The 214,544-nt window shown below is 40.3% G+C and overlaps 1 protein-coding gene across 2 annotated transcripts; it reads left to right on the forward strand.

Moving 5' to 3' along the window:
• The first annotated feature begins 70,007 nt into the window (after positions 1-70,007).
• Positions 70,008-213,273, forward strand: unc5cb (unc-5 netrin receptor Cb). 2 transcript variants are annotated; one of them, XM_042509739.1, is made up of 16 exons: positions 70,008-70,577; positions 151,806-152,036; positions 161,734-161,877; positions 168,795-168,898; positions 184,841-185,021; positions 188,671-188,838; positions 189,108-189,272; positions 194,001-194,057; positions 197,822-198,013; positions 200,409-200,771; positions 204,665-204,752; positions 204,910-205,081; positions 209,655-209,888; positions 211,231-211,380; positions 211,472-211,636; positions 213,091-213,273. In XM_042509739.1, the coding sequence occupies exons 1-16, from the start codon at positions 70,466-70,468 to the stop codon at positions 213,271-213,273; spliced, it is 2,709 nt and encodes a 902-aa protein (XP_042365673.1). In that variant the 5' UTR covers positions 70,008-70,465. The 2 variants fall into 2 exon arrangements, with proteins under 2 accessions (XP_042365673.1, XP_042365675.1); XM_042509741.1 differs by lacking the exon at positions 194,001-194,057.
• The last annotated feature ends 1,271 nt before the right edge of the window (positions 213,274-214,544 follow it).

Genomic DNA, 214,544 nt, shown 5'->3' on the forward strand with positions numbered 1-214,544 from the left:
TTACACCAACGCAAATATACAGCAAAACTTCAGTAAAACAGAGGAAGAGGTCACATATTGTCAGCTGTGATTTGTGAAATTGTAACTCTTGGGTCTAATATGACTAATGTCAATGTTATCTACATTTCAGTTGAGACAGCCTCATCATCAGTATCTCCGGCGGCAGCCACCATGGATCCCAATTACAGCAGTAATCACTCCCTATCTGAGAGCACGGTTTCAGACAGGGTAAAGTATTATCCATCTTCATCATATTCATTATCAGGCAGCAGACGCAGGTGTCCTGGCCTCCCACTGCTCCACACCATTAGTGACTGATAGACAGTGAGACTATAGAGCCTTTACTCCATGGAACACGCCCACATACAGCAAGAATGTCATTTAAACAAGTTGTTGAAATATGCATTGCATTTTCTGATTGCCCACTATCTGTTCTTAATCCGTGCAGTAGTTGTTGTCACAGATATCAGGTAGACAGGCTGCTGTGTCTACAGTACGTGCATGGTCAAAGGTCACACAGCAGGGGGTTTGCACATCATTTTTTTCTCTCCTGATTATCCTCTGCTGTCTCTCTAACAAGGAGGGTCAGTGTGACAGACATATAGTATCTCTGTTTTAGACTACGGCGGGACAAAAAGGTGACAAGGAACGGTGGCGGATAGCGGTGGCATGTTTGTCACCCATCTATCCACCTCATACTGACAGACATGGGTGAAAAGGGCAGCTTGCTCCCTGCTGTAGGTGTATGTTTGGGCACCCTGAGCCATGAATGTGTAGCCTGTTGTGGGTGCTGTGCGGTACTCTCAGTGTAACGCAAATAAATCACCTCATTAGCCTGTTCTCTAATGGGTTATTGTAGCACCAGGCTGACACCCTGTTCCCGTAAAGGCTCATGAGATTTCAAAATTCAAAAATGCTTTTGGGTGGGATCGTTTTCCTATCCTCTGGCACCTGGTCGAGGTCATTCTATTAGGTGGATTGATTTACATATAAATTGAACATGCAGTATTAGGTACCTCCTTAAACTCATCTGTTTCACTACTGTATCCCATTATCTGCCTCGCATACTTCAACAAGCATTTAATTTCATCTTTCATATTGTCTTATGTTTCATTATGTCTCGGTGTTATTTATTAAAATTCATTTAGCTAATAACGCCCACATGCACTGCCCCTTTTCCTGCAATGCACCTATTCTAATGTGTTCTGAGCGACTGTGTGTCCCGGGGTAAAATGGGAAATGTTGAAAATTCACTGGAATATGAAAAGCAATCATATTTTCTGTATCAGTAAGCAGGTCTGTGGTAGCTGGGGGTCATTCTTGCTCTCTGCTGTTGCTTGGGGAGGCATTTTGTAAGAGCCCCCAGGGCTCACCTAGTTAATTAAGTTTTTCAGCTATTAGAACGATGTAACTTGTGATTTTACTGCTCCACAAAGCTAATTCTCTACTACCGCTGAGGGTTTGATAGACGTTACTTCTCTGTTTGATGCCCTGGTTATAGGGAATACATCACCAACAAAAATACATTATGGTGTGACATGATACATCAATTATATTATGACTCTTAATTGAGCTGAAATGATGAGATTATTTGTTGATACATGCCATGAGTAGCATCTGGTCCTTCCACCAGAAATTAGTGTGTGAGTGAAGCGGAGAAAAAGTATCTAAAGAAAGTGAGAGAAACTTTGCCGAGCACATGGAGTTGTCTTGGTGATATGGACTTTGAATACTCTGAAGAGGTGGAAGGGAAGATCCAGATATAGAAAAGTGTGGGCGTGTGCATGCGACTTTATCCACTGCAAAGAAATAAATTAAGTGCTAACATTTGCTAGGTGAGGCATTTATGAAGAGCGAAAAGACAAATTGATTCAAACCTATGCGGAAAAATGTTGTTGAACGCTTTTCTGCTGCAACAGTGCTAATCCTGCACTATTTTTGCACTCCTTGAGCAGAATCGTTTGGGAATTATTTTTCACATTCCTCAATACTTATTCACAAGGTGAGAAGCAAGGCCTCACAATTGAAGTCTTAAAGAGGTATTTAGAACTTGTGAATGCATTTGTGTTTTGCATTGATGAAACACATTCAATAAAATGCAGAGAACCAGAAGTATGTTCAGTATAATTCCCTAAAACAAGCCCTGTAAACTCACAGATTGGTTGTCTTGACTATTTGATGTTTGTCTAGATAAAAACACACTGATATCAACAGTATGCCTGCATGGTTAAAACATCGTGGGCAATGGTCCCAAAAAGAGGAAAATACATGGATACATTTGCATGCAGAATTATCACTCACCTCTGCAGCTCTACAAAGCTTTTGAGCCTCTTTTTTTCCATGTATGATTGAATGGTTTTACCACTCTCATCAACCCCTTTTCCAGCAGTAGCCACTTTCAGAAAATAAGCTCTGATAAATGTTTTGTATGCTGCCTGCATCACAGCTAACAGCAGACACCTAAATACCCAGATTTCAACTACACAAAAGTATTTAAAAGGTCATTATATGTCAGGACCGCACGGGATATATCAGAGATGACTATAAATCAATTAATTCAGCCTTATAGAGTAGATAGAGATGATAAAATGGAGATAAAGATAAGATAGAGATGGAAACATTGGCTGACATGGTGAGCATCAGGCTAGATTTTTGTTGAAATTAGATTCTGTCTAAGAAAATCATAAACAGAATAGCTGACAAGGCATGACCTTGGCAGAGTCCAACATCCACTAAAAATGATCTTCCCTCAGGTACAGACAGAGCTCTCGCTACACAGACCAAATCAATGCAACAATACTCCTGAAGCACTCTCTCCAAAGGACATATGGGGGTCGTCCTCATAAGCCTGCGGCATGCCCACAAAACATATGGACTACACTGGCAGACTGCCATGAACCCTAAAGTATCCTATCCTGAAGTAAAAATACTCATAACTCATATATTACTTTAACACAGACTTGAGTGAAGAAAACAACAGGCGTTTGGTGACTTTCAACCAATTGGTAACTTTCAGATATTTAGAGGAATTAATGGACCACCCTTGTCTGGGCCTAGACTGAAATCACCAGACCAGATTGCAAATGTTAGTTAAATCTAGAACCTCTTAGTTCATTTCCAAATTTTAAGAGGTGTTAGCAATGGCTGCAGACCAAAGTGCTTCTGGACACAATTGAATAAAACTAAAATCAACCAGGGCAATGAAACAACACTACGTGATGGACAAATGTAAACAGACTACAGTATGCAGAGATGAGCTGTGATGGTGTAGCATCGATATATCTGTGAACGAATGTTTTTACCATCAGAATTTGAAAACAGTAATACAAAAGGAAGTTTCATAACAGCTGCAGCCATCTTGATTGTGTGCTGTAGTATACCCTGCGCAAGGATGCATGAGTCAAAAATGACATCATCTTTTGTGTGACATTTCTGAAAGCTGTCAGTTATCATCTGAAATACACCCTATATTGGATAGATGGTTGTAATTGGTCTGACCCAGGCCAGGTCGGCTGGACATCTGGAAACTAGGAGGGGGACCAGACATATCCGTCATAGAGCGTGTATTACCAACAGGCCAGCGTTGGACAAATATTTAGAAATGACTGGGTTCTGCCTAATTGACATGGTGCTTCAAGTTATTTTTAGTGAAAATGTAGAGAAAAAAAATATGGGCCCACTGTCTGTGTTGCTGCGTATTGTTATTTACATGACAACAAGTAAATGCACTCACTCACTCAGCACCAAGAGCTAATGTATGGACAACAGTCAAGAGGGTTGCTTTTGGGTTGAGAGACGCAGTTCCTAAGTTTTGATGCCAAATGTAAAACTGTGCAAAACATAGTTGGATACCATAAAAATAATCTCTATCAGCCCAACAGTAACTCACATCGCAAATATTGGAGAAAGCTGCGACTGACTATTCACATTCCAAACTTCAAGCAACAATGCATTTTTCACCAATCAACCTTTTCTTTGTTTGCTGTGAATATGGCTTCAGGCTTTTGCTGAGTATAAAAGTGTGGCAGCAGCAATTTCAGATGTAAGTATGTAATCAGAACATTATGTGACTGGCATGCTGTAATTAAGCAGTAACACATGACACTATGTAAATGACTGTACATGGTCTGAATCTGAATGCAGATTGTGTGCTTGATGAATATTCTCTGCAATGCGGCCCAATTTATAGTACACCTATATTACATAAATGTTCTCATGACACTTAACTTATTTTCTTTTGTCTTAAAATGACATTGCAGTGATAGAGCTGGCTTATTCTAAATGCCATGCATAATATTACAAGTAGCTTATAAAGTGTGTGTTCGATGGGAGTTTGGACTGTATGACTTACCTGGTTCACACACGTTAGCTCCATCCTTTTTCAGGTCTGTCTTCTTTTCTTTGCTGAATATCACTGATGAAGCAGTTTCCATTTATACTGTAAAAGGGAGATGCTTGTCAAGGAGACTGAGATCGGTGTCTCTTGACCTCCAAAAATTTCAATCATGCCTTGCCAGTGTGCAGCTAGAGACTATATTTATAGAACAGACTTGAATATAAGACCATTTCTTTATATGACATGCTACCATTTAATGAAAATGTCACCTCAGACCTATGAGTAAACAATTATATTGGCAATTTAGCTTCTGCCATTAACACTCAAGAAAGTTTACTCTTTTTGCATTTCTGGTCCAGTTCCTCTTACATGATAAATATGTGCACGACAAGTGTATTTTTAAGCACATGTTTTTTTATGATGAGGTGACCTTGAGTGTCCAGAAAGGCGCCTATAAGAAAAATGCATTATTATAATTATTATAAATATTGGGCATTACCAGAGGTGTGGACCCGAGTCACAGATCTGATGACTTTGGAATCAAGCTTACAAAATAACAAAAAAAACACTGATACTCATGACTGCACTTGGACTTGAAACTTTTGATTTGAAAATACTTAACTTCCATCAAGCCCAAAGATTAAAAAGTATTTTATTTTCAAAGTGTACCACAAACAAAAAAAACAAAACAAAAAAAAACATTTCATTTTCTGAATCAATTAATGTTAACATCATTAATTTCCAGCATGTCAACACTTGATTCCCCAGATGCACTTTTTTTTTAACCAATCTGAATCGAAAATGATACCAAAGATAATTTTATTGATGTACAAGAACTACAAGGTGATGAACAACAACAACAACAACAACAGCACCAGCAACAGCAACAGCAACAACAACAACAAAATCATATAAAAATTACAAATGAAGACGCAACAACTTCCAACTTTGATCGATATTTGAAGTTGCACAAACAACGAAAAGTCGAGGCTAACATAACATAATTTGTGAGCTAATACTTAACTAACATTATCTAATTAGCCAGTCAACTTCTTTACAAACTTGTTTTAACAAATAAATACACATTTTAAAAAAGCATTCATTATTATTGTAAATTCAATATTGGAATTACATTTGCGAAAGAGTGCATTATGACTAGTTTAGGACTCGAACCTCAAAGTTTAGGACTTGGGATTTGACTTGGGACTTGAGTTCAAAGACTTGAGTCTTATTTCTGACTTTCAAAACAATGACCCACCTCTGGGCATTGCAGTATTTATTTAGTGAGGAGTCTGCTTCCCGCTTTGTAAATGAGGCTGGGGGTCTACCTGACAATACTGTAACTTATTCAAAATAACAATGGCCTAGAGAGGACCACTCATCACACAGGCAGTGCTTTTTATTTTCTTGGCTGGGAAAAAGCTTTGACAGTAAGACTGCACTTAGTGTGACTTGATGTTATTCATTGTAATTTTGTACTGTCCCAGTTTGTTTTGTCCCATTATGAATCACTGCGCCTCTAGTTCAAGCCATCTTGTCTTTTGCATTTGGCAGAGGAAATATGCAAGTTTTTCCTTCTTGCTGATTAGTGGTACAGTAAGCTGAGGGAAAAATATTCCCTCAATACATAAATTGAAGAAATGAGACGTGACACACACTGTATTTATTAGAAAATGAGCCTTGGAACAATCCTGATTATGTCATTCTATAAAGATTTAGAGCATATCTGCATTGGAAAGTCTGACAGAAGACAGATAACATTTTCTCATGTATGTTATTAATGAGTCACATGTGGATTCTGGCCCATAATAAATACTGTACAGATCCCAGAGATTAGCCCCACACCTCAAGTTTCAAAGGAAACTGCACATTATACACATACAATACAGTCTGTTACATAATGTTGTTTCTTTGATCAGGGTGGTGCACACCAGATCCTGTGAACTGTGAATGTTAATGTAGGCTGTTATAAGTCAAGGTGTTGACATACTCCTCTACAGCAGGACATCTCTCATCATCCCATCTATCTCTCCTCAACAGAGCGAAGATCCACAAAGCTTTGTCAGCGGAATAACGAGAAGCCACCACTACAAGGTATTGTTTCCTTCCCCTGCAGCAAATAAAAGCAGATTTAAACACCTCTGCAACCCGTCCTTAATGTTAGGCTCTAATAGAAGATGCAAGCTGACATCACATGATAAGTGTCTGAAAACAAATATGATAGACAGACAACCCACTCTCAGTTTTTTTGCTCTGCTAAAGCCAATAATGAGGAGTGTTATCAGGTCTCAGTTAGGCCTCACAAGGAGAAAACTCCTCTGTGCTTTATTAAACTCATATATCAAAGGCCATAGATTACAAAACTTTGCCTGGTTTAGCTCGTCTTTTGTTTACACAATGGCATTAATAAGAAAAACGAAAAGAAGGACAAGTCTTACAGGGATATTCTTGAGAATTACACAAAATAATGGATTTTTTGGGTGTTAGTCAGCTTTGTTAATCTATAACCCACTTAATGGGTGGACACATTTCCATGCAAAGATGTAGCTGCAAGCACACACACATTTATGGTGTTACAGAAGTGGCAGGTAGAGCTGTTGATCAGTACCTTGGATGGGAGTAATAGATCCGTTTAGCGTTAATCAATGTCGCTCACAGGCTCATTGAGCAGTGCACTCAGCATCCTGCTTTTGTGTCAGAGAGCCTTTTAATCTAATTGGACATTAAACTCCTGTCATTATTCCTCATGCTCTGAGACTTATTTATGGCTCTCCTGCTTGCTTGTCTTTTCCTTTTCATTACAGCATGCCAGTCTACATCAGCAAACTCATTAAAGGGAATGAATCAAAGGAGAAAGCTGATGTGTGGCTGAAAAGTGTAATTTAATAAATGTGTGTTGGGCTGCAGTGCTCAGCACATCATTCATGTTGTTTACGGGCTGTAATGTGTTAGCAGGTGAGGGCACTTTAATAATAAAGGGTTTTCACAAAGGCAAACATCAGCGCTGCATTTTAATACATGGACCTGTGGGAAGTGACAGGATTATCAATGCTCAATGCAGTCAGCAGGAATCTTGTGGTGATTGTGATTCAGAAATAAGAAGTTCTCCCAAACATTTTATGTTTCTCAGTCTTACGCAGTCTACATAAAAAGCCAATCAAGTTTCATCAAGTGTCTTTATTACAATAACACATGTAACTATAAATTTGGCTGTTGTTGGTATGAGTGGGTGATGTGGCCATAAAATAATATATTCCAGGGTATTTTTGCTATACTATATTTTTAACAATATGAAAAAAATACAGAGATTTTTTCATGATTAATTTTAAGAACATACAGCCCTGAAAAAATCCAGAGCTGTTCATAAAACATTCATAATGTGTAGGCCACTGATTCCACACTGCTCCTGGCTGATAGTAATTTCGCTTTTAGCCATTGCTGAAGTTGCCATGTGTAACGGTATGATGTGGTGTCATTGATGCCATTATGGCATCGAGTGGAAATATTGCCATTATTTATGACATTCCTGTCATATTGAAAATTATACTGGTATTTTTGTGGACGACATGATATGGCACATCCCTAATTGTTAGTATTTATGTATTTTTGTCTTAAAGTGACATTGTTTGACTTTTTAAAGACAAAATAGGATATTCTTTGTTTTATAGCTGATAAGTTGAATTCATTAGCAATAAAATGCAACCTTGCTGAAATCAGTACACTCAAAGTTTTTGCAGCTACAGCCCTAATTTTTCTGGTATGACAAGTAGCTTATGGCGGCTAATGTTTGGATAGATATTGCTGTGTAACTGACATTGCCGTGTCATTTCAATGACTTGATGACTCCTCTCTTTTGTACTATTGTTATTATCACCATTATCCCATAATTGCCACTTGTAGTCATGGTGGACACTGCTGAGCTAGCCAACTATGTCTGGCTTTAAAGCTGTAATGATGGAGTCTGAAATTAGCACCCGCAACACACCAAATGTGGGTAAATGGTTGGTAATGGTGTGTAAAATTGTCAGATACTTTTGAGTATGCACAGTAGATGATGCTCCCATGAACATCCCGAGCCCCTCTTCAGACATCATGTCATTTTTGTGTTTTTGTATCTAACTTTGTTCTGTCCAGCACTTAGTGTTTAATCACTTTTTGTAGTGCGCGCTGCTAGACTTTTTTTCTGTGTAAAATTGTCAGGCCAGCCACCACTTAGTTACTTTGTAACTTCTATAAAAGCAATGCGTTTGGTTAGAGAACCTCATTTATTTTGATTGACAGTCAAACTTTACCAAATTTTAACTTACCATCAATAAAAGATGTGCACACACATGCCATACATGCCTGTTTGTTACTGCATCAACCTCACTTCCTCACATGTCAGTCTCATCTGAATAAATGGCTCCAGGTGTAGTGTGCCAGTGGAGCAAAAGAGAGAGAGCGAGGGTGATGATGGCTGTGCTCAGAACATCGCTGTTGGCGATCAGGTCAGAGGAGAAATTAGTTGTCATGTGGCAGTAAATGTAAAACATGGGTTTCAGTTTGACCACAACTGCAGCTCCTAGCACCCAAGTAAAAAAACAGTGTCTTGCTTGCCAGTGTAGGTGCTCCCATGTATACGTGTACATGCACACAACCCCCCCAAAAAGTGCTCTTTGCTGGTGTGATTTGAACACTGCAATTTACCAGTTGGGAAAGACGTACTGAAGTCTTAACCTAAGTAAATGTAGTAATACTACAAAGCAAAATGACTCTGTTGTAACTTGCAAGTAGCTGTCCTGCATTTAAAATCTCACTCAAGTTAATCTACATAAGTATTAGCATCAAAATATCCTTAAAGTACCAAATGTAAAAGTGCTCATAATGCAGAATGGCTCATTTGAGAATAATATATAATATAATATTGGATTAACAATGGATCAAATGACCGTAATAAAGGGCTTATACTGACAAACTGACAAAAAATGATCACCAACTGCACAGTTGCTCTCAGCTTTTAGGTACATTTTAGTGTCTTTTGCTTGATTGTTTTGGCTGTCTTGCCTGTAACTTTGCTGTTTGTGTTCCCTGTTATTACTCTCATGAGTCTTGTTTTTACTGGAAAAGCTCTAAAAAAAACCCACTGTATGCTACCTGCAAAACAGACAAAGTTGGCCACTAACTAGCTAAAGAGCCATTTGGTGGAGACCAAAACAGATAGAAGGAGAGTGAATATTAAATTTACATTTACCAGGTGGCCAGAGGCATGACTTAAAATGAATGAATCTGTCTGCTGGATGGGCTAACATGTTGGCCATTAACTTAATGAGATAATAATAATATTTTTTGTTGACTATATAGCTACTTCCACTGCCCTCAAGTAGCAGAAGGCTGTTTTAAAGTGATTTATGTAGAATAGTATGTGATAATAGTATTTTCCAAATTATTCTGATTAGGTTTTTCTAATCCTGATGGAAATTGGTGTGTTCTCTGCTGTTTTCAGGCCATTCATCTCAGTATCCTCAGGTAGTGGGTCCATTGTTGTCCACCACAGTGCGGTTGTAAATTTTTAAGTTGTACACGTAGTAACTTTAAGGTGGCATTATGTCTGAGGGGCATCTGGCCCTTGGTTGTGGGTCTGTTACAGACACAATATATTGTTTTAAGGCTGAGGCAGATGAGGCAATGTGTTGAGGAAGAGAGTGACAATTGCACAGCTTGAGGGTTTAAGGAGACTCCCCAGTCATTACTGTGTGCATAGCAGCCAGAGAACACCTCTTCATGGGTGTTTAAGCAAGCACTTTAAATGGAAATGTACTTGACATGTTAAGAGATGTAATCATTGGGTATTTGAATTTGACTCAGTTCTCCCCTAAATGTCTCTCTGTAACTCCCTATCTCCCACCCTTGTCATTCTCTGATGCTTTCTCACCTTTTCTCTGTTTCTCTCATGTTCACGTTATTTCTTTCTCTCACACCACCCACTCGTTCCCCGTTCTGAATTATTTGTGTTGCTCAATGCATCCTTGCATTTTATGATCTGAAGGTATTGTTCTTGATCTGTGTTCATTTCTGAATTGTCAGAATGTGAAGGTGGCATCTTTTATAGTTTGGAAATTTATAGGAATTGTGGTTATTTATTGGAAATTACTAGACTGTAGCTTCTACTTACTAAATGAAGCTATTTTTCTATTTTATAAATAAGAGCACTGAGTATTTCATGCTCATACCAGGCTTATTTCTTGGTTTTATAGAAGACCTTGGGCATGTTCAGAAATTGTAGGTCAATAGAAAAAAAAATAAACGAGTGGGACATTAAAAAAAACCCAAAAAAAACCTGCATGTTTTTGTGAGGTAAAATTGACTTATAATGAACATGATACTGCCATCTCATTTAGGTAAAGGTTATGTTTAAAAAATATCGCCCATATGTTCTGAAAATATTACCATTTTTTGGATATGTTCATCTCAGATCATAATTGTCTTTTATGGTTTCCTCCAACTTTTTTCTTTACAGTATTTATTTGCTGCTGCATCTCTCTTGTCCTTCATCACAATCTGTTCACTCATTACAACAATTACAGCCTGTGAACATTTCATTAACCTAATATGTCTTGGCTGGGGCACACAGTATTATTGTGCTGAGCCTACTGTTTTCATCGCACTCTCATTGCACTAACCCCTCCCCTCCTGCTAACCTCACCCTGTGCTGTCAACTGAGAAGCAGCAAAATTAATAGTGTGTTTGTCCTATGCCTTCTTCACAAATTAACTTATGAGAGTTACCTTGTATGGCCACTAAAGACGGCATTTAGATTTGTTCTGCATTGTATCAGTATTCAGTTTTTGAACTATGCCCATTGTGTTTAAAGGGACAGTTCACCTCAAAATCAAAAATACATATATTTTTACTTTGACCTGTAGTAGCTATTTATCTGTCTAGATTGTTTTGGTGTGCTGGGTGTTGGAGATATCAGCCATAGGGATGTCTGTCTTCTCTCAGCTATAATGAAACTAAATGTTACTCAGCTTGTGGTGCACAAAGCACCAAAAATAAAATAAAATAAAATAAAAACTAACTACATTTAAAAAAACTCAACAGCAATGTGTCTTTCCAGAAATGATGACCCAGTCAAGATAATGATGTGAGCAGTTTCATGTAGGAACTATTTTCTTCTTATATCTAACTACACCTGTCAACCCTATAACCACACAAAATGAAGCATGCATCTACTCACTGACAAGAGTCTCATGCTCGTGACAACCTAAGGTGTAAACATTAATGGCGTTTCCTCGTCTGAGCTGTGCTTTTAGCTAGCTAAGGTGTGCTAGACGCACACTTCTTTTTGCACAGTGATACAGTCGGTCGATGCAGTTTGGTAGAAAGAATGCCGAGTGCTATCTGGTTCAATTGTATTCAAGAGGAGGCAGACATCGCAATGCCTGATATTGTCACCACGCAGCAACTCACACAAAAACAACCTATGTGGATAGATGGCACTACAGGTAAAAGGAGAAAAAGATATTTTTGATTATGAGGTCATCTGTCCCTTTAACAATTGCACACAAGCTTTCCTTGTGCTTTAACATTGTTTATATATTATTTTTCCTCATTTCTTGGCAATGATGTACTGAGGGGGCAGTTTCATTTGGAACAAAAGCAGCAATGGAACAGAGAAGACATGGTTATAGAACAAGCAATTTGTAATCAAAATGTGGGTGGGAAACAAAGCCAGGGGAAGAGTCATATAAACAAAAACAATAGGACACACTTCCTGTCTGGATCAGAAAAAAGCTTTTAAAGCTGGACATACACCTCTTTGCTCCATGTCTGTTACCTTTTATTCCCTGCCTTTATAAAACACTGTGGCCATGCAGCGATGAATGGAGTTCTTGTGAGACCTTCCTCTTTCTTTTCTCTGTTTTTTTCTGTGATGGCCTGTCATTTGGACTTGGCTTTGCCGGGAACAGTCTGTTCCACATTAACTGCATGAGAGGTCAAACCAGCTTGATCATTAGCCCTTCAAGGAGCTCAGTCTCCCGCCCACATCTTTTGCATTTATTTCAAAGAGCTTTTCATATTCTTGTGCCTTTTCCCCCCATTTCTTTTAATTTTTCTTTCTTCCAAAATTAAAAAAGGTCACTCGGCTGTCTTTGCAACATTTTTAGTTTATCTGTCTTATCTGTCTATCTATCTTAATATATATATATATATATATATATATATATATATATATATATATACAGTATGGCTAACTGCCTGCTATTTTCACCTCCTATATATAATCCTCATGGAAGTAGTTACACAATTAAATGTAACATATATTATACACAATGTAATTAAAACAATAGATCATCTTAAATAATGCTATTATCATTATTTCCGTCATAAATTCATAAATTTAACAGTATGGCTAACTGCCTGCTATTTTCACCTCCTCGCTGGAAATTGAGCCTGCTCCTTCTGCTCCTTGTGCATGGTCAATCATATACACTTTGCATGGGAAATTAATTCCATTATTAAACATGCTGCACTTCAGAAATTTCAATTACCGACGGCAGCATAAGGAGGAGAAAGAAAGTAATGCATGCCTACTCTAATGCATGAATATTGTATTAGGCCAAGAGAGTAATCATGGCCGATAGCTACAGAAGTCAAGTGTCTAGAGGTCCATTTATATACATGACTTCTGGCCAGATGGTCACCACAGACAACAGGTTCATTTATGAAGTCTACTTATGCAGCCATCAAGAATTGTAATGTATTAAAGTGGTCAAGAGTGTGACAACCAAGAGCTCCAAAACGAAATGGCCACTCTGCTTAATGGGGTTAAGAGGTATAATGGTAAATGCTACATGAGTGGGCAGAGCTCTGTTGCAGCTGAATTAAAACTGCTGACCAGTCTGCTTGTTATAGCACGAATTTGTGATACAGAGCAACGTTTTGTTTCCACAATCTCACCGTCTGTAATCATAAAGTAAATTCAATTCTTCGCCAGAACAAAAAATGTTGAAATAAATGCTCAAGGTTTTTCAGATGTCTTTTGGGAAATTGGCAAAGCATAAACACAAGGGAACAAAGTAGTGTGTTTTGACCCCGTAGAGGACAAACACTTACCACTGTTAATTTTCTCGCTTGCCATTTCCTCATGTTTTGCGGACTTGAGCACTCTTTCCAGTTGGGTAAAATGTCCCTTGTTGCCATCGAGCCATGAGTCTGAGAGGAAAAAAGGTCAAAGCAATTTATATGTGACACATAGAGTTTGATCGCTTTGTCATCGCCTCGGGGGCCAAACCTGCCACTCTCATAAGTACGCCCAGTACACACACACACACACACACTCAGGCACATACAGAGAGGCACGCACACACAGTAGCATGCACACATGCATGCATAACACACACACAGAACGACCACCATCTGCATGAGAATGTGAGGAAGCGATGGTGGTTCAGCCTGGTTGCATACCTTTGATGAGTCTTTGTGTTGTGTGTGAAACAAGGCAAAATCTTCATGGCGCAGAGGTTGAATAAAAGACTGATTCAAGATTTAAGATATTTTAGTTCATAGATTTTCTAGATTGATCGATTCATTTTGTCAAATTTCTTATGTTTTTAAAGGCAGCTTTTGACAGTGAGTGAAATTAAAAAGAAAAAATGTATTGACTTTTACTTGAAATGTAAATTTTAACCTCAGCACAGATCTAATGAGCCACTGGAGAAAACAGATGTCACTTTTGACAGATAGTGACACCTGGAAAATATTTCTTCAGCAAAGGTGTTTTCAAAGTTGAAGTTTTAAGCAGTTGCAACTATAACATGTAGAGAACTATATTAATCCTGGGAGCATCTGGTGTCAGTTGTTAAAGGAATAATTTGACATTTTGGGAAGGACGCTTATTCGCTTTCTAGTAGAATGAGTTAACTTTGAAGATTATTAGGTCTGTACCTGACTCAGAATTATGCCAATTGTTTTGTTTTCCATACAAGGCTTCTAGTCTGAATGAGGCTCTGCAAGACGTTCAAGTGGCATTCACGTCATATAGTAAACAAGCTAACGATGGATTGTAAATGTGGAACATTTTTTGATATCAACAAAAGCCAGTGACTGTATCATATTAAATTGCTGTGAGCGGTAAATTCATCAATTCTTCACCTTACAATGCAGTCTCTCTCTCCCTTCGTGAGTCCTGCATGTTGCAGCTGAACAGAGTAGTGTGAAAGAGCACTCACTTCGCAGCAAAATCTGGGGACCAAAATATCATCAGAAGTACACTGCACAGAAAAGGACTATTTGACTTGAAGCATTCTCAGCCGACTGAGGGTCTTTGACTGATGATTCGATTCTCCGACTTTCAGGGGCAGCCCTAAGGATTACACCAAATCACTTCATAGCTGCTTTACATTTTAAATTAAATCATATCAGCTCTAAATAATGAAGTCATTAATAGAAATTTAAGATGTTCTAATGTTCATCAACGTAAAAACGGTGTAAAGTTTGGTCTTGTCAATAGGATTAAAATATAGAGTGCTTCAGTAATGAGTCCTAAAACCTGGAAACAAGTTAGTATTTCAGCACTCCCGGTTCCATTGTCTCAAAGTCAATGGTTTTTTTTTTTAATTTTTTTTTTTTTTTTATTAGTTTTTGGTTAGATGCCTGGAATAAGGTCTTTGGTTAACACAAGCTTGAGAAACATTCGTGTTTTGTACTACAACATAAAATATGGCAGTAAAAACCCCACTTGTGAATTTTAAACTTTTAATGCATCTTTAAATAGCGTTTGCTAACAAAATACTAAATGAGACTACAGAATGTCATCATGCTGACATTCTGGGGATTGCATGTAGGCATCAAAAATCATAAAAGGGGAGTCCATTTGTGAAGATTATCTTGCTTAACAATACCTGTAAGTGACATAAACATTTGTTTTCCACAGAGTGTATTTTCTGCAATAGTCCAAAAGTCAATGGAAAAATCCTAAAGGCTTTTTGATGAGGGAACCAGGGTGATGGTAACTTCTGTGTCGGCTGACAGAAAAACATTATATTGTAAACAAGCCGTTTCTTGGTTGAGATACTGGTTCAAGCCTTATTTCATCCATCTCTGCATCAGCAGACTGTAGATGTTGACTCCTATAACTCAATTCACTGAAATGTCAAGATACTGGAGGGCAGAAAAAAAATGAAGACCTCCGGTAGGATGGTGGCCATGGTTTGTCTGCTGCAAGTGTACTGTAATAGATGAAATTGTCCAGATGTGTCATTATTTATCGTGCACATCTGCTTGGGTTTTGGGCAACAAGGAAAGGCTTGGTGATGGGGAAAGACCGGGGGGCAGTATAGCTGCCTCCATGAATACCCATCATTCCAATTCCACAGTGATTTATGGAGAGTCTTGCCAAAGCTGGGGACAAATGACCTTCACACATACTTATCAGAGGAAGATATCAGTGGACAGGGATTTCTGTATCACATCCCTCTTTGCCCCCAGGACCCCCGTCCAGGCTCTGTGTGTTTGTCTGTGTGCAGGTGTGTATGTGTGTGTCGTTGACTGAAACTGACATTGAGCTGGTCCTCGGGGCAGAGGAGCACTGCTGGTCACATTTCATGTGTGTGAGTCTGTCTTTGTGGAAATGCCAGTGTTTACGTTGTGACAACTACAGATAAGAGTCTCTGCATAGCTAGCATGATGTGGAAGTCTAACTGGCTTTGCAAAGTAGCAACCTAATCACCAGTAAAATGTTGGCATTGTATGTTTCTGCAAACCATCACATTTCCATAAACATTTCCCATTACATTATGATACATTACATTTGTATGTTACCATGCATCTGATATATTGAAACTTTACATTTCAGCAATACTGTGATTAAAAGGTGGTTATGTTTAGGCTTAAAAGGCTATGGTTAGGAAAAGATCATATTTTGGCTTGAAATACCTTCTTTTAATTTCACTATTCTGGCTCGAAACGCAGCAGTGTCAATGCAAAAAACAACCGCAGGCAGGAAACACAGCAGTGTCTTAAAAACAACCACTTTTCATGGTGCTATCCTCAGGGGAAGTGTTGTCTGCATATGAAAATAACCACTTTCTGTGGCACTATCCCAGCAGAAAATTCAGAAATGTCTCCGTAAAAAAACAACTTCTTTTTCTGGTTCTATCCCAGCAGAAAAAGCAGCAATGTCGCAGTAAAAATGATCACTGTTTTCACTATTATCCCAATGGGATATGCAACAGTGTTTCAAGAAAAAAACAACCAGTTTTCGTGGCATTATCCCCACTGGCAATATAGCACTGTCTTGGCTAAAAAAAAACGGTTATCATGGCATCATCCCAGCAGGAAACGGAGCGATGACTCCATAAAAAAAACAACCACTTTTCAAGGCACTATCCAAGTAGGAAACAGCAATGACTGTAGAAAACAATTGCTTTTTGTGGCAATATCCAGCAAGAAAGCATGGTGTCTCAATATAAAATTAACCAATTTTTGTAGAACCATATTTGGAGGAAACACAGTGGTGTCTCAGTAAAAAATAATTACTTTATGTGGCACTTTCCCATCAGGAAGGGCAGCAGTGACTCTGTAGAATCAACCACATTTCATGGAAGTATAATGGGAGAAAGTACAGTGATGTCTCAGTATAAAAACAACTGCTTTCATGTAGCTGTGTTTCCATAAAAAAACAACAGCTTTTTGTAGCACTATCTCAGGAACAAATGCAGTGAGGTCGCTGTAAATAAACCAACTACTTTTTGTGACACTATCCTGGCTAGAACAGCGGCAATGTCTTTGTAAAAAACATCTGCTACAACAACAGTGAAAGGTTGCTATTAAACACCCACGTTTGCAGGCTAAAAATCTGCTGGAAACAGCAGTGACTTGTTGGTCTTGAACAGTGGTCTGCAGCTTTGCAGGTGCCTCACTTTGTTGTCATGCCATTCACCATCCTCTCCACCCCCAGCTGACAAAGTCAGCTCATATATTATGTTAAACATTGGTAGGTGCTATTATGATTTAGTACAGAAATCCATTTGTTAAAGGTTCAGTTTACCCAAATCATGAAGTTATATCTGCTAAAATTTTGAGGTATCTGGAGATTTTTTGCCACAATTCCAACTCAATCAAAATTGAACTGAATGATATGTGGTGCTCAAGGCATTAAAAAACAGCCTACATACAAGCACTTTGAACAGTGCCCCCTCTATTCATAAAAAATCCAAAGACCTTGAATTGAAAAATCTTTTCAAATGGAGGTCTGTGGAACCACTGTAACCATTAATTGAAGTACCATATTTAATGTACCACTCTCTGTTTATCTTAAACCTCTAATTAAAGTTGAAAAGTTCTTTTTGTAACTTTTTTCTACATCTGACCTTTTTTTTGCACAGCCCCCTCTATGTGACTGGCAGCATGTGTGGGTTGTTGGTGTCTCTTGGACAGAAACTCTCGTTTTTGTGTCAGTCTGTTGCTTAGTGATCCTGCTGGTTCTTGGCATAGGAGTGCATGCTGTTTCCCTCATGACTCCAGATGTTTTGTGTCATCATGCCTCTGATTGTTGCTTCTGCTATAGCCAGTCCAGGCACTCTGACTCTTTTCAAAAATGTTTTCATTTTTACTTTCTTCTCTGAGAATATCAGAGCACTTTCATACAAGTCAACATAAAGGATTCACCATTTTTTCTTTCTTTTTAAAAGGCATGCTCCAATAAAGGCTAAGATGGTGATATTTTACAGACATTTTATAAATATATTCCATATCGTATCCAAAGGTAAGTCTATCATTAAAGTTTTTGGACGTTTCCATTCTCAATAAGAAATAATTCTGCCTCTCTTATTGGCGACTGGGTTTTGACTTGCTATTTTATTATGGCATAGAATATTTAATCAAAACACACATCATTTGACCCAAAATCAAGATAGCATCGTGTGCAGTTTTTCAGGGTGTCAAATTACATTTCTTTTATAATTCCTAACAGTACACATCACATTCTCTGAAGCCTACTTTTACTTACATTACCAACATTGTGTGAAATTGTATGCTGATGACAGAACTTTCTCTACTCTTTAGTCCTATGCAGACTAATCTCTTAGCCAATGTATTACTTGCAGCAGTCTCATAGCAAGTATGCAAGTAAACATGGCAAACATAACTTAACATCAGACACTTTTTTATGTCATCAACTATTCCTTTGATGAAACGACATACTGTAGGGAGGATGTGGATGTCTAGTGTTGAGTTCATAATGGATGTGGAAGTGCTGTGAAGCATGCTGATTTTCTTTGGAGTGCTGCCCGCTTTCTCTCTGTGCCCATGTTATCCAGTTGAGTTGTACTCACAGGATGCACCGTGGCCTCGAGCTTTGGAGCCAGCTCGCAATCTGTAGAAATAGTTTCAGCATTTGGTCTATTTTCTTACACGAGCCGCTAGCGAATGTGGCAATTGTCTTTTATGAACAAAGTAAATGATATATTATGATATGAATGATCTGATCATGATAAAATATTAATTCCATGCTTTCACGCAGTTGTCAGTTAAGTCTAAACAGATAGCGAAAGAGATGAGCAGATTTAAGAACATAGATCTCAGGCCTTTGTGTCATTAGAAAAGAGCAAAGGAACAGAATTGCTTGCTAACAGGTGTGGAGAAATGTGCTTCTGGTGTGAACCGCTATGTGGCTGCTGACAGGCCATTTCGTGCCTTAGGTGGCACTGTGGGCAGCTGAGCAACAGTTGACATATTTTGACACTGGAATTTGCTTCCAGTGAGAACATGGCATAAAGCTACCCTGCAGCATCTACATGGATGTTGAGTTTCTGTTTACATCCAGTGTAACTTACCAAAATGCACTATATATATTAGGAGGCTTAAAAATGTACTGAATTCATTTCTTCTCTCACAAAACATTTACCTCTTTACAGTTTTCCTTTTCCCTGCCTTTGGTGGCACATTGCTGCCTGTCTTGCTCCATTGCCACCCCTTTTGTTTTAGTGGAATATTGTGAAATCACATGGTGATGATATACCTTAAAATTGTCCTGTGTTCTTTGACCTATCCACTACCCCAACCTGTCTCTTTCTTTACTCCATCAGTGAATTGGTGTTGTGTAGGGCTGTACCTGACTCACAATCACACCAGTGGAATTGAATTTGACTGCTCAATACAAATATCTGACGATTAATTTTCTTTTCATTACAAAGTTTTAAAGTTTAACAGGGCTCCGTTCGGTTTAACAGTAGCAATAATGTAATATTGTTAACAAGCTAATGGTGCTTATGGCAGATTGCAAATGTGCAACATCACTTTTTGCTGACACTAGTTATCAACAAAAGCCATAGACTGTATCATATTAACCTGCTGCAAGCTGTAAATTCACTACTTCTTCCCCTTATAATGCTGTCTCTCTCGTCCTCTGTGCCACTGCAGCATGTCTGCAGCTGCAAAGAGTAGCATGGAAGTCAAGAGCACTTACTTCGCAGCAAAATCTGGAGACCAAAATGTCTCCAAAAGTACACTGCATAGTAAAAGAATGACTGCCTAGTCACGTGATTGCATTCTGTCTGATTACTTGGGTTATACATGAATTACTGACTCATGATTACATTGGTGATATAAGAATTATGGTGCATTACTTTTCATAGGTATACTTAGGAATAGTGCATGAGTACAGCCTGATCATTTTCACTTGCGTCCATGCTGCTTTCTACAGTTTACTAACCCAGTTTTCTAGCGCGTTTGTGATGTTGAACATGACACACCAACACAGAAAGGCATACTTGTCTAGTGGGAATGGGAAAGGAGTCTATCACCTATTTTTTTAGCAGATTTTCCCACCTTAAAAACTGCATGTAAGCACTATTTTTTAGTGTAAACCTCAGTAGTCCCCATAAGGACTGCTTAGTCTTCCCCATCCAGGTGATACAAAGCATGGCATTGACTCCACTTCTGTCTCCAGACATCTACAATATTTTTTCAGTCTTTATAACTGCATTAAACGGTGCTGGAAATCAGTGTGTCCCATTTGTCAGGGCTTTTTACTAGAGGCTCCTGACGCTTCAGTCCACAGATCATGAACTCAATTAAAGCAGGCAATTTGTGTTAAATTTATTATGCCAAGGCTGCGCAGCCATTGGCTCAGAGCTCGTCAGGCCTCACCTTTATCACCCTTAGTAGTGCAGCCTGGTCCCAGAGAGGTCTCCGGTCATTTTTGTTATTGTTCCTTTGATTTATTTCCCTCATAGAACAGAAACTGGCCAGAGACTGCCCCACTGCCCACTGAGAATAAAATAAATTACTGCTCTATTATGAGCTCTCTTATCCTCTGATGACAGTATTATGAAGGAGGAAGATATACTGACATATTCAACTGTAGAAACTTGCTCTATGCTCATCTGATAGCAAAATGTATGTATAGAAAAAGCCAGTGGAAGAGGACACATGCTATGCAAAACATTTTTACCTCAGTTTCTATAAAATATAATAGACTGTCATTAATATCTCAGTCATTAAATATTCGTCCCATTATACCTTTACCATGTATTTCCACAAAGTATGCATTAATCATTCTGTATGCACATTTATTTTACTTGTAATTTCACATGTAATGGGCCAACGTTTTGGTCTGAAATAAACACATTAACAGTAATTTTTCACATTCTCTTTGATTGCCACAGGATAGCTTTAGAGGCAGTGCTGGGAAGCAATCTCATGAATACAAGAGTTATTTAACAAATACTAAAACAGTCTGCAGCCCAGGAGGGGAGGAGACTACGGTATTGTTCCATTTCAAGCCTGTCAGTCTGACTGATGACTTCTGGGCCTCACATCATCCCTCTCTTTCTTTTCATTGTATTTATGATTTGAAGTAGAGGAATTACAACACAGAAGGTCTGCAGAGTCTCCTGCATTTATTTTAAATCCTCCTTTCACTGTCAACTGCAGGTAGCCACTTCTTTCGTCTGAAGGACATATGAGTTTAAACTAAAATATAAAAACACATGAAAGAGCTATACAAGCACTTGTGCGTTTTAATCAGTTTTTGTAGTTATGTATGCTCTACAACTTCATAAACATTTCAAAGCATGCCACAGTTAGATCTTTTCCCTACCCTTCAGGCAGTGATTCATGCTTTTTATGCAATTCAGTAAAGGTACTGCACAGAAATCAAAGGCTTGAAACTTGCTTAACATAGCTAAATCCATCACAATGAGCTTAATTTCTGGTTTTGTTTTGCTTAAAGCTTCACTTCCTCATTGTGACCATGCATTGACTTGAAAAGTTTGCAAGTGTAGTGAAATCACAGCCCTGCAAGTTCTGAAATCTCAGAGCTGTTTGCTGAACAGCATTTGATATCTTAACTATGGTGACCCAGAATGGCATAAAATAATCTGCCATATTGAAAGGTATAGAATGCAATATTTTCAGGTACTGTTTTTAGACAGCAAAAGGGGAAGTAAAAGCCAACCACAGATTCACTCCTGTTTGAAGTTTCGCCTCGCTTTTGCATTGCTATTTGCTTTTTTTCAGGTGCCTCTTGAATACCTACTGTTTATGGTCTGGCAGCTGATAAGTGCGTTTTCTTAAAAACCTCACCTCACATGAGTGTTCTGGGAGTACACGCCTGTAAACCTACCAAACAAAGAAAGTAACAAATACAGGCAGAGGGCAGAGTCTGTGCAGAAAAATACACCACCACACACTTATAATGGGTTTTAAGTTATGATTTAGAGAGATTACTTCTGTGTGAGTAATTTAAATAGTATAAGCATTTAATGCTGTGTAAACTGTGTAGCTTTGATGCATTGTGGTGACAGACCTCTCACAACCATCTTTCATCTGCATTCCTAACATTTCCAACAAAAACACAACTTTCTTATTCATTGTCCACTATAATCAATTACTGAACATAAATGAGTTTCATCAAGTGATTTTCTTGCTTTAAAGAAATTAATTGATGCCCTCGGCTGCCTGGAAGTTTGTAAAAATTCAATAATCCATCATAGACATTGTAGTTTGCTATAGGAAATTTCTTATTGCATGTGTGATTTATTAATTTTACAACCCAATTGGCTGATTTTTTTTTTTTTGCACATTGTATATTTTTGCACACTATGAATATGTGTGCAAAAATGTACATTATTTTGCAGCAGATAAGTTGAAACAAAAATGGCTTGGTTATGGTTTGGAAAAGATCGTGTTTGGTGGTACAAAAGCTATTGGAAAAGAAGGGACTGGTCAGTGAAAGACACCCAGGTTTGGTGCTACAAACGGTGTAAATGCCATGATGGTTTGCTAAAAAATAACTGGTGCTGTTGGTTTCAAACAGTGGTTGGTAGCTTGAATGGCATGTATAAAGAACATACCATACACAGCCCTGTCCTTTATTATTATTATTTAAAATTGTTAAAACGCTAACTTAGATTTTCCTTTAAAAAAATGTGCTGAAAATAATATAATGCATTTAATATTTTGCCTTTTATCAACACTCATCATCAGTCACACCTACAATCTTCCCAAAGTCAGTCTGTCCCATGACAGAAACATGACACATAATGATGTGCTCTTTAATTTTTCCCCAGACAACATTAATGGGATGTGATGGTCCATCGAGTTCTTGTCCTTCTAATTATCACCCCTTCAGTCCCTCCTTCTTCAAGCCAAACTGTAATTTGTTCTTCCGAGGGGGAAGCCTGGAAGAATAAATGTACAATATTCAGTATAAAGAAAAAAAACTATCAAACTGCAAAAATACTATTTTGTATATTTTTTTCTCTAAAGCTGTATAGATAGAAACCCAAGTTTGCAAAAACAGGAATGCAAATCAGAGCAATCCCCAAAGTCACAGGGAAAGCATGTACTCTATACAGAGCTGTCAAATGAATGATCACACATGAGCACACACATTTACTTTTTTATTGGCAAAATAAATAGAAGATGTTAAGTCATTTTAAAATACGCAGGCACACATGCATGTTTGCGTGCCAACATGTGTGTGCACCCACCCGTTCACACACACAAACACACATGCAGACTGAGGCATTGCATTAAGGGAGAGACCCATCTGGTAGCTTGTGCAAGTGTAGCACTCGGCGGACCCTGATTTCATTATCTCAGCGTGTTCTCCGTGACCCGGAGAAAAGTGACATCTGATTTACCTCAAGATCAATTTGTATGTAAATCAGTGAGAAACTGGAGGGCAACAGAGGGGTGGCGTAACAAAAGCTGTTTTTGAGTCTGCGAGCAGGTTTGTGAATTTGGTCGACGCAGCGGTCCCCACAGAGACACTAATAGAGCTCATTTAAGTAATAGGACCCTTTGGTCCACAGGGCAGAGTCTCTAAAGAGAGCCCTGCACAAACTATACTGTCACATTACATTCAAGACCAGCATGTTAGTGTAAAATTCATGTTATTTGCCATTTAATGCTCACATAATAGACCCATTGCAAGGACTCTGCATGTCAGTACATTAATAAAAACCTCCACGGTGCCTCTCAAAGTGCAGAATCTGTGACCGTCTTATAAAAATGGATGGCATCGGAGAGAGGTCACATGCTAATCACTCCACTGTCTTGCCAAGTGGTTGCGGCGGCCGTGCGAACCAGACATTGCCGACACTAAAGCCCCTCTGTGTGGCTGTAAAAGATTACAGCCACATTGAGAGGACACATTATGTCTTTGGTGATGAATGTCTCTGCCTCACAGATATTTTGGTCAATTTCCTCCTCTTTGATTTGAGACCTGATCAGGCTCTCCTGAACTTTAATGGTTCACATAAGAAGTGTCAGTCGTTGCCTGGAGGCTTGTGCTCTTCTCCGCCACCTGCAGACAGTATCTCATTAGCTAATATTTTCATGTTATTGTTTAAAATTCCAATAACATTCAATACAATAGTCATGGAAAAACAATTAAATTTATAAGACATAATGTGTTACCCATTTACAAAATGAATTCAATTCATTTTATTCATTTCAGTTGATTCAATTCCTGCTGCTGGGTTGCTGGCAGCTTGTTCTCTTCCTCACTACTAAATTCTAAATCAATCTCGGTAGAATAATGATTGAATTCATTTTGTAAATGGGAGAAAAATGTTTGAAGAAAATATTCACTATAGTAGACTAAACATTGTAATAGCTTGAACTTTATTGCAGCTACTATTATTAACATTATCTCAGTTAATTTGAAGAGATAAAAAAAATTATGATGACTGTTATGCATTTGGACATTATATAAACCTTAATACACAATACCAAAAAAATGTCATGATGGGATTACATAAATGTACAGTGTTGCTTCAAGGCAGCATTTTAACAATTTTGTTACTTAATTTTAAGCATAATAACTCAGGTTTGTTAAGTTATAAGTAGCCTATTATTATTATTATTTTTTTTTTTTCCTGATTGTAAAATGACAGAAAAAGACATTTTTAGACCATTTCTGTGGAGAGAGTGAATGGAGCTTAACCATGTAAGGAAGGCCCCCAAAAAGTGATGCAAAATGGCCTCCAGAGAATCATGTGGCAATATAAACAGTGCTATTGATTTCTTTAGGGCCCTGGTATGGAGCCAGATTTTTCATAGTACTGCATCATAATTAGAGTGTATTGTGTGAGTGTAAATTGCCAAAACTGTGTTTGTTACCTGGAGGCAACATGGTACCGTAGGAGGTTAAGTAGTGACCTCTGTTGACTGACACAGAGGAGACCAATAGGAAAGACTGACTGCAGCAACTCAACAAGGGGAATTAGATTGACTGTGTATAACAACGGGTATGAAAATATCATTACAATCTGACTTTAGAAAGGTCGTATGAGGTTTAACCTGCTCTGTCTGACACCATTTCTTACAGATCAAACAGACTTTCAAAAAACTATAACTGGCTTAAAATGTAATATCTGTATTTATAACTCTTTTACATGTGGACGCGTGCACGCACCCACACATCCGCCTTCAAATTGTCATATCAAATATGAGCTCAGGACTGCCCCGCAAAATTGCATCTATAAATTATGTTGAAGGTAGTTTCATTTTATCTGCAAAGCGAAATGGTCTTGCTGGCCAATCAAAATCTGCCAATCCCAGGGACACAGTCATATAAAAGCTCTTTCTATTATTAAATGGGTATATCATCTCTGGCCGACACTGACAGTTTAGATGACAATGGCTGCATCACTCACAAAACACCGTTAATTTCTGGGTAAGGGAGAGTTGCTTATAGAGCTTTGCAATGTTTTGCAAAATAGAAGTTGGTTGGCTTTAGTAACTGAGCTGTCCATGCTTTTTAGTAATAGCAATAAATTGGCATTATTCTTTGAGTTAGTCTGAGTATCAATTATTATTCATCATTAGTGATATGGATCCAGCTTACAGCAGTTGTGAACTAAGAGAATTTGGGAGTAGAAAGAGGCTGTTAAGGGAGTAAAGTTAATTAAGGATGGGAGATTTTTTCCAACATCTCATTTTGTTCATCTCAAAGCTTTTTGATGCACATTTGCTTCATTTAAATATCTGCTATACTGTATATATTGAAGTGCACCTTGGATGTGCGTAATTGTAGCCTACACACATTTTCAGGCCCTAAATGAAGCACACCCTTTCCTCTACCATTGTATTAGACTGTTCTGTAGAGCCTTACAGAATACAGGCACAGCGGACCATGTCCTCCTCAGGCCATTTAACTCCTCAGATACCACTCACTCTCCTCCACCCAGGGGATGTACCAGTGCTCCATGGCTGCCCTCAGCTGAAAGGAACATACTGTCGCAGTGACGCACACACACACACACACACACACACACACACACACACACACACACACACACACACACACACACACACACACACACACAGTGAAAGGGCTGAAAGCTGATGATGACCTATTTCACTTTATATCTTCCATAAATTACTCCATTAACATCTCTGTAACAGTGCTAGTAAAGGCAAAGGATTCAACAGCTACTTCTCAGGACTGACCGAGCACACAGGTTATGGCCCATCACACAAGAGCGACTAGGTCCAACCTCTGCATCGCCTCTCTCTTCATTTTAGTATCTGCTCCCTGATTGAGAGAATGGACTCTGTGCAGTAGCTGCATGTGTGTGTGTGTGTGATGAACTGAAGTTGCTTCAGAGAGAAAGGAAGTGATTCTCCGTGTGAAAATGGATGGACAGTATTAATCCAAACCAAATAGAACTGAGTTCAACAGAGAAGGATTTTGTCTGGTTTATGCAATAAAAGTCACACACTGTACTTATGTGGAAGTAATTTATTGAGACACCGGTTCATAGTGGGTGGGAATAGGTTTAGAAGTGAAGAAAGATGTGATGGTTAGTATCAGTATACAAGACATAGAGCTGAGAGAGGTTGCTGTGTAGAGTAAATATTTGAATATCTATGGGATTTGTTGCGCTCACAAAGATTAAGAAAACATAAAGATACTGGGGCAGTGTATTGGCAAGAAAATTGTGATTTAATTTTTGTCATGAAACAGGGGTTACAATTCAATATGTTGTGATACTTTAAGCAAGGTGATATATTGTGGCTTTTATATGTAATTTTGGGAGAAACAGAATAAAGAAAACACTATCATATCCATTAAATGTAAATTAAAATGGAGTTTACGTTTTCAATGCAGTCAGAATAGTTGGATCTGCTTTTGTACTTAATGCACCACAGTCTCTGTTACATACTAATGATATGTTGTTACACTGCAGTCGGGGGTTTAAAGAATAATGCACTGACGTCACCCATTGGTTTGTGAAATCCTGTTTTGAAGCCTTGAGTTCCAAATTTTGGCTGTTGCCATCTTTTTCTTGGGGCCACAAGTGACTATTTTTGGATGAGAGGTTTGAGTGGTGGAGGACCAAGTGGTGGATCTGATTCATAGACTCTGGCAACAGAGACTGTCTGTCGTCTGTCGACCTGTCGCTCCCTTATTTTTTCCAAATTTTGAAATTAACTATAAAGACCAAACCTTTTTGTACCAGATAAACATGTTTATCTATGCTGTAAAGTTGGCCATTTTAACATGAGTTTTTATGGATTGACTGGCTTTTGGAGTCAGCCTCAGGTAGCCGTTCATTATTCACTATTTTGTCACTGTCATAACTTTGCCATATTTAGTGTGCATCTGACATATCATTTTTAGAATTCATTTTGTAAGAATATGTAGTACTTAATTATAAAAATGCTAGATTGTACTGTGTGTTTGATTTTAGTGGAAAACTGTAGAACAAAGAACAAAGGAGAGAAACAAAAGAAGAGCCGACCTATACATTTTTCTCCTCGACACTCCAAAGAATTAATCTCTCAAACTGTTTTGACAAGTGACCCTGTGGGGGGCTGCTAATGTTATGGCAAGGGACCCTATTTAAGTAGCCCACATCTTCGCTTTTTTTTTCCCCTCTCCAAACTGAGTGATCTAATTATTGCATGTTAAATGGGCATCTGGTAAATGGTGCATATAATGATGCGCTTCCACAGAATTAAGTGCCTGCCTGTCCTGCTGCTGGGGCTAACACACAAATTGGCCTTCTTCTGTTCTCTCCTCCCTTTTTCTCCTCTCATCCCTCATTTGAGTTCTGGGGGTAACCTCTCGTAGAGACATGCCTCAGGTTCTCCCTGGATTAATGACAACAGACTGAGGTGAGTTTTGGTCTATAACCCCCGTCACTATGGCTTGGGCAGAGGGAAGAAGTGCAACCAAGTGCAAAAGATGAGTGAATTAAATCTAGTATAAAAGACATTTATATTTATTAGTTGTTTTGCAACACTAACAATTATTTAAGTCTGATACTTAATTTGCATGATAATGTAAAGGCACTTATGATTCAGATCATATTGATTGACATTTGAAATATTTCCATTTGTTTCTGGTATCCAACTTTCTGGACAAGAATTACTGTGAGATCCAGTTTTGTCAGCAGGCCATGCCTCCCCCCCCATCCTTCAGACTTGGCTCTGCTGTGTAAATATCAGCAGCGAGCATCATGTCTGCCCTGTTTCAGTAAAGCCTCAGCTACGTTGCTGACATTTATCTATATCTGCTGCCAGAGAATAACCTTTCTGAGTTATGAGAGGGTGTCCAGGCCTGCCTGTTTAAATGTCGTAACACATAAGTTCATTATAGGGCCTCTGGGGACGAGGCTTAAGGGCCCAGTCTGTGATCCAAATGTAAATAAAAGCGTAGCCCCCCCCCAGCACCACCGCCGACATTCAAAACACCAGACTGGAACCTGCTATCACTACCAAATAGATCGACAACAGCAATATTGATGTTGTTAAAGGATCAGTGTAGCAAAATCACAAAGAACATATTTTCACACTTACCCTTAGTGGTAATTTTGGCACCAGATAAATGGGCACACAGCTGTTTGAGCTCATCACTGAGTGGGTGTGCTGTGCTGTGGCTTTGTGTGGAGACATGCTTTGTCTTTTTGATTTAGATCCATAATTCATGTTTGTGCCTTCAGGGGGTGCTATTTTACCAATCACTATGGAGAATGGCTAAAAAAAAAAAAATCTGCCCTCTCCTCATGATAGAGACAAGAAGTGGCAACATTTTAACTATCTCAGTACAAATTTTTATAGAACTGTTTCTCACAATGAAAATATTAATTAAATTCCTAAAGAGAAAGCTCCACACTTTCCTCCTCACTGCATTATTGTACAATATAATGGCAGTGTTTCCTCTTGCCTGCATGCCCTGCCTGGGCCTCTTAGCTTTTCAGAATAAAACCAGATCACATGACCTTCATCTTTGTGATTGATGACAGGCAGTGAGGGATTTTGCGTATGCTTATTGTCTCATTATTGGACATGACCATTAATCACAAGTCAAATTATACATCATTAAATATGACAAGATGATAGGATAAAGAGTATCAGGGCATTTATTAACATGTATAAAACAGATGCAGTATGTGTTTTTGTCCGTGTGCATGTAGAAGAGAGATTAGATAATAAATGACAGCTACATGCAATTAAAAAAAAAAAACATTATTTAATCTTCATAACATTTAAATACAAAAGAAGAGCAAATAATTCAAGTAAATAGACTGGTAGCAATTAATTTATATTTCAATAAGAGGTTCATACGTATCAGTAAATTCAAGCACTTACAACTGTGCCCATGGCAGATGGGCAATAAAACCTCCCATAAAACACTAAGCGTACTATAAATGTTTCACAGTTGTGTTTCTTAACCCCCGGTATGTGTGGTTCATAACTCGGTGGTGTCATTTCCACAAGAAGTTCCAAACTGACCACTTTATGGAATAATTTGTGTTCTGACCCCACAGCATAAGCCATCTCCTCAATCATTCTATCACTCTATGAAACCTTAAAATATACAGCTGACTTATCAAATCATTTGGAATGAAAGTGATATCATCAGAAGTAAATACTTTTCTTTTTTTAACAAAAAGCTAGAGCACTTTTAATTTTTGAACAAAAAGCAACAGCCGGGTGACCAAGCCTGAGTCGTGTGGTGCTTGTCGTCTGTCTTGTGCCATGTCTGGCCTGGTTGGCGGGCCCGGGAGCGACTGGGAAGCGAGTGGGGCCGAGGATGGGCAGACTGGAGCTGTACACTCCACTGCCTCTGCATGCTGAGGACAGCTGACAAACGCTGGTATTAAGACAGACACATCAACGGTCCAAAGTTACGGAGAGGTGAAGCTGCTCCAAAAACCTGCCTGTCCCCCGCTACATGTCTCACCTGTCTCCTGTGTGTGCAGCCAAGTCTACTGGCAACATGCTGCATTTGGATGTGCACGAGTGCACAAAGACAAAAGGATATACAAAGCTAAAATGTACACACAAGGAGGTATAGCAGCCTAGTCGCAGTGTGCAGTTTCTGCAAACCAGGAATATGCTTCATTTGCATTTTTCATATGTATCATGTCAATGTTTCTAAAGTGATGTAGAATTTGAGCTGACTTTGTCATTTGGGTGTGCAGGAGATAGTGTATGATGTGACACTTAGGTAAGCAGTTGCCAAGCTGTAGACTGCTGTTCTTGACCAACTAACAACAAAAAAGGTTGTGAAAATGTTTGCTGTGTTTCTGGTGAATTTTTAGGCATTAAAGGCCGCTTATCCTGCCGGGATAGTGGCATAAAAAGCATATTTTTTTGCAGAGACATCACTGCTTTTCCTGTCATAATTAAACAAGAAAAGCAGTGTTTTTTAGACATCACTGCTTTTACTGCCAGAATAGTGGCATGTAAAGCAGTTGGGTTTTTTTTTAAACTTTTTTTTTGCTGCTGTTTCTGTTGGGATAGTGGCACAAAATAGTAGATAGTTTTTTTTTTTTGCAGAAACATTGCTGCTTTACTGTCAGAGTAGTGATACAAAAAGTGGTTGTTTTTCTACCAAGACACTGTTTTGCCTGCTGGGAGAGAGACATAAAAGTGGTTGTTTTTTGCAGAGACATCACTGCTTTTTCTGCTGGGATAGTGGCATGAAGGTGGTTATTTTATTGCTGCTTTTCCTGTCAAGATAATTGCATTAAAAGCAGATGTTTTTTGTTGTTCTTGTTTTTTAGCAATAACATGGCTGTTTTTCCTGTCTGGACAGTGGCACAAAAGCAGATGTTTTTACAGAGACTTTGCTGCTGTTCCTGCAGGGATAGTGCCCCCTAAGCCAGGTATTTTAAACCAAGACATGATCTTTTCTTAACCATAACCAAGTGTTTTTTGTGCCTACTCCTAACCATGCGTTAACCACAGTGTTCTAACAACATAAAGTTTTGACATATCCACTACATGATAAGGTGCAGATGTAATGTATGCATTGTGTGCAATGCCAGCGCCAACATTTTTTCTGGCGAGCTGGTTGGGTATAGCTACAGACGAGCAGGCAGGGAGGCGGCCAAACACACACACAATTAAAGAAAAGAGTGGTACACACCAAACAGCCTATCACAAAGTCTGTTAGTCATGGTCCAATAGGACTGTTGTCCTGACCACATGTTCTGACCACATGTATTGACCATATCTGTTGACCTGAAGTGCTGCTTGCATGGGGTTCACTGACTGTGCTGCCACACTGGAATGGATTAGGAGACAGCAGGCCTAACAGCTTGCTTTGGTGCTATCCTGCATGGCTGCCATCCTGCCTTGAGCACTGCAGATGCCACCTCACTAGTGGGTATTAGGAATGGGTTGTGAAAGGTGATGATACTTCACTGCTAGCAGACCCCAGCTTTAAAATAAAATGTAACTGGTAATAATAGCCTTTTATGATGATTATAAAGCTTTTATCATGTAAGGCTGAACTATACTATACAGTGAAGGTTAAATATGAATGTGATACAAGTTATATTATGTCACAGTTCAAATATGCCACATGCAAAAAGCCAGCAAAGTATGTTTTTACCGACCTAATAGATATTACACAAGCATTATATTCCACAAGGGAACGTCTTGTGGAAGAATTCGGAGCTCAAGGTCGTTCAGGTTTACAGCACACACAACAATAACCCACAACAAACAAACAAGTCCAACATAGTAACCGATGCTCCACTCCTGCCTTTGATACTTCCTCATGGGAGTCTGTATGTTTGCACGCACGACCGGTAAAGATGCCTTAGCTGTGAAGGTCACCTTCACTGGCTTCCCCAGGTTTTTACCTGCGCTCCACTAGCGAACATGAAATCCATCACCTGGCACCACCATGGTAATAGACTCATTTTTTTCTGGCGGCTGGTTGTCGGGGAGATTCACGAGGGACACAGGTGTAGTTCCCGCGCAGTGAATAATTGACCCGGTGCCAGGGGGGGAGATGGGGAGGTCATCACTGCCAATGACAAAGAGGACACCCCTGAGCCTGGACCTGTCTTTGTGAATGGGAGGGAGAGGCAAGAGGGCACGGGGCAAAAAGACTGAAGGAGATCATTAAAGTTGGCATGGAGGGGGGAAAGAGAGGAACTGGGATGACAGGAAAAGTGTTATTTAGAAGAAAACAGGAATGGGAATTGACAGATTACATAAAACTGGCTAAGTAGGAAAGAAAAGAGACACAAATGTTAATGGTTAACATGATTTTTCATTTGATTGTTATTATATAGTAAGCTTGCAAAGTCTTAAGTGTGTGAAATTTGTGGTTATTTAGGGTAATTAAATGTGTGATGCCAGCGTGTATAAAGACAGAAGGCAGAATCACTTGCCAAGCAGCATTACTTTATAACTGCCACTGCTGAAGAAAAAAAACAAAGCTGCATCCACCGTTTATTTGATTTAGCACATTACACAAAATTGCAATGGCTAGAATCTGCCTTATGAAAGTTTTATCAGTTCAATTACTCTTTTTATCTCACCAGTGACTAAACATCAAGATGATGAAATTGGCATTTTGTGTTGCACTGTTTATTAAACAGGCAGTTATCAGTATACAGCACTTAACCTTGTACAGTAAAGAAGGAAAAAAAAGCACAAACTTGCAGCCAATTCAAAAGTGGAGAGTCAACACAGTTATTTTCCCAGCAGACCAGAGAGCGGATATTACTCGATGTGTTGTGGATATTAAGGTGCAGTCTGGTCTTACAGTGTATTTACCCACAGGGCACGGGGTCCTTGCATCTACACATGTGATGTTTGAGCTCCAGGGCCAGGCAGAAATCTGTGCATGGCAGCAGAGCTGGCACACCATCTGAAAATGATGTCAGAGCCACGGTGCTGTCCTTCTGTTCACATCTCAGACAGCCTTCTCCTGTCTTTCTTTTCTTCCTTTGTTTTTTCTTTTCTTTTCTTTCATTGTTTTCTTTTTTCTTATTTTGCTCTTTCTTTGTTTCCTTGTTTCTTCCTTTCTGTCTTTCTAATAATGATTAACTCCTTCAACAAGGTTTTAAATAGATATGTCCCTGCGACCCTGCTCAAAGACATTAAGTTCATCTCTTATATAAATACAAATGTAGGTGTAGATTTTGGGTGGGACACAAGAGACACATCCCCCTCAATATTTAGGACATGTGCATTTGCACCACTGCCCGTCACCCCTGCCCCAAGAGGAATTTGATTTTGACAGATTTAAAGGTATTTACACCAGACTAATGCAGAAAAGGCACAAATTGGTGCTTAAAAGTTTGCCAGAATGCAAAAAATTAAAGGTTAGGTGGATAGGATTTAGGGGGATTTATTGGCAGAAATGGAAAATAATATAATGAGTATGTTTTCTTTTGTGTATAATCACCTGAAAATACAATGCTCATGTTTTTGTTACGTTAGAATGAGCCAATAATATCTACACAGGGAGCATGTCCTCATCTACAGAGATCACCATGTTGTACCATCATGTTTCTACAGTAGCCCAGAACGTACAAACCAAACACCGGCTCTAGACAGGGCCATTTGTGTTTTTGCATCACTGTAGTTTGCTGCCTCTCTGTGATGAGTAGCTTCAGAATATCACTGATTTTTGTTGTGTTCTGTTTTTACAGGTTTAAATCCCCTGGACCATTTGTATGGGGAGGAAGAGACATCTGTGGATAATTCAGCTCCTGGCAGAAACCTCCTAAAGATACGGATCAAGAAAAAGGTGAGCACACATTAGCACGCGCTGGGCTAGCGGCCCCTCTGAGACAGCGTCAATAATTGAAACTGCGTTATTAAGTGTTTTTACCAGTTTTAATCACGTGGTCTGTTTGTTTGGAGAGGAAGAGACCTCTGCAGATAATTTGGTTTCTGGTTAGAAAAAAACCTCCTGAACAGTGAAGACAGAAGGAAATCTAACCAGTAGATGTTTCAGCTGCTTGCAGTTTGCAACAATCCTCACAGCTACATGCCACGGGATCTCCCTAAATCTTCCACATTGGACCTGTAATTAAGTATTTCACCGATATAAAGAAGGCCCTCACATAAAACTAAGTCCCAAGTCTCTTGATCCAACTCTATACTCATTGAGTCCACAGTGGGAGGCAACAAGAAAATGCAGTACAGTACAGCCTGTTGTTCAAGCAACAACCTGGGAGCTGGGGGGGTATGAGGTACATCTAGGCACTGGTTAGATTGAGGAAAGTTTACCACTGAACCAATGAAGTGTCCTCTTAAATGTTTGATGCTCAACATTTTCTGTCGGAGAACCCCTAAACCCTCCATTTCATCTGCCCTCCCAAATGTTGTAATATAACCTACGGCTCTAAATTAAAAACCTGTGATGACCTTTGCCTAAACCAATGTCATGAAAGGGCAAAATGCAACAATAATGACACCGTTCTTATTATTCTGGAGGTGCAGGTTTATTGTCGTAGCGAATACTTGTTGAATCATCTCCTTATCTAAGTCAGAGCAGGCCCCTTCTGCCCTTTACCTGCATCTAAACACCTGAGATGCTCCAGTGTGCACTCCAGCTACTGTAAGTAGATAACCGCTCTCTATAAAAGGGCTTTTGGGGAAAAAATAGGAACTATTCAAAAATAATGATAGCAATATTCTAAAAATTACTTGAGCTCAGAATTGCCCCTCTTGATTTAGGAGCCACAATAAAACCTGTGATTAATGGTGCTCCTAAATCCGTCTAGATTTTAAATATTCTGCGACTATTAATCAGTCTGAGAGCCAAATAAAGAGCTTCTCTTCGGTGTTGATCTACACCTTCTGCTGCTGTTCCCAAAGGTGTTATAATATAATTTGTTGTCCTTTCCTCCGTGTATTTTCTAGTATGCTGTTGCTGGAGGGGTTTTTTGGATACCAAGAGTTCTCTCTTGATTAAAACACCGGGTACATCCCTGCACTAGCTTATTCTCACACTGTGTTACATAACATGCTGCCCTAGGTAACTGAAACCTTCCCAGGTACATAATTGCCTTTGATAAGGAATTTGTCTCATCTGTGAGTATTAAAAGAAGTCAGGTGTTGGACATGATAATGAAGTGTTAAAGAATCACAGCTGACTCTCAGAGGGAGCGCACGTTCGCTCATCTTGATATGGAGGAAAAGCCTTGCCTGGCTGCCCAGAAGTCCTTCAGGTATCTGAATAATGATGATTAAAGTGACACAGAGTTTGGGTATTTTCTTTTCAGAGCTGTGTTAATGGTGTTTTTACATAATTGAGACCAAGGTCCTCCACTGCAGAGGCTTCATAATAAAATGTTCAATGTGTGCGGCTTTTCAAGGCCTGCTTTTCGCTCACTAATTCATCTTATTGTTGCAGTATATGTTTTTGCTGCAATGACTCAAATCTTCAGGGAGTCAAGTCTCACAGCCACAACCAGCCCAGATCCAGGACTGTGTATAGGCAATTCTCATGCACTGTTTGTATGTATACCTACAGAAATTAATGCACGAGAATTAATATATAACTGACGCAATCGTGAATCAGTAAGTCATGTTTATCCCACATAATCGGGAAGGCTGCGAACATGTGAAGATTGCGCTGATGCAAGTAAAGTTGGAAAGGTGTACGGGTCAAACAAACACAGGACTCTCCCCCAGGAGACTTGGGTTTATATACATGTGAAACCAAGTGAACTCTGAGTTATTTTAAGGTATGTCATCTTTTACTTAACCTAACCTACGTAACTTAACGTTAAGTATGTTGCATGACAACACCGTTTGAGGGGTGCTAATTTCACTGGATATCACATTCAGAGTACAACGCTGAAAATACAAACTCATCAAATGGCAGGAAATCTTTTGAGCAACAAAGTGTTGTCTGTTAGAAGCAAACAAGTATGATTTATTGTGATAGAGACAGGTCTCTTTCATTAAGTCAATGCCAACCATGTGAAATCAAAGACTCATTCCTTGTTCACTGACTGTGTGCTGCTCTACACCCAGCTCTGTCTCCTAGAAATTATCTTTATATACACCTAATTTGAAATAGAAAATACGTTTTTGAGGAAAACATAATACTGAGCACGTTACATTTACTGTTAACATAATGAGGAAATATTGTTAACCCTGGTAGCCAAATGACCTGGCCCAGCATCGGCCCAAACTCTCATAAAAAATAAGTCGAGCCACACTTGCCTCATTTCACTGAAAATCGGTGTGAATGATGACCCAGAATTGGGCTGAATAAACTGGCCCAATACTGGCTGGTGACAATGCCATCACTGGGCCATTGTCAAAAATGACCTGGCCTAGCACTGGCCCAAAATCAGCATGCCAGAAGAGATAAGCTGGGCTGCATCTAGTTTGCATATCAGCTGAAACTTAAATGACACCCCAGAATCGGGACAAATAAACCGACTCGATTCCGGCTGCCGATGCTGTCATTACTGGGAGTTTACGTATCTGGCAAGTTGCAAAAATGTTGACACTCAGTGTATCAGAACAGAGGTAAGTGGGTCTGCATAGTGTCACTGTCTCAATCACTCTGCAGTTATCACCCAGTCATGTATGTGGGCACTCTATAAAGGGAGGTTGTTTGCTGTACTGTACTGTACTTCCACAATTGCAGTTTCATGTTACAGATCAGTGTTATTCTGACACTTTTCGGCTAATCATGAGGGGGCTGCTAACTATATTTGCCAACGTGAAAACACAAATGGTCCAATTTATAGCCAGTGTTTAGTTAGTCCACTGTGAACTATTGTAGAAACTAGTGGCGGTGCAACATGGGGCTCTGTGGCTCCCCTACATCCTTGTGTAGATATGAACAGCTCATTCTAAGGTAACAAAAATACAAGGATTCTTATTTGCAGTGGATTATACACTAAAGAAAATATACTAGGCCCCTAAATCCTACACACTGGACCTGTAAGTCCGACTTGATTTTAAATTTTAATTGTCATCTCGACAGACCTGTCAGGCACTCAAAACCATATTATATAGAAGTGGATTCTAATTTTTCCTCAAATTTATAGAGTTCTGGTGCTTTAAAATCTGTTATCAAAAGAAAATAATGGCTCAAAGGATGCTGGGTAGTTTTATAGTAATCTTTATCACACACAGCACTCTTTATCATGTCCTCAGCTGTCTGTCTGATCACCAGCCACTATCCGCACAGATGTGTTACGACACATACATTTGGCTCTTTTTCTGTGCAGAGCTGCTGGAGACCTCACACTGAGACAGCGTATGAAGAGCACCATCTTAGCTCCCCGCTTCCACTGAGCCACCAGCTGTAGAAATGAGTGAGGCAGGCTCTTCACAATAGGCTTATTCCACATGATTCTGCCAATCCAGGCCTGATAGTAATGCAATCTTTTTTTAAGAGGACGATACTGAGCTGCTGCTCTGTGGATATGCAGCTCACACGGGACAGACAGAACTGGCGCACTGTAAATTGGCCTGATCCTGGCTGCAGCTTTATCATGTTTGGCCACAAAAGCCGATTAGTGGATTTCACCCCAGTCTGGTAGAGCAGGGACAGTGTGGCTGTCTTAGCTCTGCTCCCCAAAGAAGTTTCTGGAAGAATCCAAAGAGCCAGCGCTCTGTGAAGGAACTGGAAGATGTGTGTAGTATCAGGGAAAAATGATGAATGAGGGAAATGAATCATTCCAACCAAACGGATGAAAGTGTTAGTCCTTCAAAGAGTTCACACTGATGTGCCACAACTGACTACTGAGAAATATTCTAATTCAATAACACTCAAATAATGTCAGTGTAGATATGTAGACATGCCTCTGATTATTTTATGGCCCTCTAGGCAGCCACATGTCTCTACACATTCAAAACAGTCTTGAGTGACTTACATGTGATAGATCATCACTATTTTCATGCTATTGCAATTAATCACAATATATATCTACACCCTTTAATCACTCGACATGTCATACGAAGTAAATGTGTCTAAGATATTAAGATATATGTTTTTAGAAGTAAATTTTAAACATCTAATGTAAAACAATGAAAATTAATGTGAACTTCCCTGGAAAAGTGGAAAATGCATTTTATAAACACTACATCATCTTTGGTAAATGATCAGCAACTAGAGAGGTGCAGATCTCTGCTAGGTGGCCACCTGGGCTGATCCCAACCACTCTGCCTTGTCTGTTTTTGATGGCTCTCTATGTAAAATATAAATACATGAGGATTCATGTATTTTTAATGACTACGACATAACCAAAAGTCTGAGATCCGTGTCATTCATAACTGGACTTTAAATTTCCAGTAGGCTACAGCCCAACAAAGTATGCAAAACAACAATTAACACAAATAGACAAAACACAAGGAAAAATGTTAATGCCCACTCACTTACTTGTAGAAACACAAATATTACATAAAATGACCAAATAAAAAAAAAAAAGACTACAAAATTGTGCAGGCAAAACTCAACAAAACCGGGTTGCAGCTGGTGGAATTGTTCTTCCAAGCCCCCTAAGTCAAAATGCCAGTGAAGATAACAACAAACGTACAAAAACAAACAACAAATAAACAACAAACAACCACCATAACAAACTAGGTATGGAATTAATCTGCAGATGCTTTGGTTCAAAATAAAAACAAACTTTTCGATGTTTGATTTGAGCGATGACAAAGGCCAAAATGTGGCTTGCTGTTTTTAGCAGAGCCGATTTCCGATTGGTCCAGTAGTTTGCGAGATTAGCTGCAGACAGACAGATGTGCACACTCACACACACATACACACTCACATGCACACGCACAATAGTAAATGTGTTACAGCATGCAAAAACACCAGTATAATCCTTTAAGTTCCCAAGCCATTTCCTCATCATTAGCATGTAGACCACATGCACACACACTTAGTCCCCACTGGCGCCTCAGCACTTGCTTAAAACCATACTTAATGGCATAGGAAAATATGTAATTCATTAGTAAACTTTGTGAAATAGAGTCATAAAAGTATTATTGATTTGCATCTTATTTGTTTGATAACAAAGCATTCCTATTTTTAACCTGTCTCCAGATATAGTCTCTTTGTGGCTACTCCAAACACATCTCAAACTGTTAAATAATACTGCATTTGCATGCAGTTTCTGCCCATGCATTGTAATTCCACATTATAATGAAATTGTGGGTTGTTTATTACTCATTATCTATGTGCCTAAATGGTCTTTCCTTGTTCTTAATTTTAATGAGGTGAAACAGAGTCTGAATCGCCCTTGAACTGGCCCTCTGTGATGGAGCAGCGTTATCTTTGGTGTGACTCAGACTAACATAGTGCGTCTCTGTGCATGAACATGAGCAACAGCTAAGACAGTTAAATTAACTGTGAAAATGCACACCCGAAAAGTCTCCAAAGAGTCTCATTATGTGAAACAGAGAAAATGAAGCTATTTACATGATTAGAGCTTGTTTTGGGTGGTCTTATGTGTCGTGTGCTTTGCAATACCTTTGTCTGCTCTGCAGATTATACCAATAATTAAAAAGATTATTTTCTGACTTTACACAGCTGTATTCCCATCTGCTTGTGCTCCCCAAAGAGCGGCTTTAATTGATAAATGCAATAAATACATTAGCTATTCAGACAGCAATGACCTAGCTCATCTGCATAAAAAGCAATGGTGGTATATTTAACCCTTTGAAACCTGGAGCAACGTTACCCATCTTGTGCTGCTTTCAGACACCTTTCACAAGTATTTAAACCTCTAAACTCTGAGCAAATTAGTGCAATTTCCTTTAAAAACAGGGGGGGGGGAAAGCAATGAGCAACTTGATAAGAAATATTCCTCAAATTTCAAGATATTAGTAGATTTAGAAAATTATTTAAAAGGGACAAATGTTATAATTATCATAGTTAAATATTTAAAATAATGTTACAGATTTATTTTAATCTCTAAGCACCCCTCAAGTCATTTCCTTGTTTTGTTTTTTTTAACAATGTTTTCTTGTTTTGTTTTTTGTTGTTGTTTTTTGTGACTCATTTTCAGGTCTTTTTCTTGTACCTTTTATAATTTCTTGTCAATTTGAGAAATTACTTCTTTCGCTGCCTATTGCATTCTTCCCATGTTTTAAAGAGTTAACCTCATCATTTGATTGTCTGGACTGATGTCACAGTCACATAAACATTATAATTTATTGTAACCAGTCAAATCAAAGAGGAAAGTCCACTTTTATGATCTTATTATGATATTACTTTTTCTACCCTGTCATTGTCTCCATTTCATTTAATTTACTTTCTTGACAGCCCTGTACAAAGCCTCATGGATTAAAACTGCTGTTTTCATTGCTGCAATTATACAATAATTGCAGTTTTTTAGTATCTTGTGTATTATTGCCAAAGCTTAAGATCACATCAGTGCAGTCAAAAGCAACACCCATCTTTTATATTTCAACCATGCAGACGGATCTGTCCAACCAAGGCACTTCCTGTCCACATCTCGTCTGCCAACAAATAGACCTTCTGTAGATCTTGTGAGCATTATACTGCATATCATACTGCTGCCAAATATATGAGACTGTCTGTCTTACTCCTACTCTGGGAAGAAGAGGCTACAGTGCTGGAGCACAACAGAAGGGAAAATGTCAACTAAGGGCGTAGGTTTCGTTTCAACATTTTGGGAGACAAATACAAAGTTGGGAGGTCTGGGGTTGCTTCCCCAAATGTAAGCGTAAGATATTTCCTGACTTCTTGTGAAATTTTATGCACCAGTTTGTTCCTTTTTGGCACTAATTCATGGTACTTACTGCTTCAACCTTACATAGTTACTTCATCTTTTTTCTGTTTTATAGCAGATTACAGCCCATGTTTTTGAGAAGTAGTAATACTGTTATTCTTCATCTTTGAAATAGTACTACTATAATTCTTCACCGTGGAAATACTACTACTATTATTCTTCATCTTGGAAATAGTACTACTATTATTTCTCATCTTGGAAGTAGTACTACTATTGATGTTCAACTTGGCAGTAGTAAAAATTCATTAGTTCTTCACTTTAAGATATAATGCTACAATTGTTATTCATACTGGAAATAGTACTGTTATGTGTGTTCATTTTGGAAATAGTACTTGTAATAGTTGATCAGCCAGTTGGTCCACCGTTTTGATTCTGACTCATATTCTTTTTTAAACTGACATTCATGGTTCCCCGAGAAGGAACAACTTGTATTGAATTACCATGAAATTTGGTATGGATACTGTATTTAATGTCCCTTGAGGATCAGTTCTAACGATGTTGTTGCCCTGATTCTTTCTCTATAGCGACATCACACAGTAGCAACTTATATTAAAAAACTTTTCTTGGTTTAACAGCACATTGACTTTTTCAGAATTAGTTGCTTTAATAAGACATGTCCATGTTGCATGCTATTGCAGTCGGAAATGTATCTAGTAAAAGCCTAAAGTGTGTGTAAAGCGCTGAATGTGTGTGTGTTTGGGTGCCAGAGGAACACATAATTTTTACAACTAAAGAAATACACACAGCTTTTTATTATCAATTTATCTTCCATAAAGTTACAAACAGGTCTGCAGCTTTTAATGCTTTTATGTGTTGATGAATTACACTTTTATTTTTATTCAGTAAATACAGAAAGCTTTGAACTGTGCATGTAATGTATGTGTGTGTGTGTGTGTGTGTGTGTGTGTGTGTGTGTGTGTGTGTGTGTGTGCGTGTGTGTGTGTGTGTGTGTGTGGTTTTGGAGGCACTCACTAATTTGTATTTGTTTTAGTATTGATTTTTTTCCCTACTTTTTCATCTATTAAAGAGATTTACTGAGCAGTAAATGCTTTTATAGAGCCTCGGTGGGCAGCACATTACAATGCATCATATGATGGCCACTCCGCATTTTGTCATCAACTGGAAGTAAACAGTTACACGTTTTCAGATTCATACACAGTTAGAGGAGTGAATAATTTCAAACACTAATGCAGAGAGAATTACAGAGGAGAATAAGTGTTTCAGCATTGACATGTCCTTGAAGTTGTGCAAGACGTCGCGTTTTGTCGCATAGTGTTAAATTATCATTTGCATCGATTTTTCGTTGCCAGCTACTGAGGTTTTCCAGATCAGCCAAGTCAAGGACTGATTATAATGCTCAGACTAATAGTTTCCTTTGTGAAACGCTCATACATTTCAAAATTATTGCTGCAGCACTTAAAAGAACAAAAACTCATTAAATGATTTGTTTAAACAAGTCAGACTCCTTTTTTATATGCAATGTCTTCTATTTAGACTTTGACTGATGTTTATCTTGTATGTTAACTCATTAACATCTATTTAACTTGATTGAGTAAGAAAAGCATCTTAATTAAACAAGATAAGATATGTTGTTTTAACATGAAAGGTTTCTTGACACAAAATAACTGTGTCTCCATATCTCTTGTGTTTCCCACCCAGCTGGCCACCAACATTATTAGATGTTGATATTTGACTGAATTTAGGTTGTGATGGCTTACTAAAATTCATTGTCAGTAAATGTCGGTTTAAACCACAGCTGAAAAGTCCTCATTGGGTGAATGCAAGGGGTGGTGGATGTATCAAAAAACTCCGGACCTTCACCTGTTAGAAAGACTGCATGCATCTAACAAGCACAAACTTTACATTTCCTTTGAAAACAAAGTGTATTTTAAAAAGACACAATGTCTTTCACAGGCTTAAATTGACATGGCATCCCAGAACGCCAGTGCACCCATGATACTTCCACTGAATAGTGCACTGAACTTAAGTCAATATGTGACGAGTTGGAAGTGACAATATATTGCCAACATCAATTTGATGCAGAATACTGATGATGAATGACGTTGATATTTTGTTTGGTTTAATTTGTGTTGTTAGTAACCAAAATCCAACGTCTTCCAAATGTCTCATGCTAGCGTTGTTCCTGCCCTGTTCTTTACCCAAGTTCTTTTCAACAACCTGGTTTGTTTCAGTCTAGTTTTTGTTCATGTTTTATTTGTACTTTGTATTTTTGTGCTTCTTGACGGGGGCGTTTTAACCTGACGCCGTCCTGCACAAACAACAGGTTCCGTCCAGCTGTGTTCTTAAGTCACGCTGCCCGTTCATGCATCAAGTGGATGCACCACGTGCTGGCATATAATAACGGCACAGCGTTCCATGTGAATGCAAAAGTTGCCTTTTGGCGTTGGGCACTTCCACCAAATGCGCTGACAGCGCGGCGGTATTTTATGTGTTCAGAATGACGATGATGTAAATTTTGGCCTTAATGTAAACGGGTGACTACATTTGTCATAAACAAAGAAATTATTGAGAACAAAACCATTTTTTGTAACAGGATGTAAACATTGTTATTTCTGCTTTTAGTAAGGTATTTTAATATGGGTGTCTATAGAGATTTACTGTATTTTTGAGCCAGCCCCAAGTGGCCATTTGAAAATCCTCAGAGGTTGACTTTGGCATTTAGAATGCTGTCAACTCAATTTTCATTCACTCCAAAATGTATTTTCTGTCATGAGTCCAAAGTCCAGATTGACACTCACAGCACACTGTTTGGCTTTAGGTTTAGTCAATCAGGCTCTCTTTTTCTTAATTTTCTGTCTTTTTTGTTTTTACATAAAAGCTGTCATACATTGAGACACATTTTTGATCTGTTAAACTTGTGCTTCTTTTCCTTGTAATGTATATGGAAATATATCATATATAGAAATAGCATGACAAAAGCAATCTCATAACATAAAAGCATCTTATTATAACAGAAACATTATCACTCTTTCCTCAGTGCCTTTCTGGTCCAATGTCACATTGCTGCCAGTTCCTGCCGTGTCACCTCCGCCAAATCATTTCATCACCACAGAATAAGCTTTCCATGCAGCCTGGCTACTTGTTGTACCCGGAGAACGTTAGCCGTGTGTGCACATGTTAAAGATCCTTGACACTGATTGGAATAGAGATAACAATCCATCTGATTGTCTGTATTTTTGCCTCACTGACAATATCCGGAGAGCGTTAAAATCCCTCCTCTCTAAATCTACTCCATCCCTGCTGCCATTCAAATGTATGGGCCTCTAATTGATTCCCTCTTGCTGGCTGGTCCCCATATCAGGCCGACTGTCAGCATAGGAGATGGGGAGCATTGAGAGGTACACTGCTGCTTCAGCAGATCTGATGGATAGCACAAAGTGTATCGTCTTCTCCCATACAGAAGACGTGCAGAAGAAAGAGTGTCATTGTCAAGGAACTTTTTCTTTCACTATGCAATATTGTGTTACTCACAGAATGGCTTATTGGATCTAGTATTTCAGTCTACGTCGTCTTGAGTTCATGTCGTCCCATCTGCACTGCAGCCTGCAGTAATTGAAGCCATCTTGCTATGTTGACAAAGCCACACAATGTTTACTGTGGAGAAGAAAGAGGAGCTTTGTCATATTAATCACATAGCTCTATAGATGTGCAGGCTATAGTATGCGACTTTTCTGAACATATTACTGTGCAGAAAAATGTTTACTCAAATGGCAACCTCCAGGCCTAAAACATGAAGCCAACACAGAAGTGCCAAAAACTGCATTTCCTTAAATGGCCACATTAGGCTGGCTCCAAAGGAGAATTAATCCCCAAATGCTCAACTTTTCAGCAGAAGTAAACATGATTATAGCCTGGTACAAAAAACGGTTTTGGTCTCTAATTTCAACATTCATGTCAACTGCGCAGGTGCTTAATTTTTATATTTTATATTTTATAAAGGCTTAAAGTTACACATAATTAAGTGTGGATATGCTTTGAGTGACAGGCTTTCTGTGAGTCATCACCACAGTCTGTGAATCAGATCCAACTCTGACTCCGCCATAGCTCCAACCTCCTGTCCAAATATGATCACCTTAAGGCTCCCAGGAAGTACACTGGCGCCCATTTTCGTCGTAGCCAAAAAGTTGAATTACAACTCCTTAGTTTCAGTGGGGCCCAAAAACCTCTTTCAAATAGACTTGAGTAACAGATGTCTGTAAATATGTGGATACATTTTGTTGAACATTGCAACCCCTATGAAATGACCTTTCACTATCAGGATTTAATCCATTCTTTCCAATAACATTTGGAAAGTCTAGAAGAGCCACAAGATTAAATCATTTTATCCACATTTAAGTTAGTGGAGTGCTAAACTGGAAGTAACAGGTTTGGCCGGTGGAAGTCGCTAGTGCAGCTGCTTCTAAGGGCCCAGTGATGGAGAATTAGCTCTGATCATCTGGGTAATTTTATTGGCGTTATTTTAATGTTTTTGGCTTGGGCCACTGAGCAGCTTCTTGAATAAACAGGGTACTTCCTCCGTTAATGTATCCAGGTCTCTTAATGCATCCATGATCACCTCTAAAAATCTGTGATGGCGACAGCCACAATGCCGAAAACAGAAGGTCACAATCCAGTGGTGACGTCACAGTGGCTCTGTCCATTATTTTTTCATCTTTGGCTTTAATTTTGATTTATTTTTTACTTTAATTTTAAATTCAGTTGAGTTCATTGTGGGGGTTATGCGAATAGCATCCATGCATTATGCAACATCTCATAAAATCAGTGAGGTATGTGTTTTTCTGAGTAATTTGTATACTAAAGTACCACTTATCATGCACTGGAAAAGGCAATTCTGCGTCATAATCACGTTCATGGAGCATTTAAATTATCTTTTGCATATATACTTTATTGTCATGTGTATTGCTTGGACTTTCTGAACTTTCATTTTTGAGGATTTTATTTGTGTGTTTAGGCAGCTGATTTAAATTATTTAATTAAGCTGAAACATGTCAACATGGAAAAACAACTGCCATAATTCTTAATTTGTGGACTTGTTCCCTCTCGATAATAACATCTGAATAACAAGCTTTTGGGGACCATATAATGAATGGCTGTGACAGCTAATTTTCCCTTTAAAAAGCACATTGCATTATCAAGCATAGTTTGCTAAATGGTACTTAAATAAATGGGAAAATAAGCAGTAATGAATACACAGAATTGGCACAGTGATTAATGTGTGTGGGAAAGTTTCTGTGGAACAATAACAGAAAAACAGTTTCTCCATCCTCAAGTGTCACCTCCTAAGTTTCATTTTATATCTTATATTTTTTGTGAACAGGTGATCCATAGCAGCTCAAGACAGTTACAATTCGTCAATGTCCCATTCTTCCAGACTCTTCACACTGCAGCTGATGCACTGCAGGCTTTATTAAAGTATGCAGAAACAATACCGTAAAGTCTCCACACAGTGAGCCAAATGTATTCTCATTCTGTGAGCTATAGAGCAATAAGCATCTTCAGAAAGCTTTACTGTACAGCCCTAGTGGCAGTACATAAATTAGCAAGAGAGCGCAGTGTTCACTTTAGGATATTATGCAGAGAAGGCGTCATGGGCTGTCTCTACTGCCACTGCAGCAACATTACTGTGATTAATGCCGCGTTTCACCCATCCCAAAGAAGAAAAGTCCTGAAACTGCCTCTCTTGTCCTTCTGCTAATGCACCAGCCAGTCTGACCTAATTGTGGCTCATCTCAAGCTAGAAAGCTGCTCACCGAGACAGTTATTAACTATCCCATTCCCCCCGTCATGAAATCGCAATTGCATCAGAGCATTTAATGTTTAATACTTCCATAAATTTGCCAGCATGTGTCCTATTCGGTTGGAGGCTGAACTGTCGATGCATCTCCACTGTCTCTAACTGTGACATACAGCCGGCCCTCTCCCATCAGCCCTCACTGTGTCTGGCACAGAAGAGGGTGAAGAACATCTATAGTGCATGATGCAGTGAGTGCTCTCTGGCTTCTTATGGCCAAACAATAATGAGCAAAGTCACTGAGTTATTAAAGCTGGGAAGATATGCTGACCACTTCCAAAGACACTGGCATTTAAAGTTTCCACTTTCAAAATCAAGCCAATTCTAATGTTAAGCACAAAACCTACTTTAATTGTTCTCAAATTTAATCTTGAGCAAACAAATATATAAAAATGCAGAAATCATAACCTCTGATTATGAGGATGTCTGTTTTACAACCAGAATTTTTTGTTATTTATTAGCTATGACAAAATACATTTAAATACATCTACAAACCTCAAGGTGGCAGTCCAGCCACTGCCTTACTTCCCACTGAGAAAATCCCATAAACAGTTAAACCTCTAAAAGACTTGTGTCTGCCAACACACGCTGAATCACCGCTCCCAACAAGGCAGTTTAGTGAAGCACATGTCTATGTCCTGACCAAGTCTGTTTTGCTCTCTGGTTTGGAATAACAGCGAGTCTTCAAGCATCAACTAATGTATAATATAGTCTCCAGTGCTCTACACTGCGAATCAGTGGATCAAGCAAAGTGGCAAAGTGTTTTCTTTTTGGATGCTTCCTTCTCTGCATCTGAGTTCCCTTCAACACCACACTCCCGGCCAAACACGTTCTAATCTGTGTCCGAATGCTGTCCAGCTGCCTGTTGTCTCCTGTCATAAGAGGTTGATGAAAGGATCCCAGGCCCATGATGAAAAAATATAACCCATGCTTATATCTACATTTAAGATAATTTAAGAAAAACCTTAATCAAGTCTTGAAGCTGTAAAGGCTGGCCATGTAATGAGGAAATGTCCTGGTGATACATCTGTTTTGTTTTCCAACAAAAGAAACTGGAACATGTCTTCTTAAGCACAGTATATAATAGTCATTTTTAATGTTTGGTTGCTTGTGTGCCCATGGAACAGAGAGTGTTTGACCTGGCTCTCTTTATACCTGTAGCTCAGCAAATCATATTTACATTGATAGAAAGCATGGACATACACAGGAGCTTTGTAGTTTGGGGAGAAGTGGGGCTGATTACCTGGGGCCCCAGTGGGAGGGGGGCTTCAAAAAGCTCGACATATTCTTATGATTTATGTCCATATATTATGCGCTAGGTATTTTCCTGCGTTTGTTGTTTAAAAATACATTTCCATTTTCACAGAAAATGTACTGTTTCTGCTCATTAGATGCATACAGTCTTTTTCAAAATAAAATTACAGTGCAGATTAAATGCCTCGTATTTACGTTTATTTCCTTGTGCCGTGAAAGCACATGGTAAGGATCCTGTCACAATCTCTTATCGTTTTGTGTTGTATTGTGGACTTTGTTTTGGGAATTTTCTGTTTGTGTTTTCCTTGTTTCTCGATACTCATGTTTCCTGTTTAATTTTGTGTTATCATTCCTCATGTGTCATGTTTGGTTTTATTTCCTGTCTTTTTTTCCCACCCTGGTGTTTCACTGATTAGTTTCACCTGTTGTTTCCCTTGGAGCTTGATTAAGGTCAAGAGAAGGTGGGGGGCCTACAGAGACTGCTTTTGCATAGGGGACTACGCCCCTGGGCGTACACATAACATGTATCTTTTAATGTGCTTATGTAGCCATCGAATTGCCTCTTTCAAGTGAGTGTCTGAATGTTTTCATAATACCAGTATTTCACATCGACAATACTAAACCACAGCTCCACAACAACAATACTATCATCAGTGGCTGCACATCCACTTCAATACAGAGGGTGACAGATAGGCAATACACTCTCTCCAAGAAATTTCACACTTTTTTTCCCCTAGAAAATCCAAGCTGGCCTCTCATCTCAATATTCAGTAGGGTCAGACTGCCAAAAAAGAACACACAATGAGCCATCTGGTAAATCGTACTCCTCTCATCAACTCCGTCCAATCTGGAGTCTCGAAAAATTGACATCAATAAGCTACTTTGACCACAGGGTAAAATCTTAAATTGATATTGAACAGATTGTAAAATAAATTTAAAAAAAGAACAGAACAATGGCGTTTTTTCCCCTTCAAAATTTATAAATTCCTTGTTAACTTTACAAGGAAAGTACTGTGTTCAATTGTCTCTTAGGAAACAAAAAATATTAAATATTTGAAAATAGCTGCTGAACGGGAAGCTAGTACTCATGCAGGAGAAATGGCGTTTGCTGATGTGTGAAAAGGGGCGATCACAGCCACGCTTGGCTTCACTCCAGTGCTCAGATATCCAAACATGGCGTGTCTCTGTCTATCCGTCTGCATTAGCTGGCCACCATCCTGGATTCCTCTGTTCTCGTTTTAGGGTTGGGAGATTTAAACATGACCCATAATTGGATGCAAAGGGCACAGGAACCCTGTTTTCCCCCGAGCTGGTCCCCGATGAATGAGCAGGCGGACTGGACAAACGAGGGGAGGGGGTCTTTTCACTTCACCAGCATCCACTGGGTGGAAAAAGCGTGACTATGGTGGATGCAGCTGATTTACATTTAGTGCTTTTAATTGCCCACTTTTGAGTCCTATTACTGGAATTTTGTACCTGTTTATGTTGCCAGCCCCGTATGTTCCACTAGGATTTGAAATTCATGTAGCGTCAAAATCGTCAATCAAACTGACAGCTCGAAAGAGGGCTCCAGCTGCCATGGAGGCCAAATGCTTTATGGTTACAACTCTAAATATTGCTTAAATTATAATTAATAGTGCGCTTATAAAGAGGAGTTTATGACCAAAGCGAATAAGAGAAAATAAACAGAGAAAGATTAAAATTCTGTATTTTGTGCTATAATGTCAGTTTTATTCACAAAATCAGGAGAAGATAGGATTTCTTAAACAAGATCACAGACACGCACACATACATAAAATATGCTCATCCGACCCCAAGCCTTTGTAGCTGTGCCGCCAAGTGTTGAGTTTACTGTCTTCTCTTTCTTTGGTCCCTTTGATGTCCCAAGACTCACCTCAAATCACCTTAAGTCTCAACATGCTGTGGCATGAAATATACAGTAGTTAGGGCTCATCATAAAAACCCAAATATTATCCACATGCTTCTCGAACACTCGCATTCTGACTTTGTGTCCTCTTTGTGGGCCCAGTCATCACGGAACAGAAAGCTGGATCAAAAGACTTTTCCTCTACTGTACTTCAGACGCTTGGACTTGTAATGATCATTAGGTCTGCAGAGGATTCACAAAAGCAAGGTGTCATTAAGGGATGTTTCATATCAGCTTTGTCTTAAGTCAGTCTGTGATAAAAGGAAAAAGACAATAACATCATTAGTCTAATGTCAAAGTCTGTTGGGGACTTAATAAAGCCCCTTTCCCACCAGTGAAAAAACCCCCACTAACACCCACTAACATCTGGCTTTTGTCTTTTTTTTTGGTGGGGGTGCAATTGGCATTCATTCCCAGAACAAATGACTGCACTTGTCAAGAGTAGAGTTTGGTTGGCGTTGAGTTTTGCTGGTCCAGTCCGGTGTAGAAGTTTAAACCAGTTTAATTTCTGCAAACCCGCTTGAACCGACATTTGTCATTACATCACCTTCTGGCAATTTTTAATGTAGCCTAAGTCAAGTGCACACATAATAACAGCATCAGTAAAGCAGTATGGCAATGTGATTAATACAATATCATTTTTGTAAACTTACTGAGTGAGCAACTAGTGTCCAACAGGTCATGTGTGTTTTACTGCCAAACACTGGCGTCAGCAACATGACAGAGATCAAATTGAAGTGGAGGTGGGAGGGGGGAGAGCAGCGCACGCTGTTTGTTTGCTTTTTGGGGAGATGAGGGGAAATATGGTGACATGGATTTATTTTCAGGAGACTAAAAATTAGCCAGTATGACAACAGTTTGGATTGGAAGCCGACAAAAGAGTTGTTCTTACTGGCAGCAAGTGTTGTTGTGAGCTAAACTTTTGCGTTTCTATTCATTCCTGTCGCTCGCTTTGAAAGCACTGCAATGGACGAGGACCAGCTGATTCATAAAGTTGAAAACAGGAATTATTTATACAAAACCTACTTTTTTCCTATCTGTAAAAGATGTCTGAATGCAGCACAAGTGATGTTGATCCAGGTTTAATCATGTATGAATGATGGAATGTGGACTGTGGACTGGAATGTTGTAATTTTTTTGTATTGTTTTGTTATTTTTTTGTGTGCATTTTTATTTTTTGTTTTTGTTGAAGGGAAGAACATACTCTGCCAGAAAGGTCATATGATCAATCTGCATTCTGTAATGTGAGTGGCAGTATCACCAGTGACATGCACAGGCATGCAGACCCACAATCCCTGTGTTTCTATTTCAGTAAACCTCCTTGTGCTTTCTCACCTAAAGAAAACAGCTTTTTAAACCAAGCTGAGGTCAAACTTACTGGCTACTCTTATAACATGACTGATGTCTCTAAATGCAGGCTGTGTACTGCATGAAGGGCTTGGTGACTTTGGGGCTAGTTGTACACGTTGAATGACATACAGCAGATGAAGAGAAAATGTGACTGAACAGTGTTTCCCCCAGGACTTAACATCAAAGCCTCACCAACAGGAAACATGCTTAATCTCCCTCGTCTTCCTCCCCAGTGAGATACTTGCAGCACAATGAGGGAAAATAGGCCAAGTGCACGAGGCCTATAGACGGATAAACATATATGTGCACAAACAAAAGTGAATCCAAACGCGTATACACAGGGAGACCAAAAATATAACAGTCTTCAATAAGTTGATTGTGTTTACAGTGATACAGACCAAGCCTTTCATGTCACTGTTGACTTTTTTGTTTGAAATTTCTACTTCAAAATGCTTCACTCATTCCTCCGAGATTGTAGATCTCTGACAAACCCTTGTGGAGTGTTTACTGGCCCAGTGAAGAAGAAGAATAAATTTCACCTTTCCATATATCAGTGCAGTATCCAGCCATGACACAGTGCTCTGCAGTGAGCAGAGAGAGAGAGTTAAGGACCCAACCCAGCTTAATGGCCTTCCTCCCCTGAAAGGAAGCTATAATTAAAGTTAAGTGAGCAGATGCTGAAAGAAAAGCTTTTTTTGTGATGATAAATGTGGTTTTGAATTTAACACCTCAGGGTAGAGGAACCCTATCTAAATGACCCTGAGGCCCCTGCCACTTCTACAGTATGCCATAATGCTGTAAAGTGCGGTGACAACACCCTCCTCCACTTCCACTCAGCGCTCCTCCCCTCCCAGCCTGCCGGCTAAGGTTGAAACCCTTCTGTTTCCGAGGGGATTAAGTTACTGCACTAAAGTGTAGCAACAATGTCAATGAAATTGAGACCAGTGGTGTTTGCATTGTACCTACAAGACAGATAACCCCAACAGAAGAAAGAGGTGTGGGAAGAAAAAAGAGGGTTAAAATTGCAACATGTTCACTGCCGCTTTATAATTATCATTTTTGTGTTGAAAAATCCATGTGCCACACTGTCAAAATGCAAATTATATGTTTGAAATGGTTGCAAGCAAGCATATATTTGTATTTTAATTTTTTGAGGGGAAAAAAGAAATGACAGACTTTTGGATTTTTGCTGTCAAATGGAAATAACAATTGTATGTTTGTTGTAAAAAGCGGTTGTAAGATTATTTCCACCAGTATTGTTGCAGTGTATTGACTGCGATTGAAGCACACTGGAATTTTGTGATGTGAAACGAGAAGATATGTTGCACAATGCACAACGCGACAATGTTTGTGTTTTATGGCAACACAAATAAGAATGTAGCTCTGTTTTTTTTCTATATTTTCTGTTTGACAGATGTAATTTAACCTTGTGAAATCTTGAGTATCATCACTTTTCTTGTTCTGCTTTCAGATGCCTTTCACAAGTATTTGAACTTTGGACATTGAAGAAATTGGCTTGATTTCTTTCAAAAACATGGGAAAAATGTCATGAGTAACTTGGTAAGAAATGTTCCATGAAATTAGTAGATTTATAAAGTTATTTTTAAAAAGCTAGTTGCCTTGTTTGCCTTTTAACTTCTCTTATCTTTTCTTTTTTTCTGTTTTGTCATCTCTCTCTCCTTCCCTTGCTCATTGCCTTTTCCCATGTTTTGTAAAGAAATCCAGCCAATTTCCTCAGGTTTCAGGGGGTAAATCCCCTCCAATAAATGAATAAATATGTATAATTTAGTTATTAGATTACCATAATTTTATTAAATTGATCTATTCTGAACACACAACATCTATTACACATTTGGCCACTTGTAAAAGTTCCTGCTTCTGAAGTTTCTGCCATTTTTTTCTTGTTAAAAGGGTTTTTTGGGGGAGTTTTTCGCTCATCCACTGTGATGGCCCAAGGACAGACTGATGTATGTTTTAAAGCCCTCTGAAGCAAATTGTGATTTGTGTTGCTGGGCCTTATAAATAAAATTGAAATTAAAATTCCACATTAGTACATAAGGCAGGATTCAGGTATTGTAGTGCACAGTTTGGATGAAATGCAGTTCATCTTTGCTGCCCTTGTCAGGGCCGGCTGCTGAGGTAAAGTGTTTGATTTCAACCTTTATTTAATTGAAGTTCATCCAGAGGCTAAGAGGACCCTTCAGGGACTGCGAGAGGAGGACCCCCTGCTATAAACAGTGTAACCTGGAGCAGAAACAGAGCAGGGGTCCTGAGATATCACCCGCCTCTTGCCCAGGAGGGACCCCACCAGATCCCGTCTCCTCTGTTTTGGAGCCTGAAGTGAAGTCTGTCTGAAAAGCCTGAGCTCTCCTGCCACAGCCCATCTCAGCAGGGGTCTGGTGGAAAGCTCTCCGGGCTCCAATCTGGTGCAGAGAAACAACAAAAAAAATGCAATTAAATCCATCTTTTGTTTTTTCATCAGCGCCCCCTCAATGTCTGCTTTCTTCTTCTATTATGTGATCAATAACATGATCTTTTCATTTTACTGGTTTCTGCTCAGTATCCAAAGCAAGGACTGCAGGTGTAGTTTTGTCTGCAGCAGTTTTAAATATGCTGCTCTAAAACATCCTGCCTAATTGTTTAGGCAAATGGGATTTAGGAACATTTGCTTTTTACTTTTTATGGCTCTTTTTTATTTGTTCATTACCCAAGCAAGCGTGAGCACAGTGTTTACTCATTGCTGTGCATTAGAACTCACTCCTAAAACTGATTTGTGGAACAATACACAATACGTACAAGGTACCAAATAAATCCCCACCTAATATACAAAATCTCCCATTAACAGTTGCTTACTTTTACATGAATGGAGCAGCACAAACAGCCAAAGAAATATGATGAAGTGAGTCTCGTCTCTCTTTTGGTAGCACATGTTTATTTACAAATTAAATCTTTACCTATCAGGACTGTAAGTGCTTTATGAGCTGAATAATTTACTGTGACTGTGAGTGTGTGATTATGTGTGTGTGTGACCATGGAGGACAGGAGGGGGGGGAGAAAATATTTTGATTTCCATTTTTCCTGCTTGGTTTGCATATTGTTCCCCTCTGGCAACAACCTATTAATGAGACAAGCAGGTCATTCCCAGGAAAGGATGCTTACCGTGCGACTACACACAAACACACATGCTTTTTGCCCTTTTTTATGAGTGCACACACACACACACACACACACACAACTATGCAAAGACACACATTTACCACACAAGAAAGGCAACTTCCTCCAGAGAGTAAATCAGCTGTTATTCGATTGATTTGACCTTGTGCTGACAGTTTGTGCCCATGCCTACGTTGCAGCAGTAATAGCTTGCACTTTACTTGCACCAAGGATGTCAAAGCTAGTTCTCTGTGTCGTCCTCTTAGGCTGTGAATTCCTCACTGTTTGTGTTTACATGTCCTCCCCCCTCTTGCTCTGCATCTGTGTGGATCATGTGGCTGATACATTAATGGGGTCTATGCTGAGTAATGGGCTAGGATTGGAGTTTGACACACTGACCCCACCCATCAGTGCCGCTTGCCACTAGGAGCCCCACAGGATGCTCTCTGAGAAATGTCCATAGTGCTTATTGGAATTTCTTTGATGCGTTTCGGGTTACAGAGCAACATGATCCTTGCAACAGATTTGAGGTGAATCTGTCGTGTTGGTTTGAGCATCGTAAGAGACTTAGACATAGACTTTATATAGTATTTTACAGTGGCAACATGTTTTTTATCATCCATATTTTCTTGGATTCCTCAAGGCAGTTCACATGTACAGTCAGGATTGAGCATCTCTGAGATGTTGAAGTGGCCCTTTGTTGTCCTGAAAAAGCAAGTTTCTCATGCAATATCATAAGAGTGGAATGTGAAAGGGTGTAATGGATTCCTGTGTGAGCTTTCATTAGATGTCACACACTGTGTTTACAGTAGCTCTCTTAGTCTGACTGCATTACCGCAACCCGGCGATGCTCCCCCCTCAAGCGTTCATAAATCATTGTTAACAGACAGACCTGACATCCTGCTCATACATCACCACGCGGGGCCTTTAGTCCTCCGTAATTCAAACGCTGGATGTACAAACATCCCTGGCTGTGTCATGTCAGTTCAGAACATAGCTGAAACTCACACCCTAACAGAGAACAACAGGCGCGACTCACAGGCGAGCCAGATGAAAGCATCTTAAAGAAAGTGGAGTTTTGCTGCCTTTTCTTCTGTCATCTAGCAGGAATTTGGATTTTTGCATGATCCTGCCAAACTGAGAGTGCCAAATGAGAGTGATTCAGATTACTGTGAGACTATTAATTAGATGGTTGCTGAATGGGAAAGGGCAGTGGAGAAATAATTAGAAAAAAAAACTACCCAAAAGTTTTCTCTGCAAAATGATGTTGAAAACCATTTATTATTTTTTGATTGTAGTGTTGAGTACTGTAGTTTTATACAGTGGAAACTGCTTATAAGGATTTAGATTACATATATCAACAGCCTTTAAGGATCAAAAAGCTTGGCACAGTTTCACCTATTTGCTAACAGCAATTCATGTAGTCCATTTACAGTGTTCATTGTGGGTCTTTTCATACATGACAAGGTATGGAAAAATATTTTAAAATATTGAATTAAATTAATTTTTTTTTCTCATTTTATTTCAATGACACTTTGTCTGGTGGTATGCTTCTGGCTGGTTATCTAAGGCTGTTCCTGCATGCACATTAATCATGCTGAAAAAAGAAAGTATATTTTCTGTCAATGGAAAACTCCAAGAAGCTTATGACAAACTGTCAAAAACGAGCGTACGAGATGAAGCAGCAAAACTTGTAATGTAATGCATTATTACTCTGTTGTTTAAATTGCGTTATAGTTGGTGAAGAGTACATTAAGACTTGTTCAGGGATCAAAACTCAAATTAAAGGACTTGGGAATTGACTTGAGACTTGCCTGTCTTGACTTGGTACTTCAGTGCAAAGGCTTGAAACTTACTCGTGACTTGCAAAACACTGACTTGTCCTACCTCTGGTGAGAGGTTTGCACTATATATCACATTAGACTGTGTACTCCTGTGGCTTACTTCCAGAATGGCTTCTGTTCTGCATAAACATCAGAGACATTTGAAAAACCCGAAACATAAAATGTTCAAAATGTTTGACAGCTTTATTGAGCTTTAGGTTATTAAAGACATGAAAGATAAATTTTAGTATCAAATCTGCTTTCCCCCTCCTTCCCAATTACATCCAAACATTGCTTGGCAGCCATCTGGCTGATTGTAATCAGAGTGTTGTTCCCGCTTTGCCAACTCCAGTTGTTGCCCAACTGTCACTTCACCTAAAGCAACTTCAATGCTGCTTACTTCCACAGTGATATTAAAGCAAATATTGGTGTGATGTGTGATCTAATGACACGTTGTACTCATGTACTTATAATCAGATCTAAATATAGCGCAAGTGAAGTGTGTTATTGAGGGTGAATCATTTGAATCATGAAATGTGTGCAGCAACACTTTAATGAGGACGTTTGGGAGTAGTTCTTTAGGAGTTTCCATCGGTACAGTTGTCCACCATACTGCCATCCTGAAAAAACAGGGTCTCCTCATTGATCACTTATTAGCTGCTTTTAAACCATCAATACCTTTTAAAGCACCACTTAAGATGAGGAACATCTGTCTCCCTGCTGTCTCGCTGAGTGCTGTGCTTGTAACGAGCTCGAGACCAACAGAAGCTCTAATGGCTTTAAAACGTGCAATAGACTTACTCACAAAGCTTAACAAATAATGTGCCATGTAAATAACATTTGAAGGATACTGTAGGTTCATGTTTTTTTCAAGTCTGCCTCACATGTATGGTGAAACTGTTTTTGATGGCTGTTACTATTCTTTCTGCTCATACTGGCCCAGAGGAGATTCCTGTCTGATTCTAACGTAAGAGATGTAAAGTGTAGGTGACAAGAGGATAAAGTAGGTATCCTCCAAAGTTGCACAAAATCACCTCTCTGTGAGGGAATTTCACACTACCAAGACTATAATTTTCTCAGATACCCTCTTCATTTTTGTCTATCCCAGACTGCTGAAACCACATTTTAGCTTCAGCAGTTTATTAGAATACATTTTTACTCAAAGTGAGGGCTTGAGATTTTGTCCACCATTAAAAGGGAATCTCTTTAGGGTCAGTAAGGACTGAAGGAATGATTCTAGTGACCAAAAACTTGGTTTAAACGCAAAAAATATGCTAACCAATTCTTTAAGAGGAATGTTCCAGTTAAATTGGATCTTCTTTGAAAGAGCACATCAATGGCATGGAGAGAAAGGAAAAAAAAATTAAAATAATCTACCAAGTGTGCCACTTGGTAGATTATGTACTGTCTATATCAGATTATAAGCCATCACTCACTTTAAAATAATACTAGAATAAAAGTCAGGAGTCAGTGTAGTAGATGTTGAGATATTTCAAAAGATTCAGTCTGGACCAAAGTGGTACACCAACTGACTGACAGACTGACGTTTTACTGTATTTACATTTTTTTTAGTCCTTGTAATACGCTATGTTATGTAATACATGATATGTTGTTACAGTGGAAAAGTCAAATGGCTGAAGACAGATAACAACACTGTTACTTAGCAGTCAAGCATTTAAACACAACACAAAATAATCACTGCTACATATCTTTGCACATAAACATCATGTATTAAGTTAATACAAATTCAATACAGTGTTTTTGAGAGTTGACACAGTATCACATAACATAATATTGCAATACTCAGATGTATCATTATTTTCTTATACCCAAAGTAGCTGAAAACTCAACTCCGTAAAGAGCAATCTGGAAAAATTGGGACAAAATAAGATTACAATTCTTTATGTTTATTAGGTTTGAGAGATGAGATCATTTTTTGAGCAAGGGAATGAAAATAGTTTGTTAAGAGCCACTCTGGTATGTGGGCAGACTCTGGCCTTAAGTTGAAGAGAATTAAAAGGCAAAAACATCCTTTCATGTAACTTTATCAGAGTTTATGAAGCAGTTCTTGTTTTTCATTATCAAAATTGTCCTCCTCAGAATAGTCTATAGACTTTGGCTACATTAACAATAAGAGGAAATTGAAAGAATTAAAAAATAAATAAATAAATACTGTTTTGCACCATCCTAAACATCACAGAAAATCAACCTCAGTCATCTCTAATGTGATGCTTTTTCTGCCGATTTGCTGTTGAATTTCTGTTGTTAAAAAGTAAATTCATTGCCAGTAAAAATGCCACTTTAGACCTTCATGAATAATTCTCACAAAGCTGTCATTGGACTGGATAATACTGGATTCATACAGTAAATCTTGGTTGGCAAACAGTGGGGATTTTAATTAAATAGCAGATGATCATAATGAATGACAATAGTCTGTGGTCGCGGAGCAGCATGTTTATGCCACAATGTGTCATAAAACATGTCATGAGCGTACTAGAACTAATTAGCTGAGATTGGTAATGTCAGCGATAGCTGGCTAGTGTCAGAATATACTTGACTTAATTAACCCTAACCCATATTTTGGGTCTTGATAGGGAGAACAATGTGTGTAAAGTGCAAAGCTGTCACTGTTTGTAGGAAAAATACACAAACTGAAACAGATTTTATGATTTAGTGTCTCCAAACTGGTGGGTTGTGGTCTAAAAATGAGTTGCATGTCCATCCTGAATGGACCACAAATCACTTGTGAACATGCCAAGATTGTAAAAAAAATTCTGGCACAGAGCTTTTATTTTGAAGTGCCGTGTATTTATTCTTGCAAGATTTTTTTTTCTTTGTGCTCTGTGCCAGCATATTGTTTTTACATTTTGTTAAAACATTTTGAATACGTTGTAATTTATTTACTGTGTGGACCTTTAACTTATGACTAAGGAGAAAACTAGACCCTGTGGCTGAACCAGTTGGAGACCACTGTTATAATTAATAACACAATGTTTTTGGGCTCATATAAGACTGTAAAACAAACAGCATTAGCATTCAAGAAGTTTTCTATCCATTTGAAAAATCCTATTTTATATTATTCATAAAGCACTATAAAAAGAGACACGGTTAATGTGGTCACTCGAGAAGAACAAGTAATTATGATTCCAACGGCAATCGTACTTGCCATTTATGATTCATAAACTGTGTTAGATTGTGTTTATCATCTGTCTCAGAGCTAATGATGAGCGCAGAACATCAAAAATTAAGAAATCATGAATATTTGTCCTCATTTCCTTGTCGGGGCTTTACATTATTTTTAGGTTATGCCCAAAAACCTTCTGCTAAAAGTAGATTTGTATCAGAGATCTGAAATGTCACAGATTACAAAATCATACTGCATCCACATGTTAATTTGGTAGGCAGGAGTGAAAGTACACAGCTGATGTTTTTCTGACATTTACCAGTGGAAAGTGTGTGATGTTTTTTTTTTTACTCTCTTTCTCATATTCATGACAGATCATTCATTAATTTATGCTTATCCACATGTGTGAACTCCTTGTCTTCTTGTTTAAAGGCGAAAAGGGAAAGAAGAAACAATGATTTTTAAAAAATTTTTTGTCAGCCCACCGCTTTAGTTTACAGCAGCGAATTTCACCCACCTCCTCCTCTCGCTGTCCTTGACACACTTACCCAAGGTGGACACGCTGACCCCATCAGCTGGTGCTGTACACGTCCCACAGGGGGCCATAACACCCCGCACCCCTACAGCATCTATCTCCGGCTCCCATGTGCCTCTGTGTGGCCCCCTTCACATGCCTTGGGCTGTCCCTCAGACAATTCCCTCTCAAGGAGTGATTAATGCCTGTTTACTTCAGAAAGGCCAAGCCATTTCCCCGGATGGGAGGTTGGGACTGAGGAAAAGGAAAAAGTAGAAAAGAGGAAATGATGGGGGATGAAACCCATGTATGGACCGCAGACTGCAGGATGCTGCAGCGCTGCACTGTGTCTGGCTTCTGAGCCGAGGTGGGCAAGAGATAATCAGAAGCTTTTATATAGTTAGCAAAAGCCATGCAGGAACCTCTGTGGATAATTTTCTTTAAGGATTTGCTCAGTGTTTATTAACCCTTTCAAACCGGAGCAAATTGGTTTGATTTCTTTTAAAAACTTGGGGAGGAGGCAACAAGCACATGGCTACAAGAAAATTACATAAAAATATGAATGAATGAATAAAATATGAAAAGTAAAAATCAAAAGAGAAAATGACCTTAAAAGGTGTTGAAAATCCAAAAAATATGTTTGTATTTTATTATATATTTTTTTCTGTAACATAATTTTAAATATAATATTATTTTATTTATATACATAGTTTTCTGGATATTTCTCCCAATATTTAAAAAATAATTTTCTAATAATCCTCCCCTCTTTTCACTAACTAAAAAAGAGGGGACGACTAACTAATTTTTAGGAAACTTTTTAAAAAACAAAATTTGCTCAGGTTTCATACAGTCAACTAGCTTGTGAAAGCCAACCTAACGCAGCACAAGAAAACTGATGTCTATCCAGGTTTAAAAGGGTTAAACAATGAATCACAGACCCTCTGGATCTGCCTTGTGGATATTGTTGTGCTGCTCTCACAGTGAAATGCCACCAGTCTGGGCTGCATGTGTTATCTTTTTTGAGTGAAGTGCTTTAATGAGCCTCAGTTTCACAGTAAAACTAACATAAGTAACTAAGCACAGAGGAACAAAAATGAATGCATCCTTCTGTATATAAACATGCAGTTCTATGGAAAAAGGAAAAACAACTAATTTATTTTTTTTTCTCCAGGAATGAACTTTGCACTAGTATTTTTTTGCATGATGCTATCTAGACTTAGTAAATTGGCGGTGCATATGTATGAGCGCTTGGCTTGTGTGTGACCTGCTTATGTTTGGCACTGCGTCTTACATCGTGTTTGATGTTTCTGTGATAAAGAAATGTGCCTGAGAGGGATTATTGAAGTGCTACTACTACTACAACTACTACTACTACTACTACTACTACTACTACTACAGCTAGAGCTAGGCTTACTGCTACCACATCAGTAGCTATAAATCTTTTGGTCACCTTCCTGCTCAGATTGTGATATCCGCTTGGCTCAGATCTGATCTAGGAAGTTTTGGACAGATACTAAACAGAGTGAAAGCTTGAAGCTTTGATCCAGTAGCCACAGCACAGCCGAATAGGGCAGTAGAGAAGATATAAGATGTGTTGAGGGGGGATATCTGGTGCGTAGCACAGCAGGGCGCTCACCTTCCTCCAGGCAGAGTGTTCAGATGAGAAGTCTGAACTATCAGTGGCTGATGCACAGGGTCGAGGTCTGGCTTGTGTCAGCAGTCTCACTTGAGCAACCCTGGTGGTCTAAGGAGCTGCAGTACTCCAACATAATCAACCCCAGCTCTGTTGTATATGTGGTGATAATAAACAACATTAAGGCGCCTTCTTCAGGCTTCTCTAATTGACGCTCAACCGATATTTAATTTTAAGTAACACTGTTCAAACTTCAGGTATATTATATAAATTTCCCTTTTTTTTTTGCCTTGAATCATTCTCTCAGTAAGATACTGTACGTCCCATGTTAAATATTTAAAACCCTATGCTTCACTCTGAACACAATCTGCAACAAAAAATAATGAATAAATAAAACATTTTCTCATGTTGACATGTTCACTGGTTGTGTAGGGCTCATTAATTTTATAAGGTCAGCAAATTATTTTAGGATTATTCCTTGAAACCAAGCATGCATGACACACAAAAATCAGTCAATCATTTATTTGTCACATGAGCAGGGGCGTGTCTAGGGAGTGGTGTGGGGTGGCACGGGCAACCCCTGAAATCTGATTGGCAACCTCAGGTGCCACCCCTGGCACCCCATTATGATTGGCTATCTGTTCAGTCAGTTTGAAGTGTTTGATGAGTAAACTGAATTTTTGTTCATAGGTGTAATTCAGTTTTAAACCTTAAAGGCAGTAATGTGCCAGAATAGTTTCTAGCCTTCCAAAAAGACACAAGTGGAAGATCTGTTTTGATTTGGAGTGGAGCAGAGCTTTATTTCATATTTGTGTGGTGTCACTCAGTTGTGTTGTGACTATTTATCTTTATCTTTCTATCTATTTATCTTAACTAAACTATAAACAGGAATGTAAGACACTGAAATGTTTGTCCAAAGCCAACTGCAGAAAAGTGCCATCAACACTTTCAAAATAGACATAATAGCTGAAATTTAGCACAAATTTAGTGGAGCTCACGGAGAGGCAAACAGAAGCATCTGCGCCTACGTCATAAAGAGCTGCAACAATTAGTTGATTAATTGATTATTTAATCAAAAGATGAATAACTGATAAATAATTTCAGTCATTTTTCCAGAAATAATGGACCATTTGCTATTTTTCTTTTTCGTTTATTAAATTAAATAAAGCGTTTGGGGGTTTTGGACTGTTAGTTGGACAAAGAATGCAGATTGACATATTGAGTTCTGGAAAAATTATACTAAGCATTTTTATAGACTAAGGAGTTAAATGATTAATTGCGAAAATAGTCTGCAGTTTAGTCGATAATGAAAAAAGTCCTCAATTGCAGCCCTATACACTGGATAATGGAAATGATAATTGTGTGATTATTTTTTACTTCAAAATTGCAAATGACGAGTTGTGATGATGAGTAATTTCTTATTAAATTAAGTCTCATTACATAACATAATTACAGTGATGGGAAAACACCCTCATCATGCAAAAAAAAAAAAAAAAGAAAGCTTGTGAGCTTGTGATTGTGTAACTGTCATGTAGAAACACACTCCTGGTGGCAGCAGCGTCTTTGGCTCTGTGTGTTTTACAGGATGACTCACAGCCATGATGGACAGGCAAATCGATATTTTGACTTTGGCCACTGGTTTTTCTCTTACGGGAGGAGCGACGGTAATGGAAGAGGACTGTAAATAAGTGGAAGGTTCTTGACAAATGAATCCATTAACATTTGCCTGTGTCGCCTGGCGAGCAGATTTGCTGTTTTATGGAGCAGGAAAAAAGAGCTAGTAAATCTGAGGGCGCTGTAAGGGTGCAGAGCTGAGAGCAGGCTGGGGAACACATCTCCCATGATGCAGCACTTTATCTCCTTCCCAAATGGCATCTTTATCTGCCTAAATTAAGTTTTGATTCCTTGCCACATACGGAGCTGCAAATCACTTTTAATACTGATATCAAGAGCAGCAGTAAAGTGTGCCCAAAGCGATGGAAAGCAGCTTTATTGTGTGGCACATACTGCCGTCGCCACCATTCACTGTGTCTCTGTGGCTCACAGTTGTAAAAAAAAAAAAAAAAAAAAAAAATCAGCCCCAAACCACTGCTTTGTGTGCAAAACATATTATGCCATTTGTCATCATTCAAATTCCTCTCTATCCTGCAGCTCTGCACACAGAGTAACTTCAGCTATCTACCTGTAACTCCGTGGATGAGGAAGAAGGATACCCCCAAAGGTGACTTAATTTATAGCTGTGATTAATTTCCAATTCCATTTTCACTCAGTGATGTTTATCTTTAAAATTAGAAAGAAGCTGAGGCCTATTTGTGTGTGTGTGGTGATGGGAAGGGGGATGGGTGGTGGTTGGGGACTGGGTCTCACAGAGGAACTGCATTACATAGCCTCTGCATTATCATCAGTCTGCCTGCATATCTCTGTTTGTTTGGCTGCCTATCAATCTGGGTTGCAATCTGTCTGACTGTCTGTCTAATTGATCAACAGCTTGCCGGGAGACACAGAGGTCCTGTGAGCGCTCAGCAGGAATATGGTATGTCTGACATTTGTTTCCGAGAAACACATCCCTTGACAAAGGATGACGAGTATATGTGGTAACAAGACTGAGAGTCTGCAGTGATGCTTGAAGCTCTGTGTGGTTGCACTTAGACACAGGGGTGCATTGAGATAAATGGAAACTCTAGCATGCTAACAATAATGTGCAGATTTTTTCGACAGATATAATGTTTAGCATCATTTTACTTTAACATGTCAGCATGCTAATATTTGCTTATTAGCACTAAACACAGTACAGCAGAGGCTGATGGGAATGTCATTGCGAATTTGGTGTTTAAATAAGAATTATAGTCAATTCAAGATTAAGACCAAATGAAAAGTAATAACCAAAGTTATTTCAGTTCATCCTGAGAGGGACATAAATGCCATAAATGACATACATTTAATAGCAATCCATCCAACAGTTGTTTAGAAATTTCACTAAAATACAGAAATATCAACATCAAGTATCTGGCCAGTGACTCACAAAAGAGGTGATTTGCAGGTGATATTTGTCCTAATTTTATTTCTGGGTTAAACAAGGAACATGTTTTGGAGGATATATATATTTTCAAAATGAAAATAGTGATTTAATTTAATGTTTTAATGATTTAATCCCCTGACTGCTGACTTTGTGTGTTAGCTCTGTGTTCTGTGCCAGCTGGAATATGAAAGATGCTTCAGTTAGGGGCGTTACTAACAGACACGTTAACCGTGGAGATGTGCTGCTTAATACTATGAGAAGCAGCAAAAAATATCAATTAAAATTTTACACTATTTCTGAGGAATTACCTTCATTTAAAAAGAAAAATATTATCTTAGTTTTCTATGTATAAAAATGATCACTTTAAACGTGATGTATAACTGAATTATTTAAACAGCACATGGGCTATTATAGGGTTTAATGTTCAAATCTTGTGTTGCCAGGTTGGGTCAGATTGGGAACTAATTAGTCATATGTGCAGGGGAAGGAGGGGTGTAAAATTGCAAGGTTCTGGTTCAGGAGTGGGTCTTGAAAATCAGACTCGTGCAGGACTCTGCCTACTGGTGGCATAACAGAGGATTGCAAAAGTTATTGGGATTCATCATCTGGAAACCAAGAATATAAGTGTAAAATTGGGTGATGGTCCATAAAACTGATGTAAGGGTTTTTCAGAATTAATGTCTAAACACAATTTCATGACAATCTAAGATATTTATGTTTAGGCTAAAGTGGTAGACCTACCATAAACACAGTTAGACTGACATACAGCTTAAAAAAATGTCTAAGAATAGAGCAGCTCTCACAAAAATTTCACCCATTTGACCTATTCTGATGAGACGCAGTTCCCATTCAAACTAACAGCTGCTGATAACAATTAATCCACATCTGTTCTTGAAAAAGACACCTAATGTTTCACGGATTATTGTGCTTTTTGTGAAATAATCTAAATGGGGTGACCTTTGGGTTTTCACATGTCCCCTTTTGGAGGCAATAAAGATGAAATACATACACTTAAAATCCATCTTCTGAGGTGCCTTCCAATTTGAGCCAGCAGCTAAGTGACTCGGACAGTAGGTTACACATAAATAAAGCATCGTTATAAAACATGTAGAGTTCAGGAGTTCAGTTGCTCTTAAACCGGCGCTAAAATGGGTAAGGCGTTTGATTCAAGGGACTTTTAGCTTTCTGTTGATGTTCGCTCCAGACACTCCACTTCCAGCATCTCAGACACGCTGCCCTCCTGGGGTTGTCGCGCACTACAGTGTCAAGTTTCCTGCCAGACTAAAACATCCATCTAGCAGCAGTCCTGTGGGCAAAATGCTTCTTTTTAGACAAAGGTGTGCATGTGAGAGGAGTTATTTGCTGAAAGGGTGCATGTTAACAATCTGGGGGGCATTTACGCCTCAGTATTTCTGTGATATGTATGCTTTTCACTCCTGGAACACACGCCATATCCCTCCTCAAAGGCTGACGCGGGTCAGGACTGAGTGTTTAAGGTTAATGTTTTCCTCTTTCTCTTATTCATTCTGTGCAGAAAGAAACATTTATCACTCAGTCAGACTAGATACCGTTATTGCCAAATAGCCTACTGCTCAGCTGCATTGGAGGCAGTGGATAAGAAATGTAAATGCAATTCTAAATCTTTGTGAAGCAGCTTTAGACCCAAACAAGAGCCAGCATAGAAATGTTATTGATTTAGAGCAATTTTCTAGACAGTAACAGAAAGTGTTTTGCTTAATATAGTATTTGGATGAGGTTCTATGCTCTTATGTTTTGCATTTTTATATCACAATTATGTGTCTAATGTCATTTAGAGGTTAAATGAATTGAAAGAGAACATTATTAGTTTAAATGAATACCCTTTAAATTAAGTTATTATTCCACTGTGTTACAGTTAATAACAAAATGTGAACATTAATTGCGTCCTCCTCGGCTGAGATGTAACTTTAGCTAGCTCAGTGGTGCTAGGTGAGCTAGCAGTAGATGCATTCTTCCTTTTGCACTGTGATACATTTGGTGGGTGTAGTTTGGTAGAAAGTAAATAGTTCCTACTTAAAACTACTCACAACAAGGTCCATAGATTACTTTGAGTAACTGGGTCGTGATTTCTGGAAAGACATTGCTGTTGAGTTCTTCAAATGTATTTTTTGCATGCTGCTACTGCTGGCTCAGGTAGCTAACACTACGGCTCAGCCAAGCATGAGCTTTTTATCCGTGAAGAAATATTCTGCGTGGTGGTATGGTTTACTTGATGAATTTTTAAATGTTTTTGTTGGTGCTTTGAGCACCACAAGCCAAGTGCCATTTATTTCCATTATATTAAAGAGAAGGCAGATGTCTCCAGCTGACATCGCCAACACTCAGCACAAATAGCACTACAGGTAAGAGGAGTTATATGGTATTGATTTTGGGGTAAACCATTCCTTTAAGCAGCCTGACACCTCTGGATGTCACTCGCTGCTTTCTAAATCAGCACCTCAATGGCTCATGAGAGAAGTCGGAGGAGACTGGCAAAACTTGTTCAAGTTAAGAGGCCACAAATAAATGACAGTTCAGTACAACAGCAGTGTGCAGAAGGACATTTCAGAAAGCACACATCATTTAACCTTGAATTGGATGGGCTGCAGCTGCAGGGCTATGCCACTTTCCACTCTAGTCAGCAAAGAACAGGAAAATGAGGCTATGTGAGGCATCACTAGAGCCGGATGACTGAGGAGTGGAAAAATAAAGCGCGAGCTGAGAATCCTGGTTTGTAATGTGACATACTGGTGACAGGTTCAGGATGTGGCCTTCATGGTCACAATGCATTTTTGTTGTTCAGATGAATACATGCCGCAGGATAAGATGTTATTTGCACACACTGCTTCAAGATTTTTTAGGAACATGGCAGTGACCTCAGTTTTCCTCCCAAAGCTTGTGCACTCGTCATATCTCGACCAGTCAGAGCACCTTTGGGACAATGTGGAACGTGTTGATAGCAGCCTGAATGCATCACTACGGAGTCAGCATGGACCGGCTCTCCCTGAGGAACGTTGCAGCACCTTGTTGAATCCATGCTTCCATGAAATGGCAAAAGAAGCTCCTACATTGAACACCCTGTGCATTATGTAGAATACACAATATTTCATATGAATTTGGAGACCCAAACCACAACTATCATTCCCATCCTAGAAGAGTTTGAGTCAAGAATAAAAGCAATTTCCTGCACATCCTGCCTGAAATTGAAATGCCAACAAGATGACAGCTGCCCATTGACATCACCATACATTAAAAAAAAATGGTGATGGAGGGAAGGAGAATATAGCGCTTCTTAAATTAGATTCATATTTTAAAAGTTTATCACGTTTCATTTTGGTGCAGAGATAGTGTCCAACTCATATTTCACATTAATCATGAAGTATCAGGGGCATTGCCTAGACATCTGTCATGCATATGTAATTACTCACGAGCCTTTTATCAGAATCACTGAAACAAATTTCCCCCAGCAAAGCAAAAGTCGTGTGTGTGTGGGTGTGTGTGTGTGTGTGTGTTTGTGTTTGAGTATGTCTGTTAGACTGAGGTCATTATTGATCAGGTTTTGTGACATGCTATTACTACTTCTAAATAACAATTAGAGTGACAGAAACGAAGAGTACAGGACCCACTCGGATAAATTATGCCTTCCTGTTGCAGCGCCTGTGCTACATTAATGACGATTTATGTTCTCAAAACTCACGGAGAGAGGAAGAAACGGAAGCACCTGTTTGCAATACACGGGGGTGGAAAGGGACTCCAGTACTGTACTTAAGTGCCACTCCGAGGTACTTTAAATTAATATATCCATTTTCTGACACTTTATACTTCAACTACACTGCATTTCACAGGGGAATACCACATTTACTTGGTTTGTCTTGCGACTCCTTAAAAAAAGCAGTGTCTAGTTGAGGCTCTTTGCCATGTTTAAGATGTCTATTGGCCCTGACACACCTTATCTCCGGGCTTTAGCTTTTGCAGTGTGTATAAGCGCATAATTCTGGCCGATACACAGGCAACGTGAGGCTTATGCCACCACTAGTTCTTTGATTTGGGTTTGGTGTGTCTGTCCCTTATGAGTTAACATTTCAACCAAAGAGGATAGATTTCCCCTCTATGCATGTTAAATGCTTTTATTTGAATTACAGTTTGAGACCCAAATAAGTCAAATTGTCCAACATGTCATAAAAATAAACAAAGGTTGAAGGGAAATCCAAAAATTAATACAGAACTTTATTTTTCTTCTTTCTTCTTACATTATTCATCTCAAGACCCCTCCTTTTTATTGCTACTCTTTAGAGGGTTTGGAACCACTTGGCTAAACCAACTGTATTTAATATAATAATTTATCAGTCACAGACCTTTTCATTTTACTCAGGAGTATATTTTTACATTGTGGTAGTACTTAAGTAAAGTACTTCTTCCGCCCAGGGTTGTCGTAGTAGGGGGGAAAGTGGGACTGATTACCCAGGGCCCTTGAAAAACCTGTAATGAAAAGTTTGGTTTTGTTTGCATTTTTCTTTCTAAATAATTAGTGCCATAACTAAATTAGAATTGAATGAATAAATCATTTGTAAGGCTGAACAGCTTATGCTGCTCATATCTTTTCCCAAGACAGGGAAATTACAGTTCCAAAAACCAAAAGAAAGACAGGAAAGGCAAAGAAAGAAAACTGACTTTGGAAAAAAAAAATGTTCAGAAGCTTTTCACAGGCATTTGAAACCTATGAAAACTGAACTAACTGGTTTGACTTCTTTCCAAAATAATGCAAAAAAACCCAAAACAAAACAAAACAAAAAAACAATTGGCAACTTGGCAAGAAATGTGCCACAAACTGCAAGAAATTAGTAAAAGGTGACAAAAAAAGAAAAAAAAACAACCCCCCCCCCCCCCCCCAAAAAAAAGAGAAGCAAAAAAATAAAAGATAATTATTAAAATCTAGATAAAATGTCCAAACGATATTTATAATTATTAGAGTTACATAATTAAAATTATGTCATGTCATCTATTTTTTTTATTATTAATTTTGGAACATTTTACAGGTCGTTTCCTTGTGTGTGTGTGTGTGTGTGTGTGTGGTTTTTTTTAAATACTGTTTTTGAATGCTAATTTTCAGGAACATTTCCTGTAACTTTTACTAATTTCTTGCTACTTTTTGGGGAGTCGTTTCTTATAAAGTTGCGAATTGCCTTCTTCTTATGTTCATGAAAGAAATCAGGCCAGTTTACTCAGGTTTCAAATAGTTTATGTAGAGAAACCAAATGAAACCAAAATGTAAAATGATTTTATAAATGTATTTACCTTTCTAGCCACAGCCACAGAGGATTAGCAGGCTACTTTAGGCATCACTAACTTCAACGATTGACATGAACATTGAACCCAAGGCTTCCATGAATCACTCAGGCCCTTGATATTAAATAAACGCCATCCATTCCTCGCCGCTGTCCGGGCCAGGTTTTGATACAGCGCCGCCACTTGCAGGAGCACTTGGATTGGCTGAAGGAGCAAGGTAGCCCGCAGAGACTGCTCCTTCCGCCGGTTCAGTCCCGTCAGTGGAGCGCGAGGCGCGGCGCACGCAAACACAAGCTCACACACACTACTCGCCTGCACTCGTGAAAGGTGCGACAGACAGAGAGTGGACTCACCGGAGGACTTTGATTTTGTGTGTGTTTGTGGGACTAACCGGAGCATGAATTTGCCATCAAGACATCGATCCACACCTCTACACAAACCAAGTGAACCTTTCAAGGGAAACGGGGACAGATTTTAATGCAACATCCTTCCTGACGGCGGGCGATGCACACGCCTCTTGTTCCTTAAACTGTCACAGTTTATATGACAGTAAAAACACACAGCGCTGGATACGTTTCCTGCGTTTTTGTTCTGCGCTCGGGTTTTTTTCTGTGAGGAGTGAGATTTCGGCTGCAGCGCAAAACAACGAGCGACAATAGTGCGTGTTTGAGCGCAGATTTCTCAGTGACTCGGACTTGCCTCAGAGCGGAGTTTGACTCCTCATCATGGGTAACGGTGCACAAACTGACAGAGAAGGAGGAAGAGTGCCGAGATCCTCCTGTGAGATGCTGACCTGGCTTTTGCTTTTACTCCTGGTGGATATCGGAGTGGCTCAAGGTAAAGTTAAAAGTGTATTTTTTGACCTGTGAACTTGCATTTGCTCTTGGCAAAGTTGTGTAAACTGCTAAAGGCTACAGCAGGAGGGCAGTGGACAGAAAGAACCACCTGAAGTTAGTTTACGTACACTCTTAGTAGCACAAAACCCACATTTTGGCACGTTGAATTGAAGAAACAAGGCATAGATTCAGCCTTAAAGCTAGTAGGTATGCAGTATAAACTCCAAATACTGTGGGCTGAATATGAATAAATGGCAAACCATAGTCAAATTAACCTTTCTCTGGGCAAAAAAAGGTGGAGAAAGGGTGAAAAAAATCACTCTTCCGTTCAAGAGATTGAATATTGGTTGTGTAAACCATAACTGGCACTTGTAAACAGCAACAGTCGCACTATCACATCTGTTTTTCAAGGAAATGAAATCAAGAAGTGCTGTTGTGCTCCAGCAGAGCTCCTGAGATACCATCAAAATGAAATCAGACCCGTATTTTGGTTGCTTGTTTTACATCCAACCCAAATTTATCCCAATAGATTGATGTGCATTAATAAATTTATTACCAAAAAAAAGGCCTATTGAGAATAAATATGTAGACCATTCTTTACTGTATTTATTATGAACCAAATAATTTCAAATTCTGATCTATGATCCAGCTTCTCTGGCTTTTAATTTAATTTCATGTGGACATGTCACACTGCAAAAAAAATCTAGGCGTGATGTTCATTTATTTGCCTTTTTGTCTGTGTTAAACAATAATTTACTGTTTATTAATTCTTGCACAATCATGTTTTAACACACACATAGGAGTTTTAATTCAAAATAAGATCCATTCTTTGGAAACAAGCTCATCCTTTAAAGCTGATTAAGTCCAGCGAAGCTATTAAAGCTGTTAAATAGTCTTGACCTTTGCTCAGAAGACTTTATTAGAACTGAATAATCTGTATGTTTGAGAGTGGTGAAGTTTCGGCAGCACTTTTGATTTTCACCTAAGATATTATCGGTTTTAATATCTCACAGTATATTTAACTTCAAACCACTGGCACATTTTTAACCTTTAACGTGTCTTCCCTAAGACCGCCGACGGTTGAAAGACTCTTTCTGTAAGCCGTAGTAGCTGTGATTTCTGGAGAGCACTGAGATAATGCCACAACACCTGAAGCCATTTACTTAATCTGTTCTCTCCTGAGTGCGATTGTCTGTCAAACAAAGGGAGCTAGGAGGAAGCCATCTGTGCGAGGGTGAACGTTCACTTTGTGTTTGTGCATGTGTGTCAGATGCCGTGGAATGAAAGCTAGGTGGTCTGCCGGCTCTTTCTGGAACCAACTATAGCTGAATAAGGTGATGAGATAGGAGGAAATGAGCGGATTTTCAGTTTGCTGGCAGGAAAGGCTTACAGTTGCAGATTTTTTCAAGGATCTAACATTTTTTTTTTTCAAAGTTAAAGGCTGCTCAGGCAACAGCAACACAAGCTTAAATTGGAGGTCTGAGCACATACAAGACAGGGATGAGGGTCTGTGAGCAACCTTATCTAGCTGCTCCAGACCTTCATCTCGCTCCTACATAGTTAATGAGCAAAAGAGGGAGAGAGAGAATGAAAAACAGCATAGGTCCGATTTCTGAAGGGCAGGGTGAGATGACATAATACCCATCCTGAAACCCCAGAGAGCCCCCTGTGTCATTGACTAGCTGGGAATATGAACAAGGTCCTTCTCTTGTCCATTAAGAAGTCGATACAGCAGGAGAACATTGTTTGAGACTAATTAATGGGCCCCGCTATTTTTGGGCACTGATGAGCTCTACACATTTCCAAACCGCTGGAGAGTCACTTCTTCAGTGTAAAACTACTGGTGATTAAAGCGGCTCACTTACTCACCCGGGCGCCCCTTGTGCAGCTGCATAGGGCTGGGCGATTAGTTGCATTTTATTTTGGATTTGGCTTCCCTTGATTTTCAAAACAAGACAGTCGAGATAATACAATTTTGTGCCGCATGAAGAGTCAACCGATGTTGCTCCCCTTTGGTCTTTTATTTTGTAAATCAAGCACACCCCTTCACCTGAACAGAAGTTTTAGCGCAAGTTGAAAACAGTATTGCCAACTTGGTGACTTTGTCACTATATGCAGTTACCATCAGGGTAAGCAAGAAATGCATTCGAGTATATCATAATGTATTTCATCCCCACAAATGCTGATCAGGACAGTACACGGCCCCTCTGCTGAATCTCTTCCCTCCACACCCTCTCCTTCAGCACCGGGCGAGCGGCGGGGTAGATGCCGTGGACAGTCCTTCTTGACTGAGTCTTCATTGAGCATTTTTTGTTATTAATACTCCCAGTTTAGACAAACAGACAAGAAAACCAATAACTCTGTTCCGAAAGTCATTCAATACCGTAAACCAGTGGTTCCCAATGGGTCCAGCCAAGAGGTCTGTATTTTTCCATCGTCACTATTTCAAGGTCCACACATTTGTTAAACTACCACAAATAAAGTTTTATTTCATAAAATGTAAACACACTTTGGCTGAGAATAAGGAGAAATAAAACATAGCAAGATTTAACAGAAGTGGCATTTCAGAATAAAAGCTCTGTGCCAGAAATTCCCTTTAATTCCAAATAAACTGTGTTTTTTTTACAATTCCCTAATCAGTTGCGGTCCGTTTAGAATGGACCCATGACCCACATTTAGACCACGACCCACCATTTGCCATTGCCATAAACTAACCAGCAGCGTAAGACCAGAGACTCATTTTGTTTTTTGGAGTAAGATAACTTTAGCTTTGGCTCTAAAATACATTTTGCTGCTTCCCCTGTTCGCAGTCGCCAGAAACACTAGTTACCTCACAGCTCCAGCATCGTTTCCTCTCTCCTTTCACATGTAGCATCCATATAGATTTATAAAATAATTGTTAAATAATCATGATTTTAATATCAGTCAAAGTAATTGTGACTGTTATAATTGAGCAGCCCTACTCCTGCGTATTTTGTTTTGGAGTCATTTGAACATGTTTTGTGTTCATCTGGCTATTGCACTGTATTTTTTACTTCCTGACTTTGCCTTTGAGAGGACTTGCTCTCACCCCCGTCTACAGACAGAAGTGAGTGCTGGGAAATGAGAGTGCTCATTAACCTGCTGAACTCTTGACAAAGGAGACAGGTTGAGACAGATATAAGCTGGGAGCTGCCAGAAAGGTAGCGGGGAGCTGTGTGACAGTAGCTTGATTGGAAAGCCTTGGTGCAAGAACAGATGTACTCCTGGTATTTCCAGCGCTGAGGCAGAGCTGTACAGTATGTGCAGTGTCCGTATCTGTGTGCATGTTGTTTTAAAAAGTTGATGGAGGATGTCAAGTTGTTAGGGGAATATGTGGAATACTTCCTTGTGATGATATGTCTGGTGGGGGGAAGACTGCATGAGATGTTTAAAACAGTTTTTCCTTTTCAGGGGGGAGGTGGATGTAAAAAGAGTTCTACTTGGTGAATCTGAAATTTGTTACCCATGAAACAGACTGACCAAGCTGAAGTTTATTTATTGATTTCACATATTAAGTCTGCTTCATGGTGGAAGTAGTTGAAAAGAAGAGGATACAGATTCACGGAGGGTTTCTAAACCGTCTGCAAATTGGGACAGTTTTGTATGTTAAATGCATGGTCTAAGAGAGAAAATCCCATTTGAAGCTTTCTCTATTGATTTCTTTTCCATTTTCAAGGCTGGCCAATAATATACCTCAACATGTTTATACTGTGTCTGTGTGTTAGGCAGTGAATAGAAGTGAAAAGTCCAGCCCAGGGCCGTGGCCTTCCTGGGATTAGTTCAGCTTTTCCACAATGTTGCTCTTATGTCTCTTTCTCCCTCTTTCACCATGCTCCTGTCTCTGCCGCCTCCCCACTTTCTAATGATGTGTCCTCCGAGGATTGTTTTTTGAGGGAAAAAGTTAAAAGTTCCTTATTATATATGGTTTCAAAAATATTGTGACTCAGTGCACAGTAAGACGCTGCCATTTTCATATGACACTCCCTTTAAGAGCGCAGGTAAACGCGAATGTTATTTCTATCATTATTATTCTAACCGGCTTCCCTGCGGCCTGACAACCGGCTCCTCGGGGGCCGCTAAGATTACAGCCGTTGCGGTCATTCTATAAACAGGGCCCTTATGCACAATGAGCGCATTGTGTGCAAGAAGCTGTACTTATAAATTACCCCCCTGTGATCGCCCTTTGCCAATGCCCATGAGCTGGCAATATGACACACGTACAGTGCAGCAATTTCATGTAAGTGAAGGAAATTAAAATTCAGTAACACGCTCCCCTAGGTGCAGGTGAGGGAAGAGGGTGAAGTAAACAGTGTGTACAGTATGGTTCGACAGTGCAGAGTGGGGTCAGAGGTGCATGCTGGTTGCTAGCTGAGCCACGGACGGGAGCGTGCTAGTGAGTGATAATTACTGTGAAAAGTGGCTGCTGAGTTTTCCTCCCTGCTCCACTTGATGTCATTGTTATGATGGCAAAAAATATACATGGAGCTATTTTGGAGCTGAGAACAGTTCTGCAGTCATGTGGTGGATGAGGATATCTTGTGATGTGCTGGTGGAGGCAAGCGCTGTGGCTGTCATTGTAACCGGGATTTTAGAAATACAGAGGTCATGAGTTTAAACTCACACTAACGCAAACCCACATGCCTCAGAAAGTTTTGACCAGCCAACAAGAAAGTCTTTGAAATATTTGGATTATTTTAGAGTTTTACCAACTGAATCATATAACTTTTGACTTACCCTATCTGTGGACATTACCTCTCTTCATGATGGTCTATATTCTGTTTCAAATCTTACACCTCTCTTATATATAGTTATGGTGGAGAAATTCTAAATTCTTGTCATCAATTTGAGTTTAAATTAAAGCTACAGTTGGCAGGTTTTATAAAAACAACTTTTTGTCATAATACCTGAAACTTTCACCTTATGCTAATAGTAGTACATGAGGCAATAATCTGTAATAAAATTCCTCTGCCTCCTCCTAATGCTTCTAAGGACATTTGCAATAATCCACTGTTAAACAAGGCAACACTAATCATATATGAATCAAGATTTTGTAACTGCATTTCTTATTTTTCACATCCAATCTTTCAGAAACATATTTAAGTGTACTGTTTGCTGTAGAATTAGAAAAAGTTTGCTGCAGCAGCTATTTTTTCCATGATTGCCAGTGCAAACTCTCTCATTTTACAGCTTAACAGTACACTAAAAATATGTTTCTGAGAAGATTTGAGGCAAGAAAAAGGCAATGCAGTAACAGTATCTTGGGTCATCAGCACTGCCTAGTTTGATAGTTTGACTGCAGTTTATGTGCAGTGATTGACATCATTGACGGGAGCGTTACAGTTGCTTTGATTGTTTTTTTTTTTGCACATGTGGTGAATTTTTGGAAAATGCCATTGGGATTACTAGGAGGAGCTTTTTACAGAGATTATCTGTCTCCTGTACTACTGTCAGAATATAGTAACACTTTCAACAAATTTGACAAAAACGTATTTATATAAAACTTACCAACCACAGCTTTCATATACAAGTCTAATTTGTGTATTAAACAAAATGCTAACTCCTCCTTGGGTTGTTAAAACCAACAAACTCCCAGGAACAATACAAAGAACATATGACCTCAGTGTCGAAAAAGCATCAGATGTTTAGGTGCCTTGCTGCCAATGCCCATGCACCAGATGTGAGCGGCTTCCCCAAGCAATTTTAGTGTTTACTCTGCATATTTATGCTCTCCGACCACCCGAAGGATGCTTCTTCCAGTAAAGTAAACCTAAAAGCTTTTTTTTCCCTTTTTCTTTTCTTAATGAGGTTTCTGTTTGAGGTTTCCCCGCCATTTTTATTTGTTACTCTCATATTGCAGGCTAGTGAAACCAGAGCTTTGCAAATAAAACTTGACTTTCCGGGATCGGAATAATGATTTCAGATTCCTGTGTCATCTCTGTTGTCTCCCCTCCTCCCAGAGAGGTGGACGAAAGGACGGGGAAAGAGTTGCAACTATGAGAGTGAGAAGAGGGTGATCGCAAGGACACAAAAGAGGCAAATGGGACAGAAAGATTAGTGGTGGAGTGGAGAGGAGAGGAAGCTGGAGGAGAGAGAGAGAGAGAGAGAGAAGGGTGAAAGCGAGATATTGGAGCGAGGACGGGGACGGACAGGGGAGGAGAGGAGAGTGTGTCATTAATCACCCTGTGTGACACTCTCAACTACAGGGGAGCTTCACAGTGCAACATTCACTTCTATTAGCAGTCCATTAGCAGAGCCCGGCACAAGTAGCAGCACTTGACGGGCAGGCCTGTGCCAGAATGGCTGACCTGTGTCTCGACACAATGAATACTGCACCACCTAGATCAGTGACTCTCAACTTACGGCGTGCAGGCCAAATCTGGTCAGGATGCCCGTTGCCCCCCCCCAACCATTTCCTGATTCACAATTGGGAATTTTTTTTGTACTTTTGAACTCTCCAGAGTGCATAAAATCCCAGAAATGTCCTAAAATCCTAGAAACATGTTTGGGGCTGCTGCGACTGCCCCCTTTGGCCACCTGTCATTTTGCAAAAGTGGCCCCCCACGCAAAGCAGGTTGAGTATACCTGACCTAGACAGTGTGTCTGTGTGTGTTTGCTCAGAGTTCTTGTGTGAGCATGGTAAGTCAAAGTGCACCGCAGGGCATAAATTGTGGCAAGTTTTGCTTTTTATGCTTCGGACGGCAAATGAAAATAATTGTATAAAAGGTCCTGCTTTCAATTACGCCACTGGATGAGATAGGGCATAATGACTGTAGAGATGATGATGGTGGTGGTGACCTGATTTCCTACCTGTGATATCCCCTCTGCCAGAAAATGGCTCTTCAAAGTTGAGATGGCTGATGCATTAGAGGTACAGTCATTTCTCATTCAAAGGCTTGTTGGCCTCTTACTAGCCGAGAGCGTGGTGATTACAGGATCTCAGCCAAGGGGGAAGGGGGTGTGGACCACTGTCCCTGCTCTTGATCTACAGTTCATTTATGATTAGAGATCAGAGCCGACAGTCAGAAAATCAGGGGTTGGTGGAGGGGGGGCATAGAGCGGAGGACCAGAGCCAAAGGGGGAGAGAGAAGTGATTACGAGTTAAGTGGCCCTTCCCATGCCATTATAAGCAGCAGGGCTGACAGAGCACATCATAAGTGAGTATAAGTACACACTCTACTTCTGCCCTTTAATTTGGCATCATGGCCTCCCCCCTGGTGCTCAACCACTAATGTCCTTCTACATTTTTGTGCTCCCAACAGGAAATCAGTCAAGGACATGTCATTCCAACGCGGGTAATTAGGAGTATGAGTAACTAAAAGAAAGAAAGTAGGTGGAAGGAACTTTGATCCTGATAGTTAACTGTTTTTTTTGTTTTGCTTTTATCATGTTATAGCCCACTAGGGCTGTTGTGGTGAAGGAATTGTTCCTGCTGTGATTAAGGGTGGCTCATCAGTGTGATATGTGGTATTTCCACCATTTTTTATTGTTTTTGCAAATAACTTTTATTTCCTATGAATACAGATTCGAGTACTTTTAAATTAAGCTTTATTATTATGCTATTATTAATTATGTGGTAGCTTTTTTTTGATGACAAAAGATGACACAGTTTTAAAACAAATGAAATTCTTGTTAATTAAATGCATAAAACCAAAGGGCAACAAGGTGCAATAAGAAGTATTTTTTTGTTTTCAGCTGAGAAGCTATGGTCGTATCTTGTTGCTATGATACAGAATGTTAGCATAAGTAAAAATATCATCATGAGGGACGAGTACTTTCTCTGCATGAAGGGAAAGCTGAAGCCTGTAGGGAGAGATGAAGGACTGGCCAGTCTATTTGGATTCAGAAATAATTTCTCCTTGATTGTCGTCGTATTTTTTCTTGTGATGGTAGGTCCTTGTGTTAGGCTATTTGTCCCACCCTTCCTCCACTATGATTGGATGGCTGGATAAAAAGTGGCATTGATGAGTGGCTGCAGCATTTTACCCAAGTTCAATATTTTTCAATTCTCTGCGACCAGAGAAAAAAGGCCAAACATGCAGCACAAAAAAGAAGGCTCACCGCCTTTTTCACGCTGCTATTTGTAGCATACTGTATATATCATCACAATACTGTAGTCACAATACAGTATTATTGCAATTTTAAACATTTTGCATTATATTGCATTGTATTGTGCAAACATACATTGCAAATTATTACCTTTGTTTCAATGGTAAATCATGTTATTTTTTATCTAATCAGATGAAGTTTCAAAGATAAAGTTTCTAACTTTGATCATTTTCATTGCAGCAAAATGTATCTAGAAGACTGAAAAAGCAATTCATATTGTTTTTCAGTGTTGCTGTGCAATAATAATGATTTAAATACTAAAAAAGCAATACCTGGTTTCCATGTATCGCTACAACATTGGCACACGAAATGTTAAGATATTTTGCTGTATCAATCCCCCACCCCTTAGTTTATACGCAGCATTCTCATGAAAAAAGGAAAAAATATGAAAATAGCAGCAGTGCAGGTTGCTTGCCATCCCCTGTGGTTGACGTGTCAATAGCATGGTTTTCCTATATTGCAGTCATTGCAACAGCCCTATCTTTTACCCTTACTCATTCTGATCATTTAGTATTATCTCTCTCATCTGCTTTTCCTCACGTTTGTTATATAATTGCGTGATAATCGTCAGCATAATTTAGCTGATGTAATCATCTGTGGGCACAGCAAAAAATGAACGTCCTGTACTGTTGCCATACATGCTATTCTACTTAGTAAAGAGGATTAGGGTACAAAAAAGACAGAGTTAGGGGGGGATTTGAGATGCTGCTGGAATGCTGCTACTCTTATGTATGCACACAGACACTATAAAAAGCTCAAAGTGCTGATGAGCACTAAAAGGCCGAGTCAGTGGGAATGCTGTTATTTCCCCAATGTCCTTTAAAAGTGTTCCCCGCAGTCTTGGTTCCCCGGCCCAGCATGGAGCATGGAACAGCCTTGCTAGCTACTATATGGCAAGCAACAACGAACATGGCACAGCAAGATAATAGAATCCCAGAGTAGGCCGGAAATTTAGGGAAACATGCCCTGTATGCAGTTTGAAGGTGTGAGAAAATCCTAGTTTATCTCAGCTGTTGCATGTCTACGAACCAAGAGGACCTGGTCAAAAAATTGAGGTGTGCCTAAAAGAAATCTGTAGTTGATAACTATATGTATATGTATGTACGTATGTATGTGAACTGTGGTCAAACTGTTAAAAGTAGGCAGCGCTGAGCAAATATGAATCAAGATTCTGTTACTGCTGTGGCTTTTTTTTTTTTTTTTACTTAAAAAATGTTTTCGGAAACCTAATTCTTAGCGTACTGTTTAGCTGTAAAAAAATAAACTTGGCCTGGCTGGTGGGTGGTGCTTAAATACATCAGTTGAAAGTATCCAACATGACGGCTGGGTCACAAAGTTTCTCATTTTACAGCTAAACAGTACACTAAAATACATTTTCCAAAACTTTTGAGGCAAGAAATATGCATTGCAGTAAAAAAATTCATTCATATTTGATACAGGTTCATATTTTACCCATACTGATTAACTTGATTGACAGCAGTGTTAGGGTCTCTGATTGGTTGTTTTTGGTTTGCCAATGTCTGATTTGAGCAAGGAAGAGGACGGACATGAGTTTTTTCACAGACTATCATTCTCATGTACTTCATTCAGAATACATAAACTGACAATTTCTGCAAAAAGTTAGTTTCAAAAAAGGAACAAATTATAGCTTTAAAGGAAAAGTTGGTCATTTTGGTAAAACAAATTTATTTGCTTTCTTGAGAATGAGATGAGAAGATTGATACCACTCTTTGTCTGTACACTGAATGTTAAGCTACTGCCAGCAGCGGTTAGCTTAGCACAAAGAATGAAAACAGGAGGTACAGATAGCCTGACTCTGTCCAAAGCTAACAAACTACCCCTAAGTAGTGAGCTTTAGAGGTGCTGATAGTCGGATTTGGTACTTCCACAATAATGTTTGTCAGAATTTTATGTGTAATTGTACAAACAATACAAGAAATTACTGGAGAAAGTGTAACATTATATTCTACCTTCAGCCACAGCTTCTGCTGATCCCACAGACATCCAGTGATTGAGTAAAATTTAGCTCATCTCACCTGCCTGCCTACATATATACTTCACATGAGTCACATAACTTCATAATGTACACAGAGGCATGAAAACAGTAAAAATGAAGACATCGTCTCTCTGACAGATCATGAGATAACACAAAGACTGCTCTAAAAAGCAGTCTTGAGCACGAACATCTTCATCTCAGGGTGCTCTTTCAATCCTCCACTCTGCCGCTGTCGGGGCACCTTTGATGTTAAAGCATGGCTATATGTTCAGGTCTGATGAGACGGGGCGAATGTACCACTGAGGCGGTAATGAGTGAGATGATATCAATGGTGACTCATAACACCTGAGTCACACACACGGCATGGAGGCTTTGGCAATCACCTGAATTTTCACGTCTCTATGGAAATCCAGCCCGCTCTCCAGAATGGGAATCCAGCTGCTATCTTTCCCTCTGTTCCGAATCTGATTGACAAAGCTAAACCCTTAATCCTGGCTTTGCCCTGTCTTGTGCTCCGAGCCGCAGCCTCACGAGTGGAATGGGACTAAAGCAAATATATAAAAGCCCTTGTGAAGAATAGGAACAGTATTCATCTGTAATAAGTCATTTGCAAAGCTGGCGTGTATTTTGTCAAAACCCTCATGTGGATACATCCACATATTATTTACCTGCAGACTGAAACGTTTACTTCATTCTGTTGTTGAATGTGTCACATCTCTGCATTGTGAGGAGCCGTGGTGGTTTCCAGACGTTGCACTAATGTCTGGTTGGGGAGGGTTGTGGTCTATGTATGTCAGCAGAACAGAGAGAGGGGGAAGGAGGGGGGAAGGAATGGGACCACTGGTCCCGGCTGAAACATGAGAGCAGGAGACCCACGCTCCCCATTTCCTGTCTCCACTTTATCAGCATCTTGCTCTCTGTTATTTCTGCGCTCTTAAAGCATCCGATGAAAGCCTCACCACAGATAAATGTTTGTGCCTTCTTGTTTTTTATGGGGCTCAAATGAGGGACTTTATCCGCCCCCCTCCTCCTTCATTTTCTTTTTTTTTTTTTTTTGCTGTGTCTGCTTTGAGATGCCACAAGAAAAGTTATAGCCTCTGGTTTACATTACGGTTCCTTTGAGATGTGCTTGGGACGCCTAAAAGGACAATGCTTGTTCTTGTTCTTCTAAAGGAATACATTTTACAAGGCATTGGGGAAAGGGCATGAGAAAGGCGGATTATTTGACTACAGTACACCACATTTGTGCTTACTTTGCAGGCAGTGGTGGAGGAAATATGCAGTCCTTTTACTTACGTAAAAGTACTAATACTACCCCGTGAAAACACTCTTTTAAAAGTAAGAACCTTGCAAAAGATGTTACTGAAGTAAAAGTAAGTAAGTGTAGTCAGGAAAATGTACTTAAAGTATAAATAGTAAAAAATACCCAATTCTGAAGAATCTAAATTAAAAAAAATCAAAAATGTGTATTAAGATATTGTCAAAGTACCAAATTCAGTAACTAATAACTATTCATTAAAAAAGTCAAAATAGTTGCTTGGTAATTTGCTGTCGATCAGCTAATAAAGTAGCTAGTAAAGTAAAGTAACTAAAGCTGTTAGATTTAGTGAAGTTAAAAGTATAATATTTCCCTCTGAATTATAGTGGAGTAGAAGTATAAAGTGGGATGAAAAATAAAAAAACTCAAGTGAAGTACACATGCCTGAAATTGTCCACTTACATTACATTCCACCATTGCAGGAAATAATTATTTCCACCTATAGATTCATTCAGATCAGGGGAAAGAGAGGTAATATTCCCCTGAAAAGAATCTCCTGTCCTCAACACTATGCACCCTTTCACCCCTTATCACCTTGCACAATATTTTCCTTCATGCTCACATAATTCAGCCTGCTTCTGTTTTCTTAGCTTTCTGTATGAGCACAGTGTTGTCTGTGTGTGCGTGTGTTCTTGTTTGTCCGCGTATGGTGGCACAGTGTGTTCACGCGCGCGCGTGTGTTTATTCAATAATAACAGAGTCCGAGAAAGTCTGTTTCAGATAAATCTGTGTGAATACCAGACCATTCATCCCCAGGAAATCAATCTTTCTCATAATTCCCCTCATTTTTCTTCCATCTGTTATCTACAGAGCTGCCAAACAGACTTTTAAACAGAGCAGACCATTACCAGAGGGCAGAATTAAATGTGTGTCAGAATGCCAGCCTGTAAAGTTGTTGTTTTTACTGAGTTAAATGAGGTGCTAAATTAAAGCTTCACAATTGGTATGCACTGTTGTATGATTAAACCCCCCCCCCCCCCACACACACACACACACACACACACACACACACCATGCACTCCTTTTGACAAGAGCTGAGAAAAGTGCAAATGTGTGCAAAGAGTCAGGGATGTTTTTTAAAAAATGATGCTATTGAAATCATGCTTGACTGTTGGAGGACATGTGATGAATGGCTGTTTGTGTCTGTTTTTGTGTAATTACTCCGTACAAGTCTCAACAAACACTGTGGAATTCATCACCAGCATCGTGGAAAACATTTAGTTCCAGCAGTCAGGAGTGAACGCAAAAGAAGACTTTTAAGAGCGGAGTTAACCATCAGCGCTACTGCCAAACACCCACCAACCCCAACTCCCCACTGCGTGACCTCTTTTCTTTATTTTGGGCTTTTGTTACTGTGAGTCCAGTAATGGTTTGCAACTCCAGATTGCTGTTGGGTGTCAGCACTTTCCTGTGTTTGTACAGCGTGTGTTTGGGAGCCTGTGTGTGTGTGTCATATCTCCACGATCAGTCCCCGGTGACCTAAGTACTGGCAGACAGTGTTTAACTGGGGCAGGCTCAATGGGTCTCATTTAAATGGGGCCCAGACAGAAGCCCCACGGTGAAGGGTTACTTTATGACTCTTAACATGTAAAGCACACTGTCGAAGCGGCTACAATTTGTGTGCTTGCCATAGAAGGCAAATTGTACTGTATTCTTCTTTAAGAGTCTGTCAGGGAACCAAGAGGCGCTGCTAACGTTTAAAAGTTGCCAAATTAGGGGGTTCCACGTTGAGAATAAGCGGCTTTGAATTGTATGCATCCTTCAGTTAATGAATACTATGGAGATGAGGTTGATTATGACAGAAAGCAGTCTGAGCAGCTCTGAAAGTTCACCGCTGTAAATGTCAGAATTATTAATGAGCTCAATGTGTCAGCCCCCGCTTGTCCTACATGATGTTCGAACATAAAAGAATTGAGCAAAGTCGAGTCACATTCACAAAAATTTCTGCAGTACGGTGCATGCGTGCCATCATCGGCTGAAACAGAGCTCGCTTTAACACACTGGGAATGATGTACTGTACAATGAATGCAAATCTTCAACTTGTGAAAAGGATTGGCAGCAGAGGAGAGCTTCCAGCTGTGCGTTTGCCCCTTTCAAGGAGCTAACCAAACAGTAGGAGGAAGGTGAATAATGGATGGTGTTGTGATGAATGCTCTGAAATGCAGAGAGAGAGAGAGAGAGAGTGGGAAAAAATGCAGTTTTTTTCCTAAACCAGGTCAAATGTCTGAATTGGCCCTATTTTGTATACAGATGAGCATTCTCGCCCGAAATTCCTACAGTAAACACAGCTCCTGTTTACTGTTTAACATCCAGGGGCTCGCAATCCGTTCGGGCGTGGAACCCAAAATATTGGTACAGACTTTTACTGTGGCATTGCATGCTGCTATCAGACCTCACCGAGTTTACTAAAGATTAAAATAAGCCCTCAGTGTAAATTTTGGCAGCTATTTTAGATTTAGTCTTTAGAAAAAAATGCTTATTAGTTTGAGTCACATTTTACTCCTCTTTATCCTAAATAGTTATTAGTCACGGGTGGATTATGACACTGTGTGTTCCTATGTGCAGATACGTAAAAGGTCCCACCACATCATTTACACTGGGGCAAGGCATGCAAACTTTTTGGTGGTTATGCCTCTTTTTGTGTTGTTTGTGTCTCCTTTTAGTCACTTTGTGTCTCTTTGAGGCAGTTTAGTGTCTCTCTGAGGTTGTTTTGTGTCTTTTCTGGTTGTTTTGTGTTTCTTTGAAACAATTTGGCATCCACTGAGGTTATTTTGTCTTTTAAGGTCATTTTGTGTCTTTTTTAATCTTTTAGTGTCTCTGGGTAGTTATTTTGCCTCTTTTTGTAGTTGTTTTGTGTCTGTGGTCGTTTTGCAGTGTCTTTGAGTCAGTATATTTCATTTTTGAGTCAGGTGGCAGCCAGAGGTGCCAAAGACACTTTGGGCCCCTGGACCATTCAGTAATCCATCCATGATTTTAGTCTGTTTTTAGTCAACTCAAAGTGCTTAAATTCAATTTCAGATGTAAAGTCATTACATTTTAGTCAACTGTTAGTCATTACTGTTGGTCATATGTTTTCTGTTTTTTCAGGCTAGTACAGATTAGAAATCAAGTTGACAGGGTGTATCAAGTATTGAAATTTCATTTAGACATGTTTTTTTTCTACAGCTAAAAATATTTTCTACAATCTTATAAACTTGTATTTAAAGGATGAGTTATGAGCACACACTTAGTGATCATCATTTTAAAGGTCAAAATATATTACTTTGAGACTGCTAGATGAATACTAGATGAGTAATTGGACCCAACTGTAAATTCTGATTTATTAATTTTACTGTCAAGAAGCAACAAATAACATTATTTCACTCTGAATTTTCTCTAAATCTGCAACATGTTGGTCTGGAGGTTTAAACTCATCACAGAGTTAAAACTGGACTTTCAGCTCTGTCAGAGAAAACTGAGTTCAAACTGCTTCAGCAGCTAACAAACGGAGCGTGCTGCTAACAGCCACAGGTGTAATCTCCACAAATCCATTCAACAGGTCCACCGTCTACAGTAAGGCACACACGGCTGCTTATTTACTGCCGAATTACAGCTCAAAACTCTCACTAACAGCAACCAACATGGTACTCCAATGAGAGGGTTTTGCTGCAGACTATTTACTGTTATTTTCCAACTCGTTGGCGCTCAGATAGGATACGGTCATAGAGCCCAATACTAACAATTTAACCATGTCTCATCTTGTCAACAAAAGCAATTCATAATTTTTATGTTCAAAGTTCAATTTTAGCTTTATTGTTTCATCTCATTCATGGAACGAAGGTTGTTGGCGAACATCTTTTATTATGGTTTTTTAATTAACGTTCATTAACACTGCTCAGTACTAAAACAAAAACAAAGAATCCATTTCTGCATTTATTTTACTGTTCAAACCAACTAAACCATTTTATTGGCTGGTACTACAACTACCATCTTTTATATGAATGATTTGCGCAGATGTATTATTTTTATTAGTACATTTGGCATTTTATGGGGATTATGTCGATCAGTTTGGGGGGGGGGGGTAACAGTGGAAGGTTTTGTTGAACTGCTCCCCCTCAAGTTAAGTTAATGGAGAAACGAGATCTGAGTTTGGAAAAAATGAGCGAGCTTAGTAAGATGACAGGCTTGTTTCTCTAATTCCAGACCTCAATAAACTATGACCCCATACAGTACACCAGCTGCACCAGAGTCAGCACACCAACTGTAAACCGATACACCATAATGGCTTGCTGCAGATATGCTCGAGCATGTGCAGCGGAAACCGATAATTCAGTGGTGACACACCACGCATAGGGGTTCCCATGGTTTTTAGGCTGACGTGAGGTAAGCTGATCTGTCAGGTAAAAGCAGAAGGGGGGGTTACACTGGAGAGACATGGAGGGGGGAGGCAGGGTAACCTCTGCTGTGTTAAGGAAGGAGCAGTGCACTGGTAAATCATACCTCCTGATGAGTTTCCTTCAGTAGCTGCTTGTTTAAATCCTACTGCACGCATTCCTTTCCCATTTAGAAAACTGCACATTACTAAATCATGGTATTTTTGTTTTTACAAGTCTGCAAAGGCTTACTAGCTTTCTGCTTTAGCCACGTTTTTTTGTTATCGCTGTTTTTCCATGCCAAATGTTTTATTTAGCAGCCTGCTCTAGCCCGAGACCTCGCCAACAAAAGCAATGATAGCGGCCAAAGGAAGAGTCGGAGAGGAGGAGGTGGAGACAAAAGAATGAAATGAGACTGAGATAGTATAGCCACTCCTAAGCCGTGTGGCTTTTTACCCGCAGGATGAACGGGCCGAGAGCATCCAGGATTGAGGCACATTAACCCACAGCTATTCCGGGCTGCTTTGTGTGGCTTTTTTGTTCATGGAAAAGAGGCAAAAATCTGGTAAACAAACATAACAATGTTGAACAAACCAATGTGTTGTAAGGATCGGGCAGCTTTGAGCATATACATGTTTTCCATCCCCCTGCAATTTCTTGGGAAATTTGACGGGGTAATCTGAGCCTTATTGTGTTGCTTTTCTGTGGAACACCAGATACCAGCGCAACCTGGTTTGGGTTTTGACTGCCATTTTTCTTGTTGGCAGTTGTTTCCACCGTGATTGAATTTGAGGGCGAGTGGCATGAGAAACTCAGGCTGGAATATTTACACTGCAGCTTCCATTTTTGGTCCTTTTGCCGTAGTTTGTTTTAATAAGAGCTTGAGAGAATGCAGTATACCGTCAGAGGAATTTCGACGGGCCATGTCAAATCCAAGGAGTGTCAGCGGTCACTCCGTTAACACGCTGCTCCATCTGAAGCCGGCAGTCATGGAGTCAAATGGATTGGTCAAAGCAGTTCTGACACACATGGGCCACGTAACGAGGGTCAGACGAGTGGGAGGACAAAAGTGATCAGCGCTTTGATGGATGTGTCACAACGAGGGGATGTAGCTGTCTAACATCTATCAGTGGTTAAAGGTTTTCTCTGCTCAGCCTGTCACATCCAACTTTACTCTTCATTTCTACTCTTCATTCCCTTCAGCTCTCTTCTCTAGCTAGAAGAAGCTGTGTATCAGAAGAGAAAAATACTCCTAAAAGAGTTTTTGTAGATGTTTAGTATATCAGGCATACTTAACTTGTTTTGCTTTGGGGGCCACTTTTGCAAAATGACAGGATGCCAGGGGCCAGTGACAGCAACCTTGTGTTCCGAGATTTCTAGGATTTTAGGAAATTTCTTGAATTTCAGGACGTTTCTAGGATTTTAGGATATCTTTATGATATCAGGACATTTCTCAGATTTTAGGACGTTACTAGGATATTAGGATGTTTCTCAGATTTTAGGATTTTTCTCAGGACGTTTCTTAGATTTAGGATGTTTTTAGGATTTTAGTGTGTTTCTAGGATTTCAGGCCATTTCTAGGACTTTAGGAACTTTCCCAGATTTTAGGACATTAGGGGCTGAGTTAGGACCTCTGTCGGGGGGGTATGGGGAATCTTCCACTGGCACTTTTTCTGGTAAACAAGCTTTATTTTGATGCTGTTTTATGCACTCTCCACTGCTGTAGAGGGCTGCTTTAAGCACTCCTCCACTGGCACGTTTTTATGCACTGTGGCGCCTTATGCATACTAAAAGTACCAAAACAATTCCCAGTATGAATCACTTTATTTTTATTGTGAACTAGAAAATGGTTAGAGGGACACCTGGCACCATACTGGGGGTCAGATTTGCCAAGCGAGCAATACGTTGAGTGTCACTGGTTTACAAGATTATTTGTTACTGCAATTACATGCAGAAAAACTATGTCCTTTTTATCCGGGTGGTCTCTCGAGAGTGAAGCAGACACTTTAATTCAATCAGCTGCAAACAGCAATAATACCCCCCTCCCTCCTAAAACTCACTCATCTCACTTCAGTGATACAATTACGAGCTGCGCTGCAGTGGCCATCTTGTTGTGATTATATGTGTTTACATGGGAGGGAGGTGTTTACTGAGGAAATTCCGGCCCTGTCCTGCTGCCCATTTAGCTACTGGAGGAAAAAGAGCTGCTGTGAGATTTAATTTATTTATCGTCTCTGAAACAGAATTATAATTATTCTCTAACTAGCATTACGACTGTGTCTTCCTGAGTCCCGGTCCCTCGAGATGAGCGGCTCCAGCTTGAGCAAAAATCAGCTATAATGTTTCTGTGTAGATGCATGAGTGAATGTATTTGTGCGTGAGGAGGGATCTATGGCTTGAGCTCTGCTCTTGCTTCACTTTTTTTTTTGCTTACAAAGCGTTGCTTTGTACAATAATACAAAAATGGGCCATTTGCAGTTTTGTGTTTGATCCACAGTACATCAGAATTTCAAACATACCATAGTTTCCCTTTTTATTCTTCAAAATACTTTGAAATCTGTTTGATTATGACTAATTTATGTATTACATATAGTATGCACTGTTACTGTGGTGAAATTTAGTAAAGTCTAATCGACAAAAGATGTTTCCCTGAAGGAAAAGATTTAAAATTTTAACTAGATAACTGACATTAATAAAACGAAAGTGCCTAATATTATATAAAGAACAGTACAAATAAAACTTGAATGTTATTTGGTATTATTCATAAAATGTCCTATTTTGGGCTGTTTTTTGGCTGTCCTCATGTACTGTTCGTACACGTAACCCACTTAATCATGAGTCAGTTATTTGTGTGTATCCCACGTAATCAGAACGACTCCAATCACTCGACCTATACATGTGTGTTAAATTCGGTACATCAACTTGTTTTTTTTTGATGATTTAACCCCCTTAACCCCAACACCCTAACTCTTACCTTAACTCTGAGGCACATTGTCACAATGTTTCTTTTCATAAACCTAACCTATGTAACTTTACTTGCCTAAACCTGATGAATTTAACTTTATTCTAAGTATTTACATTAAGTCTGTAATGTCATTTGTGGGGCGCTAATTTGTTAGATATTTTACGAACCACTGTATATCACACAAACTGTTGAATAAGGATACGTTGCAGATTAATGTGGGACAATCCAATCCATAAAGAAGAGTAAAAGGGGGTAAGTAGTTTTTGGAGTAATTGCATCCACAATCAGTCTCTTAAATTGCACAAGACTTTTAAAAAGAGCAAATCGAATCATTTGTCTCCCATTTCATATTTTTAAGTACCCATCCACCACCGACCTTGTATCGTCCCATTACTGCAGCATTCTGGTGATAACATTGCCTCACTAATCTTACTGATGGTCACATTGCCTTTTCGGGCCCCAGCACTCTGTTTTATTGGCGGAGCATTATGCACAGTGTTTTGACCATTGTTTACTCCACAACATGCCACTTGTTATCTTCGGCAGCAAATGGCCGTGTCTTTACCAATCATGTCTGGCTTTTGTCTACTTTCCTTTTTTCCACTGGATGAGTAGCCATTTAGTGCAAGGGTCAGGGTTGTAATTGACAGCCACCACTAAACAAATCTGCCCGGCTCGGCGGTAGACCAACCCCACCTCCTGTCCCCTCCCGCCTCTCTAATCTAACTAATGCACCCGTGTGTGTGCTGGAAAGTGAATTAAGCATAGAAAACTCAATACCTGATCCATCTGACAGAGCTGCCCGCGTGCACATTAGCAGTTTCTCTGCAGCCTCTGTAATTGTATTACACAAGTTGGCCGCTCTAACGATCAGGCCTTACACACACTTACACACTTATACACACTCTCCCTGTTGTCGTTAATCGCTGCCTTCGCTGGCCCCGGAGGCGTGCAGCAGGCCAAGAACAGAGCGATCGAGAAGGAGGATGATGAGGCGAGTAGTTCAGCCCTCCCTCAAGGCTGACATGAAATGAAATCTGTGTCTGTGTGTGCGTGTGTGTTCTGAAATTGGTACATTGTGCAGCGTCTTCTTTTGTTTTTAAAGTTCTGTTGTGTTGGACTCTCTGTTTCTGCCTCTTTTGCCTTCTAATCAGTGCCTTTCTGGGCACTCCTGCTGTGTGGCCCCGTTTCTGTCTCTGCCTTTTGCATATCCCTCCGCCTGCTATCGGTGTACTGTCAGCAGTCCTGCCCCATGCCAGAGACCCCAGCATGATAAAATGAGCTTACACGCTCCTCCTCCTCCTCTGCTAATCTCCCCTGACCTATGCAGACCTATGCAAGGTTAGAGAAATATATCTCTGTGAAGTATTTTCACATTATGCAGCCGATAAGTGGATGTGGATGTAATGAACAGTATATTTGATGTAGTAAACACATACCTGCGCTCCTCAAAGACTTTACTGGACTACATTAGTGAGAGGGGAGGACGATGAGGAGGAGAACAAAAGGACGGAGAGGGTGATTAAAGGGGTTGTTGTTGATTTGCTGTGGGTTGCCATGCAAGCGACCATTTTCTCCGGCCTCACTAATGAGACTTCAGTCTGAATCCAGGGAGAAGCTCTTTAAAATTTTATTCCTTCTAACAGGCTGATTTATAATGATGAGCCCCAGACTCTTCCTACCGCAGCAGGACATCACAAAGACTCCTGGGAAGCGAGGGAACTATATATAGCGAGACCATGGAGGGACTGGCTACAGGCATGGGAATATCCAGCAGATAGATGGTGAAAGATGACCTCCCTGCACGTCCCAGCCCAAGGCTGACGATGTATAGACACACTGTGTTGACCAAAAGACCTCCCTGACCTCTATACAATACAAAACGCCAAACCCCCCCCCCCCCCCCCCCCCCCCCCCTATATTCCCAGCTCCCAGGGTCCAGTGATACCTGCCAGATGACACCCCATGATCCCTGAGAAGAGCGCCAGTTTGTGTGCATGTGTGTGTGTGCGCGTGTAAAAATCCCTCTGGGAGGACTTGTCAGAGAGTAGGTCATCAGATATGTCTGTGTTTGTGTGTGTGTGTTCCCCTCTGTGTGCATGCACGCTAAGGTTCGTTTGTGTGTGTGCACGCACATAACGGGAGGAACAGGGAAGAGCCGGGATGGGCAGCTTTATCATGCTTATCTGAAAGGTCACTCCGTCATTGTCGGACTGCACTTTACAGAACCTCCCCGTGGTCACAGCAGGGCACACTGATCCTGGAGAGACAGAAGGAGAAAAGGGTTGAAAGAGATTAGGTTGAAATGTTGTACCAGTTTGAAGGAAATCTCCAAAAGTTTGTGAAAGAGAATGCAAATAAAAGTGCATGGTTATATTATCAAAATGGCACCCGTAAATCTTTTGTACTTCCTTTTTGACTCTTGATGATGTATCATTATGTTTTCTTTCCTAATAAGGCATTTATAAACTTGAAACAGGCTCCATGACATTGATTTTACTTTTATTTGTGATTTTTTGCAAATCTTTTTAGAGAGAATAATTACACGCTCATCACATAGGTGCAAGCCGCTCAAAAAAAAAAATGTACATTTTGGAAAAAAGTAATGCCTGCTTGCTTACTCAACAAGATTTTGATCCTATTTGGGTATTTCTCCTGTCAAAATGTTTGAAAAGTTGAAATCATATCTATATTTATAGATAATTCACACCAATAGGCTGAAAAGCTCAATGGTCACAGGTGTAGTTAACCATTTCAATCACTCAGGGTGGTAAAACAATTAACTATCAGCAAATTAATTCAATGAATTACATAGAAAATATATAAGAAAAAATGCAATAAAAAAGTACATATGGCAAAACAGTCATGCAAAGGCCATACTGCAAAATATCAGTCATATAAAATATCATATCAAGGTTATCATCAATATTTCTTGCAAAGCTTTAACATTTCCACTTAGGTTTTTCAAAGTTCAGCATAAAAAAAATGTTATGAGTTTTTCACACCACAGAAAAATGTGTCACTTACCACCTTGCCAGTTTTGAATTGTTAAAATAGTCACAAAGTACATAAAATTAGCTTTCAAAGTTGTGACAAAACGACTGGGGGCGTGTCTGCTGAAGGAGCTGAAATGAAAAACAAGCTGCTGCGAAGCGACAGACTCTTGTTACCAGCTAATTCGAGCTAACCTCATAGCACGAAACACACATCACCCGAGCCAAAGAATGAGCCACCGTGCAACAGCAGCCTCTGGTTTTAATGTTAGGTTAGCACAAAGCACACACCCACAGCACTGAGTAGTATCTGCTGCGTCAGGAGCCGATTCAGGATAAAGACTAAAAAGTATGATAGTGATTACTCTTTTGCTTGTGTTTAAATGATTGTGGCATTTAAAAAATGGTTCATTCAAGTATTTATTAGACTGAAAGAGCTAAGGGAGCTTGTTAAAAGTGGCATTCTCACCACTCACACACGGGATGAATGTGACAACACCGATGAAGTGCGCTCAAATGTTAGTTTTTATAAAGTAAGAGACGTGATGAGGATGTAATTGTGCCATGATTTCAGGCCTGCCTGAAGAAAAAATGAAAAATGTCCTGGACATAAAAATGGTGGTAAACTGTTTAATGTCATAACTCAACAATAAAGTACTACAGTTCAGTCTTTTGACATGTTTGACAGAGAAAGTATTTATTCATGGGGCCACGTCGAGCTCACCTGGAAGAGTATGTGCCTCATATCTGCAGTGGCCCGAGCTCAGGTCCCGCCTGCGGCTCTTTGCTTCATGTCATTCCCTCTCTCTCTTCCCAGTTTCTAGTCTCTCTCCAGTTGCACTGTCAGAAAAAAAGCCCTAAAAATAATCTTTAAAAAAAAGAAACAAAAACAGGTCAGTAAAAATACCCCCATTGTGTGAAAATGAGGAAAGGGAGAAGAATTTGGGGAAAAATGTCAAAAAAATAAGTGTGAGCCTCTGAAGGGGTTAATTACGTTTGGAAGCACAATTATCACTGGAGTGAAAAAGGTGTAGAGGTAGGAACTCGTCCTCCTGTGTCTACTGTGCACAAGCCAAATCTCTGAGCGACACTAATCCTTCTGGTTCTGCTGGTTATCCCTCCTCCCGCCATCATCCCTCAGCAGGTACTCCCTCCCTGCCAAAGTTCCTCCTCTGACACCCGTTCCCCTGTTTTTCCCACCTCATCCGCTCCTCGCCCGCCTCTCTCCTCCAGCGCTCTGTTTGTTTTCACTGTTGTGTCTCAGTGACATTAGCCACAGTAATCCAATTGAAAGCTCCTCAGACCCGGAGCCGGGTTCTGTGGGGTTGAGGCGTTTCCATGGGGATCGCATGGATTCCTAATTAAGCTCATTAAAGCTCGTTATTAAAGCTCGTTAAATCTCACCCTGACACGGTGGCGCAGCTCCTGGTGTCTAACTTTACTGATTTGTACACTAATACACACTCTCAAACGTGCACACTCACACGCAGAAGTCACCAGTATAATGCAATTTGGTGGGTGTAATTAAAGCTCTGAATAAGCCCTGCAGTTTCCCCTAATCCTTACTTTGAACGGAATGGAAAGAATTTTGTGAACAATATCATTTACATACCCAAACAACCATTTGTGCTCGTGCAGAGTTGATGTGAGCCTACTGTAAGTGGGAATTTAAAAAGAGCTAGAAATACCGCCACGCGGTTGTGTGCCTCCGCACACCAGTCAAGTTGCACTTACAGTTTACTTCCATGTCTGAAAACATGGATGCCTCACACACATCTTTCCCCCGCTAGCACAGAAGAGTTCAGCACACTTTCAAGGTGGACAAGAGATTAGATTAGTGTCACCGGTTCAGTATCTGACCAAATGATTCCCCTTCTGTTCCTTTCTTTTGAGTAGTGGCCAGAAAACACTTTTAGCAGAACATTATGATGTCACAGTTGACCTTTGACCTCTTGGATATACAATGATAGAACTTCATCATCATCATTTTATTCTATGAAACATTTGTGTGAAGTTTGAGCATGTGAAGTCTTGAATTATGACCTTTTTATGAAGTCACCATGACCCAAATCTTTGACCTTGAACCACAAGATTCAAATTAGTTCATTCTTGAATCCAATTAAATGTTTGAGCCAAACTTGAAAAAAATTCCCTCAACGTGTTCTTGTGATATCACTTTCACAAAAATGAAACAAATGCAAGGTCACTGTGACTGTGACCTTTGACCACTGAAATCTACATGATTCATTCTTGGGTCTACTTGAACGTTTGTGCCAAATTAGAAAAAAATTCCTCAAGGTTTTCGTGATATTGTGTTCACAAGAATGAGACAGACGAGGTCAAAGCCACCTTGACCTTTAACCTATGACCTCCAAAATCCTCCAGTTCATCCTTGTGTCCAAGTGGATATTTGTGCTAAATCTGAAGAAATTCCCTTTAGGCGTTCTGGAGATATTGTGCTCACAAGAATGGGTCGGATGTACGGACGAACAGATGGATGGACGGACAAACACATATTTAATGCCTCCGGCCTCGGCTATTGCCAGTGCGGAGGCACAAAAATAGTTCCCTAACATTACTGAGGACAGCATATCATTCAGAAATGATATGTTTGCACCATGGGAGATATTTCGGTGAAGTGGAAGTCAGGGGCGTAAGGAATGCTTTATTTTTCACTCAGACACACACACACACACACAGAACCATGTCAGCTTGTGCCCCTTGACCTCAACTCTGAGTTTACACGTCAGCCCCAAATATTGTTCTTTGGCTACAAGGGGGAACAGTAAACCATGATGTTTTTTGGGCTCTTCAGGGGCCTGAGTGTGTAAGTGTGTGTGTTGGTGTGTTTGTATAGAGAGCGGGAGAGACTTTGCTCACAACCTGAATCAGCCCTTTGATGCTGACTGGCCTTGACATCAACAATGTGGCCTTTCACAGCCCTTCACCCACCTCTGAGGAGCTCACCAAGAACACACACACGCATCCAGTCTCTCGCTCTCTGTCACTCTCTGTTTAGTTTTGTAGCTTTTTGTGCCCATTCACAAAGAAAATGGCACTTTCGCTGGAAAAAGAAAAGAGCGTGAAAGGCAGAGGGGGGAGATTTTACATGGATTGAGTCAAAAATTGAGATCATCAGATTCAGCGAGAGACGGCAGTTTTGCATTTTCCCAGCAGAGCCAATGAGGCTCAGAGATCTTGTTAAGTCCTCTGCAGAAATTACATTGTAAACACTAGAGAAATGAAAGGATATTGAGCTGAGCATGAAGAGTGGAATCGGTCAGGGCCAGAGGGACACATAAGACAGTGAATTTTTTAAGTGCCCCCTCACACTTTTTTTTCCATTCATTCTCGTAAAGTATCTCCGTCTTTTTCTCGTCATTCTCTTGACATGAAAGGAACAAAACCCTTAAAGAGTCTTTTTTAATGTATCCTGTGTCACAATGGCTGCGGTTAAACAGTCAAGTCTGCAAATTAAGTCCATTCCAGATGAAAGTTGAAACACTCAAAGGGAGGCACTGAAATATGGCCTGCCGAGGGACATCCATCATTGACATCACTGCTAATTTTGGTGACATACTCGGCAAAACATGCCCAGCTGTGTGTGAAAGAAATACATGAACTCAGTGTTTCCATGTGACTTTTTTCTCTCTTTTTTTCACTCCATACTTTTCAACAGCTTACAAAAGCAGACGCTTATATCAAACATGTGTTTCTGTAATGTTCCATGTGTGAAAAGAAATGACTGCGATTGCACTGACAAATGATGTTTCCAGTTGTGCATCAGTCGCCGGTGAAACATAAATTCTCTAATCTTTGTTTACTCTAGGCGTGCTCTGATGGAGCTGTTAGCATTAATTAGCATTAGCCGTCCAATAATGCAGGCCCATTATGCTGCTGTGGGCCGAGAGACATTTAAAGAGGTTGATACAGTTTGACAGAGGTGAAGATCTGCTCCCCGGGGTTGTGGCCCTCTGCACACTATAATGAGATAATATGAGTGTGATGATGACGCTGACCTCGGGTGGGTGCTTCCCAACTACTTCAGTAAATGGAGATACTGCTATTTAAAGTAAAAAAAAGACAGAGTCTTTTGAGGTTGTTGTTTCCACTAACTTCTCTTCAAAACCAGCAAAATTCTAGCGGTTAGGACATTAACTCTGTCTCCTCTGACGCTCTGGAGTTAAACACATCTCACAGGGCATGCTATTTCCTGAAGATGAATAGTACTCTGTGATGAGGAGAGCTAAATGCATCCAGTCATTTCCCCTGGAGCACGAGCCTGTGTTTAGGTGATGGGTCGAGCTGAGGATGTGGGCAGTCGCAGTATGGACGCTTCGGTGCCTGGCTGCCTGCTTCCTCGGTCTCTTTGCCACGTGGACGCTGGGGCCATTAAAGCCGCTGTTTGTCTTTTTGTCTCAATGACTGTGGTGAGGCCCCAGCCAAGTGACGAACCTAAAGATAACTGGAGCCTGATGAAGAGTTGTGCTGATTGATCTGGAGTTCATAGAGGATTCTCTTCTCCTGATACAGAACTTTTACTGCCCCTCGATGACCCTCAACGCTTTTGCTTTTTTAATAACCATGCTGTGACACCCTAGCTGCCTTTAATAATCCATTTCACTTGCCAATTGCCTTGATTTTGTGCTGTAGAATTTGAGAGTGAGAGATAAATCTTGCCTACATCTCGCCTAAATATAAGAGGCTCCATAGATGGTGCCCTTTTTTGGACATTTTAAAGTGAATTTGAACAAGTTTCACACACGTCTGAAAACATTTGCCAGATAGGGATGATCTAATCAAAAAAAGGAACATTTCCAGAATGCCATTAAAGGCCATCCTCACTACTGTTGCAAACATTGATAAGATATATTGTTATATATTGATTACACTGAATGCTTCTGAATAGGTTGCAATACACTCCACTGTTTTCTGACATCTTTAGATTTGTTTTACCCTGTATACCAGCTTTTTCTCAGCTGTAATTCTCCAGGATTTTGAGCCGTTTTCTTTCTGCAACTGGAAACACAGTGTTGATTAGGGGAGACCGGGAGACAACAATTTTTGGTTTTGATGTAATTACTCAAAAACCCAGGAACTATTTGGATAATTTTTTTTATGATTTAACATGTATAATCCGTACTTGTCTTTTGGATAAAACAAAAATTAGTCATATCGGAATGAAAGGTTTCAAGGAATCAGTGTAATCTACAATTTTGCGACCGATTTTTTTACAGCAGATGTGCATTATGCGACGCCTCCATTGATGACATATCCTTGATTAAAATGGTTTTGCACAAAAATGGTGGAAAGAAGGAAAAAACCTGCAAAAACATCTGAATTTGGAGAGGTGATGCAGAATGATAAAAATGTTCGCACCCACAAACAAGATAAAAAAAAAAGCCCTTTCAAATGCTGTATACAAATGTGTCTTAAGCCCCTTTTGTGTAAGTGGACATGCTAAATATCTTAAATGCTAAATAAATGTCACACACTTCCGCACCTCTGTTGGAAAAAAATCCAGGGAAAACACTGGGACATGTGGCCAGGGTACATAAAAAGATGATGAACAATAATTTTTCATTTACAGAATTTGTAAAAAACAAACAACAACAAAAACAATTTGAATCGTTCAGTGTATAATCAGTCAGAGGCAGAGTGATTATTAAATTAGTTAACACATCCATTTCCCACTTAGAGCACAGAAATTACAGTAATGGCTACAGTGGACACACAATCCTTCTGCTGCCCACTGATGATGTAGGGAATCTTGTTTTCTCAGCCTGTAAGCACTGGGTCAAGTCAGCGGCTGTCAGGGAGCCTTTGAGCTCCACCCAGCTGCCGCCTGCCTGCATCCGCAGCTTCAGTGGTCAAAGGCTCATATTCCAGTCTTTCTGACTGGGGTGGTTTGCTTTGATAGTCAGGCCTGTTTACCGCTCCATGTCCTGGGGGCTAACTGGGCTCAGATCACCCTCAAATGAACTGAGCAGTGAGGGAAATATTCAACACAGCTGTGCTTACTCTGAGGGCCGGGGCCAGGAGAGACATGCTGCTACGCTTTCAGGTACAGGGCAGGTCTCGCCTCTGAAGCTGTCTTCAGAGAGCCTGTTTGCATTTATAAAAATGTTTGCTTGGATACGAAAATAAAGATTTCCCCGATGGCGAGGGATGGGAACGTAAAGAGAGAAAGTGAGCTGGATGGAGATAAAAGATTTTTTTTAACAGGTAGGAAAGCAGCTAACCCAGCGGCTGCTAGGGAATATAGCAGCAACTCCGCAGCAAATCAAAGGTAGTGGTTGTCTGAAGACTCTAGCGGGCAAACCTTCCTTGAGTAAATCTAGCCAGTCTCTCCGTAGAAGCTCAGATTAAGAAAAACGGTGGTGTGGATGTCGATACTGTGCTTTTTTTCCCCCTTAGCCGTATGTCTTACGCAGGCTTGATGCTCAGTCCCAGCTGTATAACAGTCCCTCATCCTAGATGTCTTCTTTCCCTATATGCGCGATGGGGAAATATTCTTCTCTTTTCTCACTCTGTCAAGATTTCTCTTCGCCAGCTTTGTTGCTTTGACCAATTTACCATCTCTGTGTGCCTGCACAACACACCCAAGGCTGGCAGCAGCTATGCAAGTGGCACAGGGAGACTGCCGTGTAATGAATAGTGGGCATGGCTCGCTATTTGGCAGGAGAGGATGGGAGGGGATCGCATATGCTGTTAACTTGGGCAGAGTCAAGAATTATGTCAGGTAGTATGGAAACAGTGTTAGCCTGCCAATAATCAAAGCTCATCATGTTTTCTGAACAGTTCTGGTTTAATATTAAATGGCCTACTGTGGGGTGGTTGTCACTCATATGCTTTTTAAATTTTTTTTTTTTTACCATGAGTAGTATGCTCCAACTATCATCGTATTCTTAATTCACCAGTGTGGCCTTGCAGATTAATGCATATGCCTTCCAATGTTTGTTTTCCCACTTAAGGATTCATAATGTGGCTTTGTAGAATGGCTCCCTTATTCTCTCTCACACACTCTTGCGCACACACACACGCACACACACACACACACACACACGCACAAACAAACCTAAATGTGAAATGCCACATGCAAAATACCAGGGATACTCAACGTGCTTTGCTTTGCTGTTAATAGAATTTTAGGACATTTGTAGGCCTTTTGAATGTTTCTAGGATTTTGGTATGTTTCTAGGATTTTAGAACATTTGTAGACATTTTGGGACATTTCTAGGATTTTAGGACATTGCTTGGATTTTAGGCCGTATCTAGGATAAAGGGACATTCCTCAGATTTTAGGATGTTTCAGGGATTTTAGGGGTTTCTATGATATCAGGACATTTCTAAGAATTTAGGACCTTGCTAGGATTTTAGGACATTAGGGGCTTAGCTGACACCCATGTTGGAGATCGGGGGATCCTCCACTGGCACTTCTTTATGCATTACGGCACCGTATGTACACTAAAAGTACAAAAATATTCCCAGTGTGAATCACTTTATATTAAATGTGAATTTAAATACGGTTGCGGGGCCACGCAGGAACCTATTGGGGGCCAGATTTGGCCTGTTGGCTGTAAGTTATCACTGCAATATACAGAATGTAATTTATGCACCTACAATACTATACAAGAGGCTAATATCAGCTTCTGGTGTATAGTATGCTCCTGAGCTGCCACCATAATACATTTACAAGATATACATTATGTCTAATTAATGCAAAACATGTTAACAAATGCAAATGTTTTGAAATTGGATTTCATCCATTTTTTTCCACTGAGCTTTCCAATGCGAACATACCGCCTTGCAGAATATGGAAGAACTGTTGTCAAGAGAAGTGGAAAGTCCTGAGCAAGCAGTGAGCAAAAACATGTTGTGTGTGTATCCACACTGCCCACTGTGCTGCTGGCGCCCAGGCCGGCCCCCCGTTTGCATGTGCATCCTGCACCCCTCTGCTTCACCGGCCCTCCCCACGTTTCTCCATATTTCCACTAGTTCTTTCTGTCCAAGCTTCGCCTAGTGTGAGTTCTGGCATGCCGGCCCTGCCCTGCCCCTCTCCGCTCTGCTCCACTTCCTCCCCCTGGCTCGGTGGCCTGGCTGCCCGGCGGGGGCAGCCTGCTCACCTCCGGGGCAGCTGGCATGCCTGATGGCCCCATTCATCAGACCTGAGGGCGAGAGTTGGGGGCCCATGGTGGAAGGAGGGGTTTGCATCGTGGGCCTTGTTGTTGACTTTATTGGGATGGTTATTAAATAAGCCATGATGACAGGGGAGGTAGAGGAATGCTTTCAACTCCCTCTGCAGGAGATGTCCTACACAAACCCTGGCACTGGATAGATGTCGACAAGGACGGAAGGAGGGAGGGACGGAGCAAGGCAAACAGTAATTTTGTGAGCCTGAAACTCAGGAGGGGGGAAGAAAAACTGGCAGAAGGATATATTTACCAAGACAGTGACTTTCAGATAATGAATCGAGGATTTGAGGAAAAATGGAGCGTTAGGGAAATAAGCAGAATTTTTAGGGTGAAGGGAAAGATCACAGTTTGTCTTTTTAAAGACAGATGACTTGCCCCTGGCGAAGGGCTGGCGGGCCGCAATGTTGAGGCTGGTGGCTGAATGGCTGATGACTGAATGACAGGACCCCTCCTGAGATTGGCCATTAACACACACAATTCGCACACACATGCACATACACACACAGAGTCTATTGAGTGTCCCAGCAGGGGAGAAGACACAGCCTCTGGGCCAGGGGCCAGGGGCCAGGGGAGGGATCCAAAGGGCAGCAGAGGTCTTTGCACAGTTTCAAACACAGCCAGCAGTTAACCATTGGCATGGGAAAATCCAGCCCTGCGCCTCCACACCCTCAGCTGCATTCAAGCCTAACAGTAGCACATCGTTTTGTGTGTGTGTGTGTGTGTGTGTGTGTGATTCCCTTGACCCTCACCGTGCTCCACAGCTGTTGAACAAGGGAGGAAGAGAGCTGTAACACCAGACTGAAAGAGAGGGACACACAGAGAATGGACGGCAGAGATGAGAAAGCTTGAATGTAGTCCCTGGGGGCAAAATGAATGACTCACTGACATCCTCTTGGCTAGACTCAGAAGTCCGGTTGCTCCGAACAATACCCGAAAAAAGTTTCATTTCACTGCATTTATTGCCACATTTATCATTCAGTTCTTTGTAGTAGACTTTTATGCTAATTCTCCGAGGACCTTCTTGTATACACCATTACCTGAGCTTTACAGTAATATCTCAGGGTATTTTTAGGGACCATTGAGTATGTGTTTTGCAGAAGATAAACACCACTTATCTTTGAAATGCAGAACAGGGCCACAGACTCTTTTAAAAGAATGCATGACCGTAAGAATCATGTTAAAATTTGTGAAAATAGGGTTGACTAAAGAGAAAATCTGAAGTGTTGCCATAGAAAAATACTCATTAAAGCTCAGCCTGCTATAACCACACTTATTATTTACGTGTCTACTTGGAGAAGACCCGTCAGCCAATCACAGAGCACATAACTGTCAATTATTTTAAAGTAATTCACAGCAATTAAATGGCAAGTTGAGGGAATGACACAACCTGTCAGGTGCCAAAAATATGGAAGAATTAAAGAAAACAAAGAGATTTAATTACGGTTTATTTAACTGCAGAAAAGATAAATACAATGCACATAAAAATAAAGTCATCTTACAAGTTTTTCTTATCTTCTAAAAAGGGTATTTGACAACTGTGTTGTTTTTTACAACATCACTTTGCTTACTAACATCTTAGCATACCAGAACATTGTTGCTTCTCATATTACAGTCGATGCATTAATTGGACGCCTGCCCAAAAAACACATGAACTTTCTGGTAAACTAATACAGTGTGTGTTGCTCCTCCTCCCTCCCACATCTACTGAAATTCAATTTCCCTCATGTTGCCCCTGCTAAGCTCATGAACTGTAAGACGACAGTGCCTCCATAAGTCAGTTTATAAACAAACACAATAATATGTTAAGCATGTTGTCATATTGCCTATTAGTCATGCAATAAATGTTAGATCTGTTGGTGTGACTGTTGACGCAGGTTGCTGATGTAAGCTGCTTTTAATTTTACCAGAATATGCCATAATGACAAATGCTGCTGGTTTAGCTGGCTTGCATAAAATCAAACCAGTTTAAGCTGTACACACCACACAGGACATGCAAAACCAGAAATCTACCCAACTCTGAAGGCAACTACAAACTAACAATTTGACATTTTGAAGTTTGCAATTTCAGTCCTCTAGTTAGTCTCTGGTCTTGTCATCTGATCATGTTCTCACATTGTTTTAGTGAAACAATTTGGTCAGCTGAGCCACTGTGTTAGAGAGACTGCTGGCATGTTTGTCAGGGAAACTAACAAAAGTAGCTCAGTTGGAGCCAAGTTTCCCATGATAAAAACTACATGCGTACTTGCTCATTGCAAATAAACAAATACAGCTGCCAGCATAATGAATTGCACTTCAAAATGTGCACATGTTTAAGAACCCGTCTCCTGTTCTGTCTTTAAAATGTGCTTACATGCATGCATGCATCCTTGACTGCTGATATTTCTCCTTCCCCTCAGTCTTGTAATTATCTTGTCAATTAACCTGGAGTGGAAGGATAAATGACACTCACATCTCCCTCACAGTTTCCACTGATGCCTTCTGTTTTTCCTGTCGTTTTAAATCAATGCACAGTGGCCTGAGACTGATGCATGTTTTGAAAATCGGGAGGTATTTAAATATGACTTTGCTGATAATTTCAAGGTTGCTTTTCTCCACTCAGCTTTTCTTTGATACCTGGTGCTGTTTTGTTGCTGTTTTTGCTTGATTTCAATCCTCTGATTTCCCACATCTTAGTGTGAAAATGAAAGTTTAACTTTTACTTTGTAAACTTTTCCTCCTCTTAAATCATACTGTTAGTTTTTCTAACGTCACAAAGCTGTTATATATTATAAACTAGCATTCTATGTCAAAAGTAAAATATTTTCTGTACAGTGAAGTTTCCACCTTCAAAACCAGTATATATTTCCCTCCTTAGTCTACTGTGCGCTCATCTCATGTTTTACACCTTGATGAAAGCAGACACCAAAATGCTTGTTTCATCCAGTTCAGTGAATCAGCCAAATGAATATAGACTTTTCACCCTCATTTACTGTAAGTTATGTATGCTTTGTGCTGGATCTGCAGCAGTCCGTGTCACATCTGCATAAGCTCAGCAGTGTAGACTGAGTAAATGAGCCCGTCTAAGCTTCATTGTATTCGGGGGAACGGGGACAGTGTGCAGTCACATCTGGGCGAGCTAGCCACAGTGATTGTTAGACTTGTGCAGGATCCAAGGCCCTGTGCACAATTTCCTAACCTCAGCAACAATGACAACCTCCCTATTGGAAACCTAAAAATAGTGTGACAAGAGACCAATAACTGTCTTATTCATTTTTAATGACACGCGTGAAATGAAATGGCATATGGTTTGAGGAATTGAAAAAAAAGAAGCTCAGATAGACTTTTGAATGATGAATGGCACATTTTATCCACCTGTGTCCAATGCGCCAGAAAATTTTTATTCTGAAAAGCATGGATGAATTTTTTTCTCTCTTGTACTTCAGCGTTCACAATAACATTTTGTGAGATAATGTTGTATTTACTAACTGTTTCCAAGAGAAGTCTCAGAATAGAAATGGACAAAAGTGCTCGTACGGTCAGTGAAGGCAGATAGTCAATAAGGGAAGATGGGCTTGGCAGCTTGCTTCTCCCCCTCCTCGCTAACTGACTCATTATTCTGTATCAACTCATTGGATCTCTGCTGTCAAAACATGTTTGTTTACAGACAAGCCACTGCTGACAGATGTGAGACGCATTTAATAGGCAATCTAGTTGTCAAAGTTATTCCATCAAGGATAAAGCAAGAAGCACAAAAATTTTTAGCCTAACATGTATCTACTGTTCTAAAATGACATAACCTGTGGTGTCTGTTGTAGAGGGGATGAACTAAAGACAGTGTTTGGGTGTTTTAAACAAATTTTGATAAGATTTTAGGATACCAAGCTGGTTAGGATCTGCAGGGGAATCAATTCTGCTTAGGGATGAGAGAGAGTTAAATAAAAGCTTAATATTTCAATGTCACCTCATCCCCATTTGTCATATTTTCTTAGGCAGAAGCCCCCTGATCGTTACTAAAATGGTGCTGGCGATATTGCATCTTGAAGCAGAAGGAGTTGATGGTTAGGGTTTGGGCAACGAAACTAATTGGTGATGGTTAAGAAAAGCCTGGGGTTCAGGGTTAAGGGTCAGGGTTATGGATAAAGGTTAGGATGTCACTAATGACACACTTGGCTTTGAGCATAAATGTGGCAGTAAAATAATGGTTGGCAGTTAGATTTAGGCACTGAAACTACTTGATTAGGTTAGGAACAGATAGGTTGTCACTGAAATAAAGCGTCTTTGAGGACTTTGAAAAGCGCCATATAAGTTTGATCCATTATTATTATTTTTGTTAAAATACATCTGGCTTTGAGTGACACAAACGCAGCTAGAAAAGCAGCTGTGTATCGCTACAAACCATGTAGCAGAAATGCAGCTGGAAAAGCAGCGGTGTGTCGCTACAAAACACCCACATTTGAGTGACACTAATACCCCTGAAAAGGCAGATATGTCACTAAAAACACAGTATCACATCAATGTTGTTTGTGTGTTTTTTGCACACCAGTCTCGTGGTCAAAGTTACGTGGACCAATCCACCTCTGCTTCCGCCCACCCTGAGCAGACTTTCACATTCTTTAAATTACGTCAGTTGCCCTGAGCTTCAAATAATAATGTGGATGCATTTACATTGGAGGTGGTGGAAAGCCCCAAGTGTCTTACACAGATGATACGGAGGCTCTATAAGCAGCATATATTGATGCATTTGGAGTGAGACCAGGCTCTATGTTTATATATGCATCTGTTTTTTTCACTTTCTTGTATGTGTACTTTGAGAGCTTCAAGAAATCAATGCCTTATATGCGTAAACATGCATGATCAATAAAGCTGATTCTGATAAGAAGGGACATGACCCCCTCATGAAGCCTTATATCTTGTGGTATGCACGATAACTTGATAATTTCATCACTGTGTGTTATTAGCTAAGTTGATATTAATGCGTATAACACAGGAATTGGCATTCACAAGGTATTATTTTGCAGAAGAAACACTTTATTTAGCCCCCTCCTACTGAAATTACAGCCTTTGCTCTGCCAGTGATGCACACCACCTTCGTAATTGGCATTCTAACACTTCAGAGATGAAATGCCGACACCTTGCCCCCATGACCCTGCATAACAAACGCTTACTACACGTCTCACACTTCGCTAAGCACAACCACTGCTGGACGTGCGAGCATGTGTGGACCAAGAGCGCGAGAAAAAGACAGGAAAAACAGAGAGGAAGAGATATGATCTGTCCATCTGCAGCGTTGTTGGTGGATCTGTCCTACTGGTGTGTATCTGCAACTGCTCACTCGGCTGAGCACTCAATCACTGGGAATGGTTTGTGTGAGTTTCTGTGTCTGTCTTTGAACAAGAGGAATGGGAGTGTGTGTCAATACGTGTGTTGCAGGGTTACCCATGCAGAAGCTGATCAACACGCCGAGTGCATTAACACCAGCGCTTGTGTGTGTGTGTGTCTTTGCAATGTGGGTCTGCACGCCCATCCACACTGCACTCTCAACACAAATCCTCCAGGTCATGTCACTTGTGCTTGGAGTGAAGCTTTCGTGAGCTCAAGCTTTTAATTTTTTAGAAGCTTGTATGCCTGTTAACTTAACCTCCGGGTGACCTTGGTGATGTCAGTCCACACGGGCCGCCAAGCCCAGCCCCTTATTTTTTCCGCTTCTCAAGCAGCTCACAAAATGTCTCCGTAATGAATTCAATGATAGGAATGGGACTTAATTACAGCAGCAGCATGAAAAGCCTCAGTCTTTGCATAGCACGATATTCCCAGCAGGGCAGATTAATGCGATAGGGATGGGTTGGATAATGTATTGTGCTGCGTTTGCTATCCTGGTCTCTTGGGACACCTTCTAACACGTTAACAAGCTTGTAAATATTTTTTCATTTCCAAACCGTATTCCTGTTGTAATTAACAGTGGTTCGATAATTAACAGTGGTTCGATAATTAACAGTGGTTAATTATAGAGGGTTTGTTAAAGTTAATGGTAACATTTGAAGGTCTGCAGCACAGCCCTTGGTTGTCCTCTTTTTTCTTCTCCCTACTATTTTTTGTGTGATTTTTACAAATGCAAAGATGGATGGAGAGCGACAGGAGAGGAGAGAACAAGAGCAGCAGGAGCTGCTAATGTAAATGCAGATGAAAAGGATCACATATTTCTCCAAACAGAGAACACATGCTGGTGCTGTGGCCTCTGGTTCTTGTCTCTGTGGAGAGCCAGCGACAGCATCCCCCTGAACTCGTCATGTCGTACCGGATCAGAGTAAAAAAGAAAGTAAGGGAGAGGGAAGGAAGGAGGAGTGGAGCGATTGCATTTGACATTCAGCCCCCCTCTCCCCCCCCCAGTCATCCATTTAACCCTGCCACCGCGGCTGGTGCAATATTAATGCTCTTAAACGCAGATGAGGTGAAAATGTGTCTGAAGGAGCGGATCCCTGTAGGGAGGGCAGCTGCATGCATGCACGGGGTTATGAACACACACACACACACACACAGATACTGCACATGTTAGAACCCTAGATTTTCCAACACACACATGCACAAGTAATACTAATTCATTTAAAGATATTTACATTCAGATGGCCTTTTCAGCCAGATGTATGGATGTGTAGAGTCTCTATGCTACACATGATCTATCCAGCAGCCAGCCTGCCTAAGTGTTCGAGCAGGCTCTTTTCCTGCTGTTTGAAACTGAAACAGGCTTAGCTGAGATTTAGGGATCAAGGTGTGTTTATGTGAAATCCTAAACCGGCTCAAATGTGGGCTATTCTGCCAAACACCCTTGAATACTTGCTCGTGTGGCCGGGCCCTTTGCACTCGGTGTGGAATGTTGATCTAAGAGGAAGAGGAGGCAGGTGAGAATTGAGGGGTGAGGGCAGGAAATCGATTTAGTCCCATGTTACCTGAATAATGAATAAGGAGCTGTGTCCAGAGAGTGGAGGGCTATAACTGGAAGGTGTACAAAGAGATAGTTGTAGGAGTGTGTGTTTTGGGTCTACATTGCTTTGAGTTTAGCTTGTTTTTTATGGGGGGAGTTTGAGTGTGTATTTTCAATTTGTGTGTAAAAAAAAACCTCAGAGGAAGTGCCAGAAATTGCAATTACATGTTAGTGGCCCTGTGAGGCACAGCAGTGCTTTGTACTAAATGCTAACATCAGCTTGCTAACATGCTCACAATGACAATGCTAACATGCTGATGTGTTGCAGGTAATGTTTACCCAGGCCCCCAGGAAGTGTACCAGATTTGATCCTATAAGGATAAAAACTCCATTAAACTTTTTTGGCATGGAGTAGGAGTACAGGTGTTACTTCTTTCCAAAAGGTCTTTTTTCCATCCTTACATGGCGAAAAAGACATGTATAAATCAGTGGATACATTCTTTTGCACATCATATCTGCTGCAAAATAATTTGTTATAACTATAAGAATTTGATCCATTCAGTCCTATTAAACTTGGAAAGTCTAGAAGAACATGATTGAATAATTCATTTCAAATGAACAACTTCCATAGGAATAAATGGGGCCTCATTTACAACACTGTTTTCAGCTCTCAGCTATCTATCCGTGTCAACCTGACTACCATGTGAGCTGTCTTAGTTTGTGACCATGCTAGCATTTGCTTATGAAAAAAGTAAAAGTAAAAACAAAATAAATTTGATGTTGATGTCATTAAAAGTATTTAGTCATACAGCAAAGTATTGGACGACCAAATTGTATCTTTGAAACAATTCATCTTAAGGGAATATGCTTTTTCCAAATTTCACAGCAATCCATCCATTAGTTGCTGAGATAGTTCAGACAGGACCACAGTAATTGACCAAAGCTGAACACTAGAAAAGCTGTTTAACAATTTAAATATTGCCAATAAGCTTTTAGGCAAGGCTCATGAAGAAACAAGTGTAGGCTTCTTAAAGTCAAAGATTCAAATTATCAGTCTGAGTCAATTTTCATGTTGTACTTCTGGGACATTTTGGTCCCCGATGTAGCTGCAGAGTGGGCATTCCTCACTTTGATGCTGATCTCTGGTAGAGGCAGCTGCAAACCAGACCCGGGTTGAATTTGTGTGAAACAGAGACAGGAGTGAGGCTTTGCCCATTCAGGCTTCAGTAATTTAATGTGATACAGTCACTCACTTTTGTTTGATACCTACTGTTGGCAAAAAATGGTTGTACATTTCTAATCTGCTGTTAGTGTAGTTAATGTGCATCGGCTCAGAGGTTTAACTTGGGTTGTAAACAATTTGTCACTCACCCTGAATGTCCCGCCAAACCCTGTTTAACAGTCAAATATTTGTATCGAACAGCCAAATCTACTTCGAAGCACATAATTCTGAGTCTGGAAATCAGAGAAAGATGTGCTAATGTCTGATGGGGAAAAGAAATGTCTGTAATACACCTTTGACTTTGTTCCTACTTCCAAAAGTATAGACAAAGTATTCAGTGCTGATGTCAATAAAAGGTTATGAAAACAGTTTCTCAGAGTTCATAGATATTTGCTTAATTATTAAACAGCATTTACATGGAAGCAGAACTACAATCAGGATTACATGGCGCTTCTGCACAGTGCTTCAGGGAGTAGCATAACACGCTCCTTCTGTCAAAGTGGGCCACACCTTTCAGCCTCGTGTCATCCCTCAGTCTTTACCTCATCTCACCCCTAGCAGGCTGAGTAACAGTCCCACATTGCTTTTGAAGCTGGACAAAGTGGCCACAAACTGCCCGCTGGATGAGCTTTCTGTGTTCTCCAAACTTCGTTCAGCTGCTGCAGTAACAGCGAGTGCTCCCAGCCATTTTATATTCTGTTTTATTCTGTGAAAAAGCGTGTTTGAGGCGTCCCGGGGATTGATGGAAAGAGTCGCGGCGGTGTTGAGGGGAGAGGGGAAGTGGCAAACAAGAGAAGAGGGCTTTGGGGAGAGTGAGCTCAAGACAACTCTGTAACGCTCTGCAACCCTAACCGCCGCTGCAGAAAGAGCAAAAAGTTATTCTGTACCCCAAATGCTTACCATTAAGTCCCTCTGAACCTCTGGGAGCGTTCTGCTGTCACCACCGCCCTCAGCTGGCTTTTAGGGGGTGTTCTGCTTGGATCTGTTATTGACATGTGGGTTAAAAAAAAGTAGCGCAATCAGTCGTGCGAGTGAAATGTAACAGATTTGAACTCCTGACACTTCTGGAGTGTGAAGGGAGGGGATGGAAAGACTTTCAGATGGGTGGGGTCACCACTTTTGGTCATGCCACTGCACTGGATGAGGTCAGCTCCTTCAGCTGCCCACACCACCTCTCCCACACTGAGCGCTGACAACCACACAGTACAAATATTCACTTTCCACCCCAACTCCTGAGAAAACACAAAAATGAGAGACTGCCTTTTTTGAGTATTGCCCTGTGAGTGACCTTTCCCTTTTCACAGCTACTGTACTCACACATGTTTCTGTCACAATTACTTTCGCATCACAACGCAGACAAAAACACATGCATGCGCACACATACGTTCTCATGAGGATGTTCCTGCGCAGGCGATGGTGATGGGGTGACAAAGACAGGGCTAATATTGGCTCTTAATATTTGATGTGCTGAGAGGAGCTTAGTGTGTGTTTTTCATCAGGATGTCTCTGCCTCTCTCGCTACGTCTCGGGTCAGAGATTGTAAAGAGACTTCAGATTGCTTAAAGAAATAGATGGTGCCGTGTAATCTACTTACATCATTGATTTATCTTTTTATCCAATTGCGCTTCCTTTTGTAACCGTACTCCAGGCTATGTCTCTTCATAGAAAGAAGAAGCAGCATCTTAAATGTTTATCGACAGAATCTCTACGTATTCAATTAACAGTCTGTAGGTACTGTACAGCAGCTTTCACTATGAATTGTGATGTATGAATTTGCAGCCAGGGCTCCCCCCTTTTCATGGAAAGTTGTCAAAAATTCAAAGATGTTTTTTTTTTTTCCTTTCAAAGATCCCAGAAGACACAGTATTTGATGTCATTGTTTGTTGCAGGAAGGGAAGCAGTGTGTGCTGTAGCCCAAATAATTGGTGGAGGATTCTCAGCAGGGGAAGGTAAACTGAAAGTGACACCAGGGTGGAAGGCTCGGCATGATGCCGTCTTCCTTTCAGCACTTCAGCTGAAAACTACAGACCCTCTACAGTTCCACGGGAGCTCAAGTGAGAGCTCCCTGACTGGAGGAGCAGAGAGCCTTTGGCAGACCCTAACGCTGATTCCCCCCCCTCTCCCTTCCCATTAATCTTTTATACCCAGGGCTAAATATGAGCCGAGTTGATGTGACGCTGCGTCTGTGTCGAGGGCAGACTTGAGTAGAGGAGGGGGCCTGTTGAGGTTAAGTGCTCTGGTGTCTGCGACTCAGGGGAGAAGAAACGGGGAGAGGCTGAAATTGAGGGTGGGAGAAGAGGACAACTGAAAGATCATCCCATGAGGGGAGACCTCAAAGCCCGAGTACGGTTTTATGAGTTTGGCCTCTGTGCCACACGTGTGCACACTCACACAGATACATGTGCAGGCACGTATACATACAGGTGGTGAGCTGCAAACAAAAGCTCTTCTAATCCAGACAGCTCTCATGTTTCTGTCTTTAAAGATCTGCCGGCTCCTCTCAGAAGGGGGCAGAGGCATAATATTGGGGCTATTGTAATCCAAGAGAAGTGTATACATTTTTTAAAAATTCTCACAGCAGAGGTTTTGATTTCTAGGCTACTGCAGCTCTTCATGGGGTGCTTCCACAGAGCTGTTTTTTTTTCAAAGCTCTGTATGATTCTATTGTTGGTGAAATGTGAAGGGGATTGGTGGGGATGCAGTGTGGCGTACAGTAATTCTCTCTATTTTGTCTCATGCTCTGCACCTCTGTGCGCACGCAACACAGCGAAATCCCTGCTGCGATGTTAGATTATATGTTACAGGATGCAGATTGAAGCCTCCTCGTGTGCATGTGTGCGCACATGGAGCAGCCTGATCATCATATCAAAACAATAATGAGACGAAAAAGTCAACATTGTTCTCCGGCACGCTCCATTAACAACAGCGGAATCCATAATCGAATTCATTTTCAAGCAGCTTTATTTAATAAAGTGGGATAGGCCTGGTACCTCCATTACCATAATGCTACTTAACATTAATCTTGGTCATTAAAGAAGACTGACACAATCCCCTGGTGTACTAGTTGTAGGAATTAGGGATGAACTGAAGGAAGAGAAGTGCTTATAACTATAATAATGTTTTTGCCCCTGTTTTTTAAATAGGGAGTCGCTGCAAAAACCCAAAGATACTTAATGTATCTGGAAGTATTGATGCTGCTTACCATGGTTTGGAGGTGAGGTTTTGATCTGCTGCTGTGGATGTAAACAACTCATTAGGAAGAGTGCAGGATGCCTGCTGACTGGCAGGGACAGCAGGGGTTCTGGGGATATCTGGGAACACATCTCACTATTGCTATCTCTATCGCTTGCTTCTCTATTCCATTTCCATCCGCTCATCAGCCACCGGAGGCCTACTTTAGAGATGTCGGGGTATAATTGTGTCTTACTCACAATACCCACCTGTTCCATCTCTCCGCACTTTACCTGGTGATTGAGTCTGAACCAGCTATCAACTCCCCCTGTTGCGCTTCCTCTCGACGTTTTAGTCATCCTTTTCATCCCACCTTCTTACCTCTGCCTTTTACTCTCTTGCTGGGCTGCCTCCTCTCACACGTTCTTGCTCTCTTAATCAATACCCCCACCCCCCCACAGATTCTCCTCAGCATTCTGAATTTCCTTCCACTCTCCGTGTCTCATTTTTCCTTTGAAGACAATGCCAGATAGTCTTTCCTCATACGAAGCCATTCATTCGGCTCCATCACTCCAGAGACGTGACCTCTCCACGTACCTTTTTTTTTTCCCTCTCCACCTACGGTTTCACTCCATCGCTCCTGCGCCTCCAATTCTCAATTGAGTCACATCTCCTTCTACAAGCTTAATAACAAAGAAATTGCATGGTCATCCAGTTCAGTTGTCTCGGCAAGGGATCAGTAAACAACTGTTATTTGAGGACTTTAATTGCTCTGGCACCTTTAAGTAGAAAGGTTTAGAATTTTGCATTGTGGTTTAGTGCAGCGTACAGAGGTAATATCCCAGGCAGCCCTTGAGCAAGTGAATTTAACCTAACGCCAAGGGAAGATCCTTATGACTTATTCCTGCTGTTCTCACAGTTTAGCCCACCAAAAGTGCAGTTATGAGCAACACGGTGCTTCAGCTGAGGAGCGGACTTACAAATCCATTTTGATTTTTGCTGTGATCAATACCTAAGCAAGGCAAGGCGGCTTTATTTATGCAGCACTTTTCAAACATTGAGGCAATTCAGAGTGCTTTAGATAGGCAAAGGAAAACAGAACAACATTCAAAGACTAAATAAAATCAATTAAAGGTTTTCACTGCTGGGAAGATGGTCTTTTTGTAAAAGTATGCTGTCTATGCAGTAAAAAGATGCAAATGGTTTTGGCACTGGTGCTACATGACCAGAAAAAACAGAGAAAAAAGGGCTGCGGCATTTGCTTTTGGTCAAGAGGTACAAAATCTACAACTACTAGAATGCACTGTGCTGCACCAAACCGTTAAACACTCCCGCAGGGAAACATGCTGCAGCCACATACCTTTTGAAGCCTACTCAACATTTCCCCACAAACTGTGCCCACCACCAGTGCAAGACAAACCAACCAACACAATGGGTAGTTGAACTCTGCTACACCGTGACGTTGCAGTCATGTACATGTGCTTGGCTGTTTTGACAAAGGGAACAATATGGCAGCAGGCTGTTAACAAACTGTCTCAAATTACAGTTAAACGGTACATGAAAATATTTTTCTAAAACCATTAAAGTCCAGAAATAGGCAATAATAGAGTCTTTGTTCAAATTAGATCAACACTGCTTAGTTTTACTGTTTTTTCCCCATTTTTATAATATAGGACACAGTATGGTGCCCACTTTCTATTCACAAATTTCAACTGAACAGTACACTAAAATATGTTTCTGAAGACAATTTAGGCGAGAACTACGCACTACAGAAAAGTTATATTGGGATATCTTTGTTTATCATCTGGCAGATTTGAGCTGATTATGTGTTCATTGTTGTGATACAAAGCTGGTTGAAAATTGGCAAAGTTTCCCCATAAAATGAAATATGAAATTTGGTAAATACACAAATTAATGTTTTACCTGAACTTTTGCTCAGATGAAAGTCATTCAAAACCATTGTCAGTGCAGTCTAAGTGCTGTGATGTTAGAGATATATTTAAAAGGCCATTTACCTTTTCAAAGGGTTGTTATGTTGACTTAAAACAGCTTTCTCAACAATTTCTTCAATGAAGGGAAGATTAGAGATGGGTCTGTAATTATTTCATATTGCAGGATACAGGTGACCCTTGTTAAAGAAGAGGCTTAACAATGGCAGTTTTCAGAGATTTTGGAAAAATGCCTGATAATTAGTGCTCTCACTGTGCAGAAAGAGTTGCCATTGGTGATTTATGGATTGCAAGTGATAGTTCATGCATTCTGATGAGTCCACTGATCCATTAGAGAGGAGTTTAATATGTGAGTTTTACAGTGATGATGCCAATACTTAAATCTGGGCTTCTTGAGGAGAACATGAGGTAGGACTCAAAAATTAGTTTTAATGTTACTTCACATACTGATTATCATAACTTTTATCATTATTTTTGCTAATATTAGCCTTACAATGTTAATAAGACTCAACATGAGTTAACACTGACTTTAACTGTGCTTTTTTGACTTAGATTTATCTTTTTTTTTCAGCCCAATAGATCTCTTTTTATTCAACAGTGTGTTTAGTGGAGTTGTCATCTGTCTTCACTTCTTCCAGCCAGTCAGTTAAGCCGGGATTAGTGTCTCTTTGTCCCCCTGACTGGCATCGCAGAGTCTGTGACAGACCTGAGAGGCACCAGAGTCCCATCAGATCAACCACACTAATTAACTGTTTAAAGAAACTGGGGGCGAGAGTCGGGAGAAAAGCTTTCAGTCCCCTTCAAAAAGCCATTAAAAGGGAAACTGGGGTTGGGGGGGGGGTTGTCTAAGTGACACGAGAAGGGTGGCGTGCTGTTTTATCGATGGCCTGGAACCTGAGTCTTTTGTGTATGTATGTTATGTGTATTTATGTGGCAGGGAGGGGAGATTACAGGGCTCTGTGTTTATGGTGCGGGTCGCTCAGGAATGAGGAGCTTTTTGAAGAATCCCAGACGTGAGCAACTTAACCTTTGACCTCTGTGAGCTCAATCAGAGATCGCAAACACAGATTTAAGAAAGGAAGAATACAGAGGGGATCAAACAAACAGCTAAACATACTTAAGGGAAAGTCCTGGACCATTGCTTCATTGTTAAAGCGTTTTTAGGCTATCCAAGACGAAAGATAACCAACATGAAAGAAACGTGGTGATATCTTTGGTCGTGGCTCTAAATCAGTGGTCCTGCGTCACACAGTGAGTGAATGAATGAATGAATGACTTTATTTCAGACCAAATATTAAAACAAATTATGGTAAATTAAACAAAAGTACAGTGTCCGAAAAGGAATAGGTAGATGTAAAACTTATATATTCCAACACCTTTGTCAATTTTTTCTTTTTACTCATATGTTATGTCAGCAAATTCCCAAATTTATTTACAGCAACAACAGTCATCCCCAGTTTAAGTAACTGATTTATGTTTGTGCTTTTAAACCATCACCCAACCCATTTCACAAGTCCACACTGTACACTGAAATGCTTAAGTTGTACTAACACATTTTTCAAATGTTGCCCATAAGCACGGTGGTGTTGTGGTTAGCACTGTTGCCTCACAGCAAGAGGGTCCCCAGTTCAATCCCAGGGGGCCGGGGCCCTTCTGTGCGGAGTTTGCATGTTCTCCCGTGCCTGCGTGGGTTCTCTCCAGCTCCCTCCCACAGTCCAAAGAAATGCAGGTCAGGTTGATTGGTGACTCTAAATTGCTAGGTGTGACTGTGAGCTTGAAAGGTTGTCTGTCTATATGTGTCGACCCTGCAATATTCTGGTTACCAGTCCAGGGTGTACACCGCCTTCTGCCCAATGACAGCTGGGACTGGCTCCAGCCTCCCCGCAACCCTTGCGAGGACAAGCAGAATTATTTCTTGCTATAAAAATTATTATTGCAGTTTTAAATTCCGTGAGAGAGGTCCAAGGATGGCCATTGTCACAGTGCCATCAAACACAGCTTGGGATAAAATTTTGAGTGTCAGAAATGTGAGATTACCATTTGACTTTTACTGCTGTTACGACTTTTGTCTACTTACCAACCAATAGAAATAAAACAGGAAATGGCGCACTGATATATGCTAAATCCTACTCAATGCTAATAAATACTTCTCCTTCTTGTTGTAAAATTGGTGTGCCAAGTTGGCCTCTTTTCCCCAGCCATAACTGTGTTCATATTGTCCTCCTTCTCTTCTTCAGACTTTTTTTCGACACACATAAATGCCACAATGGCAAGGTTTCTTACCACTACAGCGGCATAGATCGATGATACACACTGATGATGTTTTGTTCTTGCGTATTGACGCTGATGGACGCATGTCATAGCCTGCGATTCACTAGGCAATGTCATCGTACAGTCTGCATACATCAAACTTGATGTGGTACTCAAGTTTATTAGATCCAAGCTGCACAGTGTAGCTTACACTATATTTATGGGATTGCTAAAACTTCACAGTTTGAAGGATGCTCAACTCCATTAAGCTCCATGATTGACCTTCAGTCAGTGAGTCAGCGTTTTGTTTCCGCTCCAGCATCATTGGATGAGTTTACTTCTTGAGGCTGTGCATATGCTGATACAATATGATCACATGCCAAGCTATTTCTAATGCAGCCAGTGGTTTTGCATTAGTGATTAGTTCTGTAGTATCTGATTGAAGTGTCTTTATAAGGTGTCATCTGTGTTGTCACAGGCTGCACTAATGAGCTAGCATAACTCTAGCATAACAAACACAGACCCTCATGGAGTTGTGTACGCGATGCGTGTCACCTTTTCCTTCCCGTCCTTCCTCTGCGTGCAGTGCATTTGTGTTTGTGATTGCTGGCATTGTAATTAGACGAAGGGCTATTATCCAGTAAAGATGTTTTCCCTCACAGACCAGCGACACACTCGCCTTGAGGATTTTGCAGCGCTGAGAGTTAATAATAGAAACGTTCAGGTTGAGTAGAGGCAGCATTTCCACAGGGCTTCGTTTAGTAATAAAAAGCCCCCCGTCAGTATGCAGTGGACATTCTCACACACGTACTGGCACACACAGAGAGAACATTGCATACCCTGTCAGAGACTCGGGCTTTGACATCCTCAGCAGGTAAAATCACATCTAAGTCATCTTTATTTCCTTACAAAATCACCATGCCACCAAATTATATCATGCATCATATGCTATAAGTGGCCATATGGTATTATCGCTGCACAGCAAACACACTTAAACAGATGCACAGACACAGAGCAGAGACATAGCCATGTAAGAGTCGCAGGGATGCCTCAGTGTGATGTATGATCTTCATTTCCCCCCCATGGGCCATCTCCAGCTCAGCATCAGCCATAACAGACAGAGGAAATGAACACTGGGGAATTTATCTCCCATGCTGGCATTGTTTCTGCCTGGTGAGCTCTGAATTAACACATTTATTAAAGTGCTGGGTTGAGACCTCCACTTATTACAGGGCAGAACTGCTGAGCAGGGACTGTGTGTTATGTGTTTTGTAAAAGTGCAAATTGAAATGAAAGCTGTAGATTAGCGAATTAAAAGGTTGGAAAATTAAAAGGAGGCTATCATCTACGTGTTGGCACTGAGGGCCGGAGAGACAATTGAAACGCACACACAGAAAGAAATGGTGTGTGATGACTCATTTTGATACTGTTTGCTTGTAGGGGTGGGCGACACATTGTGTATACCTGATGTATCACGACTTATTCTACGAACGATATATAAAATGACTGTATCATGAACATCGAGTGTAAATTTTTACATCCGTTTTTTTCAAACGTACTCATTCCCTATACAGACACTTTCTCCTAAACAATAGTGTGTGAAGTGAGGTGTGCATTTTTGCATCTGCAGGGCTCCAGACTGTGACTGTTTGGTCACATTTTGCAACAATTTTACTTAATGAGTTTAACGATAGTGTGAGCAGATGATGCATTTGCTATTGTATATACAGGGCATCAGAAGGCTACGATTTAGTTGCATTTTGTGACCATGGAGCACCAATACGATTAGCAAATGCTATTATTATATGGGCTGGAGACCTGTTAGTTTGTTTCCGGCTCACAGTGAATAAATCCTCACCTTTACACTCACCACTGTAACTGTTTGTAGCAAATAACATGAAAACATCCAGCCCGAGACAAGCTGGGTGCTTCAGAATAAAAGCACCAGTGGTTCCGCTTTGATTCATTAATGTTACTTATTTAACTTTATTACCACTGTAACTGCTTTACTTTACTCTATTGTAACTGTAGTTCATTTTAATAATTTTGTATTTTACAGTGGCGTAGAGTAGTTTTACAGTAGCTTACAGAAGATTTATAATATCAAGATATATATTGTGTATCGCAATATTGCCTAAAAATATCGCAGTATTATTTTCAAGCCATATCGTCCAGCCCTGTTTGAATGTAATGCTATAGTCTCAACATACAGGTAAATATTACTTTTCTTCCTTAGTGATTTGGAAACCTCTCTACCATTTCTCCGTATGTATTTTTTATCTTCTTTGCAAAGTTAAACAGGAAGTCACTGCTGTCAACATTTGTCACTTCAAAGAAAGTCGTACTGACAGACACCCACTGGAGGGGATTGCAAAGGTCTTAGCTTACGGGATTGTGTATGCATGGAGTATTTCGTGTCATTTCTGTCTTTTTTTTTTTGCACAAGCTTTTGTTTTGCAGCTACATGATGGATTTAGTCAAGCTCCATTTGAAACTGACACATCACTGTGAATTTTAGCAGAATTTGGCTCAAAGAGGGAATAATAAATGAAGAGTCAGTCCAGTTTGGGCAGTTAGATAATCTTGTGGCGGGTTAGTGTCTATTTGTGGAAGTAAATTGGTTCTAACTATTATACTGAAAGCTTGCATAAAGGAAAGTAGAGCATGGCTGAACACATGGGTTTAAACCCCTTAGGCATCCTGGCCAATCACAATCACCCTCACACACAGGCAACTCATTCAGGGCCCCTGATCTTTGTGAACACTCATTCTTTAACCCTTTGAAACCTGAGCAAATTGGCTTCATTTCTTTCAAAAGCATGGGGAAAAAAGGCAATGAACAACTAAAGAGAAATGACCTAAAAGTTAGTAAAAAATACATTAAACTTACCTCAAAATTATTAAATATAAAAGAAAATAAAAAAACAACATCAAAGAAATAACCTTAGAAAAAGTTCTTAAAAATTATAATAATTTCATAACATAATTTTCAAGTTGATTTGAATTTTCTAAATCTCACCAAGTTGCTCCCTGCCTTTTGTTTCTGAAAGACATCGCACCAATTTTCTCAGGGTTCAAAGGTTTAAATACTTGTGAAAGGCATCTGAAAGCAGCACAAGAAAAGTGATGTCACTCCAGGTTTCAAAGGGTTAATTGGATGTGAGAATCATTCAGTAGCTCTCTACCAAACAAATGTCAAAATTCAGCCGACGTTTGGATCGAGAACAGAGCAGGAAATATCCCTGATTCATGATTGCATCGCCTCGTAAACTCAGAAAGCAGATTTGCCAGCAGTTGAATACCAACTGCACTGATCAGACTCAGATGTGCGGACTGCGAAGCCGTGTAGGCCCAGTGGTATGAAACCCCTTCTTGGTCTCTTTGTCTCATTTCCTGTTGTGTTTCCTGCTCTTTTTCCTAGCTGCTCCTGTCTTGGGGGCTAGAAGGTAAAGCTTTGATTTGATGCCTGAGCAGCAGTCTTTAACTTTGCCCTCCAGCCTGCTTTTCTCCTCTGCCCTGGACTGATGTCTCAGGGGCATCTCATCTCCTGCCTCCCTTCATCCAGCCTGCCTCCACCTCCTACCCCTACGGCTGCCGCTGCAGTCGACTGGGCTAATGGAGCCACTTACTGCCCCTTTAAATCTTAACGGTGCTGGTTAACCCTTTATTGATGTTCTGAGACCCCTCGGCTGCCTGCAGGCTGACCAGACTGTAAATCTACTACCTGGGCTTGATCAGCTGCTCGCAGGGATACTTTGACTGAAGGCAGGCGCGGTCATTAGACACAAAGAAAAAAAAAATACCCATAACCATTTGTCAAAAACTCAACTGTGATGTGTTTTTGGCAAACCCTTTGTTCTGCTTTAAGGCCTGCAGCCACTCGAGATGGGACATGCTGAACATTTTGTGGTTTGCCAGTTTACACAATGACACAAAACAATTCAAAGTGCTCGACTCGGCTGGTGTGCCCTTATATCTGCATCTACTTTAGCTCTAGCTCCAGGCATGTTTTGTTTATTCCTTGTGAACATGCTTTCCACGACGAGCTGGCAATGATGCGTTACAGATGGATTCAACCCTTGTGTCTCCATACATCAAACGGATCAGCCTCAGTGGCAATGGGTAATCTGATCACAAAGCTAAGATGTATACACATTAGCTGTAATCGCATGAGACCCATTCACTGCAATACGAGTGAGAGCTAAATGGAAAAAGATGAGAAAAGAGGGAAGAATGTGTGTAAGAGCAGTGGTTGTGAGCGAACAATGACAGGCATCTAGATCATGCTTCTCGGATCATTTCACCTTCCATATTGGAGTTTATGGTTTGTAGACTCTACTGCAGTAAAGAACGCATTTTCTGAGGCAGATGTTAGCCTCTGATTGATTTCCTCTTCGCGATAGAATATCTCACAGATGCTCACTCTGTGTTCCTCCACTGTTTGTATTACAGAGACAGGCTAAAGCCTTAAAACCATCTGCAGATCTCCCCCGAGGCACATAGAGCTTTATGTAGTCTGGAGTGCTTGTCCAAATATCTAATAACCCATCTTTGGTCTTTAGGCTACATCCCACCCTCATCCCACCCTCATCCTCCTCATCTCCCCTTTCCCCTCTAAGCCTTTCAATGGAACGATCCACCTCTGTTGGTGTTCATGTACCCTGCGAGTATATTCACATGACAGGTGGCCTCAACTGTGGCCCAATAAACTCCACACGCCTGCTTCTCTTCCTTTTTTCTCCCGCTTCGCTCCAGCCCTCCGCTCTAAAGGCCAGCCGTATCCTTTTACCTCAGGCGAGCTCGGTCTGATGGTCTGGGACATGTTAGCCAGCTGCCAAATGAAAGGGGATAAATCACGCAAATGAAAACAAATAGAACCAGGTCTGCTTGACTCTAATTAAAGCCGGTCCCCCTCCCTCTGTAAACTCTACTGTGTTCTACATAGTTGATGGTGCTCCCGGAAACATGTGTTCCTCCTGAATTCCACCATCTCTGAAGCAGAGCCATGTGTGGCTGCACAGGGGGGCAGGGGGGTGACTTCCAGGAGTGCTTATTCTTTTTCTTTCATCACATCTTCGGCTCTTGCTCTGGAGAAACATTCTTCCCAGTAAAAAACAACGATACTAGTGACTCCATTCACATGCCATTTAAACAGAATATGTGCTATAAAATACCGTTTGAATTAGGGCTGTAATGAACCAAAGAAAATCTTAGTTGGCGGAAATTCTGCTCTTCAACCGATGGAAATTCTGCTCTTCAAATCTGCACATTATCTCTAATTGCCACACTGAGTACACTTTACCTTGCAGTGTCCACCAAAGCGTTTTTTTTTTTTCCTGTGCTTCAAGTAAAAAAAAGAAAGTGATCTCCAGTGTAATATTGTCTGAAAATAATCTGCCCACTACAGCTTTTTCACCTGAGCTGCGTATGTCTCACCACTAAGCTTTGAACAGGATTGACGAGAACAATTTGACATACTGGACACTACAGAGTGTTCCAGGGATGACGTTTGCTGTAGGCCAATGTAGAATTTAGCATCGCCCTGTTTCCCTTATCAAAAAGCCTGTGCAATTTTTCCAATGAATTTTGGATTGTTGCAGAAAATAAGCTCTGTAGCAATTTGACAGGTCACGTGACTTAACGTCAGCCTAACAACAAGGTTAAAACTGTTAAAAAATGTTTAACTTTTGGTAAAACACTAAGCTTGTCACTGTGACCAGCTTTCCAATCACAGTGGAGAAGGGATGGGACAATACCACAAAGACGAACCGTCACAGAGGACAAATTCAAGTGTTAAAAAGCAACTACTGCCATTTTCACCTAGAAAAAGAAACACTTTGGTGGACGCATGCTCTAAAGTAACAGCAGCAATTGTCCGACCAATGAGAATTTGGCAGGACAAGAGAGTATCGACCAACCATTCAAGCAACTGAGCACAAGTTTACAGCCCTACTTTGAAAATACTGCAGTTTATTTATATACAATTGGAAATATATACTGTGCTAATTTGTTTCTTTTTCTGTTTTTCTCTCCCACACTCTTCCTGCGCCTCGTGACTCCACTGCATATAGGTAAGCCTATTCCTAAATGTATATTTTTGCTACATTATTCCTCATGTATAGTAAGAATCATCCAGAGCATTCGCAAAGTTCCCTAGTATGAATTAAACATGCATGCACCAAAAAGCTGCTGCTTTGGTGGTTGAACTTGCATAAAGTGGAGAGCCAGACTAATGAGCGCTGGCTGGCTACTAACTGAATGAGATACATGGCATGTGTTACTCTGCATCACTCACACTTTCTCATTTATATTATAATGTCTGTGTCAGGGTGACAATTTTATTTGTAATGGCTCTATTCAGGGAGATGGGGATGCTAGCTGTAACTGGTTTATGAGTGTGTGTGTGTGTGTGTGTGTGCACACGTGCGTGAGTGTGCGTGCGCGTGTGCACATGTGTGTGCATGTGTGCAAATCAAAGGCTACAATCGGAGGAGGAATAGATCAAGGATGTTTTCGACTTCCTTATCCGTCCAGTGTGAATGAGACATAAATTAAGCTTTGTGGACTGGGTTGTATGAGAATGAGATGGTGGTTTAGAGTTCCCTTAAAAACACCTTAGATAAATTGAGCGCATCATTATCTGTAGCCCACTGAAAAGAAAATAACAAGTCGCAACTCTCCCGTAATCCTCATCATCACAGGACTCAGAGGTTCCTCTCCACTTTACTGTAAATCCTAAGAGTAGCTCAGTCATCGTACAGTGGGAGGCAGAAGTGCCCTCAAGCAACGACGATATCTGCTCTGCCAGAATGTATCTGCGCAGGGAGAACAGGAAGGCTCACTGACCCATGGACCAGTTCAATTAGCATTCGCCAACGACACCTGCTCTCACCAGCAACACACGGCTCATGGTGTGAGCGTGCATGAGTGTGTGTGTGTGCGTATGGGCTGGTATTACTGCACATCGACATTAAATATTAAAACATAAGGCTGGGAGTGCACTGGGGTAGACCTCCTGTTCCCCTCTCTCATCAAAAATAAAAGGACAGCAACTGTAAAGTATTTGGAAGATGGAAAAAGGAGCAGGCTGGTAAGAGAAAGGATTTTACTATAGCTGGATGAAAACAGCAGGGGGAATCCAGGCGAAACAAGTGAATTATTAAAAAAAAGATTAAAGTAATGATTAAAGGAGAGACATTGTGGACAAACTGTGAAAATTAGACTTTTGTGCTGCAGCTCAGTGTGTGTTTTTGAGGTTTAGAACAGTAGCTGTAGACTCTATAGCACCTGCTGCCAAAGCGGTTCAGTTTTAACTTGCAGTGGTGAGAAGAAAAGACAGATAGAGTGTGGTGAAGTGAGGGTCAAAGGTCAGAAAGTGGAGCCACCCAACTCGTAATGGCTTTAACCTCTGACTCCCAGCCGTGTCCTGAGTCATCTCTTAATGCAGTGTGACTGACAGCTCTGCGGCGCTTCACATTCTTACGTCTTTGTCTCTAGAAGACAAAAGAGCAACACATATCAGTTTAACTCCAGATTAAAATACTGAGCGTTCCTGTTTTACTTGTGCATTTGTTTTTGTGCCTTTTCCACAATCTTATGATTTAAATTCAGTAGTGGAATGCAACCAAGTACATTTACTCAAGTAATGTACTTAAGTATAAATGTGAAATACTTGTACTTGAGTATTTTCTTTTCATGCCACTTTTTACTTTTACTTCATTACATTCAAGAGGGAAAAAAATACTTTTTACCTTCCTACATTTATCAGAAAACTTTAATTACTTTACAGATTAAGATTTTTGCACAGAAACATCAAGTATGATGTTTTGTAATAACTCAAATTACCAAACAGTTTACAAAAGCACAGCTGCAACAATTAGTTTGTTAATCTATCAGTTGATCGAAATAATTTTTTTCCCCCTTTTTTTTAAAATCATTTTAATATTGCTGTTGTTTTCTTTATAATTTAGAGTTTTTTGGGGATGTTTTTAAAGCCGGTCCCAATTTTACTTTCACTTAGGTAACATTTTCAATGCAGAATTTTTAATTGTAACAGAGTATTTTCACAGTGCGAGATAAGTACTCTCCCTTAAGTGAATGCACTGCATACTTCTTCCACCACTGTTTAAACTGCACTGTTACAATGATGCAAAATGCTTAAAGTTTACTTCCAGGAAGCCCCCTACTGTAGAGCGTAGCATTTGTGCTTCCTTAGAGCCAACAGCCACAGCTTTCTCACTAATGGAACCGAGGAGGACTTCAAACGTGACTAATTGTTATCTGTTTGTTTGTTAATGTGCCTCTTGTTTGGTGCTGTTGGGAACAGATGTGCGTGATGAGCTTTGTGAAGTGGCGGCGATATGCAGTGGGACGAGCCTAATCAGTAGCGCAATTATAAGTTGCGAAGTACATCATCTGCATGAGCTGAGGAGTAAAATAAAGTTGTTGTTGTTGTTTTTGATTTGCTGTACATGCTGCATCTTGAACTGGAGCCTGAGCGCTAGGCTCAGCGGAGGAAACATTCAGAATAACTTGACGTGGGTGTGTGTTAAAGAACATCTGGCCTTTAGCCTGACCAGCCAGTAAAAACTGACAGGAGAGGAAGAAGGAGAGGTGTGTAGTGAGTGAGATGGGACTGAAATTAGGATGAATCTGTTGTTGAGGGATGAAAGGAGGTGATATACTCCGTGACCTCCTACCTGACCCTCTGTGGTGATGCCTGAGGCTATGACCACAGAGTGCACTGTGATAGATGCATCCAGCTTTACATTGATGGTCTGTCAGCACCTACTGGATCTATGTATTGTAGTGTAGGAGGTATTCAGATCATCTTTGTTATTTTTTAAATTTTTTTATTCAGAAATAAACGCTGCTAACGAACAGCCCAGCTCCAAAAATATAAAATCCACATGTGGCAGGAGACGTTTTAATTGTGGCGGTCATCCATATATGTGTTGGGAACCCTTGAAACACAGCTTATGTTAAGTCATTACATGTGGATTTCATACCATAACCCCTTAAATGCACACCAAATCATTTCTTTCTTTTTTTCCCCTCTGGGCAACCTTTGATTACCCTTTTAGCTAATTATTTTGTTACAAATGAATACAGTTGTCCATAAAAATATGTTTTTCATGTTTGCAGCAGATTGCAGATGTGATCATGCTCAGGGGAAGCTGTGCGTGTGTGTGTGTGTGTGTGTGTGTGCTTGAGTTCAGATCCTGTCCAGCAGATCACACAGTGCTTTGCCCTTTGGCACACTGCGGTCTGGCATCAGGTCCTTGATGGCACCTGAAATGCACAGGGTCTTGAGGTTATGTTAGACTGGCACACGGCTTGGCAGCAGAGGACACAAACTCCTGTCACTGTTGCAGAATAGAAGCACATGAAACTGTGGGGTCTGAAATGGAAAACATGAGGCCTCATATCATTTAGGTCAACAGAGTCATCAATATTTGTCAAATACATGTCCCCAGAAGCATTATTGCATTGAGATGTTTGGGTGTGGTCTCATTAATAGCATAATATGAGATGCATGTCTTTTGTTCAGCTCATCCCCTGATGACTTCATAACGCATCTGTTCCTGCAAATAGTCAACTCACAATGTTATTGCAGATGCTTATTTGCTTTTTAAATTCCTCGTCTTGCAAACATAAAGAAAGCTGGAAGAAAAAAAAACAAGATTTATGTGGATTTGTTTGCCATTGTGTCTTTCCCCCACCTCTACCTCCACCTTCCTCCTCTTTGTTTTGTCACAACCCTCCATTCGTACTTCCTTATCAACCTCTAAGGAGAGTCTTTTCTGCTTATAAAGGGTGATTTACACTTTCATAATCATGCATACCTTTACCATAGGTGTCATTGTATTTTTCCTTTGAATTAGACACGTGGCCTCTGCATGCAACAAAAACATTTAATTGGCCTGCCTGGTCTTCATTATTTTTCCTCACAAAATGGTAGAGGCCATGATTTTCCCCTCCTTGGGATTTGCAGCGAAATTTACTTTTGCTCATGTAGAAAAGGGTTGTGTAAGATGTTTTGGCTTCACTTAGAAGGTTGAAAAGAGAAGAAGTCATGATGCCACATCATGGCATATCAGTGGCATTCAACACATGCACAGTGATATCTGGTCTGCAGTTGCCGAAAACATCCATAGCTGTTGTAGTATCATAGAATAAAAAAGTCTGTAATGTAAGACCATAAACAAGTTCTTATAGAATACCTCAGGGGTGACGTTATTCTATAGGTCAACCCAGAGCTAATGACGCCCGGTTCCCTCGTAAAAGAATATGGGATTTTTCAACTTGATTATGGATTATTGCAGAATATCAGCTCAGTGGAACAACAAACAATTATGGTACTTACATGTTTTGTTCAGCAAGATAATCTTCACAAATGAACACCACTTTCAGGATTTTTGATGCCTAAATGTAATTGCCAGTAGTAAAAAGCTATTGTTAAGCTTAAACTACACTACGGTCGCTATCGCTACGAGGCTGTGAATTCATGTTCGGTGGGACTTGATGTGATGACGTTCTGTAGTCTTATTTATCCACTTGTTACAGCCACCTTTTTAAAGATGCATAAAAGCTTCAGAGTTTGCAAAGGGGGTATTCACCAGTGTATGTGTATTTTGTTGTAGAACAAAATCTGAAAGTCTCTAAAGGCAGTGTTAACCACAGACCTATTCCAGGCATCCAACCAAAAACACATGAAAAAAACTCAGTGACTTTGAGACAAAGGAACCAGAGAAGCTGAAATGATAATTCATTAGCGGGCTTTAGGACTCATTACTGGGGCTCCCTATATACAAACTTTCTATTGTCTCAGCCACCTAAAGTGCGAGTCCTATCAGGTCGAGTGCACCTTAGGATTCTAAAAAAACACACTCAAAGAATGTCTGGCGTCACCATCCCTTAATTTCTCTGCTGTAACCCTCCAACACTGCAACTCCAGTAACATTGCGTATGTCTCATACCCTATAACTCCCATGGGGTCAAAGAGCGTGTCCCAGTCTCCATTGACTAGCCTTGCTTTAGGAGAGCAGTCATGTATTCTATCTTTATTTTACTGCCTATGGTGTTGTTGGTACCAATCATAAATATGAAATGTTTTAAATGCTGTTTCTTGGCCTTTACTAAAAAATAAATAAATAAATAAATGCACACCACTTCAGTTTAGTTTGTAAGCTGGAGCTGTGACAATAAAAGGGTGAAGGCCACCCTGGACTGTAGGTAATTTTTCAGCACCTACAGCAGTACAACAGGGAGATACAATTCAGGCTTAAAATGAGGCTTTCCATGTGTAAGGAAAGAGCTCATGTTCTTCCTCTCCCTTCCCTGATTACAGTAATGGAAAACCCAAACTGAACCTCAGCAGAGTCCAGATTCCTCCAATGAAACACAAATCTCTGCGGGCTGTCTGGTCACACATTTAAATTGCTTTTTTTTTTTTTTTTTTTTTTAGAAGCGCATGACACATTGGAGCTCAACACACTTCACACCACTTGTGTGTTCTGAATGCAGAAAGGACCCTCTGCCATATGTAATAGAGATATTGAAGTATGTGTGTGTATCACGCATTCTTCTCTGTTTGTGCATGCGTGTATCAGTGTGCATTCATACCTCTGTCAACATACGTACATTGAATACACATGCATTCGTTTGCATGTCCACATAGTGTGAAAAGCTCTCTTTGTGGAGTGCAATATGTTGAGTGTGTCCCCAGCAGTGTGTAGGAGATAATGGCGTCAGACAGAGGCTAATGTACAGTCCTATAAGCAGTAATAGATCCTGTGGGGATACAGAGCTGATATGAAACTTGTAGGCCACTCTTATGGTATATTGCCTTTAATATGGTGCTGTTGACATATTGCACAGCGCATGATAGGAAAGAATGTTTAGAAGAACAGCAGGAATATGACATGACTATATTAAAAAAGCATTAGGAAAATATGACCCGGGCACTAGGAGATGTTCAGTGCGGAGCCGCAGTCCTCTTGTCAGTACATGGAGGATCATTTTTGGATGTTAATAGTTTCAGATTATTCCAGTGTGTAGGAGATTGGATGTGATATGATGCTGATTTTATCAGTCTTCCCTTCAGAACTCTGTCATTAATCTGATTACACATTCTTTATTACCGCTATTATTAACACAATGTCAGAGAAACAGATAAAATAAAAAGCCCTTGGTATTTTTTTGTTTCAGAGGACACTGGGATCTTTATTGTCTCTGTGATTAAAGCAAAAAAGTTATGATAATGTTTGGTGTAGTCGGGGACAGTGATGCTCAAGACCAGATCCACCATTAATCATTCTGTCAAGAACGGAGGGAGGCAGGGCTGGCGAGGGAGGATGGTTTGGAGGGGGGTCGGCATAGGGGGCAGTGACAGTTTGGCAAGGTGATGTGAGCTGAACTGCTAGCCTGTGGAGAAGTCCCCCCCTCATTTCCCCCTCATATCACACCATCTCTCCCTCTGAAGCTGCGACTCTGTGTCTCTCTGTCACCTTTTTCTCTCTTACCAGCCATGTTTTCATCTCCTCTATTAAGGCACTGTGTTTACCCCCTGGTGTGTATCTCCTGGGCTCGACTGTCACTCACACTGCGCAGAACACACATGCCATGTGGAGATATTGAATGTTAAGATGTGTGTGTGTGTGTGTGTAATAAATGATATGTGGCTACAATATTTACACACAGTATATTTAGTATATATATGTGGGACAGTAAGTAAGTAATGCAAATTTATTCAGTCTCTTACCGACCTAAATTTACTCATATAGCAATTTTAATAATTGTCCATTATCTGACAGTACAACTAGTCAGCCAACAGCCCAGTTTTTTTGAAAGGCCATATTGTAATTAATTAAGTTTGAAACATTATTCTGAGTCTGCAGCCACGCCAGTGGCTCTGTGGGTCTGTACAACTGTGCTAAATGCCGTCAGCACGGTCACATGCTAAAACACTGATGTTCAGCAGGTTTTTTCTTGAACCTATTTACTAATTAAAACTCAACACAATGCACAGCTGAAGCTGCCGATAAAGTCGAAGTCTAATTTTGAACGAGGTTCTAGATGAGAAGTCAAACCCTTCCAAGGTCATAAGAAGTTGCTTCTAGTAACCATGAATATTGGTATGAAGTGATCCATTCCAACACTGTCTCACTCCCAGCTTGTCCAAAATGAGCACTTGGTCAGTGGCCCTACAGAGGCCCCTCCAGCATTGATTTTGGACGCTCAAGGACAGTTTGCCAATTTAAGCTCATTACATGAATTTTGTCTTTTCAAAGTAAACTTTGATCGTCACAGGAAAAATTCATACTGTCTCTTTTCAAAATACCCTTAGCACCTAGGTGAAACACTTTGTTTTTAAGTTTACTTCTTTAGGTATGGGCAACAAAAGCACATGGGTAGGTTTAGAAAAATAACATTGTGGTTTGACTTAAAATAAGTAGGATTTTTTACTAATGTAATGTAACGTCACCTGACATACATCTCTTACACCCCAAGACACATCCGACATGTCACATTACATGCATCACTAGCATAGTATGCTACATACATATATAGCACACTATGTTGTTTTTAAAATAACTCTTTTGGTTTCACATGGGACACAAACAGCGGTCTCATGGGCGAAAGTCTGTAGTTTGTTTTACCCATCCATCCTCTCCAGAGCAAAACTGCTAGCATGGTTAAAAATATTGTTGGTGATATTTTGAGGTATATGTATCTTGTACTGATTGCAGGTCATATCCAGAATTATTTATTATTATGTCAATATTTGTATGTGTTTATCTTTATGTGCATGCTAGTATGCTGTACAGGCATCACGTTACCTAATCACAGTAAGTTCACTCTGTAGTCAACTTGTGCTTTTTCGTCGTTACTGACTAATATGATCTGACAGTAAATGTCACTGTGGCAGCTCATCGTTGAAGCTGTCAAGTGAAAGCCTTTTATGTTTTAAATTCAGTTCAAGGATTACATGCTCTTTAATGGGATGAGGAAAAAACATACACACCCTTGATTCATTAAACCATATCAAAACCGATTAGACAAATTTAAAAACACATGGTCATCAAACTAAAAATGACTAAAAACAATACTGTAAACTCACGGCTTACATGACGAGCTGTCATGTAATTACTCACACGTTCTGACAGATGAAAACAGTGACAAGAATTTGGAAATGGTTTCTTTCTTTGGAAGAGCTGTTGTGAATGTCAAGTATACTGCATTTAGCTCACATGGGCCAAGGGAAAAAACAGCCCACTGTGATCTGCGGAATCCTGATATGAGCTGGAAACAGCAGTGGTCATTCCTTAACACAACCGCAGGGATAATTGGTTTTTAGGAAAACATCCTTTGGTAGATTTTCAAACATTCGGAAAGGTTCATCTCTGTATGTGTACGCTTTGATCTGTCAGCTTGATTTCCCTGTGAAGTTTCTTCGTGTATATTGTGTGTCTGCATTAGTGGGAGCCATTGAGTATGCTCTCCTGGGTGGGCATGCGTGTGCAGTATACACGTGTGTTTGCGTGTGTATTATTTCATGTCTGAAGGCCATTTGTGTAGGAGTGTGTAACAGTGACATCAAGGGCTCGCCATAGACAGGAACCTCAGGGAGTTGCATCAGCATGGCAGCCAGACACGCTCTTATCTGATGTGGCTGTTATGTCTAATTCAGCCTTTGAGCCTTATGTATAGAATCTAATATCTAAATGCCCAATATATATAGTATGGTAGTCATGATTAAAGGAAAATATAAGCATTTTTTTCTCTTTCTGTCTTCATCTGTCTTCTTGTATCTTCTTGCCCTGGTTTACTGTTGAGGCTTCTGTGTCAGTTGTGTTTTAAACACCTGCTTTGAGAACAGAGATCAGTCATGTGGAAAAGCCCAACAGAAGCCTTCAAGGGCTGCGGATCACAGGCAAAGTCAAATATTTGGGTATGGAGCAGCAGGGAGGTGCACAGAAGAAATCTTTTCATCCCTCCTCCCCAGATGAGGATTTCTGCAGCTGTCAGAATTCATCTTAGGGTTTGGGGGGAATGAGTCCCGGCAGGTGACGGGGTGAGATACATACACCAAGAAGGCTGATTACAATATCCTTCTGTTTGGCCAAGCTGTTTGCCATTGTTGGGGTAAAGGGAAATATCACTGGATTTAAAGCTATGATATTTCTTCTTTACATCTTACTTAAGCATGTTTATTTTATATTAGCTAACATCTTTCTCCTTTATGTTGGTGCCAGAGAGAAGAGAGAATCTAATGTACACTTTAGTTGAACACAAATTTGTTTGAAAAAAAAAAAAAAAAAGCCTGCACGCTTGTGGTGTTCACATAGACAACGTTCTTGCTGCGGTGCTGCAGACCTATCTGGTGCTGTAACTACTGTATGTCCACATTTAAAAGCCAATACTCCTCAAATTTATTGAGCTGTGCAAGCCACTACGTTGTCAACAACCCAATCATGCAGATATTTCACAATACAAAGGCTTTTGTCAGTAAAGGAGGGGACTCTGATGACAGAAATATTGTCAGAGGGCTTTTAATTTAAAAACGGAAACAGGAGTTTGTGGAAAGTTTGTGTTCATGGGTAAATATTTATATTTTTTCATGCTATTTTTTCTAAACCGCGTGCATCACATGGTAAAAATCAGTGAGACTCATATTGTGATGTACTGCAGCTAAACAGCAGCAGAGCTGCACCTGAGCAGTGCTGTTCATGCTGGCAGTATGGCTGCTCTAAATTGTCAACATGGTGCTTGCTGGGAAAAAAAAAAAGTTTCTGTGATGCAAACACGCTGCTCACACAGGCAGTGGGTGGGCATTACAGTACTTACATTTTTACTTTTGTGTCACTTTTAATTTAATGATTAGAGACCATCTTATGATGAAATCTCTCCAGTGTGAAGTAAGGGTAGTAAAGTAACGGGGGACTCTGACCTCTCCCATCTTCAGACTTGACCTTTATTTTGATTTCAATTACACATCTGTAAAGTTTCATGACTGCATCTTACACGGTTGCGATCTCATTGATAAAATCTGTCCTCAGATGTACAGACGGACATGTAAACATCTGGCTCAATACTCAAAACTATTTCTGTGGTGGTTCATGCTACAGTTGGTATCACCAGGACCACATTTTGCCATGATGACACATACATACAACCAAGCAGCCTTTGCAATGCTGTCGTGACTGGTAACAATACCAGTACAATTTAAGTCCAGATTCACTGTTTCAAAGGTATATGTAACCACAAACCTGTCGCTGTACAGTTTGCTCTGTCTCTGAGTTGACTGGTAAGACTATGGTAGGCCTTGGATTAAGGCAGGGAAAGTGAAGAGATGAGTTTCAAATGTCCACCTGAGGGCCTGGCAGATAATTCTTTGAGAGAGTAAGAAGCACTCAGATTGTCATTATGATACTGTACTGTAAGTGGCTTTAATGCAGACAGGTGGAGAATACAACACCTGAGAGCTGAATGTAACACTGTAGAGGAATAGCATGAATATCTTCAGTATAAGGCAGCACTTTTAACCTCACTTTAAGTGCTGGTGCCTGAAATAGAGGAATCTTGAAATCTTACTCATCGGTGATAGAAAGAGTGTGAGATTGGTGCACTGGCAGCAACAATGAGGCAACTGTATCAGATTATTGTGTGGGAGAGAGAGTGAAACTTTATAAATGGTCATGAGATTTTGTTAGTCACCACAGATAAAAGAGGCCAAGATGCTGCATGTGATCTGTGTCTCGTCAGCCTCGCTGATGTCTTGAGAACAGATTTGGCTCGAAAATGGGTGGAAACACAGAAGGCTTTTGTAACCAATAAAAATACATTAGGAAGAACTTGAGAACTAATCACTGGCACCATTTCCAAATGGACAGCCAATTGAAAGGGCTGCATCAGGATTTACAAGATCACTTTATCTCAGTTTTTTAAGACCTCCCTGAACTTGACAAGACTGAGCCTTTGCCAAAAGAGCACTTTGGGGATCTTTCAGGAAGAGCCGCATATATATGCTGGGAAAAAGGACACGAGGGCAGCTTGAAAAATGGTGGATGGATGCATTTTTACTCTCATTATCATAGTATATGTTAAATGCTGACAAACAGAAGGTATGAAAGGAAATAATCTGCATTGCTACACCTTGTACGAACCTCATTTCTGCTGCTTGTATCTGCAGCGAGGTTCAGTATGAAAACAGGATAATTGGCTGAGTTTTTTTTTTATGTCTGTTGCCTGCTGTCATCTCTCTGCTCCAGTATTTTAGATATCTGCCACTGGGGAGTGTCAAAGAGATGTATGCGGTGGAGATGAGAAGGGGCAGCCTCCACTTTCTAGACGGTGGAGCTATCGCTATCTGTGGCTATTTATCTGCATTTCCCTGTGGGTGACAGGGAATGTGGCTGAGCTCGGCTCTAGCTGGGCTCCGTCCTTGGAAGTGGGTGAGCAGCGGACAGGCTGGGAGTCAGACAGATGCCCTCAGCTTACCACAGATCATTAATGCATGAGGAAGATGGAGATGGGCAGTATCCTGTTCCACTGGAGAAAAGGTCACAGTCAGTGGAGACTGCAGAGGAAAGACAACATGAATTGAGAAGTGCAGGAGGATGTAAAGGATAGAAGTAAGATAAGTAGAGGAGATGGAGGATAGAAAACTGGACTATGAGGAAGAATTGTGAGGTGTATTGTTGGTATGTCTACAGTCATTCACCTTATCTATATAAATGCATGTTTTTGCATTACACAAGAGGAGATAGCAGCATTTCTGCTTCAACATTTCAATCAATAACTGTTTACATGGACTGCAGGAACCAACCTACTGACTTTTTTCCAAACAAGACAGTTTTTAATAAAGCTGTTCACATGGGATGTTAATAGAACTAGTCCATTCATATTCACATTCACATGCTATGGAAGAAAGCCAAATCAGTGATGGCAGATGGTCCCCTCCACTCCAGTACTTCTGTTGTGTTGTGGCTTCATGCAAATTTAGCAAAAAAACACGATGCTTTGAGCAATTCTTTTCAAGGGTATATATGAGAGTATATTTTGATGGAGAAGCATCACAAGGGTGATTCCTTTGGGAAAAACCACCATGAAAACATGGAGAGTAAGTCCTTAAGAGTGGTTGTAAATGATAAATAAAAAATGAAAGAGACACAGAGTTGCATGTCTCACTGGGACAGATTTTTTGGTGTGCATTGTCAAGCCAGCATACCAAAAGTTGCCAGATAGAAATTAGTGGTTTGATAAAGGTATTCGTCCATCCATTTAACCAAGGTACTCTGGACGTCCCTGTCCCAGCAACATTTTCCACCCCCTCCTGGGAGATCCCAAGGCGTTCATAAGCCAGATGAGATATAAAATCCCCCCAATTTCCTCTGGGTCTGCCCCGGGGTCTCCCATCAGTTGAAAGTGCCCAGAAAACAACAGGAGGCACCCAGGAGGCATCCTGATCAGATACCTAAATCACCACAACCCCTTTCACCACAAAGTAGCAGCGGCTCTACTCCAAACACCCTATTGATGCTTGAACTCCTTACTACTTACCAGCCAACCAATGGACGACTGCTTGTGTCCACAATCACAGTCTTGTATTCACTACCTAAAGCTCGGGACCACAGGTGAAGGTCAGAATGTAGATGGACTGGTGAAATAAAAACTTGGCCTTCAGGAAAAGAATAGGTAAAGAACAATAATATTGCAGTAGTACATGACAAAATGATACATAGGAAAGAGAGAGAAAGAAAGAGGGGGAGGGAGAGATACTGGGAGAGATGCACAGCAACTATAATCATAACAACAACATACCATAACAATAGTAATGGAAATATGACTATTAATAAATGTAGTTTATGATAGTATGGATGTTACATGCATATATTATAGTATCTGTATGTGACAATAAAAATCATATGTGTATAATAATAGTGGAGGCATGACTAATAATGATGGCAGTGGTAGTAGGCGGTGGGCAGGACCACGGCATTAGCGCAGTCACGACCTATGGTCCAGGCACAGTCGTGATCCAAGAAATCTGCGAGACAAGGGAGCACAAAGGCTCTGCGGAAGGAGCCGAGTTAGTGATATGCAGTAATAAGACATGAATATTTGCCAATGAAGAGAGAGAGAGAGAAGTAGAGATGAGTTCAGTGTATCATAAGAATTCCCCTTTTAGATCTTCCTTATCTCTGAGTTTGGGATGGAGTCAAGTTGAGATACCTGGGATGATGTCACTGGAGTCATTTTCTTTTTTTTTCTTTTAAGATTATTTTTTGGCTTTTGCCTTTGTGGTTTGTAGGACAGCTTAAGCGTGATGGGGGAGAGAGAGGGGATGGCTTGCAGTTAAGGGCCATAGATGGGAGTTGGACAGCGAGGACATGGCTTATATACATGGGGCGCAAGCTCTACCAGGTGAGCTACTGGGCACCCCTTATATAATATAATAAGACTTGAGAGAAGACATTGTGCAATTGTTTCCGTAGGCTGTGTAGTACTCCCTGTGGCCATTAATTTGACTTTGACATGCAAAACTGGCAGTGTCCCTTTAATGTCGAAACATTTTAGTCACGGTAAACATGTTTCTCAGAGAGCCTCCACCTCTCTCCTCCTCCATCTCATGCTCCCTGCGAGAGTGACAGTGATGAACCATTCTGTGATTGCAAACAGTTCCACACAATACACACAATATCCATTATTAAATTTTTCCAATTTTCCCGTTCAAGTTTAATTTTGCAGAGATGAGCTTTTTAAGCCGTTGGTGCGAATTTGTGTTTTGAGTTCGCTCATTCCATATGAGTTGCTGGAATCTGCTCTGCTCAAGCGTGGCTGTGTAAATGGCTGTTGTGGCTGGGAGGTCAGGATGTTGTGGCTGGCTCTGCCTGTCTCTCCTCGGCGAGCCTCTGTGTGTCAACGGGGGGCCCATAGCTTGCTTTCTGTTGCTGGTCGGTAAAGGTAACGGGTGGGGGAGTGCTCAGGGACAGGGTGGGGTGGAGGGGGTGCGCATACTTGCTCCTCATTGCCCCTCCATTATATGTGGTTGACCTATTTCAGCAGTGAGCAGCAGAGGAGGGGAGAGAGCTGGGAGGGGTACATGGCAAAATCACAGGCTGACAGAAGTCCCCTGGTGAGTGGAGCTGGGTGTGTGATTCCCTAATGCAGTCACCCCCTCCCAAACACACTCACACAAAACAAACACTCACACACTAGCTGCCCTCCATCCAGCCAAGTGTTTTTGTCTCTTAACACATCCATTAACAGGTGTGAGGTCTGTGTGTGCATGTGCACATGTTTATGTGTGTGTGTGTGTGCATGTGTATGTGCATGTGAAACAAATCTGAGGGAGTTTTTGTGTTTCTCTGTGTTAGACAATGGATCAATATGGCTGCACTGTGTAGGCTTTGGCAGTATCTATTTTTTCATACCTTAATACCTCCCTGAAATTTCACCAGGGTATACAGCGTATGACAGAATTTGACAGGCAAGTTTGCTACCTTGCAAGCTCTCTTAGCGTCTTCAGTCTAATACATAAACAATGTAAACTCATAAAATGTCAAGATATGTATTCATACATCTATTTTCCTTATTAAACACAGAAATACAACCACACACCTTCTGAATACAAGCTGTTCTTTTTAACCAAACTAAGACCTGCGTATTTGCTAGCTTAAGTGCCCTGTTAACTTAAAGTAAAACACACCTCTTTAAAACTTGACAGAAACAAAATAAAACTCTTAACTAGTTAGTAAGTTAGTTAGTGTTGTGAAAATATGCTGTTTTTCCCTGTGGTCTCACTGCTGCTGCTAGCCAGCTGTTTACACTCCTGTAACGTTATCCCCACCGTTGAATTTTGCCATATTTATCAGCTCAGCAGCCTGTTCCATTAAAAACTGACCTCTGGTGGTGCTTTATCTTTACTACTTACAATACATGCACAAAACAGCATATCCATATCAGTTTAATAGCAAGAGGAGTATCTCTGTTCTTGACGGTATTGAAAACCATACTGTCAGGATTTCTAAATACCCTGGTACGCCATAATACCATGATACAGCTTAAGGTAATAAGCTTCTCGGAATACACTGGCAGTTATATTATGATCAGTGAGCTGTTGTGCTCCGTATAAAAGTATTTACATTTGTTATGTATTTCCACTCAAAGTTTTTTTCTTTGAAGCTTGTCTGTATGTGAAAGTTGTTTGAGTGTGCGGATCTAAATACAAATATGATTGCACCAAAAATGCAATGAGAACACGGCCTCCTTCTGACGTGGTTTAGAATGCATGGGACCACAAATGAAGAACGGCCTCCTCTTGCAGTATTTTTCTCTGCAATACAAAGCTTCCAAACACAAAAACAAAAAGTCTTTACTGGGGGCAAGTTTCCATCTTGTTTCTCCTTCTCTCTATCGCTCTGATTTGTAACACCCTACTTTAGTTTACAACTTGGTTTTTCATTGTTTTTTTTGGGTAGTTTTAACCAGTACATAAATTGTCTGTCCACAGTAAAAAAGAAAAAAAAGAAAAGAAATACAAACAGGTTGTTGGGATCTGATCATAAGTGGTCACTCAAGATATCTACGAGATGCACTCTGGCTCCAGGTGTGATATCTGTCATCTATCTCAGCCGGATATAGAAACAGTCCGGATATATCTGATGCTCTGATACCGTGGTCATAGTGACAATATCTGTGTTTATGTGTGTTTGTAGGCATGCCCTCATTTGTCCTCTTTTGTCAGTGTTTATTATACCATAAAGAAGCGGCACAATTACTGTACGTTTGTCAGTACAACCCCTCTCATCCAAACAACAGTGCACAGGAGCCAAAGGGAGACAGGGCAGTGATATCAGAGAGAAATGGCTATTTGGCTTAGCAAGAATGCAATCGATGATCCAAGCTGGATGTGGTGTAGTGTGCTGTATAAGAGCCAATGTGAATATAATACCCTATCCAATGTGTAATAGAATCTATGTTGTCATTCCTCTACAAGCCAATATTACAAGGGAAAGGAACTGTGTGAAATGGGCTGAGACAACACCTTTTTTGTTGTTCTCGTTGAAGCCAATATAGCAAGCCTGATATGTTGATTTGCCAAATTCGGCACACATACAGTATTTTGTGGTACAGGACTTGGAATTTTGTTACTCTACTCTGTGAAACAAACGGTTTTCCACGCAAGGAAGGCCCTGAAATTAACCAACTGCATGCAAACTCACTCCCTGAAGTCCTGAGTTAGCAGGTAGAGTCTTGCTACAAAACAACAAAGCCAGCACCCTACTGCAATCGTACATGTACCTACTGTAGCCCATGTGCAGCTACCAGCATGTTGCAATCCCCCTTGAATGCTTACAAAGCCTTTTTCATTTTAGGCGTAAGCCCAGCAAGCATCCTGGCTACCCTTGAATAAACATGCAGGAAGAAAACAGTGGTGGTAACAAAAAACAAGTGGAAAATTCTACACCACAACACAAGTGTGAGGCAGCCAAAGACATTGCGATCCCTGCTGAATTCCTGTGCTGCCCCTCTCATTTGACTGAGCTCAGCAAATATGCCATTAAATGTCCTATACAAGGGAAATACTCTTTAATGCACCTATTTGAAAGAACAAGTTTGTCGCAAGAATGCAAACCTGATGAGATGTATTTCTATGATTGTGAATGTGAGCTGAATATCAAGTGTTTTCAGGAGTGCAGATACTGTATGATGAGTTGCATTAATTATTGTTTTAATTCATGGGAAAATATCTCTGCAGCTAAACCAGATTGGCCTGCTACATGTTTGCAAGAGTAATGACTCCTCACCAACAGCATCAAAGCATCACAGGGTGATTCTTTAACTGTCGGATTTTTTGTGTCTGTGCCAGAAATTAGGAAAAACAGAAACACTTTTTTTTCTCACTTACCTGAGATCAAAAGGCTTATACAAAAATTAAATAATAGATCAGTAATTGTTATATAAAAAGTGGCCTTTTATGTGTGGCTTTTGATATATTTCCTTTGTCTCTGAGTCAGATCTTGGACACTCAACCCTGCTAATTTTGAATTTAAAACTGATCTAAGATTAACTTAAAATACAAATGACACATAAATACCCATTTTATGAAATGTACTATGTTCCATGAGATATATTAGTATCTAATTTTTTTTTTTTTTTTTTTTGGATTTGCGAAAACTTTTCAGACCAAAATGGACCATAGTTGAAGAATGACCCTGTAATGTGTGAGATGTGGAGACGTTGTGTGAAATAATAGTAAATATATGGAGTTCTGTTTCCTATGAAATAACAATATTGATGCGAACCAGTTTTCAGGCCTGTGAGAGTACCATTAAAATGCATTGTTTACACTGTAAAAGACCATCTGATTTAATAGGGACAGCTGACAAACTTCGATGAGCAGTCTGTTGAGAAACAGTCTGATTAGTGATTAGCTTGTCAGGGTGTTCTTGACAGTAACATTGGCTAGCTTCATCTGTGTTTTAGCTACAGTGAATTGCTCCAGTATTCTCAACAGGAATGCTGTCATGTTTTTTTTGCAGCCCCATCCAATGCACTCCACACAGTAAGTAAAGAATTAGCATGTTGTACAACAGCGAGCTTGTGTAACAGTATTAAGATTTTAACAGCATTACAGCCATATCTAACACTTGAGCTGTTGGGCTCAAAGCAGCATAATAAATTGCTGGAAAAGCGGATAGAGTTTGTGTTTTTTTTTTGAGTGTATTTGTGCATCTGAAGTGCCACATACATGTGTGTATATATATGTGTGTGTATGTGTGTGCATGTCAAAACCCTCAAGGCCAGATATAGAGTCATGTCTATTAGCTGGCTATTGGGGCTGGGGTCTTGTTTTATTATCAGCATCATAACAGTGGTGTGTGTGTGCCCTTTAATATATCACCTCCTGCTCTCCCTCTACTGATCCCGAGGCTAAGATTTACGATTCTGTGTTACATCTGCCGTGTCACATTAATTCAGCCATCACACACAGACACATGTACACACACGCAAACACATACCTCCCACCTACCCCCACACGCACACCCACAGTTACACCATCAAAGCCTGCATTAGGGCATACACCCATGTTTGGTGTATTACGGCATACAGTAAATCCTGATCTTCTCATTTCCCATCACATCTGAGGCCTTTAGTAGATGGCTGCAGGTTCCGGTACTCAGCTCAGCAGCAGGGTTGGTAACACAGGACAGGATACAGTTCTCAAGAGAGAGCATTTAAAGAAAAAAAGAGAACTTCCTGAAGCGCTGTATATGCCTTTTCATGATTTCCCACCTTGCAATTTGATTGACGAGATGGCGAGAATGAGATTTAGGAGGTTGATGTGAGTATGGAGGCAGTGTATTTGTGTGTCTCTCTCAGGGGATTAAGCAGGCAGCCAGATTCAGTGACAGACATGGAGAATAGACTGTGCTCTGGGGACTGTGTCTCACACATTTTGACACACTTCCAGTCTGTAGTGTCCTTCAGATAAAGTGCTGCCAGGGATTTTTTTTTGTGTGTGAAGAGGGTTGGACATTTGAGTGCTTCAGGATATATATGTGTGGAGTGTGTGTGCATATGTAGGGGGTGGCACATACTCCTCTGAATAATGACATTCCTGTATTGAGAACCCATGACAATGTGACAGGATAATTGCAATTTCTTGCTGTCATTTGGAATGACGCTTATTATCAGCATCATCCATACAGTACATCTATGGATGACGCTTATTATCAGCATCATCCATACAGTACATCTATGCATTCATGTTCACGTGAGTCTATCTTCTTGGGTGTATGGAAAAAATGTTCTATTCCAGTAAACATACTCTATGTATTTCTGCCTCTGCTGGTGTCACTGCTTTGTGCATCAAGAAAAAGTATCCAACTTAAGTAAAAGTAGCAGTATTATAATACTGTAGAATAAGGGTCCATTCATTTTAAAAGCCCTGAAAGTTCTAAAACTTTTGGTTTTAAGTAAATGTGTTGCCATGATGCCACACTATGTTAACATTAGCTCATGATGACTGGGGGAAAAATGAAACCAGCAGCATGTTTTTTTCAGTTTTAAGCCGGACAGTTCAGTGCAGGAGTGATGCAACTCAAATCAGCTGAGTTGCAAAAGGCAAAGTAGCACACCAAGCATGTTGCATTCAAAATTCAGATACGAAGTTGGAGGACAGGTTCATCTTTGTTCAAGTCAACCTTATTATAGCACAGAAATTAGTCTTAGTTACCAATTTGCATACACTAAGGCAAGGCTAGAGGAGACATAAACATAAAACAGAAAGATGTTTATAAGGTGAATATATTATAACACATTAAACACACAAAGGACTTTTTTTTTGTTTTTTAGTTTAAGACATTTACACCATAAACTGATGCTGAAAAGAAACAAATAGCTGCATAAAAAACAGAATGGCAGAAATCAAGTTATTGCCCACACCCAATATTTGTGTGTGTGTGTGTGTGTGTGTGTTTGTGTGTTGAATTTATTTAAATTGTCAATTCTGTTGGATTCTGTTTGATTTCATTGATCATGAAAGTGTACAAGAGGGATAAGGCTCTGTTGGAGCAGAAACATACAGAGGGTGGTATATTTTGTTTATCCAGCTGTAGCTGTGATTTAATGCATTTTGTATGACTTTAAACACCAATTAAAAGACCCTGGGCAAAAAAACAACAACAACCAAGTAAACTGTACTTCACACCTCTGCAGCCCTGTGTAAGTAAGGCTGATGAGCTTTCAGGGTCGTAATTCGACACAGAAAATGAATTAGTTATTGCTATTTTCTGCAATATTCAACCCTCCTCCAGTCTGCAGAGTGCTTGCAATGCTGGTGAGAGATTTTGCCTATTGTATCTTTGAATGTAGTTTGTTGGCACATTTAGTGTAAACCAGTTTGAGTTTTTGTTTCACTGTGTGATACCTTATCCAGGAGATTTGATATTGATGTAGAAGTTAAACTGAGGAAACCCTACTCAGGCAGTGTCTTTTTTTGGGACTTCTGTTACAGTCAAGTTTGAAATTTACTAAAATATCCTGTCAAATATGAATGCAACACATATTTACATTCACATTTAATTGTCTAAAGTTTATTCTGTTTGTAAAATGGCGAAGGAGCTTATTGCGAGCTCATATTTCTGATGAGGTAGTCTTGTGTTCCTACTGTTGTCTTTCTGTTTGTATGTTTTGCATTCTGATCTTTTGGCCTTTCACTGGTGGCAGAACGGGGCTGCCCGCTGCTCGGGGCCAATTAGCCAAAGTAGAGGCATCGCATCAAGCCATTGGGCACAGTGAGGGGTCAGGGAGTGCGACACGTCTCTTCTGACAAGAACCGCTCCACTCCACAGCCCGCTGGTCGGTATGGGGTAGGGTGATGGCCCTGTCTGGCTTTGGGCACCCAGGGGTTTGACATGTGACAAGTGAATGGGCATGCCAGTTTTTGCTAAAAGGACCAGTCGTTATGACTGCAAGTGAAGTCAAGCAAGAGGCTTCTGTATGCAATGACTGCCTTAAAACTGTATTAAAGTGTTTGTGCATCAGTGAATGTGTGCGTTTGGCAAGCAGTGGGTGGGCCGGGAGGCACAGGGGCGTGACACGTATTCATATTGACACCTGTCATTGAGAGCTTGAAGCATAAAGACAGCAAACAGAAAACCGGCATGAAGTTAATTAGGGTTTGCATTGGGTGTGTCTGTGTGTGATGCCCTGTTTCTACCTCTTCAGAAGGTGTTAGGTCGGACCCCCCACTCCTGCCTTGCACTCCTTTCCCTCGCTTGTCTCTCCTGTGGACTCAACTCAAAGAGCGATGTCTGTGCCGCACCGCACTGCACCGTAAATTAGTCCCGGGTGGTGACATGGTGCTTGCTGGGTAATTTGGACAATGGGGCGTTTGACAGCTCACCCATCACAGCTACAGCGCCCCAGGGAGCCACTACTCCTCTTGAGCTTTTCTCTCTCTCCTTGTGCTCTCCTCTCCTCCCTCGGTGCTGATGGAGTGACTCTCTAAGTAGCAGCATCATTCTCCAATCAACCACTAAAATGGCTTTTCATCCAGGAGGGAGCAAATCGGGTGGGGGGAGAGGGTGTGAATATACAGTGCAGAGAGAACGTTGAAAAGCCATAACTGCTGGAGAGTGAGCAGAAAAACATTTAGACAAGCAGCAGGAAAACAGAGATTGTGAATAAGAACAATAAAATAACATCCAAAAACAGTATAAATAGTAAAAAAAGATTTTACTTAGTCATGCATTTTTGAAGCTTTTTTAACATCTACTTTAAATATATACAGAAAGACAATCTTATATACATATTCTTCACACTTACACATACATTTTAACCAGTTGATTGAATAGTGTTGGTGTCAGTCCAACTTTGCTTCTATTTTTGTATTTTATAAAGATCACTCACCCATATCAGAGTCCGCCCAACCTCCCTACAGATTTCTCTCCTCTTATTCATGGATTAAAGTAGGTGTCCATTCACCTCTGGTTATCCCATTTATTGAAATAACTTAATATTTTCTTTTCAATTAAAGAATACCTATCATGCTGAGTCTATTCTGAAAACCAGTGTGTGGTTTGTCCATTCTTACTGTACTTACTGTAGAAACATTGTGTTGAAACATGGTGAACTCCACAGATAAGGACACACTCTCAATGGAGATATAAACAGTTCTTTTAAAGGCAACAAAAACAAGATTCTTGTTTTTAGTTTATTATACACTTAAGAAAACATACTTTTAAAATTATATCCCATTTCTGTCAATATATCCCCCTAAATACCTATGCCATATCCAGTGCATTCAATTTTTAATCATAGATCATTTACTTAGATGGAATCACAGCTCGTTTCCATTTTCCTCACACTTTTCTTCTTTTCCGTTACTCAAAGAAATGTATAACGAGTCTTTGCATAAAGCACATTCTTGCAGCAGGAAATGCTTTAACTTTTAAATATGTGTGGTGTTGCTATATCGGCATGAGATTAATTAAAACTTCTGTTTTCTAATATTGATGTATTTTCGGGGTGAAAATTAGTTTAAAAAATGAAAATGATCCTTAATTATCGTGATGTTTTGACCTTGCCTTTCCTGGCGCTGTGATATGACTGGACAGACAGTGGCCAAGGCCTAGCATGACCCTGGCAACAACCAGCTGCCTCCTGCCAGAGTGCAGCCAGAGCGGACCAAATGAAGGTCAGGGAGAAGGACCAGAGAGAACATGTAAACACCCCCAATGAAAGACAAGACTGGCTGCACAAAGACAGGCGCAGGGAAATTGTGCTGTGCTCTGAAATTGATTAATTGCTCGTCTGTGGAAAGTTGCTAATTTCTGAGGAAAACATAAAACGATGCCACTAGTATTCGCGACAGTGGCGTCAATATAATACCACTTGGAGACGCTGGGTGGGCGTAGAATTGAAAAGCTGGAAACTTTTCCCTTGCAGGTCAACGCAGGAGATGGATAAAGAGGGATGGGAAAGCACAGGGAACCTTTTATCACATGGATGTCCATTTCTTAGTAGATAGATTTAAAATGCTTATCTCCAGGCCCGCTCCTCAGCACTACCACTGCTTTCTTTTCAGCAGTGTGTTTGCACTTTACCGCAGTGGGCTAAATCAATTTGTGCAGATTCATTTTTCCAATTACATCACATACTCTGGTAAAGATAAGACCCATGAATTGGACCACTCTATAATGCCCTGATTGAATTATTCATTCGGGTTTATTTGGCGGCTTTAGTGTGCAAGAGGGCTCTCTCCAGGTCATTGTGATTCTGCCCTGCGATGGAATGACTATGAGCTGCGAACTGATTGGGAGGTTAGTGTCGGAGCCACCTGACTTTTAACTTTAAGGACTGTCGGCTTGTTTTGTCTTGACTTCTCCTCCCCTGCTTGGTTGTGTGATGGCAGAATTCCCCAGAGATGAAATATGAGTGTGCTTAGCACGCCCCAGCAGAGAGGCTCAGATAGGACAGGGCGAGGGAGGGGTCACTGGCCCCAAACAGTAATCAATAAATACCTGCTGCAGCCGAGTGTTAGATGGGGCCCTGCAGACAATGTGTGTAGACACATTAGTGTATATAAAGCACTTGGCTGGAAAGAGACATTAGAGTGGATGTGCACCTCTGCTCGCTTTGCCTGTTTTTCATGGAGCTTCTAAAGGATTTTGCTTTTAAAACAACAGCCATACATATTGATTAAAGCCACTGGGATGTATGGGGCCAATACTAACAAGTATTGACTAGAAGAGGTCGTTACCATTGATTTATGTTCACTCAATATAATGGGTAGGTGTGCTCAAAGCACATTTATAGGTAGATCTGATTGACAGTCTATTTATCCTGCTTCAATTGACATGACAGTTGAGTGGTTTGTTATTCTGCTTGACCACTCAGCTGCAAACCATCTCTTGTCCTTCCCCCATTGCGGCATAGCAAAACATTGGCTGGTAAAACTCCCCCGTTGTCTGCCTATCTGGCCAGCCACTTACCGATCTTTTTCTCTATCTGGAGTGGGAATGTATATAAGAATGATGAGGAGGGGTGAGTGGAAAGAGAAGTGAAAAGGGAGAAGGCAAGGGGGGGACAGAGAGGAGGGTGAAGACGATAAATAGGAATAAAACAGGAATGAAGAGGGGGAAGATTTATGCCACTGTTCATCCTCGTTCATGCTTGACTCTCCCCTGATTGAAGGGAAACATTGGCCCCACTGATACAGCGCTTTCCTTGGGACAATAAATCTACGCGAGTACAGATAGAATAGAGAGAGCTTATCTTGCACCGTGGTGTCAGAACCCAGCATTCAAAAGCTGTTATCGCAGATATTCACATACAATATATGGTATGGTGTGGTAAGAAATACAGTCTTACAAAAAGGCAGCGTAGGAGTATGGTACAGGAAAACAGGTGATAGATCCACTATAGTACTGTATAATATATGGAGCGTGTATGGAGTACAGTGTAAAATGTGTATCTGTGGGGATGCATTTCTTTGTAAATCCACATCACTTCTAAGGCTATATTCATGTTTTTTTGCTCTCATGTGACACAGTTATGATTTTTTTTTTAGATCTAACTAGTTTGGACACAGAGATTAGATTTTTTTCCAATCCGTTCTGGGCCCCTTTTATATGTGGTCCTAAATCCAATACAGCTCTGATCATGATGTGACTGTGTGAAACCCTTCACATCACGACCCCAACACTCCTGACTCCTCTCCTGGCCACACCTCTCTCTCCACAGAGTCACCAGCAAGAGCTGCTGATAGAGCTAGTAGACCAAAAGGCCATCTCTCCAAATACATGCTACACACTCCCAAATAGAAGCACATAGCTAATGTTTATGCAGACTGACTTCAGCAGACCTTCCTACCAAGGAGATCATTCCAGAGATGAAGCTTTCATCACTTTGTCATTCTTTTTTTTTTTTGCCAAATGTGATGTTTTTTGTTGTTGTTTCAATCTGCATGTTTGTGGCGTTATAGGTTGAATTTAAGATATTTCAAGGCAGAGATCCATTCGCACATGCACAAAATACTTTATTGTATGATCTGGAATGGAATATGCCGTTTACAAGACCCGTATCAAATTATTGTCATAATCTGAATAATAATGGAATATTAGTGTGCATGTAAATGTGACCACTTGATGTTAGGTATAAGTCATTTCAAACACAAATGTGAACAGTTTATGTAGAAAGATGGAATCTGGGGAAATAAAGGAAATTGAGAATTATGACCTTTAATGTTAACATAGCCTAACTGTCTGTCTGTGTCCCTACCTCTATAAATTTCTAGTTATTGCTTGATTTGGATGGAAGACCCTATGTCCAGTTTGACAACACAGATGGGCTCACATTGTTGGTGAATCAGTACCCAATAATCCTGTGTGTGCTCTGCCTTGAAATGCTCAGTCTAGAGAAATCTACAGAAATCTTTCGAGGGCTTGAGTTGGCACATTTCCAAAGCATCTTTCACGGAAAATCAGCTTTGACCTCCTGCTGACACATGACGTCAACAACATGTAAAATTACCAGCATGTATGGTCTGAAATGCATCGATTAAAAAGGCAGCTGAAGCCTGGGACGTTGTCATCGCAGTGTGGACACTGACTTCGATGTCTAATGCGTTGTGGATGCGCCGTCGTCAGTTTTCACTGCTCTCAGCACAATAGATGTCATTAATGTGAGTAAAGTATTGATAGTCCAGTAATAGCAGTGTACTGATTGCTGTGGTGAGGAGTAATAGTGCATCAGGAGGTATCGCTGTAGCTCATTTTAAGGTATACTTGAGATGCATTTGCTGGATGATTCTTTATATAGCCAGCTGGTGCTCATTTCTAATGGAAACTATTGATGTAAGCTAGTCATTAAGACCCTGTAGTGTCCAAGATTCAGCAAGATGATTGTCACCCAGACAATGTTAAAGGAAAACACTGTTAAAACAAAGAAAAAATATGAGGTGCACACTGTAGGAAACTTTGGCTAATTGGACAGGTCGCATGGGTCTTGGCGAGCTGTTTACCATATAATGAATAGACCAGAGTGTTACAGGGTGCAAACTCTAACCTCATGCTTTTCATGTGAATTTCTGTGTGTCTGGTGTAGGTGTTGTGCACCTCACCATGCAACAGTTTGTGTATTTATGTAACACAGATACTCTTTTTTTAGCTCAAGATGTGAGCTCGGTGGATGTCTTATCTCTGACGCTGAGCTTTGATATGTAGCTGTGCCAGTGTTAAGGTTTGACTTTGATTTCCTCATGTCCAAAATGTAATCATCCCTTAATATTGCTTCTCCCACAGCTATTGGATGTGACTCAAGCCAAAGAGGGGCTGACTGCCAAGACCCTCTCATACCTTGCTTCACTCCCGCTTGTATGAATTTGATTTATCCGTCTTTAATGGGTTTTTTTCCAAACTGGTTTGCCCCCTACCTGATGAATTCATTGTCAATGGGAGAAAGGCACATTTCATTTAGTCATTAACTTATTTTTTGAGGGTAATATCCAGCTCATTTATCTCCGAAACTTTTTGTAGTTGGGATGTGGAACTGATCTAAAATTCAACTAATATTCAATTTGAGTTGTAAAATATTCACTAATAAGACTTACAATATGAATTAGAAAAACTCACCCCAATTACAGAGCAAAATACAATTTGAATAAAAGTGCTGCGAGGACATATTTCATTAAATTTTAAACACTCAATATGGAGGCAAATTTTCTGATTAAAATCAAGCCACAGAATTACAAATGCTCACAAAAATCCATATTGCATATCAAACGGTGGAGGCATGCCATATTAATGTTCCTATTAAAGGGATATGACACTAAAAAAGGTAGGGGAAAGTGTTTCATAATGCATATTTGATCTGTATAAGTATGGTAATATGTTCTGCACTTGTTGAGTGTTAGGTTTGTGAATATACACACTGTCACTGTGTGTATCCACAAAGATTGCATCATCTTGAACATGGAGATGCTGAAATCTCTAAACTATTTTATCATGAACTGTCTGCTTATTGCATATGAATGAAGACAGTAGGATGGGGAGCCAGAAAAAAGTAATGTTTCTCTTTGAGCTTCTTGTTGCTCACAGTATTCTGCTCACCAGGGAGGGAGAAAGAAGGTGCTGGGATGCTGGATGTGTTGGGTTTGAGGAGGAGGGGGGTGATTGGAAGGAGTCAGGGTCTTTCATTTTGTCACGTGGTGTCTTTTTTCATTTCTGGTCTGATTTTTCACTGGAGGGCTAGTTCCATTCACTTGAATTTATTATTTCTTGCACTGAGGAAGTTGATGAATTCGAATATCTGTGAGCGAGTTTGTGTGTGCCTGTGTGCGCATTAATGCCTGCGCAGGCGTATGTGTGTGTGAGCATGTGAGGCGTGCGTCTCTCTCTCTGTGTAAGGGAGCAATGCTTTCATGGCTGTTTCAGATCTCTCTGCCTCACAGTTCGACAGAGCAAGGGAGCCAGGAGGGAGACAGAGATGGAGAGATAATGGGAATGGAGGGTGAAAGAAGGCTAACACAATCTTTAATGAGTTTCCTTGGCTCTCTTTGCCTGTTTCTGGGTCAGGGTCCCCTGGCTGAGGATGTGGGTGGACTGAGGACTATGGAGCACAAGAGAACAGACTAAGCCAAGGTCTGCTGAAATAGACTTATGCATTAGAGAGTCATCACCTTTGTAAAGACATAAACGCTGAAAAGTTCGACAGTATCGCTTTAACAATTTGTACATTCATACTGAAATATAATGGTCTAGGGGTCACGGTCTGGTGATTGCAGCCGCACACAAGATACATGTAGATTGATGGACGTAATGTGGAATCAAGGTTCACATGTGCAAGGTCTGCAAGGAAACTTTTAGCTGTGCGCTGTTAGCAAACAGATCGGCTTGCAAGTCAGCCACAGTGTGGAGGAGCGTAAATGAAATGTCGGATTTGGAAAATCCACCTGCGAATTCCAGTGAGCTAGAATACAAGAATTATGTATAAAGGCCCAGAAACACCAAAATCACATCAAAAAACTAGTGGTGCAGAAGGCCAACTGATGCATCACTGCACGTCAAAAGTGTCTCAGCTAAGAAGTTGTCCTTAAACACACTGCAGTCAATACAGCCAATGACCAACTGCATCTGTGCCTCCATGAGAGGAAATAACTCTCCAAACCAGCAGGCGGCGTCAGCTGCCTTGTTCATTAAAAAGGGAAAAGACCGACAGGATGGATTTACATTGCTTTTTAGCCAGTTAGCACATAACCAGATGTTGACAGAACAAAGGATATCTACTGTGCGCTGGCTGACTGTTGGCCTGGTGTGTCAGGGCCCTAAGACAAGGAGGGTGTTTCAGTGTCAGTGTCACTCCACCGTTGTAGGGGCAACACATTAACACTCTTATGCCAAAAGCGCTGACTAAGGGGCGCTGTTTTACAAGTACGGAATGAGAACAGGCTGGTAGGGGATTTGACTTAAAAACACATTCGTACAGGTAAACAATCGTGAGGTGGTTATTCTCATAAGAGATGCTTTTCAGTTTTTTTTCGTGACCTGTTGCCTCATGAGAGAGTGTTTGCACGTTGTAATATACATGTTTGAAATGTTCCTCATTTTTATAATGAAAAATAGTTTAACAAAGATGCCAGTGAGCAAAATGTTACCTCAGTCCCCAACAAGGAGATTTTGTCCGTATTTGACAACCTCCAGTGACGTAGTTCTGATTACATGTATATGACCTGACTTGTCTTTGGGAGGAGGAGGAGGCAGAGGAGGAGGAGGAGGAGGAGGCGGACGGGATGATGGATATGGCTGCCAAGCTGCAGACCACTGTTCGAGACCAACAAACAACAAAACCGCTTGTTTTCAGCAAGACATCAGCGGCATACACAAACATACACAAACACTTTCATAACAGCACACAGACAAACCCTCTTCCCTCGTGATGAGGGCGGCTTTTGGTCATTTTCTGATTGGCTCCCCCTGCCCTTTCATTTCCTAGCAATCAACTTCAATCTGTGGCAGGTATGAAGGGAGAGATAACATTAGAGAGACATCGTGGGGAGATATCTGCTCAGCCGAGACATTATTTAGTGCTCCCGAAGCATCCAGGAGGCAACCTCTGTCAGACAACAAGGCTCCAGCGTGTCCACACAGGACAGGGAGGCGGTTAGATAGAAGGACATGGAAGAATTACTGATGGGCTGATAAACTCTTTTGTTATCCGAACAGTCCGCCTTCCTGTTTCTGTTCTCCTGTGCTATGTTTCTGTCCGTCTGCCCAACTCCATTTCGATGTCTCAATCTATGTCTGTCTGACTGAGTTACTTTCACCGTCTCACTCTGTTCCCCCTCGCTCACCTTCTGTTTCCCACTGTATCTCTGTCTCTATTTCTCTACCTTCTTTCTTTCACACTTGTGAATAATTGATGTCTACCGGTTCGATGGTAAGAATAGAACAGTTCTGGAGGTGACAAATGGGGTGGCGAATAGGCTTCATCCTCCCTCTCTTCAAAGAGTTAGAAAGTTAGCCGTGCTCGCTTGTGGGCGTGTGTGCCCATATATTTGTGTGCTTGCGATGTTTTGTGGCACTGTGAGCATTTTGTTCACGTTTGTGTGTGAGCGAGCGCGTGTACACACGCAGTTGTGTGTATGTGATTTAAGACAGGGAGATGAAAGGGAGTTGTAATTACAGGGAAGCGTATCTGTCTACTGCAGAAGTATCCGAGGAATGGCACAAACTGGGCCAAAAGCCTGAGGTCATTAGATGTGCTGCATGTGTGTGTGCATGTGTGTGTGTGTGTGAGAGAGAGAGAGAGAGAGAGACAAAAGCAAAGAGTAAGAGAGAGAGCAAGAGAGAAAATGGGAGACAGAGAGAGATCAGCTTATAACTTCAGTTCCTCAGAGTCAACCTCTGAACTCTGCTTCTCATTATTGGCTCTGTCTCTCTCTCGTTTCTCAGCAGTAGCTGGTTGTGGTTAGACCAAGCAAGGGCCGATTTCTGTAAATCCATGCAGCCTTATTGCCTGAGAGGAATCGCAGAATTTCCTGCGCTCTAAAATACACTTGTGTAAACATTCCAAAATATCAAATGATAGGGATTTCACTGTGTGCTGTGCGAATGGATAATCCCATGCAAAGACTGTGGTTATAATACACTGTCCCACTGTCTCTTGTCTGCTTTCTTTTCTCTCCCAACCCATCCTCTCTCTCTCTTTCTGCCTCTGTTCTCTTTCTCCCTTCATCTTTCCTTTCATCTCTTCCTCCCGCCCTCCATCTCTCCTTCACAGTGGAGGATGACTTCATTGGTCTCGGCGATCTGCCGGAAACCTTCCCTTCAGACCCGCCCGAGCCGCTGCCTGTGTTTTTGATGGAACCAGAGGAGGCCTACATAGTCAAGAACAAACCAGTCAACCTGTACTGCAAGGCCACGCCCGCCACCCAGATCTACTTTAAGTGCAACAGCGAGTGGGTGCACCAGAAGGAGCACACTGTGGAGGAGCGGGTGGACGAAAACTCTGGTCAGTAAAACGGATCAGCTACATACACATTCAAATCTGCATTTAAATCAACTGTCTCCTGAAAAGTTAGATTCATATTTGACAAATTTAATCAGCAAAGGACACAATGCACAGGTTGTTTCCTACAGTATTCACTACTGGCAACTAATCCATAATAAGTGTAGTTATTCTTATGTTTAGAGACTCAAAGCAGTTAATCATGGATTAGTGAAATAACATTGTTGTGGTAAAATTTTGGAAATGTTACACAGGATGCATGCATTGCTTTTTTACATTCACCCCGACATCCACCCTTTGACTTCTGTGCAGTAAAAACCGATCACACTTTTCTGCAAACCCAGGATATGTTACATTTGTGTGTTCATATGTATCATATGGTCATTTCTAAAGTGACACAGTTCAGATTACACATATATGACCTTCAGGAGGGGGAAGGGGAGGGTGGATGGAGTTACACCAAGGTTAGACAGCCTCCAAGCATCAGACGGCAGTGAACTGCTGTTTGAGACCAACAAACAAAAAAAAGCTCGTATTTTTAAGGGCACATAAGAATATTACTAGCCATGTTTTTTGCAATAAAAGCTGATTTTGTGCCTAAACATTTACACCAACATTTAAACATAAAGAACAATAAGAAGCAAGAAAATAAGAAATAAGAAACATACAAGTGGAACATCTATGGTTTGCAGAAACATACAAGCCAACATTCATTCTAGCAATTGGGCTGACAAATAAGTAGCATAATCATATTTCGCAGGAGGTTGGGTTGATATAAACATACATTCATACATGCTCGCAAAAATGGCTTGACGCAGAGTTTCTCAATTAGGACATCTTTCCTCTCTCTTAGTGCACTAGCACCACAACTTGGGTGTGTAGTGTGTGTGTGTTTATGTACATGTTTGTCAGCATCGAGAGGAAGTATAGGTAGTGAAGCTCCAGCAGGGTTGTTTTCAACAGAATTCAGCCCCCGAAGGCACCGGAGCCATTACACACAACAGCCCAGCACTGATTGGCTGCATTCAGCTGCTGTATTGGAAATTGAGTTCTTTCTGTCGCCCACAGGTACCAATCACATCGCATTTACCCTTTTCATCCCACTGTTTTGCCACACACACACCTCTGCATGCTCACACAGATACACTGACAGCTGCTGCTTTACTTACATTTAAATGTTTAGGCACGTAAGCACACACCCGCATATTCTTCAAGGGTTCATAAGCATTCTCTTGCATGTTGTATCTGAGATGTTTCTTGAAAACTGCCTCTCAAGTGCTGTTTTACTGAACTCTATGAAAAACAGGACATTGTTGCAAGAGCAGCCACAAGATACAAAAGCTGATACACGGTATTGAGAGTTGTAGCCAGCACAGATATAAAAGAAGTATTGGAAAAACAACCTGAATCCCAACCTGAAATCCTTTCATTTTGACCTAGTGTACTTTAGGAAGAATACACAGATCTGAGGATGTGTTTCATGGTTATGATTATGACAAAGCAGAGGGCGAAGGTACCAGTGGCTTTTAGCCTTTGTGTCAGAGGGCTTTGTGCTAAAAGCATCAACATGGAAAACAACCCACACATCACAAACGCACCCACTCTACACAGCTATATCCACAGGCTATTTACTGCACTGATATTCATTCATTTATGCCCTCGCGCCCCACACACACAGCACAGCGAGAGCCCAGTGGATGTGTGTAGCCTCTCTCAGCCCACTCCATTGCTCTCTGATTTCCCCAGATTGACAGAAAAGGAGCACCGATAGAAACTGGCCGGCCTGGTCAATACCACTGATAGTGTAGCCTGAAGAAATTGGATCTCTCCCTCACTACCCGCCTCTCTCCCTGTGTGCCTCTCCATCCCTCTTGTCCTGTCACTGTCTCACTTTCATGTGAGTGAGAACTTCTGATCTTATAAAAATAAAACCAAATGAGAGATAATTACATTAAGAGAAAGTGCAAGAGACTGAAAGAGAGAGAGGGGACGAGCCTGCAAATGTCATCTATTGAACCTGATGGTTGATACGCTGGTATGACAACTGAGGTGCTGAGCATTTCAGACAAAAAACTTAGATCAAGGATTGTCAAAATTTTAATGACTGGGATAACAAGGATACTCAACTTAAATTGCCCTGGGGCCACTTTTGCAAAATGTCAGGAGGCCAGGGGCCAGATGCAAATGCCCCACACAGGTCTGATGTATGCTGGGGCGTTTCTGGAAATTTAGGGCTTGAAGGGGCACTTTATTTTTTCCTTGATAAAAACACTCTATTTTATGCTTTTCAAATGCATTCTAGCACTGTATTTATATTGAGAGTCAGAGAAAAATTAATTTCATTGTGAATTAAAAAAAGATTGGGGGGGCCACCCTGCATCCCACTGGGGGCCAGATTTGGCCTGCGAGCCTGCTAACCACCAACATGGTAACAATAGTTGAGGGTTGTGATGTCAGGTGACCAAAATTCATTGTTAGGACCACATGTAATTCCATCATCAATTTGACATAGACTATGTTAGTATTCTTGTTTTAGTAATTTTTTTGGTCTTAAATTGTGTTGTTTAGTAAACAGTATCAGACGTCTTCTAAACATCTCATACTTATGTCATCTTGACGTAACAGGTATGGAGGACGAAACGCAATATCTGCAAAGCATCATAATGTTAACCTCCACACAACAAATTCAAACTTCCTTCGTCAGCCCAATTTAACGTCTGTCTGATGAAAGAAGAGGGATTCCTGTTGAAAAGCTTTTTAAATCAGTGGATGTGACACCCAGTGAAGCACATGACACATGAGCAAATGACGCAAGTTTTAAATGCAATCGCACAAGGAGAACCATAGATTCGCATGTAGAAAATGTGACTTAGCAGGAGGCAAAAATGAAAAGCATGAACAAAGAATGAACAAAGCGTGATGGCAATTTTTTTGTTCTCCACAGTGATGATTTAGCTTCAGAGAGTCACCCCGCTGTCATCTGAACACTGTAGCATTTGCCTCCCAGTGTTGAGGGCAGGTTATGTGCAAAAGAAGCATTGATCTGAGCAAATGAGCATCAAATTAATTCTAAGTAGACACAGCAAGTGTAATATACACCGGAGACAGCTTGTCACTCTCTCTGAGATATGAGTTAGGAGATCAAACAGGAACTCTCTTCATCTGGCCAGATAATCAGCACAGTGACCAATGCCTCCTTTTCTGCCTGGCTGCTCCGATCAATAATGTTAGCCAGTGCTAACACTAAGGAGCTAGGCTGGCTCACTTTAATGATCGCATTAATAATGAATCATCTCCAATGAGGCGCCCTGGTTCAGCCAGCTATTAATTGGACCTATTGTAGAATCATTTCTGCTGCTAATGGCCACATTGACATGTGTGAAGTAGCCCCTCATTGCTGGCCCTGACATGGGCTGCATTTGCTTCGCCCCCTCTTGATTGCAAATTGAGAGGGAGTCTGTTTTGTTGTTATCATTGTAACGTTATACAGTGTACTAAAAGCAACTAGCTGAGCAAACATATGAAGTCACCAGATGAGGTCAGCAGGATCAGCTCAGAGTCCTGCTCTTCTGCTCGAGTGATCCTTCTGATGTGTTTCAAGTGCAACACATCAGTGGAGTTTAATCCTGCTTTACTAATAGCAATGAAGTCATGAATGACTCTTGAAGTAGACGTAAAGCTAGTCGTCATTGCCACTTGAGGCTGTCTTACGGTGCGGAGGGCTTATTCTAACATCAGACAGATAATTCACCACTAAAGATCCTTCTTCAGAAACAGTCTGGAGCACAAACTGAAAAAATATTTAACTGATTCTAGCGCATGTTTTACACCCTCGGAGAATTCATATCTTCTTATTGTTTCCACTATTGATTTTCGCTCTCCTACTCTATGTGTGATGTTCTCTCATCCACTGTATCCGTCCATGACATCCTCCAACTAACAATACACATCTCCTCAGACACGTTGGCATACAGTGCAGACGACACATACACACACACCCTTGGACGCATCTGGACACACACACACACACACACACACACACATGCATGCAGAAGGAAATGCGCACACAACAGACCTGGCTGTTCTTCTGCCTGTCGGCACACTGTGTAAATTTTACATGAGCGCTAAGCTGGTGTGTGGGATGTCACTCTGCTTGGTGTGTGTGCCAGAACGAGGAGGCTGTGTGAATGCACTGAACCTGAAGGAAAATGGCATGTTCATTTTTTAACCATCCAGTCTCTTTGCATTTTTCATTCAACCAGAAATTCAGACACGTACTGTGTAAAGCTTCTCAAACTGTAGAGCAGATCCTGCACCTTTGAACAAATTGTACTCATTCAGAAGAAGTAAAAGCCATAAAGGTACAGGTTGCTAACATAAACATAAAAACTCCTAATATATTGTCAGTCTCATGTGGACATAAATTGCAATATCGATAAGTATTCATTACAATTTTCATTCCATGGTAACAATTTGTATTACAACAGTAACAATCATTCTGATGCTTTGTGAGATGGACTCTCTCCTGTCGCAATGTCTTTGTCATGCAAACAACACTGAATGAAATGTTTTGGAAAATTATACACATAGCAATTGCTTTTTTCCTCCAAAGTTAAAGTAAAAGGTAAAAAAGATTATTGCCAGAATTAAAAAAAAAAAATAATAATCTATTGCAGTGAGCCTGCAGAATCTGGAGACTACACTGATTTTTCAAATTTCAATTTTCGATTACTGGCAACGGCTAACAGTGTGACTCAGAAATGTCCTTTTTATCTCTCATTCAGCAGGTAGTGAACCACTATGCAATGAATTAGATTTCAGGCAAAGATTAGGTTGCTGATTAAATGAACATTGGGACACCAATGACTCATTGATCTGTATGTCTGTGGTTCAAGTCCGAGGCAGTGCATCATAATGATGTCACATCAACAACACATGCTGTTGTAGGTAAGCCCTTTGTGTAAGCTTGGATAAAATGAATGAATAACATGAAGAGTAACCTGTTAAATATACAATACGTAGCTCTAATGATAGTTTATTTGTTTGCTGGGGGGAGTTTTTACAGAAGCATTGTTCTATAGTCAGCATAAAAACACAGCTGCAGTTAATGAAAACAATAATGAGGCAGTTTGATTACGTTTAACACTAACAGAAGTCTGAATTGTTATTACTTTTAATGCTTGCCACAAGGCGCACCTAAATCAAACCTACTAAATTGTTTTAGCTGCTGCTGAGTTTTCCTTACATGTCACATGCTCCAGCTCTGTAATGTAGCCAAGCTTACAACTTTTAGTGATTTAGTATAATAACGTTACATCTGACAGATTCCAAACGTCACCTACCGAAGAAAAGGAGAATTATGTCTCCTGTTATTAGTAGCTGATCTTTTCTGACAGCATGAGTGGTGTAAATTTGGTACAAACGTTCACATGGACTTAAGGATAAACTGATCAAAGGTCACGGTAGCCTTACAAAATGTGTTTTTGGCTATAACTCAAGAATTTATACACAAATAATGACACATTTTCTCACAAATGTCTAATAGGATAAAGTGATGACATAATATATCCAAAAGGTCATCAGTCAACTTCACTGTGACATTATAATGTTCTGTAATAAAGCTTTTCTGGTCATTATTTATTGTCATAACTCAGGAACAGAAGGGGAGACATCTGGTCAGATACTAAAGCAGTGACTCAAATCTTGGGTACCCACCTTGAAATTGTGCAGATTGCATGGATCTTCTGGGCTGCTGGAGGGAAGATGTGTGTTAAGTGTCCAATTTTTATAGACATTAATGTAAACTGTAAGTGCAACTTGACTGGTTCGCAGAGGCATGTGTATGAAGCATCCATGTTTTCATGGATATACAGCAAATCGGCGGAGGTGTCTGGAATTCTGCAGCCTTAGATTCAATCACCATGTGATGTGATGTGATGTTGGTCATTAGCCCCAACATCAAAAGCTTCGCCTGTTGTTGTTTCTATGGTATCTGTAGTTAACTTACATTAAGCCCCCTCAATCTCTCAGTTGTTTTCCAACATTAAAAACTAGTGGAATAAGGAGATACTCAAACAAACACAAGACAAATACTGGCTATCATCATCTAAGAATAGTTTAAGTTACTCAGTAACCAAAACATTATGTTACACTTATGTTTGGACGAGCTCCAGTTTAGTGTTTTGTACTTTTGGCCTTTTGACAACACATTAATTCCACAACTGTCGCCTGTTTGAATTGGCATGCAGCATGCAGCCCTTTTAATTTGTGTCTTCTCTAGAGACACCATCCGCACCATTGTTTGTGAATCAGCAGGCAATGGTGTTCACTAAGGACTGAGTGATGGGGATGTTTGAGAAAACTATATATACTGGTTATTTTTCAAATGAACTTCAGCCGTTTGAATGTGCAAAACCAAACAGTATCTGTAACAATAAAAAGATGTACACATCCTTGTTCAGGTAAACAAATTGCTCACATTAGTAAGTCATGTGACAATGACTCAAAGCATCCTGACAGTTGCAGTTAAGAAATGGTAAAAATGGCAATATGGTCAATACTAGAGGCAGGCTGTGTGACTCAGTAAAAGAAGAGTTTGCACAACTCATTAAACTTTGTATTGGATGTACTATGACTGCAACAGTGGTATCCCAGTTTCTGTCATTATGTCAGCTAAGAATAAAAAACACCCACAGAAGAAGTCATGGCCAAAACTGGGTAACTAAATAGTGAAAAAGCTGCCGGATCTGACAAATAGGGGTTCGTAATGCGGACGACGAGATCTGAGTTATGGTAGACAAATAAAATAAATCTGTGGATGCATTCTTCCTGGTGGTAATGGTGCACTGCAGGGAATGTTTCCTAGACGCACTGTACAAAAGGCCCTTCAGTAGCCACTGGCCATAATTTGGATGTCACAGTTCACTTTCTCATTATTGCTGACCAGGTATGTGAGCACGACAGTTCCAGGAAAATGACATCAACTTAACTTTTTTTTCCAGTGGGCTGCACAACCCCCACATTTACCCAAAAGAGCAGCACTTTGGGGATGAGGTGGCATTGAATATTCACAGCATGATCTCAGCATGTCCTCCTGAAAAATCTGTAGCGCTACTGAAGCACTATCTAACCAATGTGTCCTGTAAACAACTTGAAATTCGGCTGGTTCTGGAGGTCAGCAAAACGTCAGCGGTTTGGTAGAATACATTTTGATTGACATGAACTTAAGTCAACGTGTTTGAGCTATCTCTACCATTTGGTTTATATTATATTTACTGTCTAAAGCCATGCTTAAGGAGACAGTTTAATTGTCATTTTATGGTAAAGGTAATGATGGTAAAATAATATACATTTTTTTAATACATTTTCTGTGAAGAAAAAAAGAGATAAATATCCACTGTCAAAACCTGTATTCCACTATATATTTGAAGAAGAAAATATATCAGTATGATTTTTTAAACCATTTTTGACAAAATACTGTAATGGTAAATATCTAGATTTCATATGCAAAAATGATACTATTACTGATAATGCTACTAATTCCATGGTCACAAATTATTTAATTTGTTGGTACACTATTACAAGCATTAAAACAGAACATGATTTGTAATTCATATTTTTTTCTTTCTGTTTTGTCCATTACCACAAAAGAATATATAAACCATTTGGTAGAGGCCTATATTTAACAACTATGGGGTCTGTTAAAAAAATAATGGTAATAAATAATAACCATGTGTTTTGTTATTATAGATGAGGAAATAAGAAAAATGCAAAAAAATTCTACATTTTTTTTTCTCTCGGGACATCAAAGGCTTAACATGTATATAATAATTATCGTATATTTGTATCAACTCTGCTCACACTGGGTTCAGATACGTGAGGTATATTAAATTCTCATTATTACTGAAATTTGCAATCTATACATTTCTTATTTTAACAAAGGGATTCATGATACCACATTGTCTTAGAAAATATCCCATTCAATCAAAAAAAGATGATGGATTGAGCTGTAAAAAGGCATGATATTGCATACAAAGCATCTGCAGCTTCAGTGAATGCTCTTGGACCACATAATCTATACATATATGCATGCACTGACTCGATTCCTATGCTCAATGTACACATCCTGTAGCAGCAGCCACGGCGTAATCTGCTCTAGAGGGGCAGCTGTTGGTAGAGGCATTTGTTTTGGGGATGATTTGTTTGTCTGGGTCCTGGCACCCAGATGAGCAGTAATCAGAGGAGTTAGCAAACAGGATTGTGGTAGCCATGACGCTGAGAATCCTCCCCCACAGGGCCCGGACCCAAACAGCCCAGCGCTCTGGCTCTGGAATCGGGGCCAGACTGACAAACACACACACACATGCGGGATGCGGGCACAAATACCCTGTGTGAAAGCATGTGATGTGGTGGATGTAAACTGTACTGATTGGTTTTATGGGCTCATGACATGAGCATCGATCTCTTCCAGGTGAGAAAATAAAACATTTCAATGTGTGGTTTGTGCGAGGTAGTGTTTATGATTTCATATGCCCTCTCTAAATTCAGAGGTTTTTGTGGGTCCATGAACACAGCACAGGCGGAGCACTCCATGAGTTGACTTTTGGGTTGAATAACTGGTCTATTGATCCATTCAGAGCTGATCAGATCAGATTGTAGAAGTTCAGCTACTATAAGTTAATGTGCTCCACACTCCAAGAGTGTGCTGATAAGAATAGCTCAATTTACAGTATATTTTAACAGCGCACCTAATGAACACTGCAGCCTCAAAAGTAAAAAAAAAAAAAAAAAAAAATTATTTCAATGTGGACTACTTTAGTCAAGGTAGAATTCATTTCCATTTAATTTTGATTTGATTCGATTTCACTTTATTGTCATAAGTAATTTTGAACTTGTGTTCCAGGACGTCAGCTGTTTCACATAAATGCACACACATACCAAAAATACAAAAACACTTAGCCAAAGAACAAAGTTGTACAATAAATGCTTCAAATCACCACCGACATTATGAAAAGTGGATGGAATTTATTTGCAGTGATATTTGGCAGTATGACTCTGTTCTGGGACCTCTCTGCCCTTCCTTGTGCCTACGTGGAAAGTCTTAAGGCAGAGAAAGCATCTCTTTGTCCTCCAAGCACCCACATGTAAAGCTGAAGGCAGAGTGAGCACACCTTTTTGCCCTCCAAAGTCACACAAGGAAAGCCTAAGGCAGACAGAGTGAACCTCCCTGCCCTTCCATGTGCCTGCATGGAAAGCCTACGGCAGGGAGAGCAACAGCAAAGACCCCCAGAAATGATAAGCCAGACACAGCATGAAAAGGAGGAGCTGGGGTAGAGGCGGTTTGTAAAGTGACTTGCAGAAGTAGCAACTGAAATGAGGTTTACCAATTGATGTATGGAAAGGAATCATGTGATCTATCAGCTGACTCCCTTCCATCAATCACCTGGTCCATCAGATGATTGGGCTGTAGGTGGGATGTGAATTGAGCTTGACAACATGGCCTGTCTGAACTAACCTACAGTATGTTCAATCTGTGGTGTTTTAATGGTGGTGATCCGCCACAAATAAATGAATGTGTAGAAAATCCTAATATGATTCATTTTGGCCTGTTTTTGATACCTCATTTTGTTCACTTTTGAGATGTACTAACACTCTCTTTATATTTTCCATTCCTTCCAACCCTTTATGTGTTTCCTCACAGGGCTGGTAGTGAGAGAGGCCAGCATAGAGATCACTCGGCAGCAGGTGGAGGAGCTGTTTGGGCCGGAGGACTTCTGGTGTCAGTGTGTGGCCTGGAGCTCTGCAGGGACCACCAAGAGCCGCAAAGCTCATGTCCGCATCGCCTGTGAGTATCCTCCCCCACCTCCATCCTGCTCTTCAACCCATTATTCAGTCTTTATCATCTCTCTCATCTTTGCTTTCTTCACCAAACAAAATCTCTTGGCTGCCAAGGAAATGCGTCTCACAGACCGACTTGTGTGTCATGACAGATTTACAGATTCTTGAGATAGAAGAAAAAAAATGGTTTTACTAACACAAGGCTCAAGTGTCCCTTTGAACTTAAGTTGGTAAAAAGCCGGCAGAATGTGAATCCTTATGTACAGTATAAACCTGGAGGAACAGTGCAGAGGAAACAGTGTATACACAGCAGAGAGGCTCCGGCGCATGTTTATGCCAGTGTTCCCTTTTTTTTTTTTCGCTTCTGTAGGTGGTCCTCATTTGTTCTCAGCCTGTGAGTTTGTCCTCCTACTGAAATGCATAACACAATTGTTTCCAAGTAATGAGAAACATTCTGTTGCCTCTAAAGTTTGGGCTCATTTTTTAACCGTTTTCCCAACGGATCTGCCAATCAAAATTTAAAAGTAATGAAACCCCGGAGGAGACGGTGAGGAAAGCAGAGTTGTAAGAGTAGTTAAAGCTGTGACATCAAGGCAGCACTTCTGCAACACAACACACATTACATAACACAACTGCTTACACATTGTTGTCAAAACTCCACCTGGAGGGACTTCTTTCATAGTATCAGCTAGATCATCACACTTCCAACTCCTGTTGAAGTCATTTCAAGGCATCGTGACTGACACGTTCTGTTTTGACTTGTGGCAAACAGACCAAAAAAATGCAACACCCACTTGCAGCTTGTATTGTAGTGCATCAAATATATCGCTATCACTGCTGGATAGGGCTTGATAGGGATATCACTTGAGCTTAATGTTTGGCTGGCAACTCGGTGCCACTGTCAGAATGATTTCATTTTCACTTTACAGTACAGTGGAGAAGCACAGTACGGAGTCAATATCTATGGTTTTCACTTGATCTACCCCATTTAGAGGCAGTTAGCAATCATATACCTGTCCCTCTCAATTTTCATCTCACCTAATTCTCATTTTCTCCCTTTACATTGCTGTCTCCGTAACTCTTGTCTTGTCTCCCTCTGTTTTCTGTACAGTTTCTCTTTGAATTCAATGTATTGCCTCTTTTTCAAACACCGGTAGCTCTTCTCATTACTGCCTCTGTTATACTAGCCTGGTGAATCAGAATCATGCCTCTCAGTCTCCCGCCGAGCCCACTCCCGCTGCTCCACCTCCTATAATCACCCATGATGAGCAGCCTTCCAGCACTAACCTATCCCTCAAATCACAATGGACCCCTCTTCCCCTCCCATTAGCTTCTGCTGAATGGATTAGCTCCTTCACTGTGCTCTCTCTTCAGGCAGGCTTTCTTGTCAGAGCCAGGCTCTATCCTGTTAGGCTAATGGAAACTGGGCTTGTTTTCCTCTCCTCTCCCATCATCTAAACATATACAGTTTAATCAGACGGTGACTCAGAGCCAGTGCTGGCGAGTTAAGAGGCTCTTGTGTTGAAGAACTGGCTCTCAGACTTGCAAAAAAACGGCCGTCGAGCTAAAAGTATTGTCAGAGTTTTTGTGTTTCTGTTCGGAGGGAGAGAGAATGTGTAAATTCCCAGTGATTGCCTTTTCTTCTTGTGACCTCCACAGAAGCGTTTTGATTGGCCTCCATAGTTGGGGAGCAGTGATTGCTTGCCCAGAGAGAGGCAGTAAAAGCATGTGCACAGAAACAAATTAAATAAATGAATCAAATCAACTGAAACGCCTTTCAAAAGATTGTTGGAGGGTAATGTTTGCTGAGAAAGCTGGAAATTGATTTTCTTGTTTGTTTGTGGCCTTATAATTTTACGAGTACAACATAATAATAAACCTCAGCTTGTGGCTTTAGTAATGATTCAAACTTAAATATGGTAAATCTTCATGGTCATTCTTAATCTAGGTATGTATCAGTGCCCAATGATTTACATTTGTAAGTTTAAGGCTAGTTTAATTTAGCATGACAAGGTAGATGTTAAAAGGTAATGGTTGTCACATGTGTATCCTTCTGAGAGCGAGCGAGGTTGGAAGTGTTTGTCTACTGAAGAGGGAATGGTGTGACTCCCACAGGAATGTCGACTCAGCTGGTCCCACACCCTTAAATGTCCCACAGTACCGTTCAGGGTTACAAGAAGTGAGGAAAGGAGAAACTCCAGAGTGGAACCAAAACCAACATCCAATAAATTATACAGTGCAGAATAATCCCCTGCCTGCCACTTACTGTGCTTCATCAAGAGTAATGCCAAAGGTTTCCTAATCATGATGAAAATAACAATACAAGCATCGGGTGTTTAATTTTAGTTTAACAAGCTTTAGTTGATCTGCTACAAGATGTATGAGTAATAAAAGCATGAATATTTCACATTGACTCGCAGACACTGGTCTATGGGATTAATACAAATATTGTAATGCGGGTAATAGTGGGGGTTTTTATGTTCTGTACAATAATGCAATCACTTGGTGGTTGTTTAGGCAGTGAGTCTCTGGTTTGACATTGAAAGAATTTAAAGAAGCATTGCATTTTGGGATCCTCTGCATTCATGTAAACATGTTTCATCCAATTGCTTTGTTTTAAGGAGAATTTGTGGGTCTAAAGTCAGGCCTATACCACATTTACTTGAAAACTAAGCTTCTTCTACATTTTGGCCTTTCGTCTGCATGCAAGTTGTGATCTAATTAACTGAAAATAGACCTTTTCTAAAACTCCATCCAGAGTGAAGATTTTCAGAAACTCCATTTTCATCATTGAAGTATAGATAGGGAAAACAAGAGTTTTTGGGTAATATTGTCAAAGAAATCCTTTGTGAGGCACCAAAAATGACGTGGCATTTTGTGCAGTGGAAGACGTGAACAAAACACTTCTAATTTTGCTAACAGAACTTTCTGCATGTCTGCACATAATCAAACAATTACTCTTCCACTATATCCACTAATTAGGCATCAGAATGCGCTACGCCGTGGCTGTAATCCTAGATTTGCAAAACTCTTGTGAGCCGCTTCTTTTGTGGTTTTTAGTGTGATAGCACGTTGGTTAAGGTCTTGTTAGGTTAAGGACACAAAAACACTTGGTAAGCATTAGAAAAAGATAATGGTTTGAGTTAAAATCTAGCAGCAAACTCCAGGTCTGACAATTGAAGCCAACGTGGATGTTAAAGAAACTGCAGTTCATTGAATGGCCACTGGAGGGGGGCTCAGGAAGTGAGTCAATGTTAAAATGCCCAATTTTACAGCAGAAATAAACATGTATAGCCTACAGCCTGGTAGAAAAAATAGTCATGGTTTCCCTGACAACTGTTATGCATAAATAGGGGTGTGGCCGCTTTGAGAGGCAGGCTGTCTGCGAAGTGTCACAACAGTCTATGAGTCCTCGCTCCTCCACGGCTCCACCCTCTTGTCCAAATGTGATCACCTCTGGTTCCAAAAAATATCTGTGTACATGTGGACTAGGACTTACTTTTTTTACTTCTTCTCAGGAATAACACACTATACTGTGGTCTAAAACCAGTTTGGGCCAAACCATGACCTACTATGGACCTTACCAGGGACACCACCACCAGCAAAGTGGCTGCTATAGGCAATATGGTTCAATCTAAACCAATACATAGCATGCTGCAGTACTGCACACCACACTGAGAAGGAAGGCCAGTAACAAGTGAAGTTTTGCAAACTCTCCAGTAACTTTATATGGAGAAATCAAATTTAATTTATTGGGTATGGCTGTAGTGTATATACTGTACTGTATATCATGAAGTGTGTCACAGTGTAGAAGAAGGTTTGCCTGATTCTCCTCCTCACCTGTCAGACTGTGACTACATCTTCTTTTATCTCTCAGAGGAAGTTTGAACTAAGAACATCTCTACACTGTAGTTCTGACATCAGAGCCACGGTACAATGACTCTTACAACTTCAAACGACAGTACCCCTTTGAGACATAGTTTTGCTACCTCCTTTCCTTTCTGTTCCATCTTAAGAAAAACAAACTGTTTGTCCTTGGATCAAATTCTGTAATGCTACATCCCAGAATATGCGCCCCTCCAGTCATTCCCTCTCTTAATTTCATACCAGACTTTTTTAGAAATTGCTTTCACTTCAGCACTCACGGTTTCAGCTTTTTATAAAACACTGAAATTTGCGGAGTTATGGCACATTCCCCTGAAGACACGCATACTCACAGGTTGAATCGGGACAAGGGATCTCATTGAATTTGTTATTTTAAGGTTCATTTTTCAAAATAAAAAATGAACCCTAAAATTACTATAGGTATTCTTTGGGGCCTGCAGGTGTAGCCTGATCATGTATTCTGTAATAAGAACATGATCTAGTTTCTCCTGCAGGGGATGTGGAACAGTTAGCTGAACAGGGAAATGTCTCTATTCAAGTATAATGTCTCCTCGTGTAATCGCTGCTGAACAAAAGGAGGCAAGTGATGAAATCAGTAAATTGAACCTCTGTCTTGATCAGGTTTTAGAGATTCATATTTTTATTGCATGTAATGATGCCTACGAGAAACCACAGTGAGAATGCTCTGTCCTTACAGTATCCATTCATACACACACTTCTATCTCCCCAGACATTGAAGAACAGTTATTTACTATGATAGATGTGTGTGCTGTAGCCTAATACATTTCTACAACCATTGTGCCCAAGAGTATTAGACGTATTGTGTGCAGTCTGTTCTGTCTTCTGAAGCACAAATTCTGCCATACAATCTGTGTCACAGCACATCTCAATGTGCTTTCAGTCTACAGTGTCCTCACATCTAAAACTTGAACTCAAAACCAATGTGGTATCGCAGAGCTATCTAATATAATAAATATCTTCTTTTATGTTAGCGCGCTATGTCAATAAATGTCCATTACTGTATTAATAGTGTTTTGTGAAGAGGAATTGCCATATCCTTTCTACAGATTGAATCGCTGAACCGGGGTCATTTCTGGGTTTGTTTCCATGGACACAGTTAGTTGTATATAACTGAAGAGCTGATTGGTATCAGATACTAAGGGATTAGAAGTAAACAGACTCTCAAAACATGTCTTACTGATTCTACAGTTTTGTTATGCCTCCACGCCAGCAATAGCTGTGGCCAGGTGTCCATTCGTCTGTCCGTCCCATTCCTATGTATGCGATATTTCAGGAATGCCACAAGGGAAGTTTTTCAAATTTGGCATAATTTTTTACCTTTGTTGACAATGAGTTGATTAGATGTTGGTGGTTGAAGGTCAAGGTCACTGTGGCCTTATCTGTCATTCTGGTGATGTAATATATCATGAATACCTTGAGGAAAATGTTTTTAAATTGGCGCAAACATCCACTTGGATTCAATAGTAATCTGATTAGAGTTTGATTTAAGGTCAAGGACACAGTGACCTTGCATTCCTCACATTCTTGTAAAATTGATATGTTTAGGGATGTTCTTTAAATTTGGCACAAACATCCATTCAGACTCAACAATGAACTTTTTAATTTGGAAGTCAAAGTACAAGGTCACTGTGCCCTCATAACACAAGTTTTTGGCCATAACTCAAGAATTCATATGCTAATCATGACAAAAATTCCCACAAATGTCTAATAGCATAAAATTATGAAGTGATGACATTTTATATCCAAAACATTGAAGGTCAACCTAACTGTGACATCATAATGTTCTGCATAAATCTTCTTTTGGCCATTACTTAACCTCATAACTTTCACAGAAGGTGAAGGAGACAAATGGTCAGATACTGGATTGGTAACACTAATCTGAGTGCCCTCCTTGAAACTCTGCAGATTGTATAGTTCTTCTGTGCTGCTGGAGGGATAATGTGTGTGAAGCATCTATATTACTATGGACATTGTAAACTGTAAGTGCAACATGACTGGTTCGCAGAGACATACAACTGGGAGGCGGTAGTTCTGTATCAAACAGTCTTTTAACATGACTTGCTTTGTTCAGCCCTTAAAGGTCTGACGTTGACTTGAAAGATTCGCTATAATGTCTCATCTTGCAGTTACAGTATAGCATAGATATTAATTTCAACTTGGTTTGTCTCCTGTTTCAGTCATGCTTGCCTTCATTAATGGGGCTTGCTTGGTTTAATGGCTGCATAGTTGCAAATGTCAGTTCATGTCATATCTGTATGTAGAGGCTATATAGGAAAAATGTGTTATTTAAGACCATGCTGTGTTGAATGTCGTTACTGTTTTATATTGAATGCATCGGTAAAAAGGCTAAAGACTGTTTGTTACCAGGAGTATTGCGAAGGCTGTGAAAAAGTATCAATGAAGTTTGGAGGTTTGATTGTGGATTTGATGCTTCAGTAACTCCAAAGTTCCCAAGTAGCTCTATAACTCCCCATAAAGTCTTCATCTCTCTCCCTCTCTCCTCTCTACCCACCCCTCTCCTCTGTTGTTGCGTATGATGCCTGCTGCTCCTGTCTCAATCTGTGCAGCAGGTTATGATATATGTCTAATGGGCTTTGGGTTCCAGTGTAGCATGACACCTTCAGTAATCCTGCCCTGTCAGCTCCACTAGCCCTGCCCTGCACTACTCCATCAGAGCTCTCACGGCACAAAAATATTGGTTTTTCATTGAAGGGCGAGTGATCACCTTCTCCCTATCGTTCCTCCATCTACTTCAGCCAAGTTTATCTTGTGCTGAAGAGGAGATGGAGATAGAGAGAAAACATAAATCTCAGTTACTATTTCTAGCATTTAAATACTCACTGCTGTGTTTTGGTTTTTGCACTGAGACAGTTATTATTGATGAGTTTCCCTGCCTTTTCTTGGATGATTTATTGTTAGTATACCAATACTATATTATTGATTGACTCACGTTTAATTTAATATTAATCATAGCTCTCAAAGCAGCCTTCATGACGTGCTTTTGTTTCTTCTTTGTAGACTTGAGGAAGACATTTGACCAGGAACCTCTTGGGAAGGAAGTGTCACTGGAACAGGAAGTGTTGCTCCAGTGTCGCCCACCTGAAGGAATCCCAGCTGCTGAGGTAAGCTTCAAAGACATTTCACTGAGCAGGTACTCTGTAGTTTTTAGCAGGGCTATACAGAATATTCAAAGCTTTAAGGCTTTCTTTTTAACGTTGACATTTAAATTTTAAATCAACATTTTTTTACATGTCTATTCATTCAGTTAGAATCAGGCTGTATGTATAGAACAGATGGGTCTCCTCCTTCTTCCACTGTACAAAAATGGAGTGAAAGTATCCTGGATATGGTTGCTGCCATCTTGTGCTAGTGATGTAATTTGGAGCCAGAGTTGGCACAGACACAATCTCTGTGTTATCAAGTTCTGCTCATACGTACACCCGTCTGACCAATGGCAAGAAAGGCCACTGAACGCAGGCACACTGATTGACTCACAGTTCCAAATGCCAATTAAACAAAACTTGTCAGAAAAACAAATGCTTGAACATACATCAGCTTTTTTTGAATGGTGGCCATAAGTGAAATTACACCATCATGGGATGCTAGGGAGCCCAGAAAGACTTTTTAGTATTGACTTACTTTGGGAAAGAGATGTCTGTAAATCAGTGGATACATTTTTGTGAGCATCAAACCTCCACAAAATGACTCATTTCACTGTCAAGATTGAATCCATTCAGTTTGATAACATTTGGAAAGTCTAAGAGAGCCGTAAGATTAAATTATTGATCGCCATTCAAGCCAGCGAGATGTTTAACCGGAAGTCAGCCGCTCTGCCAGAGTGGGAGTTACCCACTCTGGCACAGTGTGCTTTCTCTGTGTAGAGAGTTCTCTATGTAATGCAGAAGATCTGGGTACTTTCATACCGTGTAAATAGAGCTTTTTCATACGCCACTGAGCAGCTCTCATAGGAATGAACGGGGCCCCGCCTCCATGGCTGTAACCAGGTTTTCGTAGTACAACCTTTGGTCCATGTCCCATCCCATATTACTTGTTCTTCAGTTTATGGTTTAAACTGCACAGTTGCAGACAGGACAAGATTATCTGCTGTCCTTTTGGCTCCCATGCTAAAAACGAGCTGCATTATGTTAGCAGCAGATCCACTTGTGGAGCAGCCAAGCAAACAGCACCGTAAGTTATATTTGTTCATTAAAGAAAGCTGATTTTTAAAAAATGTTGACGTCCTAAAATATGAAGACAGACATTTGAAGCCTAAATCCTTGATAGAAGCTCTGAATGTAAAACATAAAGACAGATGTTCACCACAGCCCCAGTTGTTTGGGTAATTATACTTTTTGTTTGAAAAGATAAGTTCTTATAGGCTCATATGGTATATGTTCACTACAGATACGCAGGCAGTTGCGATTATCCAGACTAAGCCCAGCCAAAAGTTCTCGCCTCAAATCCAATAAACTGGCTGCCCTGAGAAGAGCTTTATGTGAAGAGCTTCAGTGACTATTTCAGAGTTGGTTTCTGCTGAAATGTCACCATCGTTTCTATTTGGGGAAAAAAAAAAAAGATATATAATGGTAAACTAAAATTTCCAACTCCCACTTAATTGTATGTTTAGCATATGTATTTATTAGCATGCATTATATTTTTCAGTGTTAACAGTCATTGGTTCTGTTCTTTCATGCCACATCAAATGGTGAAAACTGTGTTGATAGTAGAATTTTTCTCATTTTTGAACTCTGCTCATTTCAGAAGTTGTAATGAAATAACACTGAATAAATCTGACACAGTCGGGCACACAGATAAGGACATTTTTCCACCACTGCTTGGGCTATTTAAGCTATTTGGGTATTTCCTGAACATCGGCCAGTCACTGCAATTTGTTCAGAGGAGAGAAAATTGTAATTATCTGCTGTGGGGGAAAAAGAATAAAACCAGTTGTGTCCCCGTGTTACCTTCACTCAGCCACTATCGGCTCCCTGCTCTACTTCCTCCCTGCCCGACAGTAGAACACTGTTACAGCTGCATTAGAAAAGGCTCAGTTGAGATTGCAGGAACATAAATAGAGGATGAAAGGATGGTTTGATTGGGGGGGGGGGCTTTTTTTTTTTGTTTAGTCGGGGGTGTTGGGACTGAACTCTGTAAAGGCTTGTGATTGACCTGGAAAAGCCGAGTTAAGTGAGTGGAACTGCACAGCATTTATCCCTGCTGAAAGTGCTGACAGGCTAAATGGACGAAAGTTTGGGACCGGCACTCGGCAAACTCTCCTTATACAATCCTGGCTTCAGTGTGATAGTGTTGCTGTAACAGCCATACAGTTCTGGTGATTCTGCCGCCTGTCTGAGGTCGCTCTGTCAATCCTGGATTGGCTCAGTGCAGCGATTAAAGACTCAGCTGGGGTCCAATCATGACACATCTATGCTTTCTGAGATATGGAGTTGCTGTGGCAACCAAGATGTACAAAGAAGAAGGAGGCTTGTCAGCATTAATAGCGTTTGCAATCTGGCAATAGGTGTGCATTTATGTGAAGTCAAGTAGAATCCCATTACTGAGCTAGCCATCTATTCAACAAATGAGAGGAAAAATGTTGTGTAGTTAAATGCGTCAAAGAAATATTCAGTATGAGTTCAGAAACTTAGTATGATGAGTGACATTTTTAGCAATTCACCTCTTCTGAAGGATAAAAACAAACAAATTGTTTAAAATTCTCCCTGCATGCTTCATTTTCTGTATTTCTGACTAAGAGCAGTGATTGTTTTCTCTGTTTACTTTTCCTCCTATGATCGAGTTGAATTTTGTGTGTGTACAGAGGCGCTTTTTCAGCTTCTTTAATTACTCACACTTACCTTATGGCTACAAAAAAAAGACAACAGTTCCATTCCACAAGTTGTTTATCCTCTTTTTTTTTATCCTGAACTCAAACACAGCTGCCTCAGTGGGAAAAAGGACAAAACTGAATGCTGCTTTTTCATCTGTGTTTGTCAGGCCTTTTCTCACACGAGGCCGCCAGAGAAAAAGCCTTGGAAAAAGCAGATGGGCTAAGTCTGTGGTTACATATGAATCTGCAGAAATGTGCAGCAGCCCTCGTGAAGGAAAGATCTGTCATATTTCACCCACTCTAAGACAAAAAATAATATAGAGGGGATGAGAGAGGCTGAAGGGAGAGGGAGACGAGCTGTTGAGGTTTGTCGGGGTTGGATCCAGTGGGTTGTTGTCAGGCCTCCAGTGGGCTGTCACTTCGCTCTGTGGTTCCTTTACAGGCCTTTGCCTAGTGAGGGAGAGGCTGGCAGGATGGCAGGCTGTGGCTGAGCCATAAAACCCATACACTTACAGCACTTTTGTTAAATCGTGTGGACTGTATGTGATGGACATTGTGCTGTGTGGCAGGCTTCCAAAACCATTCTGTCATGAAAAAGACAAGCAGGACACACAGTCACATCCCCGCATTTCCACATGGATGTTCACATGCCGGAGTACCAGCGAGGGCATTAACACGTTTGCATGCACATGGACACATGATAACATGCTGCCAACAACTCAACTGAGCACTGAAAGTCTATTCATCTATTCTATAGAGTGAACATTGTGATTGTGGCCAACCAGCTGGCAGAAAAAAAAGATTTACTGCTGATGAACAGGAAGAAGGACTTAGGCTTTTGTGCTTCTCTTTTCAAACTAGAATAAAAGAGTTTTATGAGGAAAATCTGTCATTTGGGTTCATATGCATTATATTGTCATTACTGATGGCACTTAAATTACAATTTGTTGAATCCTATGTGTCTATCCCATTGGCTAGCTAATTGTCGCCATTCTGCAATGCACTCATGTACAGGTTACTGTGTTGTAGTAAAAGCGTAGCACCTATCCTTTATTTCTCCCCCGGTTAACAACGTTAGCTCTGTCAGCACTGTTGTTCAGTGCTGTCATTACACAGAGATCCCAGGTTAGGGTTGCAATGAAGACTCTTCGTTATGTGGGCTTTGATTTTTTAATACAGAACTAATCAAAAGGGGATAATGCTGCCCCAGTGTGTGATTTAAGATAGCATGCTGGTGTTCCGGATGCAAAAGAAGCATGATGGGTGTGACATGTCATACAACAGTATCCTGCTCAGGTGACATATAGCATGCATGGCAGGCAGGCTTTCTAAACCGTTCTGCGATTTTTATGGAATGGTGAGGCTATAAATAATTGAAGCAGCTACAGTGACGTTACCTATTGGTTTTTGGACTGCCATTTTGAAGCCTCAAGTTCGGCATTTCGAAGGTTGCCATCTTGGTTTTTGTCGAGCCAAAAGTGATCATATTTCAATGAGATGGTGAGGCTGTAGAGGAGCAAGGGGTGGATCTGCCATGTGCAGACAACCTTTGAATCATAGATGTACTCTGAAAATCGTATAGAGCTCGTCTAAATGATTGGAAGAACTGAAGCTTTCTGACACTTTGAGGTTGTTCATATTTTTACCATTTTAATGAAGATATTTTGAGATCAGCTATAATGCCACATTTTGGCGGCAGTTTTTAGATGATGAGTTTGCAAAGTAACTCACCCCCCCCCCCCCCACACCCCCACACACCCCACACACAACCACCCCCACCCACACACACATGCATTGTCAGAGTTAAGAAGCCCACGTTCAGCAGAATCAAAGTAAGTCAATCACAATTAGGTTTGATCTCAGATTACAAAGTGGAACTGCGCTATTTGATGTTATCCAGTGTCAGTCTTGTGTTCCCTCTTTGTCTTCCTGCTTTTCAGAAGATTTACATTACAGGTTTCACGATGGTTTACCACAATAATAACATTCTGTGATTCTATTTAAGTGGTTATGAGTCTTTGTCTGCTTTTTGCAGCGGCTGTTGCCCTGAAAACTAAATATTATGCTGAACAATCAGGATTGCTTCTGCGATGATGCAGCAACTTTTCACAACAGAACATAAGAAAGAGTTCTTATTTTAGGAGTTTTCAGATTTGGAGTTGAGTCTGAGGTATCCTGGCCCTTATTTTTGACAGGCTAGTCACACTTGATGCATTGATTTTCTGGTGTACAGATAGTCCCTGAGAAAATGGGACACACACACACACACACACACACACACACACACACACACACACACACAAAGAAAACAAGCAGCCGGCATTTATTTTGGCTCTCCTTGCGACCATTACCAATGGAACTTTGGCCTCAGAGGACTGAAAAACTTTGAGTGAGGTTTCTGAAATAGCACAAGGATTCAGTCATCTGAATGTCTTGTATGGTCTGAATACATTAGACACTCACCAGGCTCCCAAAAAGTCATTGTTACATGTTTCCATTGCCGTGAATATTTGATATATACTTAATCAAGAGCAGAAGGAAAATGTAACTATTCTTGGAAGTAAGGGAGAGGGAGTGATTTGGCAGGAAAGGCTTGGGTTTCTGTGTAATGTGGTCTTACTTGCAGAGTGCTGTCCATAGATAGAGTAATAAAGGTGAAGATGGGGATAGAAGACTTTTCCCTGGCTCAACACTGATCTTTCTTTTTGAATACCTCGACAACGCGCTTTCATCAACATCTTAAGGGCCTCTACAGAAGTAACAGTGGCCTCTTTTCATACTCAAGAACATGTGGCAGGCTCATAAAATTGACTTAAATCTCCCTTGTGAAAGAATGCAGCTTTATTGTTCCTTTCTTTATTTCTCCTCCCATGCCCTCCATCTCCATCTCCACTTCAGAGCCCTTGTCACAGCCCCGAGAGAAAGACGAGAGTTCAGAGGTGAGGCAGCACCATGAGCTGCTGAGCCTGTTTCCATGGAAGCAGGATTTTAATTCAGGCATCTCCTTAGTCAGCCGGGGTCCTGCCGTGTTATCATGGGTAACGAGTCATTGATGCTCTGCAGGGAAGAGGCCCCGCTGCCATGATTAAGTCCATTGGCTTTACTGAGAAGAAAGCCTGGAAACACAAAGATCTTTACTTCACACTCCCTCATCTAGAGAAGTGAGAAAACTAAGTCAGATGAATTTAGACAGCTGGGACAGCAGCCAGAGCCACATTCAAGGGTTTCACATGGAGTTCTGTGAACCCATAGGGACATAGATTTTGTTATTTAGCTCAAATTATGTCCCTTCACTTTTTGTTTTTGACTAAATGTGCTGATAGCGACTCTTAGCATTGAGTGTTTTGTTATAAAATCTAACCTGTCGCAAATATCTTCACTATTTCACTTTATGGTGATCCAGCATCCACCTTTTCCGCACATTAGACCATGCAAATGTAAGTGATTACTGTTGATTTTAGGTCCAGTTCCACTTAATAGGCGAAGTGAAGGCTTAGCGCAGACGGCGGCTCGTCAGGTCACCTTGTCAAAAAATAGCTGAGTGCTTCCTCCCGGTCAAAATGCTGCATAGTGTAGTTATAAGGGGGGCCAGGGATGTCAAGAGTAACAACACTTCAGTACCCAGTGAAACAGGAAGTGCATTTTCATTAAGGTTACCCATGGGAGAGAAAGTGTCAGGAGGCCAGACCAAATCCCTCTGGCAACCAAGCTAAGATTGCCCTTCAGGCACTCAACTGTCAATCACGGCAGTTTTCCTGCGCAAAGGCTGTGATTTACTCTAATAGCCCAACATTTGTGAGCTCTGCTGTCCTCTGTAAGTCACTGCCCTTTCTACTGTTACCACCGATGGGTCAGGCCTTCACAAACATTTACATATAAAAGTTTAGCCCGCGAGGGTTTATCTGTTCATATATTCTGTCAGACCACCTGTGAGAAAGAAAAGAAAATATTATTCATTACAGGATAGTGACAAGAAACACAGCTTGGAGCTCTAGGAGGATGCAAAGACTTAAATTAAACCAAAAACAACTTCATGTACCAGAGATGTAGACTCGAGTCACATGACTTGAACTAAAGTCAGCCTTGAGTCACAAATTCGATGACTATAAACTGTATACTTGCTCTTGAGCGTTTTGACTCGAAAATACTTATCTTTATCCAAGCCTATAGAATAAAGATTTTCAAACAGTTTGCATTGAATCAGATAATTTCCCCCTCTTCGAGGTAAACTAACATTAACACTGTTAATTCCAGGAAAGTCAACACTGTGTCACCCATATTCACGCAGCTCTCATTTGTATGTGGGGTCTGTGTCGGTAGGAAATGAAAAATCAGGCCTATATGGTATTGTCAGTGGGTTCCATAATGGTCCCTTGCCAATTGCCTACATTTGGCTTTATAGTTTATATAAAATAGGCCCCACATGGGTTATGCCAGGGCTACCTGGATACTAAGTGGGCATGGGCCCAAAATGGGCAACTTATCTGCAGACCATAAGTAAATCCACCTATGGCATGACAATTGGCATGGGACCACTACAGAATCTGTGGACAGTCCTGTATAGTGCATATTTTTCAGCTCATTTACTACCCACATGGGCCCCAAATGCAAATGTTGGCTGTGGAGTTTGTTTGACGCAGTCCGACCGCACCTTAACAAATTGCAGGAGACAACCATGAAAGAACATTAAGTTACTGAGAGCCAGTTTGATTAAACAGATATATTTTACTGTTATTCGTACAAAAACTACACAGTAATCAACAAAAAATGAATTGCAGAATGCAAAATGAATGGTTAAAGACATAGCAACTTGCTATTTCGTTGAATATTTGTGGTCCACAGCAAACATTAAATCAAGGCTTATATTAACATTTTAACATTTATTTAAAAATAAAATCATATTGGCATGAGAACACATAATGACTTATTTAGGACTAAAAACTTAAAGTTTAGGACTTGGGACATTACTTGGGATTTGTCTATCTTTTTATTTTACACTTCACTTGGGTCTTGAGTGCATTGACTTAAGACATACTTTTCATTCATTCATTCATTCATTCATTCATTCATTCATTCATTTTCGGTAACCACTTTTCCTGGGCCACAGGGGTCTGGGGCCCATCCCAGCTGACAATGGGACAGGCTTGCATTGTACTGACTTGGTCCCACCTCTGACATGCACTATATGGGCTACAAGAACAATATGTGTTTTAGCTCCCTCTTGCCATTGTGTTTTGAAGCACTCACCTGCTATCACAGCTTTCTCCCAAGCCCCTGAGGCAAGTACAGGTTTGTTAATGGTTTCAGAAAAAGCATAAAATGATGAAACACAATCTGGAATTGTAGGTAAAGTGAATTGTTGAATGCCATGTGGTATTTTCATATAACACAGGAATGAGACATACATGGGGAGTACAGATTTTGGAGTAAACTGTGTCTTTATCACTTCAAAATTATTTTTGAGCTGTTTGCACGTAACTTCTGAATCAGTTTAAAGTTGTTTTTTTATCCTTCCTCCTGAAGGTTGTATTGTATACCGAGAGCGTTCTGACCTCTATCAGCGCACAAAAACCCTCTCCCTTGGTGGAGTTATCAACTGAGCTTTTCTAAAGGCCAGAGGAGACTCAGAGAGACCAAGGACTGCATGCACATTGTATATCACACAGTTCTCCAGCTTTCAAAGTTGCAGCTTTAGTAATGATTTATACTAGTTTATTATTTGATATTTCATATAAAATAGCATGTATGTGTGTGTGTGTGTGTGTGCGCACGCGCGCCATGCCTCTATGAAGCCAACGTGTACTTGTCCACCCACACTTGAATGCATCAAAAGATTTTGGCTGAAAAACAAAATGTACAGTATAATGGCAGAAATCCCAGAGTCACATTATCAACGGAATAGAATCAAGCATTTCTTGGACCCCAGATGATTTCTATACCAAATTTTAAACATTTTTTATGTCTCTGTAACAAAACAGAGAGGTGAAAACACAAACTATTCCCAATTTTATGTTACCCACACTGTAGGCGGTGAGTGATTATAGGAATCATGTTTCAAGAGGCATATTAACTGTTCAAGGGAAAATGGAGAGAGTTGAGTTGCAGCAGTGAAGTGACTGGCTGTCCTTGGAGTTAGTTTAAGAAATGGCCATTCTCCTTCAGCAGACTGTGGAGAGCTTTAGGCAGGACTGAGCTGGGAGAAGTCATTATTCCTGGCTAGAGTCTCAGTGATCCGTCTTCTGTATGGACACCTGAACCACTCTAAGTCCACCTCTGTTACCTAAACTCACCCTCTTTCCTTCGTCCAATCCCCAACCTGTCCCAGCTCCTCCACATACACCCTCATAAACACACAGATATCGACTAGCAAGTAATACAGGCATACACATGAGAACATTTTTTCCATCACATCTCAAGATATCACACCTTGGTGCATCTCAGCTTCTTAATATTTATACATCTCACATTTCCATTCTTGTCATGCAGGCAGCTGCAGAGCATATGGCTTGTTGTCTCGTAGTGAATGATTGAATAATCAGTTTGTAACCTTTTGTGGCTCATTCTCCAGGTGTGTCATTCAAGCCTGCGGCGGATATATGCTGTGAAAAAAGGGGAATGAATAAATTACATTGGATAGATAGTTAGACTTCATGTGGAGAAGCAGGAGAGCTCATAATGACTTCTCTGTAGAGGAGTCTCACACATTTCTGTGGAACATTTTTTCTTTCTCCCCGTTCTTCCTTTTCACACCCCTCTCCACCCCCACACTCTGCTCTACGTTCTATTTCTGACACAACAGCGATGAGTAATGAATGGTTTTGCCTTGCACTGGTTCTTAACAAGTGAGTGGATTGTATACAGTGTGTTCTGTATATTGGGCTAATTAGTGTTGTACTGGCACACCCCGGCAGAGCACAGAAACATCCCACTTGATGGTTGCAGCCAGTTATGTTTGTTTGTGGAAGAAGTGGCAGTGGAGAGACATTGAAGCTGAGTCCTCACTCCCAACTCGTCAAATGGTGACGCTTAGTCAGTGGCCCTCAGTGCCTGATACCAACATAGAGAGGCAATGTGTGAGACATACCAAGCCATGTCATTATTAGATAGTCTGAGCAACTGACTTATAAAGAGGGAGAAAGCCAGCATATGGCTGGAGGGAGGAGTGGTGGATGGGTCAAGTTAACACAGAACTTTCACTCAGGAGGCAACTGTTTGTGTCCTATGAAACTAAAAGTCAGTTTTGAGTTGTGCCATATGTCACATTACGTTCAAATGTACTTATTTTAACCCAAACTATGATGCTACTATGCATCACAAAATATATCACAAAATATGCACTCAAACCACTCACCCCCAGACTCCACAGCTCCTCATCACCGTATACAAATACCATGGATGTTAACATAAATACATTCCATTATATGCAGTCGACACAGATAATTAAAACAAGAAAAAACATAACACATAAACCTTTGCAAAATAAGGAAGTACAAACAAATACATTTTTTTCCCATTCATAGACTAATGCTAAATTCACTAAAACCAGCTAAATTATTGCTGAGTGTTGCTTAAGCGCTCGATAATGTAGTAAGGTCATCGCAGGCTTGTGTGTGTCTAATACTTGCCACAAAACACCTAAATTGAACTTCATCTAGTTCATGAACTGAACGTCATCAAGTCTGTATTTGATCCAAAAAAATATCTCTGCTTTTTGTCAATGTCAGAGCCCTGTTTTAACATCATGTACATAAAGCTAGCATAGCATCAGCTAATTTAGCTGAATGATGAGCTAAATAATGTTATTTGTCCAATTGTCTATTGTCTAATATGTGCATACAATATTCCAAAACCTTTATAGGTCATTTTTTGAAAGTTACAACTATTTCTGTAGCCCATTCTTGGACAGAAGGCTTCCCCCCTTATTCTTTCATCCACAGAGAACAATCTGTCTGCCTATCGCAATAATAGTTTGGATCCAGTTTCTAAGGGGTTTGTGTAATCCCATTAGCCAAACCAAGTACTTTTGTCACTTGAACATAAAAATAAACTGTAACAAGAGGAAACTCATATGCCAACCTTAAGAGTCGAAAACTGATGCAAGAGGGTTACCTAAAGCATCATAGCTTTACATGCAGGGCCACAGTGAGAATGTGTTGCAAATTAGTCACCTGGATCAGGATGTAGATCACAATGGTGGGTCCCTTAAAAGCCCTGAAGTGTAAATGTCTATGCTGTGCTTCTGCATCTTGTATCAACATGAATTATATCACAATAAGGACACCTCCTCCAAGCTGTATATCTCCTTTTTTGATATATCTCCTTTTCTAATATGTCCTTATTATTTTTCTCTGATATGTCCTGATCTGTGAATTTCCCAGAGCTCAAGAGATGAAGAAGCTGTCTTCTCTCAGCCAGATCTCTGTCTTGTTTGTTTACATCTTGCTTTAGTCCTTCCCATTCCCCACACACTCATTCAGTCTTCACATTTTTAAGACAAAATCACCTCTTTCTAACCTTTTTTCCTCCCATCCTGTTTTGATTCTGTCTTGTCCCTCTTTGCCTCTCAGTGATGATGTACTGTATTATATATATTTTGGCACACTACTGACCATCCTCCTGCGGCACATACACTTGCTCTCCTTCTAACTCATCCATCTCCTTCTCTGTCTTGCACCTACCACTCTTTTAATCTGTCTTCCTCTTTAGGTTTAAGTTTCCATTATACCATCTTTCTCTGTCTGTCTCTGTCTGTCACTTGGCTGTCTCCGACTAGACGGGAAGACTCCCTCTCTTTATGACAGCTGACATGTGGCAATTTTCCTTCGTTAATGACAAGAAATGTGCCAATTACCTCTCCGGATGTTTCACTGCCAATCAGACGCTAACGAGCTGCGAATATGTGTGTGTATCTGCATGTGCGTGTGCTAGTTTGTGTGTCTCTCATGTTTGAGTCTGTTGGCATGAGAGAAAGTTGGACAAGTGCTATATGAAACATAGTCCTCTGCAGAATTTTAAGCATTTGAAATCTTTTCACAAGTGCGGGTGTAGAGACTAGCTTACCTTTTCATCTCTGGTTTTATTAATGAGTCCTAATTATAGTTGTTACAGAATAAATGATGGCTGAACTGTTGCTCACTTTTGCTCTCTCACACACACGTTCCCACTTCTGACATGAGTTTCCACCACTTTCTATCCCTTGTCACTCTGTCTCCCTCCCACCCCTCCATCTGCGCTGAAAAGCTCTTTTGTTCAATTTTTAATTACCTTCTCATATAAAAGTGCTCTTGACATCTGAACGCAGCACGTTTGAAGAGGCTGCCTCTGTGATTGGTGCAAAATTAGATAACCACCTCTTTGTATCAGCTGTCAATCTCCATTCGAAGAAAAGACCTTATACTTACCAAAGGCCTTTGCTCTGTGCACACTGATGTAAGCTCTAATTAACAAAATATTTATGATGTCAACAAAAGCCATCATTTCTCTTGTTTGCATCATCTTTATTTGTTTTATTGGACTTGTGTTCCCTTATTTTTCATCATGACATATTGAACAAAGGACAGGCAAAATGGCATTCGGATCACTGTCAAATATTTGTTCTCGAAACACAAGAGCCTGTCTCTTTGGTCATGTTTGTCTTATTTGTTATTTTCCTTCAGTATTAAAGATTAATGGTGATATTGCAACACAAAAACCACACAAAAATCTACATAACCCATATTCAGTGAATAGTTTGATTCATTTACTGTAATTACTGTCCATGTAATGGTGTAGAGGCAATGGCTCATCATTGCTTTTTATTTTTTTGATTACAGTTTTGAGCTCAAGATAATGCACAGGTGTTATTTATCTTATAATATAAATGTGAAATGTATATTATAACTTTATAAAGGATATTTTCAGTGTTGAATTCTCAGGGAGAAAATGTCACCAGAGCTCCAGTTTAGTGAGTTATTAAACTCTTCTGGTGCTCCAACACTAAAAGTTATGACAGATGTCCAACTGCTACCTCACCAGATGTCAAGGCAGATTTCTTGCAATAAAATTAAAATAGAAGCCAATTTTATTTATTTATTTGGATCCTCATTAGCCACCACCGGGGTAGTACACACAAGTAAACATTACATCATAATATATAAATATATATATATATATATATATATATATATATATATACTGCAGTCCACTGTTTGAAAGCTACAAACAATTTAACCAGTTGTGATTTAGCTAGTCGTTTTTGTGTTCCCAGTGATTTTTTAGGCACCACAAAGGGTGTTTTGTAGAGACCCGTTACTGTTTTTCCCAGCAGGCAAAGTTCCACGAAAAGCTGTAATTTTTTACCGAGACATTGCTGCATCTCCAGTGGGGATTATGCCACCAGACTGGTTATTTTGAGCCAAGGGGTGATCTTTCGGTGTTTTTTGTGCCTGAACCTAACCACACATTAACCTCAGTGTTGTAAAAAAAAGTGTAATGTATCCACGGTTTGCAGAAACATACAATGCGAACACTTTTTTCTTGCTTCTGGCTTGAAAGCATACCCAGTTACCAAAGAGTATCAATGTAAGTTTTTTGCAGTAACTATCTCCAGTAGCAGAAATGGCAGATACTGAAACAACAGAAGTAACTGTGGGAAACAAATGCAGTGTGCCCTTTGTTGCTGGTAGTTGCTAGGCTTCGAGGAAAATGGAAAATGATGTGGTTATCTATCGCGAATGCGGCACCAACATCAATACAACTCTGAAACTCTAAGGGGAGGGGAAAGTTTGAAAGGTGTTTGTTTCTGCTTTAAACCAAGATTGAAGCATTATTTTCACCATCATTCTTATTGAATGTAGGTTTAATATCACAAAAACAAGTAAGACCGACACCTAAGAGAGGACATTGTCAACAGAATGACAGTTGGCAATTCTGTGCAGTTTACTCACAATGGCTCTATTCACTGCCTAAATGGTGCTAAAGCTGTAAAAGTACAATTAACGGATTAGATATTTTGTTCTTGTGTCTTCTTACTGCAGTTCTCATTGACTTGTATAATAATAAATTAATCCTCCAGTTATAAATTAAATGCAATCTACAGATAAGCATGCTTTGTGGTAAGAGTTGCAAATAAGGCTGAAGCATCATTTTGAGGAATAAGAATGATGTATAAGAACAGTCTTTGACAGATATAATGTGTCTCCTATACATCGCAACTGATGTCATGCAGCACTTTATTGCATTGTATGAGAGTGAGGTTTGATTCCGGTTAGTAGACGGCTTGTGAGGGAATCCCATCCTTCCTGGCACCGTGAAATTGATTCACCTAATACATCTTTATGGAGGAAAACACTCATAAGCAGCAAATCAGCCGAGAATATACATCACACTTACAGAGGTTTATTGTAAAGCTCTGCTGGTATTAAGTTTGCATCCAGTGTTTGCTCAGATGTACCTTTGTCATGGTGAAGAGATTTCTTATGAGCTGCAGGATATACAGCAGGGATACTCTACTTGCTTTGCTTGGGGGCCACTTTTGCACAATGACAGGGGGCCAGGGGCCACTCGCAGCAGCCCCATACCTATTTCTAGGATTTGAGGACATTTGTAGCATTTTAGGACTTTTCTAGGATTGTAGGACATTTATAGAATTTTGGGACATTTCTGGGATTTCAGGATGCTTCTAGGATTTTACGGTGTTTCTTGGATTTTACGATGTTTCTCAGATTTAGGACGTTTCTGGGACTTTAAGTGTTTCTCGGATTTTAGGATGTTTCTTGGATTTTAGGATTTTCCTAGGATTTCAGGACATTTCTTGTATTTCAGGATCTTTCTAGGATTTTAGGACATAAAGGGCTTGGCTAGGACCTCTGTCTGGGATCCTCTACTGGCACTTTTTTGAGAAACAAGCTCCATTTTGGTGCTGTTTTATGCATTCTGGCATCTTATGTATACTAAAAGTACAAAAACAACTGACAGTGTGAATCACTTTATTTTCTTTGTGAATTAGAAAATGGTTGGGGGCGGGGTCACTCGGCACTGGATCTGGGGCCACATCTGGCCCATGGGCTGCAAGTTGAGTATTGCTGATGTGCAGCATGCATTGATTTAAAGGAGGTTGGAAAATGTCAAATAATAGTGTGGTATTGAAAATATTTTCTTCTAAGCCTCTCTTATGTGTTCCCACTGGATAAGTGAGCAGGCAGCTGAGGTGTGACGCTGATGGCATCTTTGATAACTGTCATCTCAAACTAACACAGATAGCAGTAAAGCTGGTGATGCATGTAACTCTGTGCATGTCACAATCAGCCCATCTTTGCTTTTCACAAACTTCTAACAATGCTGGTCTTACAACAATGGCCAGTGTGTTGTTAGTCTCTGCACCACTACTAGCCGTTTCTGTGTTGTTTCTTACGAAATCTAACAACAACAGTGAGCCCTCACAGTGTTTTGTCTTGGCAGGCCTTATATCAGGTTATTGCCCCACTTTTTTGGAGATACTTTATCTCACAGGAGAAAGACCCCCTTTATAAACATCCTACTTATCTTTGCCTGTACTGCTCCTTTGAGTCTTATCTCTTATCATACGCTGCTCCTCGTGGGATATCACAATACACAGGAAGTCAGCTATTTGCCAGGCCTTCCCACCACTGGACAGCTCCTTTGAAGAAAACCAGAGACCCAGCAAATATTTTTGAATCAAAGTGGCCGCAGAGTGTGAGGCGGCACGTGTTATTCTTTTCGAAACCTTCCAGACCTTTACACCCTCTTGAAGAGAAAAAGGATATTGGTGATTTACAGCCAAATAAAGGTTCTAACTGGTCCCCTGTTCTGTGATAGTGCCAGGAGTTCAATATCAGTATCATTCAGAGAAATGAAACTCATAAGGAAAGGTCACAGAGACTCTCAGCTTCAGGAATTGTGGAGAGTTTTCTTTTCTCTGTTGTCTGACAGTGCTGCTGTTACTGTAGTGCTTTGTTCTAGGGGGAGAATAAAAAGAGCATGATAGCTATTGACTTTTTGTAGCAGGACCTCAGAGACGTAAACAATTGTGCTCTAATCCCGGCAGTCACCGCTGTTTGAGAGGTAAGCGGGGACAAGAAAAACTATAGCTGTTTAAACGCTTTGCTGTGATTTTCTACAATTTAATGAGGTCAGCCTGTCTTATATTTTCTCTCAGCTTCGGTTTAAAAGATTTTCTGTTGTCTCTGAGCTGTCTGTCTTTAATCTTTTTTTTCATGTTGTGCTACCTTCTTTTCAGGTGGAGTGGTTAAAGAACGAGGAAGTTATTGATCCTGCGGATGACAGAAACTTTTATATCACCATCGACCACAACCTGATCATCAAACAGGCCCGTCTCTCTGACACTGCCAACTACACCTGTGTCGCCAAGAACATCGTGGCCAAGAGACGCAGCACCACCGCCACCGTTATTGTCTATGGTAAGTTACTGTCTGAAAGGGATAACTCTTTTTCTCTTTTTTGAAGTGGGGGTGTATGGGATATACCTGTCCATGGACAGTATAAAAAAATACATTGGATGTCAGTCAGCACACCCTCAGTTTGAAGAGGCAGGCTGGACGATTGAAATGTACTGCTGTGGATGAGTTTTGAATTGATTTTTACCTGAAAAAAGAAAGTCCCATCTAAAAAAAATAAATATCAGTTTAAATGTTCGCATTATTTAGAATATTTTCACTGCTTTACCTTAATGTCAGACAGTGATTTCCAAACTGAAACTGTAATTTTGCTCTTTACATAGCCAGAATTAATTTAGAGAGACAGTGATTTAATACACACAGTGTTCAGCGTGCTAAAATTAGTGGGGGGTTTTTTCAAGGAGTCTGGTGATTCTGGTGAGAGATAGATGCAAAACTAAAGCTGGCCTTCACGTCAGAACAAGTTTTTTGATGGAGAGGTGAAGTGGTACAAATACTCTTAATATAAAGATAAAAAGAAAATGCATCCCAAAGTGCTTTACAGTAAGGGCATTATAAGCACAGAGTGCTTCACATAAAAACAGACAGAATGAACATATTCTAAATAAAGCATTTACTTAAAAACAAAAAACTAGAACTGAAATTAACCTTTTTTTAGGTGGCTAAAATGCGTTTTGCTGCTGATCTCCATCCATAGCAGTACATTTTTTAGCTTCTGTATCGGTCTCCAGTCTGTTTCTCCAAATTGGGTGTGTGTCGACTGACATATATTGAATGTAATATACTGACTATTGATGTCAGTGTAATAGTACCCCATACAACCCCACTTACAAAAAACCCAAACTATCCCACAGTCAATGAGATTTAACATCAGTGTCACATTTCCTGTGCTGCACTCATCCTCCTTACTGGCCACATAAAGCAAGTCAAACACTAGTGCAGAAGAAAAGTGTTGAAATCCCACAAGAAGGCAGCTCAAGTCAAAATAAAAAAATTTCAAAGTCACTCTGCATAAAGCAAATCCTTCTCTCTCCTGCGGCATGTAACATTCGCTCATTTTGTTCCTGCCGGAAGGTGTGCAAGGAATGAAAGATTAGTGATTTTCTGAACTGTAAGTGAGGTGCTGATGTGGCTGAGCCGTACTTAAAGAGACCCCGCTGTGGTTCCACACAGACTCACCCACTGTTTTTCCCTAACGTGAGCTAACGTGACTGTTATTGCACAGCACGGCTGTGAAGTTGGGACTTCAACGCCTGCTGGAGGCCGTGCATATTCAGAGTAAATGAAGAGATGTTGCATGCCTGTGGATGGATACACACACAAGACAAAAGTGAACAGATGCTTGAAACTGATACTTTCACCACGATTAAGTTTCAAATCTGCAATTAGGGCTGTCCTGAATATTACATATTGTCTGTATTGTTATTTGTTCAAAAAAGTTTTGGTGTGTTTTATGCAAGTTAGCTTTCCATGTGCCATGTGATTTTGGAAACATTTTAATTAAAAATACAACAAAACATAAAAACAATACCTTTTGTCTCAAGTTTGCACAGCAAATGCACTTTGATTAAGGTTAGGGAAAGACTGTAATTTTAGTTAAATGCTAATGAAGGTTAAAAAAAAAGAGTGGATACCTTATTGCAAGATGGCCCATTTTGTTGAAATTATCTCAAGTTTTGTGACTGTGTTATGATTTTACTATTTTGTATCAGTCTGATTTTATTCAGCTAATGTTTTAATTACTTTTATTATTTTTGCAATGGATAAATTTAGGCATGTCAGTGCAAATGTTCTTATGTATGATGTCCTCATGTTTGTGGCTTTATGATGCAGCAGCTTTGAGTCCAAAACAAATTTCCCTGTAGAAAAACAATAAGGTATACCGTACCTTACAAAAAGAATCCAAACAAAACACAATAAGCAAAAAAAAAAACCCAACAAACAACCCAAAACACTTCTGAATCCCAAACTTGAAAACCAAAGAACTCCCCAAGAACGAGTATCCGAATGGTTAAATATTAAGGTCCAGCTGAACTATAATTTCCTCATCACTTTTCACCCTCTCATGAACATTGCCAACAATGTGGTTAGTGGGGATCAATGTAAGTGTGATGTAGAAACACAAATTGTAAATCCAAGATAGCAGATTTTAGGGGTCGCTGTCTGTGCGAGGCTCCCTTGTCACTGACGCGGTCTATTAGGACCAAGTGTCGAAAAACTGCTTTGATGTCAGCTCATCCTTGAGAGAAAGTACAACAAGCCACTGCGTCTGTTAGTGCTGTCCTTGCTTTTTTACTCCAAATGGGATTCTTGCACATTTATGCATAGTTGTACTGTATGAGAAAGCTCTCATATTCCCGCATAAAGCACTTAAAGAAACCCAAAGGATAAGTTGTCTCTGATGCTAGTGATGAAAAAGTAAGAAGGACAGGCAATCTGTTTTTAGCCCAGTGGTTTCCAACCCAACCCGTTACAAGGACACTGGAAACAGGAGCACGAGTTGGCAACAAAGGAGAAAAAAAAAGGGTAGAGAGAATGAGAGAAAGAGGCAGGGAGGAGATAGATCCATAATCCATGGAGGAAAGAAAGCAGACAGTAAAGAAATGTGCAGCTTTGGCAGTCTTCACCCTAGAGTCCAATATTTTGGGCTTCTCTCATAAGCATGTCACATTTGAAAGTCGGAGGCTCCAAGGGGCCCAGTTTCACCATCTCAAATGCCACAGACTTGTTCTCAGCCACAAGCCCTGGTGTCACTCTGCACTGGATTTAGTCGCTGACAGAGATGGATGAGAGAGGGAAGAGAGGCATTAGGAGGAATCAGTGAATGGAAAATGCAGTAATCTGACCAGAATTTACTGTCTGGCTGGATGGCAGAGTAACGACCCGAGATTTCAGGGTCAAAAACACAAAAACTCAAGATATACATTTCACAATGGGCAATGCATCGAGATGCCCGAGACTCGAGGGACTCCAGTTAATGGGGAAGAAGCACTAAAAACAAACGTAATGAAATCTAAATGTAATCTTTTTCTGTGTCTCTCTGTGCTTTGACTGCATTTTTTATATCTTATTTAATTTGTTAAATAGATTTCTTTTGTTCTATTTATGCTTATTTCCTTTCACCCTAATCTATGCATTCTGTTGATTTTATGTCCTTTTTTGTTTTTTGTTTTTTTTTTTAAAAAGCACTGTTTAACTCATTTTTAAAATGAAATATAAATCTGAGAATGAGGTGAGAAAAACAGTCTAAATGACATTTATTATTATTATTAATAAATTATTACTGGAATGGGCTGATGGCTGTTGTGCTTTTTTTGTTTTGCCTGTATTGACCTTCAGTTAGGCCTAATACAGTTATTGTAACATTACATGTTGTCTGTGTGAGATGACAGTATAGAGAATGTAGCGAGAGATAAATTATGTTCGGGAATAATATTGTTTGAGGGGTGAATTGGTGAGGAGTTGGTTTCAATTTTGATTTTAATTTTGGTTAGGACGGGGGTTAGAAATAGTAGGACTCAATTATATGTTGATAAATTGCTAGAGTTGTTTGTATTTTGTTTTTCTGTCTTTATTTTTTTGTCTTTCTCTCTGTGAGTCAATAAAAGAGAAAATAAATAAATAAATAATGTTTTATTACCATGTGTTCCAGTGAATGGCGGTTGGTCAACATGGACAGAGTGGTCAGTGTGTAACAGCCGCTGTGGCCGTGGTTACCAGAAACGCACACGCAGCTGCACCAACCCGGCCCCACTCAACGGCGGCGCCATCTGTGAAGGGCAAGGCATTCAGAAGCTGGCGTGTAATCCTCTCTGCCCAGGTATGGCCATTTAATTACAATACACCCACTAAGCAGTGGGTGGAAAGGGCATAGGTGCCCAAAAAACGAAATACATAAAATATGATAAAACTCAGTGTTTGCATATTTCGCTCTGTTTGTGCCTCCACCCTTACGCGTGTGTCTTTCTCCCACTCTCACTGTCTCAAATCATGGATCCGCTCACCCACTCATGCACTTGTTTGTCTTCATCTCCTCATTCGCCATTTCGCTCACTCTACCCCTCGTCTGTCCTGTGTGTTGTATGGTAGTGGATGGCCTGTGGACAGAGTGGAGTAAGTGGTCCACCTGTGGGACAGAGTGCACCCACTGGAGGAGGAGGGAATGCAGCGCTCCAGCGCCCAAAAACGGGGGGAAGGACTGTGAGGGCATGGTGCTCCAGTCCAAGAACTGCACCGATGGGATGTGCATGCAGAGTGAGTACCCGACTAATCCTCTGCTACTCTCTCTGACCTGCCAACCAAAGAAATTGCTTCACCCTTTGACCATGAGTTTCACTCTGCTCTTTCATCAACACGCTGTGTTTCACATCCCCGCATAACGCTCTCACCCTGTCTCTCACTCACTCCGTTTCGCTTCGCTCATACATAAACAACAAGACATGCTAAAATGCCTTTTTCTCTGTCTTCTTTATTTACACATTCATAATGCACAAAAGCTGTTGGATAAAAGTGACATAAAAGCAGAAACCACTGCACATCTTTTCTCTCTGCTGCAAATATAAGTATATGTTAAAAAAAGACATGGCCACATGGGGAAGCCTCTAAGTAATTATCCTTGTCACAAGCTAAGCATTTGGGAGATATATTTAAAATAATAATAAGTGATTATAATGTAATTACGTAAGGGGGGGTCACATCTACTAGGCTGCTTTGATTACTACCTTAATTTAAATCTCTGGATTCTTTAGGTCCAATGAGAGGAAGCACGAGGCCACAAAGTGGCACAAGTGTAGACGTGCTCCTATTCCCGAGCTGGCAATTACATGTGTTGGAAAGTGAGGAAACATTGTATATAATAATCACAATGATTTCAAAGGATTCAGCAGCATTTCTTTCACATAAATCACAATTCTTCAATTGGTTTTGCTGTTTTGTTGCTAACAAAAAAAAGGCCACAGCCAATTTGTGGTGCAGCCAGATATTTTTCTGCAGGCAGCAAACTGTTTTCTGCTTCTCTTTATTCCAGCAAGTTAAAAACAGACACGCACTTTAGTTTAGCCAACAATCCTGCTCCCTCTCCCTTATAATACATTCACAGTTGCTGTAGTTGCTCTGATGCATGTGTGTGTTTGTGTGTGTGTGTGTATGTGTGTGTGCTTTTACTGTAATTTTAAGGCAGGAATACTCAGCTTGCTTTGCTTGGGGGCCACTTTTGAAAAATGACAGGAGGCCAGGGGCCTGTTGCAGCAGCCTCATACATGTTTTTAGGATTTTAGGTTGTTTCTGGGATTTTTCGGACTATTCTGTATTTTTGGATATTTCTAAGATTTTAGGACAATTCGGGGATTTTAGGATATTTATAGGATTTTTTTGTCGTTTCTAGAATTTTGGGACATTTCTCTGATTTTAGGTCATTTGTAGGATTTCAGAACAGTTGAAGGATTTTATGAAATTTCTCAGATTGTAAAACATTTCTGGGATTTTAGAATGCTTCTATGATTTTGGCACATTTCTAAGAGGTGAGTTGTGGTGGGTGATCTTCCACTGGCAAACAAGCTCTGTTTTGATGCTGTTTTAGGCACATTATGTATACTAAAAACACAAAAACAATTCTCAGTGTGAATCACTTTATTTTTATTGTGAATAAAACAATAGTTGGGGGGTCAGCTTTGGTCCATGGGCTGTAAACTGAGTATTACTGCTATATAGGGCAAAATATTTGATACCTTGAACTTCCATTAGAACAATTTTCTTTTCAGTACCTATAATGACAAGAGAAAGAGGATGAGATGGAAATAGCTGGAACAGTAACTGAGTTAAACTCTGTGTCTGCTTTAATAAAAATCCTCTCCAATAAACATCTTTGAAGGTGTTAGACCCACACACTGTCACAGATGCCTCCATCATGTGTATAACCCACTACAGATGGTGATGGTGACACTAATAATATAACAGAGGCTTGGCTGCTGGATGTCTAGAATTTGATACAGCTGGCCGTCGGCGTATGCAGCTCATCTGAGATTTTGCCGCACTATAAGGGTTGTAAACTGCTATCTGCAGTATGGTGTCGACATGATGTACCATAGGTTACGGTTGACATCACACTGGCGGTCAGTGTGCATCTTTAGACCCAGCTGGCTGATGAATGTTGTCCAAAGGAAACATGTGCATATGTATGGAGGACTGACAGGAAACTATGACTTCAGTGTTCAGCGGTTTAATTTAGCACCAGAGGGATGCATTAGCTGATTTTATAACCAAGGTCATATGTCTATAGTGTATTGAAACATCAGGGGGCAATCTACAAGAAAACCCACTCTTATTTGTGTTATTCATCTTATAATATTTCCCTTTGTGGCACAACATACGTTCACCCCACACTCCCCCACCCCCTTCTTACCCTCTGCGACGCAGCCTATCTCAGAAGCATTAGTTCTCGGTAGATTGATGGCCAGTTTGCAGAGAATATAAAGCCATAATGATATAGATTTAGGATCATTTCAGGGATTGATTTTTTTTTGGAAGCTAAGAGGGTGAAGCCACTTATGTCAATGCTAATGACCATTTCCACTAGCATTTAGGAGAACGGCCCATTATCTAAAAGCTCACATTATGGCAAATATGATTGGGAATGGAAGTTGTGTGCAATCTGAACTCACCTCGGACTGCTGATCTGCTCCCTCCAGTGCAGGGCTGGGATCTGAGCAAACACATGTCTGTGGATTCCGTTGCAGCTTGATCTTATTTTCGGTTGTTTGAATTTATTTAAATCATTTCAATTGCAATCCATCGCAGAAATCTGGGAGAGAAATTTGATATGAGCAGTGCTTGAAATAGAACTCGGGTTGCTCCATCACTGCTCAAAAACACAACTGACCTGAGTTGAAGAGGAAAAAGTTGTGTTATAATTTACTTTGCAGCTTGTTTATCACATTTAGACTGTTGGGGAGTTTGGGGGTTGGAGTTAACAAAGTTATGCGTCTACAGATTGATCTAGAGAGGTTGCACTCTGCCTGTTTAGATGGAATTTCCCAACTCTAACATGAGTATAGTTTTCACAGTTCACTGCAGCTGACCTGTCTAAATCTCTGTTTTGCGCACCCTCTGTGGTCTGTCTTCCTTGATTCTGATCCAGACATTTGGTAGCCCTCCTCTCAGACATGACATTTTCTTGACATATTGATGTAGAGAAAGGGGAAAGCAAACTCCTGCAAGGGCAAATGCTTTATTGCTATCAAATAACAGAGTCCGGAAAGTCCTGACACTCAGGTACACTTAAGCCCTCCAAGAACATGACGTTACTTACACTATAGTGAGAAGTTTTGATTATGTGTAAATATCTTTAATCAGCAATTTCAGGGAATGTATATTTACCACCAAGCATGGACGGAGCACTGAATGGGCCTACTGGTCTCAGGCTCAGGAGCCCAAAGTGTCCGAGGGCCCCCTGGCCCTCACCTGCAAAAGCTTCTCAAATTAAAATGTACCAACCAGGAAGAGACTCAAAATATCCACCAATAGATGCAAAGTGGGTAGATACAAAAAAAAAAAAAACTACAAATAGACAAAAAAGGCACAAAATTATTTCAAAGACACACAAAATAATAAAATAGATACCAAATGGCTGCAAAAAAAGATATAAAATAGACATAAAATGGCCTCAAAAGATGACCACAAAGAGACACAAAACAACAAAAGATGCATAATGACTATAAAGAGACACCAAACAACAACAACAATAAAACAAAGAGGCAAAACTACCACAAAGTCTGTCTCTTGCTTCTCTGTCAGAGAGGCAGTGGGGCCTTTTGGACATTTGTGCCCAGGGGCCCACTGTCTCATAATCCACCCCTGCCACAGAGGTAGAGGCAAAAATGAAGCTTTCGCTATTCTAACGATGACATCATGTTTGCCAGAGGTTGGAAATCTGCCACTGTGGGAAGTAATGGCTGAAACACAGACAGTGATTTCCTGTACTACGAGTCCCCTTCCCTCCCCAACTCTATGTTGTCAGTAAGGAATAATCTTTGTCTCTCTGGGGCTCTGAGGTTTCCTTTGGAGCCCACCCACTGAAGCATGCTTTTACTCTGGCTACACTGTAGACTGACGGATGAATAGAAACTCTACAGGATGGGTTCAAATGGGCCATCAGTTAGACTGACCCTGACAGTCACCTCCCCCTGCTCCGGCCCGGCCTACCCGTTGCCTGATTACATGAACACACCAGCCCCATCTATCAAGCCATTGATTTTCCTGTCGGTCCACTTGTCTGCCTGTGGCTCTCTCGCTCTCCAATAAGGACTTCATTGTTTGTATAGTTGTTTATGGATGTCCCAGGGAGGCTGAATATTATGTGCCGTAGTGTACTATCCCTGGCTGCTGTTCCACACTGCTTTTCCTTTCAACGTTCAACCCCGGACACAACAACCAGAAGCCCAGCCGCAGCACAAAAAACATCTGTGTTATTTTCTCCAAATCTCCGTCCTTCAACCTTTCTCCATTTCCTGCTTCCCTAACATAATGGTTCCTTTTATCCCATGCTCTAACCTCCCCATCCACCTTCCAGTGACAGATGTAAGGCTGTTGGTTCTATTGACTCTGTTGGAGCCCACGCTTTATCAGACCCTCCATTCCCCCCTCACCTGCCAGCATCTATCCTGCTGCTGCTGAGGCACTAAGCCCAGTTGATGGATCACGGCACTCCCTCACAGAACCTCCATGTTCTCCCCAACCCCTACTCCTCTCATCCATCTCTATACTCTGTACACAGATCTGGGAGAGGAGGGGCCAAATCAAGAAAGATCACTTCCCTGTGTCATCACTCCTACTCATGAGTTTGTTGCTGTCTCATTTGTTGAGTTTGTTTTTCTGTTGGCTTAAATTTGATTTTCATCATCCCACTCCCATCATCCCTCCCCCCTCCTTCCCTCTTTACCTCCCCTACTCTCTCTCCCACCCACAATCCCTTCCTCTCTCCTAAAGGTACCTTATTTCAGAAGTCTTCTGAGGCAAAAGACAAGAGTGATTTGGGGAATTCATGTGAGTTGTTGTTTTATTTTATCTTTTTTTTTTTAAAAAAACATTATTTCTATATTCATTTTCATGTCTGTCTCTGTCTCTATTTTTTTATTTGCAGGTTGTGCACAAGGAAATTGCACTCATAGTCCCTGATAAATCATTATAAAAACATTACTTTTTTGGAAGAAAAATAAAACTGTAAAGGTTCCACATTATGCTCATTTTTGGGATCATACTTGTATTTTAGGTTTTTAGAGCATGTTTACATGCTTTAAAAAAAAATTCAATTTTTTTTTTTTCACATACTGTCTGCCTGCATATACCTATGTTCATTAGGATTTTAGGATGTTCCTAAATTTGGCAAACTTGTTTATTTCTGTTGTCATTTCCAGTCTTAACTGTATAGAGATATAGTTATGGGGTTATAGAGTCTGCCATTTCTGTTGTGCTTATTTTATGAGTGTTGCTAACATCTTTGATAAACCAAATCTACCAGCACAGAAGCTAAGCAATGTGCTGCTGCAGACGGCGGCTGCAGTAACATGTATTTTAGCCACCTAAAAAAAATGTATATCAGTTTAAGTGTACACTATATTTAAATATTTGCTCCGCTTTACCTTACACAATTGCTGATTGAGGCAGCGGTAGACCAGCAACTCGTGTAAAATTACTTTTTTTCTCTCTCCTTTTTTTGTTATATAACGCCTTCAAACTGTGGTCGGTAAGGGCTGTCTAACGGCAAGGTAAAGCTGTGAAAATATTCTAAATATAGTGTATATCTAAAATTATGTTGGCCTTTTTTTGGGTGGCTGAAAATAGTCAATTAAAGCAGAGATTGCTCAGTGCCATTTGATTATATGTACGTGATGCGTTTTCTACCTTGAGGTCATTAGTTAATATTGCGATTCGGTCTATTCACCTTCTTACAAAGGGACCCATTTATAATGTTTATGTTTAAGTTTGAAACGGTTTATATAATAGCCTATGGTCATGACATCACAAATTCATGAAAATCCAGATGGCTTGTTTAAAGGCACAGTTTCTGAATATGGGCTGTGTGTTTTTCTCTGTGAATTGAGCCTTTTGATGCTTTCACAGTATTTATACAGCACCTATACCTGCTTTTTTATTAAATAAGACATGAAAATCTGACTTTTTACGAAGTGGTATTTTTTCATGAAAACATCAAGCGAAACAAGAGCATGTTTGCTATTGTTTCTATCATTTTCACCTTTGTTTCATTATTCTGTATTTTTCTTTGCAGATAACCTACTCAGGCCTTTTTTTTTCTTGATTTCTGCTCTATCCTTCTTCATAATGCATCTCTGCTATCCAGCTGCCTATATACTTGCTATGTTATTTTGTCTTACTCATAGCTGACGATGCTCTTTACCCCTGGTGTTCCTCATGAACTTCAGCCCTTCACCACTTTGCCTCTGAGTGAGCTCCAGCACTGATTCTGGCAAAGACTTTAACCCACTGTGTCTTTCTTAGTCTATAATCTCTTATATTTCTTCCCTCTCTGTATCTCACCCTCCCTCTGTAAATCACTGCGTCCTCACAGAGAATGAAGTGTTCAATAATCCCTTTCATTTCCATTTCTTGTACTTTTTCCCTCTCCGACAATGGCTCATGTTCAAAGGGATGTATTAATCTAAGTGATACATTTTAATGCGTACACTTAGCAGGTTGCTGCCTTTATCATCAAAGCGTGGATGGAAGATTGTTCGACTGAGGGGATATATGTTAAATAACTGCGGGGAAGCTTGGCAGAGGAAGCACGGTGAAATTACATTTGCAGACTTTCATCATTGGCTCCCCTGCTCTGTTTTCTGTTCCTGTCTGTGTTAGAAGACGGATTAGAGGCCGAACATATATGAGGATACATCTTGACACTCCTCTGTAATGGGATGTCTGAGTTAAGGATAAATTGAAAGGGTGAGGCCACACATGTCCTTCCTGGGGACGGAGGGAAAAAGAGTATTCGCCTGCCTCTATAATTGTGGCCATTCAGTACATCTTAGCCTAACAAAAACTATTTTTTTCTTAATTATTCTGTGACTGAAAGGGAATGCCCCGCTGAAGGTCATATTTGATGTCATTTCAACTAAAAGAAATGAAATAAAATGGATTTTAAACAGACTCATTGCAAGAATTGTGTGCTTGTTTAATTAGATTTAAAGATCTATTCATCCATAAAAATAAACCTCAAGCAACCAGAGAAAAATACGCTCTTCCACTCTTGGAGTCCAAGAATGCTCTAAAAAACACACAACTTATGGCTTTCAGTTGTCACAAAATTCTCCCTTCTCTTGCTTTTCCTTCTCTTCGCCTCCTTTGTGCAAGAGAACACAAGAGACACAGATTGAGTGCCATCTGCATCCCAGAGACACATGAGGCTAATTTACACAAATGCTCGGCATCATGCATGCTCTGCCGGTGTTGTGCATAGATCTATGGCTGATGCTGCCATCTACTGGTGCAGCCTCTGTGCCATTTACATACTCAAATGACCTCAAAAACAGAAATGTCTCTCTTATAGAAAAACAACTTTATTCTCTCATAAATAAGAATGTGTTTATAAACTTTGGTCTTTGGCTTTTTTTCAGAGCCCCCTTGACATTTACAGTGTGTATTCATACGTCGAACAATGCACACACGCAGGCTCACACATGCCTTCTGGCATTTCGCTGCCTCTAAAGAAGAGTTTCTCCCCATTTGTCAACTTGGTGACAGTGAAGGACATTCTTTAGCAAACACTACAGAGAGTTCAGACTGTCAGTAGGCATCCATTAAAAAGGTCTGATCGGTAATGAGTGCCTGTCTGAGTCTACGTTCCCAACAGCCACTATATCCATGCCAGGCCTGCTAATCACAGAGGTTTCTCCAGCTGGAAAGTGGACAGAAAGAGACTCTGGGAGGGAGATAGAGATGAAAGACAATTTGAGAAATGCAAGCTATGTCTAGATCTTATCTGCAGTGTGTAAGAACAAAGACAGAGACAGACTCTGAACTCCAACACAGAGCACGGTAATTTGAAGATGAAAACATCTATATCTTCGTCTTCACAACTTTTGATCTCGCTTCTGAGCCTGCTTGTTAGGACAGTGTGTCATTGGGTTGCACTGGAGCAGCCTTTCCTATTAATTGCGTCGCTGTGCACAGAGTTTATCATTATTATATTTATTTTTCTTGTTTCTAATTATCTGTATGATGCAAGTTATACAACCCTTTCAACACAAAAAAGCTTCTCATAGCCAATATTAATGTGTGACTTTGTGAAATCACTGGACATAATTAACATGGACACGCAAGTCACGGCTCCTTCATATGTGTAGCAGATTTCTTTTTAAGTAAGATGCATTTGTGTCTTTACTGTGTAACATCTAGCAAAATTGAACGTAGGATGGCAAAGCTGAAAGCAGAAGAAGACTTAAATATGTGCATCACACTCTACAGTGCATGCATCATCCCTTTTCACCTTTGACAATTAAGCGTGTCCTATATTATTTAATCAATGCCCAGATTATTTGCCACAGTGGGCACGCACACAAAAAAAGACAGGAGATATACTGTATGCATTTATTTCCCTGTAGATCTTTATTAATATCCGGCTCAATTTTAAACCAGGATATTAGTCTGCTGATAATGGCTTCATCACAACTCCTGCATGCTGAAGAAAGAAAGAAAGCTGTTGATGTGAACTTATGAGATCTTAAATGACTATTTTTCCTTCTGCCTTTTGTCTCTTTTCCCCAATCCCCACCCTCCTCCTCCATCTCCAGTGGCCCCCAGTACAGACGATGTAGCGCTGTATGTGGGTATTGTCATAGCGGTGATCATGTGCCTGGTTATCTCTGTCGTCGTGGCGCTATTCATCTACAGGAAGAACCACCGCGACTTTGACTCTGACATCATCGATTCCTCTGCCCTCAATGGAGGCTTCCAGCCAGTCAGCATCAAGACTGCCCGCAAAGGTGGGGCACAGGATCTGTATTGTATCTATGTGTTTGATTTTTTGTGTTTGTTTGCCTGCATGTATGAGTCTGTGTGTAGATGTTTAAGTCTTGTGTTCATATGCATACATGTTTTTCTGTCTTTTACATCACCTGTGAGGGAGCTAATGAACATCAGATGGTATAAGGGCAGGGGGGCTATGAGGATAAGGGCCCACAAAGATACTCAAATGTATAGCTGTGGATGTGGGGAAGAACCAATGAGAAAATTCCTATGAACAGGGTCCTTAGTTTTGTGCTATGCGCTTGCAGTAGGGTTTCAGTTTAGATTTTAAATGCAGATACTTAAAGGTTAACAGAGTTATGATTTAAATCAGTAAATATCTAATAGAAGTACTAGTAAACAAGGCAACAAATCTGACTGTTTGATCTTAGCTTTTGTACTTGACAGCTGTTGATAGGCAAGGTAAGGCAGCTTTATTTGTATAGCACATTTCATATAACAGGGCAATGCGAAGTGCTTTCCAGAGCAATAAAATATAAAACACAATAAAGGATAAAGATATATAATAAGATATATTTTAAATAAAAGATTTTAGAGGTAGAAAATAACTACTGAATGATTTACGTTTTTAAAAAAACATATGTTTTAACTTTTACCTACAAGTGGTCTGTCAGGGCTTGTCTTGCATGATCTTAGAGTTTATTCCAGGTTTGTGCTGCATGAAAACAAAACTCTGCTTCATCATGTTTAACTGATGATACTCCGTGCTGCATGCTCCATACGTTTGACTCAGCTGCTCGGCCAGCACATGTGTGTTGGTGATGATTTGAATGTAAATGTGCCCTTTTGACTGCAGGAAGCCTGTGAGAGAAACACAGACAGGGTGTTTGTGCGGGCGAGCTGATGAAACTATTAAAATGCTTGTCGTTGTGATGGGAGTCCAAACTATGCCCCTTCATTAAGGCATAATAAGGCCAGTTGGCATGTCGCATAATAAACGCTAATTAGATTTGGGCTGGTGACGCACAACTTAAAAGGAAGACTGGTGAGGTGAGGACAAGTGGCAGTGAGATGGACGCAAAGACCATTATGTTAAAGGACATAATTACATAAGCTTGTTTACCTGAACCAAACAATTAGATAATCTTAAGTGATTAGTCTAGGTTGGATATTGATTGTTATTGTGTCCAAGTCTCAAACTTCATCTGATTTCTCTTTCAGTAAATATGTTTCAGGGGTGCCCAGTAGCTCATCTGGTAGAGCGGGCCCCCCATGTACAAAGGCTGGGTCCTCACTGCAGTGGGTTTGACTACAATATCCAGCCCTTTGCTGCATGATATCCCTTCTCTCTCTGCCTTTCATGCTTAATCTCTTTAATCAATAAAGGCAAAAGCCCCAAAAACTAATCTTAAAAAGGTATGTTTAAGAATAATTTTAAAATAATGAGGGTGAAGACAGGAACTGATGATGACAGATAAAGAAATCAAAACCCGACTTTACTGACTGACTGTCAGCGAAGTAATATAACCGTAGGTCTATTTAAAGCTGGGTGATATGGAGAAAATCAGATATCACAGTATTATATTCACTTGATATTGATATTGTCATGTTTCGTGCTTTCACAAATTACAAATTACAAAGATTTTTGATAACCATGAGTAAGATTAGTCCAGAAAAATATATCACTTTACTCTAATGTAGTCTATAACACCAGGAAAAAAACAACACTTATGATATTATCATCAAATATCATCCAAAATTTTAGGCAGTATCTAATCTCCTATCCATCAATATAATACGATGTTGAGCCATATCTTTAGACATAAATAAAATACTTCAGTAGTGCAACTTATTATCCAGTAAAATGATGTATTACTGAACTTCTCATACTGGCACCAAGAACATGGTTATGATAAGAAATCACTATTTCGTCCATCTCTCATCTAATTTGAACAACTTTTGTGACGCACGGTGACATCTGTATCATGTAGAAACTTGGTAATGTTTGATAACAGAGAGGGGTCGGAGGTAGCTGAGAAGCTGGACGGCTCCCACTGCCATCGCTCCACCCACTCAGCCCAGCTATTGAACATTCATCCTTGTACCTACTGGGTAAACTGAGCGTTAGTGATGCCATCTGTTACTCATGAATCACAGCTGCGCCTATAACTTCTCTGACTGAGTAATGTTTCTTGGTGGTGAAGTGGACTTCCCTAATGAGCGAAAAACAAATGAGTAAAGCCAGGCAGCAGTCATGCTGATTGCTGCCAACACTTCATTACCTCGTGGCTATTTTGGTTTGGAGTTAGTTTCTCACCAATTTTCACAGTTGGAAAGAGTATATGACGACCGCAAAACTTCCCTTAAGACATTTATGCAGCCTGACTGATGTCATTTTCTTTTCTTTTCCAGCTGATCTCCTAACAGCACCCCCTGACCTGACTTCAGCGGCCGCCATGTACCGAGGCCCTGTCTATGCCCTCCATGATGTGGCTGACAAAATCCCTATGACCAATTCCCCTCTGTTGGACCCTCTCCCCAACCTGAAGATTAAAGTGTACAACTCCTCAGGCTTAGTGACTCCACAGGATGACCTGGGAGGGGAATTTTCCTCAAAACTGTCACCGAAGCTACCGCACTGCCTCCTGGACAACAGTGACAGCACGATGGGCCGGCGCACACAGACCCAGACGTTGCTCCGCACCAGGGATCCATCCTGCACTGCACTGGGCTCCTTCAGCTCCCAGGGGGGACACCTTATTGTGCCCAACTCAGGTACTACAACAAAAAATGAGAGGAAATGTTTACAAATGTTTGTATTTTGATCTGTGATTCAGTACATGTTCAGATGTTTAACCAGGCAAAATCTGCTGCGTATTTCAAAATATCCAGAAATAAACATAGTCTAAGAGGAGAATAAATTAGCTCTCATTCTCGAAAGAGGGCTCTGCAAGTTCCAGCAAATTCATCCTAAAACTCATTAGCTGTCTTTTGTCTGTTTTGATTGGAGCTGCATGTTTTCATCTACCCAGTGGCTCTCTTTTCAGGTGCTTTGTGAGCTGTCATCAGCGTTTAGCGAAAGTAACTCCATTTGTGTGTGTGTGTGTGTGTGTGCATGTGAGAACATGAATATGTGTGCGTGTGCACATATTTGCATACTGAAAGGATTAACTCTCCACAGCCTGACCTGGAAAATAGATCATCCATCAGCTCTTCCCTCTGTGCTCTTTATTCATTCCTAATAGGTGATGACAGTGATGACATTCTAAACTGTTTTTCTTAAAGATTCCCGAAATGGACACGTGAAACTCCAGACCATCCTTGGTAGGGCATAGTAATCTGAAGTCTCTGCCACGCAACCTCATGGTGCCACAAGATTGCAGGAAGTCACTGCACTTAGCCAAGAACCAGCATGGCACTTTTTAAATGGAGTAAACAAACAAGATATAACATAAGCAAGTCATAATGCACTCTCCACCATATGTAATGCCATTTTAACCACAGAGTTATAATGTAATAGTTACAAAACTCGACCCCCACATTTCGCTTAGTGCAATTCGATTTTTGTTAACACTGAGTCTTTTTTTCATATTTAATATTTGTTGATTTTATAAATGATGGGAAATTAATTTATTTGTGACAAACTTTGAAGAAAACATACTCTTTGGGTTTGGAGAAAGGTATCAAGTATTTTCAAGTCAAAATGCTCGTGCCCAAGTGAGGTCACGAATCACTGGTGTTAAATTCATCGCCAAATTGCAGGTCTTTTTTTTTTTTTAATTTTTCAAGTCAAGTCTAAAGTAATCAAGTTTGTGAGTCTGATTCAAGTCCAAGTCTGAGACTCAAGTCCCCACCTTTGTTAATGAGTGAACTCTCCAGGTGCTGGTTGGCGGATTTTGTCAGACTAACTGTTTCCCTTGTTTCCAGAGGTGTGAGAGTAATATCAATCTTATCACAAACTCCGAAAATGAGTTTTTGAAAATGCTCACCAACCTGGCCTGAAGAACAGTATAAATTGTTTTCCAGATGTTTGAGATGTGAGCTGCCTATTCTATGCCTCACCAACTTTACCAGGAGGACCTTTACACACACAGATGTGACCCTGAAATAATATGCTAAACCATATGCGACCTATCAGTGTGTTGACAGCTCACAGTATGACAAGGGTTGATGGATACCTAAGGTGTAAGCACTGGAGGTACTGATGTAGAGGTATACTGTTTCAGGCAGCTTACATTAACCATGCTGTCCTCACTTCAAACACATGTGGGCTGTTTGTAACATGCCGCGGATGCATGTTGACAGGCACAGACAAACTAGCAGGGACATTAAAGGATACACAGACTTCTCAAGTTTCTTAAGTTTTCCTTTTTTCGTTTTGATTCCTGTAAAATGTCCTGAGCTGCTAGTTGTGTTCAGCCACCTTATCATGTTACATAGGCAGTGGGAAAGGAGAGCACATTTGTTATTTTATCTGTTCGTGTGTCTGGGTAATGAAATATTTTGTGGCATCGTCCGTGTGGCTGTTTGGTATTTTGCATCTTAAAAATGCATTTCCCTATCTCTTTGAAGCTTTGCTGTGAGGGAGAATGGCAGTGTGCGAGACGTCCCTGTGGCAGAGTTGTGATTGCTGTGCTAGCTAGCAAGAGAAGCTGTCTGTCACCTTTTGAAAAGTTCAGTACAAGGACATGGGAAATCAATGAGCTATCTGAGAAACCCCTCCAGAGAGAGAGACAGAGAGGGAGAGAGAGAAAGAGAGAGAGAGAGAGAGAGAGAGTGTGTGTTTGTGTGTGTTTGTGTGTGTTTCTGTATATGTGTGCATTAGGGAATGTGGGGGGTAGGGTCCTTAAAAAACACATCGGACAGGACATCATATCAAATCAATCTGAGATGGAAAAATTTAAATCATGCTGTCTGCAGCAATATGAAAATGCTATGAAGAGAAAAGAGATCATTGATTTTAGAAATGAAATGTCACACCATTTCCTGATGCCATAGGAGAAGGCAATAAAGTGCCATAGTTTTTATATGTGGGTCTGAGGGGAATTGCGATTATTACTATACTTCTCTTACAAAAATAATTATCACGTTTCACTGAGACTTTTTCTGCTCTTTCCTGCCACAGCAATACATTAAGATATGTACATTTTGTATGTGGAAGACTATTTAAGCCGTAGTTGGTAACTGTTATGAAGTGTGTGTCATATCTAATGAAACTTTCTCTATATCCTAACGGAGGTACACGTGACAGAAATGTCTCCTCCTAGTGCTTTTAGTGGCACTAGTAAGAATTCACCACACATGAACAAAAAAAAAGCAATCAGAGCCGAGGAGTCTAGACAGCTCTTATCAATTAGAGTGCCTCAGGGATGACATTTTTTTCTAGGCCAAACTGAAAGTTAACATTGCCCTGGTTCCCTTGTCAAAAGTCTATAGGATTTTCCTATTGGACTTTGGATCATTGCAGAAAATATTCTCTGTGGTAAACAAATGTTTGTGATACACATTTTGTTCAAATATGAGCACCACTCTCAGGATTTTTAAAGCCTAAATACAATCACTAGAAGTAAAAAGATATTGCTAGGCTAAAAAGAACTGCACTATGGTCGTGTTGCCACCGCTCTAAGACTTTAAAACTGTGTTCGGCATGGTTTGGTATGATTGCATTATGTAGTCTCATCTAGCCACCTTCTAGCAATCGTCTTTTCCAAGACACATAAAAGCTTCAAAGTTTGTGAGTGGGGTATTTACTGATGTATTTTATGCTGTACAACAAACTGTGAAAGTCTTAAAGCTAGTTTTAACAACAGATCTTATCTAAGGCTTCTAACCAAAAAACCATTCAAAACACCCATTGACTTTGAGACAAGGGAACTTGGGATGCTATAAAATGGTAATGGATGTCCAGGTTTCAGGGCTCATTGCTGGGGTACTCATTATGAATGGAGATTGTGTTACTGCATTGCCTGTATCTCACTTTAAATGTTTTCAGAAATGTATTTTGGTTTACTGTTTAGCTGTAAAATTAGAGACAGTCGTGCTAAAACCAAGCACTACCCACCAGCCAGAGCAAACTTTCTCATTTAGCAGCCAAACAGTACACTAAAATGTGTTACTAAAAAAACATTTAAAGGCAAGAAATAAGCAATGCAGTAACATAATCTTGATACAAATTTGATCAGCATTGCTTAGTTTGACATTTCTCGTGCAGTGATTGATATGATTGACAGCTGCTTTACACTTCTTGGCTCTGATTGGTTGTTTTAGGCACAGTGGATTCTTATAAATGCCATTAGGAGCACAAGGAGGAGGAAGAGAACCATTTTTTTCACTGATTATCTGTCTTGTGTACTGCTGTCAGGATATGATGAAAATTACAACAAATATGAAAAAAAGTTATTTTTTATAGAAGTTAGTAACTGTAGCTTAAATAGCCTACAATTCACCATTTGAATATACATGTAATTCAAATACTTTTTTTTAGTTTTTATGATGGCCTGATGTCTCCACTGTTCTCTGACTTAATACTTAACAAAAGAAACTTATGAAACACAATCATGACATGCACTGACAAACCCAATAGTTGCAGAGACTCATCTGGTCTACCTGATAGCTCACCACTCTTATATCTGCCTGTTTGTGTGTCTGTCTGGTTTTGTGCTCCCCAGGGGTGAGTCTACTTATTCCAGCAGGGGCCATTCCCCAAGGCAGAGTGTATGAGATGTATGTGACGGTTCAGAGGAAGGACAACATGAGGTATAGTACGCAGCACTGGCCGCCACATCACTGCCCCAGAGCTGTGTTTACCCCTGTCAGCTCTGCCATGTCACACATACACCAAGACTTCTGTCACATTGCCACTAAACAGTGTTTGCGTGTGTTTGTATGTGTGTTATTGTCTGTGAACCTCCAGGCCCTCGGTGGATGATGGCCAAACAGTGCTGAGCCCTGTGGTGAGCTGTGGCCCCCCCGGGGCCTTGTTGACTCGGCCAGTCATCATCACCATGCACCACTGTGCCGTGTTTGACGGCCAACAAGATTGGCTGATCCAGCTCAAGAGCCAGTCACAGCAGAATCACTGGGAGGTGAGATATGGAATGAAAACTGTGCGGCAGATGTCTGTCAACATGGTCCAAGGTTGAAAGTGTGCTTTTGGCAGTCATGTTAAGTATTAGAATGATGTGTTTGCCACATAATAAGATTGATTGTGACTCAGATGTGATTTATTCATTAAATAATCCACATTGCATTTGGTTGGTTAGAAATTTGACTCAGCAAAGAGCGAAGGGGAAGGGTATGGGGAAAAACAAAATGATTAAATGTCATGGGACGATAGATAGCATGGAGGAGGTGAAGGGGATCAACTTTCCTGACTTTGTTTGTGCAGCTCAGCACTCAGAGCGAGCTGCTGTTGCAACCAGGTGCTGAAATAGTAAACCTCTGATAGCAGTGAACGGGCAGGGACTGTTTTTTCCCCGGCCTGCTTTCACGTACCTTTATGAATGACTATTTTTGTTTGGGCATGCCGTGTGTGTGTGTGTGCGTGCGTGTCTGCGTGTGTGTGTGTGTGCTGCGTTTGTGTTTTTGGAAGCCTTGTGCCTGGAGGCTCCATCATTAACAGTGCTGATGATGATAAGTTGGGTTGTTGAGGGCAGCAGTGTAAATGTGTTCTGCTTATCCCCTCTCTGCTTCCCTTCCACACACACACACACACACACACACACACACACAGAGTATCATTTATAGAGCAATGCTTCCACCCTCACAACAAAACAAACGGTCCATTTTCATCTCTCTCCCCAAATTCTCTATCAGGAGTACATGTCAGATGATAATATGACGGACCATGTTGTAGGCAGTTATTAGCATCTTTTTCTTACCTGCCAAGGGAGCATTTCTGGGTAAGCTTTCCTTGTGCTTAACGAACTCTCACAGGAAGGATTGTGCTGAGACCTTTTTAAAGTAGAAGGTGCTCAAAATATAAAAGGGAGCCATGATCATTTGTGTAGCGGCAGGGTCTAACACAAGTGGAATGAAAAGCAGTAGGAAGGCAGTACAGAACACAAAATTTTTCATTTTCTGAAGAATTTTGATTTTATTTCATGTGGGCTCATGGTCTAAATTAATAAGGTATGAATTCAAAGAGGGCACTGCTCTTGGAAAGGGTATTTAGGAAAATGTTAAAACACGAGTTCAAAGTCTGTGGTGCCTTACTGCACAGGCCAATCGCGTATTGAAAATCCAACTATTTAGCAATATCCTATGTGTAATTTGTTGCCCTCTGTCAGCTGATTATTGAGAAGTGGCTTGAATAACATCACTTCTAGGACGTTTTTGCACAATCTGCGCTGCTGATGTGATGATATGACTTATGGAGCAGAGAAAAACTGCCAGACCGGCCCCACATGCCTTTGTGACATTGATAAATTACTTTGGGGCAGCCAATAAAGCTCAGTGTAAACTGAGTATTTTTAAGGAGGAAATAACTATTGATCAAGGACGACATTGAGGGGAGACTGTGCGTGTGTGTGTGTGTGTGTATGCTGACAGTCTGAGGCAATGTGGAAACAACAAATTGTCTCACCGGTCAGTCTGACTCAGGTTTATATCCAAATTACCTCACAGCGGCTTTCTTTTGCTGTTGTCTAGGGAAGTCCTCCTTGAAAAAGAGGTATTTTTGTTTTGTTTTTTTGCAAGTGACATAGAGATACATAACACAGAACAAGTGACAAATGTATATTGCAATATAAATTAAGACAACCATTTCCAACATGGAAACAAACAGCGCAGCATAAGACCAATGGGGGAACTGGACTAACAAAGTGAGACAATAAAAGGTTGGTTTAGATTAGCCTAATTATTTACACCTCAAACAGATAAAATTGAAAAGGGAAAAAAATCAAATTAAGTTTAAATTACTACATGAATAAAAAAAATAAAAAAAATAGTCCTCTAGCTTGAAGCAGGAGTGTAGTGAATGCTACACATTCTCTGCAATATAGAGTCACTTTTAACTGTAAATATTAAGGGGAACAAACTTTATTTCTGCTTTTGGAGGATCTGAAGATGTGTCTGGTTAATACAAATACTGAGGTTTTCAAAGATCCATATTTCACTTATTGAAGGGGACATGCACCCCCCGGTGATTACACGCTTGCTATTGATTACATCTCTGACCTGTCACAAATGCAGATGGTAATATCCAAGGCGATGGCAGCTTCTTTTATATGAGCTTGTCTTCCCACTGAGACTAGCCTCCATGTGGCACGTATGAAATATTGCTTTATATGACAGGCTCTGTCAAAATGTGTATTCATCACTGCAGCAGAAATAGGATATATACATACATATACATATATAAATATATATATATATATATATTATATATATATATATATATATATATAAAACCACCTAGTAAGAATAATCACTGCCAGGGATGCCACACCTCTTCCTTGTCAAACCACACACACACACACACACACACACACACACGCACATGTACAGTGTCACTGAGGGAACACGGGTGTTGATGCTGATGAAGACAGCAGGTCATATAATGAGGAACATGTGGGACTTTCTGCTTCAGTAACTCTCCTACAAAGATTTATCCTCCCACGCCTCTAAGGGGAAAAAAAACCCTCCGCTGATGAATGCAGTCAAAAATTTGTGAATAAATTGTGCTGTGTGAATATGTGTGTGTTTACATGTTGCATTGTTTGTGCCTGCACACATACGTAAGTAGCGAAAGCCTACTTTTCCACTGTGTGCTCTAATTATCCCCCAATAAGGAGCCCCAATGCCATCCCCCAGGAGCAGTTAAAGAGTCTAATGATCAGCCATAATACTGCTGTTAAACGGCCTAGCTCACAATAAAATACTGTAATTCCTCTTCTGTCTCTCATAATAGGCTGAATTAATGCCAATGTGCTGCTCACAGGAGTGTTTGGATTAGAGCGAGAAAGACAGAGAGAGGAAGCAAGATCAGGAGAGATCAAGAGAGGGCGAAAGCTTCCTCCGACCAGACGGTCCTAATGAAATAGAAATATGTCCTGGCATTAGCGATATTACAGGGGTCAACTATAAATGATCGGGATACTCAATTTTGTAATACATCACACACACAAAGGCAGGGCGTTGGACATAAGTAATTCATACTTGCTGAGTGTAACATTTTTGGGAATAAGCTGATGTGAAAAGGTCATGAACTTTGACTGTCCTTTCTCCCTTAAATTTACATTTAAATTCAGTTCAGTTTGAATTTAAATGTTCCGTAAAAAATGTAATGAATAAATTCAACCTGAAACTAGACAGCCAGTTATTCTCACCTCTGCTTCCAACTAAGCAATTTACAATTTGACAACAAAAATGTATGACATGCAAGTAAAGCTTCAGTTGAGAATGCTGTGGAAGTTTTTAGTGTGCCGCGCCACAGGCAAGTTCCCCTCAAAGATCGAATAATTACAAATGTGACAAATGAAGTTTAAAGGTCCAGAGTGTAGGATTTGGTGGCATGTTGGGGTGAGGTTGCAGAACTGAAACTTCTCCCATATGTCAAGCAGGTAGGAGGCCACTGCAAAAAAAATACTAAAAAGCAAAAGGCCTTATCTAGAGTCAGTGTTTGGTTTGTCCATTAATGGCCTAAGCAGTCCCCAAAAAGGTTGCCAGGCTTTGATGATAAATTTCAATGTGGCCAAACAGTGAAATTACGCAGTCATGTGATGCCCTGTGGCCCAAAAATACTTTTTTCCCCAATGATTTACAAGGCAAAAGAGACTTCTGTAATCGGGATTAAATTTACTCTGTCTGATAACATTTTTAAAGTCTAGATGAGCTGTAATAATTTTATCCCTTTTCAACTTAGCGGAATGCTTAACTGTAAGTTAGCTGTTCAGGCGGAGGAAATTAGCTACTTGGCTGCACTTGGCTACTTACTCTGCGGGCTTACATATGGTAGTAGTGCCAATCATCCTTGGATCATCTTAGTAATCATATGCGGCAGTGGAACCATTTTGGCTTCATGCACCACTGAGCAATTCTCATATGAATGAATGGGGCCCTATGTTTAATGCTATGTTCAGTTCTCTTAAAACATCCATACATAAGGTAATGAAAATGCAATGATTCCTATTTTCATACATACGCAGTTATCAATAGTATAAAGCATTTCTTCCAATTGATGCTCCTGAATTCAACACACTGGACCTTTAAGTACACTGTTTATAAAAACACACACACACAAGCTCAATGTAGTCACCCAAACAAAAACTGAATAAACATATATTTACTTCTCAAAAACTGATTGGATAGTCCAATTTCTAGAAATAAAAAAAGATGTGATTAGATGTAGAGGAGCATGTTGTGCATGCTGTTTTTTTTTTAAAAAAAAAAACAAAAAGGCATCAGTAAACTTTTTAATCGGCTATCATTGGCTATACTTGCCAACAAATGAGAATATTTCGAGGCTATAGAGCCGGAGTGACCACATTAGCAATTCTTCTTTTGTTACCATCTCTTCCTTCTATATAATGGTATTACTTCCAACCACAGACCACATGTCCACCACACAATTATGAAACCCATGACTATTTCTGGGTTTTTTTAGCTTGTTAATGCCCACACCTTTGTCACATTTTCTTTCTTCCTGTCCACATGTAGGATGTGGTGGTGGTAGGAGAAGAAAACTTCACTACGCCATGCTATATCCAAATGGATGATGAGTCCTGCCACATCCTGACAGAGACACTGGGTACCTCCTGCCTAGTGGGCCAATCTCTCAGTGCTGCAACCACAAAGCGCCTCAAACTAGCCATCTTCGGCCCTGTCACCTGCCCCGCCATGGAGTATCACATCAGAGTCTATTGCCTGGACGACACACAGGATGCACTCAAGGTAAATACACAGCAGGTTGTGTGTATCCATTCATTTTATGTCTGTTTGCGAAAGGTTATGTAGCAGAAATTAAATGTGTTTGTAAGCATTAATGATGTTTGTGAGTGTGTCATTTTGACTGAATTGTTAATGCGTGTGTGTAGGCAAAGCCGGCAGATGAGCTGTGGGAGGCTGAATGTGAAATCTTTGTGTTGGTGTGTCACAATAAGGGGAGACGAGGAAGCGTTGCCGCTCCTTGAAAGATGTAGCTGCTGCACCAACGAAAAATAAGCCACCTTTATCCCTCTACTCTACTGTTGTCTCCCTCTGTTTAATACCTCTATCTACCTACATAGAGGCAAGATAAGGAAGGATTATTATACTGAGCAGGGATATTAAACACGGTTATTAAGTTTGGGAATGGGTAATGAGAAGTGATAGTGATCCCGCTGCAAGGACATTGAAGTTGGTTTCAGATGGCAGGTCCAGATTTAGATTCATGAAGCCCAGAGGGAAAGTGATGAATATACTATAAAATATTTCATTTAGAATTTGCAAGAAACTGCTGTAGCAAATAACAAAAGTTTACTGCAGCACAAAAGAAGACAAAATTGTTTTAAGGTCAGTTTGTGGAGATTCATATAAAGAGATTTTTTTTTTTGTTTAAGTGGGGTTATGTAAATTTATCCATGGTCAGTGTATTAGATGCAGTAGATGGCAGCCAGCATGGCCCCAGTTGGGAGAAGCAGGCTGGAGTCCGGCACTGAAGCTAAGCAATGTAGTCTTGAAGATGGGGGTCAGCAACTACATGTATTTTGGCCACCTACAAAAAGTCGTACCTTTAAAAAAAAAAAAAAAATCAATGTCAGATTAAGTTTATGCTATAACTTTCATGGTCATACCTTTCTTTAAACGGGGTCACTGTTAATGGCCTCAGTTATCCATCTATGCTCTCGTTAAGGCCACCTGACTCCATTGAGAAAAACAGGAATTTTAGCTTGCTGAACTCAGGTGCCGCTTCATCAATCAGTTAGTTTGTTTGTGTTATTGTGTGACTTTGATGAATCCAAACTAACCATTTAAAACACTAAAGTCACACAATAACACAAACAGTGGTAGACTAGCAGCTTTGTGTTTTTAGCAATGTTAAATCAGTGTTTTTCTCAATGGAGTCTGGCTTTGAAGACGGTGATATTACAGCTTCGGTTACCCATTGAAAGTCATTGTCTGAAATTAAAGTAAAGCAGTGAAAATTACTTCAATATAGTGTAGGTGTCGGATTCAAAGACTAGACTATGGATATGAACCTGCACATAAGAAAATCGTAATTCTTTCTTTAACATGTGTGTGCTTGCTAATGTAGGAAGTCCTACAGATGGAGAAGCAAATGGGTGGGAAGTTGTTGGATGAACCAAAGACTCTTAACTTTAAAGACAGCACCCACAACCTGAGACTTTCCATCCATGATGTCCCCCACACATTGTGGAAGAGCAAACTACTAGCCAAGTACCAGGTAAACTAGTCATGCATCCTTTCACAAAGAAGACAAGCATTGTCACATGACAGCACAGTGAATTTTTTCAACCTTTTTTACTTCTTTGCAGGAGCTTTCCTTTCAGCAGGTGTGGAGCGGTTCACAAAGGAACCTCCACTGCTGTTTTACCCTGGAGCGATTCTCTTCCAGCACTGTGGACCTGGCCTGTAAGATATGTGTGCGCCAAGTGGAGGGAGAGGGACAGATTTTTCAGCTGGACACTACACTGTCAGAGGTAGGGTCAATAAATGTAGCCTAAGCTCTTGCATTTTATTTGTAACAAGTAAATGGGATTTTTTCCCCCCTAAATCAAAAGTACATGTATGTCCTCTTACCTGTAGTGCTATTTATCAATCAGTTTGGTCTTTCTGCAAGTTTCTGAGTGTTGGAGATCTTGGCTGCAGAGTTGTCTGCCTTCTCTCGAATGTAATGGAACTAGATGGCACTCAGCTTGTGGAGCTTGAAAAAAACATTCAAAAAACTAATCAAGCAAACTGCATGAACCCACAAAAAAAGCATGCATCATGGACGAAAGGCTTGTGCTTGTGAAAGCGTGAGATGAAGAAACATTGATGGTGTCCTCCTCACCTACACAGTTATGTTAGTTTGCTCAGTGGTGCAAGCTGAAATATCAGGCTTTCCTCTGCGTAGTGATACGGTTGGCTGGTATCGTTTGGTAGAAAAAAAAAAAAGGTTTTTACATAAAACTGCTCACAACAAGGTCTGTGGATTACCTTGAGTGAGCGGATAATGATTCCTTGAAATAGACATTGCTGTTGAGATCTAAAAATATATTATTTTGGAGCTTTGAGCACCACAGAGTGTCATCTCGTTCCATTATATTGGAGAGAGGGCAGAGATTTCCACAGCTGATATTTCTAACACTTGCCAACTCACACCAAAACAATCAAAATTAATGAATAGCACTACAGGTAAGAGGAAAACTATGTATTTTAGATTTTGGGGTGAACTGTCCCTTTAAAAGAGTGATTCTCCTTGTTTAGACATAAGCAATGCATCACAAAAACGATTAATGAGAGTTTGAACCTTCTTGTCACCTGAATATCTCATTAATCATGCATTTCCATCACCATATTGCGGTCCTTGTCTCTCTCCGTTGAGAGATATTTGAATGAATTTCCTCTTTCCCATGTTCCTCTTTTTGCAATATTCACAAAGACTGACAGGGTAGAAGACAGGAAAACTCGACCCTACAGCCTTCATATGGTCCTTCCAATGACAGGCCAGTGCAGAGCAGAGGGGAAATAATCACCCTCTAGTCGTGCTGCACTTGTTTCACAAAGGCCATCTGGCCAAGAGGATAGAGCTTGAGGGATGGTGAAGCACTCAAGCTTTGTGCTTAGTAATGAGATGAATTACTGTACATGCAGTGCAGAGCTGTGTCCCTGCTTGGCCTTGGTTAATTTGTCTCTGGGTCTTGCTCTGGTTTCTGTAGCCAGACCTCCAGCACTTAATCCTCTAGATGTGATATATTTGAAAATCACTCAGCTTGCATCAATGAATGGATAGCAATAAAATGAATAGTTTTATGCGACCTAGAAACAGAAATTTTCTGTGCTACAAATCAATTTGAGCTATATCATGCTTCGTTTGGTGGGAATGTTGTTAAATTATGTCCATGCTGGAAAAACTACCACACTGCTACAGTCTGTGTTTCTCTCTTTGCAGGATTCCCAGAGTATTGACACGTCTCTGCTTGACCCTGCCAGTAACATCACTACACTGGTGGGGCCCAATGCTTTTCGTATCCCTGTCTCCATCCGACAGAAATTGTGTGGCAGTCTGGATGCACCACAGACCAGGGGAAATGATTGGAGGATGCTGGCCCACAAACTCAACCTTGACAGGTAGGTAGAAAAACACGGCTGTCTGAGAGAGAACAGGAGAGAGACAGTGACTCAGATTTAGGCCCTTAGTTGTAACAGTTTGGCCGCAGGACCAGGCTGTGATAAGACTTAGCTTATTTTTTAAGGGAAAATGAAACAGATGCCATAAAAGAACTTGTTTTAGAAATTAATATAGACGATCTCACTATTGCAGTTTTTTTTTTAGTGGATACTAAACCTGTAGGTAGCTTTTCTGTTTTTATTTGATTTTTTTCTGCGGGAATGTGACTCATTTTAATAATCTGCTGAATTGGGATTAATTGAGCTGGGCTGAACTGAGACAGACAGAGAGAGAGAGAGAGAGAAAGAGAGACAAAGATAGAATGATGCTTCTATTTTCAAAACACCCCCCATGTGTCTTTGATAGTCTTGTGTGTGTGTGTGTGATGGAGATACAGTGTGTGTCCATTTATAAGGTCCCAGCTCGGCAGGGTGGCCTTATCATATACAGCAGCTGCAGATTGACGAGACCACTGACAGAGTGTGGCATGAAGGAAAGATAGTATTAGGAAGAAACTTGAACCAGCCTCTCATTTAAAGTGATCATACATACTGAAAAGTAGTGTAAACAAAGAGCTAGTAAATTTACTTTTCTAACATAAAAATCAAGATATTTATAGTTGTTTATTTTGAATATTTTAAAAAAGGGCGACACCTGTGTGAAAAAAATATATTAAGATATTCAAATATCCTTTGCAACATAAATACACAGAAAGAAATTTTAATGTATTTGTCGACTGAAAAAGATTCTTGTATGTAATCACCGGTTTTTTAGATATTCTCCTCACTTTTTTCTTACATGTATTAATTTCATTTATTTTTTCATTGTGCTTGTCTTGTCTTTGAAAGTGACATAGTACAGTATGTTTAATGTGTAATGGCAAATCTTTAAAAAGTCATGCATGATAAAAAAAGAAAATCATAATATAGTATGTCATCGAAAGTGACACCAAAACATCATAGTATAGTATGTCAGCAGAAATGTCACCAAAACATCATTGTATTGTATGTCAAAAAAAATGTCACCAAAACGTCATAGCATAACATACCCACTTATTATAGCTCGTAAAGACGGGCCATAGCATAGCATGTTGAAAAAAGGGCCTGAATAAGGCCAAAAAGTCATAAACCAGTATGTCGAGAAAATGGCCAAAAAATTTTTGACCTGCCTCAAAAATGGCTGAAAACCACTTAATATAGCTTGTGAAGATGCGTCATATCATAGCAAGTTGAAAA

This window comes from Plectropomus leopardus, chromosome 20 (genome assembly GCF_008729295.1).
Source record: "Plectropomus leopardus isolate mb chromosome 20, YSFRI_Pleo_2.0, whole genome shotgun sequence".
Taxonomy (NCBI): Eukaryota; Metazoa; Chordata; class Actinopteri; order Perciformes; family Serranidae; genus Plectropomus; species Plectropomus leopardus.

Excerpts from the sequence above, each read along its gene's own strand:
- unc5cb (XM_042509739.1), top strand. The coding sequence starts at position 70,466 with ATGGGTAACGGTGCACAAACTGACAGAGAAGGAGGAAGAGTGCCGAGA. Across the intron at positions 200,772-204,664 it reads CCTTATTGTGCCCAACTCAG|GGGTGAGTCTACTTATTCCA; the intron begins GTACTACAACAA and ends TGTGCTCCCCAG. Across the intron at positions 211,637-213,090 it reads TGGACACTACACTGTCAGAG|GATTCCCAGAGTATTGACAC; the intron begins GTAGGGTCAATA and ends CTCTCTTTGCAG.